General features: G+C 35.7%; 25 protein-coding genes, 1 long non-coding RNA gene and 12 pseudogenes across 33 annotated transcripts; 18 read left to right on the top strand and 20 right to left on the bottom strand.

Moving 5' to 3' along the window:
* Positions 1-1,049: 1,049 nt before the first annotated feature.
* Positions 1,050-4,372, bottom strand: LOC120206091 (annotated as a pseudogene).
* A 7,065-nt stretch (positions 4,373-11,437) lies between these two features.
* LOC120205912 lies at positions 11,438-12,208 on the bottom strand (annotated as a pseudogene).
* A 602-nt stretch (positions 12,209-12,810) lies between these two features.
* LOC120205897 (tyrosyl-DNA phosphodiesterase 1-like) lies at positions 12,811-13,751 on the bottom strand. The gene is made up of 4 exons (XM_039205664.1): positions 13,593-13,751; positions 13,347-13,427; positions 13,109-13,251; positions 12,811-13,012 (listed from the first exon to the last, which is right to left on the bottom strand). Exons 1-4 carry the CDS (start codon positions 13,749-13,751, stop codon positions 12,811-12,813), a joined length of 585 nt encoding a protein of 194 aa, XP_039061595.1.
* Positions 13,752-13,821: 70 nt separating this feature from the next.
* LOC120205827 lies at positions 13,822-16,655 on the bottom strand (annotated as a pseudogene).
* A 554-nt stretch (positions 16,656-17,209) lies between these two features.
* Positions 17,210-19,960, bottom strand: LOC120206090 (chaperone protein dnaJ 50-like). Its single transcript, XM_039205841.1, has 10 exons — positions 19,775-19,960; positions 19,629-19,691; positions 19,471-19,537; positions 19,303-19,362; positions 19,082-19,132; positions 18,897-18,977; positions 18,431-18,543; positions 18,089-18,206; positions 17,787-17,913; positions 17,210-17,427 (listed from the first exon to the last, which is right to left on the bottom strand). Exons 1-10 carry the CDS (start codon positions 19,894-19,896, stop codon positions 17,324-17,326), a joined length of 906 nt encoding a protein of 301 aa, XP_039061772.1. The 5' UTR covers positions 19,897-19,960; the 3' UTR covers positions 17,210-17,323.
* A 16,350-nt stretch (positions 19,961-36,310) lies between these two features.
* Positions 36,311-41,056, top strand: LOC120206089 (gibberellin 2-beta-dioxygenase 8-like). 2 transcript variants are annotated; one of them, XM_039205839.1, is made up of 5 exons: positions 36,311-36,400; positions 36,588-36,649; positions 39,481-39,956; positions 40,425-40,740; positions 40,820-41,056. In XM_039205839.1, the coding sequence occupies exons 2-5, from the start codon at positions 36,608-36,610 to the stop codon at positions 41,048-41,050; spliced, it is 1,065 nt and encodes a 354-aa protein (XP_039061770.1). In that variant the 5' UTR covers positions 36,311-36,400; positions 36,588-36,607; the 3' UTR covers positions 41,051-41,056. The 2 variants fall into 2 exon arrangements, with proteins under 2 accessions (XP_039061770.1, XP_039061771.1); XM_039205840.1 differs by lacking the exons at positions 36,311-36,400; positions 36,588-36,649 and adding an exon at positions 37,852-38,779.
* A 1,026-nt stretch (positions 41,057-42,082) lies between these two features.
* Positions 42,083-43,770, bottom strand: LOC120205914. The gene is made up of 4 exons (XM_039205670.1): positions 43,407-43,770; positions 43,151-43,276; positions 42,948-43,068; positions 42,083-42,377 (listed from the first exon to the last, which is right to left on the bottom strand). The coding sequence occupies exons 1-4, from the start codon at positions 43,425-43,427 to the stop codon at positions 42,193-42,195; spliced, it is 453 nt and encodes a 150-aa protein (XP_039061601.1). The 5' UTR covers positions 43,428-43,770; the 3' UTR covers positions 42,083-42,192.
* An 8,213-nt stretch (positions 43,771-51,983) lies between these two features.
* Positions 51,984-55,875, bottom strand: LOC120205896 (putative disease resistance protein RGA1). The gene is made up of 6 exons (XM_039205663.1): positions 55,791-55,875; positions 53,870-53,929; positions 53,223-53,461; positions 52,844-53,125; positions 52,343-52,708; positions 51,984-52,166 (listed from the first exon to the last, which is right to left on the bottom strand). The coding sequence occupies exons 1-6, from the start codon at positions 55,873-55,875 to the stop codon at positions 51,984-51,986; spliced, it is 1,215 nt and encodes a 404-aa protein (XP_039061594.1).
* Positions 55,876-56,791: 916 nt separating this feature from the next.
* Positions 56,792-59,472, top strand: LOC120206085 (cysteine-rich receptor-like protein kinase 15). Of its 2 annotated transcripts, none has more exons than XM_039205837.1 (7): positions 56,792-57,554; positions 57,661-57,777; positions 57,887-58,077; positions 58,196-58,343; positions 58,545-58,782; positions 58,853-59,003; positions 59,087-59,472. In XM_039205837.1, exons 1-7 carry the CDS (start codon positions 56,792-56,794, stop codon positions 59,384-59,386), a joined length of 1,908 nt encoding a protein of 635 aa, XP_039061768.1. In that variant the 3' UTR covers positions 59,387-59,472. The 2 variants fall into 2 exon arrangements, with proteins under 2 accessions (XP_039061768.1, XP_039061767.1); XM_039205836.1 differs by having other exon boundaries at positions 58,196-58,406.
* Positions 59,473-69,741: 10,269 nt separating this feature from the next.
* On the top strand, positions 69,742-77,298 carry LOC120206087 (annotated as a pseudogene).
* An 852-nt stretch (positions 77,299-78,150) lies between these two features.
* On the top strand, positions 78,151-81,123 carry LOC120206084 (cysteine-rich receptor-like protein kinase 10). Its single transcript, XM_039205835.1, is given in 8 exon segments — positions 78,151-78,987; positions 79,078-79,227; positions 79,312-79,433; positions 79,836-80,046; positions 80,128-80,365; positions 80,444-80,594; positions 80,667-80,766; positions 80,769-81,123. Coding segments are annotated over 8 exon segments (1,974 nt in total). The 5' UTR covers positions 78,151-78,206; the 3' UTR covers positions 80,990-81,123.
* Positions 81,124-103,770: 22,647 nt separating this feature from the next.
* LOC120206088 (cysteine-rich receptor-like protein kinase 6) lies at positions 103,771-104,260 on the top strand. The gene is made up of 2 exons (XM_039205838.1): positions 103,771-103,842; positions 103,915-104,260. The coding sequence occupies exons 1-2, from the start codon at positions 103,792-103,794 to the stop codon at positions 104,221-104,223; spliced, it is 360 nt and encodes a 119-aa protein (XP_039061769.1). The 5' UTR covers positions 103,771-103,791; the 3' UTR covers positions 104,224-104,260.
* A 972-nt stretch (positions 104,261-105,232) lies between these two features.
* Positions 105,233-108,263, top strand: LOC120206082 (cysteine-rich receptor-like protein kinase 10). Of its 3 annotated transcripts, none has more exons than XM_039205833.1 (7): positions 105,233-106,079; positions 106,170-106,322; positions 106,409-106,527; positions 106,965-107,175; positions 107,257-107,494; positions 107,573-107,723; positions 107,796-108,263. In XM_039205833.1, exons 1-7 carry the CDS (start codon positions 105,290-105,292, stop codon positions 108,117-108,119), a joined length of 1,986 nt encoding a protein of 661 aa, XP_039061764.1. In that variant the 5' UTR covers positions 105,233-105,289; the 3' UTR covers positions 108,120-108,263. The 3 variants fall into 3 exon arrangements, with proteins under 3 accessions (XP_039061764.1, XP_039061765.1, XP_039061763.1); XM_039205834.1 differs by having other exon boundaries at positions 106,176-106,322; positions 106,406-106,527; positions 107,796-108,262; XM_039205832.1 differs by having other exon boundaries at positions 106,406-106,527; positions 107,796-108,262.
* Positions 108,264-108,950: 687 nt separating this feature from the next.
* Positions 108,951-109,688, top strand: LOC120205826 (sulfite exporter TauE/SafE family protein 2-like). Its single transcript, XM_039205619.1, has 3 exons — positions 108,951-109,089; positions 109,167-109,289; positions 109,369-109,688. The coding sequence occupies exons 1-3, from the start codon at positions 108,967-108,969 to the stop codon at positions 109,675-109,677; spliced, it is 555 nt and encodes a 184-aa protein (XP_039061550.1). The 5' UTR covers positions 108,951-108,966; the 3' UTR covers positions 109,678-109,688.
* A 303-nt stretch (positions 109,689-109,991) lies between these two features.
* Positions 109,992-114,518, bottom strand: LOC120206081 (kinesin-like protein KIN-14C). The gene is made up of 17 exons (XM_039205831.1): positions 114,474-114,518; positions 114,142-114,381; positions 113,905-114,049; positions 113,725-113,834; positions 113,517-113,636; positions 113,203-113,406; positions 112,633-112,842; positions 112,480-112,554; positions 112,220-112,366; positions 112,007-112,145; positions 111,815-111,924; positions 111,338-111,499; positions 111,038-111,258; positions 110,646-110,727; positions 110,442-110,546; positions 110,256-110,360; positions 109,992-110,171 (listed from the first exon to the last, which is right to left on the bottom strand). Exons 1-17 carry the CDS (start codon positions 114,516-114,518, stop codon positions 109,992-109,994), a joined length of 2,400 nt encoding a protein of 799 aa, XP_039061762.1.
* Positions 114,519-115,440: 922 nt separating this feature from the next.
* Positions 115,441-116,181, top strand: LOC120205895 (oxygen-evolving enhancer protein 3, chloroplastic-like). Its single transcript, XM_039205662.1, has 2 exons — positions 115,441-115,551; positions 115,879-116,181. Exons 1-2 carry the CDS (start codon positions 115,441-115,443, stop codon positions 116,179-116,181), a joined length of 414 nt encoding a protein of 137 aa, XP_039061593.1.
* An 862-nt stretch (positions 116,182-117,043) lies between these two features.
* Positions 117,044-117,598, top strand: LOC120206080 (oxygen-evolving enhancer protein 3-1, chloroplastic-like). The gene is made up of 2 exons (XM_039205830.1): positions 117,044-117,337; positions 117,436-117,598. Exons 1-2 carry the CDS (start codon positions 117,059-117,061, stop codon positions 117,532-117,534), a joined length of 378 nt encoding a protein of 125 aa, XP_039061761.1. The 5' UTR covers positions 117,044-117,058; the 3' UTR covers positions 117,535-117,598.
* A 53-nt stretch (positions 117,599-117,651) lies between these two features.
* On the bottom strand, positions 117,652-118,601 carry LOC120206079. Its single transcript, XM_039205829.1, has 3 exons — positions 118,483-118,601; positions 118,194-118,399; positions 117,652-117,982 (listed from the first exon to the last, which is right to left on the bottom strand). The coding sequence occupies exons 1-3, from the start codon at positions 118,588-118,590 to the stop codon at positions 117,757-117,759; spliced, it is 540 nt and encodes a 179-aa protein (XP_039061760.1). The 5' UTR covers positions 118,591-118,601; the 3' UTR covers positions 117,652-117,756.
* A 614-nt stretch (positions 118,602-119,215) lies between these two features.
* LOC120206078 (protein HEAT-STRESS-ASSOCIATED 32-like) lies at positions 119,216-121,264 on the top strand. 2 transcript variants are annotated; one of them, XM_039205827.1, is made up of 6 exons: positions 119,216-119,278; positions 119,324-119,536; positions 119,614-119,805; positions 119,916-120,129; positions 120,579-120,802; positions 120,894-121,004. In XM_039205827.1, the coding sequence occupies exons 2-6, from the start codon at positions 119,411-119,413 to the stop codon at positions 121,002-121,004; spliced, it is 867 nt and encodes a 288-aa protein (XP_039061758.1). In that variant the 5' UTR covers positions 119,216-119,278; positions 119,324-119,410. The 2 variants fall into 2 exon arrangements, with proteins under 2 accessions (XP_039061758.1, XP_039061759.1); XM_039205828.1 differs by lacking the exon at positions 119,216-119,278 and having other exon boundaries at positions 119,411-119,536; positions 120,894-121,264.
* LOC120205894 lies at positions 121,226-127,707 on the bottom strand (annotated as a pseudogene).
* Positions 127,708-129,683: 1,976 nt separating this feature from the next.
* LOC120205893 (mastermind-like protein 3) lies at positions 129,684-132,274 on the top strand. Its single transcript, XM_039205661.1, has 8 exons — positions 129,684-129,696; positions 129,746-129,977; positions 130,057-130,180; positions 130,344-130,502; positions 130,583-130,776; positions 131,220-131,256; positions 131,422-131,480; positions 131,605-132,274. Exons 1-8 carry the CDS (start codon positions 129,684-129,686, stop codon positions 132,059-132,061), a joined length of 1,275 nt encoding a protein of 424 aa, XP_039061592.1. The 3' UTR covers positions 132,062-132,274.
* Positions 132,216-134,603, bottom strand: LOC120205892 (annotated as a pseudogene).
* A 4,317-nt stretch (positions 134,604-138,920) lies between these two features.
* LOC120206077 ((3S,6E)-nerolidol synthase 1-like) lies at positions 138,921-141,503 on the top strand. 3 transcript variants are annotated; one of them, XM_039205826.1, is made up of 7 exons: positions 138,921-139,157; positions 139,241-139,505; positions 139,585-139,948; positions 140,026-140,244; positions 140,484-140,622; positions 140,696-140,944; positions 141,024-141,503. In XM_039205826.1, exons 1-7 carry the CDS (start codon positions 138,954-138,956, stop codon positions 141,336-141,338), a joined length of 1,755 nt encoding a protein of 584 aa, XP_039061757.1. In that variant the 5' UTR covers positions 138,921-138,953; the 3' UTR covers positions 141,339-141,503. The 3 variants fall into 3 exon arrangements, with proteins under 3 accessions (XP_039061757.1, XP_039061755.1, XP_039061754.1); XM_039205824.1 differs by having other exon boundaries at positions 139,238-139,505; XM_039205823.1 differs by having other exon boundaries at positions 139,229-139,505.
* Positions 141,504-144,789: 3,286 nt separating this feature from the next.
* On the bottom strand, positions 144,790-145,544 carry LOC120205891. Its single transcript, XM_039205660.1, has 2 exons — positions 145,110-145,544; positions 144,790-144,842 (listed from the first exon to the last, which is right to left on the bottom strand). Exons 1-2 carry the CDS (start codon positions 145,525-145,527, stop codon positions 144,790-144,792), a joined length of 471 nt encoding a protein of 156 aa, XP_039061591.1. The 5' UTR covers positions 145,528-145,544.
* Positions 145,545-154,690: 9,146 nt separating this feature from the next.
* LOC120206073 lies at positions 154,691-156,409 on the top strand (annotated as a pseudogene).
* A 1,250-nt stretch (positions 156,410-157,659) lies between these two features.
* On the bottom strand, positions 157,660-159,567 carry LOC120206076 (probable NAD(P)H dehydrogenase (quinone) FQR1-like 1). The gene is made up of 4 exons (XM_039205822.1): positions 159,414-159,567; positions 158,538-158,631; positions 158,125-158,387; positions 157,660-158,032 (listed from the first exon to the last, which is right to left on the bottom strand). Exons 1-4 carry the CDS (start codon positions 159,434-159,436, stop codon positions 157,801-157,803), a joined length of 612 nt encoding a protein of 203 aa, XP_039061753.1. The 5' UTR covers positions 159,437-159,567; the 3' UTR covers positions 157,660-157,800.
* Positions 159,568-163,624: 4,057 nt separating this feature from the next.
* LOC120206075 (U-box domain-containing protein 8-like) lies at positions 163,625-165,059 on the bottom strand. Its single transcript, XM_039205821.1, has one exon. The coding sequence runs from the start codon at positions 164,935-164,937 to the stop codon at positions 163,837-163,839; it is 1,101 nt and encodes a 366-aa protein (XP_039061752.1). The 5' UTR covers positions 164,938-165,059; the 3' UTR covers positions 163,625-163,836.
* A 6,232-nt stretch (positions 165,060-171,291) lies between these two features.
* On the bottom strand, positions 171,292-173,457 carry LOC120206072 (serine carboxypeptidase 1-like). Its single transcript, XM_039205820.1, has 8 exons — positions 173,082-173,457; positions 172,910-173,014; positions 172,553-172,827; positions 172,212-172,469; positions 171,978-172,099; positions 171,824-171,904; positions 171,623-171,728; positions 171,292-171,517 (listed from the first exon to the last, which is right to left on the bottom strand). The coding sequence occupies exons 1-8, from the start codon at positions 173,452-173,454 to the stop codon at positions 171,356-171,358; spliced, it is 1,482 nt and encodes a 493-aa protein (XP_039061751.1). The 5' UTR covers positions 173,455-173,457; the 3' UTR covers positions 171,292-171,355.
* Positions 173,458-173,790: 333 nt separating this feature from the next.
* Positions 173,791-177,206, bottom strand: LOC120206071 (G-type lectin S-receptor-like serine/threonine-protein kinase B120). The gene is made up of 6 exons (XM_039205819.1): positions 175,797-177,206; positions 175,202-175,551; positions 174,893-175,103; positions 174,578-174,815; positions 174,347-174,494; positions 173,791-174,247 (listed from the first exon to the last, which is right to left on the bottom strand). The coding sequence occupies exons 1-6, from the start codon at positions 177,130-177,132 to the stop codon at positions 173,933-173,935; spliced, it is 2,598 nt and encodes an 865-aa protein (XP_039061750.1). The 5' UTR covers positions 177,133-177,206; the 3' UTR covers positions 173,791-173,932.
* Positions 177,207-181,237: 4,031 nt separating this feature from the next.
* On the top strand, positions 181,238-181,642 carry LOC120205825 (calcium-binding protein KRP1-like). Its single transcript, XM_039205618.1, has one exon. It carries the CDS (start codon positions 181,301-181,303, stop codon positions 181,640-181,642), a length of 342 nt encoding a protein of 113 aa, XP_039061549.1. The 5' UTR covers positions 181,238-181,300.
* Positions 181,643-182,368: 726 nt separating this feature from the next.
* Positions 182,369-184,523, top strand: LOC120205890 (annotated as a pseudogene).
* Positions 184,524-186,871: 2,348 nt separating this feature from the next.
* Positions 186,872-187,768, top strand: LOC120205824. The gene is made up of 3 exons (XR_005524062.1): positions 186,872-186,894; positions 186,982-187,110; positions 187,338-187,768. It is a non-coding gene; the product is annotated as an uncharacterized LOC120205824 (long non-coding RNA).
* Positions 187,769-189,940: 2,172 nt separating this feature from the next.
* Positions 189,941-195,361, top strand: LOC120205889 (annotated as a pseudogene).
* LOC120205888 lies at positions 193,785-220,577 on the bottom strand (annotated as a pseudogene).
* Positions 195,380-205,534, bottom strand: LOC120206068 (annotated as a pseudogene).
* Positions 210,318-211,586, bottom strand: LOC120206070 (transcription factor MYB74-like). The gene is made up of 5 exons (XM_039205818.1): positions 211,539-211,586; positions 211,344-211,507; positions 211,135-211,267; positions 210,668-211,036; positions 210,318-210,631 (listed from the first exon to the last, which is right to left on the bottom strand). Exons 2-5 carry the CDS (start codon positions 211,474-211,476, stop codon positions 210,325-210,327), a joined length of 942 nt encoding a protein of 313 aa, XP_039061749.1. The 5' UTR covers positions 211,477-211,507; positions 211,539-211,586; the 3' UTR covers positions 210,318-210,324.
* Positions 215,845-217,839, bottom strand: LOC120206069 (annotated as a pseudogene).
* Positions 220,578-238,835: 18,258 nt separating the features above from the next.
* LOC120205887 (syntaxin-124-like) lies at positions 238,836-239,888 on the top strand. Its single transcript, XM_039205659.1, has 2 exons — positions 238,836-239,122; positions 239,229-239,888. Exons 1-2 carry the CDS (start codon positions 238,865-238,867, stop codon positions 239,886-239,888), a joined length of 918 nt encoding a protein of 305 aa, XP_039061590.1. The 5' UTR covers positions 238,836-238,864.
* The last annotated feature ends 4,282 nt before the right edge of the window (positions 239,889-244,170 follow it).

The raw sequence follows: 244,170 nt of genomic DNA, 5'->3' as shown, positions 1-244,170 counted from the left end.
AATTGATGTAAGCAATGACATCAAATTAATTTAGGTGTGAACATATAGGCTAATATTGAATTTTCAACAAAGTATAACTTACAGTTCCAACCACATGCGTCGTGTTAGAAACCTGACCTTGCCCGTCCATCTGGACTAACCCGAAATCCCCTAATCTTCCATTCATTACTTATCAACCAATACATTATTGGCCTTGATATCCCTATGTAAGACCTTAGCTTCTCATCCTTCATGCAATTACAATATAGCTGAGGCAACATCCTTCAAAATTCTAATCCTATCATCACAACTCAACATCTTGCTCTCATCATAGTCACAATAGACCATTTGTCCAAGCTCCCATTTTCCATAATCATAGATCAACATGAATGTCCCGTGTTCTTTCTTGCATCAGCCTTTTAAACCAACGAGATACCGGTGTTTTAACAGACCAAGACTCGAAATCTAAGTCAAGAACTCTCTCCTTCCGTCGTTTGCATGTGAAATGCGTTTTACTATTATTTGATCAGTTAATGTAACATAGATATTCAATCAACCATGATTGATTGATTCTAGGCAAGTAAAATCCTACTGAAAGAGATCAAATTTCCATGTTTTTTTATCGTTAGCGTATTAATCCCCAGCTTTTAATGCATTGCTGTTTGGACGGCTAGAAAATTTCTATCTGAGGGCTGAGAAGAAAAGAAAAAGAAAAATCAGCTCGGTTACCTTTTGACAACTAGTAAGTTGATCAATAGTAGGCAATTCAATGTTCCATGTAATAAAAGCAAAGGCTATTCATGATAATTTCAAACCTACCAAAACATAAACAAACCACGAATGTCTGTCAATGGCGGATGTGAGTCCAGCTAAAGGTTCAAACATAAAACACATGAAACCAAAAGGAAAGGAAAAGAAATTAGTCTTATAGACTGAGCCCTAATTAAGGTCACAAAAATGGTGGTTTTCTTGTTTGGTAAAGTCAATACCCGAACCAAGCTATTATCCTTACAAGGATCATGAAAGGTGCGTTCTTGACTTCTTTTCATCAGAGGCTACCACCATTTCTCGGTCAAGCATTATCACACATGACCGCCGCCTTGATCCTTTCCACTGTGCATTTTATTAGACTATTGACGGTAGCAACCGATCCGAGAGAGAGTTTTGCCGTCGGGATCGAATCAACTAGAATCTGGAAGGCGACGGTAAGGAGGGAGCCGCCCGAACCGATTTCCACAATTCCTTCTCCATTAAGTCCCGGACCATCAGGAAGTATAGCGAAACCCGACGGTAGAAGCGCGACATAATCGGGATCCCCTCCGCCTAAGACGATGTTCATAGCAACTATATCGATCGGGGCATAAATTACGTATGATCCAGTAGGATCACTGCAACTCTCTTGTAGTATTAACATGTTGGATTGGTTTGAGTTTCCACTCTGCAAATATTTGTTTTAAATTGGAAGATTTTAGTTTAATTATTAGGATTATGCAAAGATCTAAAGAGCTTACATTACGCGCAGCAAGGAGACACAGTTTCCTGGGTCACGTCCATTAGCTATATGAGCATTTCTTCAACTACACCACCATTTGAGAGGATATCCCACTGTAAATTCAAGTAAATCGTTTAGGGTTTAGGTTTAGGGTGACAAAAGCAACTTATGTCTGCTTACCTCACTTCTAGAATTCTCGTCCCTGAGGAATCGAAAGCCCTCTTCAGTGGAACCGGGATCCAGAAGGAAGTTGCAGCACTTAGAACAATACCAGGTGGCCTGCCTGGATCATCCATACTCTTCCTGGTCATTACTCTCACATCATCAGAACCAGTTGCTGATAAAGTCGTCCAAGCATGGGCGGTCGAAGCGCCGACTCCAGTGCAAAAGCTAGTCACTATCCTCTCTGCCAACTTCAGCATACTCTTCCTTCCTTCTAGACTAGTTATAACTGCAGAACATGTAACATAACAGAGAATGAAGTGCACTAAACAGACAATTGAACTTTCTAGAGAAAGGGGTTATGTTTGCTTTTACCGCATAGATCCCCGGCTGGAATGTTACTGACCATCGAACTCGCAAGACGTTCACATTGTCGATCTAATGTAGCAACCCATCGGTTTGCCCCGAAAGCTAAACCGGAATTGACTAATGGTCTGTATATGTTGTGGACAGCTCTATCACCACTTCTACATGTTCAACCATAAACCTAAAGTATATCATGAAAAAAGAGATGATTAAATGAAGATTTTGGTTGCTATAAAAAGGGAATGTACACTAAAAAATAGTTTTACCTTTGAGTATCCATTGGTAATTCTTGGATCAAACAACCCGAGGGTCTTCTTCTACACTTGGAGATCGGATTCGGTCGTAAATTATCCAAGGAAACATCGACCACCGCCCAAGTTCCGTCGATGTGCTGCTTGCAGTACCTTACGAAATAATTCTCCCGAGTCGGTACGAGTGGTGAAGGAACTTGAAACTCAGCTGTCATCTGAAAAAGCAAAACATTAGGTAGATCATCGGTGTCTGTTCTAAAGATCAAGTGGTAATATAGTATCTTTCCAATTACTTCTAGAATTTCATGTATGACATATTATTGGACTGAATGTATAGTATCTAATTAATACCACTTGCAAGGCTCCATTGTAGTTTCCTGCTACACCAGTTGATAGGACTTCTAAAGTCATAGCCTTGAAACAATACCGCAAAACACTCTAGACCATTGATTCTGCAAATCAATTATTCGAAATCAAAAAATATTGAGTGAAGCTGAAGATATATATAAAAGATTTATATTCCATGCCCAAACAGTTCATCGAATAATCTCTAACTTTGAAAGAAAAGCCTACCACATCCATGAGAATCTCAACAAGGTTAACATGATTCATGATAATAACAGCAGAATCCCTTGTAGCTTCAGATCTCAACCCCAAAGGCTTTGGTCCAATACCCCTAGTGAAAGTCCTCAAGTATTCTTCTTCATTCAAAGCATCCATAGAATTCTCCCCAGGAACCCACAAAGGTTCCCCAGATTCAGCCATTCTCATCAGTTCTTCCATTGCAGCAACTGCAAGCTCAACAATCATTGGCTTATCAGCTTCAGTAGGCCAAGAGACTGACCTCAGAAGATCACCACCACCACCACCATACATCTCTCCTACAAACCCAGATTGTGTTCCAAAATTGAAAGCTCCACCAGGAAGGTGAGGAAAAGAAGTAATCATAGGCTTAACTACATATTTAGCTGCTGAACCAGCTATCCTATCAATCTGTAACAAAAAGGACACAAATCTGAGCATCAAACTATGAATAAATTATGTAATGCTTTCCTAATTACCTCTTCTCTTAACCGGGCATTCTCAATTCTCAAATGCTGCTCATCAAATGACATCTCTCCAATAGCAGCTGGTCCTCCACAATTGGGGCATGTAGCATTGCTTAGTGCTTCCTTGTACCTATTGTTCTCGGCACGGAGCTTTTCGTTCTCAGCTTTCAACATGGCATTTTCATGGCGTTCATGCTGAGCCTTCATTTGAGTGCGTTTGTTTTGAAACCAAAACTTGACTTGTAAAGGCTCTAACCCTAACTCGCGGCCGAGCTCCTTCCTTTGCTTATCATCTGGGTGAGGGCACTCTTTAAAGAATCTGAGAAAAAAAAAAAGAACCAAAGCTTCTTTAATCTATCTGGCATCACTTTCATGTGCAAGTACAAGAGGAAAAAAATAAGATCTTACGCTTCCATCTCTTGGATTTGACGCTGAGTATGGCGATGGTAACGCTTCCTCTTGGGGCGTTGGCTAGGATCCTGGTCGTCTCCGGAAGGTGCATCCATTTCAGTACCCGATTTGGTGTCGTAATCATCGTCGATCCTCAACCTCTCCGTCAATTCACTTTCGAACATACTGGGACTCGTATCAAATATGTTAGGGCTGAACATGGCTACAAATAGCTATGGATTTTCTGGGTTCTACCAAGGAAACATGCCAGTAAATTGAAAAGAAACTTTAGAACAGTGAGAATGAATAAAGAAACAAAGGGGGGGAAATCAAGCAAGCACAAATAAAGTCAAAACCACTGAACTTTCTAGGGCAAGTAAACCATAGACCATCTCTCTCTTAAGAAAAAGTTTAAGCTCGTTTATCGAGATGGATATTAATTTTTCCTCCTAATATCTTAATATTCATTTAAGACCTATCTTAAGATATAATCAAAGCTCAAATCTACCATTTGAGAAGTAAAACATACGATCTTAGTAAGAAAGCAGCAAAATGGGTGAAAATGAGAAAAGAAACTTACCCGATTGGTTGTTGGCAAAGGAGACTGAGAACTTCTAGCAAAGGGGGTGCCTTTAAAACCCTAACCAGACCTACACAGATGACATATCTGTGGATTTTCTATGGAGGTTTTGGGTTGATTTCAATAGTTTTTTCCCCTGGGAGAAGCTAATGGGATTGTTACAAGTTGCAAAAGAACTGAAATGACTGAGGCGTTTTAGTCATACCAAAACGTGCCAAAAGTTAGCAGAATTGACACAGTGAGAAAACCCTTTGACTCGCACGAACTTTCACACCAAAAGATTGTAACGCTCAACTAAGTTATCTAGTACTGTACTGTAAGAAACCCATGTTTTGTACTCCCTCTTTCTCAGCAGAACAATGACGGGCAATTTTCTTGCTTTTGTAGCTATTAAACATATATGAAATGATGAGAGAATGAGACCTAAACCCTTTCAAGCTTTGTTGAGAAAGGAGTTGTTTAGGGTCACTGGGAAAAAACCACCTTTGGGGTAAAAAGATTAGTAGTTTTTGACTGAGACCTAAGCTACCAGATGAAGATGAGAGAAAAGAGAGAAATGAAGAGGAGGAGGAGAAAATATGGTAGCTAAGTAGTTATTGTAGAGAGTATTTGATTGGAGAGGGTGCAATAGCATTAATGGAGGGTGAGAAAGCGGTGTAATTGCAAGAGAGAAAAAAGAGAAAGATAGCCCTCATTTTGTTTAAATTTACTTGCAAGAGTGTGATTAGTGATATTAATATATACTAGTGATAAAGATTCGGTTTAGATCGGTTTATGAAGAAAATAAGATTCGTGTAGTTGAATAATCACAATTTTTAAATATGTAAATTGAAAATGGAATACCATTTTAGTTTCATGTTTTTCACCAACTTTTACTGTCATCTTCATCAATACTGATAGGTTTTTTTCATAATTAGCAGGATAAATATATTAGATATGCAAAGTAATAACCTAACATGCTTTGCTCACTGTTTTTTTTTTCATTAATAAATGTGCAATGTCTCACAAATAAATATATATACCAAAGGAATTAGGTGAAAATTAATAACTTCATATATATATAAATCCACTAATAATTAATCGCTTCTTTTCTTTAATTAGTTAATGATTCTTTGCTATACCAAGAAAATGTATTCAATAAATAAAATTATTAATTATGTATAAATACACCTATTTTTTTACCAAGAACATGAACACTAGTATACATGTATAATGCACACTGCATCGTGTGTGACCGTTATGCACACGCGTATGATGTGTCTTATTTGTACATATGTATTATTAATTATATTCACACTTGTTAAATAATTATAACTAATAATAGTTGTGAATTGAATTTTCATCCTAAAATTATAGTTGAAGAATTATACTTCATTCCTTTAAGAAACCTACCAACTTGTGTACTATGTGTGTAAATGTTAGATTTTTTTTGCGCAGTATATATATGCTACTAAGTGAACCTAACTACATAAAGTCTCTCTTCCCCATGCCTCTCAACCGTCCATTAAATGAATGTACGAAGAATACACCATGCCTACCAAAATCTATGCAATTCCTTTTCTGATTTCAAGGACAAGTCTATTGTTTAATATGTATTTTCAACATAAATATTTGCATATAACAGAGGTATTTTTATTTAACTTAACTAAATTATTAAATTTTTATTTTAGTGTCAACCAAGTACTCGAGTTTAAAAGATCATTAGAGAATTGGGTACTGGTTCTTGTGGGTTTGGGATATGAAAAGTGAGCTAAATACGATGGTTGAGTAATAGTAGTATCGAGGAAATGGGATGCAATGACCGATTAGACAACGATGATGATTTTTTGATGTACTTTAATTTAGATAGACAGGGGTGGAACTAGGTAGAGATGGATGGTGGCGGTCGCCCTTATAAAATATAATTTTTATATCTTTTAAATATTTTTATTAAAATTTTTTTAAATTTGAAGGAGATAAATATGTTTTAGATAAATTCTATAGTTTGATTTAGATAGATAGGGATGGAATTAGGTAGGGATGGATGGTGACGGTCGCCCCTTTTAAAATTATAATTTTTATATATTTTAAATATTTTTTTATAATTTGTTTATAATTTTATAAGTTCGTCTATTTAATATAAAATTGTACATTTATATTTGTTAAGAAAAATTACGTGAGATCTCAGGATTCACTGAACATCGACGAGTGTAAAATAATTTAATAAAAAAAATGAAGTTTGTGTTTGCTTGTAAAAGACCAACATTCAAATATTAGGAACGGGTACAAGAGAACATATAATAGGAACACGTTCATATTAATGACCTGTACCAGTTATTGTCATGTCTTTAATTTGATGTCATTTCAACCGTGTAAAGATTCTGTTTATCTTTTTTATGTATATACATAAGATTCTGTTTATCAGATATATGTATTAATAATAATTTTTTGTATAATTATTAGTATTTTATCTATAAATCGACTAATTAAAATTAAATATTATAGAGGCGAGAACGACTTTCTTAACTTAATTTACTCTATTCACAAACATGATTCGAACCTTTGACCTTACTTAAGGAATCTAATATCTCATACCACTAAACCAACTTGTCGTTGATATATATATATATATTACAACTTTATTTATTTAATTTTAAAATTAAATAAATTGTTAAAATTTGACTTGAATTCAAAGGGTACAATTTAATTAATATATAAATTTAGAAAAATAAGAAACTTAGTTTGATTAGATGTAGAAGCTGTAATTTTTCTGTATGTAGAAAACCTATTTTTAGTAGATTTCTACTTTATAAGTTTCATTTGTAATTAAGAATATATCTCTATAAATAGATACTAAAAAATAGGGTTAGATATTAGGTTGTTCATGAGGACTCCTCTTATATTTTTTTCTTGACATTTGTGAATTTCTCTTCTTCTACCCGAGATATTTTTCGGGGGGGAAATTTCACATAAAATCTTGGTATATTTATTTTCTTAGACGATTATTATATATGTCGTTAACTTATACATAAATAAAAATGCGATTTAGTTTCATTGATTTAAAATGTAATTGAATTAAAAGAAAAAAGTTCTTCCAACACCATTAATGTAGTTTTATCCATGTCCGCTTCTTAGTTAAAGAATGCTCATTTAGATAAAAATCAACCATTATTGATCGAGTACAACTCATATCGAAGTTGTTGAAGGTGTTTAAAGATTATAAATTTGAGGGAGATTAGTTGTGTAATATTTAGGGATGATGGTTTGATTTTAATAGGTTTTGACTCGATTCGATAAGGATGAAATTTTTATAATAAAAGCATGTTTAGATTGAATTTTGTAAAAGGTGAGATCAGCTCGAGTTGGATTTAGATTTATGGTGAAAAATTTTAATCTCACGTGATATGGGATAATAATATAATTTTCTTCTATATATTTATGGATAGACTTAATATAAAAATAAGTGCTTAAACTATATCGTTTTTCATAAAATTGTGCCTAAATTTTTTCGGGTCAATCCAGGTGCTTAATGCCATAAACATTACCATTTTAGCTGTCAGACCGTAATTGTCGTTAAATTCTACTGTTAATGGACACGCGACGCCTTTATAAAATTAAAAAAAATAAATTAAAAAAACTTCAAATTATAATTTTTAAAAGGAAAAAACCCAAAATTTTATAAAAATATAAAAAAAAAACTTCAAAAAAATTAAAATCCTAATTTCAATCCTTTTTTCACGGTCGGTCGCTATCACATCATCAATCGGCTGGCTAACCACCTACGACCAAAACCCTAGTTTCCGCAATTGGCCGAGCATCCAACTGGTCGTAATTCAGGTTTGTCGTGGTAGCATTGTTCGTCGTAATTTTGGATTCGTCGGATTATTGGTCGTCGATGAAGGCACGACTAGTTGGAGGTTCGATTAGCATATAATTTTGAGTTTTTTATTTTAAATAAAATTAAATTACTAGAACGTGATGCATATATTTAACGTTTAATGGTCGGGGCATTTAAAGTGGTAATGTTTGTAACCTTAGGTAGGGGTGAGCATTCGATCGAGTCGAGTCAAAAAAATTTGAGATATTCAAGTTGACGAGTCCTATTTTATAACTCAAAGTTGACTTATTTTTTTTGAGTCAAGTCGTGTTTATAAAATTCGAGTTGAGTTGATTTAAGTCGAATTTTTGAGTTTCAGTTTAAATTAAATTATAAATGTTTACAATATTATGATGTTATTTGATTTAAATTTAAATGATATTTTATAAACATATACAATTCATATATATTTCTTCATATTTTTCTCATATGTGATTTTCATAATGTGATTTTCATATATCATACAGAGTCGAATGACTTAACTTAAAATTTAATCTATTAATTATTAAAAATTTCGAGTTATTCGATTTGTATTTTACAACTCAATTTGAACTTAAATTTTTTATAATTCATTAATTTACATACCTCTTTTTAAAAAAATAAAAAAATCTCATTTTTTAATTTCTATAATCGATCTTGCTGAAGATAACAATACTAATATATAAACACGATACCGAAAATATGAAAATAGGGGGAGTGGAGATTTTGTTAATTTCAATGTATGTAATGAAAGCAGCATAAGAAGTTTAAAAAATGTATATTAATAATGTACATTGGAAGGCGGTTTGAAATTTTGTTTTTATGTGTTTGTTTTGGACCGTCACATTATACGAACATCACACGGTATTGTCATTATCATGCTACGTGACAAAATTACAAATTTGGTTGTATAGATGAAGTGAAATATAATAAAAACGTAATTTTAAAAAAAAATTAAAATATTATATATATGCTTTTTAAATAGAATATATATATAAAAAGGAAATTGAAATAGATTCAAAATAATTTGATTATTTAAAGCTGGAACTATTTTCAAGTTGCTACACTTATTATTGCCTCAAATGATAACATGAATTCTTTTTTCATCAAAATCAATTGATTCATACTGACATAAACTTTTGTATGTGTTATATGTGTTAGAAGGGGTGTTTATATATGTATATATATATATATATATATATATATATATATATATCAATATTTCAACCGAATGGGTAATGATATCTATTTGAACTAATTAATGATTTATATATAAAAAAAGAATCAAATTATGACACACTCATCGATACGCAATGAACCTCCACCGATAAACACAGAAACTTTCTCTTTTTCCTTTCGTTCCGTAGATTCCGCTCTCACCCTTTAGAGATACCTCCAATGATAATTAACCATGATTACTAACAGTAAAATACTAACCCAAAATTTACTGATTTAAGACATACAATCCAACTATCTTTCAAATTGATATTTTTCTTAAAATCGGCGAATTCAAGGTATATCACACCAAATCAAAAGATTATAAACTAATTTGTAATTAAAAAATTGATTAAGGATGCATAGATAATTAAAAGAATTGTAAAATTAAATATTCTACAATATCTGTTATATAATTGTTACATGAATTCTGATTATATCTGTTAATGAAATTAGATCATATTCCTAAATAAATCTTAAAACTGAAATATTTCTTAAAATATATATATCGAATTTATTGTTATTTTATCTCGACGAATGTCTTAACCTTAGCTTTTGACCTATTATTCTCTCTATAGAGTATTCTTGTATATTATTTATTTACAATCTAACGTGCATGCATACTACTCTCTTAGAATATTGGAACTTTGATTATATTAAAGCAAAAAAGGCTAGTTGAGAGAAAGCTTACCCATTGATGGTGCTGTGAAATCATGGGCTGTCTTGAATTCATTCATCTGCATCAAGTTCCAGGCCAAGGCTAACAATTAAGAATGTAAAATTGCAGACAAAACTTACCCAACTTGGTGCAGCACCAGAATGGCCATCGCAGCAAACATAAGCCACGTGTATAACATCTGTTGGATACCCAATTTCCATCTCTCTCTCTCTCTCCTTCACAACTACAACAAAAAAAAACCCCTTTCTGTAACCCCAGGAAACATTTGCAGAAAGAATATGTGGAAAAGGGACCAAAGGGGACTTACCAAAGATTTTGGAAATGATTTTGAGATCCCTTTGATCTTTGACTTGGTAGCCATGATGCTGGAACAAAGGGGACTTACCAAAGGGACAGCCGATTCAAAGAATGGTTGGATGTTGAAGGGAACCCTCTTGAGTCAATGTGGATCCAGTCTTCGTATCTTTGTTTGTTGTCAGTTTTGGTGAGTGGACAAAACATGCAAAAAAGGGTATATCTGAGATGAAATAAATCAAACGCAGGGAGGCTGAAAAGGCAAGCAAAATGGATGCTAATGGCGGCTTGAATAGAGTGTGAGCAGATACCTTTAGTAGGCTGCTTGTTATTGGGAGCGTGTAAAAATGGGGAATTCAGGCCATTGTTATGTCTTCTTAAGATAACTACGAAAGGAAATATGCAAGTATTTTTCTCATTAAATCCGGAAAGAAAATTAGAACGATTTGGATAGGGACAACAGAATATAGGGTAAATTACTTATTTAGTCACTAAATTACATAGCTGATTATATTCTGACCATTAAACAAAAAGTTTTGTTAATTAAGTCACTGACCCTACATTTTAACAAAATTGTTGAGGTGACGGTTTTAAAATTTATATAATAAAACATTTATCCTCGTTACTTATACATTTAATTAATTCCACTAGTTTAACTCACTAAATTTATAAACTTTATTAATTTGATCTCATCTTAAGACCGAATGATCTCACCGAGTTAAGAGAAACGGGCGAATTACGTCTGTTTCGAAGAAGACGGTGTATGTTTTGTAGTTGATAGTTTGGCTTTTTAAACTACATTTCGAGTGCTTTTCTCGGTTAAAACGGATGAAGGTAAATCATACTAAAAAATATTTAAATAATGTTTATAACATATTTTGAGAAAATAATTATGAAAGATAATTCGAGAAAAATTTAAAAAAGATGAAGTAAAAAGATAACGAATATTCAGTACCTCATTTCTTAAGTAAATATTAAAAATTTAAATTTTAATGATATGAATAGGGCAAAAATAAAAGTCGTTTTAATTTCTATTCAATTCTGACTTAATGGACACTTGTTGTATAAAGATTTTAGTGTAGGAAATAGATATATACATCAATTGGATAGTTAAATTAGATAATAAAAAATCTAAAAGAAAAAGTTCATGATCCACCCGTAACACTACCATTAAAGATCTCAAGAGTGTCACCATGGGCAACTTGATGCCACCTAAACGACCGATTATCGTCCATCACATTTTGTTTGTAAATAAAAAAGTAGCCTTCTTGTGGCAAATGAAAATGAAGCCTTTGGTGCAATCTCTGCAACTCTTTCCTCAGCTCCCCAACATTATCCGTCGCATTCATTTCCACCGGTACCTTCTTCGTCCCGCACTTGGGCAACACTAACAGCTTCAACTTCTTCGAACCCGACCCCGTCCCCAAATTCGTAGGTGACGGCTTGGTATCGACATCGATATCGTTATTCTCCATCAGCTGGCACTCTCCACTCGACTGAACTACTAGCTGATTCACTGGGACGGGTTCTATTTGGTTGTTAATCTTCTCCTTTGGTTGTAGAAACGTGACGTTGGCGTCCGTTTCGACGGGGATTGACGATGGGATATGGACTTTGAGTTGTTTTTTCTTGGACGGCGATGAACTTGGCTGTTGTTCATTGACTTGGGGTGTGTTTTAATAGAATTATTATCGGAATCGGAAGCGAGGAGTAATTGAATACGTGAGTTTTGTAGGATTTGACAGTACTCGACGTCTGTTTTATCTGAAGGACATGGCCATTGAAGACTAGGGTTTGGTTAGGTATGGGTATTCCCTGGTATTTCTGGATTTTTTCCTTGATTTCAAGAACCGTGTCGAAGAAACCAACTTCAATGGAAAATGCTTCGCCTCTCTGGGTTCAAAGAAGACATCCATTTCAAGACTTGAATGGCGATTTTGTCTTGGTTTTTTTTTTATGGAGGTTTTGTGTGAGAGTGTTGATTTATGGCGAATAATCTGGTGTTTGTTAACATCTATATCCCATTTATTGCAACCGTGGGCCGTGATTTACTCATTTATTTCTCTAGATTTTGAAGATTCGGAATAAATAATCAATTAATTTTGCTCTTTAAAGGGTTCGGGTTTTCATTTACAATTGGCAGATTTTGTTTACCATTTTGTCATTCACTACTGCTTTTGTTCACAAGAGAGAAATGTCTTTACCTTCTCTGCTTTTTTAATCTTTTATTAGTGGAACTGATGAATTTTCATTTTATGATAGTATTGATAGAATGGAAACAATATCTTATCTAAATTAATCAATAAATCATTCCTCATATGTAAATGGTTATACCAATAAAAAGAATTAGTCCAATTTTTACCACAATTTCTTGTTAACTCACCAACTGTATTGCTAAAAAGCTTGTATGATACCTTAGTTAAGAATTTTGATAAATAAAATTAGGGCCAATATTTGATGCAACAATGTGCAATTCTATATACTGTAATAAATGAATTCATAAAATATTACTAATTACTCATTTGACGAGTAATAAAGGGATTATCTCAAAATCTTGTGAGTAAATTCCATAAATGCCCATAGGAGCACGATTAATCTGTTGACTAAAGAATCCGCATGTGCAATCTAAAGAGACTCGTTTAAAAAGCACATACCGTCGAGGCCAAATCTGACCGTACACATCCTTCCTCGTGTATCGTCGGTCCCAAGACCACGGACATCTGCAATGGAAACCGGAGGAAAAAAACTGAGTTAAATGAATGCAGAATGCAGCTTATAAAATATTGAAATGGTGCACGAGATTCAAAGTTTATGACCTTCGGATGAGTACAGCTCGGGAGGGAGTCGTACGGCAGGGCAACGGAATTACTTCGGATGTCTTGCTTCCTTGCCAAGCAAGAGTAACTAGCTTCGTTTTTGTTGCTACGGAATTGCCGATCGAGTTTGATTTAACGATACCTGGTTTTACAAAACAATAGAAATGGTCATACCTTCTTCTTTATCACGTAATGTTCAAGATAAGTGGGATTGGATCGGGAACAGCCATTTATTTACCTTTGATGAACCTCCATTAGCGGTGCAAGAAAATTCACGGCCGTATTCTTCGATATCAGAAGGTAAAAATAGCACACCAAGCTAGAAAGATTTATGCAGAACAAACATAATCTCGATGCTTAGTTGGCACAAACGAGTTGAAGGGTCAAATAACGAGAAAAGTTGAATAAACGCGATGCATTCATTTGTAGATTATCAACGTTCTTGAAATATTGGGAAAATGCAGAGCATTGACAACGTATGTACCTCGTAAGAACGGATCATCAACTGAGAATGTTCTTCTGAAGAGCTCCCCAGGCAGCTTTGCTGAGATTTGCAGAAGTTAGCAAGAACCAACTGCATCCATGGAGAAAGTTTTAGAACCCAGCACGAGATGGCTCGAAGTCGAACGTATAGCACAGGCATAGAAAATCTTAAAAATTAAAAGCTTTTGAAAGCATGATGTAGGGGCTGAATGAATCTTACGCCAGTTGTTGCCCTTGTAGCGGGTAAACGTCTTGATATGCGGCATTGCACGACTGAAACGCCCCAAAAAAGAAAAATCTTAAGGATCACAATGCTGATGATATTTCACAGCTTAATCTTTCACCATCGAAGAAATAGATATACCAGCGGCCGGTATGGCTTGCCTTCCACTTTGCCCAATACTTCTTCAAGAATCCTTTTTCCACATCTTTAGCGGACTTGGAATTGCACTTCCAGCAGCATACCCTAGGAAACAACGTAGAATAACAAATATAAAAGAAATTTCACTTGACGAGAAGTAGTATTTTTGTTCAACATCAACTTGTACCACTAACGAATTAGTTAAAGCCAAAAAATAATGTTGACACCGCGGAACCTACTTGATAGTACCTCTAAGGAGCATCTGACGTCCTCATCAGTAGGCCAAATTATCAATGGCTCCCCCAATCCAAGGGGAGTTTTATCTTCTGAATAACCCGATGACATTGAGGTTGCTAGCTCGGCCATCCATTTCTCGTCCAATGAACCGAGGGAGGAGAACTACAATAACCAGAACAAGAAAAAATGGCATCAGTGAAAGCAAAATATGTACAACTACTTTCTTCTCTTCATCTATAAATACCATGAAAAAAGGTCCCATAACTTGATGAGATTTCATTAAAGTTCGATCCCCGAGCTTTAAATTCAATCCAAATCACTGCATGACCACACATCACTAGAAGTCCAACAATACCTGATAAACTAGAGGAGATCTCTGGAAGTCTTTATCAAATACACACTCCTGGAGAACAGTACGCATCTTCATATGGCCCCATTTTTCATATTGGAACCCGTATGATATCCAGGGACGGATGCAATTAATCGAACCTGAAAACTTTCAAATAGTTTATAGGGTCCCATATATAGTTATGATCTGTAGGTATAGATCTAAAATATAACATCAAACAAATAAATTTATACCTTTGCCTCAGTGTAATTGAACTTCTTGAAGAATGTGGAATTAATGTTTAAGTCTCCTAGCGCTGGTAAATTAGCAGTGAACTCTGGCCACTGTAAGAATTCCAGAAAAGAAAGGCATTGCTATAACTATTATCAAATAATACACCACGACATATACCCGTAAGTAATTGTACGAAGGGAGAAATGTTTAAAAATTTGCTACCTTCAATGTGCTGAGATAGTCAATCAAGTCATTCTCAAATCCACATCCTTTTGCCGAGTTACTTTGATCTTTCCATGGGAAATCTTGCATCCATAAACCTTGACTTTTATTGTTCCAGTCAACGTATATTAAGTTTGCTGTATGAACAATAACTCTCACTCCTTTAGGATACACAAGAAGCATTGCCTTAGAATGGTGTGTGCCAAATGAAATCGGTAATGGCGGCTTGTGTAGAATCCAATTGTTAGGCTTGCTTCTCTATATAAAGAACAGCAATAATGTGAAAATCCAGAAATCGAGCTTCCAGCAATAAGAGACATTTAGACCCTATAGCTGACCTTCATAATATCCAGCCTGCTATCACCTTCCCCATGAATAACCAATACATTGGGAATTTTCACAAGTTTCGGACATGCTAAACGAGGCAAGATGCGGGAACAATGTTAGATGTACGAAAGCAGTATAAACCGGATATGAAAAAAGAAAAGCTCATAATCAAACAAGAACTACACCAAAATGAGACGTTGATAGAATAAAGAACATCATAACCGAAGTTCTTACACTATGTTACTTGAGGAACTGAGTAGCAGATGGCATCATAAAAGTTAAAGAAAATTCACCTGATATTAACCAATCATATCTACCATGTAATTCGAGAGGACCGCAAGAAGAACATCACCCTAGCAATGTCATAAACAATCAAGCGGTGATATATTCAGTAAAATAACATGAATCACTAATACCATTACCTCAATCACATCCCTATGGAAATAGAATTGGTATTTGCCCATGCTGGCAAACCTTGAACTTTCAAGAGACAAAATGTATGCGGTAACTTATCATTCGGAACCTGAAAACCACGAATAGCCTGAACACAGTTCTGCTCTTTGATGCTACTGTCTTGCTCCTCTGCCTATCAAATTAGAGCAAACCCATCAAAACCAAAGCTTTTAAAAGAAAAAAATATATAAGCAAAAACTTCAAATTTTAATACCTTCAACTGATTAGCCGAGTTTGCTTCATTTTTGGAGCCTTGATTTCGCATTTTCTTAGCAGCAAGTTCCGGGCTTTCTCCATCGCTGTTAGCTTCATTAAAAATTCTCTTCTTTTCCCCAGTTGATGATGATACGTATCTGAAAAGGTGATGACCGGAATCAGCTCTATGATATCACCATTGCTAATAGCAGCATTTTGCGGGAAGAAAGCTTCTTTCTCACCTTGCCGTACCTAACAACCACTGGATTCGTTCCCTCCTACAAAAACTCCACCAATTGATCAACAAGAGAGAGAGAGAGAGAGGATAAATTATTAAAAAAGAATGGAACATTACGACGAATAAATCGGCAGAGCCGTCGGGGGAAGCAGTTAAAGCAATGTGTTTGCTGCTGAGTCTCTTGTCGGGAACGGAAACATCGTTGCGGCCGATGAAATTGGGGCCGTGGAAGAGCGGGAGCTTAGGGAGTGAAGTGTCTTCTTCGAGATTGTTATTTACAGCAACCAAATATCCAATCTGCTAACAAATAAAGATACATTTTAACCATGAAATTAAAAGAAATAACAATAAAAAAGAGAATTATTTTAAAGGGGTTATTGACCTGTGATCGAGGCATGGGTGACGGAGTGGCGCTCGGTGCATGAAACAGAGAAACAAACGGTGGCTTCAAGAGAGTGGTGTCGTTCTTGTTCTGGCCTGGGCTTTTGGAGATTATTTGCAAACACGAGCAAGATAAAAGTTCTAATTTAATTAATTTCGAGGTAGTGGACTTTTGGGCCTGGAGGTGTGGTCCGGTGGGATGCACAGCAGTCCACTGATATAAGTAGGCAATGGTGGGGTGGCAGCTCGGAAGAGAGAAGCCAAATCCATGGAACATCATGTTGCACTCAACTTAACCTTTATCACATTGGATCGTAACATTAAGAATCAGAGTTTTTAACTAAACACATTTTTTTATTACTTTTTTCTCTTCTAGAAAAATGAAAATAACCTTTAGTTGTAAAGTGAGCTATTATGTGTATGGAAATATGAATTGTAAGCGCTCATAATTACAGTAGAATCGAATTAGATTTTGGACAAAACTCACTTCTTTGTGTGTAAAGACGTGAATGAAATCAAAATCTTGAAAGGCTTAACATATAAGCATAGCTATCCAATGACAAAATGAACTTTAAAATTTAGAAATGTTTAACAACTATGCTTTTACTACTCTGGCACAAGAATTGGATAGGGGTATCAAAATTTGGTAATCGGTAACAACCGTGTAAATAAAAGCAGAATCATGATACGAGTAAGACGTGGTTAATTTTCTTGAATGTTGAAGTTCCCGCAAACAATGTGGTGCGATAAAGCTCCCTATCTTCTGCGTTTGTTCTCTTTCCGCATTTCTGCTAGGTAGCTATCTAAGTTGGACTTTATCCATAACCGTCTCTGAACAAGATCTTCCTTGGTTGATTCATCTAAGGGACACGAATAAGCCTTTATTAAAATACGGGATATGGATAAAACCGGGACTTTGATAAGTATATCTGCTAGTCTACAAGCCTTAACTCAAACCATAGAAGGAAAGATCTATAATGCATGCACTTTACGGACGGTCCCATGATGATATTGTTGCGATACAATTCATATGGTAATATGCAAAATCTTTGATGAAATGAAGCATTTACTCTGACTAGTATAACAATGAAAATTAATATTTGGTAATTACTATGTTGATCACACATGCCAATATATGATTCTATCATCTATCAATCCTAAGTTGAAGTCCCCAAAAATGGTGTCCGTTTTATACAAAATGAATTTAAAACAAAGTTACCGATGTTTAGCCACGCATCAAGAGGAACTCTGAGGGAGTTTCTCGTCAAGTAAGCTGCGTCTTCCCAAGAATATGGAGCTTTCTTCACCTTGTATCTCCAGAACCAACAGCCATACCACAACAATAGCTGGAAAGACAGAAATTTAGTCAGTGACCAACTTCAGTCTAAAATGAAGTTTTCATACTAATACAATAACAGCAAGTCAAACACTCAGCTATACCCAACATATTTGGTATTTCACTAAATTACTAATCTTAACCCAAAATTGCAGCTATTTAAGCTCCATAGCACGTATTCTAACCTTGCCAATAGTGTAGGGGAGAAGAATGAAACGGACACCGATCAATTCCCAGATGGATGGCTTTTCAGCTCCCTTAATGTCCAGCTCAAGCTCTTTGCTGAGATCTTCCTCCTTTTTCCTACAGTTAAAATACGGGTAATTTCTATTGAAAAAGAATACAAAGTGAATAAAGGGTGGCATGCGCAGATTGCTGAAAGAGTGTTTAATGTAAACAAAACCACATTCCTCCATGTGTGGTTAATGTAAACAAAAACTAAACTGCTCTGTGTCTAATGTAAACAAACCACAATATTGTAGTACAATGTTAAGGGCTAAAACTGAAAAAACGTAAATGCAGCATACTTGTCCATTTGCCTGTTGCTCTTCTTCTTATTTGTGGTCCCTCCATTGCGTTCAAGTTCCAATGCCCGCAATCTGTTTTTGTAAGCAGGTGTCTTCTTAACCATATCTACAGCCTGAATCCAGAGAAGGGAAAGCGGGAGAAGCAATTAAAGGGTCAAACGAAGGGAAATGAAAGCACTTCTATGCGACATACTAGAAACAGTTAAGCTACAAAATTCTCCTGTGATGCTTTTTAATTATCATAACTAGCTGAAGAGGGGAGGGTAGAGTTGAATCTTTGTTGCTGACTCTCTACTCTTGGGGTAACAAGCAGTAAGGTAAGCTTGAGTTGGTAGCATATACGACAAATTTCACATTGTAAAAAGTTCAGTCTTCCGAAGTGATATATCTACCAATATCAAGCATGTCCGCCAAACATTGACATTCAGAAAGGAGCAATATTTGGATAATACTTGATGTAACTCACCTGATTATACCTGGTCAACCGATTGAAATATTGAAACACTGAAAGAATCAGAAGAACACCAACCAGTACTGCACGCGTATCCTAGAAAGCACGCATATTGAACAGAAAGAAACAAGTAAATCCCAAACCTTAATCCAACCAGAAAAAATACTTAATAACTGCAGATATAATAAAATAACCCTCACCGTTTTGTGACCATAATATGCACGGTAGTAACGAGCAGTATTGTAGAACACCTAAATGATTCAGAAATTTGATGATTAATCTTACATAGAAAGGTCAACTGCAGTGAAATCAAATGATCCATCATCCATGATAGTAACAAGTGTGATAAAGCCACAAGAAAAGACACAGTTCACACATCACAGAGCATAATATACTTCCAAAATGTCTTAAAAAAAATCACCTCCTCCGGATGTGCTATTGCATAATCATACTGCTCCCTTGTAGCATCATCTTTCAATATCTGCAACCAAAAAATCCACGTTACAGGGAGACACAAATCAGAAAATCACAAATTTACTGTAACGCATAAGAAGAATCAGTAAATTGAAAGAGAAGGGACTGAAGCTACCTCATACGCATTGGCAATCTTCACAAAAAACTTTCTCGATTCCGGATCTGGATTCTTATCCGGATGACTAAAAAGGAAAACAACAGAATTTCTAGTTAAAGATACAATTAAATCAATAAAAAGATCGAAGCTTTTTTTCTGTAATAAGAAAAACTCACTATTTCAAGGAGAGCTTGTAATAAGCTTTCTTGATCTCCGAGGCATTAGCAGCTTGAGAAACCCTATAAAACATGAAAGTGAAATTAAAATTAAGAAGAAGAATAATAAATTTTGAACGGCCAGAGAAATTTATGACAGAGCTGACCCTAGGAGATCGTAGCAATCGTCTTCGTCGCAGTAAATAGCCGTCGACGGTGAGATGTAGAGAAATACAACGAGCGTCAATACGACTGCGCACCACCGTATACTTGCCGGTGGCGCCATCATTTTTTCCCTTCTATTGTTTTCCTCTGAAATGCCTTTGTAATTTTCAGCGGTTTGAACTGAGAAGATTAACAGATTACAAACATGCAGCATACATACATCACCCCTTTGATCTATTTGTCCAAAAGTCAACCAATTGACTGATTTAGATTTTGGGCCCGTTACCGGCATATGTTGGGTCGACTGTTACCGGCGTGTGTGTATATATATATGAGTCATCATGAGTGTAAATAAATGGTTGAAATTAACAATATGAAATGAGAAGGTATTCATTGGAAAGAAAAAACAAGAAGTCAATTTTAGTAATCTATTTTCACTCATTCAACTGTCTTAAATCTATATAAAACTAAAAGAATTTTAGCTATCTGCAACAAAATACTATCTCATATATATATATATATATATATATATACAACGTAAAGAAGACAGTGAGCTCGTGAGCGACTCTTTATTTAGAGGGTAAGTATCTCATTGCTTTATTGTTTAGGATTGCTTGTATTAAGGAGATTGTGTGTATAAAGTTCGCACGAATCAATTTACCGCAGTAGTTAAAAGAATCGTTGTTATTTCTATAGATAATGAGTTTGAGCATCAACAACTGCAAGAATGATTGAACGTCAATTATCAAATGGATGAGAGTACTTAACATATATATTATTTTGTAATCACTTTTAGTTTAATTAAAAAAGAAAAAAATGTATATAAAGTTTTCTAAAATGTATATTAAATGATCTGATTAAATCTCAATTATGAAGTATTTGGGATATTCTTGACTGAGTATCAAATTTTTTATAAGTATTTTGTCTCAATGTAGTGGTGTTCTGCTTTCTTTTGCATATTACACTAATAATTTTGTCAAAAAAAATTAGGTATATTTAAAAATATGTGATTAATGGATATCGATTTTTTTTTATTAAAATACATTTTGAGCTGGACTGGACCTGAATATATGATTTAAACTTAAATTTTAGATAAAATTTAGGTCAGTCTGCGTAGATCTAATTCACTGGGTTCTCAAACACGAGCTCTCTTTTCTTTCCAAAAAAAGGCTTAATTCAAGTAAACATCCCTAAAGTATACCCAAGTTCTAAGTTAGTTCTCGAACTTCAAAATATCAATATCATATTGTAAATTCTAATATTGGGAATTAATTGCATTGTACATTCTCATACTATGATTCTCATTTTAAATTGACCTTTAAAGTTTTGTACATTCTAATTTCATCCCCAAATTATTACTCTTATTCTAAAATAGTCCCTAAACTTTTAAACATTCAAATTCATCCCTAATCTATGACTCTCATTCTACATAGCTCTTCAAACTTTTGAATATTCTATTTCGTCCTCAAACTCCTGAATGATTTTGAGGGAGGTTATTGGGACACTCAAAAGTTTGGGACCAAGTTTTAATGAGTTTCATATTTTTGAGGATGAATTTGGAGCGTTCAAAAGTTTGAGATCAATTCAAAATAAGAGTCATAATTTAGAGATTAAATTAAAATATTCAAAAGTTTAGAAACTAATTTAAAATAAGTATCATGATTTGCGGATATATGATGAAATTAAGTCGAATATTGATCATGTTCTTTTGTCCTTATTTCTTACTTCAATTCCTTTCCACGCTCATAATTTAAGTTATTGTCTCTAAAATATCCAATTAATAAAAATATAATTAATCTTTGATGTTTCAATTCTTTTAAATTTTATCTTTTCAACTTTAATAAAATTGCACTTGAGTCTTTAAACTTTTACCTTATTTACAATTTGGTCCATCTAAAAATTATCACTAAGTCTAAAATTAATAAGAATCATAACTAATTTTGTATGAACCATCATTCCCAACTGTCCATATTTAAACCTTTTTAAAAAAATATATCATTGTCCTAGTTGCTGAAACAAAAAACTGAGCTGAATAGTAGACTGGCTACCTGGAAGACTGCTTTGGAAGAAAAAGGTCTAAGGATCAATATTGAAAAGACAGAGTATTTATGTTCAAACTATAGTGTGAACCAAAACAATGAAGATGTGGAAGTATGTATCGAAGGACACGTTCTCCCATCAAAGGATTGTTTCAAGTACCTAGGGTCTATGATACATAAAAATGGGGGTGTAGATGATGACGTTTCACACCGTATAAAGGGGGATGGCTAAAGTGGAGGGTTGCTACTGGAGTCTTGTGTGACAAGAAGATGCCTCTAAAACTTAAGGGAATTTTTTATAGAATGGAAATAAGACCAGCGCTGCTGTATGGATCAGAATGTTGGGCAATCAAGAAGGATCACGTAAGGAGGATGGAGGCCGCAGAAATAAGAATGCTTCGATGGATATGTGGTAGGACTCTGTGGGACATGACACCAAACTTTGCAATTAGGATGTCCTTGGGGGTGGTGCATGTATCCGAAAAATTGGGAAGACTACGGTGGTTTGGGCATGTCCTTAGACGACAACCGTCGGATGCGGTCAGGAGGGTAGAGTCGATTACAGCCAACGGTGCCAGAAGGAGATGACGACCAAGGAGGAAGTGGGTAGACTGCTTGAGATATGATTTGAAGGATTTAGCCATTACCGAGGACATGACCTCTGATAGGAAAGTATGGAGACTTAAGACCAGGGTAGCCGAGTAATGTGGGTCACATCCATAGGGTGTAGCATCTCTTCCTTCTTTTTAATTGCCTTAGTAGTAATTTCCATTGACCTCTACTTTTTATTCGTTTTTGTCATTGGATTTTATGAAGGCTTAGAACTAGGGTAGTGGAGTAGTGTTGCCTTAGTTTAGGTTTTAACCCATTTGACTTTATTCATTCTCGTAGTTTGCTATCGATGACTTCTGTGTATCCTTCTCTGCATATGAAGATTGTTCAACTATGTATATATTCATTTATACATGCATTGTATTTTATCTTTATTTTTAATTTTCTGACTACCGGAGGTCTTACACAGAAGCTGCTCTCAACCTGGCGTTGGCAGCCTACTACCCTACCTCCCCCTTACCCCATTGCATATGGGAATAAGGTTTTGTTGTTGTTGTTTTTATTCCCTCTCTTTTAAAATAATCGTTCATTTTGTACATAATTACACGAATAATTTTAGTGTCTATTATAAAATAATATGGTATATATAAAATAAAAAGTAAAATAAAAATATATTAAAATCTTATTTTATTTTGATTATATATTTTGTATACGTTTTGTTGAAAACATTTTGATATTTTGATATAACAAATAAAGTTAAATGAATTTTAAGATTTTCCAAAAAGATTTTCTAAGTATATTCGATATAATTATTCGAATATCAAAATATTACTCCAAATCTTTCAAATGTCATTTTTAATCCTTACTCAAGTGTAAAATTAAGTTTTAATCTTAAAATAATTTCAAAACAATTTTACAAAATATTTCGAACCATTTCAAAGCCAAAAATTCCAGATTGCTCAGAGGGAACCGATTCCCCCCCAAGGGGGTACCGATTCCCCCTGAATGGTTTGACTCCTAGAAAAACAGAATGCTCGGAGGGAACTGATTCCCCCCAAGGGGGTACCGATTCCCCCCACGCTTCAAGCAGAAATATTAATTGTTTTCACACTTAAACGGCTCCAATAACTTCATTAATGATCCCCAACGTTCAGAAGTGATTCAAAGTGTATTTAAACAAGCTTAGAAGCCATTAATCAAAAACAAGAAACAACAAGCAACTAGAATCAAGAGAGAATAAAAAAGAAAGCATCAAACCTCAAGTTTGAGCATTTCAAGCTTATTTTTCATTCAATATTCATTTTGCTTTCAAGAACATCATTTGTGCTCAATTGTATTCATACCTTGTGAGGATTTCCTTGTAAGTTTGCAAATTTGTATTGTTCTCTTTGGGAGAGAGTGTTCTCAAGAATTTTGGGTATAATTCTTGAGGGTTTGTAAGGTTACTCTTTATCCTCAAAACAAAGACAAATTAGTGAATTTGTGGAAAATCCTTAGTGTGGATAGCTAAGGTAGTGGACGTAGACTTTGGTTGAAAAAGTCGAATCACTCTAAATCGATGTGCAATTACTTTCAATTTTCTGCAAAAGCTTCCACCAAATTTGTAATTGCAATTCACCCTCTCTTGACCGATTCAATCAATCGATTAACTCAACACGTTTAATTCAAAATATATTACGCACAAATCAAGTGACTTTTGTGGTAAAAGAATTGTTGATATTTTTGAAGACTCGGGTACAAGCACCATAAATGCCAAGAGTGTGAGCGTTCAATGTTAAGAGGTTGAGAGTTATATTTAAACATGTATTGTATTGTACTTACCCCAGATTAATTAAAAAAAATTAAAATTTATTTTTGGTATGTGTTATCTTACTTTTATTTTTTAAGATTAATTTCCATAAAAATGTTTTTCTATATACTTTTTATTTTTTTTATTAATTTATCAAATAATTTGAATTGATATTTTGCTTATTAATTTTCTACGTTTATTTTTATTAAATTATTTGTATAAAAATTTTATAAAAAATATATAAATTAGAAATAATAGATAAAATTACATTTCTATAAACTTTCATATAAATATTTTCACTTTAATTTTGAGAATTTATCTTGTTAATAAGAAAATATATCTCGCGGATAATTTGGTAAAATATATATTACTTTTATCTTATATTCTTTCAACCAATACTATAATTTTATGTTCCTATCAAATAAACCGAACAAGATAATATAAAATTTTCATTAATTTATTAAATAATATTAAATTTCGATAATCTTATTTTCAAAATCAATATTATATTTAGTAAATCAAAATCACTCGAAAAAGGCTAAAAGTAACAAGTTATTGGGTTTTGCCTTTCATTAATAATATGGCAATCATGGCAATATTCACAGAAAATAGCACTTTTTGGACGTCTATAGTTCAACATTGTCGATCACAAATAATAGTTTCTTGTCTGGAGATTTTTTTTTGGTAACATATGATTTCATCTAATTCAATGATTAAATTTATTTTAATTTATATTTTAATAATTATGAGTGTGCGAGAAGGATTAAACTTAGGTTCCTTGGCTATTCATGGAGAAGCTTAACCATTGAGTCAAGTTGATTTTTTTGGACTAAGGTAAGTAATATATTGTATATATTTTATATCTTAGTGTAACTTAAATTCTTAATATTTTATATATTTTAATTTAAATCCACATACTAAATTAAATTCACATCTTAACATTAAAAATATTTTATTTTTATCTTAATTATTAAATATTTTATTTTTATTTAAAAAGTATATTTAGTCTTATTTTAGCTTAAAATATTTTATTTTTATCTTAACTTATTTAAATATATTTTATTTTTATTTATTTTTAATATTAAGATATGAATTTAATTTAGTATATAAATTTAAATTAAAATATTAATAATATTAAAAATAATTATACACTAAGGTACACAATATATACCCTATGTCGTTTAACTTGAACCCAAAAATCAACTTAGCTCAATGATTGAGCTTCTCCATTAGTAGCCACGTTATGCAGGTTTGAACCACTTGCACCCTTTTGTAGCACTCTTAATTTTCTTTTCACTAGAGGGTGGTACTCATCACCCTCTTATTAGTGAAAATAAATATATTGAACCAAAAATTAAGATAAAATTAAATAGTTAGATGATCTGATTGACAAAATCAAAAGATCAATGATAAAAATAAAAGGACTAAATAGTTAAGTAGTCAATTGTATAGTTTACTCTATTTTTTTCATCTTTCCTTCTCTTTCCACAAAAACATGAAATCTCTTATTCCTAGAGGAGAACGATACTTTATCATGGGTGAGAAATTATCCCGAATCAATGTTTTGGACCAAATTATATATTTTTAGACGAAAGAGATTAGACTGAAAGAATTTATTATCCTACTTAATTTTAGATTTTATCAAAATTCATATAATTATTAGAGATACTAAGAGATGAACTGATCTTTATAATCTAATTTTCCTCGATTTTGAATTTAATCCAGATCCAGTGTAACTAAGAATTAAATGCTTCTTTTCATCATGTATTCTAAATTCCAATGGGAGGTGGTGACAACATGATTTCGTAATTATAACCCCAACTATAAGGAGACAAATCCATGTCATAAGAACATGGAGGAATCGAAGACCCCAGCAATGTCAAATGACCTGTTGAGCAGGTCGGCATGGGGAGGAAAGAGGTCTAACCCCCGCGTGCCCAAATTATTGAAATCGAATGCGTCATCGAATCATCGGGGAGGCTCTTAATAATTGAGTGGGAATATAAGATTTAGTCCATCAAATTATGCTAAAGAGTGGCCCAACAGGGGGCACCTAACAATGACATGACCTGCAAGTCCCATCCTACTGCGCAAACATTGAACCTAATTCAGCCCTCGCGACCGCAACAACCTTGGCCACCATCGTCAAAGGTCTGAGAAATATTGATCATGTCCATAATGTCCTTTTAAGAGTATGCCACATTACAGACTATTGAATTTTGAACAGTGTATCATCCATATATTATTGTATTTTTAATCACTTTAATTATAGTATTAAGTTTTAATTTTAACTTAGTTATACCATTAAATTTTAATGACATTATGATATCGACAGATTTTTTTGTCATTGTGATGACGTAGATAAACGATCTCATTTTGGTGCAATTATTGATATCCAAAACGATGTTGTTTTAAATATTTAACTTTAGGGATGTATCAATTTGTTGTTAAACTTTACAACAATTCACTTTTGACACTAAACTTTATGGGTGTATCGATTTTTCTACTCAACTTTTAAAAGTTTACTTTTTATCACCAAACTTTTATGATCGTCATTAGCAACCAATCTTCGCCTATAACCGATCGTCATTCGTGGCAATATCAATATCAAAATATTCACATTGTACTCTTTCTTTTTTGTCTAATCGGATTGATTTTTTACGAAACTCACTCAAAATCGACGAAATTCATCTAAGGTTTGACGTGCTAATACTTCAATCTCCTCTGACGATCGTTCGATGAAGCTAGTTTTGAGGTATGTTGTTCGTCTTCTCAAAATAATGTTTCTCACTGTTTATATTTTTGAACAAACACCCTAAATCTCTCAAATTTGAGAAAGCCTCCAAACCCCTAAAAATGGTGGATTTTTTTTGTTTAGTTTCGTAGATTTCAAGTGTGCTTCGTGAAAAATCAATCCTAGTGAAAAAAGAGCAATAAAATGTGAACGTTATGATACCTATCTTGTCGCGAGAGGCCACCACTGATGGACAATGAATCACATCCTATAGCAACTAAAAGAGTACAATGCTAAAAATTGAGTCGTTTAATAATTCAATGACAACATCAATATATTCATAAAATTCAGTGTCTAAAATGATGTCATTTTAGGCACCAGTAAACAATGTCATTTTATTTATATCATTATACATTTGAATTTTAACGATTTAATAATATAATTGAATGTAAAACTGAAATTTAATGTTTTAACAAAAATAATTCAAAATTTAAGATTTTCTTAAATGGGGTCGTAATCTTGATTTGATTTCAATTTGGCACTCTGAATGCAGCAGTACCAAGTTTGATAATGGAAACTTTAATCATTCCATTATATTAATCAAAAAGTGGTATGTCATCACCCAATGTCTTTATTTCCTTGTTATTGCATACCAAAAACCAATAATTTTGCTTAATACGAGAATCCAAAAGTAAAAATCTGTGCCTTTACCCTATTGCAAATCAATGTGATGTGTGTCTGACCCAAATATTAGTACATCTCGAAAAGACCCAACTGGCCATCTCTGCTCATAAAAATGCATAATTGACACAGGTCGTAAACAGTGACAAATTCATATAAGGACGAAATTATATTTTGAACTATTAAATAAGAGTAAATTGTACCATTAATTATTTGGTGGAGAGTAAACAAGGTTTTGTTAGTTTGTTTACGCTTACTCCAGAAAAGGAATTCTATCTTTTTATTTTAATTGTTGAGAGTTTAAATTTATAATTTCTCCCGTAAGGAGAGTTTAAACAAAATTTTTGGTATAAACCTCGTGAGTTGTTATAAGGTTACGCCTTACCATTAAAGGTTAACAAATCTAGTGTATTTGAAAAAAGTTAGTGTGAATATTAAGGTAGTGAATGTAGATTTGATTTTTAGAAGTTGAATCACTTTAAAATTATTGTTTAATTTTTATTTTTTATTGCTTTCACCATAAAATTTTAAAAAGATCATTTCACCCCCTCTTAATTTATTTCGATTGATCCAAAGAGCTAACACAAACGATTGACGAGGAAAGAAAAAAATGACATGGAAGATAAAAAAGTACTAAAGAATCCATGAAGATTATTGATATTTTTAACAACCGATGACTAAAATAAGAAGGAAAAAACATAATCTTAATGATGTTTTTGTCAAAAAAAAATCCAGTGACCAAAATAGATAACAAAAACAATAGACCGGTGATCAATAGTGTAAACATAACCTTAATGATATTTTTTAACACTTGAGTGTATGAAATAACCCACAATTGTAACATTAATTTTATAGATTCACTCTATATGAATACATCATTGTGTCCTTACCATAACACAAATTATGATTTACATATAAAAAGTTTTAAATCAATGTCGAGTTTGATTTTAAAACTTTCACTTATAGTTATTCCATAAATTTTGGATTGAAAATGAGTCCATTAGCCACCCAAGCAGTTGTCTGTCTTCCTAAGTCTTCAAATAGTTTGCCCAATCAAGATTCAATAGTACATTCTTTCATGAGAGCAACGATGAGAAAATATTGTATCCCTTTAAAGATGAATTAATAATCTCCGTCAAATTAATATTTATATGATCGTATCGATATACCCATCGTATAATTAAGTCCACATATTTTCAGGGATGGAAATTATATTGTTATAACTATTTTTGTTATTTCTTTTCAATTCTTAACATCTTTTCAATTATATTGTCAAATTAATATTTAAAGTTTTTTTATGAAAACTTTAACTCTAAATTAATTAAACCATAAATTAACAAAATAACCTTTCACACTGATCGAACGTATTATTAGATAAAATACATTCAATCAATCATATTTTTAAAAATATAATTGATAAAATATATCTTTACTCCAAATGATACATTTGATCAATAGTGAAATAATCTAAAAAGAGTGGTGGATTAGAATAATAATGTTGAAGGGAAAACATTTTGTTCACTTTCATGTCAACTATTTATGGAAAACAATTAATATGCCTAAGAAAGGGAAAAGAGAAAGAGACCGGCAGACCCAACATGAAGTTGAGTGGCGTTGTCGCGTCAACTCTGTTGAGCCAATTATATGCTACTCCAACACATTCCATATATATGCAACTTGACTTTTATGTCGGGTAACGATTAACAGTCCTTCATACCCGATTGCATATACTTGGCCCCCACCCTTTCCAAATTAAACCACTTGTTTTCCCTCAATTGTTGCCCCCACCCGGCCCCCTTTCCATAATTAACCCACTTATTTTCTTTTGTTTCTTTCTTAAACTTGGGTTAAAGTTATTAATTTTAGACGGATTAAAATCAAAACCAATAATAAGTTTGTAACACCTACGTACCGATGCGGGTGATTCGATCTAATGTGTGGTATCATATTAGGGTCACTAGAGTGATCCACGATAAAAATCCGTGAAAATTTAAAATTTCTGTTAAACACGTAAAATCATAAAAAAAATTATAAATAATACAAATTCAGAGAAACATTCATATGTTATAAACATGATTAAAACCATAAAAGTTTCAGAATCTAATATAAAAATAGAATACAACTTACATGCCCCCTAATCACATGTACCATACTTCGCAAGCAACGCCGATGGAACTCCTTTACTGATGTCGATAGCTGAATTGGTTCAATTCTTTTAACCTGAAATGGTGAGTAAAAGAGTGAGCTTTGGGAAGCTCAATAATACAGAACTACCAAGTGATGGTGAAGGACATGCATATAATAGGCAAACATAAAAATTTCCTTATCTATTCAGACATCTAAAGATTTCGGGATGAGTTGAGGTTTCACTGATATTTCTTCGAGTTAAAGCCATGAAGATTTCAGTTCATAAGAACATTTAGAGTACTAAGTTTTTAGGAGATTGGAATAAGATGTCTAGTGTGTTCCAACCAAAACCAATGAAAAGTTACATATCTTTTAAAATAATAACAATTTAAAACATATTTTTAAAACAATAGTAGAACCCTTCAACCGAACACCTTTATTCAGTTTTCCAAAACTGCATTCATAAAGACTTACCCTAAGCACACCGCAAAGGAGCCACCCCAAGGGAATGCCTTGGGGCCTGAGAGCCTACCCAAGAAAGTTTCTCGGGGCCTCAGAGCTTACCCAAGGGTCACCTTTGGTCCGTAAGGAATTACCATCTCGATCAGTTTGAACCTATATAAGGAATTATCAGTTTAAAACAGATAAAACATTTACATGTCACATAAGGAACACCGTAGAAGATCTAGATATTATTCGGAGATACTTCGTATTTATCAAGTAGGGAACCATGAAACTTTTGTAATTTAATAGGATTTTAGAATCAAGATCATACAATATTCATATATTTTTCAGATGCAATTGAGTATCAAAAAGGCATTCAGAATCTTTTACATCAGAATTATTGAAGATTTAGACATAACATGAGTGTTCCCATTATTCAGGCAAACGAGGGGCATTTTAGACATTTGATTCTTGGAGAATTCTTAGTAATTTAATCTAATAAGAGTAGAGCGATGGTTTGTGGTATTAAAGATTATGTATTGAATTATTAGAATTTCGAGTTCGATTGAACTACATATCCCAATACTGCGACACTTGTTAATCATTAGGACTGTAATACTTCATTATTATTCACTTCTTATTATTAACTGAACCAGTTGATCTGATCAATATCAGAATCATCCTTGATCAGTTCTTGAGGAGACAAATAGGTATTTTGTTGGTATTTATTTCATTTCCACATTGTAATAGTATCCCAAAATGTCCAACGACTTGGGTCGTGCTCAATAACCTTTAGAGGTAGTACATAATTTAGGTTCATCGATGTTCCCATAGTCTATCCAACGACATTCACTTAATCCAAGTCCTAAAGGTATTTAGGTCATCTCGTTATTCGAGGTTATTATAATCATTTTGAGGTCTAGGCACATTAGTTATTTCAAAACTTGAGAATAATCAATCATTTAAATACTTCAATGACATGTCGCACTTTTAGTAATCTAATCTTCAAATGACCATTCAAAAAAAGGGGATCACCACATTAAGAAATTTCAAATGTAGAAGTTTATTTTTAGGGTTTTTCAAATAGATCAGGAATTTAATCGGTAATTCCAAGGTTCAAGTGAATCATAATTTGAGTTCTCAGGTCATCTCCATTATCATATCCATCCATAGTCCATTTTACATTTTAAGCGTATTAACATCATTCCAATCCATTCTGTCAGTGGCATTACTTCCAATAAATTAGGCTTCAAAGTATTATAGTTCCTTTAAAGTTCAGGGTACTTTGGTTATTTGAACATTTGAATTTATTTCATAGCTCGAGGACATTTCGATAATTCCTTTCAATCTAAACAATATGCACTTTTATGATAATTGGTCAAGTATGTCATTTCTAGGTTATTCATCACCATCAAGGGAAGTCTTGGTCTTTTACAGTACAAGGACATTTTCATAATTTTACCCCATAAGGCTATTTTTGGTAAATTCATATCCAAATATTCCCAGTATTCAATCTTTAAAGAAATTAATCAAAATTTACGAATCCTAAAGTCATTTCATTTATTAATGAGTCACTGAACTTATAATTATTTTTTTATCAATCTTTCAGTTTCTTATGCGAGCCATCTGAGTCTTATACAATTTACTGTCTTTTTACCGAAATTCTGTTCAAGTCCTAAAATAATTAATTTTACCCAAAGGACCAATCATTTCATCGATGCAGTTACCAATTATAAACAAGTTACGGAAAGCATGCAAAAGTTAGTAAAATATTACCTCAATTTTTGTGCTCCACCGATCAAACATTTAAAATCCATTCGATCACTCTCGAACTTGAATTCAACATCCAATAATTCATTGGATACATAGCAACCGAATTTACATCAGAAACTGAACTTAATTGAGAAACGAAACTGAATTCAAAGGTAAAACACTGAAAAACGGCTTACCGAATGCTAATGGATAATTTGACTTAGACGAGTTGACTCGATCTGGTCAAACAGACCCGATTCAGACCGGGTTGACCGGTTCAGGCCGGTCCAGACCTACTGGACCAGTTCTAGAATGTTTCCAGGGCAGGGAAAGAAGCGCACGCGGAGGCGCATGGCAGCAGGGACGGGCTCGGGGTGGTCGGCAGATTACTCCACTAGGAGCTACACACCATTTCATACCAAAATCAATCCAAAAACATCAACCAAACAGAGCCAAAATAAACGGAAACATTCGGGACTTACCCACGCCGGCGATGGAGGGAAATCGATGGCGACAACATCACCCACTGATCAGGTTTTGATCACACGGAGCTGGGGAGTCTTCTTAGGGTGGCGGTGAGGCGAGACGGCAATAGAGGTGGCCATATAACTCGAAAAAACTGAGGCAACGAGGGGGTATTCACCGCAGCTTCAACCACTCACCCACGACGAACGACAGTTGATCTGGAGCCTTCGATGGTTGGTGTTTGGTCGATATGGGATGTCGGTTCGATTGGGACGGGCGGTGACGTGCACCGCCGGTCGGAGGAGGAAGAATCGAGTAGGGATGTACAACAACTAGGGTTGAGAATTGGGGATTTTCGGTTCTTTGAAACCGGGGGGTTTAACCGGGTTTATTATTCACTGCCAATAGAAAATGGGAAAATTCTATACTAGGTCCCTAAATTTTTTACAACTTTCTAAAACTGACTATAAATTTCAAAAACTTATAATTTGACCCATAAATTGGGATGTGACACAGTTGATCGAGTGAGATGATATATTAGATTCTTTAAGTAAGATCAAAGTAGAATGTCGAATCTTTAAATAGATTTTTAAGTGAAGAAAGAAAGTGAAATGCGAATATTTTGATATTGATCTTATTGTAAATGACGACAATAATCGACCAATAGCAGGGCTCGAAAGGGTTGATGAATATTTCTACGGATTGGTCCACTTTCATGTTAACTATTTATGGAAAACAATTAATATTCCTAAGAAAAGGAAAAGAGAAAGTGAGCGGCAGATCCAACATGAAGTTGACTGGCGTTGTCGCGTCAACTCTGTTGAGCCAATTATATGTTACTCCAACACATTCCATATATATGCAACTTGACTAGTATGTCGGGTAACGATTGACAATCCAACCTTGTTCATACCCGATTGCATATACTTCGCCCCCACCCTTATTAAGCCACTTGTTTTCCCTGAATTGTTGCCCCCACCCGACCCCCTTTCCATAATTAACCCACTTATTTTCTTTTGTTTCTTTATTAAACTTTGGCTAAAGTTATTAGTTTTAGACGGACTAAAATCAAAATCAATAATTAATTGGTTCTAAAGGATGATATATTAGATTCTTTAAGTAAGATCATATAAAAAACTAGGTTGGAAGTATCACACTCATAGTAAGTCTCTACAAAATCGATCTGAATTAGTTAATCAATAGATTTGATACAAATAGTTAATTAAAAAAAATTAAAGAGTAAAGTATATTGGAGATTATTTAATTTTGTTAAAATAATTATTTTAATCATTGTAAATTTTAGAAATTATAGTTTCACAATCATCATTTTATAACCATTAAAAAATGCAATGATCATTTTTTTTTGGATATTTTTAATCACTGTTGGAAATTATTATTTTTGGGCATCCTTTGCGTTCACACTAGACATTAATACTAGACATTAATGAGCTTATCTCATTGTCCTCTATTACTTTGCCAATTTACATTTTTTCAAAGCATCTTTAAATCTTTTTATGATTAAACACAAAGATCCATCATTTTTTGAGGTTTTCTCAGATTTGAAGAGTTCGGATACTTATTTCTATATTTAAATAGTGAGAAATATTCTTTTAAGAAGATGAACAATAAATTTAAAAACTAACCTCATCAAACGATATTAAGAGGAGATCAAAGTAGAATGTCGAATCTTTAGATGGATTTTCAAGTGAAATACGAATATTTTAGTGTTGATCTTGTTGTAAATGACGACAATAATTGACCAATAGCAGCGCTCGAAAGTTTGATGAATATTTCTACTGATTGGAATGATACACAAATTAAGCTTCAACGTGAAAAAAATGGTCAAATCATCACATCAATAATGGTTTATCGACCTAGTACTCACATTAAAATCAAAATCAAAGTTAAGTATTACAATTGAAGTTTTTAAAATTTAATGAAAAAATTAATACAAACCCTAAATTTAGTAACATTTAAAATAGTTTACTCAAAACATAATAACTTTAGTTTTCAAATGTATATTATTTATAACATGAGTTGTTTACCAAATATAAACGCAAAAATATTGATTAGTTGTCTAATAGCAACTACTCAAAATTATAAATTTGAGTTTGGAAAAGAGATAATATAGAAAAATGTAAAATATAAATCTCATTACTAATTTATTCAATTTACTCCAAATATAAAATTGAAAACATTTGTTACTCGTCTAAATAAATTCATCAATCACATATAAAAAATTTACTTTTGATTATATTTATAGATTTGTAATATTAATGAATTTATTGAACGGTTTCAATGATAAAATAAAGTATTATTATTATTTTTTAAATAGATTCGAAATATATATATATATACGTGGTGAATAAAATACAAAATTGTAATCCTACGCTCTTAAATGCTAAGCTTAAATTTTTCTTGAAGTTTCGAGGCTTATATATAATATATGCATAAATTCATATCGTGGCACACCTGAATTAAAAATGGAAGGAGGGTGCATGTATAATTAACAGTAAAGTGGGGGCCAATCTCATTTATTCTATGAGAAAAACATGAGCGATGATACATATTACCAGGGGCGACCAACCCAGCAGACCATGTTGCTCTAATTGCAACCTTTGGTATCTTCTTAGCAACACAACTTCAGGGTGTCCATGAAAACTGAGCATCCACTCAATTTAAAATTACCCTAAATATTTTGGTATCTTCTACACCATGCAACCGCTCTCTCCAGGAAGCTTCCATGTTCGGTCCGTTGTCGTAAAGGATCAATCTGACAATTCAAATTATTAAATTGCTCTTCCTTGATAATCTCTTCAGAATTATATGTCGCCCTAGTGTTCCAGTTTAATTATGCTCGTTCTTCACTTATACTTACTAAATACTATATCATTACTTCTCAATCCAAACCATTCAAAATAAATCCCAAGGAGTAAAAATCAACCATGAGCACTACAACATACAAGCTTTATTCCACACTAATATATATTTAACTCTTGAGTCCTCCTTCACATTTTGAGTAACAAATCTTCTTTCAACTAAGAGTGGCTCTGCCATGCAGCAGCCTAATCTAAAGTTAATTTGCAACGTGTTTTAACCTAAAATGTTATATAATTAATAAAAGTTTCGATAACAACCGAGAATGTTATATTGCAATGAGTAACTTTTTGGGTTACAATTAGAATAGTTATACAATTTATATGATTTATTATAGAGAAAATAATATTTTTAGTTTCAAGTTAAAATATTACTCAAACTACTCTAAAGAGTTAGATTATTTGTAAGTTTTTCCATTACAATCGATTTCTACCTTTTTTTTTAACCCATTGTATTTATACTCCTCCAACTAACTCTAACTCCTTTAGCCGAATTTTCATTCCCTCTCTGGAATTATATATCTTGTTTTGATGATTCTAATGGCGTTTTATAATAAAGCATTGCACATGGAAGCCCTTGACCCTAAAATTTTTCTCAGGAAACAATCAGACGCATAAGGAAATGTTCATCTGCTTTGTGTATACGTAAGTACCGACATGGAGATTTTAAGTATTGGACATGTGCGTTGTATTCTGAGATTTTTAACAAGAGTTTGATTAAAGTGCTCCTTCAACTGGTGCAGATTCAGCCAAGTATCTTTCAACATATACGCATGGCCATTGGCCAGTACCCATTTTTCCTTCCACAAAAAAATTCATTTGGTTCTCGTTCTTCCAAGTCTCCCCTCTTATCCCCTTTCCTTCAAACACTTATGGTGTTTGAAAAAACATGACAGTGCGGCCATTTGCAATATTTTTCTCTGATAAACACACAAGCCGCGTGTTCTTCTCTAAAAGCATAAACTCCCAATCCGTCACTGTTTCTCTTTTCCTAATAATTTACGTCAATAATTATAATGATTGATGGCTTCCTATAAAAATATCTGTCCTTCAATCCTCCTCGACTACACAAATAAACCATTCCCTTGCTCTCCTTCAATCCTTTCCAGTTGTATATATATGGGTATATCATCTTTGAGATATATCAAGTTCCAAGCATTGTTTTCCATGTAAGTACAGTTGTTTTCAAAGACTTAACTATCTATACTTCTGTTTGTATGTAAAGTTACATACGCATATATATGCTTATATGATATATATAGTATGATAACGTATAAACTATGGATAGACGTAGACATTTACGAGCAACTGTGACTTAAATTTCATCTTCTAATTTCCCTTTTTATGTTGGTACAGATCAGAACGTATTCAATAACATGGTGGAGACTCATAATGTCATGGCAAATATTAACAACCAGGTAAGAGATTGTCCACTATACGAATATTTTTTCCAAAGTTAGAGGTAGCCTATGGTTTAGATTCGTGTGTTAATTAACGACATGATTGTTCATCATTATACTAATAACTAAGGGTCAATTATGTTCGATGTACGTAAGGGTATTTTTTAATGTATAATTGAACCTACGTCTAAATGCAATTAAAATGTGCGAAGCATAAATTATTGATAGAGAATCTGAGAAGAGTATTGTTATATCTTCAAAGATGAGACTCCGGAAACTTCTTAATCACTACTGTCAATCGAACACGTTCAAATCGTTAATTCCTTCAGTCAAGGTCTTCAGATAGATAAGACCACAATGTATAGATAAAATCTCTGACAAACCAACGTGATATGTCAGAATGAAATTCAAAATTTGACTAACAAATCACCAAACTCGTTAGTCTACAAATAGTCATAATGACCCTACGACTGACAAAACCACTATAAATACCCAATTAAGATTGAAAAAGGGGCTAGAACCCTCACAACCTCTACATCATCTTTTTCATTCTCCATGATCAGTTCTTTTTAGTATAAAAACTGTGATCAACAGTTATCCTCATCGACCACAACTCTTCACCTAAATTAAGGATAGTGAATCGATAATAACTAATAAGATAAAGTTGTTGTTAGTAACAAATTAAATATGTACACATCACTAAAATTAATACACATAATAGTGTGGTTGATTTCTTCTCGGTAAGGGGCTGAGCTTGAAGACAGTGGAGGGAGATGACATTAACCGTAGTGAATCTGGTAACATCAAATGAGAAACTTTATTTAAATCAAAATTAATGATTCAGATTTTATCATCGTATTCATCACTGTTTAGTTGAAAGGACTGCAGTGTGAAGAAATTTAATGATAACGGAAACTTAATTACTCTTTCATATTAATCAAAAAGTGGTATTACATCATCTAGTCTTTCTTTCCTTTTTCTTCTATACCAGAACTTGTGCCTTTACCCTATTGCAAATCCATGTGATGTAAGTGTGACCCAAATATTATTACATCTTAAAAAATTTAAATTTTTTACATATTTTATAATTTTGTATCTTTAAATTTACAATATAATTTCTTAAATTTATATTACTAATATAAAATCTCATATATATTCTTAAATAAGTCTTAATTATCGTTATATGAATATGAAGGTGTGGTTGGAGATGCAGGCCGACATGGAATAAGGTCCCACACATTGAATGCGTTTTGCATGGTCTCTTCTTTTAGCTGTCATTGAACATTGCCATTTATTATTGCTTTACACCCTATCACAGTTTAATTGTTAAATTTAAAGTTTAATTAAATTATGGATAAACATACGAGTTTAAACCACCGATGTTCTATAATTTATTCATCATATAAAGTATTGATGTTCCACCAATTCATAAGCTTTTATGATTGGTAGACTATGTGGGTGTGTTGTAGAGTATTTGATTAGGGCGTAATGAGTACGTGTTTGAAGGAAAACGTAACTTTGTGGAGGATTTATTGTTTTTTTACAAAGATTCGTGCCTTGATTTTATTGAAGACGATCAAAGGTAAGCTTCTCATTAGCGAGGAGGCGTGGTGGACAAATCTGAGTTTCTGCATTGTTCCTCCTACTGTCTCTTCTTTTTGCATACATCCCTAAGGAGGAGACGTTTGGGCTTTCATAGTGTCTAGTGTAGTTAAGGTCGAATTGAGTGGTCGTGGTGGGGTTATCAAATCCCCGTTTGGTGCAATAAGAGCAGTTTTATCTTTCCTGGGATTGACCAATGTTGTTGGTGGTTTCGATGTCCTTGAAAAAAAATTAGTGTTGTCTATTGTCGAAGAAGCCAGTTTTGGGGAGATGAAGTGCTTGGTGGTGGACTCTCCCTCTAAAGTTGCTTTGTTTTGGATGAGTAACCTCTTCTCTTGCCCAGCCTCTTTGTGGTTCATGTTTAGGGAGATTGATGTCAGATTAAACGTTTTGAATTATGTCCAATTCAGTTCATTGTCCTCAAATTGGTCATCACTGGTGGATTGGCTGGCTTTCTAAGGTTTGGTTAGGTCTGAATCGTTTAAAGCTTGGCGGTGATTGATAGTTACTTGCTCTTTCCTTGTTCAAGCGTGCGATTGGTGGTAGGTGAGTCGCTTATACGACTACTTCTCGGTTATGGCGTTTGTTGCTCTGGGTGTAAAGTTCATAGTTTAAGGGTGTTGCTTTCGGTGGTTTTGTTTATTTTTGACCTGCTCTAGTTGTTTGTTTTGCTTTGTTTAAATTTTGTGCATGTATGTGACATATGTTGTCTGTCTGGTTTGGTGCAGTGTGTTTTTCAGTTGGTTGACTGTTATATCAAATTTTTTGTTTGTGTCCTTTAGTCTTTGTTCACTTCGTTGTGTTCATGTCATGTCATGGTGTTTTATATTGTTTTCTCTCGTTAGGTTTAGGAGGATTTTTAATGAGGCATTACACTAAGTAAATTCATAAATTCATTTTAATAAAAATTTTGTTTGCCGAAAAAAATTACCTTTTCATGGTCATTATATGTGTTTGATAATTAACATAAGATAATGGGTATAGAATTCAAAAACATATGATTTCATTGGAAAATTGGATTAGTGAGAGAAAATAATAAAATAAAAAATGAAAGTGGAAGAAGAATGTGGAAAGATGATAAACATAATAAATGTATGTGTACAATAATTGTCGATGCCTCCAAGTTTTAACAAAGAAACTTGTATATTCTCTCAACTCAAATCCTTCTTTGTCTCTTTTATATTCGTAGAGTACTTTGCCATTGTTAACCTTTATTCTCTCTTTTTCAATCTTTGCTTTGAGATCAGCCCCTAGGGATGATGGATTCGGACCCACCATTCCATGAAACCTACAAGACCCTTTACGCTGAAGAAGAATTGTCGAAGATCGAAACATCTCCAAATAACCTCGACCGTCACACTGCGGTCGAGGAACGTGAGCTTCCGTTGATCGATCTAAGCCAGTTAGGTCTCGAAGACGAGGTCGAGAAGGAGAGTTGCAAGGAGGAGATAGCTAGGGCTGCAAATGAATGGGGTTTTTTCCAAGTGATTAACCATGGGATCTCAAGGGACATATTGGATAAGATGAGGGAAGAGCAAGTGAAAGTGTTCAAGCAACCTTTTTACAACAAGTGCAGGGAAGACAAGTTCATGAATTTCTCCGCTGGTAGTTACCGTTGGGGAACACCAACAGCTACTTCGTTAAGGCAATTATCATGGTCAGAAGCTTTCCACATTCCCATGACCGATATCTCGAGCTTTGGCGCTTTAAATACCACTTTCAGGTACTTACAAAACCGTCCTTAATCTTCATTGCTAGACAGTTTACAGAATCAACCTGTTCCACGTCTTGTTTAGAGTTGAGACAATGAGCATCTGCTGAGATTGCATGTCGGCATAGCTTAGCTATAGTTTTGTTATTGAATATTGTAAAACGATGGGACAACACAAGGATCAAATCCATAGTCTTGTCTAGATTTCGACATTGATGCAGCATTAATTAGAGTGTTTTAATCTAAATTTTTGAAATATTATAACAGACATTCACATTGAACTTTGCCCGTTAAAGGGTTCTATTCTCTTAATGCATGATTTATATTATTGTTACTAACTACTGGATTGTAATTTGGATCCACCTCCTCATACTTGGGAGATTCTATTTTTTATCTCATTCTGTAGCAAACTATTACTCATTTCATTTCTTGATACAAATTATAATATCTAAACTATTCGTAATCTTCGACCTTAACCAGCTCATCGGTGGAACTGTTTGCCACAAAAGTTGCTAGTCTTGCTCAGAAGTTAGCCCAAATTTTGGCAGAGAAATCAGGTCATAACTCCACTTTCTTCCACGAGAATTCATTGTTGAGCACTTGCTATCTCCGACTGAACCGATACCCACCGTGCCCCGTCCAGTTGTTCGGTCTAATGCCGCACACAGACAGCGATTTCCTCACCGTGTTGCACCAAGACCAAATCGGAGGATTGCAATTGATGAAAGATGGCAAGTGGATTGCAGTTAAGCCTAATCCCGAAGCTTTATTCATCAACATTGGAGATTTATTTCAGGTAATTTCAAATCATTTGCCATTGCAACAGTGATCTGTGGAAGCTTTTCGTGCTAAATATTTGGTTATTTATTGTGCAGGCATGGAGCAATGATCGTTATAAAAGTGTGCAACATTGCGTGGTGACTAATCCAACCAAAGAAAGGTTCTCAGCTGCATATTTCCTTTGCCCATCGTGTGAGACTGTGATAGAGAGTTGCAGCAAGCCCTCGGTTTATAGAAGGTTTAGCTTTAAAGAATATAGAGAACAAGTACGAGAAGATGTTCAAAACTATGGTCATAAAGTAGGGCTTCCAAGGTTTCTTGTATAAAATATATCAACGCAAGGAATGTATTATTTATGTCATTTTCTTCTTCTTTTTTCTCTTTATTAATTTTTAAAGTCTCATATACATTTTTTAATCTTACATCTTTCGATAGTTGATTTTTTTTTTATCGTTTTCCAATAATCTATCATGAAAGCTAATCTATTCTTAGTAACTCAAATCAAAAATAATTTTTGATGATCATATATCTTAGAGCAGTTCAGTCCAACGTAACAAAGATGCTATATTGCCGGGTCCAACTTTTCCCTCAAAGAGCAACAGGTCCTTTATTAACAAGAACATAAATGTTATGTATGATGATATGAACTTCCTCCTCTGAAAATAATATATCTCGTTGATGTTGTAAGCCATTAATTGTTTGATGACTCACATCCTTAGTTACCTTTAAAGCTTATTTCACCACTTGCGACCCCTCTCCACTAATCAATATCCAATGGTACTAAAGAGTAAAACAAGTTTTTCTAAACCTAAAGTATATCTCAAAGAGTAAAATAAGTTTTGACGTCTTTTAAACGGGAAAAATGATTTTAATTAAATATGATGTATTATTACGGAATAAAATTTTAATATTTGTATATTTTTCTTAAAGGGAGGACTTTGGTTGGATGCAAATGATTGTGTAAGATTAAACATTTTGCTTATGATATAGTTTCAAGATGTAAGACTTGTTTGATAGTTAAGAAGTTTGTGCATGTTTGCTGGCATTATTCAATAAATATTAATGATCAAAGGGGCTGAAGGTTCTCATAGTCTTAAGATTTTATAGTCTAATTGATCAAACATCAGTGGATAATAAAATACTTAAATTATAAGTGGGGCTCCTAAACACTTACTTAGGTTTTCACTATTATTTTGGGCCAAATTGGTGGGCTAGTTTATCCTTGTTCCACAAAACCCAAAACAATTGTAAATGTCACTGTTGATTATTGTATACGATCCATAACAACGAGAGAAAATATAATGGATCACTTTAACGACAACAACTAATCTAAAACATTCTCATCCGGATTGGTTCCACTAATTGACAATGTGAAGTATATCAGCAGAATTGTACCCATGCTGGACCTGTCGTGACAAAAGAGAGAATTTCACAATGAATACATAATAATAGCTTAATTAAAAACTTGTCATAATAGCTTAAAAACTTGCAATGTGGCAAAGAAGAGGAGAATCCTATTGGGTTCTAGTAGCCATGGTGGAGGAGATCGCTTGATACTATTTCTCGATGTAAAGGTGATCTGACGATGAGTTTGTGGGTTGCTCTGATGACCGCCGGACTCCTTGATCACTGCAGTGAGCTTTTCCGGTAACCCTGTAATATCAGTATGCAAATTAACAGCTATACTGCTGCAGGACCTCTTCTTTGTTTAATGCAAGTTAAATTAAGATTGATTCCACTAGACATCCTCAAGCTATGGCATATATTCTAAATTAGTCGTTAAATTTATCATCATTCTAATTGAGCTTTCAAATATTAATTTTTTATCAATAAGATCGTTTCCTTGGCCTAGGTGTTAATTTTAACAGTTTGTGTTGTCAAGATTGATCACTTACTATTATTATATTAATCTATCCAGATGTGTAGCAAAGTGGTGCGACGACCCCATCGGTGGTTACTAAACTGTGGAGACTTAGGCTGGTCCAGGTTGGTGATGGAAATTAAACTAGTAAAATCTACAATATGGAAAACCAGAAAATATGTTCCAAATCTTAATTTATTCTATCCATTGTCTGCAATATGATATGGGTCAAGAAAATCAAACTGTTCTGTTTCCTCTTTTTCCGGTAAAATCTTTCCTGGGGAAAGTTCCAATAACGAGCAAATGACGGTGCAATGGAGCATAGCAATTAATATGAATTTCTAAGGGAAAAAGGTCTGTACCTCCAGGAGAGGAGGAGCTGCAAACAAAAGAATCTCTATGATCACTGGCAATGGAAGTAGAATTGGAACTACTAACATTCTTCTTATCACCTCGAAGTGACCCTTTGCGAGAAAGGCTTCTCTGTAAAAAAAGAATATTTTTTCCAATTAACAAGAAAATGATTGAAAATTAAACGAAAACTTTCCAAGAAAAGGGAACTTACTGGGAATCTTGAGTTTGGATTATTCTCTTTATTGGATACTCCATGAATAAAAGTTTCCATGTCGATAACGACGCTATCTGGTTTATCTGCATTTATATGATCCGAAACTGAATTCTCTTCCGAATCCTATCACCGAATTTCAGGAACAAATTCAAAATTTTGAGAAATTAATAAAAACCAATTAAACAGTTACAAGAAAGAAGAAAGAAAGTGAAATATTTGAAGAAAAGCGAAGCCCCTGAAATATTATGCTTACCAACTTTGGATTTTCCGTCATTTTCTCGGGAAATGAAGGAGATATTAATAGAACAAACAATGGAAAATATACTCTATACAGCGTCACCAATGGGGACTCAATTAGATCCTGATTGGAACATAAAATAAAGAGATTTCTAGCACAAAAACACGAGTTAGCAAAACGAATATGAATCACCAATCTTTTTAACGAAGAACACAAAACTTACGACAGAACAAATACAACTTTTTTGTTTCTTAAAATGACAGAGCTTTAACTGACATCTGTTGGAAAATGAACTGATTTTTGTAACAACGTTGGAGAGTTGCCTGAAGCTCGCAAGGGAGAGATTTGTTTCACTTTTTGTTAGATTTTGGGATTAAGAAGATGTAATTCATTTCCAGCATGCAGAAAGGGGGGGGGGACAAGTTTTTAATATCAGGTGCTTTATTTTCTCTGTCTGATATAAATATTTTTATAATAAAATGTTTTGCAAATATTTTAAGTTTATTTACAGTACTAAGTGAATATTCGTAGTGGGGAGATGATCATGTGGAGTTCGGTATGTGATGAGTGCTTATACCCTTTACATTACAATTTCTATTGAAAGATATTTGATATTTAAACATGTTTACTTTCATGATTTTATATGATTGAATAATATCGAACTAAGAACCAATTGTTTATATACAATTAATTTAACAGTTATGATTGAAATTAGGGGCCAACAAAGCTCAATTCGATTAAAAAATAACTTTTCCGACTTAACTCGATTCAAATTAACTTCAAGTTGTAATTTCATAAATTTGACTTGGCGAAAAAATTTCAAATTCAAATCGAGCTGTAAAATACAACTTAAATAGTAACTGAAATAACTCAAAATTTTTAGTAATTAATAGATTGATTTTCAAGTTTGAGTCGACTGTCTCGACTCCGTATGATATATATATAAATATCACATATGAAAAAATATGAAAAAATATATATGTATTGTATATGGTTATAAAAAATATTTAAATTGAAATAAAATAATATCATAATATTATAAATATTTATAATTAAATTTAAACAAAAACTCAAAAAAATTGGACTCGACTCGATCAAACAATTGTATACTTTTATTCCAAGTGACATATCTCTTGAAATAAACTCATGTGAGTCTTCTTCAAAGTTATTTTAATTGCCATTTTGTTTGCATGTGCTTTGTAATATTTAATTCTGGTTATAATTATACGAATATATTATTGATAGTATTATTTATGAATTGTATTGATTAATTCCGATTATAGTCACATGGATGTATTACATATAATTGTAACATAAAAAATGTATGTAATAGAAATGATTATCATCGGCAACGTAATAAATATAGGTTTTGTGATAAATTAAATGTTCAAATAATAGTCTAACATTTTAAAATGGTTAAACGTGTTCAACATTTCAAAACAATTGAATGTGTCTGATAATATGTACTCTAAGATTTGAACATGTTTTTTTTAATAGTATGTGATTTAATATATGTTTATAATCTTTCTTAGTTATTGACAATGCACACACTTTACAGTTGTACCTATTCAAATTTCGAAATCTTTGAAGAGAATAACTATGTCTTTTACCTTTGAGATTGTTTAATAAATTTAAGATCCGTACGTGTTTACGTCTATATTTGTTGATATAAAATATCTATTTTTTGGCTTTATATTTTCGTTAATGTTACGTGACGGAAGTTGGAGATAAAGGGGGAGAAGAATGATTGCAGCTTCCACTAAGATTTGGTAATCTAAATAATATATAGTTTGATAGTTATATGGTAAACCTTATCTCTAATTAACACCACCAATGATTACGAGCTACAAGTTGTTGCATACTCAAGAAATAATCATACCTATGTGGGCTGCAACTACAACCGCAAACAAGTTTTAATCATACATCGTGTGATGATTCCCATCATTGAATATTTCATAAGCTACCCAAAACACTTGGCCATATACCCATTGCTTAAAAGCAACAGAGAATTCCTCAAATGATTAGGCATTCCATGCAATGCACATAGTATATGACACTTCTTCATTTCAATTAACATATCTTTCGATAATTTTGGTAAAGTTTCCAGACTTCTTGTCCAACTTGATGAAAATTTCTATCTCTAATTTCTGCAATTGTCTGGTTTAACAGGCATCACAATACAGAAAAAGTTCAATATACAAAGCATAAATGGGTCATGACAGCACACGAAACAAGCACAAAAAGCATCAGCTGAACAAAGCAAATGAAAGACTAACAAAACAAGCATGACAATTTGGAACAGGTTCCAGCAGGTGCTAAGCTAGAACAAACCAAAACCACATAGAGCATGACCATTCGAAACCGAAACAGGTTCCAACAATCGAACCGTCGAGAATGCCTCCATGTATTTCAAAGCAAAACCATGCAACCTTCCTCATAGCTTCCTCGATTGAATCTTTGTTTAATAAATCTGAATGTTTTGAATGTGAGCAATATTAGGCCAGTGGAGACCAGTATCCCTTTGGCAACTTTGAGATAATTGGGGACAATCACTAATTTCCAATGTCGTCAAAGAAATAAGGTGATGCATCCCCTGTGGCATTGATGTCAAGTTGATGCATCTCCATATCCATAATTGCTGAAGAGAAGTTAGCTTTCTCTGGTAGAGAATCTAGATCTTCAATCTCCTGTATGTTCAAATTGACCAATTTGGAGAAAGGACGCAGAGTAGAAGAAGATGACAATGGTTCTTCTGGTGTTGTCATCTTCTGTTAGGTATGACTCATAAATATACCAGTAAAGAGGACAGGAGATGGAGCGGAGTGAGTGAAGCGAACATCAACTGTCCTTACAAAGAAAGTCTCGTTGTGGGGTTACGAATTATGTGGGTTGGGGGTGCGGGGGCGTAGCCCTCGCGGTACGGTACAGGGTTGATTTTGTAATTATGTACTAGGGTTTTCTATTATAAATAGAGATGTAACCTAGACCTAAAATATCATTGAATAAAACTTCTAGCGCCGCCTAGGCACCGAGGACGTAAGCACATTGCCGAACCTCGTAAAATTCTCGTGTTCTTTTGTTTTCTTTACCCGTTTTCGTCAACAATTGGTATCAGATGTCAGGAGCAAAATTCGAAGTCGCGAAATTCGATGGTCAGGGTAACTTCGGATTATGGCAAACGAGGGTGAAGGATCTATTGGCGCAGCAAGGGATCTCGAAGGCTTTGCGACCTACAAAGCCGGCATCGATAGATGAGGAAGATTGGGAAGAATTGCAGCAGCGAGCGGCAGGAACCATACGATTATGCTTGGCGGACGAGGCATGTATCACGTCATGCATCTATCGTCTCCAGACGAAATTTGGAGGAAGTTGGAAAGTCAGTTTATGTCCAAATCCTTAACAACAAAACTGTATCTGAAGCAGCGACTGTATGGGCTGAAGATGCAGGACGATCACGATTTGGCGCAACACGTGAATGTCTTCAATCAAATCGTTTCTGATATGGCTCGGCTTGATGTGAAAATTGAGGATGAAGACAGAGCGATGATTCTGTTGTGTTCGTTGCCTCCCTCTTATGAACACATGGTGACTACTCTTACATATGGGAAAGAGACTATCAACGTTGAGGAGATTACTGCAGCCTTGTTGGCTCACAACCAGCGGAAGCAGAATGCAGGGGAAAGCTCTCAAGCCGATAGCTTATATGTCAAGGGTAATCGAGATCGTGGACGGAAGCCAGAGAAGGCAGGGTCCGGGAAGCGGAATTCCAGATCCAAATCCAGGGATAAGAAGACGATTCACTGTTACAAGTGCAAGGAGGCGGGTCATATGAAGCGAGACTGTCCGAAGTTGAAAAAGCAGAATGATGAGAAGCGTGATGGCTCATCCAAGTCTGTGAACGTGGTCGAGGATGATAATTTTGATTGCAGTGAGGGTGATATGCTTTCTATTTCAACGACACAATTGACAGATGTTTGGATTCTTGATTCTGGATGTTCTTATCACATCACGCCAAATAGGGAATGGTTTTCGACATACAAGCCGGTTAATTCTGGTTCGGTTTATTTGGGTGATGATCGATGTTGCAATATTGTTGGTATTGGTGATGTCAGAATTAAGATGCACGATGGCTCCGTTCGGACGTTGAGTGGTGTTCGACATATCCCAGACTTAAAGAAGAATTTGATTTCCTTGGGCATTTTGCACAAGAATGGTTTTATCCCTAAGGCTGACGAGGATAGGGAAACCATTCGGATTGTTAAAGGAGCATTGACTGTGATGAAAGGCAAGATGACTGCAGGGAATATCTACAGATTGTTAGGGAGTACCGTTGCAGGTGGAGTTCACTCTGTTGAGTCCTGTGATGATACGACAAAATTGTGGCATATGCGCATTGCTCATCTTAGTGAACGTGGTATGGCAGAATTACACAAGAGAAACTTGTTGCATGGTGTCAAAAGTTGTAAGCTCGATTTTTGCAAGTATTGTGTTCTTGGTAAACAGACTAAAGTCCGTTTTAAGACTGCGAATCACACAACTCAAGGGATTCTTGATTATGTGCATTCTGATGTATGGGGGCCTTCCACGATATCGTCTTTGGGTGGATCTAGGTACTATGTTACTTTTATTGATGATTTTTCACGGAAAGTTTGGGTGTATTTTTTGAAACAGAAACCTGAAGTTTTTGAGAAGTTCAAGCTGTGGAAAGCTGAGGTAGAAAACCAAACAGGACGAAAAATCAAGTGTTTGCGGTCTGACAATGGTACGGAGTACACATATTCACAGTTCCTACAATTCTGTAAGGAGCATGGGATTCAGAGGCATTTTACAGTGCACAAGACACCACAACAGAATGGTGTTACGGAACGAATGAACAGGTCGTTGAATGAAAGAGCCAGATGTTTGCGGTTGAATGCGGGGCTTCCCAAACACTTCTGGGCTGAGGCTGTTAACATGGCGTGTTACCTTATCAACAGATCGCCAAGGGCATCGCTGGCTGGGAAAGTTGCAGAAGAGGTATGGACTGGTCATGATGTTAGTTTTGATAACTTACGGATTTTTGGTTGTCTTGCTTATGTGCATGTACTTGCTGATGAGAGATCCAAACTTGATGCAAAATCGAAGGAGTGCATTTTTTTGGGTTACAAGAAAGGTGTCAAAGGATTCAAGTTCTGGGATCCAGTTGCGAAGAAAGTTGTGATTAGTAGAGATGTCGTTTTTGATGAACAGTCCATGTTGCAGCAGAAGCAAGACACGACAGTGGTGGATTTCGAGCAGTTTCCAGTTGAGAAACCAGAAACTTCTCAACCGACTTCTGGTGGTTCCACTACGGATGATTTGCAGGATTATAGTCTCGCCAGAGACAGGGTGAGACGGACGAATATAAAGCCTCCGAACAGATTGGGTTTTGAAGACTTGGTATCTTTTGCACTTATTGTTAGCAGTGATGATCCTGTTACTTTTCATGATGCCGTTACTAGTCAGGAAAACGACAAGTGGATGGCAGCCATGGTTGAGGAGATGGAGTCTTTGAATCACAATTGCACATGGGAGTTAGTTCCCCTTCCTGAGGGTAAGAAGCTGATTGGTTGCAAATGGGTGTATAAGAAGAAACCAACAGTAACAGAAAAAGAGGGGTAGAAGTTCAAGGCTCGTTTGGTAGCGAAGGGTTTTCACAGTAGAAAGGAGTTGATTATGATGAAATCTTTTCTCCTGTGGTCAGGCACACTTCAATCCGAGCAGTACTTGAATTGGTGGCTAGTTGGGATTTGCATTTAGAGCAGATGGATGTTAAAACTGCTTTTTTGCATGGTGATTTAGAGGAGCAGATCTACATGCGGCAACCTGAAGGTTTCACTCAACCTGGAAACGAGCATTTAGTTTGCAGATTGAAGAAATCTTTGTATGGGTTTAAACAGTCTCCGAGACAGTGGTATAAACGGTTTGACTCCTATATGATCAAGATTGGCTACAACCGATGTGAGTATGATTGTTGTGTCTATGTTAAGAGCCTTGATGATGGTTCTTTTATTTTTCTATTACTGTATGTTGATGATATGTTGATTGCTACGAAGAACATGGATGATGTTATCGGTTTGAAAACTTTATTGAGTCAGGAATTTGATATGAAAGATTTAGGTGATGCAAAGAAAATTCTTGGAATGGAAATTTGCAGGGACAGAGACTCAAGGAAACTGCGGCTATCTCAACGGGGTTATGTTGAGAAAATGCTAGAAAGGTTTGCGATGAGCAGCGCGAAACCAGTTAGCACTCCATTGGCGAATCACTTTAAGCTCTCATCAGAACAGTGCCCTGAGACAGATAAGGAAGCTGAAGATATGGCAAAGGTTCCGTATTCTAATGCTGTTGGCTGCTTGATGTATGCGATGGTATGTACTCGTCCTGATTTAGCTCATGTTGTTATTCAAGTTTGTAAGTACATGTCTAAACCTGGTAAGCAACATTGGGAAGCAGTCAAGTGGATCTTTCGGTACTTAAAGGGTACTGTGGGACATGGAATTGTTTTTGGGAGTCAGCGGGATAATCCTTTGGTTGTAGGATATGTGGATTCAGACTATGCAGGTGACTTGGATAATAGAAGATCTACGACAGGGTATGTCTTTACTCTTGGTGGAGGGCCTATTTGTTGGAAGTCTACTGTTCAATCTGTTGTGGCTCTATCTACAACTGAAGCTGAGTACATGGCAGCGGCTAAAGCTGCAAAAGAAGCTTTATGGCTTACTGGTTTAGTGAAGGAGTTGGGTGTTCAACAAGGTGGAGTTCAGTTGCTTTGTGATAATCAAAGTGCTATTCACTTGGCTAAGAATCAGGTGTATCGTGCTAGAACTAAACATATTGATGTAAGGTTCCACAAGATCAGAGAGTTGGTTGCATCTGGAGAGGTTTTGTTTCAGAAGGTACATACTGATGAGAATGCCGCTGATATGTTCACCAAGCCAGTTACGACAGACAAGTTCAAGTATTGCTTGGACTTGTTGAATGTTTCTAGTTGTTAAAGAAGCAAGGTAACCCAACCCACATTGAAGTTTCCAAGGGGCAGGATATTCGCCAAGGTGGAGATTTGTTAGGTATGGCTCATAAATATACCAGTAAAGAGGATAGGAAATGGAGCGGAGTGAGCGAAGCGAACATCAACTGCCCTTACAAAGAAAGTCTCATTGTGGGGTTACGAATCATGTGGGTTGAGGGTGCGGGGGCGCAGCCCCTGCGGTACGGTATAGGGTTGATTTTGTAATTATGTACCAGGATTTTCTATTATAAATAGAGATGTAACCTAGACCTAAAATATCATTGAATAAAACTTCTAGCGCCGCCTAAGCACCGAGGACGTAAGCACATTGCTGAACCTCGTAAAATTCTCGTGTTCTTTTGTTTTCTTTACCCGTTTTCGTCAACATCTTCAACTTCATTGTCTCTTGGAGCGGTTTCCAGCTGGTTTTCATTAACCTTAACTCTTCGACCGAAGGAAACAACAGCATAGAGGTTAGATTAGGACAATCATGGATGATTAATTATGAAAGTCTAGGACAGTAAGGCAAGTGTGAATTTGAAGATTCACCAACATCACCTTTCCACCATCCTTTAAGATTTGGGAAATCATTTATCCGTAGTCGTTCCAAGGATGAAAAAGATGTTAATTTTCCGGAAAACAAATCCTTTTGCATTTCAGTCTCGGACACATTCTCCAAAGCTTATAATTTCGAAAGCCTAATAGCTTTGAGGGAAGATAATACATGCAATGGTGGCAAATGCTTGCATTTATGACAATCAAATAATATTAGTTCAGTTAAACTGAACACGGATGACAACCAGCTTAGCTTGGTTCCTAGGTAACCCCTCACCACAAGCTTCTCCAGATTTGCGTGTGGCTCAAGGCATTCAAAAACCATTTCCTCATTTACATTATCAAACACATCATCTCCTTCCCTGATCTTCCATTCCAATTCTAAGGATTTCAAGTTCAATTTTTCCTTCAAGTAAGTAGATCCCCGTTCTTCAACAGCATTTTCTAAACCCGAAATTCTCAGCTTGCCTTTAAGTTTGTTGAGTACATTTAACTCACTTAATCGACCAATATCTTATCTGTGGTTTTTCCTAGAACAAACATCCCTAACCCTTGCAGACAAGTTAGTTTCCCCAGTCCACATGGCATGTAAGCCAATTTATCACAACCATCAACTTGAAGATGCTTGAGGCTGACTAATCTGCTTGTTTTGCTCGCCAAATTTATAAGATCGCTGTACCAACGGAGATCCAATGTTTTCAAACTTTGAAGCCTCGACAATGAACTAGGCAGCTTTGTCATCTTACTATTTCCATAAAGATAAAGAGCCTTTAGAAGCTTCAGTTTTCCAATAGAGTGCGGTAACATTCCAAATTCTGAGTAACTCATATCCAGCATGCGCAGATACTTAAAACTAGACATGATTGCACTCAAAGTTGATAGATTCAAGTCTCAACGCCTTCTTGGCTGAATAGTTGACCTCACTCTTTCTGCTTTAAGCAAGGTGTTTGGAATTTCCCAAGAGGAATCTAATTCATCTTTGAATGACACATGACACGTTTTTTCATTTACATTTTCTGCTTCTGAACCGATGATTCTCTGGCAACAGAGCAGGCAAGATCATGCATTCTGATCGGAAACTCACTTTCTCCTGCATATTCCAGTGATGAACATTCAAGAAATGATCTCCAAATCAGATCCTTGAAGTACTCCTTGCCAACATCTTTAAGATCCTCGTCTCCATTGAGGGGCTGGATAACCCTAAGGCCATCCAAGCTTTGATCAATTTCGACACTAGAAAATTAGTATCCTTTGGAATTAAAGAGCAGTAAGCAAAACATTGTCTCAAATGCAGTGGAAGATGATCATAACTCAATTTTAGTATGGGTAAAATACCATTTTCTTCATGAGTAAGGTATTTACTCACATTGTTCTTCACCCTCACCCATTCTGCTTCTGTTCTATTATATATTATCTTTCCTATTGCCCTTAAGGCAAGAGGGACCCCTTTACACTTGTCTACGATTTCCATGCCTATTGCCTCTATTCGTGGATTATTAGATTCTCGACTTGCTTCTTTGAGTGCCGTTTGCTTCAACAGAGACCAAAACTCTCTTTTTGATAGTCCTCGAAGATGATGTGGTGAAACTGTGCCTGTGATATCTGCAACCAATCCGCTGCGTGCAGTGATAACAATCCAACTTTCTCTCGCACCCCCTGATATTAGATCCCATAATCTGCGCCATTGATTAAGATCTTCATTCCATACATCATCCAGAACCAGCAAGTAATTCTTTCAATTAATGCAAACATGAAGTTGATGATGCAGTGTTTCCAGCTGAAGGTCTCTTTCAGGCTTTCTTCTAGATGCAGACTCAATGATGTTTTCCACAATGACTTTTAACTCGAACTTCTCCGAGACACAAACCCACATTTTTAGCTCGAACTGCTCCCTGAGCTCTCCATCGCTGAACACCATTTTAGTCAACGTGGTCATCCCTAAACCTCCGATGCCAATTATGGGAACAAGGGAAACATTTTGTTCCGGTTCAGATTCAAGCATCAGTTGTACAATTTTCCTCTTATCATCATTTCGTCCAATTATATCTTCTGAACGCACAAAGGAATATGTTCGTTCCCTCTCCCTAACTTCAAGTGGTGGCTCAACAGGGTGGTAACTGGTAACTGAGCTGGAACTTGGCTCGATCAGCTGCAATACCATCTAGTCTCTCCCTAAGGTCTTTAACTCTATGACCCATCTTCAACCTATAAGCAAGTTGGTTATATTTCGAGAAGAAAAGGCGTACCACTTTAGCCATGCCATCTCCAGATACTATTTTTCGCTGAAGAGAATCAGTCGAGACATCGTCCAACAAGTCTTCTACGTCGTAAAGCACACCCTTAAGCTCCCTCAGCCAGAGAGTTACTTGGCGATTGTTACTGTTGCGCTCATCTTCCGCATCGCGTAGCACTTCTCTGATAACTGAAGCAGTTTTGGCGAGCGTATTGAGTTCCCCTTTGAAACCCCATTTCACTGCAGGCTCTTCTGTTGTGACCCTCGTTTAATTAAGTGCGAAGTGAGACAGGTCCCGTAAAATCCGCCCAACTAACATCTCTATAAGCAGAATTTGGCCCATGGGTAGTAGTCAATTAAATGGTCCAAGAATGAGATTAATGGGCCCAATAATTATCTGGATTTTGGACAGTCCAATACGAGGCTTTAATTTTTTTTATTCAACGATCTTCAATTAATGAAAAAATAATTTCAGTGACCGAAAATGCCTTATGATATACGATTTTAACTAATTTTTTTTGAATTTACGAAAATAACCAACAAATTCGCAACGCGAACTCCAATTTCGCAACATAATTTCCAAATTCGCAACGCGATTTTTGAATTCGCGACGTTAATTTTGAATTCGCGACGCTAATTCTGAATTCGCGACGCGATTACCCAGATTCGCGACACGAACTCCAAAATCTCGACGCGAACTCCGAATTCGCAACACGAATCCTGTTATGTACAGAGATTTCAGAAGTTATCCAAAAGAGATAAAGCAAAACATAATAAAATAAAAATCATCAAAATTAATTCTCTTAATATTTTTAAATTTAAATTAATAAAATTATATTTTAACCCTTTTTACTTACAGTTGGGTTAAAGAGGAAAATTATATATATTTTTTAGCATAAAAGCATTACTCTGGCTCATGCTAGTTTATAGGAAAGAAAAGGATGCCGGGTCTAAATCGGTTGTTAAGGGCGTGAATTCGGAATTAGTGTCGCGAATTTGGAGTTCGAGTCACAAATCTAGAGAATCGCGTCGCTAATCTGGGTAATCGCGTCGAGAATCTGGAGAATCGCGTCGCGAATCGGAATTAGCGTCGCGAATTCGAAAATCGCGTCGCGAATTCGGAAATCACGTCGCGAATTTGGAGTTTGCGTTGCGAATTTAGAGAATCGCGTTGCGAATTTGGAAACTGTGTTGCGAAATTAGAGTTCGCGTTGCGAATTTGTTGGTTATTTTCGTAAATCCAAAAAAAGTTGATTAAAATCATATATTATAAGGCATTTTCGGTCACTGAAGTTATTTTCTCTTAATTAATTCATGAAGCGATTTCTAATTTTCGAATCAACTATCTCTAGTCAGATGTGTTACTATTGTAAAGCACATCACCCATCATCCAATATTTGACTTTATCAATCCAATCCATATATGTGTATTGAATTCAATATTATAAAATAATGGTAGAATTTTTAATTTCAGGAATGCAATTACAAGACTATTACATACTCAATTAAATTACTCAATAAATTATTAAAAAATATGCTTCTTGTAGTTTTGGTGAAAACCAACAGCTAAATGCTCACGTAGAATTTGAAGCATTGACTATATACTAGGAAAAACATTAATTTTCCCATTTATTTAGTTTATGGTACGCTAATTAAATAACCCGGATTGTTAATTTGAAACTCACTATAATTTAAACAAATTTATTTAAAAATTATATATAATCACAAACTAAATTAAATGAATAATTGTTATTCTTATAAGTTTTAAGTTCGAGTATCAGAGACTGCAGAAGTTTAAGCTTTTATTATCAAATAGTTGATAATCTTTAGAACAAATATTACCTTATGTTAAACTTTACACACTAAAAATAACCCATCATGTATTATTTAATTAATGGTACATAATACAAGTATTGCAACTAACTGCTTGTAACAAAGTAACTAATTCTAATAACAAACTAACTACCAACCAGCTCTAACTAATTATAACACCTTATAATCACCCTAAATTAATAAAAAATAAACAAATTTAGATAAATTCATATTTAAAATTAGATATTTATACTATTTTTATAATCATAATTATATGTATTAACTCATATAAGTTTCTTACTGATTCAGATGTGTATTACACTCCAAAACTAATAAATCATTAGCAAATTCTGGCTTATATGTTAATTAAGATTATTATACATAACAACATATTCATTCAACATATCAAAGCGGTTAAATAACATCATCAATTCTTGTATTTTCATTTAATATTCCAACCATAGATAATACATGGGTGTATTAATAACCCAATAAAGTTGACCTTATGAAAAAAATGTTGATTGTCTAAGAAAACAATATGAGAATTGCATAATAGCAAACATATTCTTCTACTCATTTCTACTGTCAACTTATATATATATATATATATATATATATCTTGTGTTAACTGCAAACAATTATAAAATCGTTTAATATCATATTTAGATTTAAGTCGAGTTTAAAATGATTCAAATCTTCAGATAAAATGATGTGTTGTAATTTACCGTTATTAATTTATGCAAAACACCCATAGAACTGCTAATACTTACCATGATCTTTGTTCTCTTGTAAACAAACGCAGTTGTCCTGGAATTTCTCAACTAGAAATTCGACCACCAACTTGTCATTTCCCATGATTGTTTGTATATCGTTGCTTCGCTATTCTTTATAACTATTTTAATCCAACCTAAATAAACCAACCTCGGATAAGCTTGAGCCGTCCTACCATGAAAAATAAAATATGGGTTAATTCACTGCATGTCTCCCAATTATGGCATAAATTTTAAATTATTCTATAAACTTTTTATAATAATTTAGAGGGATTACAAGTTAATATTTATTCAGATTTTTTTTTATCATTTGACAACGTATACACGCTGCAGATATAACTTCTCGAACTCAAATTCTATAAAAAAAAACAGTCTAATTGAATCTAAATATTAGTATTATATCAAAATCTATTTAATTTGTCGGATCAATAATAATTAAATAAAAATATTTTTTTAAAAATCAGACACCAAATTTCATAACCGACTGAATTTGTTAAATTGTTAATTTTTTTGACGATTCGTTCTATTTTTTTTATACTTCACTAGTTGAATCAAGTTGACGACTAGGTTGATAAATGTACCTTATTGATATAATATTTAAACTTGAAGGACTCAATTGGAAAGTTTTGGAGTTTGGGATCAATTTCAAATCTACACCATAACTTAAGATTATGGTATAATTAACCCATAGTATCCGTGTATATAGTCTTACGTTCAATTCACCCAGTAATATACTATCTTGTATTGAATATTATAACGTACAAGTCAGTCGTTATTAATGACATTTAACTAAGAAAATGAGAATTATATGGTTGATTGTCTGGTTTAGTCTGAGTTTTCTTCTTAATGCTGCCTGAATTTCCAGCTTCAGCACATGTCTGTCAGTTCATCAGCTTTGACCATATTAACAATTTGACTTTTCTAAATAAGTCAAATTCCATATTTACAGATTTATGGCAGAAAATGCAATGCAATTAAAAAAAAATATTTCAAAGAACAGAATGAGAAAATTTTCACTTTCATCTATTCTTTTGTTGATTTTAACGATGTTCTCCAGGGAAGTTTCTGCAAATCCACTCTTCAGTTTTTGTTCAGACAACACAATGAACTACACAACCAACAGCACATTCGACAACAACATTAAATCGGTTCTCGAGTCATTACCTTCCAATACTTCGAGTACCGGCTTCTACAGCTCCTCGCTCGGAGACGGTGCCGGTCACGTCTACGCTCGAGCACTTTGCCGAGGTGACGCTACCGCTACGACATGTCGAAGCTGCGTTATAAACGCCAGTCGAGATGTCCTGGACGGGTGCAGAACCGGAGAAGCGATCGTATGGTACGATAACTGCCAGGTTCAGTACTCATTTCAGAACAGTTCCTTGATGGTTTATACAGGAAAATACCCAGACTCTAACGACAACGAGAAAAACATATCGAATCCTGGTCGTTTCAACGATGTATTGGCGTTTTTGATGAACAACATATCGAGAACGGCAGCGTATGATTCCGGGCTGATGTTCGAGACCGGAGAAGTGAAGTTTAACAAGAAGGAAAGAATATATGGGCTTGTTCAATGCACCAGGGACATTTCTGGTGATTTTTGTCTGAATTGTTTAAATTCAGCTCTTAAAGATCTTAATGGCTGCTGTCGTTCTCGGACAGGGGGAAGTGTTCTTAGCAGGAACTGCAACGTCAGGTTCCAAATGTACAAATTTTATAACGCCTCGGATTCTCCATTAATATACCCAGAATTTCCAGCAGGTGTATCAACATTAAACTTTACATGAAATAGTTTTGCATTAATTAGTCCCAAAAGTTGTAAAATTGCATATTGACCTCCCCAAATTTAATTTTGGCCTGGAAACAGGGGATAGATGGAGCATGGGGATGATTATGGCAGTAATAGGTGCAGCAGCACTGGTTCTTGCACTTCTCATTGGTTCTCGTTTTATATATAACCGGTCGATGAGAAGGAAACAAATCGGTAAATAGCTGCAGAAAATTTCCAACCAGATTATCTTTATATTGAATTGTTTTTCAGTAATCAAAGAAAGAATCAAATTATAGACCCATAATTTATTTAATTTTTGCAGATTTGGAAAGAAGCCAGACAACGCTGCTATATGAATTGGCAAGTCCAAAGGAAGTAATCATAACAGAAGAAGGCCAGTTGGTAGCTTCTCAAGAGTTCCCCTTCCTCGATTTACCTACAATAATGGCAGCTACAAATGGTTTCTCCGATTCAAACAAGCTTGGACAAGGCGGCTTCGGCACAGTTTACAAGGTATTTGAGTGTTCTTTTCGGATAAATTCGTATATGAATAATTATAATTATAATTATAATTATAATCAATCATTACAATAAATGATGGCATTGACAATTGAATTCAACAACTTTTAAGGGAGTGTTACCGAATGGGAAGGAAGTGGCAATTAAAAGGCTGTCAAGGAAATCATGGCAAGGCTTAGAAGAGTTGAAGAATGAAGTTATATTGATTGCAAAGCTTCAACATAGGAATCTTGTCAAGCTATTGGGATGTGGGATAGAAGGTGATGAAAAGCTGCTCATATACGAGCTTATGCCCAACAAAAGCCTTGATTTCTTCATCTTCGGTAGGTACCCCTTCCTCGGTAGGTTAGAAGCTTAAGTCCATTATTAAACTATCGTCGAGATTTTAAATTAGTCCTCAAGCTTCATAACGTATTAATTGAATTATCAAAGTATCAACTAACTTTTAGTTTTTGTTTCAGATTTCGAGAAACGCTCGAAGATTGATTGGAAGACATGGTGTGACATTATTACCGGAATTTCCAAAGGACTTGTTTATCTTCACGAGGATTCGAGACTTAAAATCATTCATAGAGATCTAAAACCCAGCAATGTATTGCTGGATCAAGACATGGTTGCCAAAATATCAGATTTTGGGATGGCTAGGATTTTCTGTGAAAATCAGAATGCAGCCAACACTAAGAGAGTTGTGGGAACATAGTAAGTAACCCTTTTATCTTTGCCTTTACAATTTCACTCTTGATAAGGTGTGTACTTGAACTTGAAACAGCGGATACATGGCTCCGGAATATGCGATGGAAGGATTATTTTCGGTGAAATCGGATGTTTTTAGCTTCGGCGTGATCGTGCTCGAGATTCTTTCCGGGCAAAAGAACAGCGGCTTTTACCAAACTAAACATGCTCAGACACTTCTTGCATATGTAAGTGTACCTGTAATTTGTCATGCCTGCAATTTTGTGTTCATTAGTGTCTTTGATTATTTGGATGCATTGGCATTTGGCAGTCTTGGGGACTATGGAAAGATGGGAAAGAACTGGAATTGATTGACCCTTGTTTGCTGGAATCATGCTCGATACAAGAAATCAAGAGATGCATACATATCGGTCTTTTATGTGTGCAAGAAGATCCGACAGATAGACCGACCATGTCCGATGTAGTAGTTGTCTTAGGAAGCCATACGATCACTCTTCCCGAACCGAAAAAACCTGCGTTTTCGGTTGGAAGAATGATTCCGGTTGATCAGTCTTCAACAACGGATCCATCAATAAATCAGATGACAATGTCTAATATCTCAGCCCGCTGAAAAATTGACCCCGAGAGTAAATTGAATCTAATCTATATGTAGAGTAGAATGTTCAAAATTTCTATTTCCTTTTTGTACAAATCATGTTAAAAGGTAAAATTGTAATTGAAGTTCTGCAAAATCATGTTGAGGTGAAGTAGATTTTATTAGAGGCCTTGCCCTCTGTTATTGAACTCGTAGTTTCTTCAATTTTTTCTTATGTTAAAAGGTAAAATCATTTTGAGGGGAGGTAGCTGTAACACCCACGTATCGATACGGGTGACCTGATCCAATTTGAGATGTCACATTAGGGTCACCGGAGCGACCCACCTTAAAATTTCCAAAAAAATTAATTTTTTTTGTTAAAACGTGTAAAATCATAAAACAATTTATAAACACAACAGTAAAATTTAACAATATTCAAAAATAAAAAAGATTTTAGACTCGGATATAAAAACCAAAATACAACCTACATGCCTTCTAAACACATGCACCGTACTTTGCAAGCAACGCCGGTAGAACTCCTTTACTGATGTCGACAACTGCACTAGTTCAATCATTTTAACCTGAAAATGTGAGTAACAGAGTGAGCTTTGGAAAGTTCAGTAATACAAAACTACCAGTTGATGCTGAAGAACATGCAAATAACAGATAAGCACATGTTTCCTTATTGATTCAGACATCTACAGACTTTTATATTGAGTTGAGGTCCCACTGATATCTCAGATAATAAAAGACAGTAAGTTTTAAGTTCAAAGGAAATGTTTCGGATAACTGGGTTCAGGAGATCAGAATAGGATGTCTAGTGTGTTCCCACAAAACTAGTGAAAAGGTATTAGTCTTTTTAAAATAGTAGTAGTTTAAAACGTATTTTTCAAAAACTATAGTAATCCCTCCAATCGAACGCCATATGCAGCTCCCCAGAATTGCATAACCTAAGGGAGTACCTTGGGGCCTGAGAGCCTACCCAAGAAAGATTCTCGGGGCCGCAGAGGTTACCCAAGTGTCACCTTAGGTCCATAAGGAATTGCCAGTCGGTGCTGAACCTATTCAAGGAATTACCAGCAGCGACTGAACCTGCCAGAGTCTTCAGTCATACCAGAGTCCCAGAGTACCCCGTATAAAAATAATTTCAGTTAGTAAACAGAGATATTAGAAATCAGATCAGTGATCAGAGATCAGAACATAAATAAAATAAAACATCTGTGTGGTCAGGGAACACACTAGAGATTCCAGATTATTATTTGGAGGTACATGATAATCTTATCGGGCAGGGGAAACACAGATCTTCAGGATACCGATAGAATGTCGGAAGTTAGAATCACTATTGAAAGAGTTCATTAGTTGACGGGATCATCAGTTATTTAGAACGTGATTTTATCAGGATCATATAATATTCAAATATTTTTCTGAGGCACTATGTAATCAGAAAAGTATTCAGAATCCTTTGCATATGAATTACTTGTGTTTTCAGATATGACATGAGTGATTTAAGCTGATAAGGGAGAAACGAAGATTCAAGGCATTCAAGATTTGTGTCGATCTATCAGAATATAGAGTTAACTCAAACTGTACAATTCCCATCAATGATACATGTCAACCGGACAAATCGTTGCACTTCCAGAGTATTCACTTTTTAATACAGACAATTTTTTTCGAATTGATCATCTTCAGAATCATCTCGGAATGAATCTTAAAGAGACGAACAGGTATTCCAAAGGTCTTTATTTCATTTCTACATTGCAACAATATTCGTGAACGTCAACGTGCTTGATCCGGGGTTCAAACCCTTATGGTGTGTTTCTAGACTTATCCAAATCACTTACTTAATCATCAGTCATTGAGGTTACTTAGTCCATTTAGTAATTAACTACATCTCATGGACCAATCATATTCATTCATGCATGTGCCAATTATATATGTGTTTCAGAAAGCATACAAAAGGTAGTAAAGTATTATCTCGATTTCTGTGCTCTACCGATCAAACCTTTAATATCCATTCGATCACTCTCAAACTTGAATCCAACGTTACTCTCGAACTTGAATCAAATGTCCAATAATTTCTCGGATACATAACAAACAATTTTATGTCAGAAATTGAACTTAATCAAAAAATCAACTTGAATCCGAAGATAAATCACTAAAAAACCACTTACCGGGTGCGAATTTTGCAAAACATACTTCAAATTCAGACTCAGGACGTCGAAAAATATAAAATAAGACTTTTCAAAAAATTTGATTTTTTCAGTCAAAGTCAACGATAAACGGCCAGACTGATCAAAGTCAACGATCTGACCGGTCAACGCTCAACTCTAGCCAAAGTTAACGGGTCAGTTCAAAGTCAACGGTTCGAGTTGACTCAACGGGGTGACTCGGTCAACTCGACTGAGTTGACTCAACTTTCCAGAATTCTCGACGGCGCGTGGCACCTGTGACGGCCTTGGGGTGGTTGGCCGATTACCCCATGTTCAGGCACTTGACAAAATCAGTCCAGACAACATCATTCTTTAGCCAAAATCCAACGGAATCAAAAAGAAGAGGATCGAAACGCTTACCCATGCCAGCAATCGATGAAACCGGTGACGTTGACCCGTCCCACCAGTTGGGTTTTGAGCGGACGGAGGTGGGGAGTACACTGATGGCAGTTATGAGCCAAACCGATGTCTAAACTAGCCGGAATCGATGGTAAACTAGCGGCGACACTATGGATTTGGTGAACTGAGGTGTTCTGCCCACATGGCAAACGGCGAAATCTAACACCGAACAACCTTAGGGGTTTTGGTTGGACGACCACAGTGCTTCAAGTGGAGGTGGTGGTGATGCTTACCGACGGTCGAAGCAAGGCGGATCGAAGGAGGGCAACGACGGGGTTTTTTGGCGATTTTCTCCTAATTGACGACGGACGATGACAACTTTGAGCAATCTCAGGGTTGGGTTGAGGTCGACGGTCGATGGCGAGCTCGGAGGGCGTGACAACGCATACGACATTGGTTCGACGGAGTGACAGATGCTAGGTTAGGGAAATATTTCGGGAATTTTGGTTCTTACCAATTGGGGGAAAAAAGTTTAACCAGATTTATTTTTAACCATTAACAGAAAATGGGCAAATTCAAGACTAGGTCACTGAATTTCCTGCACTTTCTAAAACTATCTATAAGTTTCAAAAACTCATAATTTGACCCCTAATTTGGGGTGTTACAGTAGATTTGATTAGTTTCTATTAGTTAAACTAAATACCCGTTAAAACATAGTTAGATTGATTAAAGATTATTCATTACAACTGAAAATTCATTACAACATACCACTTATCACGCCTTTAGAATCTTCAAGCCTCTATTGTCAAGTTATTAGAGTTTCAGTCCGACAGGTCATGCGACCTTAAACGCTCCTTGACGCTTTTGGGTCGTTTCTATGACTAAGTAAGTCTTACTCAAGCCTCTTGAGCATGCAAACTCACCAAAGAGTGGAACCAAGCCCTCAAGGCTTCGATGGATGCGAAAGCTTTAACACTAATGTAGCCACTCAAGCCACTAAGATTGGACTATAATGTGGAAGTGTAAACACAAACGTGACTACTCTAGCCACCACGAGAGACAACAAGCACAAAGAGAACTTAAGAACAAAGAACACAAAGAAATAGAGTAAATGTTTCAAAGCTTTATTACTCTACCAAGAGATTAAATGGAATAAGATGAATGAATACAAATGAGAACGGAAAGCTCTCCATTTATAGCATATTTTAATCTTATTAACACAATTTGTAACAACAAATTTCCTTGAAACTATACAATTATACATGATCACGTCATCGTAAGTCTAAAATAATTTTTATTTCTATAAGAAAATTAATCTTCAAATCTTCATCAACTTCAATTATCACATAAATCAAATATTCATTGCAACATAGTTAAATTGACCATGAATTACTCTCCTTCAACTAAAAACACATTGAATAAACTCTTCTTGCCTATCTCTAAATAATTTTTTTTGAAACTAATTAATTAAGCAACTACTTATGATCGCATCATCATCATGAGTATCGGATCATAGTTTTGATATCAATTGTTATAAATCTGAAATAAAAAATTAAAACATAATCAATATGAAATAGATCACATAAACATAAACAAAAAGTTTATATATATATATATATATTAAACAGAGAAACATGAACAGTAAAATGATGTAGTAAAATAGTGAGTATGAAGTAAATATTCGTGAAGAAGAAAACGTATATTGCAGAAAATGGATACAAACTGTTTGTATAAACTACACTGCATATTTAAGCTTCATAATTAACCATCTAACTGCTTAACAACCTACCTACCTACCTAACTAAAACCTGCTAACCACACTGCACTCTAACAATATATATATAACTAAAAAAATTTCTCCATAGCTACAAAACTACCTCTTAAATAGAGATCTCAAAAGGGTTAAATTTGTTAATAATTCTTTTTCATAATTTTAAAATTTAAGTTCCATGTAAAATCAAATATTTAATAGTTTAAAATATTATTCATAAGAATTTGAATTTAAATTCAAATGAAATTAATCAGAAATTAATTTTCGGATATTCAATCTAGACCATAAATTTAAACTAATTAGTGCAGTTTTGCATCTTACAATGCCTAGGTGAATACGTTTCTATAATCTGTAAGTCAAGTGGAGTGCTTCTCTGTGCTGGACGTTGGCAACTGCTTACACATTGAATATTCCACTTCCATCTATTTTGTGAGTACCCGATTTTTCTTCTTGGTAGACTTAATATACACAAACAATTGGAAAATCAATTGTTTTGACTCAGATTTTCTTAGTAAGGATCAACGACTCGTCTGCAATGGCGAAAACTGTATCATACATTACATAGCTGATCTCTCTTGTCTGATGATCCAAGAGATAACTTTTATTAGAGATTAATTATGCATATCTCCACAGTTTTCATAACTCTGTTAGTATTACTACTTTCAATGCTTAGCCCCGCCACTAAAGCTCAGCAACCTAATTATCTCAACCATGTTTGTCGGAACACCGCCACCACTTTCACCATAAACAGTAGCACTTACCGAGCCAATCGTGATGTCGTCTTATCTTCGCTTTCGTCCAATGGCACCAGTGAAACCGGTTTCCACAACACAACCGCAGGAAGCAGCCCTAACATGGAGTATGGCCTTTTCTGTTGAATCAAAATAGAGTAAAAACTCTAATTGATCGAGAAGAAGAAAAAACTCTTTAGAATAATCTCACAAAATTGCAAAAGGGAAGAACTCTTAAGAAAGCTTTCAAATGCTTATAATTAAGCTTTGATTGTTGGATGATAAAACTCAAATACAAGTAGGGCATTTATAGGTTATAAGAAACAATCTAAACCACTCTTTAAAATAAGCACTAAATAATCTAAACCATTGAAATTAAAACATGAGAAAAATACTTAATTTTCACCAAACTAAATTGATGTAAGCAATGACATCAAAACTAAATTGATGTAAGCAATGACATCAAATTAATTTAGGTGTGAACTTATTTAGGCTAATATTGAATTTTCAACACTCCCCCTCAATGTTAGCCTCCATTCTTTGAATCACGCCATGCTGACGACGGAAATGTTCAAACTTTCTAACACTCAAGCTTTTTGTAAACAAGTCAGCAATTTGCTCATCTGTCTTGATTTGCCTCATCTCAATCTCTTCTTGCAAAACTTTTTCCCTAACAAAGTGATAATGTACTTCCACATGTTTAGTTCTTGTATGAAAGACAGGATTCTCCGCCAGCCGAATTGCCGATTAGTTGTCACAATACAACGAAATTGCATAATCTACTGGTTGATGTAGATTATTCATCAACTGTATCAACCATGTACTCTCTTGAGCTGCCATTGCTGCTGCTCGATACTCAGCTTCAGTGGTTGACAATGATACCGTTGGTTGTCTTTTGCTACACCAAGAAATTGTTCCGGAGCCAAGCTTAAACACATATCCAGTTGTTGATCTCCTGCATAATCAGCATCACAATAACCAACTAACTTGCAGTCTTCACCTTTCTTGTACAAAAGACCATAGTCAATTGTATTCTTCACATATCTCAGTATTCGTCGAACTGCTTCCAAATGAGGCTTCTTTGGATTTTGAATATACCGACTCATCACACCAACTGCATAAGAAATGTCAGGTCGAGTCAAGGTTAAGTAGATCAGACTACCTACCAATTGTCGATACATTGTTGCATCTTCCAAAACTTTTCCTTCATGTGCACACATTTTGATATTTGGTTCCATTGGCGTTGAAGTTGACTTGCATTCGAGCATTCCAAACCTCTTCAACAAATCTTTAGCATATTTCTGTTGACATAGAAATATTCCTTCGTGTGTACGATCAACCTCTAGACCAAGGAAGTGCTTAAGTTGTCCAAGTTCCTTCATCTGGAAACGAACTGATAAATTCTCCTTCGTCTAAAGAATTTCTTCCTCATCATCACCGGTTATGATTAAGTCATCCACGTACACTAGCACGATAGCTAGCTTACATTCATTGGCTTTGATAAACAAGCTAGAATCTGCAGGTGTTACTGAATAACCACTTTTCGTTAGAAATTCAGTAATCTTACCATACCACGCCCTAGGTGCTTGTTTCAATCCGTAAAGTGCTTTTCGCAGCTTACACACATATTCAGGATGATCTTGACTCTGAAAACCCATTGGTTGGGTCATGTAGATCTCTCGATCTAGTTCTCCATGAAGAAAAGTATTCTTCACATCCATCTGCCACAAGTTCCAGTCTTTGTTGACTGCAAGTGCAAGTAAGACTCGTACGGTTGTAAGTTTCGCCACTGGACTAAATGTTTCATCATAGTCTAGTCCATACTGTTGAGAGAAACCATGAGCTACCAATTGCGCTTTGTATCTCTCGATTGACCCATCTGGACGGCGCTTTATCTTGTAAACCCATTTGCAAGATATGAGTTTCACATCTTTTATCTTTGGTACAATATCCCAAGTTTTATTTTGCTGAAGTGCATCGATCTCTTCTTTCATAGCTGTCATCCACTCAGAACTCTTCGATGCTTCTTCGAACGTCTCAAGCTCTGTTGCTTCTTCAATTATGGATGCATTGGCATATTTGGGATTTGGCCTTCGTATTCTTGTTGACCTTCGGAGTTGAGATTGTGGAATTGATTCTTCTGTTTCACTAGGCCCACCTTCTTCGTTTGGTTGTTGATACACGCCAGTTTGCCAAGGATTCTGAGTCACTATTTGTTCGACATCATCGCCATTTGGATCTTTTGATTCATCTAAACTTGTTTGGAGTTAAACAACATGCTCCCCCATCTTTTGTTGTAGCTTGTCTCCAAATTCTCTCGAATCTGGTAACACCTCCTTCTCTGAGGACCACCAAGAAGATGCTTCATCAAATACCACATTTCGTGACGTGTAGCATCTTCCACTAATTGGATCACAACATTTCTACCCCTTTCTCTGGTTGTCATATCCCACAAAGATACATCTAACAGTTTTCTTGTCAAATTTGCTCCGTAAATGATCAGGAACAAACACATAACATACACAGCCAAATACTCGAAAGTAGCTAACTGTAGGTTTTATGTTCCATAGTTTCTCAAAGGGTGAAACAAATCCTAACCTTGGTTGAGGAAGTCTGTTGATCACAAAGGTTGCAGTCATCATTGCTTCAGCCCAAAACCTTCCAGGTACATTCTTTGCATGTAGCATACTTCGACAAATTTCTGCAATATGCCTGTTTTTTCTTTCCGCTACACTATTCTGTTGTGGCGTGTTGGCACAAGTGTACTGATGACGTATTCGGCATTCCCTTAGGTATTGAGAGAACTCGTTTGATCTATATTCTCCTCCGTTGTCTGTGCGCAAGCAACATATCTTCTTTCCCACTTCTCCTTCAGCGGAGTCTCTGAACTCTTTAAACTTTGAGAAAGTATCAGATTTTTCTTTCATAAAGAAAACCCACACATACCTGGAGAAGTCATCAATGAATGTTACCATGTACCGCATACCGCTAATTGATTATTGCTTCACCGGTCCGAACACATCAGAGTGAACCAACTCCAACGGTTCTTTTGCTTTAAACTTCGACTCGTCATATGGTAATTGGTGTGCTTTACCATAATGGCATCTCGCACAGACCGTGTCTGTTCTCACGTCTAGTTGAGGAAGCCCCTTAAGCATCGACTTTTTCACCATCACACTTAGCTTGGAATAGCTAACGTGACCTAACCGCATGTGCCATAGATCTGATGTCTCATTTTTCCTTGTCATGTCTACATATGAAGACTCTGCTGACATCACGTAAATTGATTCCAAACGTCGTCCCTCCATTGTTGGTGTTTCTGAGATTTTGACGTCACGATAAACCTTCATGTCTTGGGGACCAAATAAGACATAATGGCCTGATGATGTTAGTTGACCCACAGATAGCAAATTTTTCTTCATTCCTGGGACATGGTAAACATCTTGGAGTTGCACCTGGTTAGTATTATATCGAGGCGTAACTATTATCTTACCGATGTGAGTTATCGGTAACCTTGAGTTGTCAGCTGTCACCACCACACGACCTCCATTATACTCAGACAGGTTTTGCAACTTTTGTTTGTCACCTGTCATATGATTTGAGCAGCCAGAATCTACGATCCAATCATTCTTGTAGTCAATCCGTTCTGGAGTTGTTACCGTGAGAGCTAATTCTTCTTCCTCCGTAGCAAATAACGCTTAAGCATCCCAACCATCTTCACTATTCACCTTCGAACAAGAAGTAGCAGTATTACTTTCAACAGGCTTTTTCTTGGTCCAACAGTCTTTTGCCATGTGACCCATCTTCCCGCAGTTATAACACTTGCCATCGAACTTTCTACTATTACCGCGATTCTTGGATGCTCCCCCTAAATGAGGGCCTCCCTTTCCTTGGTAATTTTTCACCTTGTCACCATTCTTTTTAGATCCACTGCCAGTATACCGCTGAAAAGTGCCTCTGCTTTTGCTGGTGTAGAGCGCTTCATCTTCACCCTTCAGCGAGACTCCTCCCATTTGCTTGGCCATGACTTCTTGACCTGCAAGCAAATTTTTGAACTCAACAAGCGATGGTTGTGTCGGCCATCCCTGTACAGCGGTAATAAACCCTCGATATTAGGGTCTCAAACCATAGACAATTATTCTTTTTATCCTGGCTTCCCCAATAGCAGCTGTCGGATCTAATTCTGAAATTTTGCGACATATCGACTTCACCTTGTGAAAGTATTGGGCAACCGCAATGTCGCGTTGCGCCATTGATAGAAGTTCATTCTCGAGAAGTTGTAATTTTGTATCGTTCCTCTTCGAAAAGAGTGTAACAAAAGTGTCCCATGTTTTCTTTGGTGTTTTAGCATCCCGAATGTGCTCTAATATTTCTTCTTCAATTGTGGTCTTTAAAGCAAACATTGTTTTGCCTGCTTTAATTTTTCACTTTCGCAATATTCCATTGACATCTTCTGTCGTCGGTTATGTAACTTCACCACCACCGACAACCTCCCAAAGGTCTTGACCTTGTAAGTATGACTCCATACATGTTGCCCACGTGTTGTAGTTTTTGTTGTTGAGCTTCTTGATCCCTCCAATTACTTGAAGATCACCCATCTTAACGGCAAGGCTTTGACTACACCGAATAAGCTTGAGTAACAAACGTGCAGAGTACTAAATTACTCTAAACACAAAGAAGCTCCACAAGGTTTGTAATAACCCCGACAATAACTCAAGAAATATTTTCTGATGTGGAAGATCGGTTAAAAACTGTAGCCACAGAGCATACTCAGAATTTCAAGAGACCTTAAAAACGTGGCTCGGATACCAATTGTTGAATCAAAATAGAGTAAAAACTCTAATTGATCGAGAAGAAGAAAAAACTTTTTAGAATAATCTCACAAAATTGCAAAAGGGAAGAACTCTTAAGAAAGCTTTCAAATGCTTATAATTAAGCTTTGATTGTTGGATGATAAAACTCAAATACAAGTAGGGTATTTATAGGTTACAAGAAACAATCTAAACCACTCTTTAAACTAAATAATCTAAACCATTGAAATTAAGACATGAGAAAAATACTTAATTTTCACCAAACTAAATTGATGTAAGCAATGACATCAAAACTAAATTGATGTAAGCAATGACATCAAAACTAAATTAATTATGCATATCTCCACAGTTTTCATAACTCTGTTAGTAATACTACTTTCAATGCTTAGCCCCGCCACTAAAGCTCAGCAGCCTAATTATCTCAACCACGTCCACCACTTTCACCATAAACAGTAGCACTTACCGAGCCAGTCATGATGTCGTCTTATCTTCGCTTTCGTCCAATGGCACCAGTGAAACCAGTTTCAACAACACAACCGAAGGCATCAGCCCTAACATGGAGTATGTCCTTTTCCTCTGCCAAGGGGATATTTCAATTGGCGTTTTCCAAGCATGTGTAATCATTGCCTCCAACAACATTTCTCAACATTGTCCAGTTGAACTATCGGCGGTGATTTGGTACGATGAGTGCCTCCTATGATACTCAAATTGAAATATATTTTCATCTCTGGCCGAAGAGCCTGAATTTTCCACGTATAGCAATGTTACACAAGAAGACCGTTTAAACCAGCTAGCGACGGCTCTAGTGGTTATGAATGTTACAGTAACCCGGGCGGTAAATGCACAATCGGGGTCTAAAAAAATGCTTCTGAAGAAGCACAATTTTCAAGTTCTCCAACAGTGTACACCCTTGTCCAGTGTACACCTGAATTATCAAGCGCGGACTGCAGTAGATGTATGCGAGGAGCAATAGCAAATCTTTCAGCTTGTTGCGACGGAAAGCAAGAGGGGAGAGTGTTGAAGCCTAGCTGCACCGTCAGATTTGATGTTCACCGGTTCTATGATCAAACAGCGGTTGCGACTTCACCTCCTCCAGCTCAAGGTTTATCCTCACAGATCATTGATAAATTTTGATTATTTCCCTTTATGATATTCGTGCCATTATGATGAACCGAGTTGAGAATATTTGATTATGTCCTTATTTAATTAGAACAAGAGACAGGAAACAACTCAAACTGGATCGCAGTATTTGTTGCAAGCTCATCAGCCATTTTTGGGCTAGCTATGGTTTTTGTCTCTGGTTTCTTCATCTGGAGGAGGAGAAACAATCAAGGTATCCAATGGACTCATCTTTTTGGCTAGCCTTGCAAATTTATTTTTAATATATTCATATGCCCATGACATGTTGATTTTATTACAGAACATAGAGAGAACAGACGATGAGATCTATTACTTGACATGGTAGAGGGAAGAATTCCCAATGAGCACTCCACGGAAACTTTTAGTGGAGAAAATGTGGGGAACTCTCAGGAGTTTCCTTCTATTCAATTGGATACTTTACATGCAGCAAAAAATCACTTTTCTCATGAAAACAAGCTAGGAGAGGGCGGATTTGGTCCTGTATACAAGGTAGTTATGGCTAGGAATAGTTGTCTGAATTAGCTTTATAATTCATCTATGTGAAATTGCGAATCAAGTATGTCGATATTGTTGTGGAATTCGGGTTAATTTCCACCAATAATAACAAATTCACCTTGAAAACTATTATCTAGGTGACTAGTGTGAAAACGATTGTACTAAAAATCACCCCAAAGTAGATTCCCAAGAAAGAGGAGGAGTCACAATAGTCCCTATTAAAACCCACTTTCCTTAGACAAAACTACCAAGACAAGTAATTTTAATAGGACAATAATTAACAATAACTATACCCGACAATAGCTATTAAATAGACATAAAAGAGAACACCAAAATTTAACGAGGTTCGGCCAAAATTATACCTATGTCCTCGAACGCTACTAAAATAATATTTCACTAATAGAGGAAATATTACAAAGAGATAAAGAGTACAAATAGCCTTTAATAGTGAAAAAGACTTATATTTATGGGATGCTAAACTAAGGAGGATGAGGACTCTATTTATAACAAAGGAATTTCCCCTCCTCTTTATACACAACCAATGTGGGATTTTGCCAAAAAACCAACAAATCTCCACCTTGGAAAATTCCACACACATCTCTCAAAAATCTAATCTTCAGTAGTGTCTGCAAATTCATCTTTCAATTTGTAACAATATTGACCAAGTCTAAACAATGTTTAAACTTGACCGCAGTTACCACTTTTGTCAACATATCAGCAGGATTCTCAGTGGTCCGAATCTTTTGGATTATGACTCCACCTTCTTCTAGAATCTCTCATACAAAGTGATATCGAACATCGATGTGCTTCATCCTTGCATGGTAAACATGGTTCTTTACTAAATGAATAGCACTCTGACTGTCACAATGCACTTTGATGTGCTTCTGTTCCATTCCCAAATCACCAAGCAACCCTTGAAGCCAAATTGCCTCCTTCACAGTCTCTGTAACTGCCATATACTCTGCCTATATAGTAGACAAAGCCACTGTTGACTGTAAGGTGGACTTCCAACTGACTGGTGCATTTGCAAATATAAACACATAACCAGTAGTTGATCGACGCTTGTCAAAATCACCTGTATAGTCTGAATCACAATACCCAACTACACACTGACCATATTGTTTGTCCTGCTAAAAGACCAAACCAACATCTACGGTGTTCAGAATATACTGCAGAATCCATTTCACAGCTTGCCAATGCTCCTTTTCAGGATTATGCATATACCTGCTCACAACCCCAACTGCCTGTGAAATATCGAGTCTAGTACACACCATTACATACATCAAGCTACCAACAACAGTTGCATACGGAACCTTTGACATGTATTCCCGTTCTGCATCATCCTTAGGTGACATGGATGCACCGAGCTTGAAATGAGGAGCAAGAGGTGTACTAACTGGTTTTGACTTCTCATTCATACCAAAATGTTTTAGTACCTTCCTCAGATATTTTTTTTGAGACAAACAAAGCCTCCCCAATTTCTTATCCCTTGATATCTCCATGCCTAGAATCTTCTTCACTTCACCAAGATCCTTCATCTCAAACTCCCCGTTCAATTGAGTCTTTAGTTTCACAATTTCTGTTTGACTCTTGGAAGCTATCAGTATATCATCAACATAAAGAAGAAGATATATATAGGATCCGTCTTGTAGCTTGCGTAAATACACACAATGATCATATTTGCTTCTTGTGTACTTCTGCCCTATCATAAACTTGTCAAATCGCTTGTACCACTGCCTTGGAGATTGCTTCAAACCGTACATTGATTTTTCTAATTTGCACACCATCTTTTCTTTTTCAGCAACTTTGAATACATCTGGCTGAGTCATGTAGATATCCTCATCCAAGTCTCCATGTAAAAATGTAGTTTTTACATCCATCTGAACTAGTTCCAAATCCAAATGCGCTACCAAAGCCAACAAAATTCTGATGGAGGAATGTTTTACAACTGGAGAAAATACTTCATTATAATCAACTCCCTCCATTTGCGCGTAGCCTTTAGCCACCAATCTTGTTTTGTAGCGGATGCTATTCTTGTCAGGAAATCCATATTTCTTTGCATATACCCACTTGCACCCAATTGCCTTCTTTCCCTTCGGAAGACTAGCTAGTTTCCATGTCTGATTCTTTTGAAGGGGTTGTATTTCTTCATTCATGGTGATCCTCCACTTTTTATGTTCTGAACTTTGGACGGCTTCATTAAAAGTGTCAGGAACGTCATCAATTGTAATTGGTGATGCAAAAGAGACCATATCAGCATAACGAACAGGTTGTCTAATGGTCCTCTTTCCCTTTCTGAGTGCAATTGATTCATGTTGTTGTGGAGGTTCTTGGGTCTGAACCTCTTCTTCATCTGACTCTTCTTCTACCATAGTAGAGTCAACATTAGTTTCTTTACTGGCTGGGACAATTTTGCTTCCTTCAAACTCTACCTGTTTGGGAGTTCCATCTGTCTGCTCCAATTTTTCTGAAGTCGCCTTTCTCAACATGGTAGATTCATCAAAGGTAACATACCTGATGAAGATTATTTTCTTTGTTTCTGGACACCAAAGACGATAGCCTTTCACACCAGAGGTGATCCCCATAAAGATCGACTTCTTTGCTCTTGGATCCAGCTTTGACTCCTTAACATGGTAGTATACCGTGTAACCAAGCACATGTAAGGAATCATAATCTGTAGCAGGTTCTCCAAACCATTTCTCTAATGGTGTTTTACCACCAATAGCAGTCGATGGTAAGCGGTTGACAAGGTGACAAGCATAGACCAAAGCCTTAGCCCAAAATTCTTTGCCTAACCCAACATTAGACAACATACACCGAACCTTCTCCACTAATGTTCGGTTCATACGCTCTGCCACCCCATTCTATTGTGGTGTAGATCTGACAGTGAAATGTCTGACAATACCTTCTTCTTCACAGACTTTCATAAATGGATCATTTTTGTACTCTCCACCATTATCTGTACGGAGACATTTGATTTTTCTGCCTGTTTGAGTCTCCACCATCTTTTTCCATTTAAGGAAAAATCCTAGCATCTCATCCTTTGTCTTCATTGTATACACTCAAACTCTTCGGGAAAAATCATCAACAAATATGACATAATAGTGCGTTCCTCCCAATGAAGTTGTCTTGAAAGGCCCCTATACATCTGAATGAACATAATCCAAAATACCTTTAGTATCATGGATTGTTGTTCCAAATTTCACCCTCGTCTTATTCCCTTTGATGCAATGCTCACAAAAAACTAATTTGCAAGCCCGAGCACCCTTCAATAATCCTTGATCTATCAGCAATTTCAAGGATTTTTCACCAACATGCCCCAAGCGCATATGCCATAACCTGATTGCTTCTGACTCCTGTTCATTAGTAGAAGCTGTCACTGCTGTTGTCCCAACAATTGTACTACCCAGAAAGTAATACACATTGTTTATTTTCTGGATTCCCTTCATTATCACCAGTGCACCAGAGATAATCCTCATAATCCCATCTTTTGCCCTCACTTCTAAACCTTTTGACTCTAAGGTTCCCACAGAGATGAGATTTCTCATTAAATCTGGTACATAATGGACACCTGTTAAGGTTCTGATTGATCCATCCTGATTCCTCAAGCGAATTGAACCAATCCCAAGTGTGTCAAGATATTTGCTGTGTAGACAATTCCACCTTTTAGTTCTTTAAAATCAAAGAACCATTCTCTATTGGGGGTCATATGGTGGCTATAAGCTGAATCTAACAACCATGAACTGGAACAGCTGATTGATGGCATAGCAGTGAATGCGAAATCTGAATCTGCATCACCAAACTCGACCACATTTGATTCTGAGATAGCCTTTCCCCTTTCAGGTTTGCCTTTATTCTTTAGCCTGGGACATTCTTTCTTCCAGTGCCCTTTTTCTCGACAAAAGACACATTCATCTTTGCTCAATCTGGACTTTGACTTCGATCTCTCTCTCCTTCCTTTATTCTGACTCTTCAAACATCCTCTAACAAAAAGAGCTTCTGCTTCGACACTTGTGTTTTCTTGTTTGTCTTTCTTTCTCAATTCATAACTATACAAGGCAGCATTTACTTCACTGAGAGACACATAAACCTTCCCATGAAGTAGAGTAGTTTCAAGATACTCAAACTCGTCAGGAAATGATCCCATAAACATCAAAGCCAGATCTTCGTCTTCAAAAGTCACGTCCATATTCATCAGATCAGTCACCAGCATATTAAAGATAGTAATGTGATCATTCATAGTGGTACCTGGTACATAGTTGAAGCGAAACAATCTCTTTTTCATGTAGAGTTAGTTCTGACCGCTTTTCTTCAAAAATTTCTCCTCCAGTGCCTTCCACAATTTACTTGCAGAAGTTTCCTTAGAAAATGCATACTTCTGTTCTCTAGAAAGACACGATCGAATAGTACCACATGCCAATCTATTGATCCTCTTCCATTATTTCTCCTCAACATCATCTGGTTTCTCTCCTTCAATAGCAATGTCTAGACCCTGCTGAAATAGGGCATCTAAAACCTCACTTTTCCACATGCCGAAATGGCCGGTGCCATCAAAAATCTCCACTGCAAATCTAACATTTGTCACAACATTTCTTGCGGATGTTTTTGTGTCGTCTTCCATTTCTACTACAAACTCTATTTAATAGCTGTCAATGCGGAATGTCAATTATCCCAAGGAAATTTTTTCTGATGTGGAATATCAGCCTAAGTCGCAACCACAGAGCATACTAAAATAAACCAAGAGCGTTGATACCAATTATTGTGGAATTCGGGTTAATTTCTACCAATAATGACAAATTTACCTTGAAAACTATTATTTAGGTGACTAGTGTGAAAACGATTGTACTAAAAATCACCTCAAAGTAGATTCCCAAGAAGGAGGAAAGGTCACAATGGTCCCTCTTAAAACCCACTTTCCTTAGACAGAACTACCAAGATAAGTAATTTTAATAGGACAATAATTAACAACAACTATACCCGATAATAGCTATTAAATAGACATAAAAGAGAACACCAAAATTTAGCGAGGTTCGGCCAAAATTATGCCTATATCCTCGAACACTACTAAAATAATATTTCACTAATAGAGGAAATATACAAAGAGAGAAAGAGTACAAATAGCCTTTAATAGTGAAAAATGCTTATATTTGTGGGATGCTAAACTAAAGAGGAGGAGGCCTCTATTTATAACAAAAGAATTTCTCCTCCTCTTTATACACAACCAATGTGAGATATTGCCAAAAAACCAACAGAATTTTCGAATATTCCAAGTAAAGGAAAGAATTATTCCAGGGCACACTAGCAGATGGCAAAGAAATTGCAGTTAAAAGGCTCTCAAAAACTTGAGGTCAAGGGCTTGTTGAGTTCAAGAACGAAGTCATGTTAACCGCTAGATTACAGCATAGAAATCTTGTGAGGCTCTTAGGTTGTTGCTTAGAGAAAAACGAAAAGTTGCTTGTATATGAATTCATGCCCAATAGAAGCCTCGACCTCTTCCTATTCGGTTTGATCCTTTAACCTTTAACTAATAGATGACAAAAATAAATAAACAGAGTAATGACGTTGTAGTCATTTATTTTTCCCTTCTTTCTGCTTTTATATAAGATTCGAACTTTGCCGAGCAACAGGATTGGCAGAAACGATTCAACATTATAAAAGGAATTGCTCGAGGTATCATGTATCTACATGAAGATTCTCGTCTCAGAATCATACACAGAGACCTTTAAGCCAGCAATGTTCTACTCGATTATAAAATGAATCCGAAAATTTCAGACTTTGATATGGCGAGAATTTCGGTGAAGATAAAAATGAAGCAAATACCAAGAGAGTAGTTGGAACATAGCAAGTTCCTTGTATGGTCTAAAACAGTGGATACATGGCACCCGAATACGCTATGGGAAGACTCTTTTCCATCAAATCTGATGTTTTCAGCTTTGGAGTTCTCTTGTTAGAGATAATAAGTGGAAAAAGGAACAATGGTTTTAATCTCAGCAGTGAAAGCCTGCTAACTTTTGTATGTTGTTTTATCCCTACTTTCTTTTCAAATATACTGATCGTACTAATAATCTTAAGCCATGAATGTAGGCATGGAAACTATGGTGTAAAGATGAAGGAATGAAAGTAGTGGATCAGCTCCTTGTTCCGTCGTGTGTGGTTGCAGAGGTGCTTAGATATATTCATATCGGGTTATTGTGCGTGCAAGCAGACCTAGCAGACAGACCAACCATGTCATCTGTGATTGTCAAGTTAGCAAGCAATGACATGATGCTTCCTCGTCCAGCTGAACTGGCATCTTATGTTAGACGTGTTGTCGCAGAACCAACCGAATCCAGTTCAAATGATGGAATGCTTTCGATTACTGAGGTCACAATCTCAAATTTTTTGCCCCGTTGATTGGGCCATTGTCTTATGGATTCTAGCCTATCAAAAGTTATTAAAAATTCGATTTTTATACTTGTTACAAGTGAAGTACAACTAAATGTTAGAAATGTTGAAGAGGAATCCTATAGTATCGGTGGACATGTCCCTTGCTCATATGTGTTGTTGTCATTGCTCGTTCCGTCCGATCTCTGTCTGTAATAATTATGTGTCTTTCGCATGTACTACACATAAAATTTCCTTTTGAAAAAGATCAAAATGTTTTACTAAAGTTTTCAATAAGAGACTGTTATTGAAATTATGAGAATATTTTATTTATTATTTTCAATTGATTTTCAGTCATATTTAACTTTAGTTGGCAACATTCATTTCAAAGATTATACAAAACATTAATTCATCCACAACACGATCAAATTTTATTTTATTTTTGTTATATTAATAACCAACATTACGATTTATTTTACAGTATAACTATTAATTTCCAACACCTAAAACACGATAAATAGACCATTTATCCGCCACAAAAATCAAACACAGCATTGAAGTTTTGTTGGAAAAGTCTAATGTAATAGCTTAGAAAGAATAATACTAAATCAAGGCACCTTAGTGATTGGCTTATGCGTTAAAAGGTTACCATGAAAAATGATTCAAATGTTTTAAACCCTACGTATGCTTTTATAGCAAACTTGGTTGGCGTGTGTCCATCATATTGAAATGATGTGCTTTCGCAGTCTCGGACGTAATCATGTAGCCAGCTGCTACATTGGAAATTATTCATCTTTCCCAATCAAACCACTCAAAAATCAATTGGTTTGACTCAGATTTTTCTAAGGATCAGTGAACCTTCCTATGATTGAAACTTTAGCCCTTACTAAAACCACCCATGTCATAAATTCATAAATTTTTATAAATCAGTATCTTCACTTGTTTATGGTATTCCAAGCTAAAAGAAAGAAACTTGCTTCTTGGTAAGTGAAAAAAATGAGTGTGCTCGTAGCCTTGATAAACCTGTTGCTGTTAGTAATAGCCCTTGCTTTGCTTCCTGCTACTGAAGCTCAGCAGGCTACTTATCGCTTCCACAATTGTCCAAACACAACCACTTTCTCTGTAAACAGCACTTACGGAGGTAATCGCGGTAGCTTATTGGCTTCGCTGTCGTCAAACAGCACCCGTGGGAATGGTTTCTACAACACAACTGCTGGCAGGAATCCTGACACGGTATACGGTCTTTTCCTCTGCCGTGGGGACCTTTCTGCCGAAGCCTGCCAAGGGTGCGTCACCTTTGCTGCCACCGACATCTCCCGACGTTGTCCCGTAGAAATAATAGCGATTGCTTGGTACGACGAGTGCCTAATACGGTACTCGAACGTAAACATCTTTTCTGCCGAGGCCGAAGAACCTGCAATTATCTTGAGAAACACTCAGAATATTACTGACCAAGATCGATTCAACCAGCAAGTGGAAGCGATGATGAGTGAGACAGCAACCCTTGCCGCAAACACACCACCAGGTGCTAAAAAATTTGCCGCTAGAGCAACAGCGGCCAATTTATCAAGTATTCAAACACTGTACAGCCTGGGTCAGTGTACACCGGATTTGTCAAGCTCGGATTGCGATAGATGTCTGCGATTCGCAATAGGAAATCTTCCAAGAGGAAGCCAAGGAGGAAGAGTGCTGAGTCCTAGCTGCAACGTTAGATATGAAATTTACTCGTTCTATAATCAAACAGCAGTTGCACCTCCACCTTCTCCTCCAGCTCCAAGTATATCCTCACTTTCCATTCATAGGTTCTTTTTCATTCTTCAGGTTTATCCTTTTCGACCTTATAATATATAACCGCTGCATATTATAGTTTCAGGAGGGAACGGGAACGGCCAAAGATCATGGCCAATAATTGTCGCCATTGTTGTTCCAATTGCTGTCATCATTTTGATTTTCTTTCTGGCCTGTTGGGTGTTAAAGATGAGAAGAAAGAAGTACGATGCTATCAAGGCAGAAAATGGTATGTTATTAGCCATAACAATTTTATTTCCTTGTGTTTCACACACACAAAGAAATTGACACTCTTTGGTATTCGGTTATGCAGCAGGGTATGATATAACCACGGTAGAGGCATTGCAGTATGATTTTACCACAATTGAAACAGCAACAGATAATTTTTCAGACTCTAACAAGCTAGGCGAAGGTGGTTTTGGTGATGTTTACAAGGTATAGTTACTCTCACTTCTTACCCCCAAATCAAAATTTTAAATCAATCAATCTGATGTCAGATTTGACCCAACCTGTTTTTATCATAAAAAATTAATAATTTAAATTTAATTGGAAAATGATATAAACAAATAAAACGATGAAATATTGACTGTAGGAGAGTAAAATATAACCATTTCAATGTGTCAAAATATGTTAATCTATATTTCAATGTGTAAAATATAACCATTTCAAGTTTTGATGTTGTAATGGAATAAAATGAATTGAATGATCGTTTTAATTGAATTTTTATAGTATCTCGTTTGAATTAGTGGATCAATGAATCATATATGAATCATTATAATTAAAATAAAAGGGAGCAAAGTGCATTTATTGATTGAAGAGTGGTCTGTATATGCTCAGGGTGTCCTTCCTAACAAACAAGAAATAGCTGTGAAGAGGCTATCAAGAGGTTCAGGCCAAGGTGCAGAGGAATTTAAAAACGAGGTCGTGTTGGTAGCCAAGCTTCAACATAGAAATCTAGTGAGGCTAATTGGCTTTTGCCTGGAAAGAGAAGAAAAGATACTAATCTACGAATATGTGCCCAACAAGAGCCTGGACTACTTTGTTTTCGGTATTTTCTCACATACTTTGCCAAGACCTGAGAATTTCAAGAGACTGATTTTGTAAACACAAATGCTTGTTTTCGTTGTAGATCCTGCAAAACAAGGACAACTTGACTGGTCGAGACGATACAAGATAATAGGAGGGATTGCTCGTGGAATGCTTTATCTGCATGTGGATTCTCGGCTTCGAATCATCCACCGCGATCTCAAGGCCAGCAATATATTGTTAGACGGAGACATGAGCCCCAAGATATCAGATTTCGGCATGGCGAGGATTTTCGGTGTCGATCAAACTCAAGGAACCACCAGAAGAGTTGTCGGAACCTAGTAAGTTGTTGCATTGCACCCTAATGGTTGAATGGACCAACACCTTCATTACTCTGATATATGTTACTGGTTGGACAGCGGCTATATGGCTCCGGAATATGCGATGCAAGGACAATTCTCCGTGAAATCGGATGCATATAGCTTCGGTGTTTTAGTTCTGGAAATCATAAGTGGCCAAAGGAACAGTAATTTCTATCAAACAGATGGTGCTGAGGACCTCATTAACTACGTGAGTATTAATAAGTGTTTTGGCCTTGTGCGAGTATTAATAACTCACTCAACCTTGGGTGAACCAATGCAGGCTTGGAAGCTATGGAAGGATGAGAGACCCCTGGAATTGTTAAACCCTGTTCTTCGGGACAATTACGCGAGAAATGAAGTCATCAGATGTATTCAACTCGGTTATTGTGTGTTCAAGAAGATCCGGCCGATAGGCCGACGATGGCTACCGTTGTTCTCATGCTTAACAGTTACTCTGCCACACTACCAATGCCTAAAGAACCGGCATTTGTGCATCACAGTAGAACGGATGGGAGTATGCCATACAAAGGGCTTGAATCTACCAGTCAATCCATTCCATTGTCCATCAATGAAGTATCTATTACTGAATTGGACCCCCGGTAATGCGAGTTAAAGGATGCATCATCGTCCTTAACCTCAAGGTAGGTTCATAGCTATTGCCAATGTTGAATAAGCTTTCGTTTACCCAATGTACGATTATGATTTCTATCAGTAGCAGAATTTGTGTACTTTAACTAGCGGGCATTATACTGTTATTTATGCCCGTGATCTTGATGTTTTTAATGTTCTGCTTTTGAAAAAAAATTATTTTATGAATTCCTAAACCATATCACATGAAAATGCTACATCAATCAGTGTAAGAACTAAATTAAATAATTAACTTAACTTACCTGATTAAATATTTTAACATTTTCAAAGATACCATACCCAAATTACAAATTCACATGCTACTCTGAACTAGGGATCCACCATTTTTAATCACATGACATGTTTTACATGAAGTGTAAATAATTACCTAGGCATGTTTCAAGATTCTTGCTTTTTGCCATTTTTTCCCCCAACAAAACAGCTGTAAACCATGCTATGTGGGGAGACTTCCCATCAGCATCATTTCGTGCGCTCATTTCTTTTCCAAACCTATTTTCCAACATTTAATTACAATAAATATACAATACGGGTCCATTGAATCATACTTTATAAATGAATAATAATGAATTTGTATCAAATCTTATTTTACATTAAACTCATTAAACGATTTTAATAATTAAAGAGAGTATTCAGTAATCAAAGGAAATGTTATTTTTCTTAGAAGTATTGAGATTAAGCATTTACGTCTACGGGTGTATGTGCGTTATCAATAATTAAAAAGATTTTAAATTGATACTACCTTATAATCACCCTAGAATATTCAAAAAGAAAAAAATATCTCAATTTATATTAATTTTGAATTAGATAAGTTTTTTCTTCGCTTAATTAAGAATTTAATCTTGATAATTATAAAAAATTGAGATCAACCTAGCTTAGAATCTCTGACAAGTGTCGTAATTGTCAAATAAATAAACATAATTCTCAATTTAAATAAATAAAATAGAATAGAATAGTATAGAGAAATAGGGTCTATCCACAAGAACTAAGGAATTTATCAAATTTAATTGAATAAACTAAAACTAAATAAAAATAACAAATAAAAATAGATAATTGAAAGAGATAATGATAAGAAATAGTCTCTAGCTTCACTTTGACTCGACCCAAACCTTTTAACTTACTTTTCTCTCATGTGAATTAATCCCCAAAATCAATTCTTGAAAATTAATCTTTGTTTGGGTTTAACTTCGACTATCGATGTTAACACCAATATCTTCTTTTGTGTCGGAAAAGTTAGTGCTCGGATTATGCGTCTCAATGAAAATTGAATTCAATCTTGATTTTTCTTAGCGGACCATCGTTAAGAATTGATTCTAGTGACTAATCTCCTCCCAACAGTAATTCAAAACAAATTTTCAAACCAACGTCAACTTTTTGAATTGAAAGTGTAAAGAATTTAAAGATTAAGTCGTTTACCTAACTTGTTTGCCGAAAATCAAGAAAGAACTTTGAAGATGTGAAGCACATTCTCTATTCTCACAAAACGAATTGGAGTCGTTGCTTAGTTATCGGCTAAAAGAGGTTTAACCAAGCATGAATCAAATTATGTGTTAGCGGTGTGAAAAGAAAATAATGAAAGAAAAATAAAAAAATGAAAGAAAAATAAAACTTTAATAAATAGCCAAGGGAATATAAATTTTAATATGAGTTCAAAGTTTGAACTTAAGGGATATTTATAACCCGAAAGTTCTAAGTAAATAAAATAACTAATTCATAATCAAACTAAACATTCTAATAAGAGTTCTAATAAAATAACTAATTCCTAAATAAAATAATCAAACTAAAAATCCTAAATCTAAAAGGTTTATCACAAAAGACAAAAATAAATATTTAAGTCTTGTACTTGTTGAATTCTGTTTTATCTTATGGATAACCTAATCGGGTCGAGTGTTTTTTTTAAATTTTGGGTTCGGGTTGGGTTTGGCTTTATGGTGAAAAATACCTAACCCGACAAAAAAATAATTTTACCTTATATATTTAGGAATAAAATAATAATACATCTCTATATATTTTTTTTTCAATTAAATCACTATTTTATTAAATAAAATAATATTTTTATTATTATTTCGGGTCAGGTCGGGTTCGGATTTTATTTCAAAAAGTCGGGTCGGTGGAAGGTATATATTATGCGGGTCGGATTTCAGGTGGAGGAGTTATTGTTCTCGGGTCGAGTCAGGTGGAACAAAATTCCGATCCAACTCAACCTATGCCCATCCCTAAATATCCTTTATGAATTATTAAGACAAGAGACCAGAATCCTACAAGGTTGTCACTGCAACTTAGGGTTCGTTTGTTTCATTGAAAATAATTTCCGAAAAATGAAATCTAGAAAATGAATTACATTTCTAGAAAATATTTTCCAGTGTTTGGTTATTAAATTGTAAAATGTTTTACATTGTTTGGTCAATTTTTCTGAAAACAAATTTCAGAATCTGTTTTTAATAAAGAAACATACATATTCGATATTTTTTTATTCTTTACCTTTTAGTTTTATTAAGTTCATTTTTTTATATAATTATATTTTATAAAACTTTGTATTTTTATAAGTCCGTCAAACTAAATTTTTAGATAATATTAATAATTTATGTTGATTATGTTATAAATACACTATTTTAAGTTTAAAATCTTTATAATGCTTATGCATTAATATTTTTAGAAATGAATTTCAATAATATTACGTAGCTTTATTTTCTATAATATTAATAATTTATTAAAAATATATTATAAAAATTTATAAATATTATGTAGGTTTAATTGATATAATCTTAATAGTACATCGCATGAAAACAACAATAGTACTAACATTATAATAATAATAATAATGTCAAAATATATAATTAAAGGGTTTATCACAGATTTAAGACAGTTTAGGACAGAAGTCACAGAACATTTGTAAACCTAATCCCTTCCTTGAATCCAGTTGATGGTCAGTACTCTCCAGCCAAAACCAGAACAAAGGATTGATGGTAAAGAGGAGATGTTTCAAACAAGCAAAAGCAGAAATTAACTATTTACAAAAAAAAAAATATGTATCATAGCTTCTTCTTCTTCTTTTCACAGGTTATTAAACAATTCATATGCTAAATAAGGTTATTGTCTTTCGATGCAGTTTTGCAAGAATGTATAGCCAGTATCATGTCCCTGCATTGGAGCAGTAGCCAGTAAGAACGTATAATCTACAGTCAAGTCAAATCATTTAGATTCATTAAATATACTGGAGCAGACATGTAAAAAAAGTGTGTTATTAATTTGATTCATTTGGGGAGGGGGCGGACTTATACCCTAACTGGAAAGGACAACAATATTCTTAAAAACCAGCCATAGGACCTGCCTCGAAGAAGCTTTTCAAACAATAGGATGCCAAATCCATGGTCCCTTTTTCTTTTTCCCTAAAAAATTACATATAACTAACAGATACCTTTTTGCAACATACATATAAAGTTCTTCAAAATATATGGAACAACTCAGATGCAAAAGAGAGGAGATCATATTCCTACTTACCAGTTTCTTCCTTCAAAGCAAAACACTACTGATCATTCCACATAGGAAGAGTCTCAAGCCATAAATCATTTAATGAATAAAGACAAGAGATTGTGATCCTCACACACCCAAAAAATATGGATGAAATTCAGTGATCTAATGCAAAGAACTGACTCAGAATTCCCATAACAGGGAATGGAGGATATCAATAAGAACCAGATTCTTTTGCTATCTATATGGATGAAATGCAGTAATCCAATGCAAACTTTTTAACAATGTTAAATCTATATAGAGAAAGATACTACTATTCAGTTCCATTGCAACAGATACAATCAGCTTCTAGAATCACCTAGCATTCTCCACTAGGAAAAGTAAAAAGAGAATCCATTTTTCAAATTGTTTCCTAAATCTGTGATAAGTACTACAAATCAATTTGAACATATAACCGCAATAACTACAAATCACCTACCAGGCTGTTCTGATTTCTGACTGTACTTGTGGTAACCAGATTGGAGGATAGTAACATAAATGACTACCTTAACTATTCAAATTCTAAATTTCCACTAGTTACTGGTGTTTAAAGGTTCAGTGTCATATCTATATTCCAAAATATGTTGTGTAACTAACATATTATAATGCAACAAGTAGAGAAAGTGTGGTTTTACTGTTGGCTGGTGGAGATTCCAGTTTCCTCTCTAGAAAATAGCACTTCAAACACCAAGGTCATTAGGCGCATCATTTCATATCATCAATATTCATGAAAACAATAGATCAAGCTATTCTCAAACGCATTACTAAATGAATACGCTATGACTTCAGACATTTCTACATATTCACCCTTAGTTGCAACTAGTTCAAAGCAAATAAAAAACAAAAGGAAAAGCTAGGTTGAAGAATCAAATTATGAAACCGAAAAAACTAACAAACTCTATTCGACTCTAAATTTAGACGCAAACATCTTTTAAGTAGCACTAACTACAACCTAACTCCCCAAAATCGATGAATCAAACCAAATAGCACAAAAGCCCAGCTGTTTCAATCCAAAAACCAATACATTGAAGATAAAAATCATTGTGCTCTTGACCTGATTTTTCAAATTTAAAAAGGAAAGCGGGGAACTAAAAGATAAATTTGGCAAAAGTAGTGATTGATGTACTCTAGGATTTTGTTTTTCTCAATAATCAGAAGATTGGATCACATTTCTCAGGTAACTGAGAGATAAATCTGACAATGTAATTCAACCTTCCTAGAAATCCTCGTACTTCTTTTTGTGTTCTAGGTGGTGGTAATTCTAGGATTGCTTTGACTTTATCGGGATCAATTTCTATCCCTTTTTCACTGACTATGAACCCCAATAACTTCCCTGAAGTAGCTCCAAAAGTGCGTTTGGCTGGGTTAAGTTTGAGCTCATTTTTTCTCAATCTTAGAAACAACTTTTTTAAGATCGCCACATGTTCTTCTTCAGTTTGTGACTTGGAAATCATATCATCCATGTATACTTCTATCTCTTTATGTATCATATCGTGGAACAAGGTAATCATGGTTCGTTGATACGTTGCCCTCGTATTCTTTAGTCCAAAAGGCATCATCTAGTAACTGAATGTGCCCCACATTGTCACAAACGTTGTCATTTCAATGTCTTCGGGGTCCAACTTGATTTGGTTGTACCTTGAGAAGCCATCCATGAATGAGAAAAGAGCATGTCCAGTTGTATTGTCAACCAGGGTATCAATGTGTGAGAGCGGGAAATTATCTTTGAAATTTGCTCAGTCAAGATCTATGTAGTCAACACACATCCGAACCTTGCTATCTTTCTTTGGATCTGGTACTATGTTTGCTACCCATTCAGGGTATCTTACTACCTGTAAAAAAACTATCATCAAACTACTTCTTCACCTCTTCCTTTATTTTTAACAGCATATCTGGCCTTATCATTCGAAGCTTTTACTACACAAGCTTGCATTCTGGCTTTATTGGTAACTTGTATACCACAATGTCAGTGTCTAACTCTGACATGTCCTAATAAGACCAGGCAAACACATTTTTGCACTCCTATAGAATGTTTAAGAGATCCGATCTTGTTTTTTATGAGAGCGACGTGTCGATCTTGACCTTCTTTCTATCCTCATTGTCCCCAAATTTATATTTTCAATTTCTCTTTATAGGGTACAATTTGCTTATTTTATTGTTCTATCATTCTCATAAATTCAGGGTTCAACTCACATTCCTCATCATCCTTATAACCCTTAGATTCTTCTAGACACATGTCATTTTCAAAATCAATTTATGGTTCGAAAAATATCATTACTCTCGAACAGTTGATATATGAGGACCTATGAATGGAAAAAGAGTATATTCAGTTATGGACAAGAATTTTCTTTTATATTTACCAAAAGAATAAATATAATAAAGAATAAAGAATTAAAGAATTAAATGAGATATTATATTCGGGTCAAAAGGAGACAGGTTTGTTATTATGCATTACTTTGAAGAGTGCTTATAGAATATGGGGAGTTCTTCAACAGTGTAACTGTCCAAAATGTAACCAGGAGGACATGAGTGAATCGACGTTAATGATCATTCTTCAGTAGAATCATTTGTGATGACATTGATGCTCAGGCTTCCCATCAAATCATCAATCACTTCTTCTTCTTCATCATCCCACGGTTGCTTCAATGTGTCAGTGACAAATCCTCTAGATACAAAAGTCTTAGAGAATGGTGGTATGACCATAGGTCCCCAACAACATCTTCTTCTTGTACCCCTGCCTTTTCCTTTCCCTAAGGTTTCGTGCATCATTAACTTTGTCATGATAGGTTGGCCTATATCCGATGCCAAAATAATTTCTCTTGGGAACTGGGCTAACCCTTCTATGATGTCTTGCAGTTTCTTGTCCAAGCATTTCCCAACTTTTTCTCATCGAGCTAGCATCTATTTTAGTTGCATTTTCGAGTTCTTTGAAAGTTGAGGAGTGTAAATTCTTTTGCTTTCGGGAATGAAAGTGGAATTGACGAATTCCAAAGACCGGAATGACGACTCTAATACATTTTCATCTACCCCTACATATGGTGCATCAGTAGTGATAGAAGGAATAATATCTTCTTCTGCCTTGATGGTCATTAAAGTTCCATTGGTAATGAACCTCAACTTTTGGTGAAAGAAAGAAGGAACTGCCCTAGCCATGTGAATCCACGACCTTCCCAGTAAGAAATTATAACTCAGATGGATTTCCATGACAACAAAATCCACCTCAAATTTTGTAGGGCCAACTTTGAGAGGTATTATTAATTTCCCCATTATTTTTCACTCTATTCCATCAAATTCTCTCACGACGTTACCACAAACCTTCATTTGGGTGGTGTTAATTGGAAGTGTATTTAGTGTGGCAAATGACATGAAATTCAGGGCTGACTCATTGTCAATTAACACTCCAGAGATGATAACTCCTTTGCAGTGAGCAATAATATGTAATGCCTTACATATTCCTTTACCCTCTTCGGGTATATCATCATCAAAGAAATAGATGAAGTTATCTGCATTAATGTGATTTACCATCCTGTCCACACGCTCCACCGATATGTCATTTCCCATAAAAGTTTCATTCAAAACCTTTATTAGTGTATTTCGATGCACATCAAAGTGTAACAGGAGAGATAACATCAAAATACATGCCAGTGTTTTATGGAGTTACTCTACAATGTTGTACTATCTGTGTTTAAGAAACTTCAAAAATTCTCGAGCTCATCGATTACAACAGTTTTTTTTTCTTCAGTTTTTCCAGGGGCATAACACCTCTCACTTATGGTGAAACCTCCAACTGCATCAACATCTTCTTCCTGGTTCTCAGGAGTATTAGTTTGGTATGTATAATTCCAGGGCACACTCTCCTATTACTTTTTTAGGAAAAATGCGTAGGTGTTTTGATCACCACTTCTTTTGCTTTCCTCATAGTTTGGATTCGATATAACCGAAATTGGTTTCCTTGACTTTCCCTTAACTTCTTTTGAATTTCCCTCAGAAGAAAAAATATCCCATTCATTCTTTTTTGTCATTTCTTCAAAAAATTTACATTTCTTGTTTGTCCATCAATTCCTGGATCATCTGTTTAAAATCTTGACAATCCTAGATTTGATGGCAGTCTTCACAATGGTATTCATAGAAATTATCTGAATTTAGGCCATAGACTTCTTTATGGAACTCAATAGTCCTCTTCTCTTCATATGTTCATATACCCAATCAATGGTGTTCTTACTTCTTCGATCTTTATCTTAATTTTTGGCTTTTATCAATATCATTAACTCCTTGGTTTTAGTGATTTGGGAGCGGATTTATCGCAACACATGGTGCGTCTAGGTCATTGAATGACACCACTTTTCTTTTGATTAGATCTTCGACCACTCTTTTAAAAGTGACACATTTTTTATATTATGCCCTTAGACATTTGCATGATATTCAGAAGTCTCATTTTCATTGTACCACTTTAGAAAATGTGGTTTGATCAGATCTACGAATTTTGGTGACACAACTTGTGCTTTAAATATCCCTTGGAATAGTTCACTGTAGGTTACCTAGATTGGAGTAAACGTCATCCTTTCAATATTATTTTCACGTTTAGTTTCCCCTTGAGATGAGGAATTTTCAATCCTTGTTTTGTTCACGGAGAAATTCACATTGTTCACTTCTTCTTCTTTCACCTTCACAAATGACTTCTTTGCAGATTTTTGGCTTCCAACTATTTGCCCTCTTTTTAGAGCTCCCTCAATCATTTCTCCACACATCACAATGTCGGAAAAATGTTTGGTTGCTAACCCTAGCATATGATCTATGTAGGGAGATTTTATCGTGTCAATAAACATCATTATGAACTCTCTTTCCACTAATGGTTGATATATTTGGGCAGCAATATCCCTTCAGCGTTGCGCATACTGAAGAAAACTTTCATTATACTTCATTTACATATTCTGAAGAGTAACTCTGTTAGGCATCATATCGGTAACATGCTAGTATTTTTCCTTAAAAGTACTAGATAGATCCTTCCAGGATCCTATTTGTGCTCGGGTTAATTGATTATACCACCTCGCAGTAGACCCAATTAGACTAGCTTGAAAAAAGTGAATAACCATTTATCATCTCTAACAAATCTGTCATTCTTCTGATAAAAATGATCAAATGTGCAATAGGACAAGTTCCTTCATAATTTTCAATTCAGGCATATTAAATTTGGGAGGTAGTATCAAATCTGGTACCAAACTCAATTCAACTACATCTGTTTCTTGAGAATTGTGCCCTCACATTTCTTTGATCAAATCCTTACACCAATCCTTCATATGCTCTATATTTCATTTTTAGCTTTCTCTCACTCGTCAAGGTATGGTACATTATACTCACTCGGATTGTTTTGGGGGTTGGTTGTAGCCGTTTGGATTTTTATGGTGTAATAATCAATCTTGGATAAGATGGACTCTCTATATATTCAGAAGTTTCATTTGATGTAGCAATCGGTTCCTTTCCAGTTCCAACATTTGTCTAAGCTATTTTTGCAACAACCAGATCCACCATGCTAGACTGGTTTTGCATAATAAGGTCCACGACAGATTTTGTGATTCTTCCATTTTCATTTCCCACTCATGTTGTATTTTTTGCAGGTTCTCTTGCATTTCCTTTTTCAATTGTTCGAATTTGGCTTCCATATTTTTGCTTCGAGTATGATGAGGGTTTGGTTACCAGTATCTTCTGTCACATGATCCTTTATAAATTAATTTTATTGTTCTCTTAAATATGAATACTGTAACACCCCCAACCCGTACCCGACCTGGATTCGAGTCCGAGGTGTCACATTGACTTTTCAAAACATTTACTTGTATAAAATAGTGAGTAATTTAAAAAAAAACTTTGATAACATTTAACTTATTCAAAACGTTTACAAAATATATCAGAGTTCATACAATTTATATCCTTAGATTACATGCCAACTACACTCTATAACCAGTACATATATTTTCTGATCTGACATTTGGTAAGGAGAACTGACCTGTCTTGCTCCGCATTACTCTTTACTCTTCCCGAAACCTACGTGTGAAACAATCACACGCTAAGTCGAAGACTTAGTGAGGCATAACAACTTATAATACACTTTATAACATATATAAATACATGCATGTTATGTTCTATCATGGTATACCAATTCCATGCATTCTTCGTATCATATAAAATCATATCAGATTAACTACAGTAAATACATACATACACATAATTCATCCTTAACAGTTTATCATGTAATCACATATTTTTATGGTTAACCTTTTCAATCAAACACTATACACACACAACATCATATCATTTCTATAACATTTATCATACCACTAACATATATTTGTTCATATCTCTGGATTAGCCCATGTACATATGTGAGAACTATCGATATGTGAGTCTATAGAGGTTGTGCACTAATGTTGTCACCACAGCTCGTATAAGTCCCACTGAGTGGCATATGAAATTTGTCCCGAAGGACCTGTGAATTTGTCCCGAAGGACCTATGAGTTGTCCCGATTGACCTATGAAACCCTCGACTCTTGGCATGCCAACTATACCCCTAGCTCTCATGTCACATAACATGGGCATTATCATTTATTTCATTTCAAATATTCACATAAACATGTAATTCACTTTCACATATCACGTATCACATAGCTTCTTTTCATATTATCACATAGTCACATAGTTCACTTACACGTAGATCATTTCCATATAATTCACATGTCACATATCTCATGTTCTTGTATAATTTCTATCATTTCTCCCCCAATCACATTTATTCATGTAAACATACTTATCATATCTTGTTCACATAAGATCATATACTTCATATAACATATAGAAACACCTAGAACACTTTTACGTAGCTTATATCAATTTTCAGAGTCCTTTCATATTATCTGATGACATATATCATATAGATATATAATAGCTGATATAATATTATCTACCTTATGCTCCATTTCTTTGTATCCCCTTTTTCATATCAGCATACATTTACATATTCTTATATGTCCTATCAATATCCTATAAACTTACTCATTCTCATATATCATATTTTAATATAATTTGAATAGTAATACTCTATAATGTATCATATAATGATTTTACCCAAGTACTTCTTTATAAAGTTTATATTACATGTTCAATTAGTCTCATGATATCTTATAAATAATTTCCATTTATTTTATCATTTACCTTTTCCACTCACATAAACCATCTATTTATTTAGTTCCATTTCTAATGACTTCCTCAATACTCTTTAATAAAACTTTGTAGCTCTTCACTATAATACATAAACCATAGTTTCCTTTAATTTATCAATCTTCCCTATATTACTTATGTATCCTTATTTATGCCCTCGAATTCATACTATTCTCTTAGAGTCTCCTAACATTTCTCGTATAATTACTTATACCATATCATATAACTTATACTGATTTCTTATTCTCTCATATTCATTCATTTCTTATGACTCTATCATATAACTTATTTCATGTTCTTCCATTATTACATATTAAAGTCTTACATACATCATATAACATATACAAAGCATATCCTTATCTTTAGTCATGCATACATACAATCAATGTAATACAGATAATCACATATAATTATAACTACACATAATCATGTCCATGACTTCATGCATATTACTCTAGGAAATAGACTCATCACAAGTCTTATTTCCATTAAACACTACATATCACTAGTATGCACTCACCTGGGCCTCGTTGTTTGAATCATCCTAATCCTTAGTTTGTTCCGGAACAAGCTTTCATTCTATATCTACATAATAATCATTAATACTTATCAGTGTACTGATTGATATATTCGAAACTATCACTCCTTAGTCTCAAAGAAAAGCCAATTTCATCTTTTAATGAAGGTATGCATCGATGCACTACACCATGCATCGATGCATAAATCCTATTCGATGTTTGTATTTAATGGGGATGCATCGATGCACTCCTTATGCATCGATGCATAAATCATATTCGATGTTTCTATTTAAATTCATGCATCGATGCACTGCATGTGCATCGATGCACCTTAAACAATTTTGGTATTTATCATCGATGCATCGGTGCACAATGAATGTGCATCGATGCACATTGCCCAGAACTGACATTTTAGCACGTAATCATCAACTCTTCCCTTAATTCTTCTCTTTTAAGCCCCTATTTTGACATTAAACTCAACTACTATAACTTGAACCAACTTATATCCATGTAAATCATCTTAACCTCAAAATCCTATCTTCTTTATGAGATTCAAAATCATACCAAATTTTCTACATGTTCTAAATCCAATTCTAACACTTAATACTTCTTAATTAAGCTGATGACAAGTCAAATCCAACTTTAGAACTTCAAAAACCTTTCTATAACAAAAGTTCATTTATAAACCCTTAATAGAAATTCCTTTCTAATTCTATCTCTTTGGTGTTTTAAACTTAAATAAGCTTTCCTTAAGCTTATATAACCCTCAAAGACTCAAATCCAACTTAAAACTTTCAAGAAATCATAAGCTAAATCAAACTTACATTTGCTCTTGGCTTCCACGTGAAGAAGAAGAAATGAGAAGAGAATTCTGGGAATTCTCTCCCTCTCCACGTGTATATAATTCCCCTTTTTTTTAATGATCAAATGACCATTTTTACCCTTTATTTCCTTTAATAATACTGAATAACCTTTATCATATTTCCAAGAAATCATTGAACTATTCAATTATCCTACTTTAGTCACCAAATTCTGAAACTTTACAATTTGGTCACTAACCCGGTAATGCGGATGTTACAAATGCATTTTATTGTTGATGTATTATAATGAAATGAATGTTTATATGTAATAATGATGCAAGTGAAATGCAGATAAAAGAAATTGATTATAACAGCAACCATTCTAGAGTACTTTCATTGGATGAAAAGTTTCGCTCATTACAAAGGAGTTCGATTACAGATAAGGTGATGCCAGACAGGATAGCGATTACCATGCAGGCTAGTTCCAAAAGATGATTCAAAATAGAAAATTCGCCCAAAACCAAAGAAAAAAAGTCTCTAGGGTTTAACGGAATATTATAAAATCAAACAATGCCAAAATCAGTCCAGAAGCCGGACTGTTATAGCAAAAAATCGTCTTTATCCGAATTTTTCCAAAAATAGTAAAATCTCGGAAATCACTCTGAATTGAAATTCGAAATAAATTAAGCAGTCTGCAAAAAATTTGGCCCAAATCGGATTTAAAATGACTTTCTAACTGAGAAGTGAAATATTACCATAAATAGTAAAAATAAATAAAACTATTTGGGGGAGAAACGACAGAATTTGAGGTCAAAAAAGGCCACATGGAGCACCATGTGGACAGCGTGCGCGTCGAAATGGACTTTTCGAATTGGGGTCTTATACGTGATTCTGACACCCGTAGCCATGGCCAAAAGACTGAAACGTACTCAAAATGGCCCCAATGAGGAACATATCACAATCAACTCCCGCCTTTGCGCTGATCTGCCAACTCATGGTATCTCAGCGCCATCAAGGTACAATCTGATAGCTCAGCATCATTTGTCTCCGATTCCTCTGCATCAGTCACCCGGGTTGGAAAGAACTCACCCTCGAGTTCAGAGTAGTGTCATCAAAATCCACAAAATAATGACTTAGGTGCTTTACATTAAATACATCAGAAGTCTTTAAGTGACTGGAAAGGTGCAACCTGTAAGCATTATCATTGATCTTCTATACGACCTCACAAGGTCCAATCTTCCGATCCTTAAGCTTATTATACTCGCCAACAGGAAAACGATCACGAGTTAATACAGCCCAAACAAAATCACCAACATCAAAAAGTACCTAACGACGATGACTGTCAACCCGAGTCTTGTACTTGGTATTGCTCTCATGAATGGTCTGTTTCACATGCTCATGGATACCCCGAAGATACTTTATCATCTCATCTGCTTTAGGACTGAAACGCCCTATACGTGGAATAAAGGCTAAATCCAGCACCCCGGATAGGTTCTGACCATAGACAATCTCAAATGGGCTTAAACATGTGCTTCTGTTTTTTGATCTATTGTAGGAAAATTCTGCTTGAAGCAATGCCAAATCCCACTGCTTCGGTTTCGTTCCTACCAAACACCTCAGAAGGTTACCCAAACTGTGGTTTACCAACTCAGTCTGGCCATCCGTCTGGGGGTGGTAGGAGTTACTAAAATTCAACTGCGTTCCTAGTTTCCCCCACAAGCTCTTCCAAAATTGACTGATGAACTTGGTATCACGATATAAAGTGATGGATCGAGGAACACCATGTAAACGCATAATCTCCCTGAAATAAAGATGGGCAATCCGGACAACATCCATAATCTTTCTGCAAGCTAAAAAATGGCCATCTTAGAAACCTGTCAACCACAACAAAGATAGAATCTAAGGCCCTTTAGGTGCGGGGTAAGCCCAATACAAAATCCATGTTGACATCAAACCAAGGAGCTTCAGGAACAGATAAGGGAGTGTACAAGCCAGCATTGGTGAAAACTCCCTTAGACTGCTGGCACACATAATAACGGTCCACATAATGGGCCACATCACTAGTCAACTTGGGCCAATAAAAGTCAGAAGAGATAAGGGCCAAGGTCTTATCTCGACCAAAGTGTCCCTCATTATGAAGTTCACTTATAATTTGCTGCCTCAATGAACTATCTGGAATGCACAACAATAATCCACGAAACAAATACCCATTATGAAAAACAAAATCATGACGGTGACCCTCAGTTCCCTCTTAAAATATCCTTCTAAATGAAGGATCTGCTGCATACTATCTATGAACATCTCAAAGCTACAACTTTGGTACTCATGGCGGTGAGAAGTAAGGTACGACGATTCAGGGGAATCTGCGATGCATAGCATACTCCAAATCATAAGTGGAATAATTTTTCTTTGATCCCGATAGCTTCTCACTGAAAAAAACACGCGGTCACTGCCTCTGCCTCTTCAGACAACCGAAAATCACGCCCCTTGAGGTACTCTGTGATAGGGGCGATCAGAGTACTGAAATTTCGTATGAACAGGCGGTAGAAAGATATCAATCTGTGGAAACTTCAGATGTCATGTAAGGTCCTTGGTCTGGGCCACTCCAAGACTGCATCTATCTTTGACTGATCTGCATGAACACCATCAGTAGATATAACAAAACCAAGAAAAGTCACAGAAGTAGTGAAGAAAGAACACTTCTTCTGATTGACAAACAAGCACTCCGTTTTCAGCATCTCAAAACAACACGGAGGTGATCGAAGTGTGAAGCCCATGTCGGACAAACGAGGATATCATCGAAGTAAACTACAATAAATTTCCTCATAAAAAGCCGCAAGACCTGATGCATAAATCTCATGAAAATACCGGTCGCATTGGATAGCCCAAAAGGCATGATCATCCACTCATATAACCCTTGTGGCTTTTAAACTCCGTCTTCCACTCATCTCCAGGTCTTATTCTGATTTGGTGGTATTCGTATTTAAGGTCAATTTTTGAGAAGATCTTAGAACCAGATAGCTGATCCAACATATCATCTAGATGGGGAATTAGAAATCTGTACTTCACTGTAATTTTGTTGATCGCTCAGCTGTCAACACACATACGCCAAGAACCAACTTTCTTTGGCACTAGCAAAGCAGGGACTGCACATGGGCTCATACTCTCTCGGATATAGCCCCTCTCCAATAACTCTTCAAACTGTCGCAGCAACTCTTCAGCCTCCTTGGGACTGAGGTGATATGCTAGTCGATTGGCAAACTTGACCCAGGAACAAGGTCAATTTTATGTTGAATATCCTCATAAGTGGTAGTCCAGGAGGAAGATCCTCTGGCATCAAGTTAGAGAATTCTACTAATAGCCTCTGCACCTCTACTGGTAAAGATGTATCCACGTCTACTGCACTATTCTCGTAAGGTAGTAAGGCATAGACCACGCCTCCATGCTCAATCTCATCTAAAAACCTGGATATAGAAAGAAAGTTAGTATTATGGGTTACCGGGGTAGAAGTGAGTCCTTCCCGCCGGGGTGCCAACACAGTCTTTTTTCCGTTGATGCTAAGGGAATATGTATTCTTCCGTCCATCATGAATGACACTACGATCATACTACCAATGTCAACTTAACAATATATGACACGCATCCATAGACACAACATCATACCAGGCATTATCAAAAATATTTTATACTAATTGAAAAAGACACGAGGCATTACCTATCAACTGTTACCTCACTTCCTTTATTTAGCCATGACAACTTGTATGGATTAGAATGACGGTTCGTCTTCAACTGCAATTTTTGGACAACCTCATCGGATACTACATTCTCACAACTGCCGCTATCAATGATCATTTTGCAGACTTTATCTACAGTTCTGCAGGCCGTGTGGAAAATATTGGTTCTCAACCAATCGTCCCCTGAATCGCCCTTGGGAGTCAGTAGACTCTTGCGAACGACCAGATTCTCATGACCATCTCCATATAGCACATCATCAGTCTCATCATCGTCATACACGGGTTCTTCAATCTCCTCAGTCTCGTCTTCCGCGTTTTCCTCAATCAACAAAGTTTTACCCTTTTGACTAGCAGGCTTTCTGCAATCAGACGCCCTATGCCCTTGTTCACTACAACGAAACATCTAATAGTAGGGTTAGAATTACCCTGCAGTGGCTGCTGAGCAGGACGGTAATCCTAAGGGTGAACTGGTCGACTGTTGTGATTGCTCCTGATCATTGGTTTCTTGTTTTGCTGTTTTTCAAGAGCAATTGCACGCTGGTAAGCTCCCGAAACACTCCACAGTGAATGAAGACTAAGGACATCTTGCAAGGGCTGGCATAAACCCCCCAAATACCGCGCCACCATCTACTCCTCCGTCTCAGATAAATTGTTTCAGGCGACCAATTGGTAAAACTCCTCCGTGTAATCATCGACTAATCGTGCGCCCTGCCTCAACACATGAAGTCGTTGAAACAAGGTTTGCGTGTAACCGAAGGGAATGAAGTGACCCTTCATCTTCTTCTTCATCTTCTCTCAATCTGTGATCTTTGCCTTGCCCTGCCTGTCTCGTGAACGTCGCAACTGCTCCCACCACGCAAATGCTCTGCCTTTGAGTTTGATGGCGATCTGTTTTACTTTCATACGATCGGGGACTTTCTTATAATAAAAAATACGCACACTTCATTAATCCAATCAACGAATCCCTCGGCCTGTAATGTACCAGAAAACTCGGGAAGATCGACCCGAAAACTGAGGTCTCCATGATGCTCCTCCCGACCACGGTGCTCCCGGAATAGAGCACGATTGTGATATAGGTTTTTGAAAGTGGAATTAGTATCGTGATCAGAGGTCTCACGATTATCGAAACCATGCACCGTCAGGCGCTGGGTTAATTATGCGACTTGCATCTACAAATCCTCAATCATCGCATCCTGAACGTTGCGATCACGGTGTTGGGCTTCCTCATTCAGAACCTGCTCACGATGACCATGACCACGACCTCCAGCCATTGAAACTAGTGAAATTTCCCAGGAAGATGTTGAAGCTATGATACCAACTGACGCCGGACAGGATAACGATTATCCTGTAGGCTAGTTCCAACTGATGATTCACAAGAGAAAATTCTCCCAAAACAAGAGAAAAAAGTCTCTAGGGTTTAACGGAATATTATAAAATCAAACAATACCAAAACCAGTCCACAAGCTGGACTGTTATAGTCAAAAATCTTCTTTATCCGAATTTTTCCAAAAATAGCAAAATCTTGGAAATTACTCTAAATTGAAATTCAAAATAAATTAAGCAGTATGCAAAAAATCGGCCCAAATCGGATTTAAAATGACTTCCTAACTGACAAGCGAAATATTACCATAAATAGTAAAAAATAAATAAAACTAGTGATTCGGAGGGGGAAACGGTAGAATTTGAGGTAAAAAAAAAAGGCCACGTGGAGCCATGCTCAATGTGGACAGCGTGCGCATCGAAAGAGAATTTCTGAATCGGGGTCTTATGTGCAATTCCGATACTCGTAGCCAAAGTTATGGCTAAAAGACTGAAACGCACTCAAAACAGCCCCAATGAGGAACATATCACAATCAACTCCCGCCTTTGCGCTGATCTGCCAACTCATGGTATCTCAGCGCCATCAAGGTGCAATCTGACAACTCAGCATCATCTATCTCGGATTCCCCTACATCATAGAGTCTATCCCTTAAACTTTACTTTGCAATTTTATTCATGGTTGCAATAATATCCAGTGTGTACTCAGAAGTTGGACTAGTGTGGAGTTGGATGATCGTAGCCCTGTTATTCAAATAACTTGTATATCGGGCTACTTCACCAATTTGTGCTATGGCTTCACCCATCATACGCTCTCGTTCCCCTAATAGAGAGTGGTAAAATTCATATGTGTCTAGCCACCCAACATTGATGCGGTTGATTTCTCTTTCCAATATGGTTATTTGAATTTGACATTGCTGGAGTTCGCCCTTCAGCTCTCTGATTTCTTTCCGTAAAGCTTTGTTTTCTTCAAGAGAAATTCTTAATTACATTGACGGAGGTGGAACTTGTACTTGAAGCAAAGTTTGTTAGAGATGAAAGATATGACTTTTTAGTTCTTCATTCATGGCCTGAGACTGATTCAACTATTCCTCAAACCTTGTCTGTAGTTCTCCCATTTCTCCAATGAGCTCCTCCATTCGTCGACTCTTTGTAGAGAATCTTTATATCCATGATCCGATCTCCGCTTGCTTTCTGACAAGGCGATATGCAAAAAATAAAAATGAGGGAGGAGGTTTGATAAAAATAATTGAATAAAGAAAAAAATAATTTAAAGCGAAAATAAAGGAAAACAAATATTTGAAGATAACTATAGTAAAAAGCAGCCTTAGGCCTCGCTTTGACTCGATTCGTTTCTGATCATCGTAATTGGATTTTCACTTCGGGATTCATGACGGTTACAGTCTACAAGGCATTATCCTTGTAACTTGCTTTTCACTTTGGTAACCAATTTTCCCAAGGCCAATATTTAGAAATCCAGTTTTTAATTAAACCAACTACGACAATCGTCGTTAGTGCAAAAATAGTTTTAGTTTAGGAAAATTCCAACTTGGATTATGTTCTCTCTAAGAATCGAACCCAATCACAGTTTCCCTTAGCGGACCGTCGTTAAGTGTATTCACGGGAAGTCGGATATGTTATTCGCCTATCTTTCCTCCCAACATTAAATCAGAACTACATCTAGACCAACGAGCTCTTTTTGAAAAGAAAGTGTTTTGATTTTTAAAGGATAATTCGATTAACAATTCAAGTTTTTCAGGAAACTGATAGTGACATCCTAAAGATGTTAGGAGTTTTTCAATTCTCACATATTGAATTGAGTCATCACTTAGCTTTCCGAGTTATAAGAAAATTAGCTAAGCATGACAAAAGTCATGCTTAGCATATTTAAAAATAAAATTTAAAATAAAATAAAAATGAAAACAAAAACTTTGAAAATAAAGAAAAGAAGAACTTTATAAACCAAAAGCAAAGAAGAAGAATGAAATCTGAATGTCTCTTTAGACTTACCCTGAGAGGGTATTTATAAGCCTTTCAAAATCCTAAAAACAAGGAAAATATAATTCCTAAAAAAATAAGAGATATATCCTAAAGATAATTCCAAATGTTTTTCAAATTCAAACTCTAATATTTAAAAATAATTCTCCTAAGATATCTCTGTCTGTCCATCTTCCAGAAGGTGTTGGCTAGATCTTCTAGAAAACTGCTGCCGACTGGACCTTCTATAAACTGTTACGTCAGACCGTGTCATGCCCAGATTCGTGTCTATGTCTTCAGTCATGACCAGATAATAAAATAATGTAGAATGCACTATTTTTACTGCTAATTCTGGAAAATAAGATATTGCACAAAAATAAGCATAATACAATCAAATCAACAAAAATAAATCCATAAGATCGAAGAATTAACAAGCAAATGTTATCAATTTAGAACACTCATCCGCCATCATCATATAAACGTCTGCAGGAGCTCATGGAAAGCTTATGAAAAGGCCATCATCATATAACCCAGCAAGCATGTTACTTCTGCATTATAAAAATGAGATTGGGGTGGAAAATATTAACCAATAATAAATCCACAACTTAATGAAAACATTTGGTATAGTGCTAGTACTTAAAGGCAGACAGAGTCATAGAAGTAATAGATAAGACGATTCTCCTTAATTTCCTCAATCACTCAACATCCATATTATTGCCCTAAAAATGGAAGTGGACATATTTCTTTCTTACCACAATATCAGTTACAAAGAGTTAGGAGTTGTTTGTTAAAACTGAATGGTTTAACACTGAATGATTTAGCAGTCTGAATGATTAAGAGGCTTTGTATGATATAGTTCTGAATAGAAAATTCGTTTGATAATACATCTGAATGGAAAAAATGACCATATTACCCTTATGTATGATTTTGTGCCAAAAAAATTTATTTATTTCTACTTTGTGAATAAGTGCTAAGAACATATTTTTTAGACAAATTATCAACAATCATAACAAAATATAAAATCAAGTAACTTAAAAACACATTTTTTAGACAAATTATCAACATTCATAATAAACAAATCTACTAACATGAAATGACATAAAAGAGTGGTTTATGTTTTTGATGAAACAAAATACATAACAAGCATTCTTTTGTTCTAGACAAATCAACCCAAAAAAAATATTAATTTGAAGCATTTAAAAACAACTGATTAGCAATGTGATCACGTAGATTAGCCATATACTCATTGCCTTGAGGACCCCATTCAACTCCATTTATCTCGTCTTATTTGTTTCCTTATGATATTCAGATGATATTAACCTATTCACTGAATCATGAGGTTAGCAATACCATCATTTCCTTCAAACATACTGGCTATAATTTTTTGCCCTGCTCAAGAGGTAAGAAACCTGTGGAAATAAATTTGCTCGATGGTTAAGGTCAAGAGACACTCCGAAAGCCACAACAAGACAATTTACTAACTTCACATCTCATGTTCATTTAACATGTTATATAATGAATAGATTAAAATGGACAAAATGTAAGCATATAAAACTTACCAAACTTTAACTACAAACAGAACCATGAATTCGGTTTCTAGATCTAAAATATAAACCATAAATGAATAAGTAAAATAACATAGAAATAATAACTTCTGTATTCCATAAATCAAACAGGGTATATGCAACATCAGAGTACCAAAGTAACGATAGAACGCTTTGATTATTCAAAAAAGAGTCTATTGAGGACGTAAAAATAAAACATGGCCATGTCACGCAGAGTGCAGCAATATTGATTCTTCAACACTCAAGCAAAACAGCTCAACTCTTTCACTTACATGACAATATTCACAACTTTTGCAAGCATTAAATTTTGTAACAAATTTTGCAAGCAGATTGACATAGTGGCAGTGCTTAATGAAAGCAAAACATAGTTCCCTAGCTTTCTGTTACAAATGTATTCTAAATGACCCAAGCTCAGGTTTATATATTGAATGGAAGCCGGAGGACATTAACACTGTCTTATCGACATGGTTCTCAAACAACATGATCTATGTCAATGATTTATTCATGAACTAGAATGTTTAACTGCATATTTGCTACTTCACAAAAGAACACAGATTGACAACAAAATCTATTCAAGACACAGGCTTATGAAGCTCATTTATTGCATATTGAAACAAAGTCAGCAGCAAATTGTTTTAGGTGAGCATTTTTATAATCATCAAACACCGTCACAATACCATAACCACGAGGAATAATTTGAAAAGCAAAAACATGTAGGTGATGAGTGTTTTTGCTATATTCAACCAACTTCTTAGAGTCAATAATTACATTTACACAATAATTAAAGTCATATATGCATAACTTCAATAATTACATTTACACAATACAATCAGATTTTGTCTTTGCATATTGTATCCGCTGCACCAAATCAATCATACTGACAATCAGATCTAAGAATCACATAAATAAAAACTCTTCCTTGGTTCAGAAGGAACAATTTCCCTAATTTAAAATAAAACTAAAATGGCTCCTAAAATTTCTATAAAATGGGTTCACAGTACACGATAACTTTCAGGTGGTTCAATCTCATCTCTAGAGGAACCGAACTTATGGCACCATTGAGTGATAGAAACCCCATATCAAATGAAGCACAAACATCATTAAAGTTAAAAGAAATAGATATTGTTCACTTCGATTTCGATTTTTGAAGGTTTTTCTCAATAATAGTTCCGTTCCATTTTATCTTGGAGTTTTCATATTTAAAAATTGCAACTTGAAAAAAGTCTAAAAGCGGAAATAATATCCTGGCATATTGAATGGGATGATAAAAGCAGGAAAGAAAACAAATCAATTTGCCAAAGCACATTAACACGGATCCAACAAGCAGGTAAAGCGAAGTAAATGTAAGAATTTTGAAGTAAACAACCAAACAATGGACCAATAAATGACTGGAAACTCTAAGAAACAAAGAGACGGAAAGAATCTAGCTGAAATCGAGATCTGAAACGAAAATCTAACAAAAGATTTAACTGATTGAAGAAAAGGAGTTACTTATCAGTGGAGGAACAAGAAGATGGTGAAGAAGAAGTAACAAAGAAAAGAACCGAATGCAAATGAGTCCACGAAAATGACGAGGGATGCGAGTTTGAAGATGAAGACAAAGAAATAATTACCTGGTTGTGTTCTCTACGGTGGATGAATCGACCGAAGGAGGTGAACGACAGAAGAAGGATGAACGATCGAAGGAGGATGAATCGATTGTAGAACGTAGAGGAATTGATATCTGTTTTGGGCTTGTAAACAAGAACGAGAGGGGTAAGAAATAGGGTATTAGCGTAATGATCAAAAAACTGAATGATTAAGCGTGCTTTTTTAGTCTGAATCGCTCAGTCCCTCTAAATCATTCAGAGCCATGATTTTGTGCGAACCAAACACGCTGTCCGATTCAGCGTTCAGACCTAAATGATTCAATTCAGAGTCAAACAAACAGTCCCTTAGTCTTTTGGATGTAAATAGGAAACTTTACCCTATATAAAATAGGGGTCCAATACATCATTTTATTCGAGCGATTTTACATCATGGTCTAAAACAATGGATACATGGCACCTGAAAACGCTATGGGAGGACTCTTTTCCATCAAATCTGATGTTTCAGCTTTGGAGTTCTCTTGTTAGAGATAATAAGTGGAAAAATGAACAATGGTTTTCATCTTTCAGACAGCAGGGAAAGCCTGCTAACTTTTGTATGTTGTTTTATCCCTACTTTTCTTTTCAAACATACTGATCGTACTAATAATCTTAAGCCATGAATGTAGGCATGGAAACTATGGTGTAAAGATGAAGGAATGAAAGTAGTGGATCAGCTCCTTGTTTCGTCGTGTGTGGTTGCCGAGGTGCTTAGATGTATTCATATCGGGTTATTGTGCGTGCAAGCAGACCCAGCAGACAGACCAACCATGTCATCTGTGATTGTCATGTTAGCAAGCAATGACATGATGCTTCCTCGTCCAGCTGAACCTGCATCTTATGTTAGACGTGCTGTCGCAGAACCAACCGAATCCAGTTCAAATGATGGAATGCTTTCAATTAATGAGGTCACAATCTCAAATTTTTTGCCCCGTTGAATGAACCATTGTCTTATGGAATCTAGCCTATCAAAAGTTATTGAACATTCGATTTGTTTACTTGTTACAAGGGAAGTACAACTAAATGTTAGAAATGTTGAAGAGGAATCCTATAGTATCGGTGGACATGTCCCTTGCCCATATGTGTTGTTGTCATTGCTTGTTCTGTCCGATTTCTATCTATAATAATTATGTGTCTTTGCACTGGGAGAATTTTTCTATCATTTATAGATTGTTGATTTAAGAGGTTGTTATTGAAATTATGAGAACAATTTGTTTATTATTGATTTTCAATCATATTTAACTTTAGTGGGTTACTTTCATTTCAAAGATTATACAAAACACTAATTCATCCGCTACACGTTCAAATTTTAATTTGTTTTTATTATATTAATAACCAATATAGCAATTTATTTTTGCAGTATAACTATTAATTTCCAACACCTAAAACACGATAAGTTAACCATTTATCCACCACAAAAATTAAACATGGCATTGAAGTTTTGTTTGAAAAGTCTAATGTAATAGCTTAGAAAGAATAGTACTATTAATTTCTAACACCTAAAACACGATAAGTTAACCATTTATCCACCACAAAAATTAAACATAAAAGTCTAATGTAATAGCTTAGCAAGTCAATGAGTGGCGTGGAATTCCACTAAGTCAAGACACCTTGGTTTATGCGTTAAAAGGTCCCCATGAAAAATGATCCACAATATTATTCAAATGTTTTAAACCCTACGCGTACTTTTCCAGCAAACTTGGTTGGCATTTTATGAAAACTCCATCGATCAATTGAAAAGAAAAAACAAGGGAAGGACACACGAAGACCAACACTCTAAAAATCATGTTGGTTTGACTCAGATTTTTCTAATCAAACCACTCAAAAATCAATTGGTTTGACTCAGATTTTTCTAAGGATCAGTGAACCTTCTATGATTGCAACTTTAGCCCTTACTAAAACCACCCATGTCATTAATTCATACATTTTTATAAATCAGTATCCTCACTTGTTTATGGTATTCCAAGCTAAAAGAAAGAAACTTGTTTCTTGTAAGTGAAAAAAATGAGTGTGCTCGTAGCCTTGATGAACCTGTTGCTGTTAGTAATAGCCCTTGCTTTGCTTAGCCCTGCTACTGAAGCTCAGCAGGGTACTTATCGCTACCACGTTTGTCCAAACACAACCACTTTCCCTGTAAACAGCACTCACAGAGGTAATCGCGATAGCTTATTGGCTTCGCTGTCGTCAAACGGCACCCGTGGGAATGGTTTCTACAACACAACCGCTGGCAGGAACCCTGACACGGTATACGGTCTTTTCCTCTGCCGTGGGGACCTTTCTGCCGAAGTCTGCCAAGGGTGCGTCACCTTTGCTGCCACCGACATCTCCCGACGTTGTCCCGTGGAAATGATAGCGATTGCTTGGTACGACGAGTGCCTAATACGGTACTCGAACGTAAACATCTTTTCTGCCGAGGCCGAAGAACCTGCAACTGTCTTGTTTAACTCTCAGAATATCACTGACCAAGATCGATTCAACCAGCAAGTGCAAGCGATGATGAGTGAGACAGCAACCCTTGCCGCAAACACACCACCAGGTGCTAAAAAATTTGCCGCTAGAGCAACAGCGGCCAATTTATCATCAAGTATTCAAACACTGTACAGCCTGGGTCAGTGTACACCGGATTTGTCAAGCTCGGATTGCGATAGATGTCTACGATTCGCAATAGGAAATCTTCCAAGAGGAAGCCAAGGAGGAAGAGTGCTGAGTCCTAGCTGCAACGTTAGATATGAAATCTACTTGTTCTATAATCAAACAGCAGTTGCACCTCCACCTTCTCCTCCTCCAGCTCCAAGTATACCCTCACTTTCCATTCATAAGTTCTTTTTCATTCTCCAGGTTTATCCTTTTCGACCTTATAATACATAACCGCTGCATATTATAGTTTCAGGAGGGAACGGGAACGGCCGAAGATCATGGCCAATAATTGTCGCCATTGTTGTTCCAATTGCTGTCATCATTTTGATTTTCTTCCTGGCCTGTTGGGTGTTAAAGAGGAGAGGAAAGAAGAAGTACGATGCTATCCGGGCAGAAAATGGTATGTTTTTAGCCATAACAATTTTATTTCCTTGTGTTTCACACACACAAAGAAATTGACACTCTTTGGTATTCGGTATGCAGCAGGGTATGATATAACCACTGTAGAGGCATTGCAGTATGATTTTACCACAATTGAAACAGCAACAAATAATTTTTCAGACTCTAACAAGCTAGGCGAAGGTGGTTTTGGTGATGTTTACAAGGTATAGTTACTCTCACTTCTTACCCCCAAATCAAAATTTTAAATCAATCAATGTGATGTCAAATTTGACCCAACCTGTTTTTATCATAAAAAAAATAATAATTTAAATTTAATTCGAAAATGATATAAACAAATAAAACGATGAAATATCGACTATAGGAGAGTAAAATATAACCATTTCAATGTGTCAAAATATGTTTATTTTGATATATAATTATTCATTGAAATATCAACAACTATATATTTTCAAGATAAGGTCGAATGTTCAAGTTTTGATGTTGTAATGGAATAAAATGAATTGAATGATCGTTCTTAATTGAATTTTTATAGTATATCATCTGAATTTGTAGACCAATGAATCAGTTATGAATCATTATAATTAAAAAAAGGGGGAGCAAAGTGCATTTAATGATTGGAGAGTGGTCTGTATATGCTCAGGGTGTCCTTCCTAACAAACAAGAAATAGCTGTGAAGAGGCTATCAAGAGGTTCAGGCCAAGGTGCAGAGGAATTTAAAAACGAGGTCGTGTTGGTAGCCAAGCTTCAACATAGAAATCTAGTGAGACTAATGGGCTTTTGCTTGGAAAGAGAAGAAAAGATACTAATCTACGAATATGTGCCCAACAAGAGCCTGGACTATTTTGTTTTCGGTATTTTCTCACATACTTTGCCAAGACCTGAGAATTTCAAGAGACTGATTTTGTAAACACAAATGCTTGTTTTCGTTTTAGATCCTGCAAAACAAGGACAACTTGACTGGTCGAGACGATACAAGATAATAGGAGGGATTGCTCGCGGAATGCTTTATCTGCATGTGGATTCTCGGCTTCGAATCATCCACCGCGATCTCAAGGCCAGCAATATATTGTTAGACGGAGACATGAGCCCCAAGATATCGGATTTCGGCATGGCGAGGATTTTTGGTGTCGATCAAACTCAAGGAACCACCAGAAGAGTTGTCGGAACCTAGTAAGTTGTTGCATTGCACCCTAATGGTTGAATGGACCAACACCTTCATTACTCTGATATATGTTACTGGTTGGACAGCGGCTATATGGCTCCGGAATATGCGATGCAAGGACAATTCTCCGTGAAATCGGATGCATATAGCTTCGGTGTTTTAGTTCTGGAAATCATAAGTGGCCAAAGGAACAGTAATTTCTATCAAACAGATGGTGCTGAGGACCTCATTAACTACGTGAGTATTAATAAGTGTTTTGGCCTTGTGCGAGTATTAATAACTCACTCAACCTTGGGTGAACCAATGCAGGCTTGGAAGCTATGGAAGGATGAGAGACCCCTGGAATTGTTAAACCCTGTTCTTCGGGACAATTACGCGAGAAATGAAGTCATCAGATGTATTCAACTCGGGTTATTGTGTGTTCAAGAAGATCCGGCCGATAGGCCGACGATGGCTACCGTTGTTCTCATGCTTAACAGTTACTCTGCCACACTACCAATGCCTAAAGAACCGGCATTTGTGCTTCACAGTAGAACGGATGGGAGTATGCCATACAAAGGGCTTGAATCTACCAGTCAATCCATTCCATTGTCCATCAATGAAGTATCTATTACTGAATTGGACCCCCGGTAATGCGAGTTAAAGGATGCATCATCGTCCTTAACCTCAAGGAAGGTTCATAGCTATTGCCAATGTTGAATAAGCTTTCGTTTTCCCAATGTACGATTATGATTTCTATAAGTAGCAGAATTTGTGTACTTTAACTAGCGGGCATTATACTGTTATTTATGCCCGTGATCTTGATGTTTTTTAATATTCTGCTTTTGAAAACATTATTTTATGAATTCCTAAACCATATCACATGAAAATGCTACATCAATCAGTGTAAGAACTAAATTAAATAATTAACTTACCTGATTAAATATTTTAACATTTTCAAAGATACCATCCCCCAATTACAAATTCACATGCTACAAGAATTAGGCCATCATTAATCTGAAATAGGATCCACCATTTGTCATCTAATAAATAGAATCTATATCGCTAAAACATGGTAATGAAAATGAAAAAGGACTCAGGTTTAATTATGGGCAGATGTCTCTTTCTTTTCACCAAACTCTCCATTAAAGAGGAAAGTGAAAGCTGCCTTGTTTTGGACCTTACTCGAGACAGTGACAATTATTATTATTAATATAACATAATAATTGTTCAAATATTCTCAATCATTAAATAATAAATGTTTATATCGCTAACATTTGTGGTACTCAAACTCGAGACTTCAAGAGATAACAACAAATCTCTTAATAGTTAAGCTCGAGTTTAACACGCTTTCAGATTATCTGCCTACATTTTGTATTAATGTTAAATTATGACTAACACCAATTATGACACTAAGACGAAACATCCATCTAATCAAAACAATTATACATTGATCTTTCCTTGGGAGACTGTTTAACAAAACCTGCAGGGTATTATACCAATGAAGCCTTGTGGAGTAAGATATTGGGCTCTCTCATTGTTCCAAATTCCACTTGCTATAGGTTTTACTGCATGGATCCTCTGTGGAAAAGAGCCTATAGCGAGCCAGGGTCCAAATAAACAGGTGCGTGACCGATTATTAGGGTTAGTTCAGCATTATTAGGGTCCAAACTGAAAACCCTTTGTTCTTTACTTGTGAAGGAGGTTAACAAACTTATTTTCCCTCTAATGGCTCTAATGGCTGGAGGCTTGGGTGGAGTTTTTGGAATCGGGGGTAGAGTGCTGATAAGCCCACTTCTTCTTCAAGTTGGGGTAGCCCCTGTGGTAAAATATTGTCACTTTATCCGACCGAGAACATGATTAGGAATGCTTATAAAGCAGTCACTTTTTTCATTCGATGCAGGTAACGGCAGCTACTTGTTCCTTCATGGTTTTCTTCTCGTCCACAATGTCTGCGTTTCAGTATTTATTGTTGGGCATGGAGCAAACCAGGACCGCCCTTGTATTCTCAGTCATTTGTTTCGTAGCATCGCTTCTCGGACTAGTGGTGGTGCAGAAAGCCATAAAAGAATTCGGGAGAGCATCACTAATCGTGTTCTCGGTCGGTATCGCAATGGCACTGAGTGCCGTTTTGATGACTAGCTTCCGAGTTCTTGATGTTTGGGAGGACTATAGATCACAGAGTTATATGGGATTCAAACTACAATGCTGAAAATCAACTTTGTATAAATTTGTATCTCTATTTGACCTTGGAAATGAAGAGTTGTTTGTTTATGTATTCATCAAATGATAATTTTTTATCATACAACAATTAAAGAGTTAATACTATGTGACAAAGCCAAGGAAATTGGAGTTTTTCCGGTCAACCAATCAGAAACACAACATAAAAATCTAAGAATACAGATTAGTAGTAGTAAGCTAAAGCATAGCCTCTACAGATGATGATACAAACCCCAAGCCATATCAAATCATGATCCTTCTAATCGGTTACTCGATGTTATAAAAAAATGCAAGAAAACGTCGAATTCAGCCACAGCTCAGCCGAGAATCAGCAGGCTGCAAGGTCATCTGACGACGGGGAACTCCAATTTCACATGCATTCACTCTAGCAGCGAAGCGGAGAGAGCACAACGACTCTCCTATTGAAGTAGGATCCGGTGACACGTTCACGAACATAAGTGTCTTTGAATCTCCACCGAGACAGGGCTGTTTGTTTATCAATTTGAAAATGAATTTTAAAGGTGCGAAAACATCGTATTAAAGTAGTGACAATCTTCGAGATTAGTTTACCTGGAGAAGATATGTCAGCTTGGAATTCCTAAAAGGCACATGATCATCCTTCTTTGCCAAGGCGAAAATGACATCACTCAAACATGACAAGCTTTTGTTAATGGCCTGAGTTCATGGAAATAGGTTAGGATAATGCATCGAAAGAATAATTTATGAAACAGACAAATCTTGTGGTACGTTGAACACCTGAGTCTCCTTCAACCTATCTCCAGTAGCACCACTCCTTGATAGTCGCTCACTTCCTGCAAGATCGATAAGGTTCAAGACTCCCTGCACTTGTTGCTCGGTGCTCTAAGAGAACAAATAAAGAAACGTCAGTATCACAGAAGGAAGAGGGCTTATCGATAGATTCAAAACAAGATAAAAGCACTAAAAAGAAAAGATATTTACCTCATTTGTTCCCAATATCCTTAATGTGAAAACCATGTGACTTCTTGAGGATTGCTCATTCATTTGAGTCCTGCCCACAGACCTGCAAAGCAGAAAAGTGTAACCCCCTTGAACGTCAGAACTGTTCTTTTGCATGGTCGTTTTGAACAAAACTCATGAGGCATTGCATATTTGGCACCCACATTAGGCAACCGTATTCTTGATGGTTAATAATATCATTCAATCATTTAAAAGAAACTAATCCTCCCATCGAAAATATTTTGGGAAACAATTTATGACACAATTTAACTCCAACATAACATTGTTGAAACATACCCAAACAAAGGTATGCTTAATGCAAGAGATACTCTATAACATACTATGGCGGAAACACCAAGACTTAAGCAATTTACCTGCTTTGAGCAGCCTGCCGTAAAAGGGAGGAAATCTCAGTTATGCTGCTAACATCAACAATGGTCAGGTCACTGACATATGTATTACCGTTCGCGTCATGTTTAATTGTGTATTGCTTTCCGGAAACTGCATTTTCGGAGCGTGTTGGATCTGAACCAACTGATCGATTATTTGATAACAGATCTCGGATGGTTTCATTGTATATTTCCAACATTGAAGCCTAACAAAATATTGGAAAGGGTGTGGTGAAAACCATGATTAACCAATACGATAAGTTGAAATCAAGCTCAATAAATTACCTGCATTTTGTATTTCCATCCCTGTGCTTTCAGGGACTGGCTACTTTGAAATATCTGCTCCAAGGAACGCGGTATCAAACCTTTCTGTTCCGGGACTTCTGGCCTTCCCATCATGGTGTAAGTCTTACCTGAACCTGTCTGTCCATAAGCAAATATACAAACCTGCAAAGCAAATAAACCACACCAATCTGTTAATGCATATTTCCTTTGTATCAAAGGGAAATCAATGCAGATCATATAGCAATCGTAGACTAGTACTAATAATTCTATAACTCAACTAACACCATAAACATTGAATAATTCAGCTTCAATGAAGTAATGTCAAGTGCAAAAGAAATCAGTTAACTTTAAATGCAAATCTTTCTCAATTTTGAGATACAAGAATCTTTATACGCCATATACTACATTTCTACAATCATAAACAATTTGCTTAAGTTTGCAAAAAAAAGAAAAGTAAGCATAAAATAGCTAGGCCACCTTATATCCATCGAGCGCACTCTGTACCAATTGGGATATCTCTACAAAAACATCTTGTTGTGAAGCCTCGTGATTGAAAACCTTGTCAAATGTGAAAGGATACTTTTGTCCTGCCAATTGAAAGAAAAAAGATTAAAGCCTTTGATCTTTAACAAAAAATGAATAACAAAGAAAGAGCATAAATGTTCATACCACTTTGTTTCAAGTCAATGCCACGGCCAAGAGACTCTGTTGATGTAGGATAAGAGATAATTGCACCTTCTGCTGCAGCACCATCATCCGGTAATAGAGGGCGTACCCGACAAAAAACTCGGATGTTCCCTTTCAGTTCCTGCAATTAAAGATAATTTAGCATCATTACAGAACAATAAATTGCAAATAAAGTTGATGATGAAACAGTAATACCAGAATAGTATTGTGCAGCTTTTTCCTCAAATTCTCTCCATCAATAAGTTTGCGTTCCATATCTGCCAACCGATCTTGTAGTTCTTGCGCCATTCTTTTCTTTTCTAAATATTCCATTCTTGTTTCTGAAGCCGACAAATCGGTCATCTAAAATACAGTAAAAAGAGAACAAGTTACAAATATCAAGAACTACATTCATGCTATTTTTGTAAAACAAAATAATGCACAAGCAATCCTGTCTAATTTCAAGCAATTGGTACCTTTAGTTCCTCATTTGCGGCAGCCAGCTGTAGCTCCAATATCCTTATTTGCTCTCTCTGAGAAGAGCATGTATCCTGCCAAAAGAAACCTAGCATGTAAGAAAGCTTTCCCAAAAACCATTTTACCACTTAAGGAAAACAAAACCAACCTACCTCCAACGATTTTGATTTTGTTGTCAAGTTATCTAATTCTGCTAATGAATTTCCAGTACTTTCTTTGTGCTTCTCAATTTCAGCAGATAGTGCCTGCACTTGTGACATTTGTCGGTCACGATCATCCCTGACTTGTTGCAGTTCCCCTCGCAAGCATTTGACTTCATTTACTAATGTTTCCTTTTGCTTAACAGCATCATCTTGTGAAACCTGAGGAGAGTAAGATCCAAAATATATTGAACATGATATCATTCTCTCAAATATACAGACCTCGGTGCCAAAAGAATGAACAGGTGTGATCATTAAGTTTATAGTGAACCACCTATCAAATAAGTTCATGTTGCATTCTTAAGTTGAGAAGAAAAACAGAAAAATTACATGAAAGACTAAATTACTTATTAGTTCAGAATTAGTCATCATGAAAAATCTGTCACAACTGTAAACTTGAAAGATAAAAAGCCCAACCACACCAAAGGGAGGTCTTCAAAATCCATTTAAACACTTGAAATGGAATATGGAAGCGGAAAAGGCAAAAGAAATAAGAGAAATTAGGCTGATATAAACGCTTACTCTTGACGAGGTCAATTGTTCTTGCAATGAACTACAGTGGCCTCTTAAAGTGCTCAGATTCTCAACTATTGTCAGTTTCTCCTTTTCTACTCGTTTGAGTGACTCACGAACTGTTTCAAGGTCATTGATTAATTTGGAATTGTATTGTTGAAGACTCAGGATATACTCTTGTAATCGCTTGTGTGTATTGTCAAGGGAGACAGCCTGCAAAATTCAAAAAAGTTCAGCCTGAAAATTGAACACTATCAACAATAATAGCATCAATTCTCAAAAGGGAGAGGAAAAACTATATATAAGAGATATTCATGTATTACCCTCTCATTAGCAGCTGCTAGATCCTGCTGAGCTCTTTCAAGCTCTTCTGTCAGTGAAGCAACTGACTTTTCAGCAGCAACCCTAGCTTCATTTTCACTTGTGTGGCGTTCAATAGCATCCTAGTTTTTTAAAAAAAAAACAAACATGTAAATAAAACATTAAAGAGAAACATATATGTAAGACTGATTTAAGAGATTAGTATCTTACGAGCTTTTCTGACACTTCCTTGGAAAGCTTCTCCTGTAGAGATGTATTATTGTCCCTTAATTCAGAAATAATAGAATTCAGTTCTTCCTCCTTGTTTTTCTTCTCCAACTCTGTAGAATCAAAAGTTAATAAACTAAATCAATCAGTAACTCTAATTAACCTTGGAAGCAGTCCAATTACCTGTATCCATGCATCTTTTCAAAGCAGATTCCAATGAATTCTTAAGCTTCTCTTCTTCCAGTGCATGATTCTCATCACATTGTTGAAACCACTTCACACAAAGCTTTAGCCTTTTATTATGGTCCGCTGCATGTTCGTATTTAGCCTACAGTAAATAATAACCGACAGCAACAATTAACAAGAAATCAACAACAAAAGTTTAAATTTAAAGTAAAATAATTACAATTATAGTTTTACCTTGAGATCGAACTTTTTTGCTTTCGGCTTCTCGTTCAATATCGCTTCCACTTCTTCTTTTGTGAATTCATGATTCGAACATTCCTCGGGGGCAGCGACGGCTGAAGTGACCTCTTGGCGGTTGTTAACAGCAGAAAAGGGTTGTCGTGTTCGACCGGTTCCTGTAGCTCCCGCTCCTCTTCCCATTGCTCCAAGCCTTCTCCGTTTATCTAATGGATTTTCATCTCCAAGCTCCTTCCTCTGATTTTTTTTAAAAGTCGCAAATGATTAAGACAAACAGATAGAAACATTAAAAAGGAATTAAAAAAAGGAAAAAGTTAAAATTCATTTACAGTTGAAGGGCTGCGAGGAGGTCGATTCTGGTTGCGAGAAGCCATAGTTGAAACTCAGTCGAAACTGTTGCTACCAAGTGATAGTCGGAATCGGAACAGGATTGAATCTGGACCGTTGCAATGTGGAGTTGAAGGTCGATTTGATTTTTGTTGTAGATTTTGAATTTGGGGATCTAATTGGAACGTTAGGGTTTTGAAAAAGGAAATGAGGACAGAGAGCGCTGAGACATTGGGGAGGAGCCTCTATTTTTGAATTGATTTGAAATTAGATCTGGCGGGATATCCTATGAAATAAAAAAATAGTACTTAACGGTAACTACTTCATTTTGGACGGGTTAGGTCGGATTTTTATCAATCCAATCTGAAAATAAACTTTCTTCATTCAAATTTAATCTGACTTAAATTTTTAAGATAATTTTTTATCTTATTCGAAACAAAAATATTTTTTTTAATTTTTATTTGATAAAATAATAATTTAATTGAAAAAAATAAAAATATATATATTATAACTATTATCTCTAAATATATATAGGAAATTTATACTATTATTTTAGCTTGAGTCGGATCATAGATTTTTTTAGACTTAAACTTGAACTCGACTTAAACTTTTTTTTTTTTAAATTGACATTATCAAATTGGATCGGATCAAAATCCGTTAAATGATTGTTAAATTGATATTCGTACTTGGGGTCAAATAAAAATTTGGAAAAAATTAAAAATCAGTCCAAATCATAATATTCAGGTGGTTGATAGTTTATAAATTTAATAATTATGATTAGTCCAACGGAATTAAATTCTAGTTTTACTTAATTTATAGTTAAATTTTATTTTATAATATAAAATAAGTATATTATGCCCTGGAAAATACATTATATTTTAGAAATAAAGCATATGAATTGATTGCTTATTTGAATATTTATGGTATAGTGGATCGAGAAGTTGAACACTAGTGACAATAGTTGAGTCCATGGCTGCGGACATGGCACAAGCAATGGCATCGATGGCTGGTTTACTTGGCTCCTCACAGGCCGTGCTCGAAGGCAGCCTCCATCACGGTGGCCGTCAGGGCCGACCCTGGGCATAGGCCAGGGGGGCGACCACCTAGGGCCCCAAATTTGGAGGGACCCATTTTTAAAATTATTTTTAAGTTTAATAATTAAAAAATATTTTTAAACATATTTTTTTATTTTAAATACTCAAAAATATAATAATTTAGTAAGCCCCAATAATTAAAAAAATTAAACATCATTATTTATTTAAAAAAACTCGAAAATATAGTAATTTAGTGGAGCCCCATTTTAATAATGGGAGAAATCTAGGTATGGGCCCCCACTTGTCTTCTTGTCATCACCTTCTGACCTAAGACCATTAAAATATCAGGACCGGGTCTGGTGGCCGTACTCAGTTGAACATTGGTAGCAATAATCGACTGGCTGTGACTAGGCCTGGTTTCACCATCAGAGCTCAGCAGGCACCTACTGAGACTGAAACTGGACGAAGAGCCATGCTGGGTCTTGTTGCTGCTGGTCTGGCCACTGGCTCCTTTGTTCAAGCTGTGCTTGCCGATGCTCGAAGCATCAAGCTTGGCCCTCCTCCCCCACCCTCTGGTGGATTGCGTAAGTCCTCCATTATCCTTGCAATTCCTACACATCTTTTGATGGTTAAATTATCACTTTACTTGATTTGTGATGGTTTAAAAAATGGTTAATTGCACCAGGAGTCATCGAATTATCATTCAGAATTTAAATTAGTCTCTGCTTCAGAAGGTTCTTAGTGAATCCTCAAAGCATCAATAGGATCCTTTCGTCACTCTTTTCGTCAATTTAGAGATTGCATGTTACCAATAACTTTGTTGATTTAGTGGAATGAGACACTAAATCCTTTAAGTAAGGTCAGAGATTTAAATCTTAATATTGTGAATGGAGTAAATTGGGGTGGGAGAATCACCCCCGTAATGAGCTTCTAAAGTACTGAATTTAGATTAGTTGATCAATAGATCAGATATCGGTGATCAATCTAAAATAATATAGAGATTGCATGTTAGTTTGGATTTGAAATGAAGTATATTTAGCAGTACATGTATCAAACTGTAATATGTGTACACCTAACTCATGCAAGATACTTTTTGGAGGCTAAAATTACAAGTTTTGACTTGGGGCTGAGATAAAGATAAACAAATTTGAAGAGGCTAATGTAATTTTTCAATAAATATGAAATATTCACAATTGTTTGCAATTTGGTCTATATGCTTTAGATATGTTTTTATATCACATTTGAGTCGGTGTCTAATGTCCAAGTTATTGATTAGGCAAATGGAAGAACTTGATTAATAAGATTTTATATGAGGACTCAAATAGAACAATTTAAAGTTTGCAATCAATTTAAAATCCGCGTCATAATTTAAGGATCTATAATGCAGTTACCCCTAAAAAATACATAAACCAAGCATGAACATGACAAGAGCTGTTCTAGTCTTCTAGATGGTTGTCAATTACCTTTTCGTTTGCAAGAACATGAAAACCGAACTTGTCTTGAAAATGGAATCATTGTATATGTGACGTTGTTAGCCAGAACTCTGAATTCCGATGAGCCGAGAGACCTTGTTTTGCCTTACAAAGATCGGTTCTTCATCCAACCACTCACTCCGGCTCAGGCAGCTTAGAGGGCAAAGGATATTGGCCAAGGACATTCTTGGTGTCAAGAGCTTGATTGACAAAAAGGCATGGCCCTATGTCATGAACGATCTTCAGCTCAAGGCCGAGTATCTCCGCTACGACCTTAAAACTGTCATCTCTTCCAAGCCCAAAGATGAGAAGAAGTCTCTCAATGAACTAACTAAGAAGCTCTTCAACACCATCGACGGAGTAAGTTTCGATGTTTACGGACTAATTCGTATCATTCGACGAAATGTAATAGCTTATCATGAATGATATTTCTGATATGTGTTTTGTTTTTGGTATAGCTTGACCATGCAGCCAAGATCAAGAGCACACCTAAAGCAGAGAAGTACTATGCTGAGACTGCATCAGCTTTGAACGATGTCATTGCCAAGCTTGGCTAAACATTGTTTGTTATATTTTGATGTAAGAATTGTTCATCGTTTGTAGAGGCACATTTTCAATTTTCTGGAAGTACTTTGTTCACCCGAAAGATTTCGATTTCATTAACAAGAAATGGGAAAAAAACAGCCATTAACATGGTTATATAAATATCAATACAGCAAATTGAAAAAGAATGTAGAATTGGCTTTGTTACAAAGCTTGGAGAAGTAAGGAAAGGCAAGTTAGGCCACACTGGTGGCGGCGGCGGCTTGAGATCTATTTGATCGATCTTCTCGGGCTGCTGCAGTGGCTGAGACATAGTAAGCGACAGTGAAAAGTCCATGAATGAAATATAGAATTCCTCCAACGGACAAAAGACGATGATGAGATATGCCGCATGATTTCCTTGACTTGGAGTTTGACAGTGCCCCTATGATCAGCATTGTGAATCCAACTGCTAATATTATCCTGGATACGGAGGGACATAAGAAGAGACTTATGTTGTTCGAAATCTTCATTTGTGTTGAAAATACCGACTATGGATACGATATCAACAAAACACAACCAAGAAAAAGTTGTTGTATACATTGCATGTTGATGCATCATGAGATATAAATACGAGAATACAACTTTTAAAGATCTCTATATACACGAAAAAACTTCGAAAAGAATTACATACCATGAGAAAATAAGGGAACACACGGCTAATTGTTTATTTGCAGATGCTTTGTCCAAGTCCTCCTCCGTCCAAACGCACACGCAACCACCGAGCAAGTTCCCAACAACATGGGCAAGGCCGAGAAGTACCGATGCCGCGAGACCGAGCTTGTAAGCCTGTAAACTGGGGTCTCTACACTCAAAAATCCACATCCTCAAATGCTCCACCTGTTTAGCGAAGAACCACAGGACCATCCAAAAAAGAAAATGAAGGATACAATTCTATTTACATGCTAAGCCCCTGAGCATACCTTATTTTCAGCTATTTCAGCCTCAATGCCAAGTACCCCAGCAGTAATGTCCAAAGCCATGATCAGCATACAAACCAGAAACCCATAGTTTCTTGCCATGTTTACCATGATAATCTGGCATGGAACACAAATGAATAGGGTTGCAGACCCTTTATAAGGGCAAATTGCATTCTTGATGAAGAGGGGAATACGAATAAAGTAGGGAACAGGAATGCAGATTAGTAACAAATACGAAAGTGATGGCTGTGAGCTCAGAGTTTTGGATTAAAAAAAAAGCTTCTTTTTGCTCATACATTTTTTCTTTATTCTTTCCTTTTTCTTTTTAAATTCATATTCCTTCCACGGATGACAAGAAAAGTAGATATTTAGAAACATTGATCAATGCCTGAGATGTGTTTTCGGGTCTTGGATTAAGGTTTTCAACAGCTAATGGTACACAAATTTCAGATACTTTTAGCTGATGAATCAAACATTAAATGGCATGTATCATAACCTTTGCTGGTAGCCTGGAATCAAACTTTAAGAGGGCAGTGATGTGTTCTACTGCAATGATATAGCATGGGAGACTGATATGATTGCAGATATCCCTTTTGTGAGCCCACTTGAATTTTCTTTGTAAGCAAACAAAGCCAAAGCCCAACCAACTAACACAAACGTAATTTCCCTTTTTCTAACAAGAAAATTCAAACCTTATCCACTTCGAGGCAAAATATTTAATATTACACGAAAAGTACAGGTGTTCGGTGGGTCTCGATCATGGGAGAAACATTTCTCTAGAACCAACTCAAAACTTCACATAAAGATTATTGTCATCATTTTATCAAATCCAAATAAGAACTACAATCTACAAATGCTTATATTGGGAGATAAAATCCTGGGAACTCTCTCATTCCCTTTCCCAGAAGCTTAAAAAAAGAGGTGAACAAAAATGTCGCTGTATTACAGATGGAAGAATTTCGAGGAAGACGAGGATCGACCCGAGAAGCCTCGCCGGTTTGGGGTCACGGAAATGCGGGGACCCAATCACACTCTCTTGACCCAGAACGTTCTCCAGGTATGGAGATTCGATGGATTCTTTTTTATGTTTTGATCGACGTCTTTGTTTGCTAAAAAAATTGATTCTTTTACCAGGAGATATTTGAGTCGATGGGCCAATTTGTCGATGGGCTGAAATTCTCTGGGGGTTCTCATAGCTTGATGCCGAAATCATTTCTGAAACAAGTGATCCACATGGCTCACCAGCATGATGTTTATGTTAGTACTGGTGATTGGGCTGAACAAATGATTCGTAAAGGCCCTTCAGCTTTTAAAGATTATGTTGAGGTACAGCTGAGTTTATACCCAGATGAAAATTTTGTTTCTTTCTGATTATGTTCAGCGTTTAAAGATTATGTAAAGTGCTTTCCTTTCTGATGTTGTTTAATGGTCAAAAGGAGTGTAAGCAAATGGGGTTTGATACAATTGAGTTGAATGTGCCATCACTTGAAGTTCCTGAAGATACTCTTTTGAGATATGTGAGATTGATTAAAAGTGGTGGCCTAAAAGCCAAGCCTCAGTTTGCTGTCAAATTCAACAAGTCTGATATTCCCACTGGTGGAAATAGAGCATTTGGGGCCTATGTTCCTCCTCCTCCTCCTAGATCAACTGGTATGAGACCATTACTTTAATGGCTTTGGTTTTTTATGATTTTCACATTTGTGATGAGCACTTTGAATTTATTTTTGCTTTTATCAAATTAAATTTCAGGGGAGTTGAATTTGATAGCTAACCACACTCTTTTTTATTGATTTCCATCTCTTAGACCCTTTATTTTGTGTATCTGAAGATTTCATGGCAATAATGTTCAACTTTCATACTGGTTAGAGTGGAACCATTGAAATATGGAATGTCATGTCCTCTTGCTGCTATGATTGTTTTGTCTTGAAATTTGTTTGGATGAGCAAATCTGTATCAAGATCATCATACTGGTTAATTGATAGATGCAAATTCTAGATGTGATTTTTTTTTTCATTTCATCAATCATTCTTCTTTATGTTTGTTCAGTTTTTAAAAGCTCGAATTTTGCATTTTAACCCTTAGCTTACCTATATTTACAGAACTTATTGAAGATGTGGACCTATTGATCAGAAGGGCTGAGAGATGCTTAGAAGCTGGTGCAGATATGATTATGATTGATGCAGATGATTTATGCAAACATGCTGATTCTGTACGGGCAGATGTAATTGCAAAGGTTATTGGCCGTCTAGGTCTTGAGAAGATCATGTTTGAAGCTTCAAATGCTAGAGCCTCCGAGTGGTTTGTCAAGCAATATGGACCAAGGGTATACTGGATTTCCATTACGTTTCCTTCGCACCAAATTCTAATGATCTGTTTGTTGTATATGATTTACATTCATGGCTTTGTGCTTTCAGGTGAATCTCTTTGTGGATCATTCTCAGGTAATGGATTTAGAGTGTCTCAGAGGACGCAACCTGGGAAAAAACCATTCCTCGGTTCTTGGTTCTTCATATTTTCTGTTCTGAACTGGTAAAGACTTCTAGAGATGCAACTCCTCGGTCATAGTTCGTCGAGTGTTGCAACTTGCATTTGATGTGTTATGTTTGTGCTGTGAGTGTGAAGTTAAATGGAAATGAAAACATTATATGCTACTATTGCAATAAAGTTGGAAGAATTCTTGTGTAAGAAACAATGACCATGATACCTTGTTTCTGGGTCCAATTTTACCAATTGTGCATACATCTTTTCATCTTTTAGTTAAAGAATAACCAACAGTCCCTTTCAAGTCCAGTTCGAAAGTAGTGTCTGCTGCCGCAGCATGGTAGGTTTCCGAGTTCATCGGCTTATGAATCTCCGACAGTGCCAGCACGATGTCCCTCATTGTGGGCCTTTTTTTCGAGACAGGATTTTCACAATCATAAGCCAGACCAGCCATGTGATTCAGTTGTTGAACATCAAAATTTCCATCAAGTCTGGGATCTGCAATCTGTTCTCACCCTTCATGGTTTTCAACACCAATAGCCACCTATTCAATGTCAAAAGCCTTTTCAATTTGTCGATGCAATAAGCACAGAGATCAGTTTTAGCAAAAGCTAGAATGGTTTGGACTTACAAACTCTACAATTTCTATGAGACCTTTTTGTGCATTGTTGCCACTCATTATCTCGAATAGCAGTACCCCAAAACTATAAACATCGCTTTTCCGAGTAAACGTCAACGTAGATATGTACTCGGGATCTATGTATCCAAAAGTTCCCTTCACATCAGATGAACGCAGATCGCTCTTCTCCTGCCTTGATATTCCGAAGTCAGCCACCTGCGCAATTTGGCAAACATTAAGCCTCAAGAGATAGAAGGAAATGAACTATCAGAAAGAGAATTGAAAACATACTCTGGCTTTCATGGAGCCATCTAACAGTATATTCGACGATTTGATGTCGCGGTGCACGACCGGAGGAACAGCCTGTTATAAATGAAGCTAAGTAACTATAAACATGAAACCTTAAACGTTCCGTCAGTCTTACAAGTTCTGTTACAAACTGGAATTGCAACTTCTCTCGATCTATCAAGGAGAAAACAATAATAATTCTCTCTAGGTAAAAAGGAGAAAACAACTCTCAAGAAACTCTCTAAATTCTCTCTAGTATTGGAAGAAAGGTAGAATGCTTTGGGATGGTTTTGAAGCTAAATGAGCTAGAAGCTTTAAGGACTAATCTTGAAAATACCCTAAAAGTTTAATGACTAAAGTTTGTAATTTGCCCATTTAGTTTTCAACCATTGTTGCACCTAATTTTGACATTTTATATTGGTGCCTACCATTATTGAAAATTTTTTTTTTCAACCTTGCTAAATGCCACTTCGGTGCATGCTTTCAACAATCTCCCACTTGAAGATTTGATTGACACAATCATATCTTCACACCATTCTTTTTACCTTGTACCATCATGTTGCTTACGTCTCTGACAGTCAACAAGAGGATCAACACCAGGTAAATTTATCAGCATTGATTGCCTTCGTCATGAAATCTGCTATGTTGTTTTTGGTATGGATCTCCTGCATATCTACCGTTCTTTCTTCCACCTTTTTACGAATGAAATGGTACTGAACTTTTATGTGCTTTGTCCTTGAATGAAATGTTGGATTCCTTGCTAGATTCAAGGCTCTTTGACTGTCACAAACCAGAGAGACATACTCTTGATTATGCCCAAGCTCCTCCAATAGCATCTTCAACCAAATTGTTTCTTTACTGGCTTGTGTAGCTGCTACATATTCTGCCTCTGTTGTGGACGTAGCCACAACTAACTGCAATTTTGAACCCAGCTTACAGCCCACCAGCAATTTGAACACATCCTGTAGTAGATTTGCTTTTATCCAATCCCTGCATAGTCAGAATCTACATAACATTTATTAGTAAGTTTGATCCTCCGTAACATAATGCAACATTTGAGGTCCCTTTGATGTATCTGAGGATCCTCTTTACAAATTCCAATGCTCTTTGCCTGGATTCGCATGTACCGACTAACAACTCCCACGCTGTGCAATGTTTGGTCTTGTGCATATCATAGAGAACATTAAACTTCCCACTGTTGATGCATACGGTACTCGAGACATCTCCATCTCTTTCTTCATGCTAGGACTCATATTGGAGGATAATTTGAAGTTAATAGGAAGAGGGGTACAAATTGCTTACAATCTTGCATGTTGAATCGTGACAAGATCTTCTTCAAGTAATTCTTTTGTGAAAGCCAAATCTTCCTATTACTTCTGTCTCGGTGAATTTGCATCCCTAGAATCTTTTTTGCTGATCCCAAGTCCTTCATTTCAAATTCCCTAGCCATTTGTGCCTTCAATTCTTCAATATGATCTTTGTTGGGTCCTACAACCAACATGTCATCCACATACAACAGCAAAATAACAAAATCGTTATCACCAAACCTCTTGAAATAAGCACAAGGGTCTGCATTAAGTCTGTTGTATCCAAGGACATAATGAAAGAATCAAATCTCTTATACCAACACCTCGGTGCCTGCTTTAGACCGTACAGAGATTTGTTCAACCTGCAAACCAAGTTCTTCTTTCTTTTTCTCAAAACCTTCAGGCTGGAGCATATAAATTTTTCTTCAAGATTTCCATGAAGAAAGCTGTTTTAACATCTAGCTGCTCTAGATGTAAGTCCAATGTAGCACACATTGCCAAAAACTACTCAAACTGTTGTTAGTCGAACCACAGGAGAAATATTTCATTGAAATCAATACCTTCTTTTTGAGCATATCCTTTGACCACCAGTCTTGCACGATACCTCTCAACTTGATCGTCACCATTTCGCTTGATTTTGAAGACCCATTTGTTACCAATTGGCTTCCTTCCTTGTGGTAGTGGCACAAGGTCCAATGTATTATTTTTATGAAGGGCTTCAATTTCTTCTTGCATCGCCATCATCCACAGTGAAGCATCTGAGTTGTTTATTGCCTCCTGGTATGTTGATGGCTCACCGTCCTCTGTTAAAAGGCAGTATGCAATATTACCTTCTATAACATAATCTGAGTGACAATTGGGAAGTCTTCTCACACGATCTGATTGACGAGTTGTTGGTGCTTCAGATCTCTCTGGTTCTTGTTCATCATGTGCTGGTTCTGCTTCAGAAGAATCTCATTGTTCAAACTCCTTTTCCATATTTATCTGTGTAGTCTCTGACTTTTCAGTGCTATCACCGTCTTCTTTTCTTTGTAGTTTATCCTTTACAAAGATAACATCCCTGCTGATAATCACTTTACGGGCAGTGGGATCCCACAAGCGATACCCCTTGACTCCATCAGCATACCCCAAGAATTTGCATTTCCTGGATTTTGGATCCAGCTTTGAGATTTCTTGGGAGTTGTACATCACGTACACAATACTTCCAAATATATGGAGGTTTGAATAATCAGCTGGTTTACCAGTCCACATCTCCATTGGTGTCTTCAACTCTATTGCAGTTGATGGAGCTCGATTCATCAAATAGGCGGTATTGATGCTCTGCCCAGAATGATTTTTCTAGGCCTGCGTCCCTCAACATTGCTCTTGTTTTTCTAACAAGGTTCTGTCATCCGCTCTGCACTCCATTTTGTTGAGGAGTGTTTGCCACTGTGAACTGTCTTTTGATGCCTTCTTTCCTGCAAAAGTCATCAAAATCTTCGCTTGTATTCTCCTCCATTATCTGTTCTGAAACACTTGATCTTATTTCCAGAATCAAGTTCCACCCGCGCTTGAAGATTTTGAAAGTTGAAAACACATTGACTTCTTAATAGGATACACCAACATCTCTAGAGTAGTCATCAATAAATGAGAAAGTTTGCTCCACCTAGGGATGTAACTGGTGCTTGCCATACGTCAGAATGAACTAATTCTGAACATTTTGCCGCTATTTGACGTGTTGAATTTCAACTGTGTGCTTACTTGTTATGCAATGCTCACACAAAGTAAGTGATACCTTTGTTAAGTCTGGAAGTAGCTTTGCTCCACAAGAACTTTCATTCCTTGTTCTAACATGTGTCCAAGTTTTCTGATGCCCATAGCATTGCCAAATATGAACTACATGAGGCAACATAGGCTTCTGCTTCTACTAAAGTCTCTCCTTTCAGCATGTATAAGTTTGCAGCTATTTTTTTGCCTTTCAGCACCACAAGCGCTTCACGGAACACCTTCATGATTCCTTTCCGTGTTTCAATCTTGCTTGCATTATTATCCAACAATCCGTAGGATAATAAATTTTTCTTCAGGCCTTTCACGTGCCGCATCGAACAACTTTAATTGTTCAATCATACATCTTTAATTTGATGGTTCCCACACCACGATCTCTAAGGCTTGAGGTCATGTGATATGTCGCTCCCGAATCAATGAGTCATATATCTACAAATCTTTTTCTGCCTTCCACGGTGGTTGACGCTTCACAGCATAGAGCATCTCCATCATCTAAAGTGTTTACGGTATTGCCTTGTGGATTGGAGTTTTTATTTAGACTCCAACATCATCTTCAAGGACCCTTCTTTCCACAGTTGTAGCACTTTAAATTCTTCTTGCTCCTTGACTTCGATCTACCATGTTTGTGACTGCTGCTTTGGCCACGTTCTGTTGATCTCCCTCTCGTCGTTGTCAACGCTTCTTCTTGTTGCAGATTTATTTGTCTATCTTCCTTGTTCTTGCGCCGATTTTCTTCTTGTAGAACAGCAGCTGCAACGTCATCGAAGACTAGACTGGTGACATTATTGTCAAGTTGATGATGAGTTGATCATACGAATCCGATAGACTTTGAAGTAGAAGTTCAGTAAACACGTTGCAACTTGCATTTGATGTTATGTTTGTGCTGTGGGTGTGTGTTTAAATGGAAATGAAAACATTATATGCTATTATTGCAATAAAGTTGGAAGAAAGTTGGAAGAATTCTTGTGTAAGAACATGACCATGATACTTTGTTTCTGTGTCCGATTTTACCATTGTGCTACATCTTTTCATCTTTCAGTTAAAGAATAACCAACAGTCCCTTTCAAGTCCGTTCGAAAGTAGTGTCTGCTGCCGCAACATGGTAGGTTTTCCCGAGTTCATCGGCTTATGAATCTCCGACAGTGCCAGCACTGGCCCTCATTGTGGGCCTTTTTTTCGAGACAGATTTACACAATCATAAGCCAGACCAGCCATGTGATTCATTGTTGAACATCAAAAATTTCCATGAAGTCTGGATCTGCATGAAGTCTGGGATCTGCAATCTGTTCCCACCCTTCATGGTCTTTAAACCCATAGCCACCTATTCAATGTCAAAAGCCTTTTCAATATGTCGATGCAATAAGCACAGAGATCAGTTTTAGCAAAAGTAAGAGTGGTTTGGACGTACTACTCTACAATTTCCATGACCTTTTTGTGCGTTGTTGCCACTCATTATCTCGAATAGCAGTACCCCAAAACTATAAACATCGCTTTTTTCCGAGTAAACGTCAACGTAGTATATGTACTCGGATCTATGTATCCCAAAGTTCCCCTCACATCAGATGACGCAGATCTCTTCTCCTGCCTTGATATTCCGAAGTTAAACAACTCTCAAGAAACTCTATAAATTCTCTCTAGTATTGGAAGAAAGCTAGAATGCTTTGGGATGGTTTTGAAGCTAAATGAGCTAAGGTATTTATAGTAGAAGCTTTAAGGACTAATCTTGAAAATACCCTAAAAGTTTAATGACTAAAGTTTATAATTTGCCCATTTAATTTTCAACCATTGTTGTACCTAATTTTGACATTTTATATTTGGTGCCTACCATTATTGAAAATTTCATTTTTTTTTTCAACTTTGCTAAATGCACTTTCGGTGCATGCTTTCAACAATTTAGAGCAACATGACGCATGGTTGTGGAGTTGAAATCATTGAACTTGCAGGATAATATCTGAAAAAACTATTTACTGTGTCTTTCTTACAATATAAATGGGAGGCAAGACTTCCATTGCTCATGTAAGCATAAACAAGCATATGTCGTCTTCTGTCTGCGCTATAGCACATCAAGTTCACCAGGTTCCTATGGTGTAATCTTCCAAGCAACAGAACCTGGGAATGAAACGAAAAAATATTGGTATCTGCAAATACCTTCTCTTTTCTCCTTCGATGAGTAGAGAAATTGAAACAATTCGGCCTTAATGTGCATTTTGCGACCGACATCATTTGTAGTCTATAGTTACCTCTGTAAGGAACTCCATTGCACCCTGCTTGGAATCATTAGCAAGCACTTTAACAGCAACAGTCAGATCAGTTTCCATCCGAGCTTTGTAGACCGGACCGAATGCCCCTTCACCTATATTCGTCGTGAAATAACAAGTCGCTTTCTGTAGCTGTCTGCAAAAACATTCCGTCCCGAAATAGCATCGCAGTTTGTACGGAAAGAGAAAAAGAATTAAAGAAACCAGGGGATCGTATTTGTAACAGTATTGGTATCAACTTACGTGTAAGAGTACTTCGTATGCCACATGCGGATTCCACGCTCTTCCTCCTAAGCCCTTCCAACCATTGGGGCATGTTACTCCATTCGGATGTTCTAGGGGAATCTCGACTGACGTTCGAATCCGACAACATTGTGCTCGAATGTGATTCACTAACACAGATCCGAAGCTTTTCAGTTCTAAGACGAACCTTCCCTTATTAACAGAACGATCGAGATGCTTCCTTCGATACCTAATGCACCACATAACAGACATGGCTGAAACAACACCTACTGCTCCAATGATTAACCAAGAACTAGTCCCAATCGGAAGTTTTCATGTCTAAGTAAGATAATCAAAATGAACTAACCAAGATTATGAAATCATCGACCGAATCGCGGTGGATGACAAGAGACTAGTTGAACTCTTCAGTTAACTCTAGTCCTACCCCTTAGACAAAGACATATAAAATGGCATAGAGCATGCATAGATTTGATATTTATGACAAGCAATTAACCTGTATCTTTTATGTGTTTCCTTGTTTAGATGATTCAGGGTGGAAAGATGGAAATGAAAACTTACTTATTACTTAATTCTTTCTTTGGCAGTGCCACCTCAACAAAATCAAGCAGTATTAATATTTTAGTTTATTTTTGTGTAACAAAATATGTAATTAATCAGTTGCAATTCATTATAGGTTAATATCTTTTTTAGTTTCCGTATTAATTAAATTATCATTTGATATTTATAATTATTTTTCAATTATTATTAATTATTATTATTATTTCAAAATAATAAAATAATAATTTGTATTAATTTATATATTTTTATAATTAAATTCATTTTTTTAATCTATTTAAATTATATTTTGACCTAGTTAGATCGAGAGTCTGTCCATTAGAATTATACTTTTAAAAAATTTAAATTGAAAAAATAATAAATTAGGAATGAATTATTAAAAATAATTATTTAATTTTGATCGAATATGCATTAAATAATCGTATTCAGAGATAATGCTATGTTCATAATCTAAAGTCCTTTTAAATATACAAGCTAAACCATGTCATAATCGAGGGATTTATTGTTACTCTTGAGGTTCAATTCGAACACTTTATGCAAATATTTTTTAGGGATAATCTACGTTCATATTTACTTATTTATTATTTGTATATGAAAATTCTTAACATGGTTGTAAATTAAAGGGAGTGTTGTTCTGAATTCGAGTAGGTACGCCTATAAGGTACATGTTATATTAAGAAAATTCTGAAAAAGTACTACCTCATATTTAAAAAAAACTGTAAATTAAAATAAATACTATTTTAAAGAACTCAACCGTTGGGTCCATTGAATAATGATGGCCCATTGATTCCAACTATTTCACATTCAGCATAAGATTTGGCCAAAGATTACAGGCTTCGTTTAACCTCAAGATTCCATTGTTTAAGCTTGTAATTGAATTGCTCAAGCCCTGGTTGGATGCTATAAGTGATCGATCAACGAAGACGAAGAAGAAGAAGAAGCCGCGTACAACCAAAGAACATACCCGAGAGAGAGAGAAATTTGCTTGTGTGTTTGTATAGTAGAGAAAACATAGTGTAAGAGGCAACCCCCCTCTTCTCCGTTTCTTCTATATTTTTCTCCCTTTTTTTACCTATTCTATCCAGCTTCAATAAATCGGGGTTCCTCGTATTGTCTTTAATATATATTTACTTGCCTGTACAGTTTTTTAATTCATAAGAGTTCTGGAGTGAAAGAGGGCAAGTGCGGGGATTTTGTTCTTGTTCTTTGGGAGACAAAGGAACAAAGGGAGAAGATGTCAAAGAAGAAAGCATTCAGTGGCAGCACGATGACTTTAAAAGATTTTCACGGCGGTTTCTATCCCATCTGATCTTCCTCTCCCTTCTGCCCCTGGCTTGTAAGTTCCCAAATTTCATTTAAATCTGATTCTGTTTTTCTATTCTTCTTTTTGTTTATGATGTATACTTTGCTGGGTGTTATCCAAATTTTGAAATTGTGTTTTTTTTTATTAGATCTGAAAACCCTTTGGATCTGCTAGTGAAACCCTATTTTTTAATATTGGATTTTATGAGTACAGGACTGTTAGGCCTACCGATCGGTCGGGTTTTGATAAAGCTACATCGTGGGGAAACCCAACTGGACGGCCTGATCATCGTGCCCGGCCGAATTCGTCACCTGTAACTAGGCATTTTGATGATAAAACTCCATTTCTTACCAGTTCAGTTCATATTGGTCGTTATTTTGATGAGGATGAAAGGAAGCCGTTAGTTGGGGGTTCTGCCCCGCGTAGAACTATTACGATGAGAGTTTAGGGGTTCCAGCTAGTCGTCTGGAGCTGAAGCCAGAGTCTGGTCATGCTGGGAGGGTTTCAGGCCGACATGGCTCAGCTCCGGTAGCTCCATTGTCTAGTGGTTCGGGGAATCTCTACTCTAGTCGAGTTTCTGAGGCTGCTGCTGCTGGCATGAGTTCTCACAGTTCTGGGGGGAGTCATAGGCCTGCTGCTTCTGGTTATCCTAATGCATGGGCAGCTAGGAAGGGGTGGCAGTGAGTGTTGCTAATGCTGATAAAAGTGCTGTCTTGAAGTTGGCTCATGCTAGTGCTATTGACAAAGTTTCCTCTGTAGATGGCAGTCAAAGCAATCTGTTCTATATCAGAAAGATGTTGATGTTAGTAAACACTCGGAAACAGAAAATGGCTTGCATCCCCAGGGTAATGATGATAAGATATACGGCAGAATGAATGCTGTGGTGGGAGGGAGTTTTTTGATGTGACATTGGCAAGGCAAGTTGAAAGAGGACTGAACATTGAAGATGGAATTCATGGTAGTAGAAAGGCGTTACCAGACTATGAGAGGAACCGCACTCCTAACTATTTGGAAGTTAAAGAAAATAAATCAGTAATTTATGGTGAAGGAACTCAATCAACTCGTGCAGATGGCAAATTGGCAATTCCAAGTTGCAGTCATCGTTTTCAGTGCCGTCTGAAGCATCCGAGCGGCCCAAGTTGAAGTTACTTCCTCGCACCAAGCCATTGGATAATCTAGAATCACCTTTTATTGACGCTAGTCAGGTATTTGATGTTATGCCGTAGTATTGAATCTTGCGTTTACTTTTTGTTCTCTCCTATTTCTGATTATTTTCTTGTAATAGAGGCAGCAGCGACCAAGTGAATCTGTTATTGATCATGCCGGAATTGGCAATGATTCATATGGATATGTGAATACTTCAAAACCTGGTTCAGCTGGCAGTGAGAATGGGAACCAGACAGTGGATCGTCCTAAACTGAATTTAAAGCCTCGTTCACAGCCCAATGAACAATTGGAGGGTAACTTTGAGAAGGAAAGGTTAGTATGTGTGTAGATTTAAATTATATAACGATTAATTTAATGAGGGTGAGAGACAGAATTATTATGATATTTGAGTGACAAAAATGATGCATTAGAAAATTGACACCCAGTAATTTCTATGGGGAAAATTTGGAATTTAATAGTCTCATAGTGCTAAACAGGGATTTGAGTTTAGCCATTACATCATGATTGGGGCAATAATTTAACTGTGAATCATTGATTCACATTGCCATACACAACTAATCTATCATACTTAACTCGAATGATAGTTTCCTTTTGTCCATCATACTTGGCTACAATTCTTATATTTTCGTTGCATGTCCTATCAACATCTACAGTAATATCGGATGCATGAGGGTGTTTTGTTTTAGTTTATTTTTCTGGAAAAATGTCACTTTAAGGTTTATGGATATTTTATTTGCCAAGTGTTACTGATGCAGAAATGCATTGTTTGGTGGCGCTCGCCCACGAGAATTGGGGGTGAATCTCTCCTTGTCTTTGGATTGTTTCAATGTTTTTTTAATCACTATCTGTTTGATGTCAACATAATTTGATTTATTATTATAGCTTCACACTTGTCATTATTATTGTTAATGTGGTTTTCATCATAACAGCTGACGGTGTTGCTGTTCTGCTTCGCAGGTTCTGAAGGAGAAGGGAATTGATGACAGCAGCCATGAGCCAGGCCAACATCCTGATAGGTAATCATTTCTTGTTTTTCATACCTTTGTGCAACATTTTCCCCTTTTTGCTTATCGGGTTCGTTCACCAATTGACTTAAACTTAACGTACCATGTCTTCATTAATCGTTATTGTTATGCGAAGGGTCAAACATAATTTTCCCAGAAGTGAAAAAGTTGCTGAGCAACCAGCTGCATGCCATGGTGAAGGAGTTGGGAATCCTCCTGTTCAGAAAACTGGAAGAAAATCCGAGAGGAACCACAGTGTTCACAATGGAAGAGTTGATATGCAGAGGAGGAACTGGCTTAATGAAAATCGGCAGAATGAAAGGGAAACTGAAAGACAGCAGCAGCAGCAGCAGAAGAGGCAGCCGTCGCCTGAAACCTGGCGTAAGCCTGCCGAGCAGCCTAAACCTGTCTCTCCCGAAGGTGCTGGTATGCGCTATGGAAAAGCAGCATCAGCATTGGAGCTTGCTCAAGCGTTCTCCAATCAGAAAAAAGAGGATCGACATGGCGGGCAAAGGGTTCTTCCTGGCCATGCCCAAATGCCCTTTTCTCGGCTGATGGATCCAACTCCAAGGCCTCAAATAAATGGTTATTAAATTTTGAGAGGCTTATTGCCTTAACCGGAACACGTTGTGTTGCCGGTGACTGCCTAAATGATTTTAGGATGTCGGTTATTGTAGTTGTGCTGTATGACTCTCATGATTTCATGCAGTTGATCTGTTTTTGTTTTTTCAATTTTAAAACAAAATTTTAGAACAATTGGCACATCAACTCATTTGCAATGTCATCCTCCCTTGTCTTTTTCAAGTGATTCCCAATTTTTGCTAGTTTTATTGCAGTACTACATTCATCTTTGCTGCAACAACCAATGAGAAATGGGTAGTTTCCTCTTCTACAAAGGGATGGAATCAAAAGCAATGACATTGCATGATCTTTGGTAATGTGGTTTTGAGAACCATGCCCATCTCCATGTTGATAAATACAATGGGCTGTCCTCACCAGATTCAGTTAATTCCAATGACAGTCTGGGATAATGGGGAAACGGTAGCTCGGTGTGTATTCACCTTCTTCATGCCTCTCTCATTAGATTCTTTATATGTTCACGGGCAGCTTCCTCGGGGACTCCGTTTCCATGCATGTAGCATTTGATGGATTTCGCAACATCACCTCTCTTTAACTCGTCCTGAACTCGAAGCGAAATATGATCAGTTCATGGAATTCAAAGTTCATCTAATAAAAGCTGTTTGGACGGTTTCATACCGGTGAAGTTCCTAATCATCTTGAAGTCGAAAAATCACAGATGACCAATGTAATAACTCAGGGTAGCTTTGGAGGAATTCGAGTTCCTTCTTGTTTATCTTATTTGTTACAAATAGACTCGCTTGAGTTGCTACTAAAGGGCCTGTTATTGATATCCATGCATTCTCCATGTACTCTTCAAAACTTGGTGTGTATCTACTGTGGTACCATCTTGCCTCCAACATGTAGGATCTCAGTAAATCAACCCACTGACGCCATAGCCAGATCAGAGAAAGAGTTATGATAACCTGTCACAATGCCTTAAATCAGATGGAATTCATGAGAGATGATACATTACCGCCTTTTTAAGATTCCACACGTCATGACCTTGTTCTTTGAGGATGTCGTAAGCCATTTCGTTAACAGTGTTATAAAGTGCAAGGAAGCATATCTTCATATAGTCCGGGAGTTGTTTCATTGCCTTAATATCCCACCTGAAACATGAAGAAAAGTGACAAGAAATCAATTGATCCTCTCTTGGGAAAGTAACAAGGCATGTGCTGCAGATACCAGAACAATTTCCCGCCAACCTCTCGACGGCATCAGTGAAGAGCTGAAGTTCTTCCAATGTACCATAAACGTCGTAAATATCATCTATCACCGTGATTAGTGCAATGGCCTTTGTAAGTGTTTTCCTGCAGCGTCCGAACTCGGGCTTGAAAGCTATCCCTACTGCCCATAAGAAGGATTCCACCAACCTATTCCTGGCAAAGCTCAATTTCTCTCCAAGACCAGTGTTCTTCCACCACCTTTTGCAATAAAATTCAAGTACATGAAAACCGATTACTACATGTTTTATTATGTTTATATTATATATATGATTCATTTACCTTGACATATCCTTGAGTTCTTCTTGGTGCAGTGCTTGTAAAACGTTGAAGTCCAACTTTGCGAGCTCTAATACATTCGGGTTCGAGTCCGATCTTCTTTCGTATACATTGATGTACCATCTTGCTTCTAATCTCGGCGTTCTCCAGTGTAATGGTAGCTCCATGGCATGCCGGACTTGGAAGGCGAGAATAGGATCCGTGTCATCCTTCACATATCCGAGATTCTCAGAGGTAAAGTGCCAAGCTGCCTCCATTATGCTTTCTCCTTCGAAACAGTAGTATGAAGCTTCATACAAGCTCAGCATTGCCTTGATATCCTTAGATAGAGATGGCCTGAAACTTCCTATATCGTCCCGAAAACAGTCGAAAACTTCTGCAATCGAGCAAAACCAGTAGTTAAAAACACCCCAAACAAGAATTTCATTGTAAATTACGGAATCATTTGTACCCGGAGATGAATGATATCCGTATTCCCTGAGGAGCCTAAATTCCAAAGCTGCTGCATATAAATTCTCCTTCCTCATTTGATTGTCACTGTTCTGATATACGTTCCCTAACATGTTGTTAATCTCGTCATCAAAATGATATGCCACTCCAAGCTTCAGCAAGTTGTCGATCATCTCGAGTTGATCCAATAGCTGATCATGTTCCACAATATTGTCCAGAACCATCTTCACTTTTCCTTTCAGCACTTCAACTTGCTTTGCATACTCATGTCCCTGGAATCTTAAACGATCTAATTCACCGAGAACGACATATATAACTTAGTTAATGAAGACAATGATAATGATAACTATACCTTATAATCGCTGCTCAACAACTGCAGATCATCATCATTCCAAAGGCAAGGCTGGTAGTTCCCTGACCTCCTCCTACCGGTTGATGAACAGAAAATTTTTGAGTTAGCAACATATTTGACACTCCCTCTGCATCTTTGAGAGATTAATGGTGCAACCTTGGGTGTTTTACCTAAGAAAGATGGAGTTAACGAAAGAAGGGAGGAAGCCATTTAACGATTTAAAGCTCTTAATTGAGTAGAAAAATACTACATCAATGTTGTTATTTTACAAAGGAGATTAATCTGAACAGTAATATATATATAAAGAGTGTTAGAAATCAAACCTAACATTTTTTTTAAGTCGGCAATAAATTAATAAATTTTATATTATCAATATATATACATATGCACAAACTTTATAAAATATTTTTGAATCTGTAATACAAGAACTACGACCAGATTACAATCTAATTAGTTATTAATAATAGTAATTAGAGACATATTTTTAGTATTAATCACAATCTATCTTGTCGGCTATCCTATGTTGGGGAATGTTCCAAAAATCTTAGTATCAACCTTTACCAAAAAAATGGTGAATCCCTTGCAACAAATATTGTGCAATTGACCCTAAACCCAAGGACTTATCCAAAAGGCAAAAGGTACAAATACATGAATCGGTTCACAGATAATTTGAAGACGGCATTGGTGTCGTAAACTTCTGGGAACCGCACATCAAGAACACCTCCTTCCTTCTTTTACATGCAAACATGTGGTTGCACACATAATTTTATACTAAAACAAATAACTTACAAAATTTTAAAAAAAATAATTTCATAAAAGTTTAAAGCGAATGAAAATAAAATTTTAAGAGATAAGAAAATTTGAAAATTTTAAAGAAAGCAACCATCCCTTACAAAGGCGGATGTACTTACTCCCGTAGGTGCATACTTATTGTTTTAGATAAATTATTAAATATAATTCAATATATTAGGGGAAATAAAAGAAATTTTCATACTCATTTTATTTAAAAAAAGAATATTAATTTTTTTAATTCTGTTTTTAAATTACTAAATCCATTTTTGATCTCTTACATTTATATATATATATATATATATATTGCACTTTTAAATTTTAACAACTTTCATAAAATTTAAAAAATAATAATTTAAACAGAATCAATTAAATAAAATAACTTTAGTGACTGATTAAGTATTTATTTAGAAAAATTCTACGACGTTCGACGAGCGTTGACGAGTACGGTATACGATGAGTACCATTAAGTTAAATTATAAAATCTTTAAATCATAAAGTACTAAATGTATAATTATAAATTAGTTAAAAATCTAAATGTAATTTAATTAAAACAAAATATTTATAAAAATTAGTTTTTAGGATAAACTATCCATTGACCACCTAACTATTTACCTTTTTTTACTTTAACCATCAATTTTTCAATTTTATCAATCGAGTCACCTAACTATTTAAATCTTGTCAATCAAGCCACATGCCGTTAAATATTAACGGATGAGATGATGTGGCAGTTAATAAAATTTTTATAATTACACATTTAGTCCTCATTACTTACACATTATTAATGTGATCCGAATTTTTAATTAATTAGATGGTGAAATGTGTAAATTATGTGATTTGATGTTTTTTCTTAATATTTTTTAAATTTAATAAATTTTTTATCCAATCAAAAGATGTCATATGTCACCAATTGAGGAGAGGAAGCAAAAACGCCCTAACCATTGGGCTGCACCATTCAAATAACAAACCTATCACGACATAATATATATAGTTAATGGCAATAAAAAATGGAAAAAGACCTAATAAGAACTCCAACATGGAATAGTTGAATAATACGATAATATGATATATATACTCAAATATTATAACTGATTAATATGTGAATGTATTTTATTTATAATTTAAATCATTTTAATGAAAAATAAAAATGATTTTAATATATAATAATTGAAATACAACGAAGAGCTTCGTTAACTTAGAATTTCCCTTATAATTGAAGACTTATCGTAACAAGCATTTTAACTTATGCGTTGACTTGTTTATATCCCTGTTAGAGTAAGAATTATATATTTGTAGAGGAAACTTGATTTTATTGAATTAGTCTATTTTAGTTGTTAAATAAGATTAGAATCCAATTGACGTTATAATATTTTAAAATATAAGATATGATACATTTCAGTTCAATAAAATTAGAATAATGAAGATAATTTATTATTTTAAAATATGTAAAATGATACATTTCAATTATAACATAATAAATTCACTTTTATTTTATTTTTTCATTAAATGTGATTTAAAATATAAATAAAACATATTCATTTATTAATCAATTATAATATTTGTTTATATATATTTTATATTTTCATACTATTTAGTTATTTCATGTTTGAGTCTTTATAAGGTCATTTATTACCATTAACTATATTATAAATTATATAAATTATGTTTTGTACGCTAGACAACACACAGTGACACATGTCACCATCAAAATGAAGATTAAATTTATTGAATCAAATAAAAGTTAGGACCAAATTAATAGAATGCGTAAGTAATGAGGACTAAATGTATAATTATACAAATTTTATTTATTGTCACATCATCTTCTCCGTTAATATTTAATGACATGTGGCTTGATTGACAATATTTAAATAGTTAGGTGACTCGATTGACAAAATTAAAAAATCGGTGGTTAAAGTAAAAAGGGTAAATAGCTAGGTGATCAATGATATAGTTTACCCTAAAAACTAATGTTTTATAAATATTATATTTTAATTAAATTACATTTAGATTTTTAACTAATTTTAATTATATATTTAGTATTTTATGATTTAAAGTTTTATAATTTAATTTAATAGTGATCATCGTTTACCCTACTCATCAACACTTACCGAGCGTGACAGCATCAACCACTTATTTAATTGACACATTATTGTTATGAATTATATAAAGAAAAAAAACATAAGACATGTGATGGATATAAAGACTTTTAAGTCAATTTGTATTTGTATAAACTTTAAGTTTATCTAAATTATAATGGTTTGTCTGTACTTTTTTCATCTAGATTTTTTTTTATATAAAATATGTGTGTTCATTTTATTTCTTTTATTTAATTTATAATTTTATATTCTTATCTTGTCTAATTTCATAATAAATACTCATTAAAAAATAATTTAAATATTTTAAAATAATAAATTTCAAATCTTCAAAATAAAATAAAAATCTATTTATTGTGCTTTGACTTGGCATATGAGTTGTTTTAATAATAATAGAGTGCTTTGTGGGTCAATACTGTCTGTTGCCAAAAAATATTTGAAATCCATAGTACTTCTTCCTTCCCAAAAAAAAAAAAAACTTTTTATACATTAGGAGAAAGTGGTAAACCCATAAGCAAGGTGAAAACAATTGAATTATATAAAAATATATTTTAAAATTAAATGGTAATATTTCTTTTAAACAAAGGTGGTAATTTTTTTTATTTAAATGGTTATTTTGAATGAAAGGAATAGTTTGATCTAATTAGTTAAATAGATAAATACATTGATAAAAATTATGATTTATATATAAGAAAACTTAGGGTAAACTACAATGGTAATCACTAAATTTGTAAGGTGATTTTATTTTTATCATCGAACTTAATTTTTTTTATTAAACTCATTATTGTTAAGAAAAAAATTATTTTGATCATTGAATTGTGAAATCATTAACGATAATTGTTTGTAGTATACCCACAAATCAAGAACAATTGAATCTACATGTTCACATATAATTTTCCTTAATAAATTAATTATGAACAAAAATCCTCTACTCCATGTTTGTGCCCCTGTGCCTGCCTCCTGTATATTTTTTTGACACATCTTTCAATTGATCCCTCATTCATTCATGTTGTTTAATTTATTTAAATTTCAGTTTATAATTTTATATTTGTTCAACCTAATCCTTAAAAATATATTTTTTTTATCAAAATTACTCATAATTATTTCGTTTTTTAATTTACTCCAAATCTTATACAATTGCAAAGAACAATTCGACGTTCATGAAAGGCAGAAAATAATTAATCCAAAAATGATTTGACCTGAAGTTGTAAGATTAAACCTGAATATATCTGTCAATGATGTGACTCAATCTGAATGAGATTTGACCTGAAGTCCATCCCAACTTGATATATAATTAATTTGGACCCTAATTGTTCTCACCTGAACTAATATCATTTTAAATTAAAATTAATTAGAACTGAACTCGTATTAAATCTAATTTCAAATCAATTTGAAAATGACATTAACTGATTTGACTCAATTTCGACCTGATGTGAGTTAAACTATTAAATTGACTTGACATAATTCGTATCTAATTTGATTTAATCTAATATGATCCAACTTAAACCTAAACGATTATCTAATTTCACGTATATAAAAGTAGCTTCCGAAATACAAGTCCTGCACGTTTATATCATGTTTATAGTTCATCAGATAATCTTATATAAGTACAGGCCTTTGCCTTTTCATTTAGCATGAACAAAACCTCACAAATTAGCAACAATCCAACGTTGTTCCAATGGCTTTAGTTTCAACACTTTCTTTCTCGCCCCCGAATTCTCCCATTATCATGAACAAAACCCCACGAATTATCCACAATTCCAGCGTTGTCCCTCCTTCATCGTCGCCTAGGATACCTAGATGCATCGTTGTTCCAGATCACAGTTTGGCCCCTACACCCTCACAATACTTCGACCGCACATATGGACATCCCATTATCACTGTGAGTTCGTTTTTTTTTTCATATTTCTTCTTATTATTATTGTTACGGTGATGACGCGACATTAACAATAGTTTGGACAGCAGGATGAGTTTAGGGTTGAGCATGCAAACAAATTGGAGACGTTCAAGCGTATATTTGGAGAGGTTAGTGAAGACCCATTACAAGGTCTGGCCATGACCGATGCTATCCAACGACTAGGAATCGACCACCATTTCCAGCATGAGATTGAACAAGTTCTGCAAAGGCAGTATATGCTATCAGGCGATAACTATGTTCATAACTGCGACCTTCACGAGGTTTCCCTTCGGTTTCGATTGCTCAGACAAGGAGGCTACTTTCTCCCTGCAGGTGTGAAAATTGGACCATTTTTTTTCTTCCTGTTTTTATTTAATGGACTGATAATGGAAATGGTTTTGCTATAAGACAGGAGTGTTCAACAGGTTCAAAGACAAGGAAGGAAGTTTCAGACATGAACTCTGCATGGACATCAAGGGATTGATCGAATTGTACGAAGCTTCACAACTTGAAATTGAAGGAGAAGATGTTCTTGATGAAGCAAGAGAATTTAGTTTCAAGAACCTGAGTAAATGGCAAGATTCAAAGGGGGGCCATATTTCTAATACACTGGACCAACCTATTCATAAAAGCCTGCCGAGATTGAAAGCCAGAAACTTGCTAACCAGTGATTTACAAGCCACAAATGGATGGTTAAACATCCTCCAAGATGTAGCCAAAATGGATTTCAATCTAGTTCAGTCCTTGCATCAGAGAGAAATAGCTCACGTTTCCGAGTAAGATTCACAATTCATCAAAGATTTAAATTACACAAAAGAATCCCAAACTCACTCCTTTTCTTTCATGTGTTTAGTTGGTGGAAGCAGCTGGGTTTAGCAAAGGAATTGGGGTTTGCAAGGGACCAACCAATGAAATGGTACATTTGGTCCATCACTTGCCTCACTGATCCAACTTTGTCTGAACAAAGGATTGATCTCACAAAGGCCATTTCTTTAATCTATGTAATAGATGATGTTTTTGATGTTTATGGGACACTTGATGAACTCACTCTCTTCGTGCAAGCTGTGGAGAGGTAATACAATGTGGACCACCCATTATCAAATAAATATCTCTTCCTTTTCCTTTTCCTTTTCCGTGCTCCATCACAAGTTAGATTCTTCAAGTGTGTCTCACGAGTTCATTCAAATCCAGATATTCATAAGATATTTATTCATACTTAGAACAAAAAACAGAAGAATATTTGATTCAAAAATGAAAGTGTAATAGTTTTCCTAAAACGGAAGAAGTAAAGGATAAGATTAATTAATGCAGGTGGGATTGTGGAGCAAGTGATGGGCTGCCGGATTACATGAAACTATGCTTCAAAGCTCTTGATGATATCACCAATGAAATTAGCCAAAAGGTGCACGAGGAATATGGTCGCAACCCTATCGACTCATTAAGGAAGGCGGTACGTCTTTTTTTATAATCATTGATGTTCGATTCGTTGGTGAACAGGAACTGATGTGTGTTGATTATTGCAGTGGAAAACTTTGTTCAGAGCATTTTTGGTAGAAGCAAGATGGTTTGGTTCAGGGAAGTTCCCAAAGGCTAGGGAGTATTTGGAGAATGGAATCATTAGCTCCGGTGTACATATAGTTTTGGTTCACATCTTCTTCCTCCTTGGGCTCGGCTCGACTGATCAAAATGTCGAGATAATCGACAACAATCCATCCATCATCTCCACCACTGCAGCAATCCTTCGACTCTGGGATGATTTAGGAAGTGCTAAAGTATACATTCTTTAACGTAAAGTTATGTGATTCACTGCCCGTGCATCAAATATAAATCTTACTATATTATCGATTGTAGGATGAGAACCAAAACGGACACGACGGATCCTACGTCGATTGCTACATGAAAGAACACCAAGACATCGAGATCGAAAGCGCGAGGCAACATGTTATCGATATGATTTCGGATGCATGGAAAGCCCTCAACCAAGAATGCCTTTCCCGGGAATCGTTTTCCATGACTTTCTGCAAGGCTTCCTTGAATATTGCAAGGATGGTTCCGTTGATGTATAGTTACGACGAAAAGCAACGCCTTCCGAGCTTGGACGAGTACATTAAGTCCCTACTCTATCAAAGTGTACCCATGAAAACTCTTTTCCCAACAAAAATTTAAACAAAAATCAACAGTTCCAAAATTAGAGGATTTCATGAGTACAACGTGATGAGTTTCTCCGGTTGTTCTATATGATGAAAGTTAATTATGTTCTTGAACTACTATATGATCAATCAGCTGTTCTGTACGCATGCCTGATAAAGTATTGTATTCTAAAATAATCACCTCCAGAATTCCTTGATAATATCATTGTCTTGTTTCAAACCAACATCTAACGTGTGCACCCAAATTTTTTTTTTTTTGAACCTTAAATTTTACAAAACTTAATGGTACACATCTACGTGGACAAATGTATATAGTGGTATAATGTTATTTTAGGTTATTTTTAAGTTAGATATTAGTAAAATAATGTCTTTCGTGGACTCTGTCATTTCTTTTTAAGGGGAAAAAAAGATATGGACAGCACTGTCGCCAACTTTTTTAAACAACAGATAATAATTGGAAGACGATACACACTAAAACTTTTAGTTCAAGTTAAAAAAAATAGTGTACATTTTCTCAAAGATATTTAAGAAATTAAACGGCTCTTTAACGGAACGTTATGTGGTGTCTAATATTTCTTCTTCCGTCAATCTCCCTCTTCACCTTTAAACTTTAAAGCAGGTGTTTTCCATTTATAACAGAAACGACAAATGGATACGGATTGAACAGTCGCTTCTGTCGATTGTTTGATGTACTCTCTTTTATGACAACATTTTTCAGCAACCTAATGTCAATCAAATGGATACTGAAGTACTAAATTGCGATAGTGATCATAGTTGTGGTTGTGGTATTACGATAGCGATTGCGGGTGTTACAGATATTACAACGTGTTTTATTTTTTAAAAGTAATTTTATTTTTATGTTACAGACGCAATTCACGCTACGATGCCTCCATAATTTAATTTTATGGCTGAAGGTAATCTTGAGACACGCGTTCGTTGCAAAGTAGTGGGTGACATTTGTTGAACCCTACATATATAATTCCCATGTGTTTTACGCAAACAGCCAAATTTGTGTACTAGTACATAGTTGGGCATTTGTTTTTGCCGAAATTTCAAGGATAGAGCGTGACTGATGCGATTGAGATAGAGGAGCAGAAGAGAGAACAGTAGGAATTTCTCACAAATTATATAAATGTTGAGAATTGAATATAAATTTGGAGCACTCAGTTGATTAGATTTTAAAATTCAAAATTTTCAAATAAAAATAAATATTTGATTTAAACTTTGAGGTCAAATTTTATATGTGTGAAATTATCTTTTAATTTTTCTTTTATATGTTTAATAATAAATATTTATATCTAAATCAAAATAAATAATTTTAAAAAAAAAAATGTAATTCTTTTGAAACATTTTATAACACGTTTCGTGTCCTCAACACTCCATCATTGCTTGGATGACAATACAGACCAAAGACTAGTGAGTTAAATAGGGAATGATTGTGGACGATAAATATTCCATCACAAATAGAGGAAAGAAACACGGCATCATATGTTTTTCACGCATGAATTCTCTAATCAACCATGAAAAGAATTTTAAATCTTCGTATAGTTTAAATATATTTTTTATATTTCTTATTGAGGATATAATTTCGTATTTTATAAAATTTTGTAATTTTACGTCTTTTATGTTTTTAATATAATTTCTTAAATTTATACTCTCTAATATAAAATCATGCATATATCTTTAACTATATCCAAACTCAAAATCAAAGCATCGATCATGCTGATTTTACTAAGAAAATGCTACTGTTAACGTTTATCATCGTCATCAGTTGTTTGATCGTTCTCTTTGTTTAATTTTTTATGGTTGAGTTTGATGTCACTTCGACTGATCAATGTAACGCTTATTTATTATCTTATTGGTCTTCCTTGCTTTTGACACTCATATTGGATTTGGATACTTTGTTTGCATCCAAAGATAGTTTTCTCACGATGTTCAACTCCGATTTGTGATTGTCAGTGATCTTTTAATAGTTTGATCTCTCACTCTGGTTAATTTGTCGATATAGTCATATCTTTTCGTAGCTATATTTTATTTGAATTTTTTGTATGAGCTTTTAACATTTTTCTTGTATAATCTCAAATGATTAGTTTAATATAATTTTTTAAATTTGTACTCTCTAATATAAAATGATGTGTATATCTTTAACTATATCCAAACTCAAAATCGAAGCATCGATCATGCTGATTTTACTAAGAAAATGCTAATGTTAACGTTTATCATCATCGTCATTAATCACTATTGATAAAAGTTGTCTCTAATCCAATTTTGTAAAACCCTAACAACGCTTGCCCTAGTTTCCTTTTCAAATTTGCGTCGCTTGACATTTTTCATCTTTATTAGTCGGTGACAACACTAGTTTTAGTGTTGGTCGTCGACCGCCCACATTTCTTATTTTAATTTACTTTCTTATATAATAATTTTATTTTCTCCTTGTTTGTTTGCTTTTTAATAATTATGTCTTTATGACATATTTTCTATGTTTTTTGGTACATTTGTGGGCTTTTTTATCAGTTGTTATATCGTTCTCTTTGTTTAATTTTTTTTGGTTGAATTTGATTTCACTTCGACTGATCAATATAACACTTATTTATTATCCTATTGGTATTCTCTGCTTTTGACACTTATATTGGATTTGGATGCTTTGTTTGCATCCAAAGATAGTTTTCTGACGACGTTCAACTCCGATTTGTGATTGTCAGTGATCTTTTAATAGTTTGATCTCCTACTGTGGTTAATTTGTCGATATAGTCAGATCTTTTCGTACCTATATTTTATTCGAATTTTTTGAATGAGCTCTGAACATTTTCCTTGTATGATCTCAAATGGCTAGTTTCTTGTGTCAATGGTTATAGGAAATGTCCTAATTATATATTTAGTTTACGCTTAAAACTATAAAATTTTATTATAATTTTAATAGAACTAACCAATTCTATTTGCCCCTTATCTATGTTATTGGCTTTATTTAACTATATGTATAGAGATAAATTTGCATATAAGGGCAGGTGATAAGTAAAATAAGACAACCCCAAACTGAGATCCAACTTATTCATAGGGTTATCTGCTAAACTTGTCCACTATGAAGCCCAAAATTAGATGGAACAAGCATAGGCTACTTGCACAAGTGGTGGCCGAACAATCATCTAAGATTTTAAATTAATCAATAAACTTTGAGCTAAGAAAATAAAATCATTCCTTAATTCTAATTTTAATTAATGTGATAATATTTTTTATTAAAAAAAGTTTATTAAAGAAACCAAAGATTTACAGAACTAGCTAGAACATAGTTCTATGCAATTGAGAAGAAAAGAAGAAGATACAATTTCAAAATGTAGGGTCTAGTAGAGATTTTGTCACTTGATTGCTGCTTTCCTTATTTTTACATTATATTTACAAACATGACCTCTAGAAATCCTATTTCGTAAGAGAACAAGGAAACAAAATCTCTTTTTTAAGCAATGAAATCTTCACTTCTGGAAATCAAATTTCTCCTTCCTACCCAACTTCTCTGCCATAATTTCTGCATTTAATAGCATTGAAGACACTTAATTTCACAAAATTATGGGAAATAATTTAAAGAAAATAATCAATAATTCATCTATGTTAATGAGAAACAATACAAAATTAAAGTGAATTGTAATGGCTTTCAGAAAGTGTAGCGAAAAAGTGCATTTACGTTGTTTTGTTTACTGATTCTGTTTAGGAGTCGGATGTGGCTGGATTCCGAATTTAACCGTACCTACCGGAGGTTATGTACCGAAAATATAAGGAATAGAGAGATGATTACCTTGAGGCATGCACGAAGGAGGAACTTCAAAGAGAGAAATAGAGAGTTGCTTATGAGCAACACCAATGTCAAACAAGATAATCCCAGGAGAAGGATCATTAACAATGATGCATTTAACCGGCAACCACAAAAACAACTCTTCCTGAGTCAGTCCTTCGAGCCCCACCAGCCCTCCGTAACTAAGGTTGGCTCTCACCACACGATCAAAGTACACTCTCCCATCGAACTCCGCCATGCACGAACTTTCCAACCGCACTTCAAGTCGACCGTCACGGTCGAGTTGATACGACTTAACATTGTCCGGGAAAATACCGGCAGGCAGGCCTCGACTCCGAAGGAGATCCTGTATCGGGGTGGTGGCTGTCAAAGGAAGAAGAAGTAAAAGAGCCATGAATACGAAACCGATTTTCGTAGACATTGTACTAAGAGAGGTTTGGATGAAAGTGATAGAAGGAGAAGCTGAGTTTTTGTTTGAGGGTTTTGAGTGTGATTATACAATTAATAGTAATCGAGCCAAGTCTATGATTGGAAATGAAAAAGGGTCTTGAAGGAGTGCATAATTTATTGGCATACCGTTAACTGATTTATCTATATATATTTGGAGGCTGATTAGGTTATAAAAATTAGGAAGTTAAGTATTGATGCTATTTTCAGTCAATTATTGACTCTAATATACATTATCGTTTGGAATTATAATATTCAATTGGTGACACATTCTTAATTATTTTTTAACCATTTGTTCTGTATAAAACACTTTACTGTTTTATATATAATATCATAAAACGTTAATATTCTAAATTGATATATTAATTTATATAAAAAAATCTATAGTATAAATATTAATTTATTAAAATTTATAAATATATATATATCTTTTATAAATATTGATTGATTTGAATATATACAAACACAATACATATATACCAATTAGCAATATCAAATAAATGACACAGGAGTTACAACTTTATCCTCCCCCAATGTATTTTTTAAGACAATTTCTATCTAGAAGAGTGGAAATAGAAAAGGAAACTTTAATAAGTATTAAACTCACAACTTCATAAAAAAATGTCAATTCAGAGTTTTTTTTTTATCGATATTCGATTTAAATTGACTAATCTGGCTCAGGTACTGAAGAGATAAAGACGACTCTCTCAATCCAGTCTACTCCGTTCGTAAACGTCAGGATTCAAACCTCTAACATTGCTTGAAGAATCTATTGCATCTCCAAATTCATTAATCACTTTACATGTATTGGACGCATTATAGGCTTAATTTTATCAATACCCCACATAAAAGTATTCCAAAGGACCAATCCATGAAAATGCAGAATATGGAATTTTAAAGCGCTCTCATCGCCTCCTCCTTGTCCTCTTCAATGTCATACGCTATAATTTTGCTTTATTTTAATTTAAATAATACTTTATTAGAATTCATTAAATGATTTTAGTAGTTAAATGGAGTGTTATTTTCCCATAAAATCCTGAGTTCGAGTAATTATATCCGTAAAATATGTATTATTAATAGTTAAAAAAAATTTCTTCAATAGATATTATCCTATAATCGTATTTGACCATTCAAAAAAACTGATCTTCGATGCACTTTTTCTCAATACCAAGAAATCGCAGACTTCTTCAACCTTCCCCTACAAGAATGGATACCTCTAAATCTCGGCTCCAACACCCTCCTTGTAGGTACTTCAATACCTTGGAAACTCATGCTTTCTTTTCTTCTTTAGCAGTTTTGGAAGCGACGCAATTCAACGATTTTCTCCAACCTCGCTCCCTCCATCAACGTAATCACTAGTCTAGGTGAGACGTGGACTACTCATTATGGCATATCTACTCCCTCTCGTATGCGCCACTCGCTGCCAAACCAACCCAACGAAGTGAGATGGCAGCCAGCCCCCACTACATGGATCACGATTAACTCTGATGAAACAGTCCATCCTCGTAACTCCCTTTGTATGGTTAGAGGTCTCATTCGTAATCTCGACGGTGATTGGTTATTTGGCTTCCACAAATATCTTGGGATTTCACAACCTCTCCACGCAGAACTTTGTAGGATGATCGTAGAGAAAATCATAAGAAAAACGAAGATCATCCCCGTGAAACTTTTTCAAGTACTTTTTCCACTTTAAATCAATATTTATATATTTATAGGTTTAAATGAAAAAATGTTAAGTTTTCCCAATATTTACTTATAAGTTTTTCGTTAAATTTTATTTGTCATTAATGATATGATATTTTGTGGTTTATGGACAAAGTATAAGACTCACGTACCAACGATACAATTATTCTAAATTAAATTTATGATGATTATTTATTTTCTATCAATCTATCAAATTAAGTTAGTGTAATCGATTAACCAACTAACTTGATTTAAAAAAGGACAAAAATATACTTTATTTATGTAACATCCTCTATCTAATTTGAAAACTTAATCGAGCATAGATTTCACTAGGGTTGTTCATTCGGTTAATTCGGTGGCCGACCGAATCGAATTAATCGAACTTTTTTTTTTCTTTAACCTTTAACCGAACCGAACTTTTTTTCGAAAATATTAACCGAACCGAATTAAATATTTTTTAATTAAAAAAAACAGTTTCTAATTAATTTAAATAATATATAATTATAAAATAAAAATTTTATAATTTTTTTAATTAATTAATATTGATTTAGGTTTAAAAGTTATTGGATCTTAAATTATTAATTGGGTTTTAAATGGTTTGGGCTGAGCCCATATGTTATATATAATAAATATAATATTTTTTTAATTAAAAAATAGTTTACAATTAATTTAAATAATATATAATTATAAAATAAAAAATTTATATAATTTTTTAATTAATTAATATTTATTTAGGTTTAAAAATTATTAGATCTTAAATTATTAATTGAGTTTTAAATGGTTTGGACCGAGTCCATATGTTATATATAATATATTTAACATTTAAAATTTAATTTCGGTTAATTCGGTTAATTAACCGATTTCGAACCGAATTAACCGTTAACCGAATTCTAAAAATTTTCTCAACCGTTAACCGACCGAACTAATTCGGTAGCCGACCGAATTAACCGAACTAATTCGGTTCGGTCGGTTAACCGAATTAATTCGAAAATTTGAACAACCCTAGATTTCACATTTAGATGGTAAGACGATTTCAAGTCTAATCAAAATTGATTAATACATTTAGCAATCTTAGCAAGAATCAAACAAGGATACAATAACCATTAAGCATGACTTTCACCATTTTATAGTAAAGATATTGATCCTAATACAAGAGTATCGATATCCTTGACCTTGTATTAATAGTATATTATAATATCGATATTGCTAATCATCATCTTATTATTATTTTTATTTTGATTATCGAACTATTACTAATCGATAACTTGATTAAAAACATTTTAAGAGTTTAGTAATCTAATAAATAAAATTTCTAGTTTAATGGTCGAAATAAAATCGTCTCGATAATTTACCCTAAACTTTTTCATAATTAGAGAAAGTTGGATTTAAACATAGATATTAGGAATGTCAATGCCACTTAATCACTAACTAGACAAAAGAAAAAGGAAATAATATTAAAAACCAACTCAACCAATCTTTATAAGAGAATAAAATCTAAACTAGGAATACTTAATCTGCAATTTGCATTGACAAATATTAGTACTAGTACTGTATATCTTTGCTTACCAAGGATTAGGTTCATTTACATCATAACAAACACACTGTTGAAACAAATCAACAAAGGGCCTAACTACTAGATCCGTCAATGACAACAACGTAGTAGTCTCACAAAGTTGAATTAATTAAGTATAAATCATTTGACCAAATGCGTTTAATTCCTCATTGATACATTAACAATATATAGTTATATATATCAGTAATAAATCAGATATTAACTTAATAATTATACATCATCAATCCATCGAATATTCAAAGATTTATTTTACATAAACAAAAAAATGGGAATCCAGACCCTTGTATCATTAAATATATCTTGATTGTTTGTCGTTAGTTTGGCTTAGGCTAACTGAAGTGAATTAGTTCATAATTTGTCTAGAGATTGTCTTATAGGTTATTACAATACTATCTGACTTTTGTTAATACATCCAATGAGTATACATATGGTCAATTCACGGTTTGTGTCCCTCTTCTATGTTCAGATTTGGGATTTAATTCCTATACTTTAATTTAAAGTAATTCAATCACTTTATTTTATAATATCATTAGTTATTTTAAATAAATATTAACTATTCATATGATTTATTTAAATGATGTCAACCAAACAACCTGTCATTAATATTTGACTGATGAATTGACATTACAGTTAAGGAAATTGACATAATTACACATTTAAGAATAAGAATGGCGTTGAGGGGGAAAACCTGGGACTTGGAGGAGGGATTGGGTGCGGCCTATACATTTGTGATGTAGACTACAACATTATGTATATATGATATTGCAATTTATACCATAAATGTATGATTTCACCTAATGTTTAAGGTGCGCCCAATCTTCCCTTTAAGGGCTTAGATTTGATTCCTCTTAACACAATTCTTCTTCAACTTATTTTTCCTCTAATCATAAATAGTTAAGTGATTTGATTGATAACATTAAAATAACAGTGATCAAATTAGAATTCCCATAATTAAGCGGTTACGGGTGTAGTTTACCCTAATTAATAGAAGGACTAAATCTTAAATTTGAGTATAATAGGACCAAAGTTATAATTTGACCATATATATGATGCACCTAATCTTACAGGGAACAGTTTAACCTTCTCCTTTGAGAGTCATTTGGAAGGTTGTTTTTGGAGGAAAGCCATATGTTGACCCTTAATTGAAAGGACTTAATCTGGTTTTTTAATCCTGTTTTTGCTGTTGTTAATTGACTCTAATCTCACACCGTCAACATAGACAAAGTGTAGTAGAAGTAGAGTGAAATTTGACTAGGTAGCGAGTAGGGTAATAATTAATTGAAAATGTGAACCGGCCAAGTTAGATGAGACAAACGAGAAAGCATGGGGCAATGGAATTCTTTGTGTAGGAATAATTATTAGAGTACAAGAAAGAATGAGTATGAGTAGGTCCAACACATCCCTCAAACTCCATTTGATGAATTAGATTGAAATTGACCCATCTGCCAATTGTTTCTCTCAAATGTAATGATGATCATGATGCCAAGTTGTGGGGGCTTTCATAAAGTTTCATAAATTCAGAGAATGTCAAAAGTTAAGCCCTTCCCCCCACCCCACTCAAACAAGTAAAGATGTGTGAACACTACCATTTGTTAAAAAAATATGATGGGGTCTTTGTATAATTGGAAAACTTATTCACATTCTCTTTATTTTAAGGGAATTATAAATTTAAAATGGGACTTCAAATTAAATTCAATCAGAATTTATTAGACTAGTATGATTTGATTCCAAGAGTTTATAATATAAAATATTAATAAGGGTAAACTATATGGTTGGTCAATTTCGTTTAAGTTTTCTATAATTTTTTTCATTGAATTCGAAAATTATAATATTTAATCACTTTCATTTTTATTTCGTTAAAATATAGTCATGTTCATTTTTATTTAATTAAGATGTCGTCATTTACCTTATCGACTTTTAAATGTTTAGTCACTGAAATTTTGATTATTGTTAGTGAGAAATTAAATAAAAGTAACAACATCTTAATTAAATAGAAATGAAAGTGATTAAATATTATATTTTTGAATTTAGTGAGGAAAAATATACAAAACTAAAATGAAAATGAATAATCTTGTAATTTACTCATTAAATAAAATAGGTATATGTGAGAAAAAAAATGAAAAGTTTAGAATGAAGTTGATTAATAGTAAAAAAAAGTTAGTTTGAATATATTTATTTTTATATAAGTTTCATTTTTATTTAGATTCTTATTTGTATAAATAGATATGAACAATAAGACATGCACGTGAGATGAGATTTAACGTAATTAGATCTTATCTACCTCTACAGGCGATATGAACAATAATTCACTATAAACGTAGAGAACACGAAGAACACACGTGCATGATATCACATGTATCTCAAAACCCGATGTATCCCAAAAACTCTCAATATTCCTCTGGAACATAAACTCCAAAAGTTATTGAGATCCCAAAAAGGATTGCGTATCTCCAACATAATTCTCTCTCACATAATTCTAAATGTTAAGACATAATCTCTATTTATAGAACCAAATATTTTGTCACCAATAATTCTTGCCTAAAATAAATATTTATTTTATTAAATAAACTCAATTACCAAGTAATATTCAACCACTAGAATTATACTAAAATCCAACTTAATTATCAATTATAGTTTGAGTCAAAATATAACGAACCTGAATTACATTTAGTTGCATATCCTCTTGTAATTTATTTTTCAACATAGTGAAACTTCTTTTCTCTATCTGTGGTTTTTCTTTTTTGAGTTTTCTACGGAAATCAAAGTGTCTTATTTTTATTATTTTTATTTTGTTTCTTTTACTTTATAATTATGTCCATTCTCTGTTATCATACTTCTCTATCACACATTTGATACATCAAATTTTGAATAATATCTCAGTTGGTATAAAAGGATGAAGCATTAAAATTTTCAGTAAAAGTTAAAGTCTAAATTATGTTATTGTAAATAGAGAATTTAACTCTTGTTATACGATTCTGTAAAATTTGATCGAAATTAATTAATCAATAGATTATATATTATTAATGATGTTATTTAAAAAGAAAATTAAATAACAATATGACAAAAAGGTTAAAATATCAATGGAAAAGAGATGAACTACTTCCACACATGAACACCTTGCAGAAACCTAATGAAATATGAAACCAGTAAAAAGTATGGTAAAAAAGGTTAAAATATCGATGGAAAAGAGATGAACTATATCCGCACATAAACACCTTGCAGAAACCTAATAAAATATGAGACCAATAAAAAGAAAATGTTCAGTTGTAGGGTCATGTGAGCATGTATGGGTGACAAGAAGTGACTCTTGTTTCACTCCATGTCCTAAATCAATCTTTAAGAGAATCGAAGAGGACCCCAAATGAGCATTAGAATGGTTTCAAATTATTATTACACAACAAAATTTTTAGGTGTCATCTCATTTCATAAGCTATTCTCAGAGCGTATAATTTAACTACTACTATCATACATTAATCTAACTATGTTAAAACACGAGAAAGCATGCTTTAAGAATTTGTTAAGTGACTAACCCCACAGATATATATATAATGTAAAATATTACCAATAAGTGAAGGGTGGCTTTTGTTGTTGTGGTGCGTCTTTCACCGACTTTGGGGTTAGACCAAACACCCAAAAGAACCACTGCCACACGTTGAAATCACAAAAAGTATGCACCCTTTTGATTTTTGGGGTTTTGAAATTTTGGAACTCAACTCTCCCACAAACCCTTAACCTCTTGTAGGTCAACTCATGTCCTTATCTCTATTCTGTTTGTTTATATTTCTATCGTGTTTTGCTTTTTACCCCCTTTGATTTGCTTTATTTATAGGCACTTTGACACGTGTTTTGTGCCCTCCTCCGGGTGCCCAACGTGGTTCCCGTAGGGTTACTTTACCTAGGCCGCAATGCCATCTCGACTAATATATACAAATATATTTGTCCTTTATCCCTGCCATCTCTTACACCTCATCATTCCCTCACTATTACGTCATTATAATATGATCAAATCATACACAAAATTTTATATATATAAAATTTTAGATGTGAATAAACTCCAAAAAATTTTATTCATGAATATATTATATAATAGCAAAGAACCCAACTCAAAGGAGGCAATAGAAAGAGACATCTACGGTGTATAAAGGTAGAACCTCCTACTTACCCGCTGACCGTCTGCCTCGTACTTTGACTCTGGAAGCGCCAAACACGGTCCCACCTGTCCCATGGCACGCGCTATTGCCGCGTGGGCCCTACGTTGACTCATTTTCTTCTGGCCTTTGATCGCATATTATCTTACCTCAATATTAGGCCGCAATCCATATAAAATATATTAATCTATGAAAAAGAATTATTTTTATTATAAGTTTATATATTGTTATAAAATAATTTTTACTTAATAATTATTATTGGATATTTTATTTTTTATAGGGAGAGGAATATAAATTGTTTCAAATTGAACCTAAGACCTAATATTAATCAAAACTAAAATTATATCCTTTAAGTATTTATTTTTTAAATTCATTAAATTATATAAAGAATGAATAATATTAATTCAAATGAAAAATAACTAAAATATTAAATGGAAATTATAATAAGATTAAATAAATGATAAAAGTACGAGTTATTATAAAATTTGGATGTATATTTAAAATCTCATACGTATCGAAATTGACCAAAATTCATTGGTTGCAAGATTATTCATGAATTATGACTTTGGAGTATCAAAGTCAAGCATATTAGAAGTGTAATTATTATTTTTTGAATCAAATTAGATCTCATGGATCATACCTAACTTTTTTTAAAAGAAAAGAAAAGAAACATACGAGTTTCGTTAAAAACTACCTCATAACTTAATCGAGTTAGGGTTCATGGTGGACAATGAATTTGATTTTTTTTAAGATTTCACTTTACTAAAAAAGAATTGACTTTAAGGCGTTGACTTATCGTGTTTTTAAAAATTTACAAGTCTTCTTAATATGAAAAAGATCATATATTAGGAGTCATTTTAGTTGTTAAACCAATTCCACTTTTGCTTCTTCTATTTTGTTGCTTTAAAGCAATAAAAATGATTTTATATGCAAAGATAATATTATGAAGAATTAAAATAGAATAACTAAATTCTTATTTTTAATAGGATAAATTGTATTAGACATCATTGAATTATATAGTTTTTTGGTTAATAATCTTTTAAATATTATAAAACAATCATTAAATTTTTTAAATGATTATGAAATAGTCCATAAAATTACAAAATAGTTCCTAAACTTATAGTATTATAAAGTGATCCTTAAACTTAACAAAGTTTATTACTACTATTTTAATATTGGAAGGGACTATTATATTACCATTTATAACATTTAATGATCATTTTATAACATTTAAAAGATCGTTGATTATTTCTATATAATTTATAGACCCTTGGTGTACTTTACCCTTTTATAAAGAAAGGGTGAATTCACAATTAAAGCAAAAGACAAGACTATTAATTTGTTAAAAAAGGTAAACTACTTCACTTGTCATTTAACTATGAGGTATATTATATTTAGATCATTGAATCATAAATTTTATCGATCATATCACTTGATCAAATTACATATTTGATTTTTATTATTTATAAATTCTTTTAACTTAATCTTAATTTTAATTTGATAAATTTAATCAACACTGTATCATTATAGAGAAAATAAATGAAAAAAAAAGTAGGAGGAACAAATTAAGTTTATTTCCTTTAATTAAGATAATAATGAAAAGAATACGATTCAAAGTGCTTTCTCTCCCATTTGTCCAATCATCTCTTGAAATGTAAACCAACTTCTGGTAATTTCCATTTGTCCATATATATATATTACAATCTCTACCACACAAATAATTCCATTATATATATAACGTTTGAACTCTCAAGCAACAAGCTCCCACCCAAGCCAAGAAATAGAACAAATAAAAAAATCCGGCCATGGCAGAAGAATTTCATGCAGGGATTTGTGGAGAAACATGGTGGAATCCGACGAAACCCATGTTCACAGGTTGTAATTCTCCGCTGTTTGGTGATATCGGAAGCTTCGGATGGGGCCCCGATATGGTGGATATGAAGGCAAGGTCCAACGATTCTGATCATAATGGTGGCAGCAGTATTTTGATTGATTCCACCTTACAGATGATGGGATTCGGCCTTTCATCGTCCACAACATCAGACTGGAACCATTCTTCCTTGTAAGTAATTAATTTGATGTTCTGTGATGATTAAATATGAACCTGTTGTGGTTGAAGTTGTTGAGTACATGTCCTTGTAGTTTCATCATCTTCTTAACTTCTTTGCTTGCAGTCGGAGTAATGGGAGAACCGAGTGTTTTGATTCGATTCCGCAAGAAGATACCGGTTCAAGGTTGAGTTCCGGTGAAGATTGTCAGGGGTTATCAGCTTGTTTTTCAATAGGTTCAGCCTCATCTGACTGCCGTCGATGTTGTTACAAACTTTGTTCGAAGCCGATCCACAACAAGTACCCCAACAACTATCACTTTTCAACGACCAGTCAATCAATTATATGCCTTCCACCGCCACTTACGGTGATGCTCCTTCCATAAGCCCAGCATTGACAAAGCAGCAGCACCCTGCAGGTAGTTTGCAGTTCTCCAACAACACAGCCTTGTGGAACGCCTCCGCGACTACAGCATGCGTAAACGACGTTGAACCCGGCTTTTCGCTCTCGCCGTTTGAAGAGAAACCGAATTGCCCCGGCCCTACAACGAAGGTAAATTAATAAAATTAATTTGACGAGGCATATAAAAACTTACAATTCTTATTGTTCATGCATTGGAATTGGTTTTTATAGACAAATGTCGAAGAAGTTCGAAAAAACTCGAGTTCAGTGATGAAGAAAGGAAGTAGTACTGAAGCTCCATCGAAAAGGCCGAGACTTGAAACTCCATCGCCATTACCAACTTTTAAGGTAGCATCCTGCATAAATTTGACCAACTTTTAAGCTGGTGCATCAATTTACTGTATTTTTTTATGATCAGGTTAGGAAAGAGAAGCTAGGGGACCGAATCACTGCCCTCCAGCAATTGGTTTCACCTTTCGGAAAGGTAAATATTTGGAATTTTCTTCTACCTAATTGAAATCCTTACTTTGGGTTAATCTGTACGTTTTTTGTTGTTTCGCAGACTGATACTGCATCAGTTCTACATGAAGCCATTGAATACATCAAGTTCCTCCATGATCAAGTCAATGTATGTTCCTCTACCAGTCTACCTACTTCCATACAACAAGTTCAAAATTTGGACCGAAATAATGTTTCTTTTACGCGATTTCAGGTATTAAGTACTCCATATATGAAACAAGCAGCAGCTTCCATACAACAACTGGTATTAATAAACACCAATTAGTACTATTACAATTAATAATGAAATAAGTTGTCTTATTCGGACCAAATTGAACTTTCTCTTGTCGTGCAGAACACTGATAAGTTGAAAGATGAAGGGTCGAAACAAGACCTACGAAGCCGAGGGCTGTGTTTAGTGCCGGTGTCGAGCACATTTCCAGTTGCCACTGAGACCCCAGTTGATTTCTGGACACCGACGTTTGGTGCAACTTTCAGGTAGACCTGCTAAATGGAGCTGTACAACAACTCCTACAGTAGTAATAGATTATCTAAAAAGAGAGCTACAAGAAAACAAAAGAGAAAGGGGCAAGTGCCGCTCCAAAGATGATCAGCTGCTACAAAGCAGGAATGACAATGAAGGGCTAGCAAATGATTAGGAACCCAACCCTTGAAAAAAAAAGAAAAAAAAAAGATAACCATAGGTTTTCTTTGTCTTTCTCATTAATCCAAGTTTTTTTACATGTTAATTATAGTTTGGAGGTGATTAGCAATGGGAACAAGTGCTAAATTCAGCGAAAATCAACATGAATTTCAACTTTTTAATATTAAATTCTATGTATTGTTGTTGTTTGTTGACATTAGAAGCTGAAGTTAGCAGAAGTGGGGGCTAAAAGAGCCTCTTTTGTTCCTGTCGGCTACATGTTTATGTAGTCACCCCTTTAAATTAAAAGGAATATTATTGTTATTTATTGAATTATTAAGGATCAAATTTATAATTTTATGATTTTTTTTTCATGATTAAAATGGGGTAAGTACATACTAATATATGTTTAAAGATAATTCTCAACCTTTTGAAATTGAAGACTCGTATTTTGACATTTCTTGTGTTTGAACCCGAAACTTTTAGAAATACAACAATTCATTCACCACCAAAACTACGGGGGTTTGTGCATTAATTTTTCAATCACACTCGTGCATGAACGTCAATATCTTATATATTTAATATCAAGATAACACTCGAGTTACATCAAACTCATCTAGAAATTCTACAAGATAATAAAATTTTCGATCACACTTTATATACGTAGGAGGCTCACTAAGACTCAACTATTTACTTCTTTCAATCTATATGAATCTTTACCATTGATCAGATCACTTTAAAATCTATTTTTCCCTTGTGCTTTCAACAGCACCTATATCTAATCACAAGATATAATGCAAGTTTATTAAGTAATGCCAAAGAGAAAAATAATGATAAATATCAGAGAGAACATATTAAAGAGCTTAATATATCAAGAATCCAAGGAAGCTTAATGTTGAAGAATCACCTGTGACAAGTGACTAGTCATTAATTTTTCTTATTTTTTAAACAAAATAAAGTACTTTTTAATTGTTATATTCTTGATTGATGTATTGTCTTGCCACCAGCTTTCTTTTTAATTCAACTTTTGATGACTTGGAATTGATCTGTTGATGGCCATTATTATATACAGATTCTTTTCATCTTTGGGCGTTGAATTGGTACTTTCATGTATAATAATGGAGATAAATCCACTGATTTATTCTTGAAGAAACAATGCAAGTCTGTGACAAGATGTCGAGCAAGTCAAATGAAAAAGGTGAAAAAAAAAACAAACACATGCTTATAAAGTGGAATATTAAGTGAAATATCATCAAGCTGTTCCCTTGAGCTTCTTTGCGATGTCAGAAAAATACTTCCCCTGGTGGAAAGCCTGTGCTAGCTCGAGCTCCGACGGCTGTCTCGATCCATCCCCGGCAAAAGTTCCAGCACCGTAAGGACTTCCACCCTTCACTTGCTCCATCTCGAACATACCAGCACCAAAGGAATATCCAATGGGCACAAAAAGCATACCATGGTGAGTAAGTTGAGTGATTGAAGTTAAGCTGCAAAAAGAAAATTCTCCCCATTAGAAGTTATTTTGGAAGTTACTAATTTTAATACTTTGTAAATAGTCAAATGGAACAAATTTACTCACGGGGTAGTCTCTTGTCCACCTCCTTGGGAACCAGTGCTATAGAAAATCCCAGCTGGTTTGCCAGCCAGGGCCTGTGTTCTCCACAGACCACCGGTTGAGTCCATGAAAGCTTTGAACTGTGCAGACATCATACCAAATCTAGTAGGAAAGCCGAAAAGCACACCGTCCGCCTCGGAGAGCTCGTCTGGTGTAATGATAGGGGCGTCAGACTTCGGTGGTGCGTGCATTTTTCCAAGAACTTCCTCCGGCAGTGTTTCCGGAACCTGTTTATGCTCAACTAGACTTATCAATTCCAACTCGAAAAAAGCATTTCTTAACTCCATTAGGAAATGATTCAAATCCATAATAATCTAAACCCGAAATGAACGGAACAAATAATCCAACTAAATAAGCCATAGTAAGGATAATCAAACCTGCCAAAGTTTGGCTTCTACACCCACAACAGATTCAGCTCCTTTCTTAATCTCTTGGGCCAGCTTCTCAACATGTCCATACATGGAATAGTAACTGCAACGACAACATCCGTTAGATCGCGTGATAATGAATTTAATATTCTTTGAATATAATCGTATGATTACCGGACACCTTAAGATCTTCAATCAAAAAAACAAAAAAGAAAGAAAGTGGATGATGGGACGCCCCATATCCTCTACATAAACAGTTTTCTTTCTAGAAGGGAAAACAAAAGGTGATATTGAAGATGTATTATATAAGCTTATCTGCAAGCATTAAAAGCCATGAAAATGAAAGCCACTTTGTAAATTACACGCATAAAAGAAACCGAGTTACCATAATAATGGACCGCTGGGACCATGTTTCTCATTATAATTTCAATGGTAGGTCATGTTTCACCATCACTTTCTTTTGGTTTCTTGCTAAATAAGAGCAATTTCTGTCTGGTCTTTTTCCCTTGGATAATTGAACACAGCTTACTCATATTAAGTACAAATCATGCTCTACACGCATTAAAATCTAACCAAAATTTCAAACTTGATCCAAACGATACATGTCGATACGGCCAAATTTCAACTGTGTTTCTCTGTTGTGGTTCGCAGTCTTCACTGCCATCAACTAAAAGATGGCATTTTTGGATCTTTCATAAAGAATCATATAAGCAAATAGAGAATCAAATTCAAAAGTGAAACATTTGACACCAATATATTTCCATACACTTAACAAACGGATCTCACCAGTAAATGCAGGAGAAAAGAAAAAACAGAGCAAGACCAGCAACATAGCAACAGATTCAAAGAAGAGCAAACCCCAAAGAAACAAGATAGAATTCTTACTCAATGTATACTTTGGCAACCATTTTGTCTTTTGGTTAGCTCTGTTTTCTTTGCTTTTGAAAGCTTTTCTTTTGGTTGGTTGATGGAAATGTTCTGTTTTAGGCAGGGAGGGAGAGGAAGGAAGACCCTTTATTTAAAGAATTATAGTGACGTTTAAAGAAATATAATGTGGCCTTTTCTTTTGTCAATCACTCTCGCTAGGAAAATTAAGGAGAAATTGGCTTACATAATAGGGTAAACTACACAAGATAGCAATGAACTATAAGCGGTGTATCATTTATACCACTAAATTTTGATTTCTCTAATTATGGAACTAAACTTTGATTTTTACTTCAATTATATCATCGGACCATTAAATTTTAATGGCATGATGACATAGACATATCTTTCCATCACTGTGATGATGTGAACAAAATGACTTGAGGCTATTGATGCCCAAATCAACATCGTTTTATATGCTGAACTTTTGGAGTGTATCAATTTTGCCACTAAACTTTTTGACACTGAACTTTTCTAGCCAGCCATCACTTGTCACGGTCACAATTCATGGCAAGATCAATATCGAAATGTTCACAATTCACTCATATTCCTTCTCATCGGATTGGTTTTCCACAAAACTCACTCAAAATGATGAAAATCCCATCTAAGGGTTTGACGTGCTAATATTTTGTTCTCCTCCAATAACAGTATGATGAGATTAGTTTTGAGGTATGTTCTTGTTCTTCTTGAAATAATGCTTCTCGTCATTCAAATTTTCGATCAAACATCCCAAACCACTCAAATTTGAGAAAGCCCTAAATCCCTAAAAATGATAGATTTTTTTTGGGTTTAATTTTATCAAATTTAGACGGGTTTCGTGGAAAACTAATCTTAGAAGAAGAAAGATGAATGAAATATAAACATTTTAAATAGTGAATTGTTTGAAGGTTTAGTGACAAAATCGATGCAGTCCTAAACTTTAGTGCTTAAAATGACATCGTTTTAAACGTCAATAACCGCACCAAAATGATGTCGTTATATCCATGTTATCACATTGTCTAGATTTTAACAACCCTTTGATATAATTGAAGTTAAGCCCAAGTTTAGCGCTACTGAAAGTTTGGTTATATCTAAATAAGTCCTTAATAATACAATATAATAAAGAAGATGTCAATTTTTTATGGTGTAATTGAAAGTTTATAGTTAAAGCTTAACCTATCATAGATTGACAAAAAGTTTGAGGATTTAATCAAAATGTTTGAAGTTTTAGAATCAATTTAAACCACGGATCATAGTTTGAGGATGTTGGTTGGAATTAACCCAAAAATGAAAACCCACTTTTCAAGAGTCTTTCAAAAGAAAATTTGTAATCAAACAACCATATACGGCTAATTAGTGTTTAATCCATGTATTTGGGTAGTAGTTATACCTAATTTGTCTTTAATAAAACACCATTAATTCATAAAGCTTGGGCATCGACTCATTAGGTACGTGATATAGCTTCTAAGCTTAAAATACCATGTGCTAACCTATCATAGACTTACCCAAGAGGAGAAGCTTTCTTAAAAAGAATTTGTATAATTTCAATTCATAAATGCATAATAAAATATTTAAGAATAATAACATGTGAAAAAGGAGATTAGAGAGGGTATAAATTATTTGTTTACATTTTTTCTTAATCATTGACAGCAAACACCTTATATATATAACTGTTCGAACTCGAATTTTTTAAGAACAACATTTTTTTTTATGACAAAGACCACTTATGAGTTACTTACCAGAACTTCCTATTACATAATCATGGCTATAATTTGGGCTGCTTTTTGGTGGTTGGCTTTGGGAGATTGATTGTATCATGGAAGGTTGCTTGCTTCATGTTGCACCAAGGGAACTGTTGGTAAACCACCACGAAAACTACCACATGGTCAAAAGAGGTGACGTTCAAGTCCACAACTTTTTGTTGAGCATATGTACCCCAAATCCCAAACCCTATAATGTACGTTCTGGATGATTAAATACAGTAGCTGCCTTCTCTTGCCCCTAACCCACCTTTATCTTCTTTTCCATGGCCATAAGTACAATATTTCCTTGTGATTCATTATTAGGTTTCAATTAGCACATATTTATAATTAGGCCTGTAAGTATAAGACATTGACTCAAATTTTAATTGATAATACTAAAACTAAATTATAGTGTAATTCTATAAATCAGGTTATTTATTAATTATTTATTAATAAAAGATAAAACTTTTTAGGGAGTCATTCCACTTATGAGTCAATCGAATAGATAGAAAATACACTTAAGCCTATAAATCGAAAGGAAGTCTTTTTTGAGAGGACTCCAATTAGTGGTGAATATTTGATCTAGTCAAATGAAAAAAAAAATTGAGTTAGTCGAGTTTATAAGTACCATTTTATCATTCAAATTTTACTAAAAAAAAATTCAAGTAAAATTTATGATATATATATATATATATATATTATGTTCCAAATGTGTAAGCAATATTCACAATGTTATTTAATTAATCAAATATCATATAAAAATCATAAATATATTTATAATATTATTTTTTAAAGAATGAATTTTGAAGATAAAATATTGATGAAAGTATAAAGGAATCAAGTAAATTGATGAGAAGAAAGATTGTGTACTATAGTTAGAGAATGAAATTGAATAAATATAAAATTGAGGGATTAAATTGCAAAAGGAGAACATTTATTGTCAAAAAGAAGAATTGAAGTTACACATATATTCTAAACTAGTTGAAGAGCATATTGTTCAAATTGAGTCAAAATAGACTTAAAACGAAGGTATAATTGAAGAAATATAAATATCTAGGATTAAATCACAAAACAATCAAATTACTTAACTAAATCTTATAATGATGTCAGTTTTAATTTATGATTTTTCGATTATTCAAACTTTACAAATTCAAACTTGACCCGGGCTTGAAATCTGAACAAAAAATTTCATCAAATAACTCAAAATTTTAAAAATAATAATTTTTTTTCGAGCCGACTCGAATTTTATCCCTCCTAATTTCAACTTTAGCCGTAAAACACTTCTTCTTCCTAGGCCCAAAGGCTTATAAACACAAACCAATGACTTATCGTCGGTGACCTATTAGGCCCAAAAGACCAACCAAATGATTCAACAAAGATGAAATTGCACTTTTGCAATTCAAGTTGGGCAGATCATGAACAAAAGTAACCCAAGTGCTGCCTTTACACTAGGCAAAGCTCTCTTTGTTGCATGATTTGGTTTGTTCACTTGATCTATGTCGCCATCAAACAAAAGAAAAAGAAGAAATATAATGTTAAACATTATAAAGTAAAAAAAAATGTACTGCTTGTTGGATTGGACCGACAATGATCACTTTTCTTCTTTATAATATGAAATGCAGAAAGTAAAAGCACAAACTTTGCTTCTTTCACCAGACAACTGCACTTTGGTTAATTCATGCCTTTTTTTTTACAAAAAAAAAACTTTTAAAACGCATGCCGAGTTTCATAATACCATGCTATGTTCAGACATACACAGCCGATGTAAGATTCATGACTCGTCTCTAAGATCACAATTCACAACAGGGAATCGGACCAAGTTATAACGTGTGGATATTGAACCGCTTGAACGAACCAATCATCTTCTCACATAGCCAGGCAGAGAAACTAGGTTTGCACAAACAATAGTTGTTTTACTCACTCAGCGTTCCTAGTTTGTTCTTACAATAACAACTATGTGCATAGGCATACCCCATTCTATTTATATAATCTAAAGTCTAAATCAAGGTAGGGTAAGCTTTTCTTCTTATGCTTAACAATAAAAAGTGTAAAAGGTTCATTTTTGGCTACATTACAATCTGCACAATCCAAGTTATCCTTGGAGAAAAACTACCAAGCCGAAAGGCCCAATGTCGTATTCGTAACGGACCCTTTAGGTGTTCATATTTGTTAATCAACATTTAGAACCTATAAATAGTTAAGCAATCACAACATCAGAAATTAGCAAACTGATGAAAGAATGTATCAAGTCTCATTCAAATGGTTGCAACATGCAAATTAGCAAACAAAAAACACTATGGTAGCTTATCAAAGTATACCATTGCTCAAGTTCAATGCTTTAGTATTTTCGAATTCTTTTTAACAAGTTTCGGAATCGAAAAGAGATCAAAGACATAGCAGGAGCATGCTTCAATCAACAAGAAATTTTCTAAATCAATACACAATTGTAACTGAAGTAACAAAAATTTTGAACTTTTTTTTTCTTTTTCACTACAACATTTAACAAGGGAGAACCAGCAAGCCCTCCCTTTCACCATGCCTGGCCTTTATTTCAGATATACATGGATACAAAAATCTAATCTGTGTTTCCTATTGTACAATCAAACTATGAACTGAACAACAACAACTCACCTCCATTTCCAACGCTGAAAGCTTTGTTGGATTCATCCGATAGCATGATTGTCTCTGAGAGTCTGAATCAAACTTGAAGTGTATCGCCTTATCTTCTCGTTCTCTTCCTCCATTAACCCAATACAAATCTCCAAAACTCCTTCGTTCATCGCTTCGAAACAAAGCCTTTCGCAACAATTGCATAAACAATTCAATGTAAACAGTCCATATTGAACTCCCCTTGAGGTCCCATTCCTTAAAACATGAACCAAAACCTTGACACACCCATTAACCTTCATCATCTCCTCTCTCCCTTCTTTGCATTTCACCAATAATCCCAACACTTCAATCGCCCTTTCCAAGCCGGAATCCAATAATCGGACCAGTATCGACACCGCCCCGCAATCTATAGCTCTCCATCTGTTATCAGCAAATGAACAGAGTGCATAGAGAGCAGTTGCGGCCTCTTTCTTTTCCCTTCCTTGCCCTGAAATAAGAAGCCAAACCAATGCCTGAATCACATCCGGGTATGCCCCTATCGTCGCTTTATTGACTTCCAGGACAGCCAAGCTGGTTATAATCGTTGCAGCTATGGCTCTGCAATCGGGTGACCCCAGACGTAAGACCTTGACGACCCGGTTAATCGCGCCTTCCGCGACTAAACCCACTTTGTTATCATCATCTAGGCTGAGATTAAGGAGTAAAGAGAGCGACTTCTCTTGTAAATTCGATTCCTCCGAGTCGACACACTTGAGAACCGCGGGGGCAGCTCCCCACTCGGTTAGTTTACGGCGAAGTGCTGAGTCATGTTTGGTGAGTCTGGCGAGCTGTGTGAGCGACTTGAGCTTGGTTTCGAGAGGGGACGATGGAGAGGTCAGAGCAGAGATGAGGGTTTGGGGTTGAGGGCAAGGCTGTGACTTTGAAGGAGCGACGAGGGTATAGTTGGAAATTAGGGAGCGGAGGGCGTGGTTCGGGATAAGACAAGGGTGTTCAGGCAAGGGAAGTTTGGTAATCGGACAAGTCCGGTGGCCGGCGTCTAGCCATCGTTGGATTGATGCTCGGTCGAAGGTGTGACCCGATGGAAGGATAACCGGGTCGGACATTATCTCGAGAGATATAGGGCACTTGAAATCGTCAGGGAGCTGAGTTGCCATCTCGTTTCTAACTCGACGAATATCCTCAGCTTTCCTTCTCAGAGCTTCGGGGGAAAAAGGAAGGTTTATGAGGTTTTGGAAGTTGTGGAGAGAGAGAGAGAAGAACTTTGTTTCTCACTTGAGCAAGGAGAGAGAGATGAAGTTTAGTGAAGAAGGTAAGTTTCTGAGCGATGAAATGACTATAATATCCTCCTCAATGGGAATAGAATAACGCGCATTTTGCACAAATTTAAGATTAAATTATATTTTTTTATTTTAGTGTCTCAAATATTTTGACTGCTTAATGTTTTATTTCATTATTATTTTAAGATTAAATTATCATTAATTCGATCAATTACATCAAATTTAATTAAACAATGATTAAGTCACTTGATTATTAGTTAATAAAATTATAATCTAATCTAATATTAAACAATTAGTTTAATTATACTTAAATTGATCAAGAATATAGAGGTTGTCAATCATATATTTTCACTAAAGGTAAATTACTATTAGTCACTAAACTTTAAGTTGTGTATCAATCTTGTCATTAATCTTTAAAATACTTCAATTTAAGCATTGATTTTTATTTTGGGTTCAATTTCGACATTGGACTGTTAAATCGATATGATGCGATGATGTGGTAGTTTTGGCACTAATGTGTGTTGATTTGGAAGAAAATATTTTTTTATTCCACCTCATAATCATCCTCATCTAAATTAGAAATTTCTCACCTATTTTAGCCATCACAAGGAATTATTATTCGTTGATATTTTTTGTAATCACCTTGAACACCGAAAATATCTCATTGTCATCTATCACTTTTTTTTAGATTTACTCAAAACCTATTTAAAATTCACGAAATTAAACATAAAAAATCTATCATTTGATGAGTTTGAGGACATTTTAGGAATTGAGGGGTTTGACGTATTTGTTAAAAAATAAGTAGTAAGAAGTCTTTTTTTTGAGAAGACAAACAACAGACTTTGAAAATAGTCTTATTAGACGACCATTGAAGAGGATCAGAGCATTAGAACATCAAAAATTTTGATGAATTTTCAGTGGATTTGAATGAGTTTCGTGGAAACCAAATTCGAGAAGAAGAAATTTAAATAAAATACGAGCGTTTTGATGTCAATATTTTTGTGATCACATCAATGAGGGGTGATGATTGCCCGACAATGATTATTAAAATAGTTGATAATTTTTTATAATAAAATGAGAAAGAAATAATCGCGTCACTACACCGTTAACGATTTAACAATTATGTATCAAAATTAAACTTAAAACTACAATTTAGTGTTTAAATTAAAATATTTTAAAGTTTATTAGCCAATGAACACATAATCTAAAATTTAGGAGCAGTTTACCCTTTCATTAATGATAAGAAAAAGCCATATTTGTGGCGCCAAGGAACTAGAGGGTCAAATTGGGAAACGTCTTTGCTGAGTCATATCTTTAAAACCGTTGATGGGGCTATTAACTTTTAAGGATAAAACGGGTGGAAAAGTAAAGAAATTAATTTGGCATTAAAAGCTCAGAGCAGAGAAGAAAGAAGATTGAAAAGGTAAACGCAACGGTTACCGTGTAACGGCTTCCGACACCAACCCTCCGTTACGAGTGGTTCCCATCTAAAGTCAACTGTCTAAAAGTCCAAATTTATGTGGCTTGTAAGAAAAATATATCATGTGACTTAATGCATTTTTATATTATTTTATTATACTTTTAAATTTCTCAACCTATTAGGTAAACCTCTTATAAAAAGAACCTATTAGGTCAACCTCCAAATGATGGTGGAGTTTTGACTCGGTTTATATTATTATCTTAATATCTATGAGTTGATAGGTTTGTATTTGTCTAAACATAATATCATTCGATTTAGAGATTTGAATTCTGACGTTGTGAATGGAATAAATTGAGTTTAAAGAGTTGTTCTCGTAATAAACTACTATAATATCTAATTTGAATTTGTCAACAAATATTGAACCAAATATATATTATTGTACCAAAAATAATGTTAGTAATTTTAACCTATTAAAAGTATTAAAAATACAGAGACAAAAGTATGTTGAATTAAAGTAGATGGATTAAATCCGAAGACTTAACATAATGGAGGGACCAACACCATAATTGGACCAAATAAAACAATGATATTGTTAATGTTGGTATTAGTTAACACTTTCTAATTTAATGACTCCGTTCTTATACGTAGCCTATCTTCTTCCCAACAGGCCTATCCACACCTATTTCTTTAAGATTTATTTATAAATAATTAAAGCAGATTTTGGGATTTTAATTGCTCTTTGGCCAATGACTTATTTTCGATAATGAAAAAGTAAATTTGGGATAACTGAGATCTTATGGCTATTAGCGAAGGATCGATTACTTACGAATACGGAAAGAGTAAGACGCCATATGGCCACTCATTCTTGTTGTGGAATTTGTGGGCGTTCGGGTGAAACAACATATCATCTATTTCGCCAATGTCAATCATCCATGGTAATTTGGGCATCTTTAATAAAAAATGAAAAATTAGATGATATTTTCACAAGAGATCTTAAAGAATGGGTGCAGATTAATATCGCTTTCCCGAAGTTTTATGCGAGAGAAGAAGGGGATTGGAATTTATTGTTTGGTTCGATTCTGTGGTTAATTTGGAAGGATCGGAATAGAAGGATTTTTGACCCGGAGTACATTGAGAATGATTCCGTACTAGTGCGGGGTAGGCAACTAAGCCGTGAAGCTAGTAGTGCATTAGGTTCAGCCTTATCATTAGCTCAATCTTCTCGTCGTTTGTTGAATACGATTGATCCTTGGTTTCCGCCTCCTCTCAATTGGTGTAAGGTTAATACCGATGGTTCCCGAAAAATAGGTGATGGATTTGCTACATGTAGGGGTGTTATTAGATCCTCGAATGGTGGTTGGATGCTTGGATTCTCTAAAGCGATCATAATTTACTCTATTGTTGAAGCGGAATTGTGGGGTATTCATGAAGGACTTTCTCATGCTTGGAATCTTGGGGAGAGGCAAATAATGGTGGAAACTGATTGTTTGGAGGTTGTTCGAATGCTGCAGGAAAGTTATAAAAGAGCTTCGATCATCACGCTCCTAGATTGTGTTAAGGGGTTGTTACATCGGGATTGGAATGTGGGTTTGAAGCATATTCACCGGGCTGCAAACAAGGTGGTTGATACGTTAGCGAAGTTAACTACAGCGAGGGGCGAAGTCCACATGATTTTCACCACTCCACCAATGGAAGTCGTCAACTTGGTGCAACAAGAAGCTGTTGGCTGTGTTTTGACAGAAGAGTTTAATTCGTGTAACTTTTTCATCTTTATTTCATAAAAAAAAAGATTAAGAATATTTAATTTCATTTTTTTTAATTTGAATGGATAATCATAATTCGACCCTCCTTTAATTCGAGTTATGTTATTTCTTATCTCTTTTCCTATTATATTGCTCTTGTAGCATGTTCTTTGTCTACTTTTGTTGTATGTCTTTTCTCTTTTCTTGAGGTTAGATATGATGTCGTCTCTTCATATTCAGATGTTATTTATTTGATTATCATGTTGATCTATCACTATATTGAAATTTTGGATTGAATATTGAAAGATACTTACAATCATAGAATATAAGAGTCTATTGAGTTATGGTAATGTCAATTTATCAACAAATCGTCATTGTTCTATGTATTTTTATGTTAATGTTTATAGTTTTTATCATTCATCGTCGACAATAGAATTTGTTTGTATCTATCATATGGTCGAGTTGTTTAGTTAAATTTTTAATCCTTTCTTTGTATAGTCATTTTTTAATCTCAGGTCACTAGTTTGTGTACTTCAATGGTTTTAGGGGTGACTAGTTTGTGTATTTCGATAGTTTTAGTAAGAATATTTAATTTATGTGATTAATTTATTCTTATTTTTATAGACTCTTCTTATAATTTTACGATATTTTTTCTTTATTTAATAAAATTAAATGCTATTTTTTCAGACTCTCCTCTTAGTTACATAAATTTAGTCTCTTTACTTTTATGTTTTTAAAACGAATTAGAGTTAATTAGTTTTAGAAAAATATATAATATTTCAATATTCAAATGTATTGTTTAAAATCTAATTTAATTGGTAATGCATAATTAAATATATATCCTCTATTAAAATTTAATTTTTTTTAATTAATAAAAAAATTAATTTTTAAATCAAACAAGTAGAAAAAACTAAATATCTAAAAAGTGGTAAAATTAAAGCTTAGTTTTTTTTTCTCTTCCTCTTTTTAGGTTTCTTTTCCTTGTTTGTCATAATGGTAATACCGTTGATCAAACAAATGTCACTTATGTTTTATCATAATTCTTGATGGGTTGTATTACATTTCTTCTTCTTCTTCTTTTTCCTTTTTATCTCTTCAATTTCTTTTTGTTTATATATTCGAGTTTTTGTATCTTTATTTAATAAGTCTTCTAATCTTTTAATAAAGAGGATTGACCTTTTTCATATGCTATTATAACACGTTATCTTTTAATAAAGATGATTGACATTTTTCATATGCTATTATAACACGTTTTTTTGAATTTTACATTGTCTCTCTGACTAACATTTATTTTGATTATCTTGATGTATATTTAAACTCTCATACATATACTCTTATGTTGATAAGTGGAATCCTTCGAAATAGGTTTTGATTGAGTTGTGATAAATACAACCGTCAACGTGAAGTCATTATATTTATGTAATAAAGTTAATTGTTGTTATTAGTTAAATAATAGCTAAAAATAAAAATAATTTTTAAAAGTTTGAAGAGGGGAAGAATAAGAGACAAAATTAAACACTATTATTATGTTGGATGAAAATTGGTAAAGGAGAAGGATGGATGGATGGATGGAGTAATGAAGAATCTCCACCTCTATTTTTGCTTACTTTATTTTGGAATAAATTGTCAAAAAGTGCGGCTCTCTTGTTTATTTCAACTTTGAAACTTATTAATAAAATGAAGATTATTATGAAAGAAAAAAATAAAAAATAAAAACGTGAGACCTTTACCTTCCCTTCATTATCGTAGAAATAGATCAAGGAACGTGAACCATGAGGCCTGCCTTATGGCCGTTAGGCGTTTATGTAGGTAAAATAGTCCAAATCCAACTAGTAAAGTACTACATATACTAATAAATATAAATTAATTCCGATGATAATTATTCAAATGCATGTCTATTATATGTATTTATAATTATAATTGTATTTATATATACTTCGTAACTTTTAAGAAAAATACATTTACCATAAAAAATAAAACACCTATTCAAGCGAAGTTGCTTGCTTTAAAATCAGCTTTGGACCTAATTGTGGAGGTAAGTTGGGTGGGAAAGGCGATGCTCATAGTGAAAATTGCTTATTAATGACATGTTGAAGGATTCATGGTTCTATATATATAGTTTCTCATTTACTCTAATTTTATGTAATTTTTTCGTAAAACTTTGGACCAAACCGGTTGTTTTAAAGTGTAGTATATGTAACCTAGTTAACATTTGCATTGTAATTATCAAGGTTGTCAATTCCCGTTGATTTCCTTTCGTTTTTATGCCTCTATAGCATCGACAAATCTCATCTTGTTCAACATAATTTGGAATATTTAATTATGGCTTAACTCAATAATAAGCCTATAAACTATATTTTTTAGTTAGATATTTAAATTATAATTCTTATCTCAAATCGAGTTGATTTTTTTTCTCTTCTTATTTTTAAGTTTTTGCTCTTCGTTTATTAGAATGATAATACGATAGAACTTTGATAAAATGATTATCATTCGTACTTTATCATAATCATTGTTGTATTATCTTCCATCTTCTCTTTTTTTCGCTTTATATCTCTTCAATGTCTATTTTTTTTTATATAATCGAAATTTTATGTTATATTTTTTAATAAGGCTTCCTATTTTCTAATTAAGATAGTTGATGTTTTTTATATGCTTTTATAGTATATTTTATCTTCTCTTATAGTATTTTTTTCTTTTTCAAAGTTTGATTTGACGTATTGATGTTTATTTAATTATCTTATTGATCTACATTTGGACCCTCAAACTATTATATTGGTAGGTGCTCATAATCTCCTCAAAAAGATTTTATTGGAGTTGTGATAAAAACAATTGTCAATGTGATGTCATCAGCATATTCATTTTTATGTTTACGTCGATGATACTAGCAAAGGAAGAAAAAAAACTCTAATAACAGTGTTAGTATCTTTTATTTTTCAAATTATTTGGTTGATTTTTCTAGCTATTTCCTTGTATGATCTTATTTTCATTATTCAAAATTTCATTTGTACTATTTGATGGCTTTAAGAAAAATGATTGATCAATGGACATTGCATTTACTGGTTATTAGAATAATATGTCTCATACACATAATTATTAGTTGAAAAATTGTAAGCGAGCATCGACATAATCATCTTCAGCTATTGTTCTGAATTAAAAATGGTGGAGGCAAAGCTCCTTCGAGGAATGAGGAAATCATGGTAAGAGCACGAGCCGGTTGGTAGCTTGGGACTAAACGACCGGCGCCTCGTACCGTCACAAACGTCAGACCATCGTATTCCACCACATATCCTCCGACCTGATTGTTTTGATTTGATAATTTCGGGGGGGGGGGGGAAATGTTATAATACAAGGTTTGAACACTATAATTAACACAATGTTGGTGTTTCGGTTTTGCTCTTACCTCCTTATCCGTGGACCATGGACGCCAAGCAGACTTGATGTGAAGCTTGAGTTTGTTTATGGCATATCTGGTTGAGGTAACCGGACATGTCGAATCTAAGTCACCGCTGCAAAATAATCGAATTTCAAATCCATCGAATGTCGATAATGATTATATGACAGATTGAACGAAACGTATGGGAAGAAACAATTGAGGTTTTACCTGTATAACAAAATTCTGATGCCATTTGACATGAGATTCTTGATGATGGGTAAACTAGTTACAGCAGTATCAGTCCAGCCACTAAGAATCGAGCGGCTGAGTGAAATAATATAATATGGTTACGTTTAGATTTACTTAAATTAGAATCCAAGACACAGAAGCAAGATCATACTTGCATATTTCCCACGCAGAAGCCTTTGCATGGAGAGCTGTCTGAACGGCTGCTCTATTCAAATAAGATAACATATAGTGGTTCGAGCATGGATCGAAATTAGTCTGAAATAAGATTCATATGATTATATAAACCAAGGAACATGTGATTTAATTCAATTGGTTCATGTTGAAGAGATCATATATTTCACGTTTGGGTTTTTATGTATTGTCTTACCGAATCCGATGAGATTTTTATGGATGAAGAAGAATTGAGTTGACAACGTGGGGTATAAATGTTGTACTCATCAATATGACCACGCTCAGTACTGGATTTGATTATGAAGTTTGCACATTGTTCTGGATCTCTATCATCAAAATAATGGCAATAGGTGTGGATCCCTTTGTTAGTTTCATCTGAATTCAAGGCATGTGTCCAAAAATAATCATATCGGCCTAGAAGGGCTGTACGATCATCGATCACACCATTCCCAACCTGAAAATATATTCCAATTTATGTCAAAGAATACTTTTTAAAAAATAAAAAGATTAGAGTAGTAAATATTGATTCCAACATACCGCGATGCCTTTAAGGTTAATTAGTGTTTGATTTGATTTCTTGTTTTTATGAAGAATAATTTTCGCAACCTGAGGCACATAGTGGCCACCGTAAGTCTCGCCGGCAACGTACAAATCTCGGGTTTTATACTGAGGGAACCTCTCAAGCCAGTTGATGATGAAAGTGTAGGCATCTTTTGCCGTACTTTTGTCACCCATACTCTGATAATCCGAGGTCGTATTCGAATACGAAAAGCCTACTCCAGCCGGAGATTCTACGAAGATTACGTTCGCCACTGTCGAAATTGAATTGAAATATAGTTAAATTTATTATCATAGCTACATAAATGTAAAGCAACGATTAAATGGAAGTTAGACCATTGTTCCATGCATAATTGTTGCGGAAAAGTGTCTTGCCGTCGCTGTTTACTCTGAAAGGGCCTAATTCCGCCATCGCGCCGACTAACGAAGAACATGCTGGTCCTGAAATTGCCTGAAATCAGATCAACCAAGCCGAGTGTAAACCGGACGAATAATTAATGAACCGTACCTCCATTGAACCATAAAACCAAAGGATTTGTAGAAGAGTTCTCGGGGGACTCGGCAAAATAGTAGAAAAGAGCTCTACCAGCCTCGGAATCAACAGTGACATATCCTGAATAATGGTTGAAATCAACACCGTCAGGTTGTCCCGGCAATGCACTGATTTTATCGGTCTCCATGGATCCATCTTGAGGCTGGATGCTATCTGTGTTTACATCAAACCTTGCCGAAAAACGAATCACCGGAGATGGTTTTTCCGACAAGCGGGAATTGAGAAAGTCATCGAGGACTTGAGCCTCATTGTCTTCTCCGTAAACCAAGAGACAATGCCCCAAAAGGCACATAGAGAGTAGCATCCATGTACATGCCACCACTTTCATTGTTTTCTTTTTTCGTTTGTTATTGATGAAATGTTAAAGGGTTCATGGTTCTATATATAGTTTCTCATTTGCTTTTATTTTATGTAAAACAATTTGTACCAAACCGGCTGTTTTGAAGTGTAGTATATGTAACGTAGTTAACATTTGCATTGAACCATTAAATTCATTATTAAAAAGGCAGTTAATAAATTCGCCCCTGAAATTAAGAAAGGAAAATACGATCATATAAAAAAATTCTTCATGCTAATAAACTCTCTTTTAACGTAAAGTTAATGATGAAATGGCCAAACGTATAAATCACTACTAAAATAAAATACATTTTGTCACCCACTCCCCATTACAAAATCTTTGAAACAAAAAAAAATCATAATTACAATTCAATCTCATTGAAGTCTGTATATCCTTTGAAAACTGCAAAGAATATGTATATTCTATCAACATCTCAAAACAATGCAGATGAAGTTAACAAATACAAAATCTATCTTCCATCTACCATTGTCACCGTGACATCTTTGGAAGATGCAGAAGCAGTTTCATGCATATCCATACTGTAATCTGCATCTACCAAGCTACTCATGGAGGTATAAGTGGGCTGTTTCGGCATCGGCAGCGTTGGGGCTTCGCTCTCCAGCATCAACACCACGGCAGCCATTGTCGGTCTGTTCATTGCCGAGTCCTGCACACACAGCATGCCTAGGTGTATGCATTTCAACACTACGTTTGGCGAGCATGAATCCTGAATCAAAGGGTCGACGAGCTCCATAGCTTTATCTTCGTTCCAAAGACTCCATGCCTTGACAAAACAAGTTCATCAAAAATACATTTTAGCATGGAAAATTCAATAACGAAATCCAGTTGCTTGGATATAAATGATGCATGCAGTTGTACTTACGTATGCTATAAGACTCGTGTAATTGGATGATCGGAAGCTAGTATTTCGCTGGCCGCTAATGATTTCTAACAACAGTACTCCAAAGCTGTACACATCGGACTTGACCGAAAACAGTCCTTCCATTGCATATTCAGGAGACATGTATCCACTGCATTTTTAAGATCAGAAACATAAATGATTAGTTCTTTCATTGTAATTTGATATCTATGAACTTGTGTTGTTTTTTCTTACTATGTGCCGACTACTCGAACTGTATTTGCTTCATTTTGGTTCCCCCCGAAGATCCTTGCCATACCAAAATCCGAAATCTTCGGATTCATCTCTGCATCCAACAAAATATTGCTGGCTTTCAGGTCTCTATGAATGATTCTAAGTCTCGAATCTCGATGGAGGTAAAGTAGTCCTCTTGCAATGCCTTCGATAATGCTGAACCGGGTTCTCCAATCTAGCAGCGCTCGCTTGGATTCATCTGCCATTAAAGTTATCAGTAAATTATATGTTTTAGTACAAAAACTAATGAAAATCCGAGCATAATGCGGAAAATACCGAAAAGAAAGTAGTCCAAGCTTTTATTAGGCAAGTACTCGTATATCAACATCTTTTCTTCCCCTTCGATGGAGCAGCCTAATAGTCTAACAAGATTCCTATGTTGTAGTTTAGCAATCAAGATAATCTCATTTTTAAACTCTTCTAGCCCTTGGCCTGACGTCCCCGAAAGCCTCTTTACAGCTATTTCTTGACCTCCAGGCAGCTCTCCCTGGCAATAAATGTAAACGATAAGCATTATTATCGTCAATCTGATCGCTAATTATAACATTATACATTAGAACTCTGTTATTAGCTAAACGAATTCACCTTGTATACGGTACCAAAACCACCCTGCCCCAGCCTGTTTGCTTCACAAAAGTTCTTTGTTGCAGCTTCTACACTACTGAAGTTAACAATTGTTAACTCCGGTCCATTAACTTGATTCCCGTCGATAAGTATGTCGGTTGGTCCTGATACATCTGCGGAAAAGTCTTTGGTCTTGGACTCGTTAAATACTGCTACATCAACGTCCTTGCAACAAGGCATCGATGAAACTACAGGCAAACGTTTAACTTTTTTCCTGTATCTCCATAGTAGCCATATAGATATCACCAAGAGGCATGCCCCCGACACAGAGATTATAATTATCACTGTGTTGGATATCTTCGAACCTCCATCTACAGTTGAAGTGAAAATAAACAGTGTTAATCTATCAGAAAAGCTCATACAAGATGTCTCATGTCAAATTATTGCTTCAACATTTAATAGTACACATCGAATTCTTGTACAAGATTCAACCTTGGTTCAGAATTATGCAGTGAGATGCAGCGGAGCTGATGTTCAAATGAGCTATTTAGCCCACTAACATGATGCAGTTCACAAGAAGCCTGAGCAAGAAATTGAAATTATCGATGCAGCATACCTAATTCGGAATTATGGATGCGGTAAAAGAACTGTAAATTTCCAGCTTGGTCCAGATGCTGAAGATCAACCAAATCTCCTTCCCATATCATGCATCCGATTCCAGAAACAAATGCATAGGCACTACACGAACAATTCCCTAAGCAACTTGATTTGCAAGCATCTATGTTCATTGCAGACAGCAACAACCTTGATGAATCTGGTAACTTCACTCTCCTTGTTCCCTTAAATCCATCCGGTTCACCATTTTGCCTTGCGGTAGTATTAGTACCATTAGTCCTCTGGCACTGCAGTTCGACCCTCCGTTCGCAACCACCGGACCAATCCCCTCGACTCCACTGATCTGAAATCCTTGGCCTAAAACCTTCTAAACAATTGCATTCCGGAGCTTTCAAGTGGTCACATACAGCATGATTCCCACAATGATTATAAAGATCACATATGTTATCAGGGGCAGGCTGTGTTTCCAGCACCGTCCACGTTTTCCGATCAACATCCCACCTCAACTGCTGTTCCCTCCCGTCCCAGCCGAGCCGAAACCGCAAAAAATCCGAAGGGTCCGAAGGATCATATGTGAAATACTGTGTCCTATTTTCATCAGGCTGAGAGAGCTTGAATCCATATAAGAAACTAGCGATGTTACTCATATTGGGAATGCCTGTAAAAATCACTGAATTCCACTGCCCGCTTCGCCACCGCCTCGTCATACGATCCCATATTATAATCTGTGGTCCTCCGTTAGGATCAACACCCATGGTGTAGTTCCCTAGTGAAGGATCACTTGCCGATTTCCATGATCGGAAAACACGGAACTCGCCGATAGCGGAATTCACCGGAACTCGCATACCGGGAAGAAATGTATCGGTTGGCTCGTCGAAGCTCTGCCAATGAGCTCTACTGGTATCACCGATGCTTTCATTGTTTGATAGAACAAGGTTCCCTGTGTTCTGAAGAACTGCCGCGGAGTTGTTCGATAAACCTGAAACATTAGACGACCAGACCAAACTGTCGTTTCCATTTAGAACAACAAGGTTACCGTCAACACCAATCCTCAAAACACCATTTCTGTTAGATATTGGACTGTCTCTATTAGCAACCCAAACAACTGTTTTAACATCAATCTTGTACCAGATACCGAAAAAACGGAGTGTTGAGTTTTCAGGACTGAAGAAACCCAGTTCAAAAGTATCATTCTCGGACACCAAGGTGTCACCATCTGCTACCGTTTGTTCCTGTCTGATTGTGTCAACTCCATAGCAAAACTGAGCAAAAGTACACAAAAGAAAGATGAATGAAACGAGAGAAACAGAGACTGGGTTTTTGCTATTAGTTTCCATATCCTGAGAAAAGCAGAGGTTTTTTGAGATGTTAGAGATAAGTGAAGGGTTTCAGAGAAGAAGATTCAAAGGGTGGTCATTGTTTTTACGGATTTTGGAAGACAAGTTTGATTTTAAGACCTACAGAAACTAAGTGGAGCTTAGGAAACATCAAAATAACAAGTTAAATTCTGCTCACAGCCTCACACTGTCTCGCTTGCACGTGAATTTATTCCGTTTTAAGAGTTTTGAGTTTTGACCCAAGAAACCAGAAACCAAGAATCAGTAGGGTGTATGATTAGGTAAGCAGTCAAAAAATCGAACACGGGTAAACTACAAATTGCATCACTCGACTTTGACCTTATTTATTTTCATCATTAAATTGTAATTGTTTTCAATTTAATCACTAAATTTTAGCATTATTCGTTTTTATCATGTTAAATTAAAAACATAATGAAATATAAGGTTTTATACCGACTTAAAATGTATTTTTCTAGTGAAAAAGCCACAATCATTGTCAATTTTTAATGTCTTCTTCAATCCTATAGAAGATATTAATGGATTTGTCTTATCGTATATTATCATTTATCATATTAGATTTTCTCAAAAAAAAATTAAAACTTACAAAATATAACTTAAAATGAAAAATTAATTTGATTTACAGTCTCCTCTTTCTTCATCTCTCTATTGTTGGGATTTGGAAAAATATGTTCCATCATTGAAGATCAAAGGTAATTCAAAACCAATGATTTTTCACAAAAAAATGAATATTTTTTCTTGATAATTTTCATAATTTAAAAAATCTATACTTGATCGTGTCATTAGTTATAATGGTAGAGTGAAAAATAGAATAATTCAAAAGTGTAGTAAGCAAATTATTTTCTTTAAAAACTAAAAGACTGAAACATAAATATCATCAAAATCAAGTGATGAAAATGGTTATTTATCCACTCAAACACACTCAAATCTAGGGATGGCAAACGGGCGGGTCGGGTGCGGATACCCCATCCCCCATCCCCATACCCACCTACTATTTTTCAATCCACCACCCGCCCACCACCCATGATGGGGACAAATTTTCAAATCCACACCCGCCCACGCGGGTACATTTTCAAATCCATCCCCACACCCACTACCCACTAGCGACATATCCATCTAGACCCGCCTGACAACAAACTAATGAGATGTTGGAGTTGGTTCGCAGACAGTTCGTGATGGGATAGCAGCGCATGCTTCAATTTGTCAGAGGAGTGGCTGTACGAATGTTATGGAGACATATTGTAGGGAGCATGTAGTCGCAGAGCTGGATTGTTGTGTTGCTTCGATGTTAATGCTCATAGTGCGCTAATATGGGTTTTGAGGGGCTAAAGAACAAAGAGCTGAATATTTCACTAATTAAATACCAGATTAAAGACTAAATATCCTTAATATTTAGTTAAATTATATGTTATATATTATATATTATTAAAATTTATAAATTAGTCTCTAAAATTACACCTAAATTCATAATGGTCCAAAATTTAATAGATATTTAGCTGGGCGGGCGGATGTGGGGCGGGCGGATGCGGGGCGGGCGGATGCGGGGCGGGTAATATCTCAAACACATTACCCGCCCACCACCCACGACGGGTACCACTTTATAAATCCACACCCGCCTACTACCCGCTAAAATTATACCCATCCCCGCTCCAATTGGAACGGATGCGGTGCGGAATCCACGAAACTGTACCCGTTTACTATCCCTACTCAAATCCCACCACGACTTTTGTCTAGCATGAAATCTAGCACTTGTCCTTAAGTTTTTGAAACGTTGTAATGAAGTTTAAAATATTAATATTGTATTCGTTAAGTTTCTTTTATCAGTTTAGTTATTAATTATTAAATATCAATTTAAATACAATATAATATTCATCTAACATAATAAGTTAACTTATGAATATATATTGTACTTATAATTCATATTTAATGTATTAAAAGTTAAAATTACTCTCCTAAATTTTAATAATACAATTTAGTTTTTAACACATCATAACAAACCTACAAATATAATAAATATATGCGTATTTATAAATTATTTCCGGTTAGGTATTAAGCAAGATTAGTATGGGATATTGATTAAACAATTAATCAGTTGGAGCTGTATTATTTGGACCGGTTGGTTGTCGTTAGTAGTGGAGTTGTCCGACAAACTTTGTAATAAAATAAACATGGTAGGGTTTGGGTAGAATACAGATAATGTGATTTATTCAAGTTTATAAACTGTTTTCAACTTTATCCTCGTAATAAATTAACTAAATTATTAGACTGTTTAAGTCATTAAGTATGATAATCAAGTTTGTTTAACTAATGGAAGGTGGACTTAAGATACACTTAAAACAACATAAGATAAAGATAATATATTTAGTTGGTACATAAGATAAGGATATATATATATAATGTGTTTAATACGAGTAATGTAAGATTAATTTAATAATTTATTATCTTTCAAATCTTATAAACATAATCACAATTAAGAAGGTGTGTGGTCCAACATTATTTGAAAAGATATTTTCGACTATTCTATTCCAGTGGTACATATTTTAGCGATAGTGCTTTGCATGTAGTATATATCCATTTCGATGAACGGGAGAGGAAAGCGACGTATCCAATTTATTTGAAGCCATCGATTTAATTTAAATATAGAGATGACTATCCAGCTCAGTTGGTAGAGCACAAGGTTTTTAATCTTGAGGTCGTGGGATCGAGTCACACGGAGGGCATTTCATAATTCGGAGGTCTTCTACGGAAGCTGCTCTTAACCTGGTGTTGGGAACAATCTATTATCTTACCTCCCCTTACCCATTACTTATGGGAACAAGGAACATCCATTTGATTTAATTTACTAAATATACTTAACCATTTAATATGCTCTGATTTATAAATAATGAAAATCTAAGTGATATATACATGTATCAAACATTGTAGGTTAAAAAACTTACTCATAATGGAATATTTTCAAATAATAAAAGAGTTATGGGTCAAATTTTGATTTTGGTCTTTTCGCCATGTTAAATTTTAAAATTTAATCCTTATTTTCTTTTAATTTTATATAAAATTTGGTCCTATTCATAATGTTATTAGTTAGTCCAAATTGTTAACACCGTTGACTATTCCCATTAAAGCATTGACATGAATTTTTATCTGAAAATCTTACGTATCAATTGAAAGTTTTGTGGATGTTATTAGAAGAATTCAGATCAAATAACTTAATTCAATAAATAGATTTACATGACAGTCGGACACTTAAGGGGTGTTTTAAACAATTTTATATCGACACTTTGACATGACACATCTTAATTCATAATAAAATCTAGATTGAGAACATATGCATACTATTTAATACATAGTGAGATTCGAACTTAGGATCACAAAGTTCCTGTGGCCTCAACCTTGCAATTAAGTCAATGCATTAAACAACTATTAAGGGTGGCGTAAAATTTTATGTTGAGCAAGATAAATTTATAAAATTTTAGGGCAAGGAAAACTTATAAAATTTTAGAGGATAAAAACAGATTATCATTAAATAATAAAAAGGAAAAAATCTAAAATACATATAAATTTAAATTTTTAGGGGGAGGCGACCACCCCTCAATAGTGCCCCCTTGTTCCATCCTGGCAACTACTAATTACATTGTTAAAAAAATAAGAATATTAAGTTATGTCAAATTAAAGTATGATGCCTAAGTTTCAAATTTCTGCATAGTACAAGGACCAAAAACCAATGACCAAGCTTTATAGCTAGTAACATCAATAGAAAGGCATAAACTAGGTTTCTTGACCCTGACGTGCAAAGTGCGAAGTGTAGGTTTGGTTTCCGAGGACGCAATTACACGCATAAATCCAAAAACATTGGGTCATGAATAAAAACTGCGTCACCAAACGGTACCACCCCTCATGCAACTTCGAGGAAAGAGAACATTTTCAAAACGAAGCCATCTTTCAAATTTATACCCCAAGCAAAACGCCGGCTAGAACAACCTTCCCCAACAACTTCCTCTTATCTGTACACTCGTTGTCATCGACAATCCATCCTTAGTTCCTCCCACATCTCTGTTTACATGAAGTTATAAATACCATTTATGTATTCCCACACTGCATGCCATTTCAAGAATCTTAGGGTTTTTCTTTTTCTGCATTCATTGTTGTAAAAATGGCAGCACAAGATGAGATTGTGTTCGAGGATTTCTTCCCTGCAATGGTGGACAAATTAGGCGCAGAAGGGTTCATGAAGGAGCTGTGCAATGGGTTTCGGTTGTTGATGGATGGGGAGAAAGGGATGATCACTGTGGAGAGCTTGAAGGGGAACTTGGCGTTACTTGGGTTGCAAGGTATGAGCGATGATGAACTGGTCTGCATGGTGAGAGAAGGGGACTTGAATGGAGATGGTGGGTTGGATGAGATGGAATTTTGCACTTTGATGTTTAGGTTGAGCCCTGCTTTGATGAAGAGTTCGAGAACATTGTTGGAAGAAGCTTTTGTTAGCGAAATCTAATATTTTCATCATTTGCATTAATTCTTATTTTAGGGCATTTTTGCCACCTTATTTGTCAGTGATGAACTGATTGAATAAAAAAAACCTCTCCATTATTTTTTTTATCTGTCATATTACTTTTACATTTATATTTAAATTTTGAAGTATTATTTACTTTAAAAATTCTAAATTTAAATAATTACATCTATAGAATGCGTATATTGTCAATAAATTAAGAAAATTTTAAACATATATTACCTTGTAAGTACCCTAAACTATTTAAAAATTTCAAAGTTATTTTTCCCAATAATATTCTCTCTAAATTTTGAACTTAAGGTCTTGTAATAGTAATACTAATGATTTTTTTCACAAACCAAACAACTCAATGGTTAAAGGGAATATTATTATTCTTAAAGGTCTCGAGTTCAAGCATCGTCTGCAAAAAATGTTTGAGCGTTCGTTTTCAAATGATTAAGAGTCTTTCAAACAAATACTATTTTATAATCATTTTAGACTAATAAAAATAATAATAATTTTGGTGCAACTGTAATAAATTTTCAGCCTAATTCAATGATTAGATGCAGAAACCCAATAAGAAAAAAATAAATTAATGATGATTTTACTAAAAGGTAGTTTAGTGACCAAAATAGGAAATAAGTAATAGGTTGGTGACTATTAATGTAGTTTACCCAAGAAACGAAGTGTCGGTTTAGTCTCACCTTTAAATCCGACCCGGTTTCTGAATTTCTCTACTCTCGTAATCTCTAGGTCTGTTCTCGTCCAAATAACAATTCAATTGAATTAGCCTTAGGGTTTTCCCCCATCCAATTCAGATTAACCCAAAATGCCACAAAGACACTCGAAGAACAACAACGATTTAGCTTTCTTTACATACGATGAGAAGAGGAAGCTAGGGTACGGGACTCAAAAGGAGAGATTGGGAAAAGACTCGATCAAGCCATTCGATGCTTGCTGCCTTTGCTTGAAGCCTTTCATCGATCCTGTGTCTTGCCAAAAAGGTCACGTCTTTTGCAAAGAATGCATTCTTGAATGCCTTTTAGCCCAGAAAAGGACATCCAAAGGTACCGCTTTTATCCCAGAACCATCGAGTGTTTGTCTCAATGAGTCATTGATTTGGTATTTTGCTCAATTTCTTGTCTAGGATGCATGTTAATGGCTTGATTCAACTCATAACTAGTTTATAGGTTGCAATTCAATAAGTAACAAGCGATACGTGAGAGAATTTTTTATATTCCTTTGTTGAAGGGTTATTTCTTAAAAAAAAAAAAAGAATTAAGGTCTAAGATCTTTAGCATGTGATTTTTTGGGGTATTCAATGGATTATAGGGACTTGCATTTATTGTGATGGCTGATGATTTGTGGCCTGAATTGTCTTTGACGGAATTGAAATTGAAAGAAACAAAACTGAATGTGGAAGCAGAGAAGATGGCTATGGTAGATTATAGACTCTTTAGCTTCTAACAGACATTTTTGTTCTATATTTAGGGATTTGAAGGATGCTTTCAGTTAGTGTGCGCTTGTGCATGTAGCCGTTAGCTTACGATAGCCATTTCACAAATTACGGGTGATTATTTTGAGAATGACAGCAATCATGTATTTGAGATTAATTCCTTTTGGGGTTGTAGGTCATCCTTGAATCTGTTTCATTTCATGATAAGCTGGAAGACTTATTCATTTAATCTATTTAACGATTTGTTCACATCAGTAGCTTCTCTGTTAGTAATTACCCAGTGGCTGGAGGTTAGGAGCTGAAGGGTGGATTCTGCTCTTTCCTCCCTTCCCTTTGAAGTGAAGTACGATTTATATATATGCCTTTGTGAAATTTAATGTTAAGTAACTTTTTTGGGGGGTGAGGGTGGATTCTGCATAGCAATAAAAGTTGGTAGTCCCGACTTTCGAATGTGAAAACAACCTTTCACATGATTAGAGAAAAATTTAAGTAATAAGATTCGGTGCTAGTTAAGTGGATTTTTTTTGTACTTGATTTTCTTTGAAAAATGGAAGTATAAACTGATGTGCTCGAATCAACTATAAAAGATGCCATTTATGGGGTCAATAACAGAAAACATGTTTTCCTTCATCTGGCAGGAAACTAGTGGCCCATGCTGCTCAGCAGAAACAAGAGAAGGAAGAGGAGGAGGAGAGGTTAATGTTGGAGAAAGCAAGAGAGCTTGATGCGTTTGATCAGCAAAATCATGGTGCCTTACCACAATACAATGACAAAAACCACTGCAGAGACAAGAACGGGTTCCATGGGGCAAACAGTGTGAAGGTCACTTCTTTTGAAGAGGAAGCACTCCGTACAATGAAAGCTTTTTGGCTTCCCTCTGCCACTCCAGAAGCACCTGTTAAAGTCGATGCTCCTTCCACCAGCACAATCTGTCCGGAGGGCAAAGAAAAACTCAAGTTGAAGACCCTTTTCCCTATCTACTTCACTGAAGATGAAAGTGAAAAGAAGAAATCTGATCTTGATAAAACTTATATTTGTCCGAGCTGCAAGGTCACCCTGACTAACTCATTGTCACTGGTAGCCCTTAGCTCCTGCGGGCACGTCTTTTGCAAGAAATGCGCTGACAGGTTTCTGGCCGTCGACAAAGTTTGTTTGGTCTGTGACAAGCCATGCAAAGAGAGGAATTTGGTTACCTTGGAAAAAGGAGGGACAGGCTTTGCTGGCCATGGGGATCATCTTGAAGCCACTGATTTCAAGCAGTTCGAGTCTTCACCTAAGTCAGCGAGAACAATATTCACCCAGGTGACTTCTGCAGCAACATCAGCAAGGCTTTTATACTCGGCTTCCATGGTTGACCGTGAAACAGTCTTTTGCTTCCTGATAGCCAGGACACCAAACATTTGCCAAGGAATCACAATGACCAGACATTGACCGTCTGTCATCGACATCACCTCCCAGTATGCATCCGCAAATGCAGTAATAGACAAATTAGAGCCAGCAGTCGAGAACAACAATCCATAGTCCACTGTGCCTGCCAAGTATCGAAGAATCCTTTTAACTGCCATAAGGTGGGATTCGCGAGGGGCTTGCATGTACTGAGCAACCTTGCTCACACCAAGAGCCACATCAGGTCGAGTATGACATATGTACAGCAAAGATCCAACAAGGCTGCGAAACTCATAGGCATCAACTAACAAATTACCTTCATCCTTAGAGAGTTTATTAGCTACAACCATAGGCGAGGCAGTCGGATTAGCATGTGTCATCTTGGCTTTGGCCAGCAGATCAAGCAGAAACTTCTTTTGACTTAAAACAATGGAGTTAGCTTCACGCTTGACTTCAATACCCAGAAAGTAGGACAGATCACCAAGGTCCTTGAGCGAAAATTGCTTGTTGAGTTCGCGAACCACATGCTCAATATGGTTTAGCGATTCTCCATCAGTATGATATCATCGACATATACAAGAATAAATGTGCGAGTGCCAGCCTGATCAGTAATAAACAGGAGCTTTCAGCTTTGGACCCTCGAAACCCCAGAGCAATCAGACTATCTCGAAGCTTGTTGTTCCAGTTACGCGGTGCTTGTCGTAAACCATAAAGGGCCTTCTGTAGCTTACAGACAAGGGGTGTGCCATCAGGATTGTGTACCTCAAATCCAGGTGGCTGCTTCATAAACACATCTTCAGTCAACCCGTCGTTGAGAAACGCATTGTTAACATCGATTTGTCGAAGCGGCCAATTCTTCGACACAGCCAGTGAAAGGATGATATTGATCGTGGAGAATCGAACCACAGGACTGAACGTCTCTTGGAATCTTGTCCTGGTACCTGTGAGTACCCCTTCGCACAAGGCGTGCTTTGTGCCTTTGCACAGTACCATCAGCATTCTTCTTGATTTTGAAGAGCCACTTACATCCTACAGCCGTCCTTCCTTCTGGGAGTTGGACGAGAGTCCAGGTGCCATTTTGCTGTAGAGCTTCAAACTCATCATGAACAGTGCGGACCATTCTCAGACTGAAAAGCTTCATAAACAGTTTATGGGATAGCCTCATCAAGATTGCTGAGGAAAACTTTGGGTTTGAAAACACCAGCCAGCTGCGTGTGCACATCGGATGCGTATTGACTTTCACATTCAGCTGTGACACCACAGTCGGCTCAGCTACGAACTGTTCGGGTACCACAACCGGCTCATCTACAGGTTGTTCAGATGCATGAAACTCATGACATGCTTCTTCATTCAAGGCTGTAGAGGGAGACACCGATGCTTGCGAGGGATAGGCATGTTGGTTTTCTGCCGATTGTAGGCTTGACCCAATAGGCACGATGGGACTGCGAGAGGCAGTGGGGGTCAATGTAAGCCCAGGAGAGGTATTTGTATGTGAAGAAGTCATAGGAACATGTAACCGTCGTGGTTGCAGAATTATGTCTAAAGCAGGCGAATTCTTCTTCTTGGCTAAGACACGAGGGGACTGCAGTTCTGCAAAAGGAAATGTTAGTTCATCAAACTTAACATGACGAGATATGTTAGTTCATCATATTTCAAAGAATTACAAACATATCACTTATCAATTATAAGATCACATATGAATCATCGGATTTTAAAAGTTAAAACCGATCACTCAATCAATTGATTTTTAAGTTATAATTGAGTAATCCGATTATAAAAAATTGATAAACTAAAAGTTAAAACCGATCACTCAATCAATTGATTTTTAAGTTATAATTGAGTAATCCGATTATAAAAAATTGATAAACTAAGTGAACTGATTATTATATTTAAAAAATAAAATCTCAACTATAACTGAAGGTTAACTTCCGTTGTACACTAACGAAAGAGTGACGAGTTTGTACCAATTGATTCATTGAATGACATGTTGTAGTTTTAAAAAAGATCTAGTGACCTATTTATAATCTTACTAAAACTAAAATCTCTTGTAGTAGAAATTATCCTAAATAGTATTGCCTTTCTAAACAAATCATGCTTTCAATAAAGTTTCTTCAACAAGCACACCATTAACAAATACATTTATCAGTCTCTTAAAAAGGCACAATAAAGTTCGAAACTGTATGCTACTGACCCTTATTTTGTACTATCCGCCTGATTTCCCTCTTTTTTTCTGTCATGTAGGCAACTTCAGCAGCCAAAATCTGGGGTTTTACTTTTGCTCGCAGAGATGGCTAAGTCTGTTGAAAAGAGTGTAGCTTTAAGAAAAGGGGCATGGAGTCCTGAAGAAGATCGGAATTGACTGCTGCTTATATTAAGAGATATGGGATTTGGAACTGGCAGATGGCTAAACCAGCAGGTGGATTAAACAAAGAGCAATATCCTTTTGTTTTTTTTATTTTACAATTTGTTTGTTTGTTTTTTATGTGTTTTGTTTACTTTGTAGGATTACAAAGGTCAGGGAAGAGTTGCAGACTTCGTTGGGTGAATTACTTAAGGCTTGGAATTAAACATGGGAATTTCACTAAGGAAGAAGAGCAAGCAATAATTGATTTACATGAAAAGCTTGGAACAGGTAAGTTTCTGCAATTGGACGAATGGTTTTTTTAGCTGAAATTTGTATCGAGACCTTTGAGAATTAAAAGAAAGATTTGGGAATTTAGGAATTGAGAGATAGGGATTAATACATGAATCTAAATCAAATTTCATGTGGAAAGGTTATGATTGTTCATATAGCACTTTAGAGTTCTGAATCTAGATTGCTCTAGCAGTTGAAAGTGTTTTCAATGGTGAATTTTGCAGGTGGTCAGCGATCGCATCAAAATTGCCCGGAAGAAACTGATATGAGATTAAAAACCATTGGCTTGCTCATTTAAGAAGACGTTTCAAGTACGATCTGAATTCATTGCCGGAGAGTGAACCTTGCCAGCCATCCAATGCTGAAACAGACCAAAATATCTCATTCAGAATTGATCTCCCAGTACCCAATGTTCCAAGACCATCGATTTTGGAAAGCTTAGGTTCTATTTCTACCGACAGATTACCTTCATCGAGCTCGAATCCACCGTTCGAAATCGAAGAAAAGCCAACATCAAGGATCCATTGGTTCTTTGGACAACTTCAAAGCATAATAGGGTATTGGTTCATTGTTTTCAGCAGCAGCCAGCTCTCTGCTGGCGTTTGTTCCTGTATATACCAGGGTAATTCCTACAATGATGTTAGGCACGACTAAATCTTTTTCAATCTCTAATTTCTAGCTGCTGCCTCATTTGGTTGAATGTTGAAGATGTTATTGCACATTGTTGTAGACTTGGTACTATCAAGTGACAGAGAACTTTGATGTTCTTTATGTAATGTTTCGAGTTTGAATCTCGACATTAACACTGACAAGTAACACTATTTTAAACATTTGAAGCATGTTCTGTCGTTCATGTCCCTTTAACAGCTGCTCCCTTGGTTACATTTAAAAAGAAAGAAAACCCATTAAACAAAATGGATTATCTTCACCCTTCTACTTTCACTGCATAAACCAATCAATTTTCTACTACGCTTGATGTCTTTCTTTTCGGACACTGTTGCAATGGCTGAGGGAGTCTTCTTCAACTTCGAGTCTGAATCATTTTGTGTTATGAGTATCAATTAAGCGCATTCATTAAAATAAAAATCGCAACAGCATCCTTGAGCATATAAACAAACTATATTTCAATTGAATCAAAGGAGGAATTATAGCTAGGAAGCATAAGATCAAGTGGTCCAAAGCAGAGGAAGTTCAGAAAAACAGCTTGTTAATTATGAAATAAGAATTTAATTCTCTCATTGTTTGATTTTGATTCTGTCTCTAGCGAAAATGGACTGAGTGATTAGTCAAATTGGGTAACAAAGCAAGCCCATCAGCGAGAGCTCTGACGACCGAGCCACCCCGTCGTATCAGAGAAAGGTGGTGGAAAACCTCACAGGTGCCTGGATTTTTATACAAAACATGGATGGCCAGCTCAGGAGTGGAGGGGCATTTTTGTTGCCAAACAATGGTGGTATAATATATATATATATATATATATATATGGATGACAATTTTGTTTCCAAACGAGTATTTAACCCATTAATATATTCATTAAACCAAATCCTTAATAAATATAAATTAATGTTGCAGAAGCTTTAAATAAATGACAGAGATTCATATGAGAGTACGAATGCATGCATCATGCACCCCTCCAACATACGTGCTCGAACTCGAGATCTCTAAGAATAACCAATCCATTTAATCACTACAGTTGCTTAGTTCGTGCTATTAAAACGAAAATGCAAACAGGATGACTTCCCTACTGTTCTAAAAGAAATCATTTCAACCCAAAGTTTCCCAATCGAACCAGCATGTCGAAGAGAGACACTGTGTTTCCCAAGTCGACCAGTTTCGTCAAATGCACCGCAACTCATACGTAAGTTAGGATGTTCTGCAATTCCATCTATACATGTCGATCAGATAATCCAAGTTGATTCAATTTGTTGAAGCCAAAGCAAACATGGTTCGAAACCAGAAAAAAAACATAGTTGCATTCAGCAATGACGAATGCGCTGCACTCAACTGTCCAAATCAAATCATCAAAACAGATGCCGACTAGTCCCATACCAATAATTCGAGTTAAAAAGCAAAGCATCAGGTTACATTTTGAACCAGAGAAAAACTGGGCCCTGTAATGCCTACCAAAACTTTTCTCTCTTTAGTCTATGGTGTATATCGAGAAACGGATTAAGTTTTCCAATGTTCCACAGAAATTTGCATACGCACACCATTGCTTTATGTCAGCAGGGTATAAACCATGATAGTAGCAAGTCTATAGGATTGGAATCATAGTGATGCAGATTTTAATGAGATTTGGCTAAGCAAAAGGAAGTACTGTCAAAAGAAAACATAGATGATCGGATTTCCTGTCCTACTGCATACATTTGATTTCCCAATTCTGCAAATGACTGCCTGGTTTCTGCTTCATATTCTGATATAGAATGAGTTTGATTGCATGGTGCTATACAAGTTTGTTATAACCATTACTAATATATGTGAGTGATAAGAAATTCGATATCTTATAAGTAAGATCTGATTAGTCGAGACTCAATGTGACACTATCGAGTACCCCAAGAGAACTGCAGCAACATTTTTCTCTGAATGATTCATATAAGACATTAATATTGTGAGCATTTACTCAAAGCCGCTACTGCAATTGGCCATTGCTATAATTAACTGTTGCATACTCAAATGCTGATTAGTAAAGAAACCTCAAAAAATGCGACTTCTGAGAAAAACCCAAAAGAGTGACTCCTTAATTGTCTCGAACTGTCAAGCTTCCCGGTCACAGCTTGCTCTCATTGCACCGTTTAGAAAGTTTTCGGAACCAAACAGGACTTTATTTCCTCAAAATTACTGTATCTGCCACTTTCCCTTTCACTCTTTCTCTCTACTAATCCCAAAATACCCTTAATTCCCCCAACTCGTCTAACCCTTTCCAAAAAGACCAGCTTTCTCCTCTTTACACTCCAGACCCAAATCGTTTTCCCTGTTTTTTTCTCGAGAATCCCATTATTTTCCGGGAAAAAGATTTGATTTTTTACCGGAAAATAAGACAAAGAGACGGAATGGATGAAGAAAGTGCTATACCGGACCATCTCCGGTGCAATCGAACCGACGGGAGACAATGGCGGTGCAAGCGACGAGTAATGGAAGGGAAAAAGCTGTGCGAGCTTCACCATATCCAAGGCCGTCACCGACAGAATAAACAGAAAGTGCCCGAATCCATGAAAATGCAAAGGAAAAAGAGGAAAAAGAAGGCCTTTGAGAAGAACAAGCTGGAAATTAGGACAAAGTTGCTGAAATTAGCGAGGCCGATGAAGCGGAAGCGAGTGATCGGAGGGGAACCTGAGGCATCCGAGGCTTTAGACGAAGCTGTTCGTAAGATGAAGCTGAAAAGAGGGGATTTGCCATTGGAGCTCATAAGAATGGTTTTGAAGAGAGAAGCTGAGAAAAATAAGAAGAAGCAGAAAGAAAATGAGCGTAGTGATTCTGATGATGATGATGGAGAGAAAGAGGTGACTTGATGAGAGAATTGCCTAATGGTTGATGGCCATTTCTTCCTCAAGTCCACATTTCGATAATGCAGGTTCATGTTCTGGGTCCGGTTCTGCTTCGGGTTCTGGTTCTGTTTCAGGTTCTTGTATTAATGCTAAAGTAGGAGAAACTGAAACTAATACTGTTGCAATTGCCAGAAGGCAGTTTAGGTCTAAGAACATTGAACCATTACCTGTTGGTACATTGCAGGTATATATTTGGTTTTGGTTTGCCTTAGTTTTTTTAAAAATTTCTTCTGGTTCTTTGTTGAATTGTGGGGTATTTTCCCCCCTTAATGAAGGTTCTGCCATGTAAGAAGAATGAGACAAATTTGAGGAGAGGGAGAAGAATAAGGTGTCATTGGTGTAGAAAGGGTGGTGCTTCTAACTTGCAAGTGTTCCAGTTGTAAAGAGCAATTCTTTTGCTTGGATTGCATAAAAGAACAGTGCGTTATCTTTTACCCTTTTTTCAGTTCTGTTTGAATTGTGATTGTAAAGTATTTGTTTATTGACATAGAACATAAATCCTATGCTACATGGTTATGAATAGTTTAATAAAATGCGATAAGTTTACGGCATAAGTACGTGTTCCGGCCTCTCTAGAAGTTGTTCACCTAGTTTCTCATATGGACCTTCCTGAACTAGTGTTTTTGGAGAATACTTTCCCATTATGGCTTTGTATTTAGTCTTTGTCTCGTCTGTATAGTTTTGAATGTAGTGTGATGTATTTGAACCAGTTGGTTGGAGTTAAATCATAGAGGTCGATTAACTCTTACGATGTTAAATTGCATACAGGTATTTTTCAAGCGAGATGAAGTTCAGATAGCTTGTCCGGTGTGTCGTGGAACTTGCCGCTGCAAAGCTTGCTCGGTGAATCAACATAGAGAGACAGAATGTAAGGTCTGATATCATCTGGAACACTTCATTTTTCAACCTGGTGCTTGCATTTTCCCACACTTATATCTGATGTTTTGCCTAACCGTAATTCTGCAAAAAAAATGTTTCAGGAATTTCTAAGGGACAAAAACAAAGTGGAAAAGATGTTAGATTTTCATTATTTGATCTGCATGCTTCTTCCTGTTTTTAAGCGAATAAACCAAGGCCAGAGTGTTGAGATGTGTGGAGGCAAAAGTACAAGGTAGTTAAATGATGCTTGAATTTTTCTTATTAAAGCACTTTCTATTATTCAGAAGAAGAGGTTGTGATGTCTTCTTGTGTGTCATAGGCAAAAACCTCGGTGATATTCAAGTCCAACCTGCTGAATTTGGTGGCAATAAGGAATATTGTTGGTATGCTCTTTTCTGCTTAAAATGTATTCGATAAAATTATGTAATTTGTTTTAGTTTCCGTTCGGTGATGATATTACTTCTGGAGCAGCAGTAAGTGCAAGACTTTCATTCTGGATTTCCATAGAAGTTGCCCAAAGTGTTCGTATAGTCTCTGCTTAAGTTGTTGTTGGGATATCTTTCAAGGGAATTTAGTTGGAAGTATCAAAAAACTTAACGCAAATGCCCAAAGAGAAGGAAACCTTGTTTGTCTGGCATTTGCCTTTCGGATAGGAAATCCTTAAGAATAACTAGGCAAACTTCAGAGGGTACGAATATTGATTCTTCTGTATCATTGCCTAGTCGGAAAGCTCCTGATGGCAGTGTTCCTGTATCATGCCCACCAGAGAGTTTGGTGGTTGTGGTGATGGCCTTCTTGATCTGAGATGTATTGCCGCTATGTTGGTTCAAAGAGCTGGAAGTAAGCGCTGAAAAATTGGCAGCTATGAATTGCCAGAAGCATTTGATACTTTTTCATGTTGCTCCTATGTCCTTCGACGGATTATGAAGCCAAAGGCGTGAAGCAATTGCAAGAGGCTTCCAGGAGAGAGAATTCAAATGATAACTTCCTATTTTACCCCACTAACTTGAACATTCATGGTGATAACCTGGAACACTTCCAGAAGCATTGGGGGTAAAGGCCATCCTGTAATAGTTCGGAATGTTCTTCGGACTACTGCTTTAAGTTGGGATCCAATATTCTTGTTTTGCTCATATCTTAAGAATAGTCTTGCCAAAGCGGAGAATGAAGAATTAAGTAAAGATACAGGCTGCTCGGACTGGTTTGAGGTTAGATTTCTAAATTACATTGTAAATAAAATTGCAAATTTTGGAGGTAATAAACAATGTTGCCTTATATATGGTGGCAGGTTGAAATTGGTATTAAGCAGTTATTTTTGGGATCATTAAGGGGGCTGGCACAATCTAGCATGTGTGAGAAGCTGAAACTGAAGGGCTGGTTCTTCTCATATGTTTCAAGAACAATTCCCAGATCATTATACGGAACTCATTCGATCTTTACCACTTCCGGAATACATGGATCCTGGAAGTGGTGTTTTGAACATTGCTGCTAGGTTGCCACAAGAAATCGCGAAGCCTGACCTTGGCCCATGTGTCTCTATCTCATATTGCAGTGGTGAGGAACTTGTACAGGCCAATTCTATGAAAAAATTATGTTACAGTTTATGCGATATGGTATGTCTATCTCTATCCTTCACTTTTATCTTGGTCAATTTATCTCATTGAAAAATTGGCATGATGCACATGTATTCAAGTTACCTCGACTCGAATGTAAACCTGGAGATGTATATATAATATTGTTGTGAAAACCCTTTAATTTGTACATTCATTATCCTTGTTATGAACATCATGGAAACGTTAAGTAACCTTTGCCATTTATTTTTCTTTCTTTTCTCCCTCTTTCCATCACAGGTTAATGTTTTAGCGCATGCTACAGATGCTCCTGTTTCCATGAAGCAACTTAATAAAATAAGAAAGTTAATGAAAAAGAAAAACTTTCAAGACCAAAAGGAGCTTGCTAAGAGAAATCTTGATAAAGATGGCTAATGAAGTGAAGGAAAAATCTCCATCACATAGTGAAAACATGGAAGGAGTAGGATTGAACGGTACAGTCAGTAAAGAAATGTGTTCTCACAATACGGTACCAAAAGTTTCTCGATCACCTTTTGCTGTGCATGAAGCACATGATAAGGAAGATGGCTCTGATTCTGATTCGGACTGTAATTCAAATTCTGAAGCTTCACTACCATGCGACAACATTTACAGCTCAAAAGCATTAGAAGATCATGCAATCTTCGGGAAAAGAACAGATTTGGCCAAGTCTTGCGGTGCAGAATGGGATGTCTTCCGCAGGCAGGATGTTCCGAAGCTTATGGAGTACCTTAAAAAGCACTCAAATGAGTTTGGTCACACATGTGGTATTCGCAAGCATGTAAGACCAGTCACGAGACTTGAAAATGTGCTAGCAGAATGGACATAACACTGATTGTTTAACACTCCTGCTGCAGGTGGTTCATCCAATCCTCGATCAGAATTTCTTTCTCGACACAAGTCATAAAAGAAGGCTGAAGGAGGAGTATGGTTAGTTCACTTGATTTTATTATCTTCGTAATAGTTAAGGATAAGCATTCTGAAATTTCTTTCCACTTGATACCTGCTTCCAGAAATAGAACCCTGGACTTTTGAACAGCATGTCGGAGAAGCCATTATAATTCCAGCTGGCTGTCCATACCAGATAAGGAACATTAAGGTATCCTATTACAGGTCTTACTGAATGGTGTTGTGTGCAAATTGTCATATACCTCTTCACTTAGGAATTTTACTCCCCAATTCATAAGGCTATAATTTTTATTTTCTTTCCCCTGATAACCTGTAGTCTTGCGTTAATGTGGTTTTGGACTTCATTTCACCGGAAAATGTGACCGAGTGCATCCAGTTGATCAATGAACTCCGTCTACTTCCAGATGATCACAAAGCCAAAGCAAAAAAGTTTGAGGTAACTTTTAAAATACAACTCCAGTTAACAGTGTTCATTTTCTGTAATTATATTGAACAAAATTCTCTTATTGCTATAAAATCAGGTTGAGAAGATGGCGCTATAGAATTAGTGCAGCAATAAAAGAAATCCGCGAGCTTACATGTGCAGAGTAAGTTGCTTTTGGAATATTTGAAGTCTTCTGTCAGCAGAAGCATGATGATATTTCATCAAATCTCACTAAAATTTACAGCTCTAAACATAATGTTTCATTCTTGAGGTTAGGTCCAGTGGCGAGCTCAGTGAGTAATTGAGGATTTAAGAACAATGACATGTTTATGCAAGGGATTCTCGGTTTAGGGATACTGCTGCTAGCAACTTCTGCTCTCTGGGTTTTTTCCATTGTTGAAGCATTGCTAACGGCGAATAGCATGTGTCATGCAGAGATTTTGATGCAATTGTTCATTCTACCTTTCACCCCCCATTGTCCATGGAAGTTGAATTAATATGAAGCCAAGCCAGTTTGCTGCAATCGACTTTGTAAATGTGTAATATCGACCCACCATGTAACTAACAAATTTAGGATGGAAAATCATTCATATTATTTACCTTTGTTTGAATGTAATCACAGTTAATTCTCCTCTCCATTGAAGCATACTGATTTGTCATATCTGCTACTTTGGGCAACCGTTTCAAACCCTTTTCAGAATTTTCTTACATTGTAACTACAAAATGCGTAATATTACAGCAGAGAACAAAAGATTCCAGTGTCATCTGCCAAGCAGGTACATGACTGTTTGTCCTTCCATTTTATGCAAAGAATTTAAATAATAGTTTCTGCATTTTATTTCTCTCGTGTTGCCCTTCTCTTTCAGTCTTCACCTGTCACCATCACCGTGACTGAGGGCTGAAGATGGCGATGAATAGAGAAAGTAACAAATAATTACATTTGGATGAAAATTCACATTAGCTCAAACTTCAGATAAATGGCACTCATGATGCTTTTCATGGTCTGTATATTCCAGGGTTTTGGCGCTAAAGTGATGCTTTCGACTAACTGCACTCAGATAATGTTCTACGGCGCCATCAGCCCATCGATAGTTTCTGACATTTTGTCCTTCCATTTTATGCAAAGAATTTAAATAAGTTTCTGACATTTTATTTCTCTCGTGTTGCCCTTCTCTTTCAGTCTTCACCTGTCACCATCACCGTGACTGAGGGCTGAAGATAGCGATGAATAGAGAAAGTAACAAATAATTACATTAGGATGAAATTCACATTAGCTCAAACTTCAAGATAAATGGCACTCATAATGCTTTTCATGGTCGGTATATTCCAGGGTTTTGGCGCTAAAGACCCCTTGGAGGATGGGATGCTTTCGACTAACTGCACTTCAGATAATGTTCTACGGCGCCATCAGCCCATCGATAGTGAAAGAGATTTCGCCCAGTCGGCTTTGAGTAGCAATGTTTGTAATGTATGCATTACGTTTATCCGGATCAAGTTTCCTTTGCCAACCCTACAAATTTAAACAAATACCAAGATGTGATATTGAATTAATTAATAATCTAAAATGGCAATAATGAATATATGGAATAGATTTATCTTCGTGTTATGAAAGCATTTTGGAAAGCCAGACCTAGGACCATTACACAAAACAATCCTGAGATGGGAATACATCTCATTCATAGTTTCTAGACTCAAGTAGTCCGGCAGATTTAATCATGACTACAAAACATCCATTTAGTTTTTTTGTTTCCTTCGGAAAACCGAAAGCACAATGCATAGAACATGAGTAAACATAAAGACGAAGTTATTTCTAGCAGGTAAATTAGCAAAAGCGGAACGAAGTTATATTAGATTTTCATATGGTTGGACAAAGGTTCAAATGAAATCTGGATAGACATAAAATGAAGAAAGATACCTCAAGAACCAAAGTTGGACCATCACAGTGCATACATTGCCATCAATATTGACTCTATGACGCCTTACTTTCTCGAGCAGTTCTTGCATGCATTCAGCCGGATGGACTAGACACCTCTTTTTTTTTTATAAGAATTTCAGGCCTCATTAAAAATCCCCTTCTTGATTAATGGATCTTTAGGAAAGCTCCTTAATCATCGGAAGGAAGAAAAGAGTGTCTTAGGATTTTATTAATCAAGACAAAGTACATAAAATACAACCAGAAGACGACTAACAAAACCTTAAAATTACAGAACTTAGAAACTAAACCCCTAATGCGACCAGACCTCCCTTAAACAACACCAAAACTAACACAGCCTCAACAACCTCAATAGACCACCCAACCCTACTGAAAAACCTCTAAGGCAACCTTAATTAATCATCCAATCCCCTGTTAGCTAAAGTATCAGCCTCACAATTGCAGCTCCTCGGATGTTCTAATAATGATCTCCCTCTCCAAGATTAGGGAAGCAATTTTCTGAACCAACGAACTAAAAAAACGAGGAGATGATGTCGGCAGCAAAATCCAATCCACTACTGATTTACAATCACTCTCTATAATTAACCTTCCCTTCATCGCCCAGTCCGACGAGAGAAAAAAGTCAATGCCTTTCTCAATGGCTTTCAGCCCAGCGAGTGGAGGAGGACCTAGGCCAATAGCGTGCGAGAAAGACCCAAGAATTTTACTTTCTGAATCTCTTAAAATGCCCCCAATTCCCCCTAGCAGGCCGTCCCTACTGACTGCTCCATCAACGTTAACTTTAAAAAAATGAAGTGGAGGAGGAAGCCAGCCCTGAACCTTCATCCTTTTAAGGTTCCTAGTATGATGCTTGTCTGCAAGTGTAGGGTCCCCTCTACCTGAATAATGACGTTCGGGTGCTTAGCCAGGAACCATTTAGCCAATCTAAATCTACAAATGAAGAAAAGAGTATTGCTGTCCATTTTCCAATCATCAAAACCACCGAGTTTCTAGCCTTCCATAATGACATAGAACTACACCCGGTATAAAGCTCCATATTAGAGAATTTGGCCTCATGTCCGACCAAGAACACAGCAAAGAGACTGGATCTTTAGGTAAGACTGACGAGACTTCCCATAACCTCCAAAAACTGCTCCATAGGTCCCATGCAACCAAACACGATATGAACAAATGCTGAACTGTTTCTTCCTGCTTAGCACAAAACGAACAAGAGACCTCCTCCGATGTCCACACCTCTTCTTATCAACTCCGTTCTAACTGCCAATCTTTGATGAGACCTGCCACAGAAAAGTTTTCGACTCTTGGGGAGCCAAACCTGACCAAACGAACCTTTTCCAATTGAAATTACCCCCTGAATTGGAAGAAAGAGTCAACCTACATGCTTTAGCGATGAACCAATCTCCCTTCCCCGACCACGCCAGAAAATCATCCACTGAATCAGACAGACCAGCATTCTCCAATAATGACATCAATTGAATCCAGTAATCCAGCTCCCAATCACATAGATCCTTCTCGTTTGAATGTTCCAAATCCATCTATTACTCAAGAGACTGCCAACTCTGAAACTTTTCCCCACTTGTTATTAGAAAGAACATAGATCCTTGGAAATTGATTCTTTAAAGAATCCTCATTTAGCCAAACATCGTGCTAGAATACAATAGACTTGCCATTGCCTACTTGAATCTTCGAGTGAGATCGCAAACCATGTCCAATTGCATCATCTGCCAAAATTTCTTGTAATACCCTTCCATATCCAAGAATCTGAAGGAGAGACTACGGGTTGACAAACCCTTTTCCAATTCACCCAGTGAATTCGACTTTTTGAAGAACCTTCCCCCCACAAAAAATTAGCCATAAGAGAATTTAACTTCCTATAAACCTTACTCGGGATTATGAAAACAGAGATGAAGAAAATCAGCAAGGAGGACAGAATTGATTTTATCAACACCAATCTGCCCGCCATAGATAGTGTGGAAGCTTTCCAACTGGATAATTGTTTTTGAAACTTTGAATGACTGGCTCCCAAAGAGCCTCTGAATTTCTCTTTGCACCTAAGGTAAACCTAAATATACTGTGGCAGGACACCCCGGCGCAACCAGCCTTCTTAGCCCATTCATTTAATACGTCGTCATCCACATTAATTCCATACAGATTACTCTTCGACAATTCAAACGGAGTCCAGTCATTAGGCTAAAATTCTCAACTCTCTTAATATTGAGAATATAGGTAGGTGAATCTGGCAAACAAAATCAGGTCGTCAGCAAACTGTAAATGGGTTAGAATAAAGGAAACCGATCTTCCAAAAGCAAAACCCTGAAAAAGTCTCACATCCGCCGCTTTCATTAACATACGATTTAACAGTTCCCCCACTAAATTAAACAAGAGAGGAGACAAACTACATCCTTGTCTCAACCCTTTGCCCATCGAGAACTCCTCTGTAGGAGAGCCATTCACTAACACCGAGATAGACACCGTTGAGAGGCAACATTTTATCCAGGAAACCCATCTCTCCCCAAAGCCCATGACTCTCAATAATATAAAGATAATTGGCCATTCAACCGAGTCATACGCCCTCTGAAAATCAGCTTTGAAAACTACCCCTTTCAGCCCTTGCTTCTTCCAACAGTCTATGCCTTCGTTTGCAAGAAAATCACAATCTAAAAGTTGTCTCCCCGGAATAAATGCAAATATGAAGGCTCACAATATCTTGAATCACTGAAACTAGTCTCCTTGCTAAAACTTTGGAGATGATTTTATAGAGACTGCCAACGAGACTTATAGGTCTATAATCTTCAATAAATTCCGGATTGTTTTTTCTTGGATCAGAGAATGAACGCATGATTGACCACATGATCCCATTTTCTCCACAATAAAATCTTCTATAAACTTCATAAGTTGCCCCTTCAGAGTTGGCCAGAATTTCTTGAAAAAACCATCGTAAAACCGTCGGGACCTGGAGCTTTAGAACTGTCTGAAGAGAAAAGCCTCCCTTACTTCCTCCTCTGAAAACATAACCTCCAGGCTATTCCTTTGATCTCCTCTCAATTTTGCAAATTTAAATTCAAGTTCTCCACCTCTAAAAAATTTTTAGAATTGTAAGCTTTCTTAAAGAACTGGAGACATAATCTTTAATCAGCTCTGGATCTATCATCACCTCCCCATCCACTTTCAATGCCGAAATGGTGTTGAATCCGTTTCTGTTTACAGCACATAGGTGGAAGAACCTAGTGTTTCTATCACCATCTTTGATCCATTTCGCCCTCGACATTTGAAACCAAATACTTTCTTCAATCCTGTGCAATTTCCAGAGCTATTTTCTGGATGACAGGAGCTATTCCCAGTCAAAAGTAGAAAGCCCACTGCCTTGCGCCTTAATTTCCAAATCATTTATTTTGCTCTCCAACCCTGTGATAGCTTCAGATATCCCCTGTTTATTTCTGATTGGCCATTCCTTGATAAGTTATTTAGTTCCTTGTAATAAACTGTAAATTCCTCTTCCCCCTCTATCTTTAACCCGATCTGTCATTACATTATGAACCATATCTACAAAACCATCTTCCTCCAGCATATAGTTGAAAAACCGAAAAGGTTTAGGGCCCCAGTTTTTCCCCATCTTCTACCAATAGTATCGGGTTGTGATCAGAGAGAGATCTAGGAAGCAATTTCTGAACAGACTTGGGGAAACAGCTTAAGAAGCTGCTACTCAATAAGAACCGATCAAGCCTTACCCAAGTAGTGATTTCTCTATTATTACCCAAGTGAAAGTGCCACCTGCCAAAGGAATTTATTAAATTTGATTGTTGCAGGAAATTCCTTAGCAGACCCATTGAATGCCAATTTTGTGAGGCACCAATCTTCTCCTCTTGGTCGAGATAAGCATTAAAATCTCCCCCGATGCAAACTGACAGATTAACAGAGTGAACATAACTCAACAGCTGCCTGAAAAACTCCTCTTTTTCTTCCTCTACAGAAGGACCGTACACATTAATAATAACACACTCCACTTTAGACACCTTGAACTTCCCTGTTAACACCTGAAATCTACTTTGATTATACACTTTGCTTACCTCATAAGCATTTTCATTCCACAAACACAGCAATCCTCCGGCTGTCCCATCTGCTGGCTGGAAGCTTTCTCCCTTCAGCAGCTTTCCTCCTAATTTCCTTCTAAGCCCCTTCTTGCTTTTACTCAGTTTTGTCTCCTGTAAAAGCAATATGACCGGTTTGTTCTTATTTACAAGTCTCGACACCTCTAATTTTTTCTTTTCTTCCTAAGCCCCTAACATTCCACGAAATATATGCATTTCAACATATACACTTCAAGCCCAAACCTTCGAGAAACAGAAACTGGCTCACTTAGCAGCTTCATTTACCACCCTACACCTTCCTCCATCTTTCTTATTTTATCAATAAAAGCCTCCCTCCCTTCCTTGAAAGAAATGCCTAAACTCTGACAGACTTCCCAAGTATTCACTGCTTCCTCAAGAACTTTAGAGAAGGAACGAGAGTAGACTGTAGATACTTCTGCATTGGCCAAAGCTTCTGAGATTAAACCTCTTCTCTTCTTTCTGTATTTTCTCCGATTCCTAGAAGCAATAATCTGATCTGCCACCCCACTGACTGGAGAAATGCTGCTACTAATAGGGCCCATAGGCGTGTTGTGAACATGGGCATAACCGGTGGTATCCTTATCCTGACCCCTAACCCCTGAAGCTGATGAAAATTGCTTAAAATTATGAAAACCAGTCTGTTCTGAATGTGCTTATGACTATTTTCTGTACATAACCAAACTCGTCTTGTTTTCGACCTTCTATATACCCTCGCAAAACGTCCACAACCCCTCAATCCCTATGAAGTCTTACTTATTGACAAGCCTTTAGATACCTGATATCCCAATCTCCATCTCCTACAACTCTTCACCTTTGAATTTCTGTTAACCTTCTTAGACTTAATTCCTTTGTCACCCATATCTAAAACCTCAATTTCCTGAATGCCTTCATTCTCCTCCTCTACCATGATACTATTGTTCTCCTCATATGTTTCAGAAAGTGTTTGGTCCTGTAAATGGCTTTCATTGTCCACAGGACATCGCTGGGCCAGTGAATCACACCCATACTGCTCAGGCCCAAACTCCTCAGTTCTACCCATTTTAGAATTAATCCCACAATCTTTGACAACTTTATCTTGCCCCGAGGTGCCACCTTCCACGCTGAACACCTTTTTCCTCTCAACAGAAGGAACACCTGACACTTTCTGCTTACTTTTAGCCTCACCTAGTACTGTCCCCTCGTCACAATGGTCAGCCCCTATAATATTATTGACTTCCACGTTAAAATTCAAATTATCATCGATCAGTGTGTCATCCCCATGAGAAGCACCTTTAGCCCGTGCTTCTTGGCTATTCTGAGCTTCTGACATCGTCTGGAAATTCAACTGCCCTTGCTGACCTTCTCTATCATCCCCTTTGCTCCCTTCCGATGAAGTCTCTTCCCCCTGGTCAACTCGTTCTTCCACAGAGCCATCTTCTTCCTCCCCATCATCAAGCTCAGGAAAGAACTCATCACAGCCTTCCACTTTAATCTTAATAATAAAAGATCTACCATATGTATTAATGATTTCCTGGGGCAGAATATCGAACGGGCTTTCCACTCTTAACAACATATGAGCCACCCTGCAGTCCACTCTTTGAGCAGTTTGATCCTGAATCTTCACTAACTTGCCCCATCTCGCTGCCAAACTAGAGAAGAATGAAACTGACCAGCAATTTAAAGGAACACCCATCAAGGATACTGCACAGAAAGGTAATGGAACGCCCTTCTCCTCCTGATAGGCTCCAGCCTTTCAAACCAGAAAGACAATGCCTCCCATTGTCCTCCACCGCTGCGATTTTCTCCTCCACAGACTTAAATACAATCAGACATGCATTTTTCGCAAAACCCCACCTTACCACCTTGACATTAAAACCCTCAGTCCTTAAACCTCTTTGCACAAGCTCAACTTCAAAAATCTGCTTGCATATACCAGTTAGAGATGATCTTAACCAAGTCCTTTCTTCCGTTGGAATATGAACTTCCAAAGGCTTATTGACCTCCCTTGTATCTCCGCAGCTATTCCTCTGCTGACCCTCAGTATTATCCCTTCCCACTACCGAATCCTTATAAGATCTTCCATCATGAAATTTACTTAGCAACTCCCTCCTCCTCGCCTCAACTTGGACTGTTGATCTCTTCCTTCTCGGCTCCACTTCGCTGGCAACTCCAGACCCCACTCCAGTAACTCGCTCTCGGCCCCGCGGATAACTTCTCTTCTGGTATTTCGCAATCGACACCGATATTCTCCTTCCATCTACCACAACATTATTCATCCTATCCTTTGCATTAAACAGATCCTCCTTACTAGCAAAATGCACAAAAGCGAATGTATAATCCTTGTACTTTGGTCTCCTATTAACGAACGGAATGAACACTTTGATCACCTTGCCGAAATAGCTAAAACGCTCCCATAAAACGCTTCTATGCACTCTCCTACTAAGATTATCTATGAAAGCTACCCATGCTCCTTCTCCAGGCAGTGCTCCGCCTCTTCCAGAAGAACCAAAACCAAGCTCCACGTTCGCTCTCTCACTAGCTTTCTCACTCATGTTTTCATAAATGAATTACATAAGACTTAACTAGATCACCCTCTGGAGTACCCCAGAAAGTGAATGCTGCTTCTACTTCCTGTTGAAACAAGGTATTAGAAAACAAAGCGAAAGCATTGGGTAGACTAAATGGGAAAATGCGTAAAAGAAGATAACAAAGAAAAAGCATTTTCCTAACTCCTAAGTCCTAACTGTCCTAAAACCCTTTGGGTTAAATCTATTTGCATCACCTCAATAAAAGCCTTTGGGATCGGGCAGTTTTGTTGCTGCGATAGTCTAAGTGTGCACTTTGCAGCAGTGCGGCCATCTCTACGGGCAACAGCCTTAAAGAATTCCAATAAATTCACACGGCCACCCTTAGAAAGCTCAGCAGTCATGCCTACATCGAGGAAGATGACATGAGGCTTTGTTTTAAAGAGCCGTTTCCGAGAAGCCTTGCTCTGAGACACCCGGACGAGGATATTTCCCGGATGCATGTCAGCATGAATAAAGTTGTCCACCTGAAAGAAGAGAATTATAACTTCTTGAAAACCAGAATTGTCGTACTTAAATTCTCAAGCAGACATGATAATCTGAACAAAGATATAACAACATCAAGAGGATATCATATAAGAACGTTACCAGAAGCATCTTTAAAAGTGCATGAGTTCCGATATGAGCAAGTGCAGTCTTAATCCGATCATGTCCTTCAAGGCCATCAACATAGTGAGCAACACTTTCCCCTTGCTCATAAGTTTCCACTAAAACAGCAGGATGCACAAGTGAATAAACAGGCTTAGGAAAAGAAACATCCCTCCAGCTTCGGAAATTATATATAAAACGGTTCAAATGGGCAGCTTCCCTCGCAAGATCAACTTGAGACATCATGAAAACAGCAAATTGCTGGACACTCTCATCCAATCTCAACCACTTCAGAGTAGGAATGAACTTTGACAATTTTGCCACAGAGTTGATAATCACAAAATCTCTCCTAATTGATTCACCAACACCAAGATGTCTAACCTTCACCGCAACTACCATGGGCTTGACCCACTGACCAGGATAGCGGAATCTCAAAAAAGCCCGGTGCACCTGAGCTATACTTCCAGATGCCACGGGTTCCTCTTCAAAAGCCTCAAAGATTTCAGAAGCTTGCGGCCGAATGCCTTTTCAATAGTTCTCTTTGTGTAGGCAAAGCTATGCTCAAGAGCTTTGCTGTGAAGCTCCGAAAGCTTGATGCATAGATCTCTAGGAAAGAGATCAGGTCTTGTCGCTGCCCATTGGCCCCATTTAATGAAAGCTGGACCTGCCTTTCCAAGTGTGCAATGCACAACCTCAAGCCACATTTTTCTGAATTGAGGACCAAAAGCGTTGGCAAAAGGTGCCATTATTTGCTAGGAGAGAACAGAAAAGCAAGAAACAAAGCCCTCACCAGCAAAATGACACCCTCAACTGCTGAAAGTAGTATAGCATAAACAAAAGCATGCCCGTCTTGTGCATGCATAGACAAAGCATTCTGTGATGGGTAGTAATCTGTCTCTATTAAAGTCTTCTGTGCCAATGCTTCTCGTCCACATGTCAATCCAAAAACCAGGTACTATCAGTGTGAGCGGGACAAAGCTAAGCTGACCGCTTGAGCAGCCCTGCTTATGTGTGGGGAAGTTCGACCACTCGCAGAACATTTCTGTGTGAGCCTTTTCCAAGCAACTTGCGTATGATGAGTTACTGCACTACTTGCAGAATGGAAGGAATAATTCCTGATAAAATAGCCTATACCAAACCCTTCCTTCGTATTCTGCAATAAGAATGGAGCATGTCCTCCACCATTCAACCTATAATGAAAGCACAGTCTATATTTCGGCAAAAGCAATACAACAGTAACCACTGTTGCGTACTTTCTAAATTCTGATTGGTTCGACCTCTGGTTCGAAATAGCAGATTCTGGTGCTTTCCTAATATTTGCAAATGTCAAAAGTCTGCATTCCAACAATTCATTCAACAATTACGATGCAAATTCACAAAACCTTAGAACCAGTTCTTCTCTTGCAAAAAAAAAGAGAGTAAAGTATTAACTACTAAGAACCCAATTCTCGACTTCACTCAACATGACAACAAGAAGGTTACTTTGTTACTTTATTCCATTCAACTCAACATCTCAATTCACTTAAAAAGGTTTAAACCTACAATGTAACAATTCATTAACACACAATCTCCAAGAGAAACAAATCCCCTAATAAACTTAAACCCAGAAATAAAAGAAGCTTTAAATAGAGGACAAAAGAGAGGAACCTGGACATGGCGATACCGAGAGAGGGGTGCAAAAGAGGAGAGCTTTGAAGAGGTTAACGTGTGCAGACAGTTGAAAAAAGAAGCAGCTGAAGACGACGTTTTTGAATGCATTTTCTCATGGATGATTCTCTGCTGATTAACATCAAAATTCCGATGTGTTTTTGAGCTCAACTTCATTCTCTTCGTACTGGTAACCTAGCGGTGGGACAAGAAGAAGAGAAAGGAAAGCACAGAGATCACCGCCTGCCTTAATGGGCCTAATATTGCTGAAGACACCGACAAGGATATAATGGGACCACTTTGGTTAACTTTAATGGGCTTCATTCATGTAATTGCCTTGAACTTAGAAATTCCTATGTCAGATCAACTGATCTTTAAATCAGGATTACTTCTTTCATTTCCACCTTAAACATGTATATTGTTTAGATTTCAACCTATCTTAAATCATAGAAGATAATAGCCTAATACTATGAAGATTAAACTATGTTCAGGACGGAAATGACTCTAATGAACTTTATTTTATTACTTCAATTATCATTTTAAACTAACCCAATTTTATATAGACTTTATTTAGTATTATGAGTTGTACAATTTTTGAATCTCAGTCCATCCTATATACATGTATAATATATGTGAATGAAGCTAAATCTTAAATGTTTCTCTCCACCACTTGCATGCAGTACAGTATTAGTCGAATTTATAACCTAATGTATTAATAACAATTGAATAGAATAGAATATATATCCTATAGTCCTCAACGATTAATAACATACCAACGAGGCAAAGGTCGTTCACACACAAAGAACAGGATCTAAAGCTTCACTGCCATACGTACGTCAACAAACTAAGCTTGAGGTCGCCTACCTTTTAACCTTCTAGAAATCATTATTCAAATTCTCAAAGTTTATGGTTGGAATTTTATATTATGATTTGATCTTAAAATATTATGATATATTTTTATCAACAATTTCTAGAACATGTTGTTAAAAGTTCTCAGTTAACAATTTTTTTTAGATTGTGAGTTCGATATCTATTATGAGCAAAATTTTCATTCCACCTTCCCTAAAGTAGAATTGTTCAAAAATTAAAACATTATGAAAAGATTTATTTGGTGAAAAAAAAGGAAATTAAGAGACAAATAGAATATTTATATTAGATGTAAAGATTTCGGATCAAATCGAGATACAAGAACATATTTGTGATGTGGACCTTGTCATACATCTGATCTATATAAGACTACATTTCTTTTATGATTTCTTGATTGAAAGTAGAACTTTGTATTAAGAAGAACTCGTTATAATACTAAATTTCTTCCAAATCAAATAATCAACTTTATAAATAGATAATATGAATTAGAGTTATAGTAAGACGTAATTTTTGAATTCGCGTGAGAAATTGTATTCATAAATCCTTATTATTTTGATATACATTGAACTCAACACTGCCGCAGATGCATTATCTCCAGAAGCTGAGGCAACTTTCATGTCTTTCTCTCGACCACTCTTCGGTATCTTAGATGACATCCGTGCAGCCAGTACACAAGATCCAGATAGTCAACACACATTCGAACTGCTCTCCGAGAAGGTAAAACTGATTACATTGGGTATGAGGAACATGATGGGTTATTATTTGGAGGGCGAATTCTGGTGCGAAATGAAACTGCCCTTCGATAGTTGTTGTTTGTTGTTGAGGGAATTTCATAGCTCTTTAGTAGGGGACATGCTGGCATCACACGCACCTTTCAGCGATTGGCTGTTAACTTTTATTGGAAAATTAGCTGACTCTTATTTCCATATGTAATGGGGTAAGGAGAGATAAGATAGTAAGTTGCTCCCAACGTCAGATTAAGAGCAGTTTCCGTGGGAGACCTCTAAATTATGAAATGCCCTCCGTAAGATTTGATTCCATGACCTCCGTAAGACTTGAGCCCACGACTTCAACAACCTCAAGATTAAAAACCTTGTGCTCTACCAACTGAGTTGGATAGGCATTTCTGTTTTTAACTTTTATTGGAAAGGAATGCGAAAAGCAGTTCGACAGTTAGTTACTGAGTGTAAAATTTGTCAACGCATGAAGAGTGATAGCTTGGTGCGAGCCGGACTCTTGCAGCCACTCCCTATTCCTAGTCAAGTATTTGAAGACATTTCTTTGGATTTTATTATGGGGTTGCCAACTTCAAATGGAAAAGAGACTATCTTAGTTGTCATCGACAGATTGACCAAATACGGCCATTTTTTCGCTCTTCCCCGACACCTTGACTGTAAATATGTGGCTAAGGATTTGGTTCAAGGCGTGGTGAAACTTCATGGAATCCCGAGGACAATAGTCAGTGATAGGGATCGGATTTTTGCTAGTGAATTGTGGACAGAAATGGCCGAACTTCAGGGAACAGAGTTGTGTTTAAGTTCGGCCTACCACCCCCAAACGGACGGTCAAACTGAAGCTTTAAATCGATGCTTGGAAATGTATCTTCGATGTATGGCTGGTGACGATCCGAACAAGTGGGAACAATACTTCGCATGGGCGGAGTATTGGTACAACACTGCGTACCACGTATCTGCAGGAATGACCCCTTTCCGAGCATTATACGGGCGAGATCCTCCTACCAACCTTTCTTATTTAGAAGGCGGTTCTTCGAATGCCCATGTAGATCAAGCCTTAAAAGATCTTGATGACTTGCTTCGTGTTTTGAAACACAATCTAGTGCACTCTCAAGGCCGAATGAAAAATCATGCAGATAAGCATCGTCGTGAGCTGGTATTCGAAGAAGGAACTTGGGCATTCCTACAGCCCCATCGGCAACTATCACTACGGCTACGACGACACCAAAAGATTGGACCACAGTTCTTTGGTCCTTATTGAGTTCTCAAACGCGTTGGTCCTGTCGCTTACAAACTGGATTTACCAAATTCTAGTCGCATACATCTAGTTTTCCACGTGTCGCAACTCAAGCCATGCAAAGGTCAACCTCTGCAACAAATCACGCCCTTGACATTGCTGCAGACTGATGTTTTGCCATCTGTTGATTCTGCTAACCTTGAGGACAAGGTCGTTCTTCCAGGAGGGGGTAATGTAGTGGATAAGACTGGGGCAGTAGCAAGGGGAAATGAGAACACATCTATGAAGGGAGTTAGCAATCCACAACGGTCACCAAGGACATCCGAGAATTGTGTAGGAGCCCAAGGGAGAGAAAGACAGCCAAGGCCTTAACCGATTTTGTCCGTTTCTGAGAGTTGGGAATATAAATAAGAACGTTTTATACAAAAGAGATATTATCTGTAATCCTTGAAATTTTCCAATTTTTCCTTAATCTACTATCTTTTAGAGATTCGGACTTATTAGTTTTGTGACCTAAATTACATATATAATCTGGTTTAAAGAGTTCATGTTGTGATCCAATTGATGAATAAATAAAATTTGAGAGAAAAGAAAAGAGGATTTGTGATGGATGGGCTCGTGCTTGTTGCTTATCATTGACTTTGTCAGTGGTGAGAAGGCCAAGCTCCTGCGATATGGACGTCGTTGTACATCCAATTGTACAAGATTATGCTTGTTTTATTAATGTTCATCTGGAAAAAGAAAACTGGTTTTATTATATTTTTTCCTATGCAAATTTCGTTTATAATCCTATAAATTGTTAACATGGCTTAGGGTTTTCTCACAATTTCCTTGTATTATTTTAACATTATAATGAATCTTTTTTCTTTATCCGTAATTTTTTTGTCAAAAGATTTTCTACTAAAATATAGATATCTCTTTTATATCATAATATCATTATATTTATCTCGATCTTTTTGAACTAATAAAACGATTTCATTTTATGCTCTCACATCATAAAAGTTTAATCGAACCGAGTAATTACAACTTTACCGGTGACACCATTAGCCACGTAAGCTAACAAGTTTGTATTTCTTTACCCCGAGTTATGACAACTATATAGTCTTCATACATAATTTCAATCACTAAAAATTGTCTATTTCATTTTTTATGAGAATTGTTCTTCAATTATTTTCATGTAAGTATGAGAACGGGTGATTATTTGAAAGTTAATCATGAATGGATGAATTAGTGACATAAAGAGGTAGGTCACTTTTGTTAGTTAAAATCATAAATGACGTAATAAAGAAGGTTGATGAAATAATTTTTTAGTTAATCACGATTAATATAAAGTATTATTTGATTAAGAATGATAAAGTGAAATATTTTCTTTTTTGTTGTTCGTTGCATGAAGACAATGTAGTAAGTAATTATATATTAATGGTATGAAAAGTCAAAGCTAGGTTTGTTCTCAAAATCTGGATAAAGAAGACTGGTACCGTAGTTACCCGGTTAAGGCTTTAAAGGACTCAAAAAGTCAAAAACCCCATGCATGATTGAGTCCACGTGTCCCTCAAATGCTGACGTGATGAAACATTAGGGTCGCTCTTACGACGGATAATAAAAGACACAACAAGAACCCCGCCATGCTTTTTTATTTGTGGTCCCCCACGCCATTGGTCGACACGTGCCCTTCTATTTTCATATTTTATTTTTAAGGTCAATCCCGCCATTACCATAATCCCCCGTGCAAAATTACCTACTTTTTTTTTTATCACACTACCTGAAAATACAATACCCCTTACAGGTGGCACGTACACGTGTCCTATTCACGACCTCCGACTTCGTCGTGGCCGGAAAGCCCGCCGATCTTTGACATCCCCCTGTCGGTATCTTTGAAACCAAAAGCTTTCTCTCTTTATCATATATATTATTAATATTTTAACAGTTGAATTATATTTTAATTATGTCACTATTTAAATAATATATATAACATAATTAGAATAAATGAAATAATAAGACGAGTAATCTAAGTAAGACAATGATTACATAAAATAATGGACATGTCAATAATAGAAACTTTTCAATATAATAAAAAGATTTTACAAGAAAATGCGGGAGAGAAAGGATCTTTGCTTCCCAATACAGAAATCTTAAAGAAAATTGCAACAAATTAAAAATTATCAACAATCCCACATTGAATCTGATCAAAAATATGGGATCTGATCAAACTTGTAAATGTTACTGCTATAGCTTTCTCTTTCGTCTTCAGTGCTGCTACTGTTAAAGTACGTTGAATTCGAATTCAATGGTGTCGGACTCGAAGAATGCGTCGATAGAACCGACGCAAAGCTGAAGCTCGGGTCGGATACGTAATAATTGTTGTAGTTTGCCGGTAACGGCACGTAATCTTCAGTCAAATCTTGTTGCCAGCTGCTGAAGTCGGCAACGTTTGATTGGAACTGGTCTACGTTAGGGTTTATCATCAACTGTACTTCGTTATTTGAAAATGGAACACTACTACAAGGAGGAGTACTCAACGAGGTGCAAGCTGGTGGGATTCCTTGGCCCTGCATCAATGGCGGATTATATTGGTTTTGGACTTGGCTTTCTTCAATATCTTGAAAAACAAAATCTGGGTTTTGGTTTTCACGTTGAGATGAGATGAGAGAACTGGCTAGCCTTAGAATCTCAGGGTTAACAAAAGATTGAGCTCCGAGTAACCTCGCCATGTTCATCTGAGACTTGTTGTAAAGAGAAGAACTTAAGATCGAGGAAAGGTCAAGAAGATCGAGCCGTGGATTATGTGTCACCGGATCGATCCCCATTCGGAGAAGCCTTTTCCGAATGTGTGTGTTCCAGTAGTTCTTTATTTCGTTGTCTGTTCTCCCGGGCAACCGAGCAGCTATGGAAGACCACCTACATACACACGTGTACGAAACAGAACATAAGAAAAAAAGAGAAAGGAAACTGATACCAAACACCAGTTGTGTGTGTCAAATGGTAAGAAAACTCACTTGTTGCCCAATACACTGTGGAGCTGAATAATAATAGTTTCTTCCTCCTCGTAAGAAAACCTCCCTCTCTTGACATCAGGCCTCAAGTAATTAGTCCATCGGAGACGACAACTCTTTCCACACCGTTGAAGCCCTGTAGTTTTAACAATCGATCAAAAAGGTCCTTATAACCATAGGTATACACATTACAAACACTTACAAAAGCTTACCTGCATTCTTTGGTAATGTTCTCCAATTGCCATAACCATGTTTTTGGATGTAATCGATCAATTTCTGATCTTCCTCCGGTGTCCATGGCCCTTTTTTTAGCCCAGTTTTCTCACAGCAAGGTGATCTGCCCATGATGTTAACACAGTTTAACAAAAGCTTTGGTTAATTAGATTTGAGTCGAGAGATGATTTGAAGGAGAAATGATGCGCAGCAAAGGGATGTAGGGTCCGTATTTGGGACGTGCGTGTATAAATAAGCAAGAAGGTAAGGGGTGAAAGAAGCCGAAATCTAAGTCAAAAATATTGGGTACCGTCCTCTGTTTATCACTGTGGTAACGTGTCCTCCTTTGTGATAAAAATGATATTTTGGCTTTGGCCCTTTTACTATACTCAAAGTTGGGATTTAGTCCCAATATTTTTTTAATTTGGTATAAACACAAGGTTAAACTACACTAATAGTCTACACTAATAGTCTACGAACTTTTAGGATGCTTTCACTTTGATCACTGAAATGGAAAAACTTTTATTGAAGAAAGACAATTAACGTGACATGTTAAAAAATCTTTAAAAAAACTCGACAATTATCGTTTCTCCTTTCATAATTGTTCCTTCCGGTGCTCGGTGGTCTCTATGATTAAAAAAACTATTGAACTACTTTTCTTCTTCTCTTTCTTTCCTTCAATTCAAATTCGTCCAAAAACTTTTCAGTTTCTTCAAATCACAATCGAAACTAAAAGTTAAAACTTTTTGATTTGTCACTGATAATTGAATGTTCAATTTGAAATTGAATTATGTTAATCTTTTGGTCAAAAGAAACCTTTCCACTGTTGGGATTGACCAATGACTGTTCTATTTATTGGAACCATAAGATTGATTGTGATTTATGTTTAAAAAGTTCGGCGAGGACAGTTAAAGTGTCTTGAAAATTCAGTGACCACTAGTGTAGGTTACTCTAAACATAACTTAGTTTGAGCAGGGACCAAACCCCTATTTTGACCAAGAAAACTGTGAAGTCTGTCTCTTTCTTTTGGGATTAGATTTCGTCAAACAAAATCTAAAAATCTTCCATTTTTAATTAGCATTCCCTTAATAAGTCTGAATTAGGGGAAGATAGCCCATTGCAATTAATCATAGCCCATCGTTTTCCCTGGCGTAGGGAGAGTGTTCCACTCCTAACTTTCTGGAACCATATTAGCTGTCTCCAACATACAAAAGCCACGTGTCCACCCTCTTTATTTTGTTCTTGCAATTTTCACAAAGATTTTGGCTTCACAGGACTTGATTTTAAGTTAAAGCTTAGAAACATCTGAGTTGTGATTCCACAATGACTGGTTTGCCCATGAATGCTGATTTGCTGGACGAATTCTCTTCTCACTGCATGAGGGTAATCAAGCCATTTTCCTTTCAAAATACTTTTTATTACTCAATTGGTTTTCTTGTTATTTAAATAGTAAATGCTTGTGGAAGCATTGAATTTGAGGATGACAATAATGGAGTTTGGTTGTTTGCCGAAATATATATATATGCGTGTGTACATTTATTATATGCATAGAGAGAGCCCCCAAAAGAGTTCTCCTCCAATGGATTTCAAGACAAGACTTCAAACTTTTAGGTTGAATTTTCATAATATATGTTTTCCTCGTTCAGTTATTAATATTTATTTTGTTGATTAATTATTTTAGATGGAATAATATAAACTTGTATTATCAAGACCATCTTATCAACATAGTTTACTTTATTTTTAATTCAATTATTGACGCTATTATCGCTATGAATCATCGAATCGTCTAAAAATTCTAATCAAATTAATTGTTTATTAATGATTTTTTTTATCTAAATCAAAAGAGGTAAATCATAAAAGTTCAAACTTTGATTTAATAGCTTTTATTATAATTTGATCATTTGCAACCCATACCTAGGGATGGGCATGGGTTGGGTTAGATCATGTTTTTGGTCCACCCGACCCAACCCGAGAACAAGGAGTCCTCCACCCGAGATCCGATCCGACCAAAACAAGTTTTCACCCGACCCGAAACCGACCCGATATATAACTTAAAATCCCGACCCGACCCAATCCGAAATAATAAAAAAATAATTTTATTCAATAAAAACAGTGACTAAATTGAAAAAAATATATATAGAGGGGTATTATTGTAATTATTCCTAAATATATAAGGTAAAATTATATTTTTTTCGAGTCGGATCATATATTTTTCACCCTAAACCCGAACCCAACCCGAACATCACATTAAAAAAACCCGACCCGATCAGATCGGGTCAAGTTGAAACCCGTCGGGTTTGGATCCCATGCCCATCCCTACCCCTACCTTTCATTTATACATTTTTTAAGTGGTATAAATCTCAAAAGTTACATGTGAATTTGATATATGAATTTTGATTTTGAGCCGTAGCATTGGGCTGTTAGATTACTACGTGGGCTTGAAATACTCCTTGTGATATTGGATTTTCTCCTAATTTGATATCACGGGCCTGTTATATCGGTGGTTAAATTAATTAGATTATTGATCTTTTACATATAATTTAATTTAATTAAATAAAAAATATTAAAAACTTCAAATCATATTCGATCAACTGAATTATCAAATTTTTATAGTTTAAAGATAATTTTGTAATAGTTTAATAATTTTAAACATCATTCTGTAATGATTTGATAAATTTTAATAATCGTTTTATAACTTTTTGAAGGAAAAACAATAACAGTTTTGTAATATTTGAAAAGTTATTTATCAGAAAGTAATTTTATACAATTAGGTGATATTTAATATAATTTTATCTTCTATTTCTTTTATGGTAAGCTGCTGCTTCTATCTATTATTAGTCCCATAACCAAACAATTAATGAAAGAGAAGTCCCAACAAACGATATAAATCTGGCACTAAATTCCTGCTGCACTTTAAGTTTATAATAAGTTGCAGGAAAAAATATTATTAACTATCGATAATTGATTTATTAATCGATTTATTTAAATGATAATTATCAATTTAATATAATTTATAATATTATAATTCAAACGAAGAGACTTTAATTATCCTTCACAAAAGCAAATTAGTTGGATTGCCAAGAAACACTGAAAATATCTTCACCCACCCCCAGAGCAGAATCTTAAACCATCCGAAAGCAGACAAAGTCTTATTAACGTCCAAATCAAACGTTGGTACAGCATGGGCCATGACATTTTGCATCGTCTTGTTCCTATCCCCTTATCCAGAATCTTCGCGTTCCGTAATAAAAGCCACACAAATCCACTTTAGCCCCTCGTTTTCCTGCCTTTTGCCGCTTGTTTTCTTCAAAACAATCGTCCTTCAACCTCTATATAAACAAGCCCCAAGTTCCGCCATTAATTCTCCAAATACTTCAGCAAAGAAAAGAGGAAGAGATTTTTGTTTGGTTTTTGAGCTTGAGATACGCGAGCAGGGTGTTTTTACCAGTTAGGGATGAGGGTGGTGCAGTTGATGAAAGATCATGCATCCAAGTGTGAAGCTAATTTAAGGTCTCTCAAAGATTCCGCTTCTTCTTCTTCTTCTTCATCATCATCATCTTCGTCTTCTTCTTCAAAGCAAGCGAGGCGTTTGTCTAGTACGGTCGATTTCAAGGGGCCGGCCGCCAAGAACGAGCGGCTGAAGCGGGCGGAGGAGTCTCTCAGGACCGTCATGTTCTTGAGCTGCTGGGGTCCTAACTGAGATCAAACTACTGTAAAAGTTCTTGCATGTATATACATATACATATATAGTTACTCTCATGTATGAACTATAAACTATAAATATGATCTGTTTGAGGATTTTGTATTTGGCTTTTTATGTCAATCTTTCTTTCCTCTAACAATCAGTTACGTTCAAATCGTGTTTCCATGTCTTCTTTCCTTTAACTGGATTCTATCTTTTCCTTAGATCTTTCTTTTTGGTTCTTGTTTGTGCAGAGCTTATTTTTGCTCTGAATTGCCATAAGCAGCAGGGACGAATCTAGACCAAAGTACGGGGTCAAAATGTTTAATTTTAAAATAATAAAGATCTAAAATGATATTATACCAAAAGCATCATCAATCATTTCGCTTGATTTTCACAAATTTTGAGTATGAATACAGCTTTCAATTAAATTATTATTATTATTATTAAAATATCATACTCATAACATTAATTAAATAACTTTTCTTTTGAAGTCACATACAACATGTTTAGACAAATTTATTTTAATATATACTTTGTGTCAAGTCATTATTTATTTCATTTTAACCTAAATCATGCAAATATATAGCATGTAATTATTAAATAAATTTAAATGCAAGTATAATTCAAGAAATTAATATGGGGCAGAAAATGTCAGTATGGAACAGGTTTCTATATCCAATGTTCATTTTCTCTGGTATAAAATAAATTCTCAATTTTCCCCTTCAGATTTTAGAATGAAATACATTAATTTCACTAAATTTAAATCTTTTATTTTATTTTATTCTACTTGATCGGATGTTTATCCTTATAAATAACATTGAAAATCAATGGTATGTATTATAAACCAGAAGCTACATTTTGAGAAGCAAAGAAGACACAATTAAATCCATAGGGAGTAACACTTCCTTTACACCTTGCCCTCCATTAGGGCAATCGAGGTCTTCGACGAATCGGGACCAGTACCATTGCGACTTCCATACTGGGTTCGTTTCTTCCATCGGTATACCCTTTGTTTCAGGCAAGGCAAGAAGCAGAACACGAATATGGGCATTACCAGCACGAAAAAAGCGAAGAACAGGAAGAGCCCGAATTTCAAGTGGCAGAGCATGAACACCTGAGCCACCGCGAATGTGAAGAGCATGTTGACGTAGACTTTGATGCTTTGTGCGGCCGATCGGATTTCCAGTGGGAAAATTTCACGGGAACTAACCAACCCAGGGGTCCCCATGACCAGGCGAATCCGGCCACGTAAATGCATATGAAAAGCACCACAACAATGGCATACCATTTGGGTAACTCACCGGGGTTTCCACTTATTCCAAACTTCGCACCAATGCAAGCTGCCACAATTCCCTGGCAAAAAGCAACAAAGATAGAGCATTTTAACAACAAATTTTCATGTCTAATTTTGATGGTTAACAAAAATATTAAAAGTACCTGACAGATCAACATTTGAACACCACCCTCTAGGAAAAGGAATCTCCTTCCCCACTTGTCGACCCCATAGATTAAAACAACCGTTGCACCGACGTTAAAGACACCGGTAATCATCGCGGACATGAAGGCGGTATCGTCTTTGAAACCAATGGTGCTGAACAAGACAGGAGCATAGAACATAATCACATTGATGCCGGTCAGTTGTTGGAAAAAGGGAATGAGGATCGCCATCGTTAGATGTCTGTGGCTGTACTTCCTCTGCAACAAGTTCCTCCACGGGTGCTCCACAAGCTTCGATGTTTCGATGGCGGCAACGAGGTCCTTAAATTCCTAGTCGACGCCACGGATTCTTTTCAACTTGGCTTTGGCTTCCTCGGTTTGGCCACGTTCGATCATCGAGTTCGGGGTGCTGGGGAGGACTAATGAGCCGACAGTGATGATTAAGGCGGGTACCATTGCGCTACCCCCAGCCACCTTTGATCATGGCGAAGAAGTAATTTAGCACGTTGGCGATGAGGATACTGATTGTGATGGATAATTGGAAGCCTATGTTCAATGCTCCTCGGAATCTGTACGGGTATATTTCCGATAAGTAGAGTGGAACGGACTGTAATATCTAAAAAGAGGTTGTTTATTCATCATGTAAATTGATCCATAAATTTCAAAATATTATAATTGAGTTCTTAATTAATTAAAGTATGGATATTTTATCGTTTACCTGATTGGCGAATCCAATACCGAAACCGAGCAACATACTACCGACGACATCCAAACAGCTTTAGCAAAGCCATTGATGAGAGCTCCGGAGAAGAAAAGTAAACCACCGAAGAGCATCGACAGTTCTCTCCCCAGCTTACGGGTGACAAACTGACAATGGAGGCTACAATGGAAGACAACAGAGCAGCCAAATACAGCGACGACGTGAACATCGTCAGCGTTTGGCTATCGTATTGACAAAACTTATTCTTCGACTTATCGGCTTCCTTCTTCTCCCAAACGCTCCGGAAAAACTTTTGCAGAAACGAAGTCATCGTCGTTACCTCACCTGTTCGAAAAGAAATTAATATTTTATTGACAGCGTATATTTCTATGCATTATTACGGTTTTATTCAGTGACCGTTACCTGAGATACGATATAGTAGCTGAAAATCAAACTCCCCATGTCTGCAACGATGCATGTTACGGTGACGAACCGAGTGAGGTTACCCGGATAGTCCTTGCCGGTACCTGGTCCGATTCCTCCTACGGCCGGCATTTTCGATCTTTTGTTAACTTCGAATATAGGAGAAACGAACTCAAGAAGTAGGGGAATTTATACAATGGGAAGAGGCGATTAGTACAATGAAAGAATCACGAAATTCTTGGACCAGATTGTAAATAAATAAATAATGTGAGTTGTTTATATAGAGAAAAAATAAAAAAAATAAAAATTCATATTGTTCCAAGATTAAGTAGAAGACTTGAGCAAAAAGATATATTTTCTCAATTATTAATCAGTAAATTTAAAATATTTTTTTTCTTAATGAATGTTCTGTGGTTAAATTGTGTTTTTGGTCATTCTATTATGCTTAAATTTGGAATTTAGTCTATATACTTCAATTTGATCAGCATAATTTAATCCCTCTACTTTTATTATTACTAATTAGTTAAAAATATTATGATATTAATATTCTCAATTTAAATTAGTTGAATTAATTTATTATATTTATATTTAATTACAACTGTTTATAATATATTATATTAAATTAATTATTTTTTAATCATAGACGATATATATTATGTACAAATTAATTATATAATGTATATCTTCGTCAATGCTATTAATTTATATGATATTGTGCTAATCCACCAGGTTTTAAGGTTAGATACACAAACAACATGCCAACGAAGTAGACCTATTTAATATTCTTGTGAAATTTTATTTTAATTTAACCGAACCTCATAACCATAAATTTAGGTAAGGGATGGCTACTCTAAGTACAGGGTCAGGGCATGTCACCAACCTCGCAGAGAGTTGAAAGTAGTACTTACAATTACGATCATCCATGGAACGGGACTGGAAGCTTAATAGCAATGTAGGGCCACCGACCCCATATAAATGAGAATGGTACTGAAACTGAAACCTAGGGTACTCTAGTACAGAGTCAGCATGCTCATAGAGATGAAAGTAGTAGTGACAATCATCCATCAAATGAGACCCAAATCTTAGTACTAGTCTAGGGTTCGGGCATGCCACTGACCTCATACAAATGAGACTGCTGATGAAACTCCAACCTATATGCTTATCGAAATGGTAATGCCACCGATTATTGTTTTATTTGTTCTCAAGCTAAATGGTATCAACCATGTCCTCAAGCCAAATGGTATTACCGTATTAGGCGAAAATGTACTTATACGTAGAGATATACAGTGACAAGAAACTACATTCAATGATGCCAGACTCCACTCAGCATACTGCGAAACCTATTGCTGGATAATTTCCTTACAAGTCTTTTGGCATCATAAACTTCAGATTCAGCAAGTTTCTCTATGTTCTTTGGATGACAAGAACCCGCAATCTTTCTTCTCCCGCTATTGCAACTTGTCAATGACATTAATATAGATAGCAAGAGCCTTTTGTTATTACCTGTAACGCCTTCCTCTTGATCAAGCAATTGTAAGAGCAATCCTATGTTTCGATCGTCTTGGATGAACCTTTTTCGATTTTTGAAACCGAGACCAAGCTCAAGAGTGCCCCAGCCGCCATTTCGCGCACTTCGTATGACTTTGCATCGCAATTTGACAAGCTCGGGCATGAAACCTGCTTCCCCCATTGCCTTCTTAGCTTCTTCTGATGCAGCACAGAGCCTAGATGTCACCTTGAGGGCCGATTCTTGAACCGAAACCTCAAAGTTGCTTAGGAAGAACAACAATTGATCGATGAAACCATAATCCATCAACAGATTGATTCTGTTATGTGATGAAAAACAGAGATTCTCAATTGCCCTTAATGAAACTTCTCTTGTTTTCGAAGAGGTAGCTGATTTTGGATCCAAAACGCGTACTAACGCATGAATCCCTCCTTCAGTAATGATGGTTCGACGAATCGATTCATCCCCGGAAGCTATATTCTGAAGGAACTCTATTGAATTTATCTGCAAAATGTCATCCTTCGATCTTGCTAGCTCGATGAACATCGAGATCGCTCCTCCATCAGCCATGAATCTCTTAATCTCTTCGATGCCGACAAGATTTCGCAACACCCCACAAGCAGGACCGAACAATTCACCATTGATATCGCCATTCGAACATATTTTCAACAGGGCAGTCACACCACCATGAGCCGAAACAGACCATGCATTGTCTGCATTAACAGTCAACTTATAAAGACACTTAGCAGCTTCTTCTTTACCCAAATCACTACCTCTCAAGAACCCTAATCAAATTCCCAATAATCCCAGCTTTAACCAAAAACCCTTTATACAAATCAAACCCAGAAATCAAAGACAAAATCTTTGAAGCCTGTTCTTGAATCTCCATCTCTGGGGAATCAAGAAACCCTACCAAAACATACACAATGTCACCAATTTCAACTACTATTTTAACATACCTCTCATCATCCTCCACAGCTTTATATAAATTACCCAAAGCTTGCCTCTTCATCTCTGTATCGCCGATCTTCATTCTCGTCAACAAATCCCTTACGTAAACCTCATGTCTTCTTTGCAAGCACCAAGACCTGGCCTTGAAACAACAATGGCGAAACCACGGCTCAAAATCCCAGCAGCGTAAATCCCAGAAAGATTCTTCACATGGGAATCGAATTTCGCAATGATAACATCAAGGTCGCTTTGCATCAAGAGCTTCCCGCTATAAGAAATCCAGACATCTTCTTGCAAGATCACAACACTCATTTACAGTGACCAAATGGAAGAAAAATCACAGCTTTCAACCGCCACTAACCCAGAACTCAACTCTTGGAGCTTCTTCCGAATAACTTGCCATTTAACATTGAAGACTCTGATAGAATGTGAGAGAGAAATCAAAGAAGATACATCCTCACTCTGATAGAATGTGAGAGAGAAATCAAAGAAGATACATCCTCAATAACCTGCCTGAGACTCGATTCCATGCCGCTTCAATCACTAATATAAACAAACTCCATTTCTTTTGATGAAGGAATCAAAGGAAAGGCGCCGAGTCAATAGGAAGAAGAGAAGGGCATTCTGTCATGGAGAAAAGGTAGCTGAAGCTCAGAATGTTGGAAGGTGGAAACATATTTAAGTGACTAAGGAAGAAGAAGATATGATTAAAATTTAAGGCGAAAAGTGTATGATGAAGGGACACGAGATTGAAAGGCATCATGTACATCAATGGATTTTCATGGCGTTGGGTAGCTCTGAGTTATTAGATGTGATCATAATTAAAAATAAAAATCTAGTAAAATCCTGAGTTGATATGATAAGGACGGCAAAGAATGGTAAGTTGAAGTTACCAAAATATAAGTTCTATTACCAAATATATACTACAATAATATCTAACCCCGTAAACAAAAATTAGAGATAGTATTCGAGTAGTTATGTTTACGGCATCTTTAATATATAAGAATACCTTATCAGAAATATTAATATTTTTTTAATATTTTTAGTAAAATTTTATTTAAAATATTAATTTTTTTTATTAAAAGTTAATTTCTCTATATAATTTCGATAGAAAATAACATTTTAGATAGCGAATTTAATATTTTAGATAGCGCCTAATATTAATATTTTTGATAAAAAAAATAATATTTAGATAGCGTTTTACCGAAAATGTTAAACATTTTAAGTAGCGTCCAATATTAACATTTTCGGTAAAAAAATAATGTTAAAAATATACCATTTCAAATAACCTTTCATTCACCGTATATTAAGACTGTTGTACTTTAGACATTCATGATATTATTTACTTAGTATTTGACGTGTGCTCCAATGAACTGGAGTACTTATATTGATTTGTCACTTTATTAATGTATAAAAAAAAGAGGATTGGTTTACTCCCTTAAATACAATTAAAAACAATATATTTTAAAATTAAATTCATTTAGAAAAGGACACGAATCAAGTTAAGTTATATTTTAGCATAAAATATGCAGTCTCACTCAATTCATACACATATTATTACAATTTCTTTAAATATATAAGGGATAATTACATATTGAATTAGGAATTTTTCACTCTAGACTCGAACATGATCTAACTCGATTTTATCTTCCCTAAAAAACCTGACCTGATTAAAACCTAATTTTTTTTAAAAAAAAATCAATCTTATAAAATTAGATCAGGTCATAATCTGTTGGATTCGTATCTCATACTCATTTTTAATTTTATTAAATAAATAGCTATATAGTAAAATCAAACTCAAAATCTTAAAAAAATCTATGAAATTGAGATAAACTAATGAAAATATGACCATCAAAAGGGTTAATCAATAAAGAAAAATATTCATTAGAAGTAGCAAGATAGGCTCCGACTTATTAATGAATAAAGAAAAAGGGTATATTGTAAAGAGTTGCGAGAAGAAGATCCATTCGAAAATTTATTAATTTTTTAAAAGTTAGGCACATTGTCAACTTAAGTATACATAATTGCACTTTCCATCCCTTAATTATCAAGCCACACTGCCTAAACATGTTGGAAATGTATTACTTAAGGGTCTGAATTAAACTAAATGATACTATTGAAAGATCCAGTTATGAACTCTTAACATAAACTCTAAAATTATAGATAAAATTCAGAATCGGTAAAGATAATGAGCTCCCTATAATAGAAAATTTATACATGCAGAAGTACAAGGACCGAAAATAGAATTAAACCTTAGAGAAACAAAATATGCAAAAAGAAAGAACATAAAGGGGGAATTGACCATCGATAAAAAAGAATAATAATTAAAGTTGTGAAAAGGATAAAATAAGAGGAGAAATGTGTGGTTATTAGGGGCAAGAACATCGTAAACCGAGGAAACTAGCCTGGAAACTGCAATGTTCAAAACACAAAATCGAAATGACCAATGTATCATGGAGACGAGTAGGTGTCTAATTCCATGCTACCATTGTCGTATTACCAGACAAAACGTGTCCCCCATTGCCATGTAAAGGTGAGTCACGGATCAATACTTTATGAAATATTGTCACAATTTTGTTTAATTTACACCCAATCTACGAGTGTTTGAGAGAATCCGTATTGTTTATACACTATGAGATTTAAATTTTGATATCGTTTGTCGTTTATGGTTGAGGTTCATAGATCGACTCATATTATCCTTTTAATATGGTACAGATAACAAATATGGTTCACGTTCATCTACTCCAAAACAACATACGAAAACGTTGCAATTGTAGGGTTAAGGAAGAAGCTAGAGTTTCATTTACGGTATTCATTTTGAATTAACCGATTAATTAGTCGGATATCGATAATTATGTAAAGAAAGGAAATCACAACTTGGAGAGAGAAAATTAAAAGAAGCAAATAGAACTTTGGTTGAGGGAGATATCTGAATTTGGTTTCTTTGATTGTTTTTAGTGGAATCTCCTTATTATATATGTTTGCAATCATTCCGACTAATGCATGATTTGGATAAATGCTTGAGAATTTACGTAGGGAATTGGAATTGACGAATTCATTATCTAATTAAGATTGTTTATTGTTTATTTTTATTTTGATTTAGGATCATTAGGGTTCATGCCATTTCTATAGACGAAATAAGAAATCTGATGTTGGGATCAAAATGAAATTCTGAAATGCATTACTATAATATGCTTTGCCAATCGTCAAAGATCCTGCCATGCAAGAACATGAGTAGAAGAATCTTAAGCTGTCCAAATACCAAGTTTTAAATTAAGGATATAGCTGTGATGTTCATGGAATAGCTTAGGTTTTTTTGTAGTAACTTCCAGGGCAAGAAACCGATAAGATAATGGAAATATATATAATGCATGGGGACCTCCACAGAAAGAAATCCAATAAGCAATATGGTGTGATTGGTGATTATGATCGCTTCAAATTTGAAAGAGATAGCTTAGAAAGTTGCTTAAAACTAAGCATTGCGGCATTGTGTTGTTGGATTGAAGTTCAAGATTGTTTGCAATAACAGGCTCAAATCATCAGATAACAAAGATGTCTAAATAGACCTTTCATTTCCACCATACCTAACTTTTCCAAGTTGTATTTAAGTGAGGTTTAGATTTTTTTGTAATTATTGGCATCTATCATTTGAGCATCGTCCAATAACTTCTGGTGTACTTTATCATAGCTGATATGATGAGTAATGGTAAAAACAAAGGTGGGTTTTTTCTTCTTTGAAGTGAAAGGAACTTAAAAACATGCAAAAATGGGGTATCAATGTGTGGAAGTGGGGTACTTTTCTTTGAAGAGACTGCGTGAGAGTGAGGCGTGGAATTGGAATATAAGGAAAGTGGTGGTGGGGAATGTGCAATTACCCAGATCAACATTGTTCCAGTAAAATTCTACATTAAATCTCATATTATTTAGTGGCGTGTAACGATTTAGTTCAGGTCTCGGGATTTTTAATATTCAAGTCTTAACATATATCAATGTTTCATTTATTCTAACTCAAGTTCTATCAAGTGCAAGAGATTGTTAAGCTTATTTAAGTTCGGGTAAACTTCGATTATCAAGTCGATATTTTATGATTTTAGTGATTAATTTTAGTAATTATGAATATATTCATGATTGCAAAAGAAAAGGATGGCAGATACTTGGTAAATGAAAAAGGAAGTAGTTTAAGTAAGTAGCGGCAGATTAGAAGATAATTGTTAAGAGAAGCAAAAGCTGCAAAATGGTAAAGGATAAGGCCATAACCGCATAGAAGAATTACAATACAAAAAGTAATATGGGTCGGTTAATTACTTCTATATAAGAGTGTTTGTAGTTTAGTTTGTGGAATGTATGTGAGTGAAAGAAAAATGGAGAGAGAGAGTGGAGCTTAGCAAAGTTGTGTGGTGTTTGTAATTTGCAAACTAGCAGCAGCTATTAGTACTAGTGTTCGTGTTAATAATAGCGTGTGAGTTATAAAATTTACCAAGTGTCCATTCACGCTTCCAAAACACGTTGATTGTGTTCTTAATTCTCATCTATGTTTTGTATCCTCTTGAGGTTAGATTGTTGTTACACATGATTATACAACAAAATTTATTCTTCTAATTGATATTATGTACTTGCAGAATGGAAAGTTTTTGAGAAGCTTAAAGTACTCCCATACTGTTGCTGTCGGGTCCCTTAACGGGAGGATGATGGACAAGGGATTAAAGAACGCCTTTGTCGTCCGGGTTGAAATATCTAAACCATTTTTAAAATCGTGACTTGTAAACATGTTGCACGAGTTAAACTTTTCTTCAACATATGCCATGTTTCTTGAACTATCTACATGAAGAGAAAGGCACTCTGTTCATAGATTCAATTGGAATGATGCTGAATCTGATGATTTAGGCATGCATCTCTGAAAAATGTATGATTTACATACACTACAGATAAGACATTCGTGTTGGAGCATGGTGTTCGAGTCGATGATCCAATCAAGGACTCGGACGTCAAGGTCATCGCGAGGGAAAAATTAACGTACAAGGGTGACCGAAAGCCCCTTATGGCCTACAACAAAGTACAAATAATTGTGGACCAAGGTTTGCCTACTCTCATTGCACTTATATAGGATCTGGTTTTGATCTTCAAAGTTTCAGATGACGAGGGTTCACTTCTTTATGACTTACGAGTTCGAATTGAACTGATTGAATCGATTGAATACCTCTTGTTTTGCGTGTTGCCTGTTGCCCCTTGTTCATTTGCTCCGTCTTCCTTACCAGTGTGTGGATATTACAATGATTATGCATCATATTTGAGATTTGCATGCCTTTTAAAAATTGATAATGCATGATGAGATTGCTTCAAGATGAAAAGTTGTCACCACAGTTTTGATTCAAACATACATCTTCATCGACATTGTCTTCCACGACTGCACATAAACGACGGGATATACGTGGAGTTTGACGACGCAAATGCTGCTGGCAGGGAGAGGAGGTCCAAGTTATAATCATTAAATTCTTAGATGTTACATCATTGAACTTATCAAGTTATTAAAAAATCATTAAATTTGTGAATCGTTTAGAATAGTCATTAGGTTTATCGAATTTTTATACTTATTATAACATCTAAGTGATTACTTAATTTGTAACGGATTAATAAAAGAGAAATAACTCAGTGACCGAAAATTCCTTATAATATACGATTTTGACCAACTTTTTTTCGATTTGCCAAAATGACCAACAAAATCGCAATGCGATCTCTAAATCGCAACGTGATCTCCAGTATCGCAAATCAGTTTCCAGATTCGCAACGCGATTTTGACTATCGCAATGTGAATATTTAAATTGCAACGCGATTCTGACTATCGCAACGCGATAATACATAATCGCAACGCGATTCTGACTGTCACAACACTGAATTTCAAATTCGCAACAGGTTTTAGTTTCGCAACACAAATGTTTTGGGTATATAACTACGCAGCAGAAGCAACTCATAACCTAAATCCCTAAATCGCAACTCATTCCATCTCCATCTATCACACTCTCCGGCGACATCCGTTCCTATATCCAACGACATCCTTCCCCATCCGGCAACAGGTTTTAGTTTCGCAGCTCGTTTGTTTAGTAAATTAATTTACAATAATGAAATCATCTAATGTTGATCATGTTTGGATAGATTTGTGTTTTGGAGGGTCATGGGAGAATGTTCATGGTTTTTACAATATATGCCATTACCCATGAATCTTCAACTAAAACTCATTAAAAAGTTAACTTATGAAACTCTAATGTTACGTGTTGCAAATAAATTGAATTTAGAGCCCTTAAGTGGATTTAGGTTATCTTATCAGAGAAAAGGTAAAGTTTATTTGTTAACCGACAATGAAGATGTTGAACGATTCATTGTTTACATTAGTGTTTCGCAAGATGATGTTACATTGTATGTTGTTGAACCTAGAAGTAGTGAAGTTGGGTCAGTAGCGGGTAGTAATCAACTAAGTTTTTCAACCCCAGTTTATGGTGCTCAAAATTTAATGGTTTCACCACAATTTCATCACCAAGCAAATTTTGTTTCACCACATTTCCAATACCAAACACAATCTCAAAACCCACAACCTTTCCCTAATCCAAATCCCTATCAACTTTCAGCACCAAATTCCGGTTTTTGTATTAACCAGTTAGACGATGATGAGCCAACAGAAAAAATTGTGAGTACTAGTCGGTATTCGAAATTTGATCTCAGTCAATACCCGGACTTTGATCTTGGTCAATACTCGGATTTTGATGATGTTTCAGAAGAAGAAACAGACCCTGCGTGTAATGATTTTGATATTGGTCAATACCCAAATTTTGATGATGAAACAGCCGCTGCCGAGGAAGATGTTATTGATGATAATGAGGAGGAAGTTACGACTGTGAATGAACATGTTGAACATCCATTATGTAATTCATATAACCCTGAAGAAGAAAAAGAAGAAGAAGAAATCCCCGAAGAAAATGCCACGGGAGTATAACTGGAATATGCCAGAATTACTTCAGATACCGGAAGAAGAGTTGGTAAAAATAGCAGTTGATTGTTACACAAAAATTATTCGTATCAAGAAAGATGATTGTTTTAATACAAATGAAGACTTGAAGATAGCTTTGTATACGAAATGTGTGGAAGATGGCTATCAACTAAAAGTTAACAAATTAAGCAAAGATCGTTTCGAAACAAGGTGTATGATTGACAAAAACTGTACATGGCGTATGATTGCAAAGAGGATAAAAGATTGTGAAATGTTTCAAGTTATGACTTTTATTGATAAACATACATGTTCAAGAACCCAAGTTTTTCCTCACCATAGACAGACAAACAAAAAGGTGTTGGGTGGTTTTCTGGCTGAGTTAATGTTTTTGAATGGCAGTGTAACACCCCCCAACCCGTTATCCAACCCGGATACGAGTCAGAGATATTACATTGACTTTTAAAACACAACTCATTACAAATAATAGCAAAATATTTGAACTTATATTACGAAAAATACAATAATATACATATGGTAATATAAATTTACCAAAATATTCAGAGCATACACAACTTAACTCTTTAGTTACATGACAACATCCATTTTCATAACAAAATGACCTACTGATTAAGTTGCTTCTGATCTGATAGTTGCAGGAGTAATGTTGTCCAGCTGCTTAACCTCGATCGTCTACTTTATCGGATCCTACGTGTGAAACACTCACACGCTATGTCATCGACTTAGTGAGGCAATATAATAATAATATCGATAAATATAAAGTAATTGCCAAAATAAGATGGGTTGCAATGATAAGATGTATGTAAACAATGCAATAACCAGAACCATGTTTCTTACACATATACTTATCAAATTCACATTCATAAGTTCGCCTTAGTAAGTTCATTAGCCCATGGTACCATACAGAGAACCTAAGGTATGTGAGTATTATGAGGTTGTGCACTATGCTATCACCACAGCTCATATAATTGCACCTAAGTGCCACGTAGAATTGCACCGGAGTGCCGCGTAGAATTGCACCGTAGTGCCATATAATAATGTCCATAAGGACCACATATCATTCTTTAAGAATCATATACATATGCTAAGGATCAAGTATGTGTCTCACTAGACCTCACACATGTTCCAAAGAATACATATATGTCCCGAATGACCACATAGACCCTTTACCATTGGCATGCCAACTATACCTATAGTTCTCATTTACATAACATGGGCTTTCACAATTTATCTTATTTGTATCACGTAGACATATTATTTTCATACCTTTATCACATAACTCATATAACTTTTTCTTGCATATTCATGTCCCATAATGCATAGGGTATGGATTCATGTCATATATCATAATATGAAATACTATCATGTATCAAAATATTGAATCTAGACTTATCACAAGTCTAGAACTGAATAAAATACATATTCATGCTATGCATATGCACTCACCTAGATTTCTTTGTCTTTCCCTCGATTGATCCTACTTGTTGATGGTTCCGGAACTCGTTTAGGCTCGATATCTACATAGTAATTCATTGATACTTATCAGTATACTAATTAATATATTCTAAACTATCATTTCTTAGGCTAAAAGAAAAGCCATTTTCATCTTTTAATGGAGGTATGCATCGATGCACTACACTATGCATCGATGTATAAATCCTATTCGATGTTTGTATTTAATGGGGATGCACTCCTTATGCATCAATGCATAAATCCTATTCGATGTTTTCTTTTTAAATTAATGCATCGATGCATTGCATGTGCATCGATGCACCTTAAACAATTTCTGGGATTTATCATCGACATCGGTGCACAATGAATGTGCATCGATGCACATTGCCCATAATTGTCATTTTAGCACGAAAATCTCTTCTTAGTCTACTTAACACTTTATATTTCTCCTCTTTATATATCCTTAACTTGCATACTCTTACTTAAACTAATTATTATCCATTCCATACTTTTGAAACTTAAAAATCCAATTCTCCATGTAGAATTTAAGAATCTAACCCAAATTCCAACATGTTCTAATTTGAATTCTAACACCTCATACTTCTTAGTTAGCTTTATGACAAGTCAAATTCCACTTCTAATTCTTATTAGGAACTCTAATCCAAGATTTCACTTTTCTACTTCCTTTCTTTGATTCTTCATATTCTCCTCATCTTATGGTTTTAAGATAATCTAAGTTTTCCTTAAGCTTATTTATCAACTAAGGATCAATAAGAAACCTTAAATTCATCAAGAATTTAATCAACAAGAAAACTCACCTTTAGCTTGGCTTCACGGCAGAGAAGGAGAAGGAAGAAGAAAGAAATATCCAAAACCTTGTTTCTCTCATTAGCTTTCCACGTGGTTTATTAAATATCCTTAAGAAACATTTAATTATTTCCTTGTCAAAAGACTCATTTGCCCCTTTAGTTCCCCATGCTTTGCTAATTGATCCTACACCAAATATTTCAATCAATTCCCTTAACTTTCAATTTATCAACTTTGATCGCTAAATTATAAAATTTCACAATTTGATCACTAACCCGGTATGGAGGATGTTACAAATCTCCCTCCCTTAAAAAAATTCATCCTCGAATTTTCATTGTACGAACAGATGGGGATATTGAAGTCTACTTTATGATTTCTCCAAAGAACCTTGACCAACGGAACTGTCTTACTTCTTAACTGTTTGACTTTAAAAGCCAATATTCTCAGTGGTTCTTCTTCATATGTCAGATCCGATTGGACCTCTACTTGTCCTGATACAATGATGTGAGAGGGATCAGACCTATCTTTGTAACATGGACACATGGAAGACGTTATGGATCTTCTCCATTTCCGGTGGCAAGGATAACTGATATGCCAAGGGTCCTATTCTCTTAACAACTTCATATGGCCCAATGAATCTAGGACTTAACTTTCCTTTCCGACCAAAACGTAATACTTTCTTCCAAGGAGATACTTTAAGGAACACTTATCTCCAACCTCGAACTCAATCTCTTTTCTTTTAAGATCAGAATAGGACTTTTGCCGATCAGAGGCCACTTTGAGGTTATGCTGAATTTCTTGAACATTTTGTTCTACATATTGAATTAAATCCGGACCAAGAACACTTCGATCTTTGAGTTCATACCAATTTAATGGAGTATGACATTTCCTCCCATATAATGCCTCATATGGGGCCATCTTTATACTAGACTGATAACTATTGTTGTAAGCGAACTCTGTCAGCGGCAAATATTTTTCCCATGATCCTTTGAATTCCATCACGCATGCTCTCAACATATCTTCCAATATCTGAATAGTTCTCTCTGATTGCCCGTCAGTCTGAGGATGAAAAGCCGTACTAAGGTTTAAACGAGTCCCCAACGCTCCATGCAAAGATTTCCAGAATCTAGAAGTGAATCGAGGGTCTCGATTAGAGACTATGGAAACAGGCACTCCATGCAATCTAATAACTTCTCCAATATACAGCTCTGCATACTTTTCCATAGAGAAATCCGTTCTAACCGAAAGGAAATACGCTGACTCAGTTAATCGATCAACAATTACCCAGATTGATTCTCTTTTGTTCGGAGTCAAGTAACCCCGAAACAAAATCCATCATAACATTTTCCCATTTTCATTGAGGAATGACAAGCGGTTACAATAATCCTGACGGAACTTGATGCTCAGCTTTGACTTGTTGACATATCAAACACTTAGACACAAATTCGGTGATGTTTCGTTTCATCCCTGGCCACCAAAATCGATCCTTCAAATCCATATACATCTTGGTTCCACCCGGGTGCATCGTTAACGGACTACAATGAGCCTCTGTTAATATTTCTTTCTTCAAGTCGTCATTGTCGGGTATTACAATTCTTCCTTTACAATATAGATTTTCATCTGACTTAATCTCAAAGTCTTTAATCTCTTTGCTCTTTACTTGCTCATTTCTTTTCAAACACGTTTCATCTTTACTTTGCAATTCTCCTATTTGTTCTAATCATATTGGTTTAAGGGTTAACTCTGCACAAAGACCACCGTCTCCCGTTAAAGATAATCTTACATCCATAGCTCGTAAAGCTGCAAACGTCTTTCTACTCAAAGCATCTGCTACCATGTTAGTCTTTCCGGGATAATAGTCAATTATCACATCATAATCTTTTAAGAATTCTACCCATCTACGTTGCCTCAAATTCAACTCTTTTTGAGTCATCAGGTACTTCAGGCTCTTATGATCCGTATATAAGTAACAACGCTCCCCATACAGATAATGACGCCAAATCTTGAGAGCGAATACTACAACAGCTATTTCTAAATCATGAGTGGGGTAATTCTTTTCATGTGGTTTCAACTGTCTCGATCCATACGCTACCACCTTCCCTTCTTGCATTAATACACACCCCAACCCGTTATGGGATGCGTCACTGTATACTACAAAATTCTTTCCAGATTCCGGTTAAACCAATATCGGAGTTTCCGTCAAAATTCTCTTTAAAGCTTCAAAACTTTCTTGACATTCAGAAGTCCAAACAAACGATACATTCTTTGTCATCATCTTTGTTAAAGGCAACACTATCATCGAAAAATTCTTAACGAATCTTCGATAATAACCGACAAATCCAAGGAAACTCTGAACTTCAGATACATTCTTTGGAACTTCCCAGTCCATTATAGGTTTAACCTTCTGAGGGTCTACTCTAATCCCAACTGCCGAGATCACATGCCCCAAGAAAATTACTTCGTTTAGCCAAAATTCACATTTGGACAATTTCGCATAAAGATTTTTATCCCTGAGAATTTGCAAAACTAGCCTCAGATGTGCGCTGTGCTCTTCAATAGACTTCGAGTAAACCAGTATGTCATCAATAAAGATAACAACAAACTGGTCCAAATAGGGCTGAAAAATCCTGTTCATGAGATCCATGAAAGCAGCTGGTGCATTCGTTACTCCGAATGGCATTACGATGAATTCATAATGACCATATCTCATTCTGAAAGCCGTCTTCAGAATATCTTTCTCCTGAATCTTCAATTGATGATAACCCGAACGTAGATCGATCTTCGAAAATACCGAATCTCCTTTTAGTTGATCAAACAAGTCATCAATGCGCGGAAGGGGATACTTGTTCTTGATGGTCACCTTATTAAGCTGTCGATAATCAATACAGAGACACATTGTTCCATCCTTCTTCTTAACAAATAACACCGGAGCTCCCCAAGGTAACACACTTGGTCGAATAAATCCCTTTCCTAACAACTCTTGCAATTGATTCTTTAACTCTTGCAATTCTTTCGGAGCCATCCGATAAGGTGCCATTGCAATTGGAGCGGTTCCTGGCATTACTTCAATTTGAAATTCTACATCTCTATCTGGAGGTAATCTTGGCAACTCAGCCGGGAAAACTTCAGGGAATTCTTGAACTATTGGAATCTCCTCTAGCCCTTTCTCTATAGCTCTTAAATCTATCACATTTGCAAGAAATCCTTGTAGCAATAGCTTCTTAGCTGACATTACTGACATTACATTTGGTAAGGGATTAAACTTTTCACTGCTCACACTTATCTCTGTTTCACCTGGACTTTTCAGGGTTACCTCTTTCAATCTGCAATTAACATCTCCATAGTAACAGAACAACCAATCCATTCCCAGAATCACTTCAAACTCGTCAAAGGGTAATTCCATCAGATTAGCAGGGAATTCAATTCCCTGAACCTTTATGGGACACCCCTTACAGACTTTATTCACCCGAGCATTATGGCCTAACGGAGTTGTTACTATAATCTCATTACTCGTAGCTTCTAAGGGAATCCTCAATTCCTTTACTAACTTACTTGTAATATAAGAATAATTAGAACCCGGATCAATCAGTACCAATACTAATTTATCGTACAACTGAAAAGTACCTGCTATAATATCAGGGTCATCACGGTCTTCACTTGTCTTTAGATTGTACACCCGTGCGGTTGATCGAACTTCAGGTTGAGCAGAGAATTCAGACGGGTTCCTTCCTCTGCCTCTTCCCCGTCCTCTTTGTGAGGAAGAACCAACTCTTTCAGATGGTGGAGGCTCACCAACCATCAATGGACAATTCCGGATAAAATGTCTGGCATCTCCGCATCTAAAACAAGTCCCAGCAGCCATCCGACAAGCCCCATAATGGTTTTTCCCATAGTGCTGACACTGTCTCGCTTGACTCGGAGTAGATCTCCCAACATCAGATCCCACTGACTGCGTCTGTCTAGGTCTTGCCTGACTTGCTCCCTTAGCAGACGATGCAACTGATTCTGATCTAGCTTGTGATCGAAATCCTGAGTCTCTTCCCCTTTTTGATGGTGCTGAGCTAGAACAAGCACCCGTTCTCTTTGATGTATGAACTCTAAAATCCCCAAATCTCTTATTCTGTGCTCTTTCAAGATCCTTGGCACGATTGATCACCTCTTGGAACGAGGACAAATTATACAGAGCGGTTCATATGTTTCAAATTCAAAAACTCCTGCTTCATCTGTCGAATAAATTGATCTCCAATGCACTTGTTTTTAAATTCATCTAAGAATAAAGACCAAGTCAATTGGTCACTGGGCATCCTCATGGTGACGTTCGTCCACCATATTCTCGTCTGACCCCTCAACAACGAGACAGCTCCATCTAATTTCTCCACTTCAGAACAGTGGAGACCATCCAACATGATTTTTAAATCATTTAACCAAAGATCTGTCGCAACCGGACCTTCTTCGGTTTCTCCCTTAAATTCGGGAGCTCCTAAACCTCTCAACTCTTTTGCTACATTCATCATTTGAGTTGGTAGAATAGGAGGTTGAAGACGCATTAGAATAGCGTCTAACGTTCTGAAGAACATATCTTGATCTTGCACAGGCACTCCTTGAGATGCATGTTCTTCACCTTGCCTGGCCAGGGCAGGTGAATTACTGCTTTCAGCAGGCCTATCTTCTCCCACTTTATTCAGGAGCTATTATGTCCGGACATCTAATAAGAATAAACACATTTTCTATTAGCAAAACAGCATACTCATACTATATCATATCAGAAGTTCTCACTATTTGTTGGCATGTATTCCATTTAAAGACTCTATAGACTCTGGTTTATGCTTAGAATCGGCTAAACCATAGCTCTGATACCATTAAATGTAACACCCCCAACCCGTTATCCAACCCGGATACGAGTCAGAGATATTACATTGACTTTTAAAACTCAACTCATTACAAATAATAGCAAAATATTTGAACTTATATTACGAAAAATACAATAATATACATATGGTAATATAAATTTACCAAAATATTCAGAGCATACACAACTTAACTCTTTAACTACATGCCAACATCCATTTTCATAACAAAATGACCTACTGATTAAGTTGCTTCTGATCTGATAGTTGCAGGAGTAATGTTGTCCAGCTGCTTAAGCTCGATCGTATACTTTATCGGATCCTACGTGTGAAACACTCACACGCTAAGTTATCGACTTAGTGAGGCAATATAATAATAATATCGATAAATATAAAGTAATTGCCAAAATAAGATAGGTTGCAATGATAAGATGTATGTAAATAATGCAATAACCAGAACCATGTTTCTTACACATATACTTATCAAATTCACATTCATAAGTTCGCCTTAGTAAGTTCATTAGCCCATGGTACCATACAGAGAACCTAAGGTATGTGAGTATTGTGAGGTTGTGCACTATGCTGTCACCACAGCTCATATAATTACACCTAAGTGCCACGTAGAATTGCACCGGAGCCGCGTAGAATTGCACCTTAGTGCCATATAATAATGTCCATAAGGACCACATATCATTCCTTAAGAATCATATACATATGCCAAGGATCAAGTATGTGTCTCACCAGACCTCACACATGTTCCAAAGAATACATATATGTCCCGAAGGACCACATAGACCCTCTACCCTTTGCATGCCAACTATACATATAGTTCTCATTTACATAACATGGGCTTTCAACATTTATCTTATTTGTATCACGTAGACATATTATTTTCATACCTTTATCACATAACTCATATAACGTTTTCTTGCATATTCATGTCCCATAATGCATAGGGTATGGATTCATGTCATATATCATAATATGAAATACTATCATGTATCAAAATATTGAATCTAGACTTATCACAAGTCTAGAACTGAATAAAATACATATTCATGCTATGCATATGCACTCACCTAGATTTCTTTGTCTTTCCCTCGATTGATCCTACTTGTTGATGGTTCCGGAACTCGTTTAGGCTCGATATCTACATAGTAATTCATTGATACTTATCAGTATACTAATTAATATATTCTAAACTATCATTTCTTAGGCTAAAAGAAAAGCCATTTTCATCTTTTAATGGAGGTATGCATCGATGCACTACACCATGCATCGATGCATAAAATCCTATTCGATGTTTGTATTTAATGGGGATGCACTCCTTATGCATCGATGCATAAATCCTATTCGATGTTTTCTTTTTAAATTAATGCATCGATGCACTGCATGTGCATCGATGCACTACATGTGCATCGATGCACCTTAAACAATTTCTGGGATTTATCATCGATGCATCGGTGCACAATGAATGTGCATCGATGCACATTGCCCAGAATTGTCATTTTAGCACTAAAATATCTTCTTAGTCTACTTAACACTTTATATTTCTCCTCTTTATATATCCTTAACTTGCATACTCTTACTTAAACTAATTATTATCCATTCCATACTTTTGAAACTTAAAAATCCAATTCTCCATGTAGAATTTAAGAATCTAACCCAAATTCCAACATGTTCTAATTTGAATTCTACCACCTCATACTTCTTAGTTAGCTTTATGACAAGTCAAATTTCACTTCTAATTCTTATTAGGAACTCTAATCCTAGATTTCACTTTTCTACTTCCTTTCTTTGATTCTTCATATTCTCCTCATCTTATGGTTTTAAGATAATCTAAGCTTTCCTTAAGCTTAGTTATCAACTAAGGATCAATAAGAAACCTTAAATTCATCAAGAATTTAATCAACAAGAAAAACTCACCTTTAGCTTGGCTTCACGGCAGATAAGGAGAAGGAAGAAGAAAGAAATATCCAAAACCTTGTTTCTCTCATTAGCTTTCCACGTGGTTTATTAAATATCCTTAAGAAACATTTAATTATTTCCTTGTCAAAAGACTCATTTGCCCCTTTAGTTCCCCATGCTTTGCTAATTGATCCTACACCAAATATTTCAATCAATTCCCTTAACTTTCAATTTATCAGCTTTGATCGCTAAATTATAAAATTTCACAATTTGATCACTAACCCGGTATGGAGGATGTTACAGGTAGGGTATATCGGGGACATGAAATTATGACTGACATGAATGCTCGGTTCAAGATTAGTATCTCATATTCTCAAGCTTGGAGAGCCAAATGTTTTGCCTTGGAATTGTTGAGGGGGTCGCCAGAAGCATCGTTTGCCCAACTGCCAGCTTATTGTCACAATTTAAAGCTGAAAAATCCTGGGTCGGTAACTCATATCAAAACAGATAGAGATGGATGCTTTGAGTTGCTGTTTATCACCATTGGTGCTGCGGTTAGTAAATCAATATAATTTTGTTGACTCATTTTTGTTAGTTACATGCACTTCACATTTAAATGACTATATTTCTTGTGTATATGATTTTGTAGATTCGTCCGTTTATTACTTGCATGCGCCCAGTTATTATAGTTGATGGAGCACATTTAAAAGGTCGATATCTTGGAGTAAACTTATTAGCAGTAGCCATGGATGCTAGCAATGGGATACTGCCAATAGCTTACGGGGTTGGCAAATCTGAAACCTCTGATTCATGGACATGGTTTATGGGGAATCCTAGGGATTGCATAGGTTCTATTAGCAATCTGAAAATCATATCCGATAGGGCAAACTCAATTGACAACGCTGTTAGAATGTGTTTCCCAGATGCTTTTCATGGACTTTGTGGTGTTCATGTATATAGAAATCTAAAATCAAGGTCTGCTGGTATAAAAAATCACAAATGGACATACTGGAAGGCTGTAAAAGCTTATCGGGAAGTGGATTTTAATAAGCTTATAAATTGTTTAAGACGTGTTTTGCCTCAATGTGCTCAAACACTAGAAGATATTGGGTTTGAAAGATGGTCAAGAGTACATCAACTTGGAGCAAGATATGGTTTCATGACGTCTAATAGTGCAGAATCAATCAACGCTCTAAGTCGTCATTCCCGGAAATTACCCATTACTATGTTAATGGAATTTTTTCGAGCCTCTATTCAACAGTGGTACTACAAGAAAAGAAACCATGCAGGTATTATTTCTTTAAATTCGTGACTTATCATATATTTTACTAAGTATTATTTATTTAAATTTACAGGAACATTGGAACATCGTGTTACACCATGGACTGAAAAAAAGATAACGAAGCGTGTTGTGAAGTCAACGTCATGGAGAGTTGAACCATGTTCAAAAACTTTGTTTGAAGTACTGGATAATAACTTAAATGGGCTTGTCGATCTAAATGCAAAGACGTGTAGTTGTATGAAATGGCAAACATCTGATTATCCGTGTGGGCATGTTATAAAAGTTGCTCTTCATCTAAACCAAGATGATTCAAGCGCATACGCTATGGATTGCTACGCTATGGATTTGGTTGATTTTTCATTTCTGATCGTGAATGATTGTGAGGGTGGCTCTGAGAGATGGAGATAGACGGATTTCGTCGGAGATGGGGACGAATTTCGTCGGAGATGAGGACGGATGTCGCCGTAGAGAGTGAGAATGGAGATGGGACTGAGTTGTGATTTAGGTTTTTAGGTTAAGAGTTGTGATTACGGGATGTATTAATATTCGTGTTTGGAATTTGAAAATAAATATGCGTTGCGATACTAATGGCGCTTTGAAAATCGCATTGCGATATTGTATTATCGCGTTGCGATAGTCAGAATCGCGTTGCGATTATGTATTATCACGTTGCGATTTACATATTCGCATTGCGATAGTCAAAATCGCGTTGCGATTTACATATTCGCATTGCGATAGTCAAAATCATGTTGCGAATCTGGAAACTGATTTGCGATACTGGAGATCGCGTTGCGATTTAGATATCGCATTGCGATTTTGTTGGTCATTTTGGCAAATCGAAAAAAAGTTGTTCAAAATCGTATATTATAAGGAATTTTCGGTCACTGAGGTTATTTTCTCTTAATAAAATTAATGATAATTATATAATTTTTAAAATTTTAATGATCTAAGCAATTATTGGAGTATAAGTCAATGACCTATTATATAGTTTACCCATAATTTATTTGATATAAGAATCATTGGTAATTTTAGCATGCGTAATTAAGAGATTTAAGGATTGCGAATGAATGGATTAAAGGACCAAACAAGGTCAACCAAGCTATCTTGGTATCAAATGAAAAACAATGAAGAGAGGATTGCCATTGATTATTATGAAGAAATCCTAAGTAAATGGCCTTATTTTTAGATTAGCTTCTTCTAATTACCTTCATTTTCCTTACTAGAAAATAAGGGGAAATTAGCCATTTGGTCCCTTGATACTCTGGTGAAACTTTCTGTCACCACAGCTCCCTCTCTCTTCCTCCTCCGTTGCCGATTGCAGCAGTTAATGAAGAGGAAAAAGAGAGGAAAAAGAAAGCCCCTGATTCTCATTAAAACACCGACTTCAAATGCGAATTTACAATGTTTAGATTAGTTCATGCATAGCTTCATCAACGATTTTTGAATAAATTTCAGCCATATTAACACGAACAAAGGAAAATCAAGAGAAAATAGAGTGAATTGTGAAGTGGTTTCTGTGGCAAGATGAATGACTTAATCTCGAGTTCGTTCAAGAAATACACGGACCTGAAGGAACAAGCTTGCCTGGACGAAATGGAAGCCGGAACGGAGAGCGCAGACCTCGATAAATTCTTTGAAGAAGTCGAGAACGTCAAGGAAGACATGAAAGGCGTCGACAAGTTGTACAAGGCGTTGCAGGAAGCCAAAGAGGAATGCAAAACTGCCCACAGCGCAAAGACCATGAAACAGCTCCGCTCCCGGATGGACGCCGATGTCGAACAGGTCAATAGCACACGTTCAAATCCGAATTTTTTTCCATTAGTTAATTATTCTGTCTATTTGAAATTTTATTTGTGTTCACTATTATAAATATTCTGTATCCCAACAGGTGCTTAAAAGAGTTAAAATCATCAAAGGGAAGCTCGAAGGATTGGAACGGTCGAACGCGGCTAGTCGGAACACTCCAGGTTGCGGGCCCGGTTCGTCTACGGATAGAACCCGGACATCGGTGGTTAGTGGCTTGGGGAAGAAACTGAAGGACATGATGGATGATTTTCAAGCACTAAGAGCGATGATGCAGGCGGAGTATAAAGAAACAGTGGAACGTCGATACTTCACCATCACGGGGGAGAAACCCGACGAGGAAACGATCGAGAACTTGATATCGAGCGGCGAAAGCGAAAGCTTCCTTCAAAGGGCCATACAAGAACAAGGAAGGGGTCAGATTATGGACACCATTTCGGAGATTCAAGAAAGGCACGATGCGGTGAAGGAGATCGAGAAGAACTTGATGGAGCTCCACCAGATATTCCTGGACATGGCGGCGCTGGTGGAAGCTCAGGGTCAGCAACTCAACGACATAGAGAGCAACGTGGCAAAAGCGAGTTCCTTCGTGAGACGAGGGACGGAACAGCTGGTGGAAGCTAGGGAACAGCAGAAGAGCTCAAGGAAATGGATGTGTATGGCAATCATTGCTGCAATCGTCCTCATTATTGTCATCCTCCTACCTCTCCTCCCAACTATTATAACTCTCATTAAGAGCAAGTAAATTCCCAAAATAAATAAAGCTTCCTAGAACATTAACATTTGAGCTTTTTACTTTGAATGAAATGAATAAAGACTATACAATTACATCAACTTTTCGTAAAATATATCATTTTTAGATAACAACTATAAATATTTAATATTTATTATTAATATAACACATCCACGTAAAACATAATTACATGTAATTAAGTATTTATGTAACAAGTGACAAGTCATTACAATGTCAAACTTAAACACATATGACATAAACTACATTATCATTGTGTCAACACTTGAGTACATAGACATATACCATGACCGTACTTAAGTATACATAATAATATCATATCAACAACAAAAATTAATAGAACTCATCAAGTAATCTAAGCGATGAAGAGAATATTGTTCTCTTTAAGATCTTATGTTTAAGTAATTGCGTTTGTAGGGTGTGTGTTGTTAATGATTAAGAAAGATTACGAACATAGATTATTGTGTAACCACCCCATATTATTAAAAGATAATAAATATTGGTGGTTAGTAAGTTAAAAAATTCATCTAAAAAAATAATTTTAATAAAAAACGTTGAGGACTAAAGTATTAAAAAATTTAAAATAATTATTTAAACAAATATTAAAGATAAAATTTGATATTATTCCATCTAATTATTATTATTATTGAAGTTGCAATCCAACAAAGTTAAGAAGGACATATTAAGTATTAATTAACATTAGGTATTGTTGCGGAAGACGGCTATCGGATAGAGCAAAATCGTAACTGATAATTTGAGAAAATAAAAATGAAGATAAAAAGAGACAAAATTTACGTGGAAAACCCCTAAATAAAATAGGGTAAAAACCACGGGCAATGGTAGAAGAATTTCACTATGAGAAAATAGGAATTACAACCTCTCTCGATCTACCAAGGAGGAAAACAATGATAATTCTCTCTCGATAAAAAGGAGAAAACAACTCTCAAGAAACTCTCTAAATTCTCTCTAGTATTGGAAGAAAGCTAGAATGCTTTGGGATGATTTTGAAGCTAAATGAGCTAGGGTATTTATAGTTGAAACCTAAGGACTAATTTGTAAAAACCCTAAAGTTTAATGACTAAATTATGATTTAGCCATTGTCCAAAAATCAACAAAAACAACTCATTTTTTCGGTGCATTTATTATATGCACCTTTCGGTGCTTAGTCAACAATCTCCCACTTGAAGATTTGATTGGAACAATCATATCTTCACACCATTCTTTCTACCTTGTACCATCATGTTGCTTACGTCTCTGACAGGCCACAAGAGGATCGACACCAAGTAAATTTATCAGTGTTGATCGCCTTCATCATGAAATCTGCTATGTTGTCTTTGGTATGGATCTTCTGTATATCTACCGTCCCTTCTTCCACCTTTTTCACGAATGAAATGATATTGAACTCATATGTGCTTTGTCCTTGAATGAAATGCTGGATTCCTTGCTAGATGCAAAGCGCTTTGACTGTCACAAAACAGAGAGACATACTCTTGATTGTGCCCAAGCTCCTCCAATAGCATCTTCAACCAAATTGCTTCTTTACTGGCTTGTGTAGCTGCTACATATTCTGCCTTTGTTGTGGACGTAACCACAACTGACTGCAATTTTGAAACTCAGCTTACAGCTCCACCAGCAACTTTGAACACATATCCTGTAGTAGATTTGCTTTTATCCAAATCCCCTGCATAGTCAGAATCTACATACCCATTAATTAGTAAGTTTGATCCTCCGTAACATAATGCAACATTTGAGGTCCCTTTGATGTATCTTAGGATCCTCTTTACTGTATTCCAATGCTCTTTGCCTGGATTCGCCATGTATCGACTAACCACTCCAACTGCTTGTGCAATGTCTGGTCTTGTGCATATCATAGTGAACATTAAACTTCCCACTGCTGATGCATACGGTACTCGAGACATCTTCATCCTCTCTTCTTCACTGCTAGGACTCATACTGGAGGATAATTTAAAGTTAATAGGAAGAGGGGTAGAAATTGGCTTACAATCTTGCATGCTGAATCGTGACAAGATTTTCTTCAAGTAATTCTTTTGTGAAAGCCAAATCTTCCTATTACTTCTGTCTCGGTGAATTTGCATCCCTAGAATCTTGTTTGTTGATCCCAAGTCCTTCATTTCAAATTCCCTAGCCAGTTGTGCCTTCAATTCTTCAATATGATCTTTGTTGGGTCCTGCAACCAACATGTCATCTACATACAACAGCAATATAACAAAATCGTTATCACCAGACCTCTTGAAATAAGCACAAGGGTCTGCATTAAGTCTGTTGTATCCAAGGCACATAATGAAGGAATCAAATCTCTTATACCAACACCTCGGCGCCTGCTTTAGACCGTACAGAGATTTGTTCAACCTGCAAACCAAGTTCTTCTTTTCGTCTTCTTCAAAACCTTCAGGTTGGAGCATATAAATCTCTTCTTCAAGATTTCCATGAAGAAAAGATGTTTTAACATCTAGCTGCTCTAGATGTAAGTCCAATGTAGCACACATTTCCAAAACTACTCGAACTGTTGTTAGTCGAACCACAGGAGAAAATATTTCATTGAAATCAATACCTTCCTTTTGAGCATATCCTTTGACCACCAGTCTTGCACGATACCTCTCAACTTGATCGTCACCATTTCGCTTGATTTTAAAGACCCATTTGTTACCAATTGGCTTCCTTCCTTGTGGTAGTGGCACAAGGTCTCATGCATTATTTTTATGAAGGGCTTCGATTTCTTCTTGCATCGCCATCATCCACAGTGAAGCATCTGAGCTGTTTATTGCCTCCTGGTATGTTGATGGCTCACCGTCCTCTGTTAAAAGGCAGTATGCAATATTACCTTCTATAACATAATCCGAGTACCAATTGGGACGTCTTCTCACACGATCTGATTGACGAGTTGTTGGAGCTTCAGAACTCTCTGGTTCTTGTTCATCATGTGCTGGTTCTGCTTCAGAAGAATCTCATTCTTCAAACTCTTTTTCCACATGTATCTGAGTAGTCTCTGACTTTTCAGCGTTATCATCGTCTTCTTTTATTTGTAGCTTATCTTCTACAAAGATAACATCCCTACTAATGATCACTTTGCGGGCAGTGGGATCCCACAAGCGATACCCCTTTACTCAATCAGCATACCATAAGAATTTGCATTTCCTGGATTTTGGATCCAACTTTGAAATACATGGAGGTTTGAATAATCAACTGGTTTACCAGTCCACATCTCCATTGGTGTCTTCAGCTCTATTGCAGTTGATGGAGCTCGATTCACCAAATAACAGGCGGTATTGACTGCTTCTGCCCAGAATGATTTTTCTAGGCCTGCATCCATCAACATTGCTCTTGTTCTTTCTAACAAGGTTCTGTTCATCCGCTCTGCCACTCTATTTTGTTGAGGAGTGTTCGCCACTGTGAACTGTCTTTTGATGCCTTCTTTCCTGCAAAAGTCATCAAATTCTTCGCTTGTGTATTCTCCTCCATTATCTGTTCTGAAACACTTGATCTTATTTCTAGAATTAAGTTCCACCCGCGCTTTGAAGTTTTTGAAAGTTGAAAACACATCTGACTTCTTCTTAATAGGGTGCACCCAACATCTCCTGGAGTAGTCATCAATAAATGAGACAAAGTATTTTGCTCCACCTAGGGACGTTACTGGTGCTTTCCATACGTCAGAGTGAACCAATTCTAGAACACTTTTGCCTCTAGAATTTGATGTGTTGAATTTCAACCGGTGCTGCTTACTTGTTATGCAATGCTCACACAAAGGAAGTGATACCTTTGTTAAGCCTGGAAGTAGCTTTTGCTCCACAAGGACTTTTATTCCTTGTTCTGACATGTGTCCAAGTTTCTTATGTCATAGCATTGCAGAATCTGAACTACATGAGGCAACAGAGGCTTCTCCTTCTAGCAATGTCTCTCCTTCAGCATGTACAAGCTTGCAGCTATCTTTTCACCTTTTAGCACCACAAGCGCTCCACGGAACACCTTCATGATTCCTTTCCGTGTTTCAATCTTGTTTGCATTATTATCCAACAATCCGTAGGATAATAAATTTTTCTTCAGACCTTTCACGTGCCGCACATCTCGAACAACTTTAATTGTTCCATCATACATCTTCAATTTGATGGTTCCCACGCCAATGATTTCTAAGGCATGATCATTGCAACTATACACAGATCCTCCTGAGACAGGTTCATAATGATGAAACCATTCACTTCTTGAGGTCATGTGATATGTTGCTCCCGAATCAATGAGCCATATATCTGCAAATCGTTTT

Source organism: Hibiscus syriacus, unplaced genomic scaffold (genome assembly GCF_006381635.1).
Source record: "Hibiscus syriacus cultivar Baekdansim isolate YM2019G1 unplaced genomic scaffold, ASM638163v2 tig00013285_pilon, whole genome shotgun sequence".
In the NCBI taxonomy this organism is placed as follows: Eukaryota; Viridiplantae; Streptophyta; class Magnoliopsida; order Malvales; family Malvaceae; genus Hibiscus; species Hibiscus syriacus.
Note: the sequence above shows the minus strand (reverse complement) of the source record. Positions and strands in the feature narration are given on the sequence as shown.

What these genes read in the sequence shown, in the direction of transcription:
- LOC120205897 (XM_039205664.1), bottom strand. Translation starts at nt 13,751, where the DNA reads ATGCCTGTGCTATACGTTCGACTTCGAGCCATCTCGTGCTGGGTTCTA. An exon ending in CTAATGGAGGTTCATCAAAG is followed by an intron (nt 13,252 to 13,346) that starts GTAAATAAATGG and finishes TTTGTAAAACCA; the next exon opens with GGTATCGTTAAATCAAACTC. An exon ending in CGAGCTGTACTCATCCGAAG is followed by an intron (nt 13,013 to 13,108) that starts GTCATAAACTTT and finishes TTTCCATTGCAG; the next exon opens with ATGTCCGTGGTCTTGGGACC.
- LOC120206090 (XM_039205841.1), bottom strand. Translation starts at nt 19,896, where the DNA reads ATGATGGCGCCACCGGCAAGTATACGGTGGTGCGCAGTCGTATTGACG. An exon ending in TACAAGCTCTCCTTGAAATA is followed by an intron (nt 19,538 to 19,628) that starts GTGAGTTTTTCT and finishes TTTCCTTTTTAG; the next exon opens with TCATCCGGATAAGAATCCAG. An exon ending in GGTTGACCAGGTATAATCAG is followed by an intron (nt 18,544 to 18,896) that starts GTGAGTTACATC and finishes CTCTGGATTCAG; the next exon opens with GCTGTAGATATGGTTAAGAA.
- LOC120206089 (XM_039205839.1), top strand. Translation starts at nt 36,608, where the DNA reads ATGGTGGAGACTCATAATGTCATGGCAAATATTAACAACCAG. An exon ending in TGGCAAATATTAACAACCAG is followed by an intron (nt 36,650 to 39,480) that starts GTAAGAGATTGT and finishes CTTTGAGATCAG; the next exon opens with CCCCTAGGGATGATGGATTC. An exon ending in ACATTGGAGATTTATTTCAG is followed by an intron (nt 40,741 to 40,819) that starts GTAATTTCAAAT and finishes TTTATTGTGCAG; the next exon opens with GCATGGAGCAATGATCGTTA.
- LOC120205914 (XM_039205670.1), bottom strand. Translation starts at nt 43,427, where the DNA reads ATGACGGAAAATCCAAAGTTG. An exon ending in TGACGGAAAATCCAAAGTTG is followed by an intron (nt 43,277 to 43,406) that starts GTAAGCATAATA and finishes ATTCGGTGATAG; the next exon opens with GATTCGGAAGAGAATTCAGT. An exon ending in ATCCAAACTCAAGATTCCCA is followed by an intron (nt 43,069 to 43,150) that starts GTAAGTTCCCTT and finishes CTTTTTTTACAG; the next exon opens with AGAAGCCTTTCTCGCAAAGG.
- LOC120205896 (XM_039205663.1), bottom strand. Translation starts at nt 55,875, where the DNA reads ATGGGAAATGACAAGTTGGTGGTCGAATTTCTAGTTGAGAAATTCCAG. An exon ending in AGTTCGTGTCGCGAATCTGG is followed by an intron (nt 53,462 to 53,869) that starts GTAATCGCGTCG and finishes GGGTCACAACAG; the next exon opens with AAGAGCCTGCAGTGAAATGG. An exon ending in AGTTCGAGCTAAAAATGTGG is followed by an intron (nt 52,709 to 52,843) that starts GTTTGTGTCTCG and finishes ATTAATTGAAAG; the next exon opens with AATTACTTGCTGGTTCTGGA.
- LOC120206085 (XM_039205836.1), top strand. Translation starts at nt 56,792, where the DNA reads ATGAGAAAATTTTCACTTTCATCTATTCTTTTGTTGATTTTAACGATG. An exon ending in CCTTGATTTCTTCATCTTCG is followed by an intron (nt 58,407 to 58,544) that starts GTAGGTACCCCT and finishes TTTTTGTTTCAG; the next exon opens with ATTTCGAGAAACGCTCGAAG. An exon ending in AAGAGAGTTGTGGGAACATA is followed by an intron (nt 58,783 to 58,852) that starts GTAAGTAACCCT and finishes AACTTGAAACAG; the next exon opens with CGGATACATGGCTCCGGAAT.
- LOC120206088 (XM_039205838.1), top strand. Translation starts at nt 103,792, where the DNA reads ATGAACAATGGTTTTCATCTTTCAGACAGCAGGGAAAGCCTGCTAACT. An exon ending in GGGAAAGCCTGCTAACTTTT is followed by an intron (nt 103,843 to 103,914) that starts GTATGTTGTTTT and finishes CCATGAATGTAG; the next exon opens with GCATGGAAACTATGGTGTAA.
- LOC120206082 (XM_039205832.1), top strand. Translation starts at nt 105,290, where the DNA reads ATGAGTGTGCTCGTAGCCTTGATGAACCTGTTGCTGTTAGTAATAGCC. An exon ending in AGAAGAGTTGTCGGAACCTA is followed by an intron (nt 107,495 to 107,572) that starts GTAAGTTGTTGC and finishes CTGGTTGGACAG; the next exon opens with CGGCTATATGGCTCCGGAAT. An exon ending in CTGAGGACCTCATTAACTAC is followed by an intron (nt 107,724 to 107,795) that starts GTGAGTATTAAT and finishes GAACCAATGCAG; the next exon opens with GCTTGGAAGCTATGGAAGGA.
- LOC120205826 (XM_039205619.1), top strand. Translation starts at nt 108,967, where the DNA reads ATGAAGCCTTGTGGAGTAAGATATTGGGCTCTCTCATTGTTCCAAATT. An exon ending in GCCAGGGTCCAAATAAACAG is followed by an intron (nt 109,090 to 109,166) that starts GTGCGTGACCGA and finishes TTACTTGTGAAG; the next exon opens with GAGGTTAACAAACTTATTTT. An exon ending in AAGTTGGGGTAGCCCCTGTG is followed by an intron (nt 109,290 to 109,368) that starts GTAAAATATTGT and finishes CATTCGATGCAG; the next exon opens with GTAACGGCAGCTACTTGTTC.
- LOC120206081 (XM_039205831.1), bottom strand. Translation starts at nt 114,518, where the DNA reads ATGGCTTCTCGCAACCAGAATCGACCTCCTCGCAGCCCTTCAACT. An exon ending in CAAAATCAAAATCGTTGGAG is followed by an intron (nt 112,555 to 112,632) that starts GTAGGTTGGTTT and finishes TTCTTTTGGCAG; the next exon opens with GATACATGCTCTTCTCAGAG. An exon ending in CCGCAAATGAGGAACTAAAG is followed by an intron (nt 112,367 to 112,479) that starts GTACCAATTGCT and finishes ACTGTATTTTAG; the next exon opens with ATGACCGATTTGTCGGCTTC.
- LOC120205895 (XM_039205662.1), top strand. Translation starts at nt 115,441, where the DNA reads ATGGCTGCGGACATGGCACAAGCAATGGCATCGATGGCTGGTTTACTT. An exon ending in GCCGTCAGGGCCGACCCTGG is followed by an intron (nt 115,552 to 115,878) that starts GCATAGGCCAGG and finishes GGCCGTACTCAG; the next exon opens with TTGAACATTGGTAGCAATAA.
- LOC120206080 (XM_039205830.1), top strand. Translation starts at nt 117,059, where the DNA reads ATGAGCCGAGAGACCTTGTTTTGCCTTACAAAGATCGGTTCTTCATCC. An exon ending in TCTTCAACACCATCGACGGA is followed by an intron (nt 117,338 to 117,435) that starts GTAAGTTTCGAT and finishes TTTTTGGTATAG; the next exon opens with CTTGACCATGCAGCCAAGAT.
- LOC120206079 (XM_039205829.1), bottom strand. Translation starts at nt 118,590, where the DNA reads ATGGTAAACATGGCAAGAAACTATGGGTTTCTGGTTTGTATGCTGATC. An exon ending in CTGAAATAGCTGAAAATAAG is followed by an intron (nt 118,400 to 118,482) that starts GTATGCTCAGGG and finishes TTCGCTAAACAG; the next exon opens with GTGGAGCATTTGAGGATGTG. An exon ending in TGTTCCCTTATTTTCTCATG is followed by an intron (nt 117,983 to 118,193) that starts GTATGTAATTCT and finishes CTCCGTATCCAG; the next exon opens with GATAATATTAGCAGTTGGAT.
- LOC120206078 (XM_039205828.1), top strand. Translation starts at nt 119,411, where the DNA reads ATGTCGCTGTATTACAGATGGAAGAATTTCGAGGAAGACGAGGATCGA. An exon ending in CTTTTAAAGATTATGTTGAG is followed by an intron (nt 119,806 to 119,915) that starts GTACAGCTGAGT and finishes AATGGTCAAAAG; the next exon opens with GAGTGTAAGCAAATGGGGTT. An exon ending in TCAAGCAATATGGACCAAGG is followed by an intron (nt 120,803 to 120,893) that starts GTATACTGGATT and finishes TTGTGCTTTCAG; the next exon opens with GTGAATCTCTTTGTGGATCA.
- LOC120205893 (XM_039205661.1), top strand. An exon ending in GCAGCTAGGAAGGGGTGGCA is followed by an intron (nt 129,978 to 130,056) that starts GTGAGTGTTGCT and finishes TTTCCTCTGTAG; the next exon opens with ATGGCAGTCAAAGCAATCTG. An exon ending in CTTTTATTGACGCTAGTCAG is followed by an intron (nt 130,503 to 130,582) that starts GTATTTGATGTT and finishes TTCTTGTAATAG; the next exon opens with AGGCAGCAGCGACCAAGTGA.
- LOC120206077 (XM_039205823.1), top strand. Translation starts at nt 138,954, where the DNA reads ATGGCTTTAGTTTCAACACTTTCTTTCTCGCCCCCGAATTCTCCCATT. An exon ending in GAAATAGCTCACGTTTCCGA is followed by an intron (nt 139,949 to 140,025) that starts GTAAGATTCACA and finishes TCATGTGTTTAG; the next exon opens with TTGGTGGAAGCAGCTGGGTT. An exon ending in ATGATTTAGGAAGTGCTAAA is followed by an intron (nt 140,945 to 141,023) that starts GTATACATTCTT and finishes TATCGATTGTAG; the next exon opens with GATGAGAACCAAAACGGACA.
- LOC120205891 (XM_039205660.1), bottom strand. Translation starts at nt 145,527, where the DNA reads ATGTCTACGAAAATCGGTTTCGTATTCATGGCTCTTTTACTTCTTCTT. An exon ending in TCCTTCGTGCATGCCTCAAG is followed by an intron (nt 144,843 to 145,109) that starts GTAATCATCTCT and finishes TATTAAATGCAG; the next exon opens with AAATTATGGCAGAGAAGTTG.
- LOC120206076 (XM_039205822.1), bottom strand. Translation starts at nt 159,436, where the DNA reads ATGGTTGCCAAAGTATACATTGA. An exon ending in GTTGCCAAAGTATACATTGA is followed by an intron (nt 158,632 to 159,413) that starts GTAAGAATTCTA and finishes TTGTCGTTGCAG; the next exon opens with TTACTATTCCATGTATGGAC. An exon ending in TAGAAGCCAAACTTTGGCAG is followed by an intron (nt 158,388 to 158,537) that starts GTTTGATTATCC and finishes GAGCATAAACAG; the next exon opens with GTTCCGGAAACACTGCCGGA.
- LOC120206075 (XM_039205821.1), bottom strand. Translation starts at nt 164,937, where the DNA reads ATGGCAACTCAGCTCCCTGACGATTTCAAGTGCCCTATATCTCTCGAG.
- LOC120206072 (XM_039205820.1), bottom strand. Translation starts at nt 173,454, where the DNA reads ATGAAAGTGGTGGCATGTACATGGATGCTACTCTCTATGTGCCTTTTG. An exon ending in ATCAGAATTTTGTTATACAG is followed by an intron (nt 171,729 to 171,823) that starts GTAAAACCTCAA and finishes ATTATTTTGCAG; the next exon opens with CGGTGACTTAGATTCGACAT. An exon ending in CATGGTCCACGGATAAGGAG is followed by an intron (nt 171,518 to 171,622) that starts GTAAGAGCAAAA and finishes CAAAACAATCAG; the next exon opens with GTCGGAGGATATGTGGTGGA.
- LOC120206071 (XM_039205819.1), bottom strand. Translation starts at nt 177,132, where the DNA reads ATGGAAACTAATAGCAAAAACCCAGTCTCTGTTTCTCTCGTTTCATTC. An exon ending in CATCCATAATTCCGAATTAG is followed by an intron (nt 175,552 to 175,796) that starts GTATGCTGCATC and finishes CTTCAACTGTAG; the next exon opens with ATGGAGGTTCGAAGATATCC. An exon ending in CTTGGACTACTTTCTTTTCG is followed by an intron (nt 174,816 to 174,892) that starts GTATTTTCCGCA and finishes CTTTAATGGCAG; the next exon opens with ATGAATCCAAGCGAGCGCTG.
- LOC120205825 (XM_039205618.1), top strand. Translation starts at nt 181,301, where the DNA reads ATGGCAGCACAAGATGAGATTGTGTTCGAGGATTTCTTCCCTGCAATG.
- LOC120206070 (XM_039205818.1), bottom strand. Translation starts at nt 211,476, where the DNA reads ATGGGCAGATCACCTTGCTGTGAGAAAACTGGGCTAAAAAAAGGGCCA. An exon ending in AACATTACCAAAGAATGCAG is followed by an intron (nt 211,268 to 211,343) that starts GTAAGCTTTTGT and finishes TTAAAACTACAG; the next exon opens with GGCTTCAACGGTGTGGAAAG. An exon ending in GGCCAAGGAATCCCACCAGC is followed by an intron (nt 210,632 to 210,667) that starts TTGCACCTCGTT and finishes TTGTAGTAGTGT; the next exon opens with TCCATTTTCAAATAACGAAG.
- LOC120205887 (XM_039205659.1), top strand. Translation starts at nt 238,865, where the DNA reads ATGAATGACTTAATCTCGAGTTCGTTCAAGAAATACACGGACCTGAAG. An exon ending in TGGACGCCGATGTCGAACAG is followed by an intron (nt 239,123 to 239,228) that starts GTCAATAGCACA and finishes GTATCCCAACAG; the next exon opens with GTGCTTAAAAGAGTTAAAAT.